Source organism: Centroberyx gerrardi, chromosome 22, assembly GCF_048128805.1.
Source record: "Centroberyx gerrardi isolate f3 chromosome 22, fCenGer3.hap1.cur.20231027, whole genome shotgun sequence".
NCBI classification, from domain to species: domain Eukaryota; kingdom Metazoa; phylum Chordata; class Actinopteri; order Beryciformes; family Berycidae; genus Centroberyx; species Centroberyx gerrardi.
The window spans coordinates 23,829,694-24,091,978 of NC_136018.1; the positions used below are offsets into that span (position 1 = coordinate 23,829,694).

The following is a 262,285-nucleotide window of genomic DNA, read 5'->3' on the forward strand; positions in this document are numbered from 1 at the left end:
CACTCAAAACTTTTCTTTTGGCATGGTCAATAGTTATTTTTTGATTCCAATTACTTTTGAGGTACTACTAGCACTGTTTTTGCCATCCAGCTGGTCCTATTGCAAGAGGATAGTGATGACCACAGCAGTGGTTTTTATACTTTTCCTCGTTAAATAAGATTTGGTTCAAGTGATCACCTAATCAGTACCTCATTAAGTAGAATGAGGTGTGCCTGTGTTGGAGTTCAACAGACACTGGAATGGAATGGCTGCCATACATGTAGAGATGCTGATTTAAGAAAAATTTGGAGTGGTCTCTTAATTTTTTCCAGAGCTGTATATTCCTTTAATTAAGGATTAAAGATAAGTTATTTTCACTAATTTGTGCTATGAGCTTTTATAGTGAAGAAGAGGGTTTATCCATAAAAGTAGTGACTTTGGCTTCCGGTAGAGGACAGCAGTAAGCCTGGGCTTTATTTTAACGTAAAGAAACAGACGAACAAGAGGCGGCTTTTCTTTTACTACATTTGGCCCTACCGAGATGCCCTAGCTGTCATTATGTCCCTCTTCGTAGGATTGTTGTTTGGTGTTTTTTGTACGGTGTTTTTATTTGTTATACGGTTATATGTTGTTGTGACGACCGGATCAAAATGTAAGCCAGGAGCCAAAGGTCCGGTCACTGTTCTTGTCGTTGCAGGTTCAGGTAATGACATCAAATACTTAGACGTGTGTGTTGTTACCAGCTAGCCCCGAGATGTGCTGTTCTCTCGTATACAGAAAACATCACGCCAAAATCTATGCAAAATCTAGCAGTTGTACATGTTAACAACATGACTTTTCCAACTCGTTAGGAAGTGTAGAGAAATTCGGCATACAAGTAATCCACCAAACAACACAGTTTAATATGAAATCTCGACCTTTAGGATTGGTTGCCCTGTTAATCTCCCTCAACCAAAATACATCGTGTTTGGCGTTAGCAAATGGTGTGAAACACTTCTAAAAGTGTAAATATTATGGAACTAGGAGCTGCTTGGTGGAACAGATGTATGCCGAAAGTACCAAAAGACCGTAACAATTCGTATAGGTCCTACGTCATTTGTGCGAGGTGTGTAACTTTGACGATAAGCAAGCACATTGAACTGCCAGATTTGTCTCCATACAAGAGACAACGGATCGTGGTGGAGCTGCCAGCTAGCTAACTTCCGTAGCCTCCACGTTAGCGTCACCACCACTACTACTACTACTGCTACTCCTAAATACTACTACTAACAATAATAAACAACTTTATCTATATAGCACATGGTATAACATGGTTTACAGAGTACTTTAACAGAGAAAACCAAAGTGAGGATACAATTAAACAATAATTGAGACTGTTATTTTTCCATGAATGCTACCTCCATACACAGATGTGTTCTGATTATGATAGTGATAATGAGAACAGATATCAATGCAAATATGCCTCTTCTGTATAAGGAGTTCCTGCCTCTGGAGTTTTGATGCAGTGAACAGCTAGTAATGCACATAAACAAATCTGCGCATTCGGTATACCTGCATTTGTAAATTAAATGGGTGTAACGTTATAGTTTTTAAAACATAATCCTACCTAGACCATTACCTTTTCGTATATCTAATCCGTGTACCTTTTCATACTTTCAGAGCCTGTAGTAGCCTATCTATATGCTCTGGTTCTGTGTTGGCCTAGTTTAACCATCCAAGTACTCTTATCCTCTCCTATTACATGTATGATGTCAGACATGTGGGTGTTTGGTTTATAGTTTTGCGAGAGAGTTATTCATTTTCTTAAACACTAATTGGACCGTTGAGGCCATAAGATATACCAACTCTTAAGTCTAGTGATATTTCACTTTAATTGAGCACCTCCAGAAGAGTACTCCTCCTGTTAATTGTGTTTACAACTATTCATTTAACAGTTCATGTTTGTTAATGAAATTGAAACTCACAACACAAAAGGTACTGCTCTTTGCATTCAGTAGTACTTCCTCGTGGTAACACCAAAGGAAAACAGCAGGAACTACAAATGAATAGTAAAAGTAAAATTCCTTTTTTTTTCTTTATAAACATGTCATTTTCTGTCCTTACAAGATGTGGGACTAAGATATCTAACAGCTGACAAATTAGCTTGCTAGCTAATTTTACAACTAGCTAGCTCGCCTGGATGCCAAGCTAATGGGCTTTTCTAAGTTCTTCTGAATTGTTGATTGTTAGAAATACTTTATTAATAAATATTGTGTCAGTCCACTAAAACTGAGGAAACTGTGGTTCTTCACACACCTATACAGAGAGAAAGGATTACTTACAAAAAAGTACAAGTAATGTATATATTACTTGTACTTTTTTTGTAAGTAATCCTGTATTCTTTGACTGAGTGCCACTCTGGTTAACCTGGCTGGGTACCTGTGGGCAGCCACTCCCTATATAAGATGGCCTCTCATTGTGGAAAAAATATTTGCCTGACGAAGGTCTAAGTACCGAAATGTTGCTAATAAAGGTTTTAATTGCAAGTACAGACAGTGTGCGGGAATCTTCTATAGTCCACTAAAACTGAAAGCATTTGTGTTTATCTAAAATTATTCTGTGTACATGCCATTAGTCACTATTTAGTTGGTCCGGAGTCACACTTCAATATGAATATAGCCTAATTCACATGAAACTGATCAATAATTGTGTCCTAATATTAATATCTTCACTTCTAGTCATCTGTTATTGATGAGGCACCTAAACAAGGAAATGTCATAGAAAACTGAGGCATACTGCAGTAACTACATTTTAAATGGTAGAATGCAAAGGCAGAAAGCAGTAACTATGCAGTCCCTGCAGTTTGCATTACTGCAATTTTTTACGCTCTAAATTCGGGTTTAAAGATTAGATATAGTCAAAATGTTCATACACATGATAGATGACATGCCATCGAGGCAATATCAAGAAAATATTCAATTTGACAGAATGTCAGTTAACTGTCGTCAACATTGCTATTTCTTTCATGATCCAGTAAAACTAAAAATTCCACATTGTAGAAGTACTGTAAAGCATTTGCATTGGAAATCCAATAATTTGTGATGGAAATTGGAATTTGAAAAGTTAATTTGAATGAAAGCTGCACCATGACATTGTTATTACAACAAAAAGTCATCCAAGACACCACGTCGTAGTGCAATTGTATTGGGGAAATCACCCATCCTTTGTTCACATTTGACTTCATCAGCGAACTGTGCCTTGGTTGGTCCACATGACGCTGAGGCTTGTGCTGTGTGTTCAACAGGCGGACACACTACAGAGATCCTCCGGCTGATGGAGAGCCTGTCTAGGTCCTACAGACCTCGCCACTATGTTATCGCTGACACCGACAAGATGAGCGAGGAGAAAATCTGCACCTTTGAAAGCTCAAAAGACCACACAGACTCTGAGTCACAGGTATGGACACAGCTGAGTCAACACAATGCCTTCGTTGACTGATTTAATCAAGGAGACACTGTAAACTGATGTCTGGGGTGCAATCCTAATATTCCTCAGCAGGTGGCATGGTTAGTCTTTTCATCTGTGCTTCTCTTGAGATGCTTTTGAAGTCATTTTAACCAGAGGTACAAACTTGAAAACAGTTTGAATATCATCATCACATATTTGTGTTTTATGTTGCTCATATTTGCATAGGAATTAGTAAATGTAAAAAAAGAAACAGGCTTTGCCAGTGTTACCCAAGTTATTGCCTTAGCTTTTGCAGGTTTCACCCTTGTGTTTAGACATGTGTGGTCTCCCTTCCCCCTAGTTTACCATCCACCGGATCCCGCGGAGCCGTGAGGTGCATCAGTCTTGGAGCTCGTCGGTGGTCAGCACTCTGAATGCTCTCCGATACTCCGTTCCCCTGGTCTTCAGACTCAAACCTGACATGGTAGGTTGCCCCGGAGGCCTGTCAGTAGCCATTTTCAGCCAACATAAGCCACCGTACTTTTTACTAGTATGGATTCACAGTAAAACTTGAACTGTGAGGGAAGGAAGGGGTAAGTTGAGCCACCGCTTGTATCTAGACAACCAAACACAAAATGAATCATGTGATCGCAGATTTAGGAAGAGTCATTAATTTCCCTGAATCTGTGATGGAGGAGAGACACGGAGAAAGTGGTAAGTGTGCCAGGTCAAAAGATGGGATTTTCACAATGTCACGTGATGTCATCATGGTAAAGATCTAAAAGGAAGGAGACATGATTGAGGCTTTTAGCATAACCGTGAGCCTAGTTGCTATGTGAAACAGTTTTGTCAAAATGGTGATTGTGGGGTAAAATGGCAGGTTGAGCAGGTTGAGCCCCAGTTTTTTTTAATGGGTTATAAGTCTAAAACTGTATTATCTACAGAAAATTAAAATTTCCATGGATGTCCAACAACCTTAAGTATGTACATAAGTTTCTTTTAATAAATACACATTTATTTTGCCATAGTAACACAAAATGTAAAAAGTGTCTCATCTTACCCCATTCTCCCCTATTACAAACCTTTTGAACTGGCTGATGAATCTTGCGCAGCAAACTGACGTGCAGTAATGGGAAAATATTGTTCTCCTAATTCTGTGCAATTGGTATATTCAATTGAAAACATGTTACAAATACTGCATACAGGGTTCAATATTTTAAATGGGCTTTAGCCCGGTGCTCCAATGTTTTGCTGTCATCCATGTTTAATATTTATTCATCCAGGCAAGGTTTGCTGGGCATGTATGCTTTTTTTTTTTCAGCTTCCCCCTACTTCACATTCATACACTTAAATGCATACACACCTGGGAGCTCCCCAGTACGACCACGGTCTTCTACGGTTAGCCACTGAGCAGCTACACTAGAGCAATTTCAGCGTTCAGTGCCTTGCTCAAGTGCACCTTGATTGTAGTTAGGGAAATCATAGTCTTACTCATTCACTTTCCCACTCAGATCTTCCCAGCCCATTCAGTAGTTTTGAACCATCGGTCTGCTTCTCTAACCTTTTAGCTGGTGCCATCCACCACTTCATATCAGTGAGGTGCTACCATATCGCTGTCAGTCAGTTGTGCTAACTGATTGTAGTTGGCATGTCTCTCATGAACTCTCCATAGTAGTCCGTTTTCTCACCTAGTGAAAAAAATCTTCTCCACCTGGCTTGTGAAATGCCTTGCAGAGCTGTTAGCCTCAGCCCTCCTCACTGTTCTCCTCCCTGGCCTTTAGCTGCTTTATAGCGTGACTGTGTCTGGAACAAAACCAGTCCATACAGGCTGTGTTCTGCTCCCAGTAGAAGGCAAGGAGTCAATACGCCAATGACGCGCACATACACAAACCTAAATGTCATTTCTCTTGAAATGTACAATGCTGACATTGAGCTCACGTGACACAACAAGATCACACTCATTAAATCACGTCGCTTTTAACTCGTTGCTAATAGATTGGCTTTGAAATCTATTACCACTTCAAACAAAATATTTAAAAATACCCCCTTTTGATGATGCCGTCACTGTCGCAGGAATTTTCGCGGACAACAACACTGTCAACTTAATCAATGCAACATGCCAGCTATTATCCCATGCAACAGGACAAGGAAGCAGACTGAATGTTCATGTGAATCCAATTGCGGACTGCCTTGTCAACCTCATCAAAGGCGTCATGAAGATTTCTAGAGCCCCCCCCCCCCCCCCCCCGGCCTACTAATTATCACATTGCTTTCTGCAGTTTGCAATTAGTGCGTGTGTGCGTATAACGTGTGTGTGTGCGTAGAAGATATCTTACTCTGTTTAATGGGCCTAGGACTGCTGGATAAGACTTATAGGCTTTCTTCACTTGGCTTACAGAAACAAAAGATGGAGACAAGTAACACTGTATTGTACATCTTGCCCAAATGGGAAGAGCAGGGTCACGGACGTTTTAAACACACCACCTAACCTCTGCCCTATGACGCCATTAACTGTGCCATGTGCAAGTCACAACTAACTCAACGATATTGCTGAAGATGAACTCCTCCATGACCGAAGACTAACTGTGTTACACTAACGCATTCAAAATCTTTTGAATTTGCTGTCAGGACACCGCGAGTAAAGTTTTCTCTAGACTCTTGTTGCTCCTGATCAGCTTTTTCCCACTTGCCACACATGCATTTACTGAGAAAATTCATGTTTCGCAGCAAACCGAACTGTGTCAACCACAAACCAAAAATCCATCAATTACTTATGTGATGGAAGTCCTTCATTTTGTTGGTTTTATTTTAAACCAATGTATCATTCCCTACGCTTCAGTACAGCTATTTCCTTGTTGGTGACATCAGAATTCAGGGAAGGTTAAGTCAGAGAAATCGGGTCCATCCCCAAACCCTGAGTTCCCAAGTAGTATTTACCATCTGAAAGCTGAGGTGAACAGTATTTTCTAGTAGTATTTACCATCTGAAAGCTGAGGTGAACAGTATTTTCTAGTAGTATTTACCATCTGGAAGCTGAGGTGAACAGTTTTTTCTAGTAGTATTTACCATCTGAAAGCTGAGGTGAACAGTATTTTCTAGTAGTATTTACCTTCTGAAAGCTGAGGTGAACAGTATTTTCTAGTAGTATTTACCATCTGGAAGCTGAGGTGAACAGTATTTTCTAGTAGTATTTACCATCTGAAAGCTGAGGTGAACAGTATTTTCTAGTAGTATTTACCATCTGAAAGCTGAGGTGAACAGTATTTTCTAGTAGTATTTACCATCTGGAAGCTGAGGTGAACAGTATTTTCTAGTAGTATTTAAAATCTGAAAGCTGAGGTGAACAGTATTTTCTAGTAGTATTTACCATCTGAAAGCTGAGGTGAACAGTATTTTCTAGTAGTATTTAAAATCTGAAAGCTGAGGTGAACAGTATTTTCTAGTAGTATTTACCATCTGGAAGCTGAGGTGAACAGTATTTTCTAGTATGGAGCTTTTGTGTACTGTCTTTCCCATATGACGTGAACGCAGTATTTTTTTTTCACAGAGAGACAGTGGGTTCAGTCTCCGAATAAATGAACAAAGTGGGGCCCCTTACCCTGTCTCCCCCCTCCCCCTGGCCTTTCCTCTCCACTCCCACTGGCTTCCCTTGGCCTGGGTTGAGCACTGTTGGGGGAAGGATCTAGTTCACACCATGTGGCAGGACCTGACTGGCTCCTCCGGCTGAGGGAGAGAGACATAGACAGAGAGATACTGAGAGAGAGAGAGAAAACATTTAGTATGTCTTTGTGAGCAGACACACACACAATGGTTACTACAATGTCTGATACGCCCTTACTGGGGTTTGAATGATTTGAACCAGCCGAGTATGGTTTGAATGTATACACTGTTTTACATTTTGTAAACTGCTTTGACAGTATTGTTTCTGATTAACAGTCATGACCATGAAGTTAGTGAAGTGAGAGAGACGGAGGAGATGCAGTATCAGGTTTCCCCCTGGTCTGTCTCACGGGTGGGAGAGGGACTGAACAGCGGGTTGTACTGGGGTGGAGCATCATGACTGAACGGGGCCCAGGACTGCCCCCTGGATCCAGAACCACCAGCTACGTTTACATGCAAAAACGTTTCTGTTCGTAACCCGGTAACTCAAGCAACCTGGTTTTGGGTTGACACATGTAAATACTCTGATAATGAGAAACCTGGTTAAGATTAAAATCAAAAGTTCATGGAAACAGATTAACCTGAATAAGACCTTAACCACTGTATGGACAACAGCCAGGTTACTCTGACATGGAAACAAAGCCAGTGATACCTCTGAAGAGTAATATTGGATAGTATTGAAGCAGTGTTGGATTGTAGCATCTCAGTCCCAAACACACACACACACACACACACACACACACACACACACACAAAAGACTGGTTGCTAACTTGCCAACAGTATAACCTCATGCCTGGAAACAAGTAGCTCATAGATTTCTCTCTCCATTACTACTGTCCTCTTTATCTCAGGAATGTCCGATGACGTTTGTGCAGGCAGCCATTGTGTAGTCTACCCCCCTCCCCCCACCCTCCCACTCCCCATGTTCTAAAAATAAGATTAGAAAATTCATGTCATTACTTGATAATGTGATTTAATGCTGCATTCATGTCATATGGGAACAAGCGTAAGAATGGGATGACATCTCATTGTTGCAACTTGGAAGCTTTCATGTGTTTAACTCGTTATAATGCCCACATTCAAAATAATTTTTATTTATGAATTTAGAATCAACCATAAACAAAGTGCAGCAGTCATCATTCACTTTTTGTAGTAGACTTGATTGTATTACTGTGAAAATAACAGATATTTTTGATTTGTATTGTCTTCAACTGCTGACACCTACTTGTAATTACCACTAGGAGGTTGACAGGAATGTTTTTTTCCCAGTCGACAAGTCGTATTTACGGTAAATCCAATGTCATGAAAATGTCCATCCCCTTTATTCAGAAACATTGCTACATTGATGTTTCTTTTGCTGCTAGTTATCCTAGTAGCTAGCAAGGCTAGCAAGGCTAGCAAACTAGCTGGACAACAACAAGGCTAACACAAACCAATAATACTGTAGCTGGATTGATGTTAACTAAGCTACTATCATGGATAAATTTGAGCATGTTACAGTTGGTTAATGCTTCCCCCACATGCTTGAACAGGTTTGATGTAGATGCAATTTATGAAATAATATGTCAAAACATACTTAAGTAAAATTGATGACTTCAGAAAATGCTCAACAAGTACACAAAAAAGCTACTTAAAGCTCCTACACATCAGATTGCTAACATGTTTAAGTCAGCCTTGTGTTAGCATTAGCTGGGCAGCATGAGTAAACATAGTGAGTCAGAACTTGTTTGTAATACGACTTGCATAAATGGGGCCTAAGTGTCTAGTAGAATATTGAGGTAGCCTTGTGCTAGAATTTGTTTGCAGATTAAGTTGGTAACAACCATACTTAAAGCGCACACAAATGGGGCATCAGATTAATTGTGTGACTTATATAAACATCGAGGGTGGCTGGACAACTGAGCGGGCCCTGGCATTCAATGAGAAGCTGCCAGACAAGCCAGCAGGGCCAGTCAGACTTAGCTTTGCCTAAGCAGATACAAAGTGGATATGCAGACTGCTGAGTTGGTCGGGTATCTGCTCTCTGCTTGGGCAAGTGTAAGATGTAAACATATTGTCATAGTATGTGTGACTTGGTAGGGTTCAGAACTTAATGTTCTGAATAGAAAGGGATATTGATGGTAGTGTGTGATGTAAACTAGTGTTGCTGATAACTAGGTGCAGGTGACAGCGACAGTAGTGTAGTAAACTTGGGTCTGCTGAGTCTGGGCAAAGAGGGGGGTGTTTCTGGGACGCTGGAATACACTGTTGAGCCTTCTTGAGGTGTCGTGGGCCTAATTCAACGAAACATCGGTGAAGGAGGGTGCCCACTTGATAACCCCAATGATTTGCCCACACTCTCATTCACCCTCTAACTAGAGTAGGTAGCTTGTGAATGTTGCTGCCTGTCTTATGGTGCTATAGAGTTATGACGGTGTAGCCTGATGTTTTCTATGGTACTCATTGGTATGGTAGCATATCATTCTGTTAAACTCTGAATTGGATCTATATGAATGCTCACCTTGGATTATGGCACAAGGGATATTAACATCATATCCTGTGTATTGATAAATGCTACGTGTAGAATATTTACCTCAATATATCATTCTCAAATTAATTTTGATAGCAGCTTTCTATGTTTATTCTGTGTACCAGGGTATGATTTGACGCAAAACGTGCAGGACTTATAGCACAAAGGAGGGGCCTCAACCAAAACAGGAAGAGGACAGCCTCACTATACTTGTTTGTAGCATGGAAGTATTAGATGGAGTATAATAATTATATTATAGGAAAGCAAATACACAGACAAATCCAGATGCTGTCCAGTCCCACATCACCTAGCTAAGTGTGCAGCATCAACTGTTGCTGTAGTTGACATCAAGAACATCAAGGAGCAACTATTTTGGCTGTCCATATATACCCTTAAACCTACAGTATACAGGCCTAACCATTGACCATTAAGAGATGCTTACATCTGTGTCAGCTGACCTTTGTAAGTGCAATGGGCCCCTAAATTGTGAGTCATAGAGTGAACATAGATAAGGACATACCAATACCGTCAGTCTTGGATATTCCTGTGTCAGTTTTAGCTTTCTCTGGGCTAAGTCTCTGTTTGTTCCCTCCTCCATAGGCTGTAGGAGTGGTTCACCATCTGGTTTACCTTAACCTTATTAAGCAGCCAGGCCGGCGCACAATGGAGAGGCCTGTTCGCTCACTGTGAACCACATTCTGATCAAGAATATGATCTCTTTTTCCTTCATCTCATGTCATGTTTAAAGTTACCTGAGAGCAACCATAATCATGCAATATGAAAACATGTTAAAACTGGCATAGAGGCAAATCAGACATTCCTAGTGTATATTTGCTTATGCATATCAAGACACTATGTCAAGAGATGAGACACCCCCGTGACTTGGTCCGTACGTTTGAGAATAGGTTTGAGTATTTTAAAGGTGCAATAAGTACATTTTTTACTGTCCCATAGCACAAAATGACAATATATCTGGTGGGGTTGATAGGGTTGTTGATCAATACCAATGACTCAACAATTACTTGGGCAGGCACTGAGATTTCTGGATTTCAAAACTCACATTCCGGCCTGTACTCTCTGTTGGTGTCAAGACTCCCAATTACTTAATGCCCCTTTTGTTATGTACAAGGAAATGGGACTAGATCATTGCCCGAGCTGAACCAATGTGTCCGTCACTTAGTCTACCTTCACATCTCACAGGTAGATAAATAAGGTTTAGGCTGTATCGCACCATCTGTTTCAACAGAGCTCCAGTGACAAAGTGAAGAGCCCTGTAACTGGAGCCCCGTGCCAGCCTCTAGCTGTCAAAGATAATAATGTCAGGAAACGTCACATTCGCAGACGTTTGTGTCAGGCAGCTGTGCAAACCGCCGCTCTATCAAGACAAACACCTAATGCATAGTCTGTCTGTCAGATGGGAGGTTAGATGAAATGGTGCCAACTCATAAAAAGCACTCTTGATAAATTGATGTTCCTCTGGCGCTGAATGAGATGCTGGACCAACTTTCCAAGAGCTTTCTCTGCCTTCTAGAGCCCCATCGCACAACTTTTGTGTTACTAAAGAGGCTGACTGTGCTGAAATGAAAAACTGCTGTAAACCAGACAAACAGACAAATAAGCTTACTCTGTTAAAGGGCTAAGTAATCTATGACCTTAATAGACCTCTATTGGCGACCCGTAGGAATTACAAACTCGCTATGGTGGCCTGTAATTGATACAAACAATAAAGTCACATTTTCCCAATCTAGAGGCATCAGCTAGCTAATTAAGAGCAGAGATCCAACAGAAATGTCTAGTGAAGAGGTAATATATCACCATGCTAAATACTGGAATAATAATACTGCTTTACCATTGTTTTTTTCGATTGAGAACAAGGCTTTTTAGCCTTTGTAGCTGAAATGTGTTGAAACGCCTGTCGCTCACTCGTAGCAACATCCACCATCGTTGAGCAGTTGAGAATTTGAAAACTCCAAAACAGAGTGAGGGCCGGAAAGTGAGTTCTGAAAGCCAGAAATCTCAGCAGCTGGCCAAGTATTTGTTGAGTCATTGGTACTGATCAACATCCCTATCAACCTCCCACAGATATATAATGGTCAGTTTGTGCTATGGGACTGTAAAAATCTTACCAACTTGTTCTCAAATTTATAGACCAAGTCAGAGGTGAATCACTGTTTATTGCACCTTTAAAGTCCAGAACAATTACCTGCAATGTAAGTCTCCCAAAGCTCTACATGATATTTATTTTCAAAATCTTAACACCTGATGTTTAGTCAGTTGTGTGATGATGACTCACCATGTCTGGCTTGGTGAGTCAGTGAGATACACTCAGTCACCCAGTCAGCTGGTCTTACTCAATATAACTCAATAGAGTTTACCTGCAGTGGATGGTGACAGTGGAAGTCATCATTATGTGTGGCCAACCCGTTTCTCTATTTTTATGTAAGCACGTATACCTTGTGATTCTCAAAACCTCAGGCTTGGCATAATGATTGTTCTTGTCGGCTAACCTGCTGTTTACACCGAATTCTAATTGATGCAGCCACAACCTACAAGCTAGCTGTCCACCTCAAAGCAACATCCCTGGTTTGTTAGTCTGTTGCAATAAAGAACAAGGTAACAGTAAACATGTTGTCCTCCACCAATGGTGCAGTCCACCTCTTGGCCAATCAGTAACAAATGCGGCACCTAGTTTTGACCTGTAATTGTAGCACCCCTTGGACCAATCAGTGTAATTTTGAAAAATGCTGGAACACAGTAGTGAGATGCATCATTCCTAAGTGTCGTCAAAATCGGATCAGCGGTGTTTGAGGTATTGCAGGTGATGGACGGACGGATGAACAAACAAATGAATGGAGACTGATCCATAGCCCCCTCCCCCCCACAACACGCAGAGATTAGAGCTTCGCAAAAAGGCTTTTTAGACCGCGCCCTCAACTGAGTGCTGCACTGTCACTGTGCCATGTGGGCAGTATCTGTCTGTCCACAAATTATAGTGTTCAAACAAAAAGGCAGGTTTCCCTAACATACCTGTTATCTGATGTTACACACTGCTCGCCATGCTGATCATGGGGTTTTCCAGCAGCTTAACATAGGTGATATGCCGTTGCAGAGAAGGAAAAGGCTAGTTATTTAGCCTAAATATGAAAAAAAAAAAAAAAAAACTCACTGAGACACAGTATTAAGAACACAGTTTTTCTCTGTACTTTGTAAGACTGAATGACTGGGAAAGGGGAGAAAATCACATACAACACTACGCAGAGAAAACAGTAGTTTGTGTACTGTGTGTTTAGCATATTCATTGATGATGACGGTTCTCAATGCAACCTCCAGGCCTCCAACCTCGCACATGTGTCACTCTGGATGGCAGCAGGGCCGTCCGGGCTGGATTACACAGCAGAAACCTCTGGGTTGCTGGTCACTGGTTGGAAATGAAGCCAGGGACTCGGTGCCAGAGCAGGCATGCCAGGAATGCTCCAGCCCGGCTTATGAATGCAGTGCTACTAAAGAAACGCTATAGACTACAAGCTGCTCTTAGAGGCATGGTAAAAATTCTGGCACAAGCAGCTTTTACACTTTTCCTGGAGAACATCATGCAAAAGTTAAATTGCAGACTAGTTTGTCAAGTGGTATGTTTTATAGAGAGGGCCCGATGATGAGGGAAAATGTGACAAATTTTGAACTATTTCTCATCACGAGGACCATTGCACAAAAGTTTCACATTGGCACTTCAGTGAACCAAGAAAGGATTTGTTAGCGTTGCTGGAAATTCTTATTGGAGACCACTGGGTAGCAGCTATCTGCAATGGGTTGCAGTCTTGTAGAAGTTTGTCATCTGTCCACAAACTTTTCGCACCCTACCAAGTGTAGGGTGTGTACACATAAATTAACTAGCCTGGCCCCAGCCCTCCGGAGTCTCTGCATTTGCATTCGCCATTTCTCAGTTTCGCTCGTTTGTTGTCGTTCGAATTAGAATTTTTCGGTTTAGGGTTAGATGAAATTGTCCATCTAGAATCTGCCACTTATCATTCAGCAGCCATGGTTCAGGGTTCCCAAACACGAGTGAACAATTTCCATTCAAAATATCGTCCCCTCGACTGCCCCCGAGCTGTAGTGCAATTATTCCAAGCTTGCTCGCTGCCTTTGCTTGGTCCTCCATAAGCGCTATGAGGAGCGAAGCTATTGTAACAATAGGCCTATTGCTACCCATCTCATGTACAAGTGAGGATAGTTGATAAATTAGAATTTAACTGAAGCTCGTTGGACACCAAATACATCTTGTCCCCGAACAAATGCTTTTAAAAGTGTATATTGCTCAGGTTTTAATACAGGTATAGCTGTATTCAGTTTATTGATAACAGCTTAAATCACAAGATCAATGTTTACATTTTCATCCATCATTCCTCTGTTTCCTGACTGATTACACCATCATCCAAGACCCTGCCCACAGTTGAATAATCCAATCAAAATGGTAGAACATCCCAGTGATCGGACTGCCCCCTCCGACAAGGAGGCAAAGCACCAAAAAATTAAAAGTAGCTAAGGTTAACATACGGAAACAAATGAAAGAGGAAAAACAAATGTAAACACATGTGATTCGGAAGGCTGGGGCCAGGTTATGGTTGAACCTCTTGTTTATCAAATCACCTTGGTAACAATAAGACCAAGGTCGGTTGACTGACCTCCCGTGATGCGGACTGATATGGCTTTTTTTAGGCCACAATGTGGACATAGCATTAGGTAGGCCCGTTGGGACTGGCACTACACTGCGTGGGTGCCAGTCCCGAATGGTTCCATTAAAAACTGTGTGTGGCTGGCTTGTCCTAGTTGTTTTTATATGGATGTCTTAAAAATGGCCACTCTTCTTCTTCGCCGCACAGGGAAGAGGCGTAGAAGAAGAGTGGCGGCCATTTTTAAGACATCCATATAAAAACAACTAGGACAAGCCACTCAAAGGTGAGACTTTATACTTTATTCAAAATTCTTTCAAACAATATGTGTTACTTGTGTAACAGAAAAGGGTTGAAGGACGTCAGAAAGCTTGTCAGATTGGCAAAATTTGGTCTGGAAACCTTGCCCACATGCAGTCAAAGTGCCACCAAGATTTTATACACACATGTTTTTTAATGGAACGACTTGGGACTGGCACCCACGCAGTGTAGTGCCAGTCCCAACGGGGCTAAGCATTAAGCTTATATCTAGTTAACAGCATTATCCAATAGTTTCTAAAGTCGCTATTGGTCTCAACAACAGTACTGAGTACTTTATTAATTGGCTGATACGAGGACAGTGATCAGTTTCACGCTTTTATTTTGAAGGCAGAATCTTAACACTGCCAGACACCTTAGCTTGGTACAGCTGGCACCTTGCTTCACTGAGATGAAAGTTTCGCCACACTGCAGATATTTTTCTTCCCGTCAGAAAAGGATTTTATTACGCCAAAGCGCTGCTCATTAAAGTATCAGTATCAGGACAACTTTGTTTGCCAAGGGAGCTAGATCGACTCTGATGGTACAGATACTATCGGTGAAACTAGCATTAAGTAGAGTACAGCTCCTACATACTGACAAATGATCTCTCTCCCAATTCGTGTGGAGCTCACTCTATAAACCAATAAGTCAATGCACCCATTTGGTGGGTGATTTATTCTGCTTTGAAGCCTCACATTGTGTGCATCAGATTGTTCACTTGCATGAGAACAGCTGCAGACTGTCTTTTCCAGTTAGGACAGAGCAATGAACAGCTTCCCATCCAGCCATCCAAGCTGCAACCGTATGGACTAGTCATTGTTTCTCTGGTGGTTGACAACTGGCTCATTGCCAGTAAGTGGACCAGCTATGATGTGTGAAATATCAACACTAGATATCATCTCATTCATTTTGGGTTTTAACTGTTATTCCCCAGCACAATGTTGAGGAAGCTTCTTCATCTTAAAGCTGCATTAGGCAAGATTTTTATGTAAAAATACAGCCATCTTATCAGCCTAAATCACCAAGTATGGCTGGAACAGAGAAGAGTGTCCCATCCCCACTCATTGAGATGCTGTAGATTCACCCTATTTCCCATTATTATTCTGGTGTCAGGTATAGTCAGTGGTGGGAAATCTTCACATACTAGTGATGGGGTCGATTTGCGCATCAATCAATCATTGAACAACACTTCATCTAAATCAGTATATGGTTGGACTACACTCTGTATACTTCTAAGCAATCTGACGCGCTTTGCGAACACTCGTTTGTTGGCTCTTGCTAAAGAAAAGAGCACAGAGGAGAACACTGAATCTGATGTTAGGACAAAGACAATTGTTATCTGCCTACCTTGGCAATGACTTCAATGCTGGCTGGCTACTCTCCAAAGCAAAATGGGCTTAATCAACCACAGTCGCTACAAACTCACAAATTCTCAAACTTCCCGTTCAAGCCCAAATAAGCCCCAAGTGCTATGAACCGGTTTTGAATCAGTTCACCACTTTCAGAAGGCCTGAAAGAGCTGTGCTTGTTAAAAGAATCGGTCTTCCCACCACTAGGAAGTGTTAAATCCAAATTTAAGAGTGAAATCCAAAAGTGTTTGTCATTGAGGTTACCAACACAGATATTTGGTTCGAATAGACTCATGACACCTCTCAACGGTAAAACCTCCCAGAACCAACCCCCCAACCCACAATGACACACAGCATTAGGCTTATATTCAGTTCGTAAAATCATTTCTAAACTGAAAAAAACCTTGTGCTTGCTCTTTGTATCAGTGTTTCACTTCGTAATCTAGTGGTTGTGACTGATTGTTGTATTTTTTTATTGTTGCGCTGTATGTATTTCCAGTCTGCAGGTAGCAGTTATATAAATGGTGTGACTTTTCCATACACAGCGCAGGGCAGAACACCATCATTTCCAGAGCAGTGTGGACAGGATATTACAATGCTAGCGTGTCTGTACAGCTTCATGATGAGTTCTCCAGACCCAGTGGCCTGCGACTCTGTCTGCTTTCCCGTAAATCCCCAACTCCCTAAACTCCCTCGCCCTCCTTTAGCTCTGAAGGCAGTTATTCACTAGAGGAACCCCTCACCCCCACCCCCGCCCCTCACCTCACCCTTTCTTTCTCTTAGTCTCGATGTCTTGCTTGCCCCCCAGTCTGAATCACCCATTTAGTCCTTTCTTACTGTCTCTCGTTGCCTTCCTATCGGCAGACTGTATATTCAGCACATTCCTTTACTCTGAGAGTTGAGTGGAGGCTCAACTCGGTGATCTTTCAGCCGGGCGCGTACTGCACAACTGCCGACGTAGTGGCACACTAAACAATGCGGCATACACGGGGGGTGGGGGTCACCCAAACACCAAATGTGACCAAATGTGTTTCACCTGGGTTGTCTGTTCTGCAGAGAGTTGGAGATAAATTATAAAGCCATGATGATGATGTGTTGCTTTGAAGTTTCCGCCTGGTGTCTTCATCCTCCTTCATACTCCTCTTCATCGGTTATTGCTGTTCACCGTTCTCAAATCTTGTCTTTATGCATAAACTACAAGAGTGTTGCAGATTTTATGCTGACGAATTCAAACTTATTTGAAAACCTCAGGATGTCTGAGACACTCAAAGCCTCTCTGACCCACTCAAACCTATTAAGCAACATGATGATTTTGTGTCCGATCTCATAAACAAGTCTGGGACAGTTAAATCAGGCCTAAAGTCGTGTAGTGTACGGCCACCTTTAGGGTTTGTGAAAAACGTGTTGTCTCTCACGTTCTGTGCATGTGCTCATCTCTCTTTGTGTGTGTGTGTGTGTGTGTTGTTTCAGGTGCTGTGCAACGGCCCAGGGACATGCGTTCCCCTGTGCGCGGCAGGCCTCCTGCTTGGAATTCTGGGAATGAAGAAAGTCCTGCTCGTTTACGTGGAAAGCATATGCCGAGTAGAGACGCTGTCGCTTTCCGGAAAGATCCTCTACTCCGTCTCAGACTACTTCTTTGTGCAGTGGTCGACTCTGAGGGACAAATACCCCAAATCCATTTTCCTCGGAAGAATAGTTTGACAAGATTTTTCATTGTGTTACAAATGGGCAAAAGTACATAGAAATAAGTGAACAAATGGGAACAAATATGTTTCAATGGTTGTTCTAATGGTTAATGTGAATGATTGCTCTATTTTTTTTATTGTTGAGCTATATCTGTCTATTTTCTGTCTACATTATAATTAAAGAATTATATAGATAGGGTGATTTTCCATACACAGTCTACATGGTGTTATATACACATGCAGGGTATCTGCAGATCCCCCCCCAAAATTTTGAACGAGTCTTAAAGTAAATTAGCTGAATTTGAGCCTTATTATCTGATGAAAATCCGGGAAAATATCAATTATTTAAATTATCTGAATTTAAGCCTTAAAAATGAAATCCAGTTAATAGAGGTCTTTGCGCTGCATGTCCACTCTTAGATTAAAGGAGTAGTGCACCCTAAAATGAAAGTTCAGTCATTATCTACTCACACAGCGAGTTAGCCCCCCATTTTCTCCCAGCCTAAGTAAGTAAGTAAACGGGGCCATCTGTTTACAGCTCCAAAAAATCATAAACTGTCCATCAAATTTCTCTGAACAGCTCATTCAGCATTATCCAAATGGTTTTGACAGCTTTGTTTCTTTGTTTTGGTTTTTACATTGGTCCTAAATTCAATTCCAGAGCATCAGCAGTGTATTAAGGTCTTAAATTTGGCTTTGTGAAACCTGCATACCCTGACATGTATCAGAAGACTTTGCTGCATCAGTTTAGTCCATTGTTTTAGGGTTAGTAGGGAAAGCAGTAAAAGTATTCAAAAATGGGACTACAAAACCGGGTGTGCTGAAAGGAACACATGGCATGAGTTTGTTTTATGAAACTCATCATTGAGTAAATGCTGCTAGTATTAGATCACAGTCCGGTTTTGAAGAGAAACTAAGAAAGAATCCTGTGTCAAGGAGGACAAAAATCAAGATGGCCGACTGACAGGATGATGAAAACAGCTCTTGTGCTCTGATGTGACAGTCGTCACTGCACAAGCAGAATGACAGTAATAACAGAGGCAAGACAGTACAAGATTGTCTGCAAACAGCAACTTCTCCAAAAACTTCCCTTCGACTCCTATCATTCAACAACTTTGGGTATTATGTGGGAAATCTGAGAGAGGTTTTATGCGCTTTTAATTATCACCCTTGCTTGAATGAAAAGGTGATGCACTCGAAAGCGTATGTTTCACTTCTGCTAACCTTTTTGACATGTTTTTCTTGCACAACAGCCCATAATAACCCCTCTGTGTCTCTGGAAGCAGCAAGTGCAAATTAAAAGCATATTTGTGTGCTTGCATCAAATGGGCCTGTAACAGTCTGGTAAAACCCTGGCACATCATAACCAACTTGGTTAAACCAACTGTTACTTATTTCCCCTCTGTGAACAATCTAGCTATTAAGTGTATTGCAGTGAGTTTATTGGTATCCGTTGTACGAGTCCCATTAGAGACTGCACACTTTGAAAACCGACCATTGTACTATCTTAGGGATTGTCACTCCTCTGTTTGTGTTTCTTTTGTGGTCCATTTCCTGTTCCTGGATGTAGCTCTGGCCAGGAAGAGCATGGACTAAATGGAGGCAATCTGTTGAACTGCACCGAGGAGAGGAGAGGAGAGGAGGGAGGGGGGAAGAAAGGGCAAAAGTCAGTGCTCCAGGCTGACATCTGGGGCTATTTATAGGATGTATCTCTTGAGCATCTGGAAGAAACACACGCAGGCTATATCTGCCTCGCCAGATATCAGAGGGGTGTTCAACTCCTTACTGCCTGTTCACTCTGTGAGCAACTTGGTCAGTGTTGCAAACCCCCAAAAAGTTGTAAGATGACATTGTACTCATATGCATAATATCAATATATTTGTATGGGAAGCACTGTGATCATCAGACCACTTTGGATTAGACAAGCAAGTAGTGCAAATGTACGTGCGTTGGCATCAGCTGTACTGGTTTATCACCAAATCCTTTAGGAGTAAACATATTAACATTTCCCATGGTCCAAAAGAAGTAGCTACATTTGTCGCTAGGTGATTTTGAGAAACAAAGTCGCCACGGGTCTGAAAAGTCAACAACAGTGAACTTGGTTGATGTGTCGCTGTATTCTGAGCGATTGTGGGCGGGGCCAAAGGCTCAGATTGTATCTATGCAGTTGTCTGCAGCTGCAAAGTTTTGAACAGGCAAAGCAGTATTTTCCACTGCTTTGGTATTGCCTTTCATAACACTAGGGCTGGGTATCGTACTGGGTTATTTCGGTCGATACCTTAAAGGTATCGAGTACCGATACCCAGCCCTACATAACACTACATCATTTTGATAAGTTAACATAGCTAGCTACCGTTCTCCAAGCATCGTTTTTGAGATGTTTATTCCTGCGGTCTTTCAAATAAAAGTTGTAGAGAACTGGGAAGCTTTCAACTTCTCCATATTGCACTTGCACTTGCCTGGTGGAACTGTTGTCCATGAAACAAAATCACATTGATAGAGAAACAAGGAAGCACAGAAATCTGATTGGCTGTTGATGGCTGACGACCGTGAAAACTTAAACTGTACCAACAAGCTTGTTGAGCGTCCACACATCGGCCGAGTTTCCCTGGTCAGGAAAGGAATAGACTTCTGGTGTTGATCATGTTGCTCACAGTGTGAACGCACAGTTAGCATGGGCTGTTACTGAACTAGTGTCATTTTTCAAACTTGGGTACACAAATTGCAGTACATTCAATGAGTAGGCCCAAACTGTGGTAATGATCGACCGAAGAACCTTTAGACAACTGGAATGGAATGTGAGTTCACTGGGAACGTTGGAAGCATGGCGAACATGGTCTGAGTCCATAGAAACCATAAATGATACCCTGCCCGGAGCAGGGCGGTATTTACCATTTAATAAATCGGTACCGCAGTGTAACCAGCAGAGACGTAGCATGCAGCGGTGGCTCCTCAACCCCTCATCTGCGGCCGCTGGCGAGGCCCCTAGTGTTGATATTGGCAATCTCTCTCGAGTTATTAAGTTGACGGGAAAGAGATGAGGAGTACCGGAGCTCCGCTGTGGCAGCTTTCCAACAGGGGAAGGTAAAGTGATCTGGCTCTGGGAGCTTTAATGCGTGAGGTCGGACACAATGCTGCAGGAAACCTAATTTCTGCGTCCCTACATGCAGCGATTTGATTGTCCGCATTATCAAAGCTATATCGGACAAGGTAGAGTCCTTCAAGGGGTCATAAATCATATTCTGCCTCTGCATCCAAGAAATTGTTCCTGACTTGCCAGGAAAAGGTAGCGAGTAGGTGTCTAGTCCGGTGGTTCTCAACGTGGGGTCCGGGGACCACCAGGGGTCCTTGAGGAGATTCCGTGGGGTCCCCAGCAAATTGATGAATTGTTAAACTTCACCATTATGTCATGTAAGATAACACAATTAGAAAATGTAGAAGAATTACTATTTTGATCATAGTTATCTCTCTACCTACAATACAGATAGTCATGGAATTCTGGGCAAAATTGTATCCAACAATAAAAATATTCTCAGATTTGGGTTGGAGAGACAAAATCTCATCAGATAGGGGACCGTGGCTCTAATGTGGACTAAATTAGGGGTCCTTGATATGAAAAAGGTTGAGAATCTCTGCTCTAGTCTCTCCTGCATAGTGAATGAATAGCTTGCATATCAACTTGTTCACTAACTCGAAAAGGCTGAACAAAGCAGGGCTATTGTCTGGGATTTGCGACTGCGTCACAGTAAATATACACCTTATCTTTTGTAATCGGAGCTCTTCTGAAGATGGCCTACATCCTAACGCTGTCCTACAAACTCTAGACTCAAAGATGTTTCATAACCAACGACATCAGGCTGTGTCAAGTGGAACTGCTCTCTGAGCTGTTCTGATGGAACTGCACTGACTATTTGAGGTGATAAGTTTGAATTATTATTTTGTGATACTCCTACTCCTCCTACTACTAAGGAGAGCTTTCATGTACAAGAAAGCTGACCTGTACTAGGGCTCACTTTTGGTTATGAAATTGTGTGTGCAAATGAAGTTTTATTCCAAAGACATTTTAACCAAGTGACATACTCAGAATGACAGAATGATTGCTGGCCTGAAAGTAAAATTCAATGGATTATTGTCGACATTATTAGTTGAAGACCTTTGTCATAATTCAATCAACATTTTACATTATGAACAGTTTTACATTTGAAATATTAACAATGAAGATCAGCTATTTTTTCCAAAATGGATATGTAATTTTTTTTTCCCATTAAACCATTTAAATAAACTGTAGTAAATAAAGCAATAAACGTAAGTTTAACCAATAAACCAGACTGTTTAACTGAGAAACTGCAAATTTTCCAAATCACTCTTTTCCTTTTCTTCACATCCCAGGTGTTGACAACCTCAATCTTAACATTTACTGGCGTTTGCATCCACTTGACCTTGAATGGGCCAGGGAGCCATGAAGGCATTCAGCAGACACAGCACTCTGCCATAGTATTATTCATGCCAGTGAAACTCCTGGTACACAGCCAACCTCAGCCTCAGTCAACCAGCCGACTTCATTTATGTGTGCCAGACGTCCAAACATTTATATTCAGACAGTGTAGGCCGTCAATGCTGTGATTTTTCAGGGTGATTGTTGACCTGAATGACAAGAAAAAAGCAGGCACTGGCAATCTTTTATTTCCTAAGTGGTTTGTAGTGTCATCGGACGGTTACCAGGCCACACCAGTTCCCATCCACTCATACTATTGTGCATTCAGATGAACAGTCAGCAGCACTGGATAGTAATGCTGTATTCTTCTATACGGGAAAGATGGTAAATACGACCATTCTACTAGAAAATACCGTTCACCTCAGCTTTTAGATGGTAAATAATACTAGATAACACTGTTCACCTCAGCTATTACATAGACTGTAAAGACTTTACCCATCGGCCGTTTAGACGCTTTTTCCTGTAGTACCTGAACGCACCACCAGGAGAGGGGTAACCCATAGCAAAGCGGCTGTTCTTATTGGTTCCTGTGGCTCCGTCAATCATTTTACGACATTTTTTGCAAACTGAGTTAGGTTTGGGGGGTCTGGCAGTTTGTGGAGTCTTGTTGCCTGTTCAGTGTTCAGTCTACTTTTACTGCAAAGCAGCGCGGATTAATTTCCTCCCTGGACTTTGTGTTAAAGGAGCCTGAAGCAGCCGCTGGTTGTTTGATACCGAGTTGTACACAGGAGTCTCTTTGCTACATCGTAGCTGAGGATATTAATTTGGGGTTACACGCAAAACAAAAATGACTCATTTCAATAAAGGACCAGCCTACGGATTATCAGCAGAAGTGAGAAGCAAAGTAAGTAACGTTAGCCAAGTCCTCTCCTTACTTTTGTGTTTTAGAGGAGGAAAAACAACTTGAAGTTTTTAGCCGTGTAAATTTTGGGAAATGTTTAGGTGTCGCGTTTAAACCTAAACCAATAATTCACAAACATGTAATTTAGCCCCAGTAGTCTCGTTCTTTCTGCTATGGGGAAAACTACACGCTGAAGTCCATTCAAAAATCTGGCAGTTTAATGTTAATGTTGCTTACCCCATAAAATGAATACCCCATAAAGTAGGATTTCAGACCCAGTTTCAGTTCGGCATAAAATAATCCTCGAAAAACACTTGTTTCAATGAAAACTCAACTTTTACAACTGATTCGCTTGCTATTCCTACAATTATCTTTCAGCAAAATAACGTAACGTTACATCACGGCGGTTGGTAGCACAGCAATATGAACCAATTGTAACGTTAAAAGTTGAGATTTTATCTGAATAAATGCTGCTTGGTGGATTGGATTTGTACCGAACTGAAGACTAGCTCCTAGCAACACGAGAAAAGTCTTGTGTCATGTAATACCAGGCATGTACGTTCGCCAATAAGCAAGTACGCAGTAAATTGACTGCTTTTTGAAGGGGGTTTGGCGTGATATCTTCTTACAAGAGAGAACGACACGTATCGGGGCTAATAAACGTGTATCCCAGGTTTTGTCATCGTCGTGCTGGTTATGTTAAGCTATATTGTTTATGTGAAAGCATTATACTCATTTTTCCCAAACTATTTTGATCAGAGATTCAGTGCATTCATTTCACCGTAGTCTTCCCTTGTTTTTCCTTTTAATGATGGGCAATGCAGCTTTCCTCAAGTCTCTTTTTGTTCGTGCATTTGACCATACGGGCCCATTTTTAAACGCAGATATAGGCCAAGAAGTTGCAGCTACAAAATGGGCTAATTTTGGGTTATATCCTCATTTTGTAATGTTGTTTGCATCGTAAAGAAACTGGAATATGATGAAAACCAAGTTCGTCTCATTGTTCCTGTAGGAAGGAGTTGGGCGCCAGCTGGGGGGCTGTATGGCTGGCTCTTCATTCAGATGGGATATGGATATTCACAGTACCCATAGATTCATTCAATCTGGTGTCTGTATTTGGCTATTGTGGAAAGTTGGTTTCGAGCACTGCTTTATAACCACACCGAAATGTTGCTTTTAATAGCGCTCCGTTTTCATTAGGAAAAAGTTCGTTGTGAATGTGCTACAGTACAAAAGAACAAGAGTACTGGAAAAATGCCCTAGTTCAATTTGTAGAAGAACTCAGAATGAGAACAGATGTTATAGACCGTCTTGCAGACTGTTGCAGTTGTCTCCATTCGTAGGAAATGTCTAAATCATGACATCATTGGAAACAGTGCGCAGGCCAGGAGCAGGGATTACCTCCAGCAAGTTCATCCTTCTTACTTTATGCTTCCGAATGCATCACTTTTGTTTTTAAAGGAGTGCATTTTCAGCCTACCATTACATGGCATTGACAAAAGTTCTGCCCAGAGAAGCCAGTGTGTTATTTTGCACAATAAGACTGTCAAAACATTTGAAGAGAACTTCAGACTGTTGCATTTGAGCCTGAAAACCAACATGTCTGCCTTTTAAACCTGTACAAGGCAAGATTTTGACGTAAAAATCCACACATTTCAGCCTAAATCACAAAGTGGGGCTGCAGCAGAGAAGAGCCTCCCTACCCCTCTAACTGGAATGCAGTAGATTTACCCTATCAGCCCAAATTAGATTCTAGTGTAGAAATCTTCTCAACACAGGAAATGACAAATCAAAACTTAAAGGACTACACCAACTTTTTGGGAGTTTTGCCCATCGTTCTGCTTACCCAATATGTGACGAGAGGATCTCTGTGTCTCTGGTAGATGGCTCTGTCCGGTGTGCCTGCTAACACTTTAGCATAAGGTATGTTCAGTAAACGTAGGCGACTAGCATTATTCATAGTATGAAGATACACCGTTTAGTATTCCAAAGTTGGCATTGTTTTTTGTTCTATGGCCTGTAGATTCATAACTTAAACAAACTAAAACAAAATCTCAATCTCCATCATTAGTGAAGTCCATTACAAATCAACAGCAAAAACCTCTAGCAAGCATGGCAGGTTTCGATGCATTTCATTAAAATTGACTAACTATCCAGCCTTAGAGCTGCTACAAGTTCTCATATTCTCACTATGCTAGTCGCCTACAATTACTTAACATACTGTATGCTAAAGCGTTAGCATGCGCACCAGACAGAACTATCTACCAGATTCGAAGAGTTGATTCTGGTGCCAATCTTCACATATTGGGTAAGTTGACCAATGGGCCAAACTCCTAAAAAGTTCCATCCAGAGGAAGGCAAAGAGAGGTCTTCATAACTTATGAAACCAAAATATCAATCTTCATTATTAGTGAAGTGAAAACTGTCTGGCTAACTCGCTCACTTCCTGTGTAAACAAAACAATTTGCGCTCAAAGTCTTGTGGGAAGAAAGATCTTAAGCCATTGAAAGTGCATTATTTTTGTCATATTTTGTCAAATTTTATGTCTATTTCACCGTCCCTTTGGTATCCTTTGGTTTAAAGCATCACAGACCGGCTGGGGCTGTGGCAGATCACTGACGTCACCTTACAGGATTTCTGGTTTTGAAGTTCAAATCTTTCAAATTGTTACCTCTTGCTGCTATTTGGAGCCACCAATATGCAAAGTTGCCTAGTGGCAGCTTTAAAAGTGAAATCTCTTTGTTCCTCCCCAACTCCTGTCATAGAGGCCCAGTTTATTAGAGGAAACCGCCACTGTCAGAGATCGCAGATGAACAAAAGAATGAGAGGCAGAGGCCCATCTGGGTTGCATTGCTGAAGGTGTGATCGCTCTTCTCCAAGCTGCATACATCACATGCCTGAAATTCCTCTGCAAAACCCCTTGATGAGGACCCCGTCCGCCATTCCTTTAGCACAGTGGTTCTCAACCTTTTTCATATCAAGGACCCCTAATTTAGTCCAAATTAGGGCCACGGTCCCCCATTTGATGAGATTTTGTCTCTCAGACCCAAATCTGAGAATATTTTTATTGTCAGATATGATTTTGTCCAGAATTTCATGACTATCTGTACTGTAGGTAGAGAGATAACAGTGAAACTATGATCAAAATAGTCATTCTAAAATGACAAAATAATGAAGTTTAACAATTCATCAATTTGCTGGGGACCCCCTGGAATGCCCTCAAGGACCCCTGGTGGTCCCCGGACCCCACGTTGAGAACCACTGCTTTAGCAGACTCCATTTCCCTTTTGACTGTGCGCTCTCAGTTCGAGTTACAAGTCAGTCATGGCTTTCTCTCTCTATAAAATGCTTTTTGAGTTTTTTGAGTTTTTTGAGTTTTGAGTGACTATAGACAAAAGGTAATCATCTCTGCAAGGAAATGTAGGGCCTCTGAAATCTGTTTCGTGTGAGCTGTCCCTCACATCATTTCATTGTTTCTGCTTGGTTTTTTTTTTTTGCTTGGCTATCTCTCGTCATTGGACTCTTGTCGTTGGCAATTGCCGGGGCTTCAGGTCTCAAATGCCTGATGTTTTTTCAGGCAAAGTCTTTAAGTGTGCTTCTGTTTACTCTACTCGCTTCTGCACTTTTTCCTCACATCAGGGTATGAAAAACGCCTAGGTGAGGTAATACACACTTCAACTAGGTCAGAAAGGCCTGCCGAAGCAGAGTCGAGAAGAATGAAAATTAAAATATTGGTTCTGCTCCTAACGCTTGTATCCTCTCAGATTTTTTTTTCCACTACGACTGCCAACACCAAGACTTTTATTGGACTGCCGGCTACACATATCCAAGAGTTTTTGACAGAGGAAATGGAAAGCAGCTTGATTTCCAATGTATCTTCTTGTTAACCTCAGAGGATAACCAGCAACTGTCAATCAGGAACATTTTTAAGGGACTACAGTGTTTTTTTTGGTCCAAGTCTAAATGTTTGTAGCTCTAACTCTGTTGCTCTGCCATTCATAGACTTAAATCTAGGGCTGCAACTAACGGTTCTTTTCATTATCGATTATTTTTTTGATTAATCATTTATAAAATGTAAAAAAATAATGAGAAATGCCCGTCACAAGTTACCAGAGGCCAAAAGTGATGTCTTAAAAATTCTTACTTGGTGTGACCAGCAGCCAAAAAAACCTTTTATAGTATTTTTATATTGTTATAATGATATGAAACAGAGAAAAGCAGCAAATCTTGGCATTTGTGAAGCTGTAACCAGCAAATGTTTGGTATTTTTACTTGATAAATGACTAAAACGTTTAATCGATTATCAAAATAATAAGAGAATCGACTAATCGTTTGAGCAATGCTTAAAACCTCCCCAAATTCATCTCCAGCTCCAGATCCTTGTGATGATCCCGAATGAACTCACATTTTTAACAAACCAGCTGGCCATTCTGTGTCCACAGGAAAAGTGAAACCTTAATCCTTGGCCGTTCCTGGTAATCAAGCACTTGAAGTCACCCCACCAGCCTTTTCAAGGGGTCACACTTGAGTTAGGTTTAAGTGTTTGCTAAATGTTTGACTGATTGGCAACGAGAGAGCTCCCTCCCTCCTGTGTTTCCGCATGTCTGCTAAGCCCACATGCTTTCATGGGAATACAGGGGTCATGAACTCTGGGATGACTTGTTCATCTAGTTCTGCCAGTTTGTCTCTTGTTGTTAAAAGCAGAAGCAAGCACTAAATATGGTGCTTTCTGTGTAAACAAATTGTTCAGCAAGGTTGATGGAACAAGATTACAAATTGGTGCGTAATGTTGCCATTTCAGCTTACTAATTTTTCTCTCGAGATTTCCTAGAAGTGAATCAAATAGGCTATATCTTTTCTTGCAGAGATGGTGAAAGAAGGGGAATTTGAGATCTCAACCTTCGGAGGCCAACCTTGCCAGAAGTCCACTACTTTTATAAACCGGTTACATATAGGGCGGCAACTAATGACTATTTTCATTATTGATTAATCTATCGATTATTTTTTTTTGATTAATCATTTAGTCTACAAAATGTCAAAAATACTGACAAGTGGCCATCACAAGTTACCAGAGCCCAAAGTGATATTTTGATGTAAGGAGTTTACCCCAAAGTATTCATTTTATAATGATACGAAACAGAGAAAAGTAAGCAAATGTTAGCATTTGTTAAGCTGTAACGAGAATGTTTGGTATTTTTACTTGATAAATGAGTAAAATGATTAATTGGTTATCAAAATTATACTGAATTAATTTTCAACACTAGTTGCATAACCTGGAGCCCTTTTCTTTAATTATATAGTTTATAGTTTTCTGTTCATAATGGAGGTTTATCACTAATTTGTAAATTTCAATGTTCACAATCGTTTTGTACTAACATAGTGATTCTCAGAGCTTCACCCCACACCAATATTCACCTGTTAATATTTGGAAAATGTAACAGGAACAAGATATGGAAATGTAATTGTGTGAAAATAGTCCATTTATTTTAAGCAGCATTATACCAATCACGGTACATAATACTGACTCAATGCATTAATCAGCTTCTTAAAGGGCGTCATCCTGAAGCGTCTTTGGTCTCGTTTGTTCTCGGCCCCTTTCAGGTTCAGTTTGCCTTTGGGTGGGCGTCTCACTGTTGTATCAAGCAAACAGAGACTGATTGTGTTTGTGTCTGCAGAGTGTTGAAGCCAAACATCTCCATCTCAACTGACTGAAGTACAACAAGAAGGCTGGAAAATAGAGGTCTGCTGTCTATCTTGACCCTATGTGCTTAATCCAGACTGGTCCCTTTGAAACTAACCGTACGTTCCCACTGCAAGCAACTTGGTTGATGGTCTTTTGGATGGATTTCTGGTGCCTTGTTGTTTTGCTTGCAGTGTGAACGCAGGGTTAGAGGTGTGGACATGGATTAAATTTAGCGAAGGGATAAAAAGGTATGAAAACACGGAGGCTATGAATGGAAGATATATAGAGGCTCCCCTGTCTAGTGGACACAAACCTCTGGTCCTCCAACCAGTTTTTTTATACAGGAAATGTTTTACACCTGAAATGCTACCACAGTGAAATGTACTCAGGGATCCCATCCTAAATCACAGCTGTTTTTACCAGCGGAGATTAGAGTTTCTCAAGCAATTTGTATCATTATAATTGACAATGATAGCATTAGCAGCCAGACAAAGGAGGGCATTCACATTTGTTTCTGCTAGCCAAGTGCCAATGACCCAGAGGAAGAGGTTTCAAACACTAGCTATCGCCTGGATTTGAAGAGGATGTCATTTTGGGTTTTGTGGTTTCTCCAGATAACACCAGTTATTACATAAACCACCATTTTAATTTGGCAGTTTCAGACAAAGTTGTGTATTTTCTAGTGCAATGTTTTCCATCTTTGGCTTATTTACAGCCTAGCCCGAAGGACAGTGTTCACCTTAGATTTCTGCTCTTGTTTTGTTCTTGTGAGGAACGATTTCAGCATTTGTTCCAACTGTGTAAATGAAGCAGGATTATGCACTGGTTTTGACTTGGCCAGTTTGTACCGGTTGCCATCTCCTCTAGGTTCAGAGTCATGGGGTTTTAGACCGGGGGGGTGGGGGGGGGGGGGGGGGGGGGGGGGGGGATTTGTCCTGGAGACGAGCCAGAGGCCTGCATGACTGAGGCTCTATTTGGGTTCCCAGGGAGTTTGAACTGGCAGACTGATGATTTTTTCTGTTGTTGCCACACTAGCTATTGGTATGTCCTACCCTCTGTATTTATAATCCCACTCCCACTGAAAGGGAGTGCATTCTGCATTGCGATGCATGGCATGTTCCCATGCAATGTGCTGACACTACAGAGTTCTGGTAAATTGGTATTGGTTTGAGTACTGCCCTGTGATTCCCGAGTCCTTCCTGTTGTTAAGTTAACCAGATGCTTCCAATTTTAGACGAACAGGAAAGATTCCCTTCCTGAAACTATTGTTCAGCTGTTCTTGTAGCCTCCAGCAAGATAACACGCATTTATCAGCCTTGACTTATTCTTCCACTGTGGCTCTTTTGACAAGGCCATTGCTGCCATCTTTTGTGCTTATATGTACGGAATAGCAGTCTGTTGGGCCAATATCCGTAATTAAACTGTTAAGTTTTAATGAATTCTAGGCTAAGCTTATATGCAATCATGCAATCTTTCAAAACAGACACTGTCACTGGGTTCATTTTCTCTTCATGTCTTCAATTAGACTTTGGCCTGGTTCTCCTGACGGTCGTGTTTGCTGCAGTTATTCTCCGTTTTGTTGAAACTCTCAATTGATGGCATGGCCACTCTCACCACATTATGTGGTCTGTTGAGCGTTTCCCAAGTGAAGAGATAGTTATATATTAATGAATACCAGCTGGCGTGTTTGTTCAGCCTTGGTTCAGTACCCGGTCATGTGTATGTTTCAGCAAATGGTTAATCAGCATGAAGGTGATTGGCAACGTGGTCCGATGTTTTTGTTATCACATTGAAGGTTTCAGCTAACTGGAGGTGATAATACTGAAGGGAAAAACCTAGGTTGGACAACTTGAAACTGACTGACTGGTTTAGCCAAGTTTTAGACCATATAACTACCATCAGAGGTGATTCTCCCATGTAGATTGTGCATTCTTTGTCTTAGTGCATTGGTTTTTAACAGGACAGCAGCACTGGCTTCATTGAACTGTTTTCCAAATGCTTGTCGTTTTGCACTGTCATCAGGAAATGCTTTTGGGTACAGAAATGAAATGGGGAGGGCGTTTGTCTGGGGTTCAGCTCCAGTGGGGTTTAATCGTAACCTTCCAGATTTTTCCCTCAGAAGCTCATTTTAATGACTCCATCAAGATGAGAACTGGATGCTTTTTTCCAATGCCTGTTTTTTTTTTTCTGACTGAGAGTTCTTGGCAGGCCTCCTAGAAAATAACTGCTGGGGGAAGTGAGGAGAGAAAAATCCCTTCTCTCTAATCATCCCAGCTCTCTGCCCTCTCTCTGTGGTTTCTCTGTGTTCTCGGCGAAGGCTTCAAACTTCAGTGACACAAAATGCCTCCGATTAATTCCTAAATGACACTGCTGGACAGAGAGATTCGGCTCTAACCTTTAACCCCAACGTCCCATTGAGTCATAGTTCGGAACACAACATCCTCTTTGCCTTTTATCAAGAAGGGGAGCGGGGGGGCATTTGAAGATTTCATCCTTTGTCTGTTCATAATGTGAGAACGGGTCTAGTTTTTGACCTTGAATTCCACTGAAGGAACTGTGTTTGACGTCACAGTACTGGACACACTGTTTGATTGCATGCATCCGTTCTTTATCACATGGCAAAGTAATATGATAAGCAACTAATATCTATGTTTAGCCTATAGGGTTTTGCATGGTGAGCCACACCACCAAAAATTACACTAATCAAGCGCTAACACGATCAACAGATTTTCAAGACTGAACAAGACTTGGATAAATAGTACATGGCATTTTCACTCTGAAAATTGTGTAGGAGAGTCATATTTGTAATAAATGGGATCAGATTCTCTCAGCGCAAGCCTGCCCCCAGGAAACCAGAGTGGACTGTGGTGAGATGAACGCCAGATGTTTTCTCTCTTGCGGTCATCCTCCTCTGACTGTAAACCATAGAGCTTGCTTTGTCTTGCCGTGGATGAGCAGAGTTGTCTGTGGGATAGCTTGTTAAAACACTGTGTTCATGTTGCCTCAGCCAACGCTAGAGTGCTGCTCACAATGGCCAATGATCTAATGGGAGTGGGGTGTACACTACAGTAAGATGAACTGGATTGTTTCAAATGCCAGAGAAGTGCTGAAGAAGCTCTGTGGCGTTGTGTGGTTGAGGTTTTCTTGATGAATTCATCTTACCTGCATTCCATCGTGTGATATCTCAGACACCGCAGAACAGACTTTGATGGTTCTTGAGGACTGATTACAAAATGACACTGATTGGCCCAAGGGGGGGGGGGGGGCGCTACCGTTACGGGTAAAAAAAAAAGGATGCACCGATCAGGTTTTTTGGGGTCAATTCTGATTACCAATTTTGCAACAATTTGATTGGCTGATCTCTGATTGAAATTATACATTAGGACTTTGTACTAACAACAGCATGACTTTGCTACCTAACCATGTGGAAATCATGTTTTTTTATTTTTTCTGTGATGCATTCAGTGGTTTGTGATCAGGCAGTTTAAACGGAGCTTGTCTGATCACAGATGACCTGTTTAGAACAGCTGTCAGCCAATAATGATTGATGGCGGATTGATCGGTACATCCCTAAAAACAAGGTGGCATATTCGTTACCGCTTGGCCCAGAGGGGTACTACATTATTTGTGGGGGTGGACAAGTTTACTGTTGCCTTGTTTTTCTCAGTGAAACAATAAAGGAAAAGACCCATAGGGCATGGGAAATGTTCCAGGGAACCAGCAGGTGAGGTTTTGAGTCCGTCTATAAATGTGAAGTCTTCAGTTGGAGTGTGTTCACGTGAACATACTTGAGAGAGAGTGCACGGAATAACAAGAGCCAGCCGTAAATCTGAACTCCAAATGTCTGTAGTGAAACTAAACGCTGTTGTACAGTTGAGGATAGTGTCGAGAGGGCAAACTATAGCATGGCTCCTAATGCCCCATTAAACAGCGATTGCATCTATGTAGCGGTCTGCAGCTACAAAGATTTGAACTAGCAAATCATGTTTTTCTCTGCTCTGGTATTGCATTTCATAATGTTGAATTGGTTTGACGAGTTAATATGGCTAGCTAGCAAGCGCTATTTAGGTAGCATTGATCGAAAATAAACAGAAAAAACTACTAGAGTTTCCCTGATCGCTCAGCTCTACAGGAAATGAATGGACTTCCAGTGACTTGCTGATAGTGTTGCTCACAGTGTGGAAGCACCTTTGAGAGTCTTTGCTGTCTACAGCAGTGGGAAATGGATGTGCAACATCCTGTATGTCCTACTGATCCTTGCAGTACATCTGGACTAATATGATCTATTTAGGGAAAAGGTGTTTGGGTCAAATAGGTTAAGGAAACCAATATTTGGGCCATCGCATCAAAGCTCAGAGTAGGGATGCAAATAATGACTAATTTACTAACCGTTTCTCTAACCTAAGGGTATTCGATTACTCTTTTTTTTCTGGTGTGTGTGTGGGTGTGTTTATATGCACTATTAATTTGCATAATCCATGTTTTAAAGTACCCGGATAATTGTTTACATCCCTAGCTCAGAGTATAGATTGGTGAGGTGACCAATTGTGGACATCCTGATATATTATTGTAGCTACAATCCACGCATAATTTCTTTTTATAACTTTATAGCTGTTTACATTCACTGCTTTTACCACGCTTGAATTGCATGATTCAACATCTCATTCGAGTGTATCGTTGAGAATAGCCAGAAACTCACTTATGCTGCCTTCAAGTACTAACAGTGGGAAAGTGGGAAGTTTCTATTATGCCTGACGTGCCAAGATGTTACATTTAGGTGGTGGGGTGCATGGAAGCTGTGTAAAAAAAACTGGCCATATAGGCTATTTTATTGTTATTGTTTGGCATTCTGTATGATTAGTAGGGTTGTGTATGTCTCCGGAGATGATTTGATATGCTTCTTGATCTGGAATCAACTGAATGCACCTGAGATGCATTTTAAGCAGAAAGAACAATTAAATTTGATTCAGCCCTGTCTCGATGCTATACTATGTGGTGTGACATGATGTAATTCAGTACAGTGCAAACAGTCCACACTTGTGATTAGGGCTGTACCGAATGTCATTTTTTTACATTCGAAGCTTCTATTGAGGTTTTCGAATGAAGCTTCGAATGTCTGCCGTCATATTTTATGACGTCATCATAAAAAAAAAAATAATAATAATCCTCGAACAAAATCCTCAATTTGAATAAAGTGATTCATAATGATGAAATAATAATCGCGCCCTTAGGCTTATAGCAACATTATGCTACAACAGAAATGGCAATAAACAATGAAAATGACTTTTGCAAGCTGACTTAAACCAAATATGTTAAAACAAAAGATATATTCACAATTTTTCAAGTCTGTCTTAATAGTCAGGTACCCATATGTAGATTTACGGCATACGCACCCAACAAAACAAAGAGAACATGTGGAAACATCAGGAAAAGTGGAATTTCAGCCAGAAGATATATAGGAATAGCCAAAGATCCTTGACTTTGACACAAAATCAGAACATTTCAAATTAAAGTCTGAACAGTCCGGTGACTAGAAGTTCGGTGTGACCGACACTCACTCATGGTGCACAGGACGGGGGCTGTAACCTAGGTAACAATAAACAATGTCACAAACAAAACTACTGTAGCCTAGCTTACCATAGCTTAGCTTACCAAAAGAGAGGCTACTGTTCCCAGTGGTCTAGGACTTGCTAACTCTTTTCAGGTTGTGGGCCAGGAATATCAGCTTGTTGAAATGGTCTGGTAGGAGCGCTGAGCGCCAAGCGAATGCAGATACATATGATCTTTTTTTTTTTTGTAACTACTTACTTAAGTAATTTACTATAATAGTATAATACTATAATATTAGTGTAGCCTAATCTTTATCTGGAACTGTGCAGAAATACGGTATACATCATTGGTTTAAACAGAATGAATAGACGTGCAAAAAAAAAGCTGCGCAGCATTCGAATGTTGATTTAAAATTCAAATGTCAACGTTATGAATGAAGCTTCGAAGCTTCGAACTATTCGGTACAGCCCTACTTGTGATTTATAGGTGATATATATATATATATATATATGTGTTATAGGTGCGTTATATATTTGCTCTCTGTTGGTCGCAATTCATTATTATACCCCTAATGATTAGTAATAGTAGTAGTTGTATGTTGCTGTTTTCACTCTTCGTTACACCTTGTACTTGTCACACAATTGTGTTTTATATGAATGAATTGAAACATCAATTACATGGTGCATATTTTCTCTTCATTCTGCTGCTGCAGCACAAAGTCGCTCTGTGCCACTTGATTACTAAAATAAAACTGCCACACAAAAAAGACCTTTGTTACAGGGTTCTCTTTGCTATTATTTCTGACCAAAAGCACTTGAATGTGCAACAAGTTATATTTACGATTTCAACTCAGATGTAGGAGCTCATGAGGAGCACTTGAAGGTGCCATCGGACACTGCCAGCCAGATCATTTGAGAGAAGCAGTTCATATGAAAAGTTAATACTGGCAAGAGGTAAATGTTGGTAGGTAGTGTTACCTAACAAAGGATGGTTCCCGTCAAAACAGATGAAAATTAAGGTTTCAGTGGTTTTGTCAAAGTGGTTGAACCTTGTTATGAAATGCCCTGCCGTAAATATTTTTTTGACATTAATATTCCACAACTGTACTCGGAATACTACAAGATTTCTGGGAGGCTTTGCAGTGTTGCCAGAACTGCCCAACAGAGTATGTTCTGCTCCACGATCTCGCAGACAAAACAAAACTAATTTCCAGACTAAACAAGTGGAATTAAAGCGTAGGACAAAATATAACATTTTTAAGTTTGCTTTTCTAAGACTCTGTGGCAAGTTATTGAAAAGTACAACCCAATTTATAACAGTAAAGTACTCCATTTGCAGCCTTTGAAGAATATGCCAACAAGAGCAAAGACTAAACACTAAACAAAGAAGATTAGGATTGGCCGAAGTAGGTTTTCAGACATATTTTAATAAATTCTAGTTTTCCGTCTTCCAGTCACCAATGAAAGAAATGGTAAGATTCAAACAGGGCTCAGAAGTACGACTAGACCATGAATCGTTGGCTATATTGATATGCCCATATGGCCACCTTTGATTGAAAGCAACAAGATCACACCTCTTCTCTGGGGGTTGTCAAAGGGCATTCTGGGAAATGTAGGAAATCACTAACTGAGGTAGAAGTAGACGAGGCAGGTTGAGGGAAAGTGGGTACTCCAAAAAAGTAAATTAGAACACTTCATCACTAAATAACTCCTGGAACGCATTGAACATCACAGATTGATGATAACAGAGGGGATATTTAATTTTGTTGTTTAATTTTGTTATTGTTAATGAAGTTGACTTAACTTAATATCCAGCAGTCCAAATTGGAGTGAAATAGTGGCCTGCCATTCAGTTATTTGATTTTAACAGTAATTTCCTGGCAGCTTTTTTTGTGTTTTGTATTTTTTTTATTGCAATAGGCTAAATTATTGTAAGCATCTGAAATACATAATCTTGTTGGCAATGGACTACTAAAAGGTGACTTTGCTTAAAACATGGCCTTTGTGGTGTGAAGATGTGAGATATATCCTCAGAAAGAATTTTGTTGAACTCTTTTTCTCACGCTGCGGCCATGTCTTCTGCTATCATGACTCACCAAAGGCCTGACCTTTTTCAGTTGTTTGTTGTTTTTTTTTGGAGCATTTGGCCAATCCGTATCACATGAACCCAGAGCTAAACGTCTAGTGCAACAGCCTTCAAAGCCCTAAAGTCTCAGACACATTTTTTGGCAGCAGTTTTTCTTTTGTGAGAGGAACTAGTCTGAATTGCATTGTTTCACATGTTTTGACAGAGAATAAAGTGAAAGTTGTTAGATGTTAAACTGTGAAAATGAGCAGCCGCCCACTGAGCAATTTCACATCGATTAGCCATTTAAAAGACACCTAAATGGTTATGGACTTCAAGGCTAAATTCAGGCTACATGGGGTGTAAAGGTGAAACATTAGTAAGATGTCTATGTGTTCTGGGGTATATGACAAAAAGCATTGTCTTGTAGATATGGACTTCTCTGGTGCATATTTATAGCTGTTTATGCATTGTAAATATGTAATAATGTATTTACTGCTTGGTCTAAAACTGTGCTATACCTAGCCAAAAAGATCCTGGGTTATATGAGAGCTAAAGCAGAGATGTGACGTCGTGGGTAGGCAGTGCGTTATAGGCAAAATTTGTGAACAGACCAACTTAAAGCTGCACTAGGCAAAATTTTTATGTAAAAATCCAGCCATCTTACCAGCATAAATCACAAAGTGAGGCTGTAGCAGAGAAGAGTGTCCCATCCTCACAAACTGAGACACTGTAGATTCACCCCGTTTGCCCAAATTAAATTCTGGTTTTGATATGGTCACTGGTGGGAAATCGTCTCCACACAGGAAGTGACGAATCCAAACTTCAAGGATAATGTTGGTTTCTATGTGTTTATTCTGTCCGTCCCTGGGTATGATTTCCCGCAAATTGTGCAGGATTGACTTATGGCACAGAGGAGGGGCCTCAACCAAAACAGAGGACTGCCTCACATCTTCGTAGGCGAAAAAATACACAGACAAGTCCAGATGCTGTCCAGTCCCACGGCGCCTAGCTTGGTGTGCAGCATGGTGCTGTAGTTGAAGTTACTACAGTCCTGGAATAATCAGGACAACCACATCATTCACTAATGTATTGTCAAGAATAAAAGATCCACTCTACTATATTGCTACACTCTGGCAGGTTAGCTGTCAGTATCATAGTAGCCTGTTGGCCAAAATGTTTCATTAGCATTGACCAAACTTAATAAATGACACACCCATTTTGCAATTTTTCTTTAGTCACTGCAGTTGCAAAGCATAGAGAGACAGTAACACTGGGTGAATGAGCATCACTCATACGAGGTGAGAGTGACTAACTGATCAACTGGCTGACCTGAATTTGGCTCCTGATGAACACATCTTGTGCAAGCTATCTTTCCCACTGCACAAGTTTATTCCAGTTCCATTATTCAGTTTGCATTATTTGTCGTTGTGACAGTGATGCAAAACACTACCACTAAGACACTCAGGGGTTGATGCAAAAGTCATCAAGTTTCAATTTTCTTTTACATTTCTAGACTTTGTTCAAAATAGAATGAAAACTTAATGTGGTGCTTTGTTTTTTAGATCGCTCAGAAATATGACCAGCAAAAGGAAGAAGAGCTCCGCTACTGGATTGAGGAGGTGACAGGAATGTCTATTGGGGAGAACTTCCAGAAAGGCTTAAAAGATGGAGTCATCCTGTGCGAGTAAGTGTGTGTGTTTGTGTGTGTGTCTCAGGAGACTGCGTATGCTGACCGTGGTAGGAGTTGACATTGCAGAGGTGTGTGAGCTCTGCAGTTAATCCTACAGGGAATGCTGACAGAGGAGAAATCAATAACAGTCCTAGTCTCTGTGATGGCAAGAATTTGTACTGGGTTGCTATTATTTAGATATATCTATTACAGTGTAAAATCCACCATATCCTCAAATGATTACATTGTTTCTAATTGTGTGATTTTCCTCTTTCTATCCCTCAGACTGATAAACAAACTGCAGCCTGGTTCAGTAAAGAAAATCAACCTTTCACAGCTGAACTGGCACAAGGTAGGACTTGTTCTTAAAGTGAAACAGTCTAGAAAGCGTTCACACCCTTTGCTGATAATACAAACTCCTTTTTAAAGAAAGCAGCAAAGAAGTGAACATCATAAAGGGGGTATTCAACTCATTTAAGACCTGTCGCAGCAAGTCGAGCTCTGAGAAGAAGTGGACTCATTCATGAAGCTTTCACTGCTCTCAGTAACAGCCTTTCTTGGGCTGTTATTGCTTCCTCATGGTGTTGTTGGAAGCCCCACCCCAACCCCCCCCTCACTCCTCTTTTTTTTGTTGCTCTCTGCAGCTGGAAAACCTTGGGAATTTCATCAAAGCTATCTTGGCCTATGGCCTAAAGCCCAATGACATCTTTGAGGCCAATGACCTGTTTGAAAATGGGAACATGACTCAAGTCCAGACCACACTGCTAGCACTGGCCAGCATGGTAAGTGAACAGAAAGTACAGAAAGTCGCTAGCTCTGTTCGAAACGGTTCCCTATTACAGAAATGGTGAACTATATAGTGTGTCCGTCATCTTGTACTAGTGTCTGAATTCTCAAATTTGACTTACTATATAGTTAACTATAAAATACCCACAATGCACTGCAAACTGTAATGAACGACGATGTACCCTACAATTTCTCCTGTATACCACAATGCAATTCATGTCTTACCGAAGAAGAAGAGTTAAGACAGCAAATAGAAAGCTAATAGGGTTTACCTTTAAGCTAGCTAACATGTTAGTTAATAAAAGCTGGTCTATTTACCGGTTGACAGCATTGGCGAATCAACAAAAGACGTCTTAGATCCCTCATTCAAATTTAGGTTCGCCTCCATTGTCTGATAAGCATAACTTGAGCCAAGAGCAGCACAACAGCTAAAGGAATCATCGTTGCAGGTCAGCTAGCTAACTACTTTAGCTATCAATACAGGAGGTAATATGAAAGCTTGTGCTATTCGCTAGCTTATGAGCTAGCTAACGTTAGCTCACGAGCGTATTGTTTGCCAAACCAAAACAGCTTGCTGCCATTGGGAGACAGCACCGTAGTTGACAAAACCACACTTGCACATGATTAAAATTTCAACGATTTATTTGTAATTTAATGTTCAATACTACGTGAGTACATTTCAACCCACTGTCATGAGTGCTGTTTGTTTATGAGATGCTGGGTGCATCCGGGTGTCACACGAATATCCAGAATTTTTTTTTGAAGCAATTCTGTTTAATGTAGTGTCCGAAACTTTGTTCAGTCGTTGCCCATATAGATCACTATATGACAAACACTTCATAGGAACTAGTGAGTGAGTGAACAAGTGAACCCTTCCGAACATAGCTACTCAGGAGCACTTTTTTTTTTTTTTTTTTGTCAATTCAACACTGTGACCAACCTTCCTCTGATTTCTTAGGCAAAGACCAAAGGTATGGACACAAAGATTGATATTGGTGTGAAATACGCAGACAAACAAGCACGACATTTTGACGACGAGAAGATCAAGGCCGGTCAGTGTGTCATTGGACTACAGGTAACCACACTATTGAGCATCACTAGGGTTTGACAGATATGGGCTTTTGAAGGCCGACACAGATACCAATATTTTTACACTGAAGGGACTGATAGCCGATATTTGGTGCTGATGTCCAAAAGCTTTAAATTTGATGGTTTTCATGCCAAAAAATCCAAATATGCTGTGTTTCCTCCAGAATTGTATTCTTGTCAGAGTATAAAAGCTTCTGAACAGCATTTAGACCATCATGGGAAACTAAAAAACTAAACTAAACTAATATTCTCCATTGGAACCCAGATTAATTAAATTCTTTTAGGGTAGAGGTAACTTGAACAGCACTGGGCTGGGTTCTCTAGAGCCAGGCTATTGTCATAGAATGAATGACCTTGCATAATAATAGGCTGGTGTCCTACTGTAATGCACAAACTGCCTAGGCTCACTCACTGACACTGTGGTTTCCATTTTCAGTAACAGTAGCTACGCAAGGATATTTAACTATTCCAGCAAGAAACACCAAAACTACACTTGTCTTTTTGGGGCTTATTATTTGATCAAGCAATCAGTGTCACCAAATATTCTCTGTCTGTGACTTTCATGGCACTCGACCCAGTGTTATGCCAGTGATTCTGAAGTATATTCCACTGTCTACATTTGCCAGGACTTCAAACCCGAATTGGAAAATTTATGTTTTTGCTTGCGAGTTTTTTTAATTACATTTCAGCCTTGATTTTAAATGTTTTCTAGTCATTTAAATAGTTCAAACAACTTTGATTCAAATATGTTTGGAAAAGGTAAGATTCTACTGTCGCTCTGTTTTCTTCAGATGGGAACAAACAAGTGTGCGAGTCAGGCTGGAATGACTGCTTATGGAACCAGAAGACATCTTTATGACCCAAAGACACAGACAGACAAACCTTATGACCAGACCACCATCAGCCTTCAGATGGGAACCAACAAAGGAGCCAGCCAGGTTAAAGCCAGCTCGCCTTTTAAAGGGCTCCTCTTCTCATTGTGAACCTGAACAGTATCAGAGTACTGAGACAGTCATGACGTGCTACTCAAAGGCAAAATGGCAGAATTCTGACTTTAATCTCAGAATTACGACTTTAAACTCAGAATTCTGACTTTATTCTCAGAATTCTACTTTAATCTCAGAATTCTGACTTTAAACTCAGAACTCAAATACATTTTTCATGTGGCATTAATATTCTTCCGTACTTTTCAGTGTGGGTGTGACATTGTTTTAAAAGTATTTATGTCTACAACAAGGATTTGTCCAATTTTAACAGAATACAAGGGGAGTACGTGAATATTACTTTTGATTTTCTGTGAAATATTTCTAAAGGTGCTCTTGCGTTTCCCCTCAGGCGGGCATGTCAGCCCCAGGTACCCGCAGAGATATCTTTGACCAGAAGGTGGCGGTGCAGCCGCTGGACAACTCCACCATCTCCCTCCAGATGGGCACCAACAAGGTAGCGTCCCAGAGGGGCATGAGCGTGTACGGGCTGGGCCGGCAGGTCTACGACCCCAAGTACTGCGCCCCCCCGACGGAGCCGGTCATCCACGCCAACGGTAGCCAGGGCACCGGCACCAACGGCTCGGAGATCAGCGACAGTGACTATCAGGCCGAGTTCCAGGAAGACGAGTACCAAGGAAGTTACCACGACGACTACAGCGCCCATTACAACGACCAAGGCATTGACTATTAGTGGCCTCTCCTTCCACCTCCTACACAACCGCTAGTCGGAGCAGTATTAACAAGTGTATTTTATCGACAACAAAACAGAGCAAGTCTTTTGCTATCCTCACTAGTCTTCTTATTGTCCCCGACTCTTTCATTTGAGCAGCAATGGTTGTAGTCATAAGCATAGAATTATGAGATACAGTGTTGAAGATCTGCTTTTTTTTAAGCTTAAGAACATTCCTTTTTAAACCTACTGTTTTTGTTTGTGTTTTTTTTTTTTTTTATGTCTTATTAATTATGGGACACTGAAGTAGCAATAACTTTGTTGACCAGCGTTGTAGCAACAGCTAAGTTACAATCCAACTTTTCTACTCCTGGACTGAAATGTATCCATATAAAACGAATTCCCCTGTGCCAGTCCTCACCATTTGTGGACTGCTTTAATGTGCTTATTCCCCCCTTCTGTTCTTACATTCATAAGACCAATCATAGTTTTTGATATGTGTATCGCTAGAATCAAATAGGGTGAAAAGTTTGGATGACCCAGTGACTGTCGCATCTGTTTTTCATTACATTTAATCACTGGAACAGTTAGCTTTTTCCTTGGAATGAAGAGTGTGTACTTTGTGATGGCAGTTCCAATAGAGCACATGACCAAACCGGAGTTTACTCTATTTTGCTTTCATCACATTGGGCTAGTCTTATTTGTGCCATCACATGTTATATTTTCATATTGTTCCCCTTGTATTCCCAAACTGTATTTATTGCCATGCCTCTCATTGTAAACCAGTCCACAGTCACATGGTTCTTTCTAAGAAAATATGTATGTTATGAATAAAGCCTTAAATTTCCTTGGTTCTCAAAACATCTCCATACAGTATTGTTAAAAATCAGTTCACAGTAATGCTGCGTTCACGTCATATCGGGGGAAACGGAAGAACAGGATGACATCTCATTGCTACAACTAGGAAGCGTTCACGTGTTAAACTTGTTGGAACGCCCACGTCCAAAATCGGTTTTATTTATGAACGTAAAATCAACTAACTGCTCGCTTTTAGTAAGCAAAATTGATTGCATTAGGGTGAATATAACTCATTTTGATTTTTATTACTTTGGATTTCCGACCGGTGGATTCCCTGCTATGTTGACTGCTTGTGTTGACAATTGACAATTTATGATAAGTGGGAGATATTAGAGCCCGCAAAAAATCCCACGTCCTACTTGTGATTACCGTTAGGAGGCTGATATGAATGGCTTGTCCTAGTCAGAAGTTTGTGTTCATGGTAAATCCGATATGACGTGAAGTCAGCACAGTGTTTTATCTTTCATGTCTTATATAGTTCCTACAAACTTTAAGTTAAACTTCTGTAAACATAAGAACTTTGTATGGATAATGTTAAATTCGTACACAATTTAAACGTATTACATTCAAACGGTCCAAACTGGCATGAAGTCCAAAGTGAACATTTTACAACATGCCGCAGCTGTTTTCTGTGATTCAGTGAGTGTTCTTTGCTGTTATTTTGCCAATATAACTCAGTCAAACCCAGAAAAGGAAAAGCTTTTTCACTGAACTGAGAAGAGGACATTAGGAAACAATACTAAATCAGGTTCAGTACTCTGAAAAAGCCTCAACAGCATGTCACTAGGCTTTTGACAGAGCAGCAAGTTGATCAGAATGAAAAGATCCTACCAGCAAGTGTTTTTAATCCATTATTTGGCATGCAAATGTTTTCATGATGAGAAACTGCAATGTCATGAAGATCTGACTTTGTATTAAATTGTTCATACAGTGCCTGTAAATCTTGTGTTTTGAAGTCCAGTCTCAAAATTACTTTTTTTAAGGGAGACTTAACTGATGTCCTACAATTTTCTGGGAATGTACACAAGCTCACAGAGTGCAAAACCAGGCTTGAAAGTAGAAACACTTGGCAAAACGAACATTACAGCAGAAAAAAAAATGCTTCAAGTTTCTCTATATACATCATTTGTCATCTACGGAGCCCCTCTGGGGTCACATGGTAGAAAAAAAAAACTTGATGTGTAAATCTGTGCTCTCGGATTCACAATCCGTGCGAACGGATTTGTAAACTGTGCAAACGGATTTCCATTCGCAGTTTACAAATCCGTTCACACGGATTGTGAATCCAAGGGCACGGTTTTGAAATCCGTTCGCACAGTTTACAAATCCGTTCGCACGGATTTACACATCGAGTTTTTTTTCTACCATGTGACCCCAGAGGGGCTCCGTAGCCAGCTGTTCATGCGGCTTAGAAATGATAACGTAATGTAAAGTGTAAAATGCTTGGGAAAATGAAATGGAACGGCCCTTTAATCCAGAATTCCAAGTAGGAAACTCAGACAAGATTTCTCAACCCCGAGGTTTCTGTGATGCAGCTATCTGATGTCACATCAACATGGCGGCATACACTGTAAACACTACACAGCATTACTTTTAACATGCTTACAATCCTCAAAATATACTTTTTTTTTCAGCATCACTTGACCTTATATCCATCAAAATACCTGTGGTGAATGGTTAAACACAAATTTGAAATGTAGTTGTACATACAGTTGCTAACATTGGATGCTAACATTGCCAAATACTGGCATAGCATTAGTTGTTGGTTGGGGAACAGTATTTTACATTGGGCGAAGAAAATCTTGCAGGGTTTTTCCAAGCTGGGCCACTCAGACTTTGATTTTAAAAGGAACACAGCATTAGAAAAGTCTAATTCCATAATTTCATTAGATTTGAGCACAGGCGATTTAAAAGAAAAAAACTAGCTGATATCTACGGTTTGGATTAAAAAGTGAAGTGATGTATCCATGGTACACAATGTTCCTACTGTAACAGTAATCCCACCCCTGCCTTGTCTAAGCAGGGGACATCAACCTTTTGTCCTCTCCTTTTGTCTGTCCCCTCTTTAAATCTCTCATCTTTCTACAAACAGTGAATGGCGCTTAAAATATGGCCACTCAAGCTGGACTGTTGAACACCATTGTACCAAACACACTGAGCCACACAAGTTAATCTCTCTTCTGTCCCTTTCCCAAATGGTCAGTGAGAGGAGGGGGAGTTGTGTAGATAAAAGTAGCACTTGGTTTACTGAGATGGATGACTGAACCAGTTCTGAGGAGCCCATTTGTGTCGGACATGGGCTACGGAGCAACGCTAATTCGTTCAAGGTCTCAATCAGGAAGGAATGTTAAAAGCTGCAAAATGGTTTACTGACTTTATGTAGCCTTGCATCTTGTATTTCTCACCACATTAGCACGATGGTAAACTAAACCTGGAGGAGACTGAACAAACTTTCTCTCTTGAGATCTTCATGTATCAGTGTTTTGTGTGGTGCTGTGCTTTAGTGCTTTAACTGCTTTGTATATTTCATGTTGTTAAGCTTTTTGGCTGTCTACTGGAATTGTAACCATTTAAATTCCCATTAAGAGGTTTTTACTGATGGTATCGTGAGTGCGCCACCGTGGGCGCCGGTGGTTGAGCTTAGTCATCTCTCATTGTGAGCGCAGTGTGATGAGTTGATCAAACAAGCTTGTGTCTGTACTGTGGGTTCAGTTCAGCACCAGGGGATTTCATAATGTTGAGGACAGAGAATGAGCAGCCAATAGGATTCATGAGAATGCAATGGCATTCATTCAAGAGCCCTGTACCCCCCCAGTCCACTGCTCAGGAATAATCACCGCTTTGTGCAGGCTCGTGGAATCCGGGGTGAAAACGCAAGACTCAATTATAGAGAGGGAGTCCAAAAAAGCACGGTAACCGCAGCAACCCGCGGAGGGCCCATGAAGGGAGGGCAAAACCCAAGCAGTCCTGCAGTGCTGGCGTGTTGCAAACAGAAACCAACTCAATGGTACCCACCACTCTGCACATGCTGCTCAGGGCCAAAAACATGTCAGGCAGCTTTTGTGCCAAATGCTTGTTATAAATGATGCAAAGTATAACTTCTATTTGCCTAATGGACAGCTATAATACTGCATCTGTGGTGTCAGGTTGCTGTAAACAGTTAATAGCATAGGCTTACGAATGAAATTGATGAGGTGAAAGTTTGAGATTTGAAGGTTTATGCTGACATTGTTCAAACACTGCACAACGAAACATAACTCACCATTTCCCTTCTTCAAGAGAGACCCTCCAACCAGTGTCCACCTTTAACTCTCATATTATATAGGCCATGTTTGAAAGGGAAGTACTGGTAATGGGTAAAATCAATTCTGAGTATGGACAGATTTCATGTTTGAGGACCGTGGCCTGGTTTTGGATCAGAACCTGATCATTCCAGGATCCAGGGACACATGACGAATCCTGTCCTTCCTCCAAAGACAATAGGAGCGTAGTCAGTGTCTGTGGAAACACTCTTAGCTCTGGAAGGCCTGGACTTTATTAGCTGTGAGTTCCAAGTCTCTCCTCCTCAGGCTGTAACTCAATGCACCTCTGCATGGGGAACAAGGAGGAGGGGGAAGGAGGTATATTTTGGCTTCTGGCAAGCACATGGAGGAGTGGGACGGTGGGAGGGTGGGGGTGGGGGGGTTTGATTTCCTGCAGCTGACAGGCCGCTGATCATCGTGAGCTACAGCCCCCGCTGGGTTGAGATGGAGGCCAGGGGCCAGGAGCTGTGGGAGGGCTTGGAGAGCATCAAGGCGTCAGCACAGATTTCGTGTCAAACTGATTGGAGGTAAGTGCTCCGACACAAAATGGCCACCCAGGTTCACCGCGGGGTGTTAATGATGATGCTGTATGAAGTTATTAACTTGACCTCCGTGTGGAAGGATAATAGTTTCTGATAGGGAAAAATGTGGTGAACAGCAGAGAGCAGCGCTTCGTCCAGAGAGAGCTGGACTCACCAACATTAGATCTTTTGCCTCTCTCGTCCCTTTGGTATCCTTTGGTATAAAGCATCACAGACTGCCCAGGTTGGTAAATGTGAGCGTGCTGTGTACAGTTTACTGCTGTTACCTTACAGGATTTCTGGATATTGAAGTCCTCAGTGGTGTAGTGGTGCCTGGAGAAGTGGGTATACTCTTAATTTATGCCCCAAATTTTTTTTTTAAAGCGGCCCATCCAGCAAAGGATAAACGCCCTGTGTTACAAACAGTGACATGTAAGACTACTCTTGCATATTTAGTTCACCCAAAAATGGGCCAGTAGTATTTGTACATTGTCACTTAACTTCTGCTGCTTGACTTCAGGGAGTAAGGATCATTATGAAATGAACATTAGCCACAGAAGAGGTGCAGATTTTGCAATCAATACTGGCCCACAGACTATAGGGTGAGACAACTACATAATTATGCATTTTGAGTGAACTATTCCTTATTCCTTAGTCCATCCACACATGAAAATTGGACAACTATTCTCTCACCTTGCAAGTAGTCTATGGGCCAATAGTTTCTTTTGTAAACTGTCTCTTGCAACAGCTGATTTGCAACAGATAGTGTAGGCCAGAGTGTGCCACCATTATAAAATTAACATTATTTGTCAAGGGGCAGTTTGCAAATATTACTGGTCCTACACAGGCCTAATGCATGAATATAAGATATATTCAAGATGAGGCAAACATGGTGTTTCAGTCAGAGATTAGTTTATTTTTAACAAACATTCAGAATGACACAGCCGATTTTCAAAATAAAATATTTCAAAACTGAATTTGACAATTCTCAATACATGTAACAGCACCGATGTAGCATCACAAGGTCGTTTGTAATTCTGAAAGCAAATTTTTGTTTGAGTAGTTCGCTTCATCTTTCCTATTTATTTCATTACCAAAGACCATATTTTGTTGCGTTATTATTTGAGGTAAACCAACACCCTAAACCTAACCAACCCAACCAACGAAGGCAACGAGTACTAGCCAATCAGAGGCAGAGTAGGGCGGGTCATGCCTTCGGCATCGTAGGAAAAAAATTTTGCAGCACACTACTGAATGATGCGCATCAGAGGGGATTTAGAAGTGGGTATACGCAATGCCGACTGAAAAATAAGTAGGTATACGCCGTATACCTGCGTATACCCTGCACTACACCACTGGAAGTCCTTAAATTTCAAACAATCACCTCTTGCTGCCATTGGGGCTGCTAGAGTGCGAAATTGCTTAGTGCAGCTTGCGGTTTGCGTTTTTGCTAATCCTGATTTTATCATACAAATAAGACTTTATCCTCAAGATCAAGTGTGATACTGGACTCTGTGCACATGACAAGTACAGTTAACAAAATTCCCAAGGGAAGCCAACAGTGGATAAGTCTTGATGGAGAGCAATCAAGGCCCGGTCCTACCTCTCCAATAAGTCAATAAGTGCTAGCAGGGGCCAACATTCCTGAGCCACGGAGACTGGACACCAGTGTGAGGGGATTTTTTTCTTGCCCTTCACCTTTCAAAATAGCCTTAGGGTAACTCTGGGATTTATTTTCATAGACCAAAGATATGCTTACAGAGAAAGGTAAAGTGATATATCTGTCACCAAAACATTAAAGGACTACACCAACTTTTGGGGACTTGGTCAAATTTTGGGGACTTGGTCCATTGGTTCAAACACCAAAATCATCTCTGTGTCTCATTTTGGTGCCAAAACACTTGTCACATATTGGATAAGGTGACCAATGGGCCAAACTCCCAAAAAGTCACTGGAGTCCTCTATCTTAACATGATATGTCTCCAATTAGGCCTAATTTCCTTGCACATTGACACTGGATAAGAGAAGACATATTTTCCATAGAGTGGGCAAGTGAGAGAGGAATATCTGGTTTCTGCATTGTCCCAAGCACCAGGTTACGAATACGTGACATTGGCAGTGGCCACACAATGGAGTCACTGTGCCTCCATTGCGACGTTAAATACCTCAGATTCAATCTGAGGCAATAAATGGAGAAGCAAGACTTCCTCTGTTTAACTGCCAATTAGCGAGCACTGGATCTGGCATGTAAAACTCCACAGCAAGTCTAATGAAAAGTCAAATGTAAAGCATGTAGAGAGCTCTTATCTAAACACACAGGCTGTTGGAGAGCTGATCTTTGTCTAAATTATATTAGATCTAATGTACTGTTGCCCTGTGATGGACTGGCAACCTGTCCAGGGTGTCTCCAATGTATGTTGTGATAGACACCAGCACTCTGATTAAGTGGGTAGAGAAAATGAATGAATGAATGATAAAGTCAAGAACAGCTCAAGCAAATATGCAGAAGAGTTGTCTGAAACAATGAAACAGTCAGCACCTTAAGGACTGTCCACAATGCTTCATTGGGAGTCATTTGGATCCTTACTGTGCGTTCACAGTCCATTCCTTTCCTATAGAGCTGAGCGACCAGGGAAACCTGTCCGATGTACAGTATGGACAGCTGAATCATCGACCATCAACAGCCAATCAGATTTCTGCGCTTCCTTGTTGCCCTAATAATGTGATTTCGTTTGAGGAACTGAAAGGTCTCTACGACTTTTTTACTCAAAACTCTTAGACTACAGGAATAAACGTCTCAAAAACGATGGTTGGAGAACAGTTGGAGAAAGTGTTTCTTATTTAACCATGACCAAAACCTTAGCTTAACTTTAACCAAATTGTTTTAGTTGCCTAAATCTCACCCTGGGTGAGATTTGGGCAATTTACGGAGGAACGTAATCTTCACATAACTCATGTCCACAACTCGTAATCTGGCTTTCATGCTCATTTCACGAAATGTTATGAGACTGTGTTCCGCCGCCCACAATCGGCCACGTTGCCAAACCCATCAGCCAAGTTGCCAAAAACCTTCAGTGTCTCTCTCTTGCTCAAGCATCAGTTTGGACAGAGACATGTGGCCAGGTAGAAAGCCAGAAGAATCCAACACAAACAGAAGCTATAGCAACAGGTTTCCGTCCTTCCCCTCCCCTCTGTTCTTTCCAGGCCTTTCCACAGCGCTCTGTCCCCTCCAGCTCTGCTCAGTGGCTTTTGTTAGGAGATGAATCCGTCTCAGTGCTTCAGCTCCACTAGCTGATCAGTCTGATGAAGCTTCTAGTCAGTGGTGTAATTCCACGGCTCAGAGGAACGCCAGAACACACACACACACACACACACACACACACACACACACACACACACACACACACACACACACACACACACACACACACACACACACACACACAAATTCACCTACCTGCTTCTTCAGGTTTCATGAATCCCTCTCAATGTACGTATTCTGCATATACGAATGATATTTTCATACTGGTTTCACCTTTTCATATATGTAGCACATATTTCAACCTATATTCAAGAAAGCAGTCATGAATGCTGGTGACATCTGGAAGTAACTTAGTTTTAGTAACTGTAAATTAATCCATACATGTTAGTAATCTGTACTCTTTCCCATATTTACCACCCATACACCCATACTTAACATGTTGAAATTGTCAGCAGCATATGTTTACAGAACCCCACAACTGTTTATATTCTTTTGCTTTACTGTTTTGATTATTTCTACTGTACTGTTCTATTTTTGTGTTCATATTCTACTTTACTGTTTGCCTGCTGAATCCTTACTATTTGCCATGGCAATGACCAAATTTCCCCATAGGGAGCAATAAACTTTGATCTAATCTTATCTCAAATACACACACACACACACACACACACACTTTACAGTTCAGTTCCAGAGTTTCCTATGGGGTCAGTGGTCTGCTGAAACTGGTGAACCATTGTTGTTCTCAGGCAGATCTAAAACAATTTGAATGCCTATTTTGATATCAACAGGATGTCAGCTGACAAATGAATTCAATATTCTTGTCAATAATCACCTGACACGGCATAGTCAACCAAATTATGATGATCATAAAAGCCCTCACCCCTGACCCATAATAGAATTAACTGTGGATGCATTGGTCGGCATTTTTATGTCTGTTTCCTTTGAACGCTGAAATTACTACACTGAATCCTTCACTACAGGAGAATATGATGTATGCTTTATGCAATAAAGCATAACACTAAACCTGGATGAATGCACATAGGTGAATAAATGAAAACGTAATAAAATTGTAATTTTTGGCAGAATAGAGTTTACCAATTTATTAGACTGGCATAAATCATAATGACATAAATTCATAATATATATAACAGTATGTAGTATCAGTGTAACTCAGTAGTATCTGATGTAATTAATGTGAAGAAAGGGTCTTTTGTGACCAAAACATATATTAATGTGTTTATTAAAATTGATTTTTGTTTCTATCGGTGGTTGTTTTCTTATGATGATCACTGACTGGAAGTCATAGTTTACCCAACCTTTGTGGATAACACATACCAAAACCATTACAATACCCATACAACCCATTACCTACAGCAGAGACCTAGAGACACTATTATAAATGTTACATTTCTGTCTTCAAGGTATCACCATCCAGCAACTGTCAGATTTCAACATTCCTTTCTCATGAATTTTCCATAGTTCACAGAGATCCACTGACATTAATATAATTTGCTTCAGTAAATTCCCATGATTTTATTGCGCTGGTCCTTTGAAAGCTCTTTGACCATAGCACTATGACTTGTGACCCTTCTGATGTCACAAGTATGTGCTTGTGATATAGTCAAGTTCATTTATTTCTATAGCCCTTCATCACAAGCACGTCTCAAAACACTTTACAGAGAAAGAGCCTACCTAGATCTAACTGATCAACAATCACAAAACAAAATGATGTAATACAGTATGCACCAAGGAAGCAACACAAGGAAGCAAAACAAAGCACAAGACACAAAATAACATGTTGGAAAGACAGAACAGCCTATCTATCCTACATAGCCTAGCCTAGCGTGCGATAGGTGTCGGGACAAACAGTGGAATGGAGAGTAACATGTGGAATGACAATGAGATAAGACAGCAGATGAGACAGAGAGAAGCCATGATATGATAAAATAATCGGTTACACATAGATTATCTTTCCAAAGTCAATAAAATCATTGTTCAGGAAAGAATAGGTTGGATTTTGACTCTCATTTGATCGGGGCAAAAGTACAGCAAAGACTGACAACATTAGATTCCACTTAACTTAAATTTGAGCGAAACCCACCACAAAACCACAAATCCAAAAGCTGTACACGTTTGAGGCAGAAATAATAAGGGGGCCATGTGCTCCTGTCTCCCTCCAAATCTACACCTGTGACTCCACAGAAACAACAGAGGGCTTCAGGTGACGTAACACCCCCTGGCAGCCATATTGGACATCCTCAGCTCTGTGAACAGCTGATTGTGTCTCTAAACGTCACAACAGAATTGAACAGACGGTTAATTTCAGTGCTGTTTTTGACTGGGAACTGATCATTTCATCACTGATCCATTTGATTGATTTAGTGTTTAGATAATGTCAGCTTGTTAGCTAGCTGATATCTGGTCAGCTAACCATCACTGTATTGTTGTAAACATATTTGCATACTAGCTAGTGTTTGGTTAATAGTAGTGGCCAGTAGCTGCATATTAACATTTAGTTGCTTAAGTTAGCTTACTGGCTAGTTAGCTATTGCTGACCAAGCCAATTTTCTTTTGTTTATGTTAACTAAGCTGTTTTGGAGTAGAGCCTAAGAGTAAAGACAAGACAGCTTTAAAATTTGGAAACAAATCTACCGTACCGGACCTTCACATTTAGCTTTAGCATTACTGATTTTATCTACACATCACAACATTCTTTTTCAGGTATCTTTTCTTCTTTCCTGGTTATTGTATATAACCATTATTTGTGCACAGCCAGTTTTACAATGGACCTCGGTGATGGTGCCAGCCATTTAATTTGTGACGCGATGCAGCTGCAGCATCAGCATCTATGGAATCCACCTAAAATAATGCCACAACTGCAGCGATATCACCTCTCTTCTATCTGGTTACAACCTCATCTGTTAACTGTCTGACTGACAGTGATGCAGGGTGAGATGGAGGAAAAAGCCACTTGACATTTTCATATGCATAGATCTCTCTAAGAGTACAGCGAACAGCACCTTGCAGTAACATGAATGCCTACAATTTTTAGCATGTGTGGCCCTGTGCTGATTTGAACCCCTAACCCTGACAGTGTTAACGCCTTCTTCATTGAGCTGCTTTGAACCACGTTTTAAAATCTCCAAATTGTATGATTCCATATCATTTTAAATGAAGATATTTTCTTTTCCTGAGTGAAGAGAAGTGACCTGAGTGTGAGGCTGAGTCAATGAACAGAGTGGCACCAAGGAGCTGTTGTGTTTTTTTTATGGCTTTTCAACTTTATTGGATATTCTACAGTGGAGAGAGACAGGGGAATGACCTGTAACAAGGGTCCCACACTGGATTCAAACCCGGGACATCATGACTTAACCAAGCGCGGCACAATGATGCTCCAGAGGCCACAGTGTTTTTAAACTGATCTGGTGACAGCCTTCCTGAGCCTAATCTAATAGGGTATCACGACAAGGACAACTAGCTGACTAATCAGGACCAGGCTCAGAGCAAACATTAGACAATGGAAAATTGTTAGGCCCCTCTCTTTAAATAAGCAGACTGTTGGCTAGTCACAGACAGCAGACTGCTAGTCAATTTGCATAAATGTGAGGATGAGCCTCTCCTCTCTGCAGTAAAGTGACCAGCTTCATCTGCATCTGCTAATTTATCTCCATATCTGTGTATCACGTGTCTGCTTGGCTGGCAGCCACTAATGGATTGCAGTGACTGTTGTAAAAACATCCAGGCAGGGATGTAGTGGAGGGTAAACACAGACAGTCTCAGTTTACCCACCTTTTTATTTGTTAGTTTACCACCTTTTTAGACTGACACTAATCTATATGAATTCATTCATAAATTCGTAGTTTACATTATAGTTAAACTCATATATTATATGAACATAAGGTCTTTTAATGACCCCCCCCCCCCCCCCCCCCCATAAATTAATGCTTTTCTGAAAATGTAATATACAGTATTTTTGTTTATTTTGGTGATTGTTTGCCTTATGATGATCCTTTGTACTTACCACTACATCACTGTATACAGCAGTGTCTATTCCAAATATGTATGTCCAAACATAAAGTTATGTTGGTGAATGTGAATGTGTATTCTGTGTCCTGTAGACAGTGAAGTTAACATCATTTAGTCAGTGTTCAGGAGGGATACAGCTAGTACATTGAGAAATGAAGTGAGGCCACCTAGTGGACAGAAAGGAAAAGGCTTTGAGGCTTGAGCATGAATTTAGTGCTGGTGTGAGCCTGCAGCTAAAATATGATGATACTGCCCCCTTGTGGCTTTCCTACAACATTACTATCTGTCTTTAACATGACAACATAGAAAATGTCTCTTCCACGGGGGAAAATGAAAGCCTGTGCTGAAGCAGACATATTCCCAGACGTAAAGTCCAAGGAAGACCTGCTGTACTAGTGTGAACAAGTGATGAAGGAATATCTCACAGTCACAATGTGAAGAAAAACGTTGTGTTCTTGTTGCAAAGCAGTGAATTAACAACCACTTCAATGTGATTTCATGTAGTTCAACTTTCTGAACAAAAAACACCATATGTCTCCAAGAAGGTCCTTTTTTAGCATCAACAATACATTTATAAGATGCCGGATAAACATTAGCCTTCAGTAAGTAAGTAAACAAATGCGCGAGGACAGAACACAGGCAGCGTAGTTTCTTAAAGAGACAGTAACGATTACTGCAATACCTAGCCTATATGAACTTTGAACTTTGAACTTATGAACATTGTGTTTCAAAGATTAAATTATTACTCCATCTTAACGTTTCAGGGAATGCCAGTTTCAGGGGTCTTCAACAGATGTGACTCAAAATAAGAGGCGTTCATTACCTGTTCATTTCATGTGTTGGCATGACTGAAAACATGCTGCAACTACATGGAGTATTGTTGGAGTATGTTGTTCTCAGTGTGTTCCCCATTGAAGTATATGTTATGTAGCCTCTCTCTCACAGACACACACAGCATTTGTACTATACATACAAGATAAATACATAAAACTTATTTACTTCCAATAACAAGTGCCATTCTTCCTTTGTGTGCTGTGCTGTGTGTTTTATTTGCCCATACTTTGTTTTTATCTCCAAACAAAAAAGCAAAACAACCAATTTTGGTTCAGTTTATTGCACTTGCCTTAATCTTTGAGTAAAACAACCCAAGAACAGGGTAAAAATGACCTACACATTATACACATGCAAGTGCTAAGTTTAAGAATTCCATTTTTATTTTCATAATCTTAACTTCATATTTTAAACAAGGGCTAAACACACACTGCCTCAGGGTGCTTATAGAAACTGTGAGAATCTGTGAGAAACCACCAGTGAAAACACACAGAAAGCCAAACCTTTAAGTAAAAACACACAACCAACCTCTGACACACTCTCCACACACTCAGCAAACGCCCATGTATTTGCACATGAGACAGAGAGAGAGAGAGAGAGAGAGAAAGGTGTCTGTTTTTTTTATATCCCATTGAGATCACTGACCCCAAGTTTAACTATTCCATTTTTATTTGTCATAATCTTCACTTCATATTGTAAACGAGGGCTAAACACACACTGCCTCTTCAAAACCGCTCCTCTTCCTGGAATGAAGCAAAACCTGATAACCCCTCCCTCTTCTTCCTGGACTCAAATACAGCCAGTTCCATTCTGTCCACATATTTCCTTGTTCCCTCCCCTTTCACAGATCTGCCACTTTAAAGATGGGTGTAAAGAGCATGTTGTGAAGTGCAAGAGCTGACAAGGCCATTCACTGCAGATCAGCAAATGAACATGAAGAAAAGGAACAGAGGTTTGGTTTGGATCAGAACCCAACTTCTTTCTGTTGAGAGAAAGTGAAACTATCTGACATTCACTGTCACTGGGAAGTGAAATGGCACAGCGAGGAATCCAGCTGGGATTCCGGGACAAAATTCTGCTGTTCCATCTGTCTGGATCTACTGAAGGATCCGGTGGCTATTCCCTGTGGGCACAGCTACTGCATGAGCTGTATTAAAAGCTGCTGGGATGAAGAGGATCAGAAGAAAATCCACAGCTGCCCCCAGTGCAGACAGACCTTCACACCAAGGCCTGTCCTGGTGAAAAACACCATGTTAGCAGAGTTGGTGGAGGAACTGAGGAAGACAGGACTTCAAGCTGCTCCTCCTGATCGCTGCTATGCCGGACCTGGAGATGTGGCCTGTGATGTCTGCACTGGGAGAAAGCTGAAAGCCCTCAAGTCCTGTCTGGTGTGTCTGGCCTCTTACTGTGAGCAGCACCTCCAGCCTCACTATGAATCCTCTACCTTTGAAAAACACAAGCTGGTCGACCCCTCCAAGAAGCTTCAGGAGAACATCTGCTCTCGTCATGACGAGGTGATGAAGGTTTTCTGCCGTACTGATCAGCAGTGCATCTGTTATCTCTGCTCCATGGATGAACATGAAGGCCACAAAAAAGTCTCAGCTGCAGCAGAAAGGACCGAGAGGCAGAAAGAGCTCGGGGTGAGTCGGCAACAAATCCAGCAGAGAATCCAGGACAGAGAGAAAGACGTGAAGGTGCTTCAACAGCAGGCGGAGGCTATCAATCGCTCTGCTGATAAAGCAGTGGAGGACAGTGAGAAGATCTTCACTGAGCTGGTCCGGTTCATTGAGAAGAGAAGCTCTGATGTGAAGGAGCGGATCAGATCCCGGCAGAAAGAGGAAGCGAGTCGGGCCGAAGAACTTCAGGAGAAGCTGAAGCAGGAGATCGCTGAGCTGAGGAGGAAAGACTCTGAGCTGGAGCAGCTCTCACACACAGAGGATCACATCCATTTTCTACACAGTTACCCCTCACTGTCACGTCTCAGTGAATCTACAGACTCACCCAGCACCAATATCCGTCCTCTGCGCTACTTTGAGGATGTGACTGCAGCTGTGTCAGAGGCCAGAGATAAACTACAGGGCATTCTTACAGAGGAATGGCCTAAGATCTCATTGACAGTGACTGAAGTGGATGTTTTACTGCCACAACCAGAGCCCAAGACCAGAGCTGAATTCTTACAATATTCACATCAAATCACACTGGATCCAAACACAGCAAACACATGGCTGTCATTATCTGATGGGAACAGAAAAGCAACATGTATGAGAGAAGAACCGTTATATTCTAGTCACCCAGACAGATTCATTTACTGTCAGGTCCTGAGTAGAGAGGGTCTGACTGGACGTTGTTACTGGGAGGTGGAGTGGAGTGGGAAGAGAGTTTCAATAGCAGTCGCATATAAAGATATTAGCAGAACAGGGAATGAAAGTCGATTTGGATACAATGACAAGTCTTGGGCATTAGATTATTACAACAATAGTTATCAATTCATACATAACAAAATCACAACTTCCATCCCAGGCCCTCGGTCCTCCAGAGTAGGATTGTACCTGGATCACAGAGCAGGTATTCTGTCCTTCTACAGCGTCTCTGAAACCATGACTCTCCTCCACAGAGTCCAGACCACATTCACTCAGCCTCTCCATCCTGGACTGCAGTTTCATTATTGTGGAGACACTGCTGAGTTGTGTAAGCTCATGTAGACAGGAGGGATTGAAGCAGCAATGTGTGAGATTCTGTTTATGTTTTTTTTTACTTTTTATTTTGTCTCCATCTTTGGTGCTCAGCGCTCATTGCTGTGGTGTTTCTGCACTGCACTTCCCAGAGATCACCTCGACGAATTTGAAAACGTTCCTCCGCCACAAATTGAATTACGTCCCAAAGGTTGGTTATTGGTTAAATTTAGGCAATTAAAACCACTTTGGTTAAATGTAGGCAAGTAAAACAAGTTTGGTTAAGGTTAGGGTTAAGGTTATGGTAAAGTGTAGGCAAATAAAACAACTTGGGTTATGGTTATGGTTAGGCAACTAAAACAACTTGGTTACGGTTAGGAAAATGGTTTGGTCATGGTTAAATAAATTTTTTTTTAAAATGTGACGGGATGGGAAACGGACCCCGGTCTCCGACATTGAAGGCAAACGTATACGCCCATCCGCCATCCTTGACCACAACACCGTTATTTTCCACCATGCTATTTCACTGTTGAGAGAGAAACTTGACAGTCACGTGACGTGGACGCAGACCATCGTAGCACATTGTCGTTATTTACACGACCGCTAGAGGTCGCTTAACTTTAAAACGTAACTATAGGTCGTAATAAGCTGCTTGTACAAACGACCTACGGGGTCGTTTGAGCCTGTCCTCCTTTGAGAGCCCCCTCCTAGGGGGCTCTCAAAAATGGTTTCCACCTCTTATAGAATGAGTCTGTTGACCCTCTAAGGGTGAACTTGATTTTCTCCAACTGGAGGAAAAACATACTGTCACTGAGCCACGTAGAGTGTAGGGGCAGAGTGGGAGATTTCCAGGATAAGAGTATCCTTCTTCGGGCCAGGAGCATTAGGAAAGCGATCATGTCAGACATAGCAGCGCTGCAGGGGAGTGGGACTCTGGGCACGCTGAAAATGGCTAGCAGAGGGCAACCTTCAATTCGAACATTTAACCCCTCTGAGGTAGTTCTGAAAATAGCTGACCAAAACCTTCCAAGCTTTGAGCAAGACCAGAGAACATAGAACATATGTAAAAGGGTTGCAGGGCCAGTGAAGCAGCGAGGACACGTTGGGCTAACGTTATGGTAGAATTCTGCCAAACGAGCATTACACAGATAGGCTCTATGTGTCAGTTTGAGCTGGATCAGACTCAGGTGTGCGCAGGAGAAGGAGTGGTTGATCCTATGTAAGGCATCGGACCACCATCATGAATGATCTTATAGATTATTGAGAAATTAATTTAAGAGGTGGTGGAGCTGGCTTTGGGGATGTTTCCAACTGTTATGTTAATATTAGTATCATTTGTGAGAGGGAAGAAAGACTGGTTGCCTAAATGACTGACATCACTGTATTGATGAAAATTTCAATCCACTCAACTTAAAACATATGTAAATACAGCCCTACAATGTCAAATGGCATCAACTGCTTTTTGTAGGTCATGACTAGGGTTTAGATTTCATGAACTAATCCACTTCTGGACCAGCAATGCTGTTGTGTGGACAGGAGCTAAACTCTGAAGTTAGTTTTTCAGTTGTACTACACACACAGTCACTGCTCCTTGGCTTTGTAGGGGAACCTGTTCAGAGATGTGTGGAACATCTTTTATTTCTGAATTTAATGAACCAAGGACATTTAATAACAGGAAGTGAACTCTCAACAGGGAGGGAGGTTATAAAATTCATGTCTTGTTTGTTTCCACTCCACTTGACCTGTCTGGTCTCCAGAATGTCCCTGGGAAAAGCATTACAAACACACACTTCCCATCACCCTACTGCACACACGTTTATTCCTTGCCTTTCCCTTGGTAAAAACAAAACAGAAATAGAAACATAGGCACTGCCTGTTCTGTATGACAAAGTCAACGAAATATGCGCCTTAGGGACTTTGACATTTTCCCATTTTTAACCAAAACAAATGATTTCTTTTAGCATTCCATTAGTTGGAGATAGGGGTGTAGTGAAGTGCTTATTGTCTCTATTGTCCTTGGCCAGATACATGTTGTAATGAGGAACAGTTTAAACAAAATCTTTTTTTTTTTTTAAATTGCGGTACCACTCAAGGATGTAGTTCACAACCTTTTATATTCTGCAGAATAGAGTTTATCACCTTTTTAGCCTGACTTAAATTCATGACATAAATTCATATTGTACATCATAGTAAGTAGTGTCGGCCTGATATCACTCCAGCTCCAACACAGTCTCATAAAATTTTGTGAAATTTTAGATTACATGGTATGGACAGGAATAATGTGAAGATTATGTTCTTTCACCATGAAAGCATTATGTGACAATAGCATGAATTAGACATGACATTTTCTCACATGAAAAGGTTAGCTAACAGTTAAATTTAGGCCAGTAGTACAACTTTTGTTATGGTTTATGTTAAGGTTAGGCAACAAAAACTTGGATTTATGATTAGGGGTTAGGGTTAGGATTTAGGGTTAGGGTTAGGTTTGGAAAGGGAAACCCGAGACTCTCTGCCCAGTCCATCGAGTGGATAGTTGGAATGAGAGTCTTCGTCTTCTTCAAGAGTCTGCACCCTGAAGGCATCAAGAAGAGTTTGGAGTTGAGTGAGCAATTTCTTTAGTGTTTATTCCCTGTAGGGACCTCCAACAGAACAGTAGATCTGAAGCTGAAGCCTAAGGCTCAATCTTCTTCTTAATGAATGCTCATGTAGTCTCAGTTCACATCTGCAGTCTTACATTTGTGTCGATTTTCAGGCGTCCTCCTCTGTAGCAGCTGATCTTGATCTTTGGCCATCCTCCAGGAGTCCAGTATTAGGGCCTCCTCCCTCTTCAGTGCCACCTGTACGAATGCAAAACTTTGCTGGAGATGGTTAGGATTAGGGTTTGGCTTTGGGTCCCTTTACCATTCAAAGAATATCACTTGTTGTGTGTGTTCTTATAAAACAAAAAAAAAACATCATCGGAGGACTGAAGAGTTCTCTTAGTAAGCCTTTATTTGACATTGGCAAGGAGGTTGGCAAAGTTGACTACATTCTGCCATGGACGTCTCTGGTACCAAGTAGCGCTGCCAAATCTTTTGTCCATTATGTGTCCAATCTGGAAAAAAATCACAAGTCCATCATTGAATAATCAAAGATGTGAGGATGTGAAAGTGTTTCCCACTATACTCTAAAAAGTACCACAACAATTTGTTTTAATTTTGTGCTACATGATTATCAGAGTGACTTACTTTTTTTTTGTCAAAAGTGCACCAGAGTCCACAATTCAACATAGAAGTGATTGCAGCTTCCTATCTGATTTCCTTGTTTTTAATTTGTAATATCAGTAATTTTGTCAGCATCACTGTTTTTCATATTATTTTAGAAGGAAACCCATTGTAATGTGACCTGAATGATTTTATTGCTCATACCATTTCCCTGCGACTGCACTGATTTGAATCTCAGCTCTTTGTACTCCGATGCCTGGAGGAGGGAGGACATATCCTTCCTTTCTATGGAAACAAAAAAGTACACTTCTCCTCATGTATTTGATAGAATGGGAGACAGGTATGGAAATCAGTTTCAAAAGGAGGCAAAAACAAATCTCATCAGTGATTTGTATCTGTAACTAGCCATTTGAAAAATGTAAACTGACTTGTAAATATGAAAAACATTTGTGAATAAATGCTCAATTGTCATTAATATGTTATTGTATAAATGCTAACATTTTAATATTTTCACACAAACATGTCCATTTACATTATTTACAGTCCTTACACTTATTTACTTATTTACTTATATATTTGTGAATTTGGATGGGAATATATTTGTCAGCCTCCATCTATTTGTATGGATACTTTTGAGACTGTTCTTGCTGCCACACTGGCCAAAATAACCAAGAATAAGACAGGTACAGGTATTTTTTCTTTTTTATTATTATCATTATTTTTAAATACATATTTATTATCTTAGCCAGTTTTGTCCAGGAATCAGGAGCTATGTTGAATAGTTTTTGGACAGACTCTAGGCATTACATAATCTTAGAATTTGTGGTGATATTATATTATATTGAGTGATATTCTTGGCTTAGATGTTTTTGAAGGTTGGTAGGTTCAAGTAAGCAGGTGTAGTTCACAAAACAACCACCAGGCTGCAGCCTTTAAAGGACAGAATGACGGAGCAAAGAGACCCAACTCTGAATGCTCTTGGTTGCCTTTGATATGTTTTAGTTTACCAAAGTCAAGCTTATTTTACATCTTGCTTCTCATGCTTTAAGGAAATTTCTCACAGCCATTGTAAAACTGAAATTCTCAGTGTTATGAGGTGAGGAAATGGCTGTTTTAAGACATTATTTATTTTGTTTACAAGATTACAAGATTTACAGTATGACAGTTTGTACAAGCCGCTAAAAGACTGAGAAATATGCTAAATTTAGATGTTAGATTTCACTTTGAATTCTCTGAACTACACTGATTTGCCCAAAAGTTTTATTTGTGTTTCATCAGCCTGATGCCTTATGAACCACATCTTGTCTGCAAAAGTGGCTGTAAAACATCCTAAGTGGCCTCTCAGGACACTTTCCCAACTGTCAGTATGTTGGTAACATGACGGCGACTCATCCACATCCTCCGCTCAACATAAACCAATTCCTGACTTGGCGTAACACTGGAATAAATTGCATTTACAAACACATAAACAAGTCATACATAGTAATAAAGGAAGTAAGAGAAATGGAAATGTACAGAAGAGGAAAAATCAGTGAGGGCTTATAGGACTGTGAACAAGAACTATCCAAACAAAACCATAATTACCCATCACTTACTTCAGAGTGATCATTTCACAGTGTTGCATTGTTGAACTGTCATATTGTTTATGTAGCATGAGAGTACATACATGAAGTAGAACTAATTACCTTTTTGCCACGAGGCTTACTTGTGTTATGGCATAATCACCTCCTTATGATAAAACTCTTCTAGTTGTGCAGACTTGCCATGGCTAATGCAATTACATTTTAATCACTGAGCTAAATTTGTCCAGAGCAATTTACAATGAATGCATGAATGAATGCAATAAATCTATTGCCAACATTACAAGCAATAAATCATAAGGACTATAGGTAAGGATAGGAACCAATAGATGGAATAAATATTCCTGTGTGACATCATGGGATACAGCGTGATCTAGCCCATGGGTGATTAGTACAATATTGCGATTATTATTATCATAATAGTTATTATTATTATAAAGAAAATACCTAAAACAGCTCACATAAAAGCAGAGGAAATAGCACAACATATGAAATTAAATAAAACAAGGGACCAAAAGAAATAAAAAAGATAAATACAAATAAAAAGAATCCATGCCAAATTAACTATTACATAAAAGAAAAAAAAGAGTCTTAAACAGATTTAATATATAGTAAATATATTATAACAATAACAATAATGATAATCATCATCAATGTCAATCATAATCACAACAACAGTGATAATAATAATAGTAATAATAACAATAATAATAATAGTAGGTCAAGGTTCAACTGTATTTGTCCCAAAAAAGTGGTCAATTGTTTTTTAAGCAAGGTACACAAAAACATAAAAACATGAAAAAAAAAAAAAAAACTGCCTCGCACAGCAAATGCAGCACTTCATGCATTAGTAAAAGCAATTGAAAGACAATTACAATTATGCCAGGTTCCACCAAATTTTCCTTACATTAATATAAAAAGAAATACTGTGCTGACAGTATCCACGCAAAAAGATGATGAAGGGGGCAGGTGTGTCATTGGTGTTATCAAGTGGGCAGTTGTCTTATCAAATTAGGCCCATGAAACCTCCAGATGGTTCAATGGTGAATTCTGGTATCTGTTGCTACATGCACTATAGGAATAACCGTCAGAACAATTAGACAAGTAAAAGCAATGGCTTGGAAATGTTCACAAATTTGGACTCGTTTGAGTCAAGATGTCATGATTGAAGTTTTCTGTAGACTAGGTTGTTCTTGATCGGCTTTTTCACACTTAACACACATGAACTTATGTGATGATACATCTGAGTTCATGTTTTCCAGCAAACCAAACATTGTAATGTCAACCATAAACCATTAATCCAGCTAGTATTTGTGTCCAACCATGGCATTTTAAGAGTTGTGATCACTAAATGAATTATGTGGTGAAAATCATTCATTTTGTTGGTTTAATGTGAAATGAATATATCATCCCCTACACTTGACTACAACGAAGTTCATCACCAAACACCAAGTTCCCAAGTAGAATTTACCTTCTGGAAGCTGAGGTGAACAGCATTTTCTAGTAGTATTTACCATCTGGAAGCTGAGGTGAACAGTATTTTCAAGTAGTATTTACCATCTGGAAGCTGAGGTGAACAGTATTTTCAAGTAGTATTTACCATCTGGAAACTGAGGTAAACAGTATTTTCAAGTAGTATTTACCATCTGGAAGCTGAGGTGAACAGTATTTTCTAGTAGAATTGACCATCTGAAAGCTAAGGTGAATGGTATTTTCATCTTTCCCATAGCATGCGACTGCAGCATGAGAGGCCCCAGTTATGTCCCAGAGGAGGAGCCATCCCTTCTGGATGTGTCACAGTATCGAATGGGCGCCCTTCCCCCCAAAATTCACATTACCATGAAAGGCGGTTGCACCGGAGTGATGGAGGGAGGAGGAGCCTTCCCACACAGTGTATCGCCGTCCGAAACTTGGATAAGAGGTGTGAAAAACTTCAGCCGATGTCACGCTGTTGAGTCACAGCAGAGCAAAGTCCCACAGAGTCCACAAACCCCATGACATGTTAAAGAGACCTTTACTGCTGGATGCACCCAGAGAATTTATGAGAGGCATGAAGTGGGTCAAGGCCATTGTCAAAGCCATGATAATACAATAACAATGAAAAAAGCTGCATATCACCAGGGTAAGAAGATCGCACAGCATTGTCTTGAGTTATGTGAAGATTTGTACCCATCCTTTTCTACGTCAGTATCTCATATTACCCAAAGCCATTGCCTAGTGGGCTTTTGTACACTAACACAACAGGGTGTAAGCGTAGCCTCTGCATGGCATTCTCTCTATTAAGCCAATTAAAGCAGCTTTGCCAGTTCCCGGCACTGTCAGCTGTGTGATCCAGGTCTTTTACTGGGGCTGGCTGCTCTGTTGCCTGCTGCCAGTCTCTCAGTCTCTCCAAGTAGCTGAGGAATGCAGCAATCCTAGTAACAGGCCTGGCCGGCTACAGTAGATCTGGATCTGCTCCATGTTCCCCCTCCACCTGATGAAAACTATCTGGTCTGCAACTGCAGTCGCTGAAAGAAAAGAAACATTGGTATGAGTCTGGAATGAGCATGAGAAACAAGGTGAATCATACAATCATACAAATGCAAGATATACCATGTCAAAGTAAATATTTAAAACAATATTCCACTTAGTTTTAACATGGGGGTTATTCAGTACTTGACCACCATGAAAACCAGAATATAAACTAATCAGCAAGATCAGATGCAGCTGGACGAGGTTGTAGCATTCAGATTTTTACTTCCCATTCATTTGAATGAGGCCATGAAACACATTTAACACATTTGAACAGATTCAACAACAGATCCTGCTTTTAAGACAATAAAGCAATCTTGGTCATGTTGCATTTCTATTCTTGCTTTACACTAAAATTAGTATTTAAAATTAGTATTTAAAAATAAAAGTAGATCCGGTGTCCCAAACAGGAACTCTCTCTCCTAAATGGTATCCCTCCGCTATGTTGTCTTCGATCAGTAAAAATGCTATTTGGCGAAATTATTTTCTAAAACGTTGGACCCACACTCAATTGAAAATCACAATAGCAGGATCTGTTGTTGAACGTGTTAAATGTCAGTTTTCAGGCTATTTCCGTGGCCTCACTCAAATGAATGGGAAGTAAAAATCCTAATGCTACAAACTGGTCCAGCTGCATCTGATCTTGGTGATTTGTTTATATTCTGGTTTTCATGGGTCAAGTGCCGAATAACCCCCATGTTAAAACTAAGTGGAATATTGCATTACGGTTCCATTATGTTATTTATGTATACATATTTTAGAGGCAGTAATATCCTAGGGATTGGAGCTCGTATAATGATTTTCAAATTCACTTGGCAAATTTGCAATACCAAATCACTCAAATTCACACCAGCAGAACACAAGGAGATTTTTTTTAACAAATCCATGAATTTGCGTGTTCAGGGAGCTGCTTTGACTGGCTTTGCAGTTAACCACTCATAGATTAGATTAGATTAGCCTTTATTGTCTCCCTTAGGAGAAATGTGTCTTGGGCATTCGAGAGAACACAGGTGACGTAGCAGCACACAGCCTCTCCATATACAAACAATATATCTATATACATGTACAATCAAACTACAGTTAACATTCAGTAACACACACAGATCCATATACACCAGAACATACACACCAAGAATATTGCCTGATGCCCTACACCAAAATATTGCACAGATGCCCTACATCAAGATACTGCATGTTCCCCCCAATAAAAAGCCATAACATTAAATATTGCACAGATGCCCTAGACCAAGATATTGCACATTCCCCCCACAAAAGGCCATAACATTAGATAGATGCGATGTAAGATAAAAGCATGAGAAAGGCCACGATCTAAACGTCTGGACCACTTCTTTGTCTGCTTCCCATCCGCACAGTGAAAGAACTATTCAAATGAACTGTGTCCGACCCAGATGGATGATTTAGCCTGCTCTGGTCGGCGGCACGGCATCTCTCGACTTCACTTCCATGCGAATTCCATTGTCTCGCAGCTCATTTAGTAATCAAACATCTGTAACAACAGGCCCTGCTATGAGAACTATGCAAGATTACAGGAAACACTAAGTGGAGCTTTCTCAGGGACGGGGGGGGGGCATGTCGGAGGGTAATAGTATCCAGTCGGCCTGTTGTTCAGTCTGTTTGTAATTATTATAAAGCTTTAAAAATAGTTAAGTGACCCTAGCCAGTGGCAACCTGTGGATAAGAGGTGGTGGATGGTAATAAACAGCACCGGCAAAGGAGTTCACTTGTTTTCTCTAAGACAACAGTGTTGCAGCCTCATGCTGTGTTTTCAAGTCACTGCACTCTCACTACAGTTTGTGTGAAAATCGACACTTGTGTTTGGATGATTGGATAAAAATGTCCCACAAGCAGGTGCGGAAAGTTTACCAAAATATCCTCTTCAACCAGAAGTGAAGTGCTGTTAAATTTTACTTGAAATAACATTGCAGATGTAAAAAAGTAGCTCTTTTAAAATGTAATCAGAGTAAACATTGGACAGTGTTACATATGATCTTTTGTATGTAATGCAAAAAGGATGAGAGTTCAAACTAGGTTCTATAGGCTAATATTAAAAAAATGACAAAATAAAGCTCATAGACCAAGTGAAACCAGATTTTTCTTCTGTTTTCTGCTGACCATTTGCAACATGATTGGTGCAAATGGTTTCTGATGCCATGCTTATGGAGAACCTACAGAATTTCTGCTCTGTAATGGATGTGCTTTAAAATATAGTGAAATATAATACTTCAGTCCAAACATGCTCAAATTAAAGCTGAAATTACTGACTTCAAAAAATACCCCGAAAAGCTACTCAATAACGGTAATGAGAGTGAATGTAATGCGTTACTTCCACCATTGCCCAAGAGAGGTCAGTGGCAAAGACATGAATAATTCATGTTCACGACTCTCAACAACTCACTGTTTGCTTTATATCTGGAGGCAGCTATTTATAGAGTATTCAATATCAGTTAGTATTCAGGAGGCATTCAGAGCCCTCAAAGCAAGCTAAGTGAATTACTGTACCTCACAGCTGGACTGAGACCTCTGGAGTGCTCTGCTGTCCTGAGAGCTATAGATAACAAACACAGGGCTTTATTTAAACTCCGGCAGCATTTTTGTCGTCCCAGAAGAGTAGGCTGATGCGTTGGCCCGTTAGTGGGAGTTCTCAGTTTGGAAGCTGAATGATTCGTTTCCATTTCCAGCATACACAATGATTCGGGAGACATACAATATATCTTCTCTGATTGGAACATTTGAGCTATCTTTCACTCCTTTCATTGCTAGTTGTTCTTTTATCTGCAGAAGACAGGTTTGTTTTCAATGAGGGAACAATTAGGGCAGGGAGGTAGGCTTCTGGGGAATATAGGCTACCAAGTTTCTGGCAGATGATCATTGGTCATCATGATCACGATAGAGGCTGTGCAGTTGCATCACAAATCTCCATTTAACCACAGCTGGCTGAATCAGTGATTTCAAGTGAACCAGTGCTTTTATTCCAGTATTCACTTTGTAAGTCATGTTTTTTTCTGTTGACATTACAGTATGCCTCGTTGCCAGGAACATACATGTAGTACTGTAGAGTGATTACAATTAGGCCTACAATTACCCCAAGTTCTGCAGCTCAATATGAGACAAATGCGCTTATGACTCATGCTGACAAGTGTTTCAGTAGTATTTGTTATGACATTTAAGTGTAACCCGGGTTCTCCACAGGATGTAAGCAATCAAATATCAGAACATCCACCTTTCAATATAGTGTAGGCTATGTAGGCCTATTCAATATAATGTGTTAGCATGAAGCATCAGAGCCAATGATCTAACAGGGACACATGGACCCGGCATACAGTCTCGGGTCCCGGGTCGGGTTCGGGTCGGGTTGCAGACCTCTGCTAGCGAGACAAAAGCCTGGTGTGGCAGCTGGATTTCTTTCAAACCTCCGCAACCTATACATCAAAATGAAGCTTAGAACCTATAGTTTTTAGCTGTATGTGTTAATTTCCTCCATTTAAAAAACCCAGTCGAAATATTTAAAAAAACGACGTTTTACCTTGTATTTCAGTCAATATTCATCCGTTTAAGATGTAACATGCTGTATGTATCAGCCATAGGTTTCATGGAATTTAGTTAAAAATAAAAAGAGAGAGATGAAAAGTACAGTATGAGGATGTGGAAATATATTTCATAATTATATGCCAATATTAAATCAATTTGATGCTTTGAAGGCACAAAAATTGCATTGCCAATGAATATTAGGTTAGAAAATACAACATTTACCCGATTTAATGTGACTTCCGGTATAAACCATGCCCACTTCTATCGGAATACAGATACAGAGACAGATAATTTTGTTGGTTGAACAGATACAGATACAGATACAGATAATGACGTCTCTGTACACCTCTAGCCTCTATCATGGTCATGATGACCAGTGATCATCTGCCAACAACGTGGTATATTCCCTGGAAGCCTACCTCCCTGCCTGAATTGCTCCCTCAGTGAAAACAACTTGTGCAAATGAAACAACTACAGATTAAAGCAGTCACTGATTCTGCCAGCTGTGGTTAAATGGAGATTTGTGATGCAACACTGCAAAGCCCCTAGAACATTCATCTTTCAAGTGATACCATAGTTTCAGCTTTCATAATTTCAACATTTATCTGGCCAAGGACAATAGAGAAGGGGAGAGGAATCATAAAAAAAAAAATGCAGGTTGATAATTGATAACCTGCAGTCATCCTCACCATCATCATCACCATCTCAAAGTGAAAATAAGGATTTCAGTGAGCATGCTATTCCTTCACGTCTCAGTGCTTTATGGGGAACTTAACAGGAAACCATAGAGCAACTGTATGTCACTGTCTGGGCATGTAAAGGAACCACAAGATCACCAAAACAGAGAGTTCAGCCCATTGCGTATTGCTCTCAGGTTGAATTACATGGAACATTGCGCATCTGGAGTTCCAGTAAATTCACTGTGTCCCAGATATTTAGGAATTAAAGAGTCTTACAGCAACAATACTTAGAAGTGGTGAATAAACTGGCACTTGCTGTAAATATAAGGAATTTAACTCAAAATGAGATGAAAAATCTAACACCTGGTCTGACAAAATAATTGCTGGCATTGAAATAAAACTAATTTCCAAAGACCCTTGCGTAAAAATAGTAACAATTCTGAGGAATGAACTATTTATATGGTTGAACTATTGACTCTTCATATGCAAAAGGACAATACGAGACCGCTTACCGTTTACTCAGTGTGCTTTATCCATGAATCAAGCTGGGTGTATTAGTAACCAATGACAAGTTATCTTTGGAGGTTTTCCTCCTATGCCTTACCGCTACCATGATCAATCTGTTACGTGTCAGTTTCCAAACACCGACCATTTTCTGAGTCACGTCTGTTGCATTGTGACTATTTGAGTGTGCAAGAAGAAGCAATTTCACAGAAACTCACAATGGCAGCATGTGGAATGGTCAATAAAGATAACAGGTTTAAAGAGAGGTTAAAGCAAATATTACCCAGACATTCTGGATAGTTTTATAGGTGCAATCTTAGCAGAGCAAGTGCCCTGCTCTGTCTCTCTGCCTTTAAAAGCATTTGGCCCGCCATCCACATGGTAGATGTGGTTTATCTGTCTGGCAGTAACTTGCAGTCCTCCACTTCCACTGTGATATGACCTCATATGGTATTAGACAAACTTAAATCCCAGAGTCTGGAAAATGATTTTTCAGTCCCTTTAAACAAGAAGGGAGTAAGGCTTCAGTTTAGATACATGTCACCCATGACCTACGCAACTTTCTTCCTCCGAGGAAGGCATGAGTCATTCAGCAAGATCAAAGTTCAAACAGCCCATCCTTTCTTTCAATAAGAATGCATCCACGCTTGATTGCTTGAATGCAGGAATTGAATCATACAGTATATAATCTCTAAGAGAGATTTATAGGGCTGCGCAGTGATGTTGTTGATCGTTAGGAATTCATTTTTTACAGGTTTGCAGCCAATTCCCATCAGCGCGTCCCCCTGAGGACAAGTTAGGGATATTACTGTTGTGATAGCACTCTTCTCAGATGACTGCACTGGCGTGAAATGAGGAGGCAAATAGGTTTTGAACACAAAAAACTTGAGAAAATACATGTACAATGATGAAACACAAATGCTGAACTTTCCAAAAGAACTTTGGATGAACCCATTTTTTCATCAACTGCTGTGACTGAGATGATTTTCCTTCCGTACACCACTCCTTTACTGAAACCGTAGTTGTCTTCACTTTAAGTTGGTGCCATGTCCTACTCATTGTTATATGCTGCATATACTGTACAGTATATTGACATTTTTTAATGTTCCCACCTATTTTATAGCACATACATTTCACATTTGTATATTTTCATATCGTAAATATTCTGCATTCATTGTTTTCTTTGTCTCAGGAAGTCACACTACTGTTATTTTGCATACCCTGAAAATGCTGTAATCCATACTTTTTCTCATACTTTTCATTCATGCATTTCTACTTAACATGTTCTAGTGTTGCAGTTGCCAGTTGAGTATGTTTATATAACCCCAATTTGCCATTATTTATATTCTGTATTTCTATTTTCTATTGTAGTTTTCTTTGCTGTATCCTATTACTATTTGCTGCCCAATTTCCCTACAGAGATCATTACAGTTTCATCTTATCTTGCTAGATTTTTATAGTTTTTAGATTTTATATTCTCTTTAATATGCTATTTTTTTCTCTGCTGTATACTATTACTATTTACTGCGGAAACAACCCGTCTTATCTCTTGTGACAGTTAATCACAGCATGACTTAGTTTAGTTCAGACTGACATGGCCTTTTGCTACTGTACAGTGTGTCATCACCTCCCTTGGAAAGTCATTGCTGATTATAGCCATCCTGAAACCCTGTTCATGTCCCACCGCCCACCACCCACCACCATCCCAGTCAGTCATCAGGACTGTATGGGTGTTACTGCACCGTTACGCTGACAGTCAAAACCATCTTTATCTGATTCCATGCCTGGGTTTCATCCGTTGTTTTGGAGGTGAGATGCAGACAGTCGTGTCAAAACAGGCTGTTACAGGTGAGTATCCCACCTATGGCCTTTCAGTAATCTTCATACCAACTAACAAAACAAGCAGCTCTTGACATTCCTGGGCAAGCCGAGGCGTCGCACTCTGCGCTAGTGGAAATTCACTGTTCACACACTTAAGTCTGGCACTACACTTTTTTACCTTTTTATGGGATGCCAGTGTGCCAGGATTTCAACAGAACTATATGTACTCTAATATGCAAAACTGCTTCAAACCAACAAGGTGTGGTACTTTTGAGTGATAAAAAAAAAGAAATATCAACACTGACCTGGAATGACTGGGGTATGAACATTGCTGGCTAGTGAAAGGCCATTGGTTGCTTGATTACTGTGTCACAGCAAGTTTAGGCATTTCATCTTCCTAAGGCATTGTTTTCCCAAGTATATTCCCAGCACTCAAGTGGTATTGGCTAAAAAAAAACAAAAGCTATGCCAGCATTTGAACTGAGCACAGAACATACTGTTAATGTAGTCACCCTGTAGCAGTGATTCTTCCCGTAGATAGATAGATAGATTCTTTATTGTTCTCTTAGAGGAAATTTGTTTCCACAGCCTGTACACATACAAAATTTGAAAACAACATCCAACAAATACAAAGATATGGAGGGGCACAGTCACAAAAACAGAACAAAGCCCTAAAAAAAGGGGGGGACACAGGAGAAAAAAAGTGTGTATAGCACTTACAGTTAATTTAAATAGCTGTTGCCTTTTGTTTTTTGCCTGGTAGAACAGGACATGCCGTACAGGATAGTGTCTCAGTTTGTGTTTTAGTGCAGACTTTTGGCACTGAGTCAGATGTGTTATTGCAGGAAGGGCTGTCTGTGCAAAGCCACACTAAGGTGGTGAATTACAGATACAGATAAGGCGTTCCTGGCATAGACGTGTAGTAGTAGTAGTAGTAGCAGTAGTAGTAGTAGCAGTAGTAGTAGTAGCAGTAGTAGTAGTAGTAGTAGCAGTTTATTCATTCTTCCCTGTTACTGTAACTGGGTGTGTGTGGGGGGGAAAGCAGATCTTTGTAAATACAGTGTAGATAGTGGAAGTGGTGCAAACACCAGACAGGAAAAGGAAGTTTGACAGATACATCAGTGCAACAACATCCTCAACATGACTTCTTCTTCTGACATTTTGGTGATTGCTGTTATTAACCTTTAATGCAATTGGTGTGGTTGGAAAAATGAACTTTCCCATTTTTCATTTGGGCCTACTGAATTAACACAGGATTTGTATATCTATTCATATTTTTTTATTTTTGGGTTTAGAGTGACTTTTAGGAATGTCAGCTGTGGAATTCATCTTGGACCCGGAAGCTTAAAATCAGGCAACAGAAGTACAGTCTATGCTATCTTTATTTTACCATTTATCATAAAGAAACCGTCACAAATCACCAGCAGATCTGTTTAACATAACTCAAGGTCTCTTGGTAAACTCCAGGTTCATTTGAAGAACCTTATTGCACTTAGCTGGTTTGATTCTGAATTTAATCAGTGAGAATGAGTGATGAAACCAAAGTTGTTGAATGTGTGGCCACAGGCCCCGGTCCCGGAGGAAGGACTGTGTTCTTCCTGAAGAAATAAAGCATTTGGGTGGAGGCTGAAATCATGAGAGAGAGAGAGAGAGAGAGAGAGAGAGAGAGAGAGAGAGAGGTGGAAGAGGAGCAGTATTTGCTCCTACATTGTAGAAACTCAATTCCAAATAATGATTGATATGATATTATTGGACCATTTGTTGTTGTTGTTAATATCACACTATCATGGTTGCTAACTGAATCTGGTTAGAATCTGCTGTTTATGATTTGGCAAGAACTAATTTTAAATAAAGTACTTAATTTGAAAAATAGAAAATAGATCGATAGAAAGCATGCATTTCTTTTTGTATTAAAATTGAAGTGGTGTGACTTCTGATAAACCACTGCATCGATCTGCTGAGCAAGAAAATGTCCAAGCAAAACATGCATGGCCATGTCACAAGAACACAGTGTGTGTTGTCTTTAATCCTGAGAGAGGGGCTGAACTGGCCAACGAGGGGAATTCCTGCTTCAAAATTGGGCAAATTCATCTCATCGTGGGAAAATGTCTGACTGTACATGTGGCCTCCCGCACAATTCACCTCTTTGGTGAACTCTTCGCTGCTAAACTACTGCCAGTGGCTGCTCTTCATTCAGCTATTATCTCTCCATAGGGCTGGTACAGAGAATCTAATACCTCAGCAATTCTGGCTTCACTGGAACAAGGCTGGACTTTGTTTGCCATGGCTGTTGGTGGCCAATCCCTGTGGTTTTTAAGCCCTAGTGTCCCACTCACCGCCGCACCATCAGGCCTCCCCTTCCTCTGTGGAAATGGACTAAGCATGCAATCACACCTACAGTTGGTTTTCTTTGGTCCAAAGCATAGTTGAAAGGTTGGCTTTGTTGCATTTTTTGTATTTGGTTTGTTAAGGTTCATTGCCCAATCACAAGCCAACCAGGGCTTGTAAGCAAAAGTCACATGGACTCACAGGTAGCTTGTTTATTGGAGTTTTTCTAACCTGTCAAAACAATTGAATTCCAGTCCCTGTAACTTCAGCTATGCATGATGGACTTGTCTGTGCTCTTTGCTGTAATTTGCCTTCTCTGGTGTTCATACCAGTTAAGAACACAGAAGAAGCAGCTGAATATAAGCATCAGTCCAGACTGTGGTTTGCCCTCGCTTCATTTTGTGATGGTAGGCTTTCCAAGAATGAGGAACGGCTCGCTATCAGATGTCAACATCCGTCTCTTTATACCCATAAACCCTTGTGTTTTGGGGTCATTTCCTGTTGGTTTTGATTACATTCTCACTCCTAACAAACCGCACTGCAGTTTGCTTGGCAGACTGAGACTTGCATGTTCAGGCATCATGGAAGGTGCAGGTATTGGGTGCCACCAAGTTCAATGGCATTGTCCTCAACTGGACAAATGGACCAAACTAAAGGAATAAACACATCAGAGTTCAAATAAACTGCTCAGAACATGCTTGATGATAAAGTGCCCTATGACTATGACTTGTGATCAAATGGAAACTTAATTTGACTACTCACTGACTTGGAAGTCATATGCATAGAATTACAGTGAGCATCCAACCAAACCTGAAACCAACTATGCACCCTCTTCCCCATGTATGAACTTAGTGTCCATATGTGAAATCAGCTATTGAAGTGCTCTCTCCTCCACAATTCAATAAAAAAATCCAAGCACTTATTAAACATAGAGTGGATTTCTTTCCATCCAAATGAATCAAGGTGACAGAATGGTTCAAACTTGATACTGTTGCTTTAACTCAAGAACACAATGTTAACTCTGCAACATTCATGATAATGGGACCTCTACAACAATCAAAAGTGGTGTTTCTCAAAGGAATTATGAATAATTGAACAATACTCCACATTGACACTAGTTCATTTTAATGACACACATCTAAACCTTCAAGGCTTGTTTAGGGTATTGGTGAAATGGGCATAAAATTCGACAAAAAAAATAGATCTTCAATGGCAGAAGATAGACAGCTAAAGTTTTTGCGCTGTTGATTCGTAATGGACACTAATGCTGAAGACTGATATTTTGTTTTCATAAGTTTTGAATCTACACACCATAGAATAAAAACCAATACCAATTTTGGATTATTAAAAGTTATCTTCATACTTTGGATAATCTCCAATGCTAAGCTTCCAGGGAGTTGTGGTCAGGGTGCTGAGTGCTTCATATCAGCAAAACATGAAATCATGACACATAGCCCATATACCAAAAAAAAAAAAAAAAAAACCCCCCACATTTCCCAAGTGCACTCTTAAACCCAAAGATATGTTAAGCTATGACTACTAGAGGTGACTCTGGCAGGTTTGCCTGTGCTGTACGTGTGACTGCTCTATCATGTAATCGACATCTCCCTTCATAGGAATGTAAACCCAGTGTTCGGCCCTTATCAGTTATCTGAGCTTTGTGATAAGCGGGCTTGCTGTAGAAATCCTTTGTGGCCACTGGTTAACTCCCTGCAGGGCCTCAGACTAAGACCGACTGGTTGTAGCTCTGCCAAACTCTGTCTGCCTTCATTTCAGAGTAAAAACAAACTGATCACAGCGCCAATTCTGATAATGAGGAACTGGAATGTATGCTGGCGTGTGTGCGTGTGTGTATGCTGTAATCATGAAAGTTCTCAATGCGACTTCCACGTTTTTGATAAGATATTTGCCAAGAGAAAAGAGATTTACCTTGTGGTCCGACAAAAGCTATGAACAAAATTCTAAAAGATCCACCATATTAAAGTTGCAAGTTGGAGAAGGGTTGAGCTCACTAGAAATTCCCCAGAAACTACAACTCAGCATCACACTTCGCCTTGTTTTAGGTTTCCTGTTCTACATTGTATAACTAGTGAGGTTGATGTGTCTACCTTTAACTTATTCCATGCAATTTCCCACCTCCTATATGTGATATTCATAGTATATGGATCAGGCACTTCCGGGTTCTTTTTGACCGCTAACTTGAAACTGACATAAGTCTACTCTGGAACCTCATAAGATTGTTTTAAGGGCTGATTCACGTTGGAATTGTGAAAGACTGGCCATCATCATTGTGTCTGTGAAAGTCACAAGAGTAGATACCATATGTTTCTCACAGGTTGTAGCTACACTGCGCTATATCCGCTTTAACCTAAACTCGAACAGTTGGTCAGAAAAAGGTGAAGAGGTGGGCTGTCATCATGCTTCAAACCAATAAAGTTGCAATAGGGCGGAGCATGGCGCTGGTGCTCACCTGGGTATTGCTAGAGTAATGGTATCCGACTAGCAACGACAACAGAACATTCCGCACTGTTATTTTTGCGTTCTCCTCTGAACTTCGACTAGCATATGCAGCATCAATTCCTTTGGCCTTTAGAATGGCTACCTGTTCCACTATTATTGACATGAGAGGACAGACTACTAAAACTATAGATTTCTCTCTCCCATGTAATGCATTCTGTCTACCAGGTTTGATAAATCCAACTTTTACCGTAGCCTGTTGGTAAACACACCATTATATCTTGGAGCAGAGTCTTCAAGCTAAGAAGCCATAAAGGCTGCATCGACTCAATTTGATGACAAGAGCATACTCCTGACAAAACAGAAGCAAGTCTTAAGTCGAAGTTTTCATCCATTTTTAAACTAGTGAAGTATTACGCAATTTAAATCAGGAAGACTACCCAAATCATTCATTCATTCATGCTTTCTCTTTACCCAATCAGAGTTGGCAAACACTCTCCCCCTTTTTTCCAGAGAACCAATCAGAGTTAGAGAGAGCCGATCGTCTAAGTGACGGGAGTATAAACACGTCACCTTCAACGCCTTTGTGCTACTCACAGAACTATGCTGTATGCTGCTGTCATTCCAGTCGCTGTGCTTACCTTTGCCCCTTCTCCACCCCACCACCACCAATGTCCAGGCTCCAGAGGAACTCCCCAGGGGGACATCCTAATTCCTACGTCTATCTTCCTATGTACTCCTAACTTCACGAATGGGAGGAGTTCCTCCATGGAGCTTACGCCAAAGTTTCCATCATGTTTCATGTCATAAATAAAGTTATTCATTTGAGCATTCATCCTAGTCTCTCCTGATTGAAATAAAGGAAACTAGAGGGGCTGTTTCTGGGGTGTGTGTTTTCAACCTCAGAGCCAATCGAATGGCTGCCTCCGGTTCCCCAACAACACATTTTTACTGTCTTGTGTCCCTTTCAAGAGTCAAACCGCTGCAGCAAAAGCCGTACTCCAATACGATGTCAGAGGCTCTGATGGAACTGTCGGAGCAACAATGTCAGAGGAAGCACGGATTGGTGGATTGCTATCATTATTACAATCATTATTTCACAGCAGCACTTTATTGTTTATTCTTTATTGTTTTCACCCAGTCCTCAGTCCGCAGTTTTTGTTTTTTTCCTGATGGAAACCAAAAGAATCCCAATCCATTTCCCCTCAAAAACCTCTATTTGCATCCCCAAACACAGCATTTTAGTCGTCTTGCTCCCGAAAAGACTTATGTGTGTTTCAAGTTAGTGGTCAAAAAGAACCTGGAAGTGCCTAACGAAGAGAATCACATTACAAAGTAGCTTTGATGTCGCATTGATAACGCTGGGTCTCTGATTTTACTCTTACAGGTTTGTACTTGCTCGCCTCGCTGCCTGGCCTCTGTAGCTGTGTATCCAACTCAATCAACTTGTTGCATAACTCCGAAACGGGATATCACTGACCTGATAAAAAGATTCAGCTGCAAAATCATCACAGTACTCTCGGTAAACATGCCATAGCCAGCATGCTTGCGAAACAGGATGTGTCTGTTCACACCCTATCTCAGCGAGTCCTTTGTCTTAGAGACATTCTCCTCCAAGAAAAAAGGAGGATATTTATAGGATTTCCTTGGACCTCTACAGAAACATGAAAAGTGAGGGTGAGGATTCATGTCCAAACAAAGCCCAAAGGTTATTTCTGGAGTGTTACATTGTCAATGAAATGGACAGAGAAATTAGTGACTCCACCTTGCAGCATTTCCTGCTGGGGCATGAAATTCTGCCTTGATCTCATTTATGGTGCACAGATGGTGAACAGTAACATGGTAGCAGAGAACACAACCTAGCTAGTCAAATCATATCAAGTTTATTTATAAATCCTTTTATCACAAGCATGTGAGATAGTCTGCTACGGACTTTCCCAGATAGACAATGAGCCAGAATGTTGCTCAACAATTAGCAAATGAGAATGGAGAATCTCCCCTCTTTAGTACAAGAACCTGGTAATCCTCACGTTCATCATTTCTTTGATTTAGTGTCGATCTTTGGTGCTAAGCGTTCATTGCTGTGGTGTTTTTACCTCCACCAATAGAGTTGGACAAGGGTTATATTTTTGCCCCATTCCGTCTGTTTGTCTGTTTGATTGTTTGTTAGCAGGATATCTCAAAAAGTTATGAAGGATTTGCACAAAACGTACAAACGGATTCACATAACACCATCAAACTTTGTGGTCTATCAGCAGACATAAGAAGAGGCAAACCCTCCATTATTGACTCAATCAAACACCATGGGTGCACTGGAGAGCTCATTTACGGTTTAGACATAATCAACCTGCCAATTTTTCCAAATCTTGGTCCACTGAACAGATATAGTGCTGAGTGGCTAGGTGGTGTTGTGGTAATCAGCTAAAATGCTGGATAGAATTTTAACAGGCAGATTTCATGTCCCATTTCAGGTCCAGTCATGAAAATGCGTGCATCTCCTGATGTGAAACAAGTTGGTAATGGAAGAAATTATTAACTTTTGGTGAAAATCCGACATGTGGAACTGGCATATATTGACACAGTGTTCTACTGAGTGCCATCTAGTTGATCTATGTGACATTAAAGAATGCAAAACAAGCGGAGCATCCTTGTGACTCAGTGGTTCAAGGCGTGTACCATGTAAACATGACATCCTGGGTTTGAATCCCGCCCCTTCTCTCTCCCAATCATTTCTGTCTTTTTCTACTTCAAACTGTAGAATAAACGCAAAAAAGCCGCACAAAAATAGACAAAACAAGTTTGCTTGCTTTTAAATCCTTTTCCAATTCAGTATAAAGAAATATATTATGTCATATGTCAAAGCCAGAAGAGTACATTGCATATTTTGCTTATATCTTGAAATACTGTACTGTGCTTATATACAACATGATTTTGATTTCCTTCGTGATATGCTGGTGACTAGAAATGTCTGATCTAAAGTGACTCCAGGTTCCATTATTCTACCTTAGTTCCCCACTATAAAAGCAGAAGATACATAAACGGTAGCTGATGGAGAACACCCACAAAGACCCCACAACTAAACGATTCCATATCCCATCTGCAGACATAGCCCTACTCCCACAAGATCCAATAAACCCTTGCTGGAATGATTGGCATTTGTTAAATGTTGCCAGAAACCTAACTTTTATATCCCTTGGCGATTATCAGTGTGCACTAAATATTGTTTTTGACAATATGATTCAGGGAAATTCACTGGAAGTACTAACCTTGACTAAGAGTTACCATGGGTCAAAGTACTGTAGGAAGAATGAACATGTCCGGAAAAGTCTGGGACCTCCGCTTTCCTTACACTGAAAAATACAACATTCCTTTTGATATTTTTAAATTTATCACCACTTCTTATCACTTTCTATTCTTTGAGCTAGATTGCTGCTGAATGGAACCCCTGCCACCATGTCTTCCTTTCAAGTGGTTTGTCAAATGTCAAATTGCCATGTTCCACTACTCTTAATGACAAAAAAAACTCCCATGGGCAGCTTTCATAACCCCTAAAGAGTGATGTAGTGATAAATCAAAAGGAGGGTAAACTATGAAGTCCAGTTGGTGATCACCATAAAGCAAACATCCACCAATATAAGCAGAAATCAATTATATTATCAGAAAGGTTTTTTTATTTATGCCTTTCCCCTCTTAAAAGACCCTATCCTCGTGTAACTTGAATCAGTTTGATACTACATACAATAGATTTCACTTCATAAATATTACAAAAAAGTGTGAAATGTGAAATTTCCTGTTTCACATGTGAAAACCAGCATGTGTCCAAAAAGCATGTGCCCTAAATTCACGTGTATTTCACATGTGGGTTTTTTGCATCTGATGTCATATGCCAAAGCTTCCACATAACCACCACATAACCACCGTGACGACATAATGTGGGGAATTATGTCGTCATGGTGGTGTCTATCTGCCTACGGAAGACGATTAAGGCCACATGTGAAAAATGTATTTGAATTCTGAAGAATAAAGTCAGAATTTTGAGAATATCTCAAGCTCAAAATAAATCAAATACATTTTTCACGTGGCGCTAATCCCCTTCCGTAGTCTGTGTGTAGACACATTCTTGTGAATACAGTAACTCAAGAACACTCAAGATGACACATGATAGAAACTACATACTTACGCCACAGGCTCTCCCTTTAGAGTTGATGATCTTATTACATTTTGAAGCACCATGCTGCAGAAATTAGTATATTGAGGAAAAACATATATTTTTTTAATTACAATAAGTGTATGTTGACATAGAAATGTTTGCTAATTAATGCATTCATTATCTTAATTAATGACATCATTAGCATAACAATTATGTTTAAAATACCTTAGGAAAAATCCCATGTGAAAATATGCATGTGAATTCAAGGCACATGTGCATGTGCTAGGGAAATGGGAATTTCACTAGTGGGGTCAGACTAATAATCTATTCAGCAAATCATTACGAAACCAAACCCCTTAAAGGGTAACTTCGGTATTTTTCAACCTGGACCCTATTTTCCCAACTTTTTGTGTCTAAGTAACTAATGGGGACAACAATTTTTGAAATTGGTCCAGTATTGAGCGAGATCGCGTCAGCTGGCAGCCGCGAAACAGGCTGCAATGTAATCCTATGGGGCAAATGTGAACCGTCAATGTACGTCCACTAAAAGTGCTTCTTTTTGCCACTGATAGGCTCAGATTGTTATTATAAGTGTCTGACAACATTATGGAAAGGACCCTACAGAGAAATGAAACGTTTCTCTTTACCTTTCGCTTGATCCGGTCTGTTTGTTATTGTGTGTAACCAAGTCAATCTCCTATTATAATCTATATATAATGATATATTTATTTAGCCTATTATACTTATTTATTTAGACAATCTGTATGACTTCCACCTATTCGGCCCATTACTGTCCTCTCCGGTGCTGCTGGATAAAGCCGTGTCCTCCTCATCCTCTTTCCCCGCCTTGAGAGGCTCTGACCCCGGCCTCTGTTCGCTCCTCTCCCCGCTGTGACAGTCTCTCCACCAGGACCGGTTCGCCTCGTGTGCCCAGCGGCTCCCCGGTGTGCTCTCCATTTCAGGACCCCCTCCCTCAGTCGCCTCGAAGAACGGGTCGAAACCCGGTGGTAAGATCCCGTTCCGCCCCACCGGGGAGAGGAGTGGGGAGGGCAGCTTGGGCGCGGAGGGGCTGCCGTGGAAAGTCCAAAGGGCTCCGGCAAACGCTTGGGTGTGATAACGCGGACCGGGAGCGCCATAAACCGCGCCGCCGTACAGAAAGCAATCGTTATTGGGGTTGAAGATCCACTCCGATGAGGGTGGGAGCAGTGGTGTAGTCTAGTTTATTGTAGTGGGTATACTGTGATGATTCCCTCCCAGCCTCGTACACACATCCCGGAGCGACACCCCATAAGCACCACCACACTCACTAACGCATATCTCCTTTAGTATGCTACAATAGAATAGAATAGTGATTCTCAGGGGCGTTGTTAGGATTTCAGAACATCCGGGGCTCAACCCAGAGGAAGTCACAGAACCATAGTAGGGGGGTCCGGGGGCATCCCCCCCGGAGAAATTTCCTGTCTCCCTGAATTTTACATTAAAGTAGAAAGTAAGCAGTCAAACATTAAGGGGATGTTTACGGTGGTTTTGATTGGGTCTCCTCTATTAATAACTGATTTTAAATGGATTTTGCATGAATTAAGGGGTGAATTAATGTGAATGTAAGGGTATTTTAAGGGATTACTGGAGTTTACTACATCCCTGCCCATGTGGTCAACCACAGTTTGTGACTCGTTTCCATTCTTTCATAGGGTTTCCTCTAACTTGGGAAGAAATAAGGAGGAGAAATAAAGTAAAGTTGAATGAATTTGGGATCTAAGCACGCCTAATGTCATTGTCCAGTGGTACCTTGAGTAATATGATGTACACTACAGTGTTTGGACCCCAGCTCTCAGACTTTCAGTTGTGTTTCTCCTCTCCTTCCTGTTGGGAATGGGCCTGGGAAAGTGATTAAGGCTGAAATCCAGCAGGCAGAGTCTAATCAGCATGACTGTATTCTGTTGTTAGACAATAGAGAGAGAGACCCCAGTGATCTCATGCTATTCCGTATTTCTACAAAAGGCCATGGACCACTAAGCCTGGAGAATGCAACATATGTTGGCTGTAGCGCCTGAAGTGTGTGAAGAGTTGTGCAGTACTGTTGTCATAAAGCTCTACGAACCAGTAATCCCTTAAAATAACCTGACATTTACATTAATTCACCCATTAATTCATGCAAAATCCCCTTAAAATTAATTAAGGGAGTTATTAATGGAGGAGGCCCAATCAAAACCTCCTTAAACACCCCTTTAATTTTTGACTCCTTACTTTCTAATTTAATGTAAAATTCAGGGAGACGGGAACTTTCCATTAATAACTCATTAATAACCTGTAAACCTGCACAAAAGGCATGAAAAATCCCTTAATTTCTAGTGTCTCCACGAATCAACCTATGAGTAAATCCCTTATAAACCCATGATACTAACCTTACTTTTTTAAAGCTATGTTACTTTTAATGGATAATTAATGTTTATGTAATGGAGAAATTAAGGACATTTCAGGGATAAAATGAAGGGGTTTGGTTTGGTAGTGCAGTGAATGTTAGTAGTGGAGTCAGTTGGAACATTTGGAATTATTAGTGCCTTTCATTCCCAGGAATCTGCAGGGCTTACTCTAGATATAAAGTGTTTAGGAATGTTTTTTCAAAAGATAAATAAAACCCCCGCCGAGTCACCAGAGCCCTGAGAACATGGGGCTTGTTTTTTCCAGCAGTGTGGTTTAATGCCATCATCCATCAACAGATATCATAAAGAGACCACTGCGCTCAGACTGGTGGCTGTGTTATCCTGTCAATAGAATTTAGTAGGGGGAAAATGGGGTTGCGCTCTCTAAAAATAGCCTACAATAAAGGATTGCTTTATTCCCATTGCTTTCATCCATCAAAACACCATAATGAATGAGTAAGTAGATTTATATGAGATTTCTGCATATAAAAATTCATATGTTCCCCAAGATTTTTGTTAGTGTCAGTATTTACAGTATTTCCTATCTAAATTCTGAACTGTCCTCTATTGAGCTGTGTATGTCTGGCTGTAGTGGGGCTCTTGCTGTGGCTTTACTTCAGTGGAAAGTATTGCTGTGCTTCTGCACTTGCATTCAGTCCTTCCCGTCAGTGGGTTCCTTGGTATTCAAAGCCACAGTGGAGTGCGCTACTGTCTGGCTCCCTCATTACCATATGTTTTAGGGGAGGATAGGGGAGGATAGGAGAGGGGGGGGGCTCTTTGGAACAAGGTCTGGGTGGCTTGCCAGCCGGCCGAGACACATTCATAATCCCTGACAGCTCAATACCAGGAAAAAGAAAAGTCCTGTTAAAACAGAGCAAAATAAAAGTCTGCAGTACAGGTGTCGACATCCATACAAACACATCAGCGCTTCATATGAACTCCGAACCCATAATGCATGTCATATGCTTGTTGTTAATACACTTATAAAAACACTTCATTTCTGTGGGTGTTGGTATTCAGCATGCCTCGAAAGAGCTGAACCTATAAATAGAGCTCTATAGTTAACCCATTCAAGATGCACGGTGAGTCTGAGCGTCCTGACTCATGCCCAGAGCATCAGTGTCTCTCCGTTTCCTAATGAAGTTAGCAGAGTATTAGTCAGGCCCTACCAGGCTTCGGAAGCAGAAATTATTTCGATCCAGTATTACATCATGCAGTTGTAAATGCGGTTCTGTGGTCAGCATGCCACTCGAAACCAGTCATCCATTCTTTCTGCTATGACTGTACTGACTGCTGTATTTATGACTGAAATAATTCTGTGGAGAATGAGAAAATGTATCAAAAGACCGGCAGCACTTTACATTACGGTACACAAATTATAGGGTAACAACTGTGTAATTACATAGAAATGATCAGAAAGTAATAACAATACTATATTAATGTAGTAATTTGTGGAATCATTACTGAATACTGAACAAATGGAACTTCCATATTCTAGTTCAAACGACGGATGACGTTGCTACAGTCTTGTTACCCAATACCTATTATGAAAGTAACACCATGGGTTACTTCCAAGTAAAGTCAGGCTTGATACCTCAATATTACATTGATGTTACTCTGTCTCTGCTAATATTGTAGGGTAATATTGCTAATCATACAGAGCCGGTGTACTTAGTGGAATTTAACTGTGAAATTACACATTATAATTACAAATAATTACTCGTTTTTAGCAGAAATTAGCAGCATTTAACTGTAAAATGACACATTATAATTACAAATAGTTACTCGTTATTACCAGAAATTACTAATTACTTTCTGATAAGTTCTATGTAATTACATAGTTATTACCATGTAATTTGTGTACTGTAATGTAAAGTGTTACCAAAAGAATTATGTGCAGTCTTATTTTTCCTTTTAGTTTCTAATGAATGTGTTACACTTGGTACTGTCAGAAGTTTTCTTTATGTGCAAACTTTTCATTCTCCTCTCTAATTTTTCTTTTGTAGGGTTCATAAAGTCGAAAATTCATAATTTCTATGCTTTCATATGTTATTTATCTTAATAAATCTTTGAGGCTTCCTAATGAACCTAAAGAACTCCTTAAATCTTTAGTGTAACATCGTGTAATTATACTCATTTACTGGATAAACACAATTGCCCACCTATTACACTCTGTGCATGGGAGTCAATTTCTCAGTAAGTGGGGCAGGTCTTGCATGCAGAGCCATGTGTTCATATAAACTTAAATAGGCCTACAGAGAGAAAACAAACGGGCCAAGGGTTTGAACATCTAGTCAGGCAATATTGGGTGAACCACTCAAGCTGAATTGAGCTGTTGTTACACTGGCTCACAAAACTGTCTCACTTTCCACCTGTTTCACCTTGACAGCACCAGGAAGCCCTTCTCACATTTGTGTGGGGGAAAAAGACTTTTCTTTGTAGTGTGCATTGTAATATGAGTAATGAACTCAGTGTTGCAAAAAAAGTCTTCAGATATGGGCGTCAGCTGGGTAGGGCAAGGTGTGTCTTACGAACTCAAGTCAAGTCAAGTCCATCTTTATTATCCCCAGGAGTGAAAGCAGTTATAAAAAACAAAAAATTAGGCTACACAAAGATAGAAAAACAAAATAAAACACCAAAAATCCTAAAGATAATGAACTAAAGGTGCCCCTCATACTCAATTTACAGTTAAAGTCCTATAGGGGGCTTTAAGGTGATGTAACACCCCCTCTGGCAGCCATAGTGGAGGTCCACAGCTCTTGGCAACAGTGTCTGAGAACAGTGACTGTGCTTCTAAACGTGCGACAGAATTGAACAAACAGTTAATTTCTGTTCTGTTTTTGAGTGGGAAATGATAATTTCATCATCTGATTGATTTTGTGTTTAGATAATGCCAGGTTGTTAGCTAATGGTCAGCTAACCATCACTGTCTTGTTGTAAACACGCAATTTGCACATTAGCTAACATATCTAGAAGCTAATATTAATCAGCAATCAGTTTGCTTGCTTTGCTAAATGACCCTGCTGGCTAGTTAGCTAGCTAGCTAACAGTTTGTTCAGGTTAACTGAGCTGACTCCTCTCAAACTACAAGTGTTTTGGAGTAGAGACTAGGGCTAAAGACAAGACAGTTTACTGTGTCACAGTACATGCTGGAATGAACATGACTCATTGGAAACAAGTCTACCTTATCAGACTATTCACTTTTACATAGAACGTTGCTGAATGTATCTACAGCCTCACCACAACAAGCTTTTCAGCTAGCTCTCTGTTTCTAGCCTGGTTGTTATAGACTTCGACAGTATTTGCACACAGTCACTTGTCCAGTGGACCTGGAGCCACACCTGGTTGATAGCAGATTTGTATTGTATACAGGCTTGCAACTGATTTTCGATTAACACCAGGTATCTTGCTAGCATATATAACTTGCCCTTTTTAATTTGTGTTGTCTGAATGCACAGATCTAAAAATATAAAATAGACCTAGATAGGCCTACAAGGCAGAAGGTGAGAACACTTTGTCAACAGTCTGGTAGGACAATGACAGTATAAAGTGTGAAACATAAAGACATTATCAAATTAAATCAAATGATGGTTGATTGATGACCAAAAATTGCCAGAAATGTATTTGGAAGCAATAAAACAAAACAAAATCACGTCACATCACATGGGGCCATTGTTCCCTCTATATGTCTAATAATTTATTACATTATAATAATATCAATCATTCATACGTCTAATAATTTATTACATTGACCAATAGGCTATCTTGTATGCCTAATAATTAATCACACTGACCAAACAATAATATCTTGTCAGTCATCTCTACCAGTAATCCCTTAAAATAACCTTACATTTACATTAATTCACCCCTTAATTCATGCAAAATCCCCTTAAAATGAGTTAAGGGAGTTATTAATGGAGGAGACCCCATCAAAACCACCTTAAACACCCCTTAATGTTTGACTCCTTACTTTCTAATTTAATGTAAAATTCAGGGAGACAGGAACTTTCCATTAATACCTCATTAATAACCTGTAAACCATGCACAAAAGGCATGAAAAATCCCTTAATTTCTAGTGTCTCCATGAACCAACCCATGAATAAATCCCTTAAAAACCCCATGATATTAACCTTACTTTTTTAAACCTATGTTATTTTTAATGGATAATTAATGTTAATGTAATGAGAAATTAAGGACATTTCAGGGATAAAATGAAGGGGTTTGGTTTATAGACTTAGTGGATATCAGCAGGTTTGGTAGTTTTGGTGGTAAATCATACTTTTTTTTTTTTTTTTACTGTCTATGAGGTGCAAAATTGAATAAGAATGGGAAAATGGGAAAAAGCCCACTGTTGTCTACTGCATGACCTCAGCAGGACGAACACGTACTATAGAGTTGCATGTATGCTGCCCCATCCCACTCTGATGACGCACGAGCCGGACGCTCCTTACTTGGTCAACCCTCGCGCCGTTAAATCGCTTTCCGACGGTTTGAGGCACAGACATCAGGCTAAACCCAGACCGAGAAAGGTTCAGTCAGAAGAACTGCTAGCATTTCTTCTAGCTAGGACTCAGTGGAGAATACACACTCAACAGCGCTATTTGGACTTTATTATTTGACAGGAATTGGAATACAACATGCCGAAAAGTGGAGTACCAGCAGCCATTCTGGCTCTTAGTATCAATATCTGTTTCTTTACAATCTCAGCCTCAGGTGAGTTCCATCAGCTCGGTTTAACGGCCCAATGAATACAAGTTAATTATTATTTTTTCGGAATGTCATGTGCAATGCATAAAGTTGTATTGGTCTACACGAGGCTACCTGGGAGTGTAAAATCATTTTGAAGATTTTTTTGTATTGATTTTTATGGCGTAGACTAAATTATTTTCAGCATTTGACCTCCAACGGCTGATATTCGAGTTTAAATAGAGTAAAATAAGATGAAAGTTTATCGAATTGTGGCCGCAGCAAATTAAATAGACACAGCAAAGAAAAATAAAATGGAATGTCAAGAATATAAGAAATGGGGATTATATAAACATATGCAGCAGACAATTTCAACAGTTGAACTTGTCAAGTAGAATGTATTAATAAGGTATGGAGGTGGGGTTACAGCGTTAGTATGGTAGATAACAGTAACAATATAGGACAACGAAAGAATGAATGCATGTAAAGTATCAAAATAAACCAAAAACATGAAATACATGTAGTATGAAATAAGTGGGAACATTATAAAAATAGCAATATGCAGTAGGCTATATAACAATGAGAATGTTAAGAAAATAGAGATGAATTTACAGCAGTAAATTACAGTGTGTAAAATGTGCCTCATATTCACATTCACGTCATAGCCCTATAGGCACTACTTGGTAATGTCAACTGCTTTTGATGCATTTTGTTCTGCCGCTCTTACTGCCACATTTTCAAGAGCTGACGTCAGAGTTTGCAGGCATTTTACATAGTTTCATTTTGCAGGTTCGTTTCCCAAAGCGCAAAACGTCACTTGGAAATCCACCAATTTTAAAACGCTGCTGACCTGGGAACCCAAACCATCCGCTGACTACTCCTACACGGTCGAGTTCTCTGTGTAAGTACCTGGATCCTAGATTGAATCACGTTCCCTTATAGGCTTAGGCGGCCAGTGATCTTGGGAGAAAGGTTACTGGCAGCAGCGGTGTGATAAGACTCCATTATTGATCCACTAACAGCTTTTACTGAATGCATAGATCTTCAAACACTAAGAGCTGTCACTGTCCTCTTCATTGACCTGCCCGGCTAAATAAAATAAAATGTCTATAGATAAATGCATTGTGAAGCATTGCCGGCAGTTTGTAACCCCATTAGAAGCATACATACGGTAAACGTTTCTTACAATTTCTGAGCAAATGTATTATGTCATTAACTATACAGTTGATTCATAAAGTAGTCAACCCCCTAAACGTTTTCCACATTGTGTTCATGCTTTGATTGTAATAATTCTCATGCACTCACAATGTGCTTATAATGTCTTATAATAACTTATCATGCTCTTATGATGCCTTATTATGCATTTTGATTCCTTATAATGTTCTTATAATACATTATAATGCCTTATGATGCACTTATAATGCTCTTCTAATTCCTTATGATTCACTTGTAATGCTTTTATGATGCCTTATAATGCACTTCTTATTCCTTATAATGTACTTATAATGCTCTTATGATGCCTTATGATGCCTTAGAACGCACTTCTAATTCCTTATGTTGCTCTTGTAATGCCATATGATGCTCTTATAATGCTCTTATGATGACTTATAATGCCTTATGAGCACCACTTCAAGTGAAGTGTTCCACATTTTATTATTTTTTTATTTTTTCATTTTCATAAACCGATCGGGATTCTATGTAAATATGTGTAAGGAGTAAGTGTTTCTAATGAAACTCTTGACCTGCCTGTTGTTGCAGAGTTGGTAAGAACCGAGAGAGGAACCCTCACTGCATCCGGACCGCAGAGACGCTGTGTGATTTGTCCAGCTCTCTGACCGACCTCAAGGCCACCTACTCGGCGGACGTCGTGTCTGAACCCCCCCGCGGGGCGACCTCCGACCTCAACGAGTTCCCCCACACCAGCGCAGCGCGATTCTGCCCTTACAAAGACAGTAGGTCCCCCCCCTCTACTACACACATGCAGGGACAAAATGCGAATACACAACAGCTATCAAACACGTGGATGAGGGCGCACATGCTGGCACACATAAAAATAGATTAATAAACACGGACATCCTGGTGGTTCTGTTGGCTAAGGTGAACACCATGTAACCACATCATCCTGAGTTTGAATTTGGCCTCGGACCTTTGCTGCATGTCATCCCCTTTTTTTCAGTCTCTCTAAAGCAAAAACACCATAAAATAACCTTAAAAATATGCCACACATGCATATTCACTGATAACAAGAGCGCAGAAAAACACATTCAGACAAAGAGGCAAAAGTAGGGATGGGATGATATATCGAAATTCAATATATCGCGATACAAAAATGTGACAATATGTATCGTGGGGCAGAAAAATGAATGGTGATATCAGCTCCATGTTATTCTGCTGTAATAATCACAAATGAGACGCTTGACCATCACAGTTTCACAAGCTCTCCATCCAAATTATATTATTGTCAGTTTATAATGACATTTTTAAATTGTTCCATACATTCTAGCAAGCCAATGGCATCGCTAGAAAGATTTGTGTCTCAGAAATAAACATAATTCTGCACAGTCATACTTTGTTGTCACTGAACTTTTATTTATTAGATCGTATAGTGGTTGTATCGAATCATTAACCCCATATCGCATATCATCCCATCCCTAATCATAAGACTTGTCTTTTCCAAAGTGCTCTGTACCATACATTACTTTCAGAGATATATGCACAAACAAACCAGTGAGCTCTCTGCCTGCCAGCGCAACAGATCTGACCTCCCTCCCTCCCTCCCTCCCTCCCAGCTGACATAGGCAGACCTGACTTCAAGATGGAGGTGAGCAAAGACAAAAGGATGATCACCCTATACGTGGCCGACCCGCTCACTGCCGTGTTTGAAGGAAGCCGCCAGCTGAGCATCCGGGACATTTTCGCTGATGAACTGCAGTATAAGGTCTTCTACAGGAGAGCCAAGAGCAGCGGCAAGGTGAGCGACACAAACACCAGCCTCAACCAGTCATGTAGCGGGTTAATAAGAAGGACAATAAACTACAGGGTCGACCGATATGGGTTTTTGAAGGCAGATGCTATCATTTGTAGACTGTAGCTGATATTTTGTGCCGATATTCAACATATATATATATATATATATATGTATATTGAAAATACTACAATATTTAGTCTACTGCCTATAGTAAATCCTGTCTCTTTGCCTGTATGTGAGGTTCTGTTGTTCTCTGTACCATGAGTGTTAGACCAATATATCGGTTTGCTGATATTTTACTGTAAATAATATATAATACAGTAGATGTATATACTGTATATAATATATATATAATATAGTGACTACAGTGACTGTTGTTCATTATATATATATATACTAATAAATTATTATCATTATTAGTAGTAGTAGTAGTAGAAGTAGTAGCAGCAGCATCAGTAGTAGTAGCAGCATCAGTAGTAGTAGAAGTAGTAGTAGCAGTGGTAGTATTATCCTGGGTTTTAGTGGAGAGTTTCAGTGTTACATGATGGTCTAAATGTTGTTTTTAGAGACTTTTCCACTCTGACATGAATAAAATGTAACACTGAATACTTAGAATTATTTGGCATGAAAACAGTCAAATTTAAAGTTATTCAATATTGGCACAATATTGGTATCGGCCTACACAAACCCATATCAGTCGAGGGCATGCACTATGAAACTGTAGAAGTTGTCAGTACATCTCTGCACCAGTGTCACCAAAAGTCCTATGTATTATTACTATATTCTGATACACTGACCTGTTGCTGACTTATAGACAGATAATGAAACAAGAAATAGGACATGAAATGAATGTTTTCCCACTGTGTTGTCCTTAGAAAGTGTACGACTCTAAGAGCAGTGAGATAGAGCTGGGAGGTCTGGACCGAGGGGAGAGTTACTGCGTCAGCCTCCAGGCCTACATCCCCAGCCGCATCAACAAGCAACTGGGAGAGATCAGTCACACCCAGTGCACCCATGATGACGACCAGTCCATCTTTCAAAGTAAGGAGGACATTACGTATCACACCATCAAGTCAAATCAAGCCACATTTTATTTCTGTAGCACATTTCATACAACAGTGTAACCCAAAGTGCTTTTACAAACATTAAAATTGCATTGCATCGTATCGTATCTATAATAGTTAACATAGATAACATAGTATTCTTACTTTTACAACACTGAATTTTCAGTGACGTTTCAAAAGTGAAGCTGCTGCAGTGGCTGTTGAAAGTCAGGCAAACAGCAAGTGTTGATGTCGTGTTTTCAAAGAGGGGAAGTAGACCTTCCACAGAAACATCCACCAGCTGCTTACGTACGGGAAAGCTGGCGGAGGAGGAAGGAAGGCAGGAGGGGAGGCAAGAGGGATTCCCCGTTTGTTAGACGTCTCTGTCCGGATCTGATCTGAGGCATCTGATTTTATTTTACTGTGCACAGATCAACTTTGCTCAAGTTCCAAGTCAGTCTCAAGTCTTGAGGCACAAGTCTCAAGTCAAGTTTCAAGTCTAAATGTAGAACACCAAGTCAAGTCCATGTCATTAATGTCAAGTCTCAAGTCTAAATGTAGAACACGTCAGAACAAATCAAGAGTCCAGTATCAATTTAATATCTTAAAGAAAATGAATTATCTAGGACTTTTCAATGCAATAATGTTTTAATATTAGAAACACTTGGTAAGAGCATCATGAGTTCTATAATCAGTTTCAACTTAAATAAATTCTATCATTCCATACAAATTCAGAAAACAGAATGTAAATTCAGTCATCTGCTGGAATAAATCTAAGTCATTTACAGAGACACAAAATCTTTTGTCAAGACTTTAGAAACCTTTTCAAGTCATCAAAGTACAAGTCAAAGTCAAGTCCAAAGTCACCAGAAAGTCAAGTCAAGTCTCAAGTCTTCTCTTCATGCATCAAGTCAAGTCTCAAGCAATTCAAATTGTGACTCGAGTCTGACTCAAGTCCAAGTCATGTGACTCGAGTCCACACCTGAAGCCTAGGATTGAGTTGATGTGTTATAATGTGACGTCCCCTTGGTATCACAAAGGTACCTAACCCTTCCAGGTTTGATCCAGACAGAGATGTCTAATGAGTAATCCCTCCTTCCTCTCCTCCAAAGCTAGCTTTCCGATACAGGTAGATCTGTATCTGTAGCACTGTATGTTCTTTAGCACTAAATGTTCCGGATTCATAAATCACCCAGACTCTTTTCAGATGGTTTACATGTGCGGTGAGGCAAAGTTGGAGCTGTGTGGATACACAGTGTATGGGGGATAATCACAGTGCGGTAGTGAGCAAAGGGAAGTTACCAATGATTGTGTTGATCAGAAGAGGAACGCTGCATGGGCGTCAAACGTGTTCACTGGAGCTGCTCATTGGATATGTGGGGAGTCCATATGTAAAGGAAAAAAAGAGAAGGAAAAATCCAAGGCACTCTCCTCTGTATGAAGTTAAATAGCCTTTATTAACCTTTATTAACCTTGGCAATTTAATGTTAAAATATAAGAAAATGCACTTTTTTTGTGCGTTTTCTATATTTTAACATGAAATAGCCTAGGTTAATAAAGACTTTTCAACTTCATACGGAGGAGTGCCTTGGATGTTTTCTTGTCTTTTTTCCTTTACCAATGATTGTGTTGAACGGAAGAGAGGATAGGGTGGCACTTTCACGGATACATGCCGGATGCACACACATTATGTGAGCCAAAATCAAACACACAATTACCTCAACCTCTCCAAAACACACACACACACACACACACACACACACACACCCACACATGCACAAACAGGGATTAGGTTTAGGTCAACACATGGCTGATGGAAGTTGAGAGGGTGAGGAGGCGCTGATGAATGACTCATGTCTCTTTGTTTGGACTAAATGAGAAATGCAACTCAGCAACACTCCCTCTGATGGGGATGACTGGACATTTGTGTTTACATGTGACAAAAACACTCTTAAATGCATTGAAGTGCTTATAGAAGCAGCCTCTCCATGTTATATATGTTTATATATCTATATTTTATGTACATATTTCAAATTTAGAAATCCCTATTAAAGTAAGCAATCATGACTGTTAGTGACATCTGTAACTTAATCCATACGTTTAATCCATACACTTTCCCCATATTTCCCCACCCATGCAGTCTACTTAATATGTGTTTAAATTGTCACCAGCATGTATAAATGTTTTGTTTATTTTCTATTTTATTTGTGTGCTTATTTTCTATTTCCATGATGAATCCTATTACTTTAGCTGACCCAATTTCCCTACAAGGATCAATACATTTTTAACTAACCCAATCTAATCTAATCTAATTTAATCTTGTCTTCCACAGTGTATTCGGTCGGTGTGATCGCCGGCGCCATCTTCCTCATCCTGCTGATCGTCGCCGTCATCATCGCTGTGACAGTAGTCTGCTGCAAGCGCAGGAGGAAAGCTCAAAAAAGTGAAAAAGAGGGAGTGCCACTACGAGATGTGTGAAGATTGTGTGTTCAGCAACACACACACACACACACACGCACACACACGCTCGCTCGTGGGAAAACAAGGTACAGCTGGACTGGACTGAAGCCTATAAGGGGGGATAGGAGGGCAGACCCAGTTCAACAGTCAAACACTGGAATTGAATTCTCCCTTTAGTTTCTGTGAAACTACCAATATGTTGGACATATTTCTATCTGACCCGTTTAATGCTGCAGATAAAGAGAGCTGAGGAAGATACTGTTTGAACAGGATGGAAATCAAACACTCCAAGTATTCGTCAGAGGTATTTTAAATGCTACTACTTTTCAAGCCTGGAAATACTGTATTCTTTATTATTTTTTCTTTTTGGTGAATGGTACTTCTGCTGATTTTGACTTTTGATAAACACTACCAACTGCTTTTATTTATTTTATTTTATGTTATACTTTCTAACTTGAAATGATTGTTGGGAAAATAGGATATGATTTTGGGAGACTGGTAAATACTACTACACTATATGGGAAATCAAGACTAGTATATTTTATTTTTGTATTCAGATGGCTAATTTATTGTGTTTAACTGCAATTAATGTGTTATTTGTATATGATGCAATTTTTAGATGTTTTATGCTTCAGAGTTTTGTTTTATGGTGAAATGTTGAAAAGTATATACTGTACATATTTTATAAAACAAACCCAATTTGTACATTTCCACAGATTTGAACAAAAAAAAATCTGTTGCATTTCTCTATGTGAATACTGTCAAACAATCATGTGATTGTTTAATAGTTGTCAGATTGGATGTTAACAAATCATACTAATGCAATAACAAATGTCACCCTTACATTGAAAAAGCTGGCATTTGTCATTTCGTTGGTCATTAAGAAATACAACATGTAGATGGACCAGTTGTTTTTATTCATTTGTGGCAACATGTTCGACTTGGAAGAGACGTTACTGAAGACTAGAAAGGTTTCTTTCCTTCCTCCAAATCAAATGACATCAGCAGAAAGGCCAGTGGTTTTGCGGGGTCAAGAGAAGGCCAACAAGCTGTCAGCTGAATGGGGTAAATATCATTATAACCACTATTTAGAAAATCTAACAACACTGGTTTGTACAGAAAGCTGGTGTAGTTAAAGTCATGGAGGGACATTTTGAAAGTGGAGGTTCTAAAATTCAAAAAGCCAAGTCATCAACTGACTGTGGCTTGGTCTTTCTACTGTTTCTACTGTTAACATACTTAACCTATAACCAGAATATATAAACCGTTTTCCCATCTTAAGCCTCAGAAACCAAAGCACTGATTTTATTGATGAAGAAAAGTTTTTCTTCCTTTCAAATGAATTTGCATTTTTTTAGTTTTTGGGAGGATTTTATGAAAACATTGCAAAAGTGCAACAGGTCTTCATGGTTACAGTTTTACCACTGTGACTGTTACAAAGCTCACAGATCATTACACATTAACAATTCAATAACATAGAAATATATTTCAAAAAATGATTTATTTTATATTGACATGAAATTGCCTCGTTGATACAGCACAATAAAAACATAATAAACATATTTGACTAGTTAAATTGGTAATTGTTGCCCTCTGTAGGTCATAAGCAGACTCCAAATGGGTGCAACTGTCTAGCCAAACAATGTAGACTCTTCACCTTTACTTATGTTTTTTGATCATATTTACCCTTTAACATTGATTTACAAAAGTGGCTGGTAAAAGTGCATGTGGCTGGTAGAATTTAAGAACACCAGTGAATCAAAAATGAAATTTCCCACCTTGCCGCTGACCCCAAAAGAATTTCCTTATCTTGGGTTGCAGTGGAGAGATTTAGTGTGCCATGACTGGCACAATATATTGTTTATCAGTGACAACATATTGGTCTTCAAAAACTTGTCAAACTTATTATTACAAGTGAAAGTATGAAAAAGTAGGATAACAACATTAAGAGAATGTGCAGAATAGCAGCAGTAGAAGTTACTGAGACAAAAAAGCAAAAACAATTATAAAATATCAATATGTAGATACAAATGATAGGAATACATATGTGTATATATATATAAAAAACATGTTAAAAGTACAGTCTACAGAAGGCCACACACTGGATGGATATGTGCATTATGAGCTGTTCACATTATCAAAACCCAGATTGAGGAACCACATGTACAGTACAGAAATGTGCATTGATGCCTGTTCGTATCACTATAATAGCAGAACATGTTCGCAGATAGAAGAAATGCCTCAGACTTTGCATTTTGGCAGTTCTGCTCGGTAAACACACTTCCCGTCTGTCTGCATGAAGTTGACGGTCATCTGACGCTCGGTGATCTGGAAGTAAGCCACGCCTCCAGATGTATGATTGATGGGGCTGGAGTAGAGTTGCCAGGACGACGGAACGCTTTGCCTGTGTGTGGTGGAGGGGTCGCTGACAACCCCACTCCCGCTGACCACAAAGGAGCTCCCATCATCCTCTCTGATAAACTGTTGGCGTTGTAGAGATGGACAGACAGGATCAAAGCATTTGTCAGGATATGAATAGCCGACTTAAAGGAATTTAAATGTAGTTTTTGATCTCTCAATTCTCCAGTGGATTCTAATTCTGCAAATCCTTTATAGGCCCTCTTGTGCCCTCAATGACATATTTGACGTAATATCAAACAGCTGAAGAAGCCTACAATTACAAATCAAAAGAACACAGAGAACAGATAAAGACCCTGGAAGTTTACTTGCCAACCGAGGACACATCGGATGGTGACTTGGCCAGCAGGAATTAATGGAAAGCCCTAATAGTGTTTATCAAATCCAAGAATTCCCAGTGGATACTTGTGTACCTTGTGGAGAATGTTCTTCCCAAGTTGTCTCAGAGAGAACGAAATTCTCAAGAATCTGAGAACAGAGAACATCTTTACGGTTTGAGATGGACTGAAGAACTGAGAACATCTTTACAGTTTGAGATGAAGAGCAGAGAACATCTGTTCTCACAACTTTGAGAAGCTTGTTCTTTCCAAAAAAAAAAACAACTTAGGAAGAACGCTCTCCACAAGAACACAAGTATCCACTTGGCATTCTTGGATTTGATACTCACCTCTGGATTGAAGAACATGAGAAGAGAAACTATGGATCAGTCTCCAACACATGTAATATCTCAGACACCACAGATCCGATTGGGGGAATGATACATCTCACCACTGTGGTCCAGCATTTTCAAAATTTCATTGATTGGCCCAAGAGGGGGCGCTACAATTACAGGTCAGAACAAGGTGACATACTTGTGACTGATTGACTCAGAAGGGGACTGCATCATTGGTGGAGGACATGTTTACTGTTGCCACATATCTTCATCAGGGAATTTGTTTAAATGTTAAATAGAACACCAGATTAAAGTATTTTTATGTAAACATGAAGAGAGCCTTGGTCCTCTTGTTCTTTTCATGTACAGGTTGTGCAAGAACTCTTTTTTCGAGCTTTTTTACTTGTGTTTTAGAGCAGAATAGGGTAAAATTATAATGCTTTTGTAATATCACATTTTCAGTGGTGGTTACAACCTATTCTTCCCAAAGTGGCCCACCCCTGGTAAATAATTAACATTATATGGGAAATATTGAGAAATTAAGGCTTTGAATTAACAACATAATACACGATACAATACACACCTACTGTAAACAACATTTTACACATACACAAAACACTTGACAATGTTGAAGAAATGTTACATCTGTGTGTGTCATTCCTGATGCATATTAAGATGCATATATTTAATGTCTTTTCATTATTTAATCACATTTCATTATTTCATCACAGATTAAAGTAAACTAAATGAAAGCACTACTACACACGGTATCCTTTAAATGACTAAGCATACATACCTGTAGATCATGATCATGGCCGCACAGGTACGCAGTGACCCTGTATTTCTTCAGCAGTGGCCTCAGTTTGTTCACCAGACATGATGTCGGCCCATGATTGCCGATCGACCAGACAGGATAGTGACCAGCCACCATAACATAGTCTGACCTGGGACAATTTACATGACATTTCACATTTAAGGCATTTAGAAGACCAGAGTGACTTATGCAATATGTGCAAAAGTAGAACAAGTATAAAGTGGTAATCCGCAAGTTGCTGTTTGTTTTATTTAGTCTCCATCTTTGTTGCTCAGCGCTCATTGCTGTGGCGTTTCTGCACTGCACTTCCCAGAGATCACCTGTCAATCAAACAGTGTGTCCAGTACTGTGTCCACTCATTTTGGTGCAAAATTCTTTTATTATTACACAAATACTCACTTCTGATTGGCCAATGAAGGCGTTTGAGGTCTGTTATTTCTGAATATTTAAACTGTTGTTTCACATCTCATCATATCAATCCACAGTCCAAGAAATCCATTCCATTTTGTTGATTTCTAATCAAATTGACTGGCGACACCTTGTGGCAAAAAGACGTTACTGCAGACAATCCTGCTGGAAGCTGCTACATTACCTTAGCTTGTAAAGAAATCATTTAAAATTATGTTGGGCTTATTTTGTGATTCCTTACATATGATGCCCTGAATTTCTAGGCGTTGCCGTAATTTGCACCTGCACGTACATATTTGTAAATGATATTCATGCACCATGGGACAAACACTTTCTAGTACTTTTAAATACTTGACTGTGAGGCAGGAGCCAATCCAAACTGATGGCGTGAGTTGAGGAATGTGCCAGTGTTTGTACAGCAGCATGGAGGCTGTTTCATTAAGACGGAGTGTAAGCAGTGTGTGGCTAGTTGGTTACTGAATAACCTCTGGAGTCATCACATTCTTATCCACAGACATTAACAACAACCTATCACAATCCTCGACTTCTCTTTTCCATTTAAGCATGAAGGAATTTATCTTGTAGTCAGGATTTATTTACTCAACAATAATCCTTTGTTTGTGGTTTCATCACACTATGCTTGCACAAAAACGCAGTGTACTGGTCACACTGTGCTCTGCTGCTGTGTGAAAAAGGCACAGACCGAAACTAAATTGTGGATGTGAAGATGAAAGCCAGTAACAATACAATCTATAAAGGAGATGACGTTCTATGAAGTTCTCAGACCAAAAAAGCAAATGACAAAGCAGTATCATTATTCTAGTGTTTAGCATGGTGATGTATTACCTCTTCACTACATGTTTCTGTTGGATCTCTGCTCTAATTAGCTAGCTTACTCCTCTTTACTGTGAAAATGTGACTTTATTATTTGTGTCAATTACAGGCCACCGTAACCTGTGCCAGAGACCTGTCAATGCTGCAATTCTTCCTGCCAATAGAGGTCGATAAGTCATAGATTACTTAATGCTTCTTTTTCAGTGAAATCAGCTGCTGTAGAGTTTGGTTGGAATGAAAACCTGAAACTCTTGGGTCAGGATGGCACATGATTGAAGGCCACTGAGCTAGGGACCGCTATCTAAAGGACATTTTTACACCCACTAAGATGCCATGGCAGCCTAGTGGTAAGAGCTGATATTGAAAATCTTGTGATCAGTTCTTTAATGGTTCAAATTCCTGGACCTGCTGAGAAAATCTGGTTAGGGGAAGTGAACGAGGCACTTAAAAAGACAGCAGTAACTTGTAAAAGAGCTCCACCTAGTGGAGGCATGACTGACAACTTCATTCAGTTGCAAGTAGCCTCCTAGTTTTCCACTGTTTTGGTCCTTGCTGCAAAACTTCTCACCTCAGCGACTTGCCGAAAATCTGTTTATACAGAAGCTAGTCTAAATCCTAGTTAGTTAGCTAGTTCACATAAAAATGGCCTCCGCTCCGCCCATCCAGGAACGTTGATTTGAATGGGAATGACTGTTCTATCCATTCAAGTTCTAGGCTTTCTAATATCAGCTACCTCCTCTCTTACCTCTTGCCTTTTTTACTGGACATAGCCAGAAAAACTGTGGTTCTTTGGCTCTGCCCACTGAGGTTTAACTCAACCAATGAAATTATTTCTGTCACCAGAGCAGCTCTGCCTCCAAGAAATGTTTGTCTAAAACTATAATCTGCCATAAATCTATTCACGTATATATAAAACAGTTTTGGACAGCTAAGTGAAATAAGATCACAGGCTCACCTGCTGCTTGCCAGTGTGGAACTGATCCATCTCCACTGTTGGTCTGCTGCTCTGGGATCCTCAGGTCCTTTAGGCTGGATTTGGTCGTAGGTGTTTCCACACAATACCACTGTGTCAATCATTAGGATGGTCACTGACACGTTTGTGTGTGGAACAGTGAATGAGAGGTTGTAGTAGAGATCTGGATAATTCCTAGAAAGACAAAACAGAAACAGGAGAGATGAAAGGAGAATACTAGTGAACTTCAGTTTTCAGATGTTTTTGCCATTACCAAGGACTTTGTAGTTTGCCTCACTGATCATTTAGTTCTGCCCAGAGAGGAGAGTGTAACATGATAAGATAAGATGCTTTTTCTGGAGGTATGAGGATACAGAACTTTTAACACTAGTGTCTAACTTGGATGTAAAACTTCAAACAAACATTCTGTGAATCCACAAGTGAAGTTCCAAGCTGTACATCTTTAGTTTCTGGTTTTGACAGAGAGTTGCCAATGTCCACATGAATAATATATGTGAAATCTTAAATATATGAATATAGTGGTATTGCCCCGTCTTCTACTGAGTTCAGCAGAGGTTCATTCACAAAGAGGTTCAGAGACATTACATTCAGTCAAATTTCTATATAATAAGAAAATAGTCATTCAGAGAAGAAACAAACATTCACCATGTCCTATAATATAATTATCCTATAAGGGGAAATATTGATGAGGTGGTAGCATGGAATTAGTGATGTAGTGGTAAATCAAAAGGAGGGTAAACTATGACCTCCAGTCATCATAGTGCCAAAAGTCAGTCATATTTTGATAAAAGCTTACTATGATGTATACTATGAATTTATGCCATCAAGATGTATGTCCTCCACTACTGGATTCTACTGAAAACAGGTCTATCTTGTTTGATATTTACCATCGGTGGGATCTGTTAGAGTAAGCGATCTGAGCAGAGATGTTCCTCCTGTGGTCGTGGTTTCCACCAACCAGGTACCATGGGATGTCCAGCAGCGAGGGTTGGGAGAAGACATTCTCAAATGTATGCTGTTGACAGGAACCCCTTTTTATTAGTCATTATGGCTAGTAATGAAAAGATGCAAGAAACATATTCTATTGATTTTGCTCGCCTTTTTTTATAGATGCAGTGTATGAAAACCATGTTACTGATTTGACTGCTGAGGCCTAATCAAGAATGTAAGAATTATGCTGCATTCTTGTCCCATGGGAACAACTGCTGGATTGATATGACGGTTAAAAGCAATAACTTGGAAGTGTTCAAATTGGTTTGAAGCCTCAAGCCTCAAGCCAGGACTGAAGATTTCTGATCAGACTTTTCACTCTTAACACACATGAACGTAGTGATGATACATCTGAGTTCATGTTTATGTTTTACAGCAAACCAAACATCGCAATGGCAACCACAAGCCAAAACGCCAGCCAGTAGTTTTGTCCTGCCATGGTATGTCAAGAGTTGGTTGTGGTCCCAAAGTGACTTATGTGATGAAAATCATTCATTTGTTTGGTTTTATTTTAAATTAATGTATCATTTCCTACACTTGACTACAGCTATTTCCTCGCTAGTGATGTCAGAATTCATGAAGTTGGAGAAATTACAGTTCATCACCAAACCCCAAGTTCCCAAGTAGTATTTACCATCTGAAAGCTGAGGTGAACAGTATTTTCTAGTAGTATTTACCATCTGAAAGCTGAGGTGAACAGTATTTTCTAGTAGTATTTACCATCTGAAAGCTGAGGTGAACAGTATTTTCTAGTAGTATTTACCATCTGAAAGCTGAGTGAACAGTATTTTCTAGTAGTATTTACCATCTGAAAGCTGAGTGAACAGTATTTTCTAGTAGTATTTACCATCTGAAAGCTGAGTGAACAGTATTTTCTAGTAGTATTTACCATCTGGAAGCTGAGGTGAACAGTATTTTCTAGTAGTATTTACCATCTGAAAGCTGAGGTGAACAGTATTTTCTTGTAGGAAGCTGGTATTTCCCATCTTTCTCATGGGATGTAAATGCAGCATTGGGGCTCACTGACAGCTTTCTAACACAAGGGGGCATATGCTGCACTGCTGGTGAGCACAGAGAAATGGCCCATGGGGTTATAATGGTTTGTTGTTCGACTGTACCCTCCCTCCTATCCCAGCCTGTCTGACTGACTGACAGCATTACATGGCTGCTACTGATCAGACCACATTTTCTGATCCACGTTACCTCTGCTTCTCCCTTGCACTGACAGCATTGCAAGCACACAAGGAAATGACACTTTGTTGCAAAGTCTGCAAAGACAACTCCTATTGCCCAACAGTTGGCAACATTAGTAGTCACACCACACATGATGTGAGTACTACAAGTGTGACTGACCCTCCCACAGCCCCAGATGTAATCTGATAAGAACTTCATAAATCAAAGATATGTCCTAACTTTGCGGTGTGTTTGCGGTGTGAACTAACCTTGAAGCGGGGGTCGTCTACGTCCTTGACACCGCTGAAATAGAAGTGGTCCCCCAGGCTGAGGACAAAGTCTAATCCCACAGTCTGGGCCAGCCTGTCAGTCTCTGCGGCGACGGCCTGCTCATGGGAAGTGTAATAGGGAGGTAGAGGAACGCCGCCCCAGTCAGCCAGAACGGCAAAACGCAGCGCTGCTGTAGAGATCCAAAAACACAACAACGCTCCCCTTTCAGTTCCCCTCTCTCTCATACTTTTTATTTTTCTATTACTGACTTCAGTGCAATCAGTCAGGTTCCAGCAGAGAAACATGTACACGCTGTACACAAAAGATACCTATACTTTACATTTTTTTACTACTTTTCATAATTTTTGTAGGTTGATTGTAGGACAAATTGAAAATCGGCTCCAAATCAACAGCTTGAAGGTGCATGAGAGTAACCCTGCCTATTATAAACAACAATAATACAGTGGTTTTCAACCATGTGCCATCATGACCGAAGAGTCTGCAGGTCTTCATTCCACCCATTCCTTTTGGCCTTTTTACCCCACAACTACCATTTGGACAAAACTGACTCACACAGCAACTCAGGCTCACAGTTGTGCTAAGACATGCTCAAACATGCCTCCTTTATTTTAGATACTTTACCATGATGAAATCACAACATTGCGAAAATCCCGTCTTTTGACCGGGCACATTTACTTTCTGTGATCACATGATTCATTTTGTGTTTGGTTGTTTAGATACAAGGGGTGGCTCATCTCACCCAGAGGCTCAACTTATCCCTTCCTCCCCTATCATGTGCAGACTGCTGTACAGTACCTTGTTCCAGTGGTCGACAGAGATGCCATGAGGTCTGGAGGCAGCACACCAACAACACCAAATTTAACCTGCCCATGACTCTTCAACCTGCTAAAACACCAGGCTGGGTGCCAAAGACAGCGAGCTGCAGTCTTACTTTCTTTTTGCTATTCTTCAAAAAGAAGGAAGCTGCCGTGTGGTTGTGCTACAACTTCCGGTAAAAGGCCACGCAAGACAAACAGCTCATCAGCTGATCGGCAGGCCAAGGTGCATTACTTGTTATTGAACAGAGCTCGTCTCTACCAGTTAGACATGTCTGGTCTGACAAGTCGCCACAATGGCAGCTTGGAAGCTGTAAAGGCCTTGGTCTGTTCAGTAAAAAAGTGCCTTATTGACTACATACTGTAGGTCTTCATACACAAAGATATTTTCTATCTTGGTCCAATTTGTACTTTTAGTACTGCAAGAGTTTTTTTTTAAACAGTCTGTTGTGTTTCCATATGCACTCATTTACATTGTATTCATATTATTTTCATAAAATAGTGATATTTGCATTGCATTGACATTTATTCAGTCTGATATATTGGTTCGTTTAGGTATGACATGAGAATCAACATTCACACCCTCAAAGTATTTCTAAATCTCAAAGGTCAGATGTGGTATCGCCCTTGTTAGGAGGTAAAAGGTTAACAAGTGGGAGATTATTTAAGAAAGCTGAAAATACATACAAATACATATATACAGTATGCGCGCTTACACACAAAATATACACAAATATATATATTTCAGCAAAGGTTTCTTGTCCAATTTTATTATAGAAGTCAGTGGGTGAAATGGCCAGGACAAAGTCCACTGAAAGTGCCTTGTATGTATTTTCACATACTGTACAATAATAGGAGGGCGATACTTGATTTTTTCTATTGATTGTAATGCCGTCCCTTAGTGAACCACACATTCCACAGTATTTTTAGAGTCCATCTTTGACACTGGGACCTAATATCAGCTTTACTGGCAATAACTAAAATCCAAAAGTGTAAGTACCGTATGATGCAAAATATTATTTACCAGTGAAATCAACTAGCCTAAAATTAACAAAGGGTGTATCTTGTTTTGCCCATTCCATTTTTCTTCTAGCTTTGAAAGAACAGAGCACCATCCACATGAAAATAATTATTTTTGCATTACAACAAAATGTGCAAGATCTCAAGGGGTTCTTGATTGTACTTAAGTTACGAGCAACAAAGTCAAAAATAAAATCACGTTAGAGTACAAGGTCTTATCAATTTGTAAATGATTAATGCAACATGTAGGTCAATTTAGCCTCAATTTATAATACTTCTGTAAAGTGTGTTTCAGGGGATTCACTGGTATTAAAGCTCTAAATGTTTATAAAGGTCCAGTGCCATGAGAATTATAGCTATCAGTCAAATAATGTCACCTACACTCAGGTTTTACTGAATACTCTGATTGGTTGACAGTATGCATAGTTAATGAGGTGCCCCATAGTCTGTCAGACAATAGCCAGCCAGCTTCTTGCCAAAATCTCCGTGCCTCCATTGTTGCAGGGTGCTGAAGTTCCAACACTCCATATTGTTTCCCAAAGATAGAAATATTGGCCTGCAGTGGAAGGTTCGGCTCTCACTCAGTCCTACAAGCTTTGTACCATCTAACCATAAGAAACTGGAAAAAAAAAAAGATTAACACATAATTATTTACACTATAAACTATAAAACAAGGCAAAAACTATGGAAGCCCATTCCCGCCACTCAATAAAATAAAAAACGACTCAATTCTGATTTTTTTTCTCAGAATTCTGACTTTATATCTCATAATTCTGACTTTTATACTCACAATTCTGACTTTATATCTTGGAATTCTGACTTTTTTTTGGGCATGAGAAAAAACAAATGTCAGAATTCCGAGACATAAACTCATCAGAATCATGAAAAAAATAGTCAGAATTCTGATATATAAAGTCAGAATTCTGAGAAATAAAGTCAGAATTGAGTCATTTTTTTTATTTTATTGAGTGGCGGGAATGGGCTTCCATAAAAAACCAAATCAAGATGATGAAAGCAACTGTATTGGGGAACAGAAACTTGACTCAGCTCAGCTGCTAATACTCAAAATACCTACTAAACAGTGGACATCTACCCACTGTAGCTGTGAGTTGTATCTGGAGGGACAAAGTTCAAAGGTCTCTGTTCATCTGATTAGAAGGCTTTCAAGGTATGATGAAGAGGCTGTGCACTCAAAGTGTTCACAAATTCACCATGGGAGAATTCACCATGGGAGAATTCACCATGGGAGAATTCCACAGCGTGCAGACTTTGTTTGCTTTGATGTACTTTTTGTCCAGTACCTGTGACTGAGGATCGGGATGTGCAGGTTTCCTGTGTTTGTCCCACAGAACTTGAATGGACAGAACGGTCATTCCACTGTTCGCCATGGTAATTTGGCTAGTACAGCATAAAAGGGCAATTATGGAATTTTAAGGGTTAATTACCCAACGGTAAACATAAAAATGGCTGCCGTTCTGACCATCCTGGAACGTTGATTTGAATGGGAATGACCGTTCTATCCATTCAAGTTCTGTGGTATGTCCTCATGGCCTGTTTGTGGTCAATAAAATGCAGCATGTTAGAATGGACAACCCAATTATCATCATCACTTATATGTTGGGAAGCAGGGTTTTAAGTAAACTTCCATAAATTTCAATAAATAAGTTCTTCCATAACCAGATGTTCCCTGACTTAATAATTGATCAAATTCCCTGGCTTTCCCTGTCTGGAATACACCTCTCTAAATTTCATGATATTCCAGGAATTTCAGGAGCAAGTGTGAGAAACATATTCTGACTTTATGAGCCGTCATCACAGCATCATGTCTTGTACTGTCAGATGAGAGTAACCCTTAACCCCGATTCCCAAGTGAAACCTCATCTAGATTAGTTTACAGCATTTGAGTTGATCATTTACTCACTCACTCACATCATTAACACATTAGAGAAAGAAAAATGTTCTATTTTTAATGAAAATGCATTATTCTTACAGTTTATTGCAGGTCCATGCGCTTTTTGACTTCAGAGCCACATCATAATACCATTATCATCCATATAAAACCATAAGTTCTATAGAGGCTGATTCTTTACATTTCCAAAAAGGACTTAGAATAGTGTTATATTACAGTGACAAAGACAGAGCAAGAGGCAACTGTTGAGTAATGGCAGAGGGGCAGAGGAAAGGCTTTTGCCACTGTCCGCATATTCATGTGCCAGTGTGATCAAACGGAGAACAGCCCTCATTGCACTTTTCAGCAAGTGCCCAGTTTCATATAGCTCTCCTAAACCCTAGTCAAATCTTTTTCAGCTTATTTATCCCAAATTCAGGAGGAACCCCCTTATTTCGTCACTCATGAAACATATTAGAATTTTCACATCATTAGACAACAGAATTTAATAAAAGACTATAGTTAATGCTCCACCTTGCTGTTTGATGAGCATGGATCCTTCCCATGCGTTCACACTGCGAACAATAAGATTTCCCATAGAGCCGAGCGACCGGGGGAAACTTGGCCAATGTGTGGACTGTCATCAAGGTTGTCGTCGTGGCTGAACTTTTCATGGTCATCGGCCGTCAACAGCCAGATTTCCGTGCTTCAATGTGTTTTAATTTCATGAATAGTTCCACCAGGCAAGTGTAAAATGGCGAAGTTGATTACAGCTATTCAAAACTTCTCAGTTCTCTACAACTTATATTTAAAAGACAACAGAAAGAAATGCTTGGAGAACCGTTGCATTCATTGTTGGGATTGATGGTAAGCTCTGAAGTCATTTTACTGAGGTTTTTGTTTATGCTACCTAATTAACTAGCTAGCTATATTATCGTTAAAAATGGTGTAGCGTTATGAAAGGCAATACATGATTTGCCTGTAGCTGCAGACCGCTACATGGATGTAACCAGAGCCTCTGGCCCCGCCCACAATCGGTCAGAAAAGACCGACCCATCAACCAAGTTGTTCACAGTGTGAACACACGGTTACCGACCATGTTATTCTTCAAAACCTTCATATCAAACAGCTTAATCTTGGGGTTGGCTCTGACCAAGGCCATTCAACTCCAGTGAGTACTGTTGTCCTGTGGCTCACTAGTATTATTTCTTCTCGTGCTCTTGCTTGGAAAGTTTTACTTCTACAATATCCTACAGGGCTTACACTTCAGTATTTAACCCCCATAGAGACAGCCAGCAGCATCACTTGTGCAAGTGCGCATATATAGCTATATATATATATATATATATATATATATCTATATACTGTATATATATGCTTGCATATACCTCAGTATTGTTCTCTGAAGGAAACAAACCTTACTATGGGACCTGCTGTGTTGAAGACCACTAGGGCTTTTAGCTTGGCAAGAGTTCACTCAAAATATCTCTACAAGCTAATCTGTCTTTTACCATTACAAGATATGATTTAGTTTTCAGGCATCATGATGCAAACATTATACTAGATTTGCCCCTTCTCTCCAATCTCTAAAAGTTTGGCCCAGTGCAATGCAACCCAGAAGTGGGCAACATAAATTACAAGTTATTTACAATCACCTTTAACAAATAAATCATTAATCAGGACTAAATTGATGTTTTTAAATAATAGGCTGGAAAACAAAGAGTTACAATTGATTAAAAACAGCATTGTCTAGGTTTCAGTTACAACTTCTGTTTTGAGTGCAGAGAATTAGTGGGCTGGTTTTCTCAGAGCCGGCGTGAATGTGGCTACCGGTCGATTAGGAGCCAAACTCCACCGTTTCCTCTGTGATGGGCTTGAACTCGTAGTTCCCTCTTCCATCCATGTGGAGGTAGTACTTAATGACAGACAGAGAAAAAATGACAGTCAGTAACTGTGGAAAACCACTTCTTTAACTGTCAACTGAAAAGTCTAAAGGCAGTGGTATACTAATAAGAAAGTAGAATTTGCCCAAAACAGAAACGCAGTCAAATGTTGTTGCTACAGACAAATTTGTGTATACTTGCTGCGTGTATACTTGTATTGTTCATTCATTTACACGCATGTATCTACATTTACTTCACGTCAGTGGGGGCGCTTGAAGGTTAAAGAGGTAACTGTTATGTCGGGAAAGAGGAAAAAGCGGTGACAAAAACTCCTACAACAACAACCGTGGTGAAAGAGCGACAAAGGCCTCTGAGGGAATCAGAGGCCTTTGTCTTCTGTATCAGCCATACAGAAGAGGTTAGCCGCGTTGTAGAGAAGGGGAGACGAAGAGGGGGAGAGATGAGTCGCGCCCAAAAGTAGGAGGTATGCGGCTTTGGTTGCTGGGCGACTAAAATAAACAACCACTCCCCCTTCCTCCTTCTTTGTCATTCATTGGTCGCCTGTTGTGGTTTGGCAGGTCATCCACACTGTGGTGCCTCAAAAATTTGAGCTTTTCTTTTTCCACCCCAGAAAAACGTTCAAAGCGTTTCTCCCTAGTGGCTTCTCTGTGTGAACGGCCCCATTTGATCGGACATAAAGGTGCAGATATCCTCTAACGAGCTCGGCAAGCTGAGCCTCCGAACAATTCATTCTGAAGAGCTGACCACCAGACGTTAGCACAAAAAGCAAATAGAGACACTTTTCCACAAGGTAATACAACCAATCGTACTATTTTAGACCAATGGCAGCCACTCACACAGTTCGGGCTGGTCCGTGAAGAATACAACTATTTCAGCCAGTAAGTCTGCTCAAATGCTATGGAGACTGAAGCCAATGTGGGGCTTTATTTTGTCTGAACGAATCTGCTGAAATTTGTTACCGCAGGAAGTGTATGGTGGCCTTGAGTGATATGCAGATTTGCTGTGGCAAACTCATGTGAAAACTGAACACTGTGGTCAGGGGAAATGTTCTATCAACCACACAAAAACTGGGCAAAAACTCAAAGCCCAGTTCCGGCTCAGCTAGTAAATACAGCATCATGGAACATGGACGGCATTTTGACCTTACCTCGTGGTGTTTCCACAGCGACTTTCTGTGGGACACCGTGAACAAGCTGATGCCAACCTGTGAACCAAAGAATATACATATTAACTTTAGATTTTTTTCCAATTAAATAAGGTGGATACTCCATAAATCAGTAACATTAATTTTGAGACATGAGTATAATTACCGTCAACAAATCAGACTATCTCTAAGTAGAATGGCAGCTTCTACACTGCATTTTACATTGTGTACATCCAAGTTGGATTGGGCGCTAAATCTGCTGGATTGCTTAATGGCACAGAACAGATAGCGTGCACTGTTCTTCCAGCGCAAACAGAGCTAAAGCTTTCAGAGTTTCTGCCAATGACAGGTGGTGGAAGGGGTGAAAGACTGATGGAAAAATCACTTCTAACATATTGATCCTCTTCAGTAAAAAGACATCAGGGAGGTGGAGGGGGGACAGGAAGAAACAGGGTTTATGGGAAATGTGGTCTTAATTTGGAGAAACATTAGCGAGAGATAGAGATGAGATAGAGGCTACAGCTACAAATTGTCTCCAGCATGGTCTCATTTGTTTACAGTAATTATACCAGGGTATCACAGTTAATTTGACAATGATAATATTGATGGCTAAAAATGATACACATAGCACCTTCAACCAAACAGGCAACATGAACATCATATGCGGCAAATCCAAAAATATATACACATTACTGTTTTATTTCTGTTGTAGACACATGATTTTTACCACCAATTAGACTAATGAACATACTAATATATGCTCACATATACATTTGAAATGTTTGGGACTGGTAATCCGATGCATTTCAAAAATGCTTACATTTTGATTAGAAAAGCGTTTACTGTTCAGCTCAAGGCTTATTGCTCACTGACTAAGATGGTGTGTTTGATGAACTAAGGTTCTGAGTGAAATTCAGACCTCGCAAGGGTGTTTTCCATCTGGGACTAGATTAAGCCGTGTTTATAAATGATGTCATTTTATGTGTCATGTGGGGTTTGGTCCTACCGTCCGGCAGTGGCTGTAGATGTAGTCCTCCACATCCACACTCACTGCACTAGTGCACTCATCCAGAATGGCAAACTGGGGCTTGTGGTAGAACAGCCTGGCCATCTAAACAAACACACACACACACACACACACACACACACACCTTCATCAGATCAAATACTGTGACCAGAACCATTACCAAATAGAAAATGGGAAAATGCTAGAAGGTACAGTATCTCCATGTGCTGCTGCATCGAAGAGCATGTAGTATTTTTATTAGGTCCTTGTTGTAGTATTTTCATTAGGTCCTTGTTGTAGTATTTTCATTAGGTCCTTGTTGTAGTATTTTCATTAGGTCCTTGTTGTAGTATTTTCATTAGGTCCTTGTTGTAGTATTTTCATTAGGTCCTTGCTGAACTGCCATGTCTGAAATGCCTGTGGTACTAACCTTTATAGGCCAGTTGTTAGCCCTTAAGTTACTGTTTCCACTGATGCTAGTTTACATTGCTGTTGCATTGGACTGATTTTTCCATTCCACATTTCTCTACAATTCAAATTGCTTGTGTTTGGCTAGCAAGTAGAAGATTCATTTATAATTCCCTGGTTTTATGATAAGGTAAGTTGTGTCATTTTACAACATTAGATTGTTTGATTTAGGATTTGTATGATGATTATTGGACTTCTTCATTGTAAGTGACCCTAATCCTTTACTGAGGATGTAATGTTAGCATATAGTAGGCCTTACTAAGTGTATGTTAGCAGTAATGTTAGTTTTTAAGTTGTAGCAGGGAGCTATAGAACATTTGCAGTTGTGTCACAAATCTTCTAGTAATGGTAACTCCTTTGAAAAAGATTGAACATTGCTGAATCTACAGCCACACCAAAGTAAAAGTGAATAGCCTGATAAGGTGGATTTGTTTCCAAATGTAGGTTACAGTGACACAGTAAACCGTCTTGTCTTATCTCTAGTCTCTGAGCTGAAGCTTGACTAGAGTCCACTCAATTAACCTGAACAAACTGTTGGCTTTTGATTTTGTTAGCTAGCTAACTAGCTAGTGGGCTAATTTAGCAAAGCAACATATGTTAATGTTAAAGGACAAATCCAGCATGATTGGAGTTTTTTGCCCATTTTTTACCAAGCTGCGTGAAAGGCTTCATATAAAGTTTATTGACCAAGAGTGAGCTCCAAAAATAAGACAAGGTAAAAACTAAGAAGAGGGATGCTGAGTCCTTACAGCCATCCTCTGCTTCTCCCCTCCACTGAGGACATCCATCCAGTCCTGGATGGAGTCCCAGCTGCCCTCCCTGTCCAGGATATGACCCAGCTGGACGTTGTCCAGGTACTCCTTCAACACCTGGACACACACAGACACCCCACAAACCAACCACACAAGATTACATTAGACACTTAAGCAGAAACACCAAGTGAAAGGGTAATTTCTGTGTGTGTGTGTGTGTGTGTGTGTGTGTGTGTGTGTGTGTGTGTGCGTGTGCGTGTGTTGTGTCCCACCTGATCAGAAATGCCCTTCCTCCTCTGTTCTTCGAAGGTGTCAGGGTAGATGACCTGGTCCCTCAGAGAACCCAGGGTCATGTAGGGTCTCTGGACAAACACAATACAAGTCAAATCTCAAGACGAACTCCCATAATATGCATTCTTGCAGTGATTCCTAGAGTTTTCAGTAGAAACATGGGAGATGGGAGATTAGTCTCATATTTGGACATGGACAATGCTAACATAGCAATTCTATAAAGTTGTTTGATATGGCCAAACAAAAGTACAAATGATACATTTTCACTGTCATTTTTATGCTTGGCAAAATTGCTAGCGATGTCAGGTACGTGGTTGTAGGATTAGGATTTAAGTAATTGTTGAACTGCGCATGAAAGACAGGGACATTGATCCACACAGGATTGAAATCACTGATTCTGTCCAGTAAAAACTGCATTACCAGACCTCCTCTAGTAATATTAATTGTCAGTTATTTTCTCTGGCTACTCAGTAAAAAGTCTGTCTTAAATGACCTACCTACTGTATTATATGAGTGAACTCTGACGTCCTGGGGTCATTTTATCCTGTCTGGATTTGGATCTGGATCCCCCAAAAATGGGAACAGTGCTCCAAAAAAATCTGGTCACCTCATGCTGTATGCATTTATTTGCATGATTTCATGATGAAAATAAATTGGAGGTATCTTGATAGAATCATGGGTGCCAAGGAATCAAGGATAGAATATGTAAAGAAACTCCTTGGGATTGGCTACTTGTGTTCCCCTTCCCAGCAGTAGTATTTGATAGTTTGAATGAGGATTTTGTTTATTTTGTGGATTGCAAGCACATTAGCACTATATGATAAGCTAAAGATTTGAATATGGTAGCCATGTTGTCTTTGTTTTCTCTTTCTTCAATAGATACGTATAGTCACTGGTCAAAAATAGCTTTGTCTGGTTATATTAGCTATAGCATGCCATTAGTTTACAGTCTTGCAAACAGGTTATAGGTGTTGTCTGTATCCATCAAAATCATAGAAACACATTTTATTATTTGCCAAGATGCTAAACTGGAACGCAGCTGGCATTAAGCTAGTTTTCACTTGTTGCATTAGGTGGGGTAGAAAACACTGAGTCATGATTTACTAAAGGACACAGAAGAAGACAAAGAGAGAACGTCTTTTACCTGTGGAACATAGAAGAGCTTCCCTCTCTCAGGTTTGGTCAGCTGCCCTCCGAACAAAGGCCAAAGCTTTAAAAAAAAAAAAAAAAACCCACCATGTACATTACTTTATATACCTAACGCTACAATTGTGCTTTTCTCCAATTCAGTATCAGTGATGAGAAGGTGTCAATGGCTGAAAAGTTCCTCACCTCTCCAAGGACTCTGAAGAGAGAGCTCTTTCCACAGCCATTTGGTCCACACACTAAAACGTTTGTGCCAGACTTCACCTTCACATTAAGAGGAAGAACTAAAAAATTAGGGAGTTGGAACAAGCACTACCACTCAAAGGAATACAGTGAGTTTTTTAAGAGATGATCCCATTGTTCAACTTAGCCGTTACCCGAAGAGAAAATCATCCATGTGTCCACAGAATAAAAACCACTAGCAACTTTTTATTACTAAAAGTCTTATAAAAGTTTTCTTACTTTGGATAATGCTATTGACCAACTATCACTCAACGTAGTGTATGCTAAAGTGTTAGCATGGAGCCTAGTATCACTCAACATAGTGTATGCTAGAGTGTTAGCATGGAACACCGATTGCATTACTGGAGACACATGGATGATTTTGGTGTCTACAGAAACACGCCACCGTTTCAGAACTCATGACCCTGTTTTTTTGGTATGAACACAAAACAAAAAAGATGAAGGCTTTACCTCAAATGTTAGGTCTCGGATTAAGACATCTCCGTTGGGTGTTGCTAGCGGCGTGTGGTCAAACCTGCAAAATGGATATGTCGCTTTTAAGAGAGTTCATTAAAAGAAGAGGAAAAACATTGTGTTGATGTACATACGAGTGGAGAACATGATACATACTTGATGATGTTGTCTGTGTTGACAATCTGGCCACTTCCAGGTACCAGAATGAGTTTCTCTGCAGCGTCTGATTCTAAAGAAAACCGAATCAACAAAAATCCGATCAACTGCTGCACCACTCTAGTTAACAGAGATAAAAACGTTATCTATTTAACACATTTCCATGTATTTAGGAGTCATCCTTACCTCTCTCTTGCTGGGAGACCATGGTGCGTTCATATTTACCAGCGTTGAGCTCCTTTAGGACTTTCATCAGTTCAGTGATACGAGCCGTGAATCTGGAGGCAGAGACATATAAATGGATTCACTGAGCTGAGCTCATATTGTATAATTCAGAAGCATATTATAATTCATTATGATAGATATTGTCTTCAAATTCTTTTTCTTTTAAGTTTTAGTGGAAAAGATCTTTATTCACAATACTTCGCATTCATATGAAGCCAAGTGCTAAAACTAGGAGGAAACAAAATTCAAAAACTTAAAATAACACTAAAGGAATAAAAGATGTGAAGCTGATATAGGCAGCTGGAAGCTGTAAAGACAACAGTTTTTTTTTTACAATTGGTTACAAGCATTTCTCAGTACTGAGTTCACTTCTTCAAAACTCTTCAACTCTCTGCACCAACAAGCAGCTTGGCACAACAGTTATTTTCATGCCCAAAACTACCAAAACACTGCATGCATGTCTCACAGTCAATGTCTCAAATCATTAGATTAGATTAGATTAGATTAAACTTTATTGTCATTGCACAGAGTACAAGTACTAATACAACGAAATGCAGTTTCTGTCTCAAAACACGTGCCAAAAATCATGTCTCAAAAACACCAGCAATAGTTCTCTCCCAACAAGAACACTTTGTCAGTCATAACCCAATGACCTAAACAACACTAACAGCAGGTAACATGATATGCACCATGTCATTAAGATAAGATTAAGATTGCACTTTATTGATATATGCTACAGGAAAGAGTCACAGAAATGCTGCAGTAAAGGCTTTACTCTTGTCAGGGTTTTTTGGCATACAGTAACTACAAAATACACAAAATATAAAGTAATAGAAACAAAGATTCCATTACTGTAATACAGTAAAATTGGTGTAGTTTACAGTTGGATAGGTCTGGGTAGGTCTCCAACTGAGATGGGAATCAGCTGTCATTTACATAACTTCAATCAACAGTTGTTGTTTGTCTCTATAATCATTATATATACTTTTTAGGATTTTGAATATATTTTAGATTTTTCAATATAGTGTTTGTGATTTAGCAAATTGCTGTCCACTTGAATGTTGTATGTTTGGTTTTGAACTTGAATTGAACAGTTTTTAAAAGAGTATGTAAACATGTGCAAAATGGCCTGTAAATACATAGAGTTTTGCTGGTGGTTGAGTTTGAGTGAGAAATGAAAAACTGTGGTCATTGAATGCATTTTGTGTCAAAGCAATCATTTACAGTTTGGTTGACAGAGTACTGTTGTGCTAACTGTGTGAAGAGTTTTGAAAAAGTGAACTCAGTATTGAGAAACACTTGGAACCAATTGTAAAAAAAACTGTAATCGAAGCAGATTCCATTAATCAATGAAATCAAACCAGTGATCCATTTTAGCAATGGCAGAGGTGAAAATTCAAGATGAAGCCTTGGCGCTCAACTCGCAAAACAGGGGTGAACAGCAAACAGCGAGAAAACTTGCAAAGACTAAGATGATGCTTATCTTAAAGCTGGTGAGTTTGACTTGCTTTATATTTCTTTTTTACTCTTTTGTAAAACATTCTGTAACTGTATTTTCAAAAGTGCTATGGAAATAAAGATTATTATTATTATAATAATGCTCACCCTGAGAGGCGGGTCATCTCTCGGCCAGCCAGTACGATTCTGCCCAGGGCCTGGGACATCCTCAGCAGCATCCTTCCACTCTGGTAGTAGTCCTACAGGCCAAACAGATCACACCAATGAATCCTAACAGCCTGTAGAACATCACATCTACACCACAGGGTCGGCCACATTCTCTCTATGACACACCACTTTGGCATACTGCCTTGTTCCAGTATATTCCTGCTATATATGCTGTAATTCACACATTTGTTTTTCTTCATATGCTCATTTTTACCTGCTTATTATATTAAGAGGGAGTTACTGTTTTGTAAGAATGCACGGTAACGCTTTATTTTCTGGGTCCACAATTTCCTAATAATTTCCTAGAAAGGAACTGTTTCCTGGAAAGAACCATGAAATTATGTAGTAGTTATATAGAAATCGTAAGCAGTCTGGTGGAGTCGATAAGATACTGTACATTTCTAAAAGAGTTTCTTGGAAAGAACTGTAAAACTATAAACTATTTATTCAAAAAATAATAGGCAGAGGTCAATTTGGTAACCCAAGACATTATCCATATAATTATATAATATAGTTATTTGTTGAATTCCTTCCTCTAGAAGAAGAAGAAGAAATGACCAGGCACTGCAGAAGAAATGACCAGGCACTTACCAACCACCATTGAACTCTTTCTCTATTTTCCCTATAATTAGTACATAATTTCAGGGTCCTTTCCAGGAAACCTCCTAAGAAATTAACAGTTCTTTCTCTGAAATTATTAGGAAATTGCGGACCCGGAAAATAAAGCATTACCGAATACAAGAATGAAATGTCACCGTGTCATGCATGTGTGTGTGTTTGCTCTGACCTCTAGCAGCTCAGAGTGTGTGCTGTGTAGATGTCGGGGGTGGGACAGGGTTAGGAAGGGCCGGCTGACAACCATGTAGCCCACCACCGTGGCCAGGTCTGGAGGAGGAGGACGGCATGTCGATGAAGAGAGAATGAACACACATAACAACAGCTAAACATGCTTGGTATGGCAAGCCAAAGCAAACAAACACGTGTGACAAATATTGTCACTCAGAGGGAGAAGTACATCCACTTACACTTGGCAATTATGCTGTCCACAAAGCCCATGGAGAAGCGGAAGTAGATGAAATTATGCAAGTGGTCGACCTGTGAAGATAAAATGAAAATGTTCACATTTTGAAGTTGATAAAACACATGATAATTAGTTATTTAGGACTTCCACCAAAGTGTCACCAACCAGTTTCTTGAATGTGCTATGAATGGTCTGCTTTTCCCTCATGTTCCCATTGTAGAAGGCAATCTCCTCACTAAAGACACAAAGATAAAATATCCACACAATGGAAGAAACGTATGAAAATGATGGAAACAATTCTAAAAGTATGTCAGGAGAGGTTGGCAGGGACGCTGACCTGTTGGTGATGAGGCGGGAGTTGACGTAGCGGTACTCTCCCTCATAGCGTTGCTCAGCGACCGTCATCTTCCCTATGGGCCTCCTCAGTCTGGTCAGGAACAGACCTGAGATCAGCAGGTAGGTCATCATACTGGCTGGGCCCTGGGGGGTGGACACAGTAATGTCACTTCATGTTTATCACTGGGAATGTAAAATGTGTCTGGTTTAGGCTGCATTCATGTCCCATGGGAAAAACAATCGCTTGAAAGCAACAACTTGGAAGTGTTCACCTGTTCAACCTCACTGGAAGCTGTCAGTTGTCTGTAGGCTTTGGCTGTTCCTGATCAGCTTTTTCAATCTTAACACACATAAACTTATGTGATGATACATCTGAGTTCATGTTTTACAGCAAACCAAACAGTGCAATGTCAACTACAAACCAAAAATGCAGCCAGTAGTTTCATCCTGACATGGCACTTTAAGAGTTGAAGATCAAAATCATTCATTTTGTTGGTTTAATGTGAAATAAATACAAAGCTGAGGTGAACAGAGTTTTCTAGTAGAATTTACCATCTGAAAGCTGAGGTGAACGGTATTTTCTAGTAGAAAGGTTGTACAGTATCTACAATCTTTCCCATAGGTCATGAATGAAATGACGCGCAGAACATAAGCTGCTCACCTGGGCACCGATGGCACTTGTCAGCTTGAAGATGTACAGGCCGATGTCCAAGAGAGGCTGAAGAACAGAGAATACAGACAAATTTAGAAGTGTTCGAACAATATTCTTTTAAATTAGATTGTCGGAGGAATTAATAGGGGTGAAACAGTTCATCAGTAATTATTGCTTGTATTGGCAAGGGGAAAAATGCCATTACAAATCTAAATTCACTGTGTTGTCTGTTTGAAAAGAAGTTAATGGTCTCATTTTTGCAGTTTCACTTTTTAAAAGCAATTATAACATAACAATATAACACTTCAAATTTTGGAGGTGAGACATCAAGCTCAGTTTGAAAATACCATTTTGAAGATGTTACATTTGATTAAACTACTCTGATAGCAAGTCTATGCCAGGACTTACACAGAGTTACAGTTTCGTTTTAAAATGATGTTACAGAATTCAGGAATAAACTTATCCCATTATATACATACAAAGAATACATCTTTTGACACAAGTAGCCATTAGCTTAAGTACTGAATTCATATGTATTGACAAGTATGACAGTATACTGAAATGGTCAATGCCGACTGCGCAACAATTTAGCTATAAAAAAATTAATGGCACACAGCCAGCGAGTTTAGCTTTTTGTGTGTAACTTTTCAAATAACAACAATTAAACTGAATATCATTTAGTCACTAGTGTATCCTGAACCAAGGGTGTCATACCAAATGGGTGAGTTTTTGACATATACGCAGGGTCCAAGTTTAACAACAGCAAAAGCCAAACTCCGGTAAAAGTTGAATTTGGTGGATAAATAGGGGTCACCGTCACACTGGCTGCCAACTTTCTGACATTTTGAACATTTGAATGACTTGGTTAGATACAGTCTTTTGTCTTGGACTTTTCTTAAACTTTGTCTCTGGTGACCACCGTACCCTGTCGCTGAACGTCAGCCAATCACATCAAAGCTTCCCGTTACCCTGCTCTACATAAGCATCTAAACTTCCTGGATGTTAACTAACCTACTGGTAGACGAACAAACTTAACGTTATTCCCATGTGGTGACACACAGCAGGTGTAGTCAAACGCATAAAAAGATCCATTGTATTGAGTGAGGAAGTTTTAAATGAAAACTCTCAACTCTGCTTGTCTCTTTAATGTTTCACACAATACCTGATTGTATACTAAAAATAGCATTGGAAACTTGCAGGGTGACAAATTTCTATGAAAATGTCTATTTTTTCAGCCAGTACAATTTTTTCTTGGCTAGTACATTTTTTGGTTCACCAGCCCTAGGTGAGCCAAACGTTAATTTTAGATACTGCATATAGCATTCATTGCCTAGGTATTAATAGATAAAATGTTATTTCTTTTGTTGTGAATTGTTGAAAACAATTAGGGTTTGTCCATTTTTACATAACACCAAAAAAATAATAATAATCTGACCTCCAGGTCTCTTTTGACCATTTTGGGGTACACCTTGCATTGCACTCCAATCCATTAATTCTAAATTGTGTGGGCTAGAAAGTAAAAGCATTACTCAGATGAGAGGCAACAGTGTGTGGTACCTTGCTGAGGTTGGAGTAGAGGTCCACCACGCTGTTGCAGAACCTCTCCACATCCTGGGTCAGCAGCTGGTCTGCATTGGCTATCCGGTTGTCCAGATTACCCATCTTGTAGTAGGTGTAACCTCTGAGGAATCACAGAATGACAGAAAGGAAATTAATCAAAACAGACTGACCACCCTTTTCTACTTGTAATTTGACAGAAAACAAAAAAGAAGGGACTGAGTATGGGGGTACAACTCAGGTGAAGTTGTACACAAGAAGATGATAGTCCTGCCTGCTCTTGCCCCGTTCATCCAATGAGGGCTTTCTCAGCGTGCACGGTGATTTGAAAAAGCAAAACTTCTCATCAGCCAGGAACTACTTTTCATTCACAAATAAAATGTATAAATAAGTTTGGATTTGATAGTGGAAATGACAAGCAATATCATGAATCGGATTGAATGGCATCTACAAGGTAGTCTAATTTTAGCTAATGTGTGTGATAATGGTGTGTAAACATCCAGAACAATTTCGTAATGGAGAGGCCAATCTGGAAAATGAAGCTAACTTTCACCAACACTGGAGGAATCCTTTAAAAATGTCATGGTAGGACACAACTGCTTGCTGGATGTTTGGTTTGTGGTTGACATTACAATGTTTGCTGTAAAACATAATAATAATAATGATAATAATAATAATAATAATAATAATAATAATAATAATAATAATACATTTAATTTGTAATGCACTTTTCATTAGAAGTAAATCTCAAAGTGCTACATAGTAAAAATGAAGTCAAATGTATAATCTCTAAATTCATGTGAATTAAGAGGTAAAACACGGATTAGGTGCAACCAAAGCATAACGGATGGGACGATATATCGAAACTCAATAGATCGCGATACAAAAATGTGACGATACGTATCGTGGGGCAGGAAAATGAATCGCAATATTAGCTATATTTTATTCTGCTGTAGTAATCACAAATGAGACTGCTTGACCATCACAATTTCACAAGCTCTCCATCCAAATTATATTATTTACACTTTGTACATGAGTTTGAACATGTTAACACTCCCAAGTTATTGCTTTTAACTGCCGAGTTGCTCAGATGGTTATTTCCATGATGTGAGTGCAGCCGGTTCAGTGTTTTGGGAGGTCGGGTCATGGTGCTAGTACTTACTGGAGATACTGGTCATAGAGGCTCTTGGTGAGCCTCTCGCGGAACCTCAGCTTCAGCTCATTCAGGCCCAACTTCAAAAAGTTGTTCACCAAGGCTATCTGGAATGGGCCAGTCATACACATACACATAACATGTACATATCTCACCAATAGCTCTGCTTCAGCATGGCTATACCACTGTATATGTACTAAAGGGGAGTATTCATGCCAATTGGTTAATGATTTTTTTCTAATTCTAAGAACAGGGATATGAAATGTCCAGCATTTTACAGAACCATGTAAAGCAGGATATTAAGATGATTTTAATACTACAATGCATATTCACCAATTAACAGAGGCACACAACAGTAAATTTGCTTGATACTGACAGGCTGATCATGTTAGCATAGAATTATCATGCAAAAAGTAAGTTTTCTACTGAAAGCATGAAACTATTCAATGAAATTAATCCAAGATCACCAAGAAATTAGGAATTATATTGCGTAAAACAGAAATGTTAATGTTAATAAATATCCTATTAAGGTTAGATTAATATCAGGTCTCCTCTGTAGACGTTCATAAAATGAAATTGAGGCTCTATCAACATTGGAGTACAGAACTCTTACAGAAATATCACTACAACATTAAGTTCACACACTTGACTACAGAGTGTGACATCAATAAGAGTCAACAAAAAAAACAAACTTACAAGTGGCATGAATTTGATAAAGCTGAACAAGCAGATCTTGAAATCTTTAGTTGAGCGACCGATAATTGCACTGCAAACCACAACATGCACAAGGATGAGCACACATTGTCAGAATGGGAAGTGGGACAAAATACTGTTGCAAGAGAAACTTGATCCACTTTTCCTGCAGAGCCAATACAGCATGGGTAAACAGCTATAAAACAATAAAACCTATCCTAGACATGGAAGTATGCATCCTCTTGGTAACATAAAAGTAATGGGACCAGTGGAGTCCTGACATGGCTGAATGTGGGAATGCCACTCAATTTATGCATTTATATGTTATTCTCAATTCTCAGAAATCTCAGAAATCTGTCAAAACTGTCTTCAACTATGATGAATCTGAGGTTGTTATACCCCCGCCCACCAAATGCAAGTTTTAAAATTATTGAAAATTTAAGTTGCCAGAAATTTCGAGTCATTTTCAATTATGGCCTGAATTATGGGAATCATGTCTGAAGAGTTGCTCAGTCTGGTTTCTACTATTTGAGGAATTGCTCTAAAGTAAAGTCATTTCTGTGCCGTTCTGTCTTGAAGAAAGTTATTCCAGATGATTTCATCCTGTATCAATTAAACCATGAAGCTCTTTCTCATCTGCAACTTTTTCAGAATGCACCAGCTGTGCTTTTTACTGGAACTAAGAGAATAGATGAAAAAAAAAACAGTTTTAGTAGCCGTACATTGGCTTCCAATGGATTTGAAAATCATGTTTATTCATTACTTTTTACCAAGCCTATATTACAGAACTTTTAACTATTTATGAACAGTAGATCATACATAAAGTTCTTTTGACTGCTTCAAAAAACCAAGAGGACTGAGCATTTTCTGATCAGCATGTCTAATCTTTGGAACAACCTGCCTCAGGAGTGCCTGTGTCTTTTTAAGACACAATTGACTCATTTCTACTTGCATTTAACTCATAACTTGCTATTGCTGCCATTACGCTATAGCAGTACTTTTAATTTGTTTGTTTGGAGCCCAATATGGTTTCTCTTTTTATTGAGTGGACGAATAGGATTAGTCAAAGTTTTTGGCATCAATTTGATGGTGTACTTAGCAGACTGGACTGTTGTTGGACACAAGAATAACATATCAAAGGATAAATTCAGTGGAATTCTCTGTTAAAATGTTTGCCCATCATTGCGTGCCATTATTATTTAATCTGCCACTTTATGAGGCTTTATATGGGTCAGTGTTATGGCTTGGACATTTTTTTAGACCTAAGACAATGTTAAGGGTTGAGCAACACACCAAAACATTATTAAAAAGTAAGATGTTAAAAACCACAATGTTAATGGTTTAACGGGTTGGTTTTCCACTTCTATGTTAACCATGTGAAGGCCAGTTACCCCGGGTATGACAGCAATGTAGGAATAAAAGTGCGTCTTGAATAGACTGATATCTCTGCTTATAATACCGCTGTGGAGAATCAAAACAAAGTCATCAGTATCTGCAAAGGCAATGACAGCAGGATGTGTGACCACCCCACTCACGTTCAATAATACTTTACATCAAATAAAGGATCAAAAAATACAGAACGTGGCTTTATAGGCCTAAACTTTTGAAAAGTCTTGATGCTGTAACCCAGCTGACTCAGGGTATCTTCAGGTTTCAGAAATGTAAGACTTTTTAAAGCTACCTGGAATTGAATTGAAGAAACAAAATAAAGAAACAAAGCTGCTAAAACCAGCCTATTTCTGACTGAACACAGTTAATTAAAGTTGTGAAACTATGAATGGGCAGAAAAAGAAAAAAGACAACAGGAAATTGTTAAAGGAATAGTTCACCCAAAAATTAAAGTTCAGTCATTATCTACTCAACAGCTAAATCAACAGCTAGAGTGGCAATTTCAGCTAAATAATGGTGTAAATGTCTTTTCAAGTCACTTTGGGATCTGTTGGCTTCAAGAGACTTGGATTATCCTGTAAGAGCTGCATGGAGCCATTTTATGGTTATTTTCCGTTATTTTTGTAAGTCTGAAGACAGGTCTCCAGCAACTTCAGTTGTTTTGGAGAAAGCTGCATTGTACTTCTTCTGGGGATCTCCGGGACTGTTTTATGGACAACAAACTTTACCCCGATTTTCTACTGACATGGGGTGAGTAGATAATGACTGAAGTTTCATTTTTGGGTGAACTATTCTTTAAGGGACATGAAGTTCAACTGTGTTTAGTAAAACAGATACAGTAGGATGCATATTGTACTACTAACCCTGTTCTGTATTAATCTAAGAGTGGATATGCAGCGCAAAAGAAACTTGTCATTGCATTATTAAAAATATATATATATAATCTCCAATAACTGATTTAAGACATTCTAATGCTTTTTCAGGCCTTAAATTTAGGTTATTTACTTTAAGACTTTTTAAGGACTCGCAGATACACTATGACTGGATGTGGCTTCGACATTAGAAGTGTGTGTGAAGTCAAGAGTCTGACCTTTCAATCATGGTGCCGTTCTGGATCATCCATACGTCACAGTAGGTCCTGGCCACCAGCATGGCGGCAATGAGCAAAAGGTAGCCTGTCTGTGGTGACGACAGCAACCAGAGAGAACAGTTAATACAACCTGCAGAAGACACTGGAGATCATAAACCCCCTTGACTAAGCTGACATTAATCCCAAAAAGATCCAAGAAGTCATGTGGCTTTGACCTTGGCTTATGAAACAAACATATCTGGGTGAAAGGGCTCTTCTTTCTGTACAGCTAGATATTCAAGCTAATCATGATTACAAAAATGACACATAAGAATGGTTAAATGTACTTAATATGTAATAGAGTAGGAGAAAACGGCTGGGATTGTTATTTTCTTCTCTGTGGCCACAGCCTGAGAATAGTAGACATATTCAATGAGGCAATCAAACAATATTTAAAACAAAACATTGCTCATATTGGACATAATTTATGTTTTGAGCCATACAAGCTAAGACTTCCTTATGGACGGTCTGGTTCTTGACCAGAAAGCTGAACAGTTGAACCAGTTCGTTTGGCTCTGCCGACAGGGAGGCTATCTGGATGGAATGAGTTACTAAGTGGAGGTGTGTAAAAATGATGCAACGACACACATGCACACACGCAGCCACACTCGCACACAGAACCTTGAGATCCAACTACCCTTGAGATCTCTCCAGTCTGTCTGAATCACCTGCACTGTAGGGTTCAACAAGGGAGTTTTCACATTATATGAACTTCTATGGTGAAAAACCATATCATGGACTGCGCCATCGATCTTTGACCAAACCAAATTGGATCAGTTTTGAATTGTTTTCAAACCATAAATTATCCGCACCACGGCCCGAATGGAAGAGGACTGAGACTGCTGATTTTTGGAAAAAAGTTTGCAATTTTTGGTCCACACCCGCATCCACATGGCGTGTTCACACCTGTCAAAATGATCCGAACGTAGCAAAAAGTTTGTAAAGTCTGCACCAAACAATGTAGGTGTGAAAGCCACCTAAGATGTTGATTTGGACCAGCTGAAAAATTGTCATGGTTGAAGCCTGAATGGTAGCAATTACTTCAAAGTTAACCTTGGCAAGGAGTGCCTATCTCTAGAATATTTCAAGGTTACACTGCTTATCTAGTGGTGACCTCCTGTCTAGTTGCTGGCAAAATCTCCACATGTATGCATGATGTGATGTAACAGCAGCAGCGCTACACATTTTCAGTGAAAATGTGGACAGTGCAGTTATATGGCTCACCTCCATGCAGAAAAATCGAGGCACCATGATCCGCAGAATGCGGCAGATTCGGAGGAAGAAGACCTTGTCCACGGCTGCCCGGTCTTTTTTGCCATCCTTCTATATTAAAAGAGTGAACAAAGGCAGGCTAATGTTAAGGCCAGCCAAAACTAATAACTGGTCACAGTCAGTTGGCAAGTTCTGTGGAAACTTCATAAGCTTCCTTAATACTTTTTTAGCGTGACGGTTAGCTTAAAACAAAACATCAACTTACATCACTGTTCAGCACTAGCTCTGAGCCTCCTTTTTTACTGGAACAAAAAAGAAACAGTTCATTCAGACTGTAGAAATGATGGACTTTATATATATGTTGGTTAAAAGGTTTTAGGTAAGACGATTTGGAAATGCATAGTCCCAGTATCTTCTGTTCGCTCCTGTGTGAGTGAAAATTAACGTTACGCCAAACTGCATTAAATATTCTGGTATTTTAATGTTGCCTTCATTATTGGCAAAAGTACATAACGTTACATTGTAAAACATGACTGAAGACCTTTTCTGGTTCATTAGTAGTCACACTTCCATTAGGCGTGCATATAATCCACCAAGAAGCACATATTTCAATAAAATATCAACTTTTATCATTGATTCACACTGCTCGTTACCGCCATTCACGGTGTATTTTTAATGCATGAAAATAGGGTAAATTCTCAATAACGTTATGCTGAATTTAAACCTGGCTCCTGACAATTCAGAGATGCTATTTGTGAGTGATATTTTATGAAGCATGTACTTTTGCCGATAACCAAGATTACATTAAGCTGCCAGTTTTTTAATGGAGTTTGGCGTTACGCTCTCGCCATACAAGAGAATGGCACGTATCGATAGGCTGGAGAAATTCAGTGACCTTTAAAGCCACAGAGAGCTCTACACTTGACTATTGTATGAACATTTTTTACTACATAAATCGATAACGCATTGCAACAAGTGCAACTGGGCAGCTTGCAGTTAGCCCCTCCTGCTATTCTCCGGACCACAAAGACTTCCATTGTCTGTCTGTGTGAGGAGATGTGAGCTGGTTAGTGAGCAATATCGGCATAACGCGTGTGATATCCCGCCGCTTCTTCACAGAAACTGGCATCGCTCTGACTGGCTCTCTTTGCCAGGAGTGTTCCAGGTCGCTGTCACCTGTCAGAGCGGAGGGCTAGCAGCGGATAGTTAGCATCCTGAAATGCGTCAGACACCTGCCTGAAACCCGCAACTTCTGCGTCTCGAACCACAGTTCCAGACTTCACACTGCTCCGCCACTTACCTGTTAAGCTTGGCCGTCCGTCTTCTTTGTTTCAGCAGGTATAAAACCAGCAGAACACCGCCGGCTATGGAGGAGTTTTTCGCTGTCAGGTATTTACTGACGGCCGCCATGTTTCCGACACAACGACCCCGGTTACTGTTCAACCAAGTGCATTCTGGGAATGTTGCTGCCTTCAAGTGTGCCTCGTAAGATCCAACTTCCCGTATAGAAATGGAGTGGCCTAATGTCTTTTGCTTCCCCGTAACTTTAGTTGTAGTAAGCTCCCCCTAGAGTTAGCAAATATCCAGTTTCTTGATGTCTGGAAATTAGCATTTAGGCATTTTATCCCCATACAAGTAGCCTCTCAAAACGAATAGCCAGAATGTGTTGTTCAGAAACAAAACCATATGAAAGAACGTATGATAAGGCAATGTTTCCTCTGTAATTTTATGCAGCTGTGGTGAATTGGGGGATAATTGGGGGTATCGACGTTACATTACATTACATTAGAACAGAATCACCATTTTTACTAGACATAATTTAATTGTAGCTGTTATTATTAGAATTTTGACTAGTCAAAATTACATAATGGATATGTTGATTGGACTATGACTTTGCCGTACTAGATTTTACATTTTGACTAGTCATAAGTGGATATTTAGATATCTATTAGTCATTCCTCCAGATTGGTGAATTTTAAGTCACTCTAAAATATTTCAATGTGATTTCTGTAAACCAACTCTAGATTCAAAATGCTTGTTCTAAATTATTACATTTAATAAAGAACAATTTGTTACCTGAGAGTATATTTTGTTTATCAGACCTTTTTTTTGTATGTTCATTCAACCTCTAATAGAGATAAAACTAATAAAATCTACATGTAATATAACACTTGAATAAATATTGTATTACCTTAGTTGTCTTCTTTCTGTCAAATTATTTATCATATGCATTTTTGATTTTGATGAAGATAAAATACATTTGTGTCTCTAAATCTAGTGAAGTGACAATAGTGAAAACAATAGTCTATTTTGTCTGTTTTTGAATCTTTTAAAATGTTTAATTGATGTAATGACCATAACATGTCAACCCTGTTACCCTGTATTTCAAAGGATATACAATACATTTTATAGGAACATGGTTGCCAAGTACAATGACAGGGTTGACATTTTGTTAGAAAACAGTCTGTAAAGCTATTTACTGAGTAAAATGTGTGAATGAATATTGTAGATATAAGTCATATTTTTCTGATTTACCTGGTGGCCATATTTTTTAAATATTCTTTAATATTAATGTGATCTGTTTCTGACTCTGTTTCTATCTCTGTTTTTATTGTTTTATTGTACTATTATTCTTCTTATTATTATTTTATATATTATTATTATTATATTATTATAATATATATATATTGTTTATTGCATTATTGTAGGTCTCAACTTTTTTTCTCATTTAAAAAAAAGAATACTAATTCCATCAAATGCAAAAAGCAAATGTTGTTTTACTGTGGCAGAACATTATTTTAAAATAAGTTATCTCAACACAAAGACTTTGTTATTTATCATAATACTGCCCCCTGCCCACTCCAAAACACACACAAGCCATTTCCCTACATGAAATGCAGTCATATACATTTACACATATACATGATATACATGGACCAATCTAAGTCATCATACTTGAAAACGATCTCTAAACTCTGGATGCTGCCATTCAGTAAGTTTCTCTCTCTAAAAAAAGGTGTCCATCGATACAGAAGTGGAACAACCTGAAACTCAAACAGGAGAACTGCATCATAACATCAATTCATCATTTTCATACATCTCCTTTTTCATGCATTTATGTTTGTTTTGGGGAAGAACGGGTTAATTGTGCAAGTCAGGCAGCTAATTGACACGTAACCTTTTGTGTAGCCTAGTGTGTGGGTTTAATAATTCAATGCCCAAACATCCATATACTTTTAGCCACACTCAGCGTATTTATTGTACACATATAACCAGGTCCATCCAAATGATAGATGGCGATCCACACGCATGTCTATTAACATCCATCAATAATTCGACTGCAAACGACAAACAGTTTGGCTCTGCATGGTACGCTACTCAAAAAACTGTGCCTCTACCGGCAAGCAACACACCTGCCCTGTGATTACCTTCTCACCTGTGTACTTTCCCACACTCCACATACCACTGTGCAACATGGGAATTACCACAGGTGAGCATGACATGACATGACAAATATAGTAGCATATAATAATAATAACACAACAAATAATAACACAATACAAAAATGGCTCCAATACTCAGGATTCTAACAGTAACTGACTTTAAACCCAGAATTCTGATTTTAAACTCAGAATTCTGTGGCAAAAATTGTATGAGTTCTGAGATTAATCTCAGAATTCTGACTTTATTCTCAGAATTCTGAGATTAATCTCAGAACTCAAACAATTTTTTCCACAGAATTCTGAATTTAAAGTCAGAATTCTGAGATTAATCTCAGAACTCAAACAATTTTTTCCACAGAATTCTGAATTTAAAGTCAGAATTCTGAGTTCTGACTTTCTTCTCAGAATTCTGACTTTAATCTCAGAATTCTGATTTTAAATCTCAGAATTCTGACTTTATTCTCAGAATTCTGATTTTAAATCTCAGAATTCTGAGAATAAAGTCAGAATTCTGCGATTAATCTCAGAACTCAAATAAATTTTTCACATGTGACCCTTATCCTCTTCCACAATTGGACAGCACAGGTGAGAGAGAGACAAAAAAGGGGGAAGACATGCGACAAAGGTCCCAGGCTGAATTTGAAACCAGGACATTGCTTGTACTGTTTTATTTTGAAGGTTGTGCCTGGAAGTCCTCGCTTGCTATTTCGTCTGCATTGACACTGGTGTTGGATCCCAGAGAGAGTGCTGTTTGCAGCCAGACCCGTCTCATATTACCTGGGTATGTCACTCCTGTGTCTCATCCATGTAAAGGGCAGCCTAAATACAGCAGGCCAAAATGTTGGAGGCCAGCAGACAGAGCAGAGTCCTGCTGCTAAACAACATGGAGAGACTGGAGAGGACTCTTTTCCGCCTGGAGCAAGGTAGGACCGCACATTGTTTAATTACAGCATAATAATACTGCTGCACAGTCACCTACAGCACAATAACACTAATACATACACTAATATAGTATGTTACAACAGAATACTCCAAATACACAGTCAACTACAGCAGAATAATACTACACATACTAATATAGTCTGTTACATATTTCACTTTTAGAACTGTTCTTGTATACACAGTTCTACACAGTCAAGATACAAAGAATCCATGCAAACATGGCATGAAGTAGTATACAATGAAGTACACAAAAAATAATTGAGAAGAACAAAATACACCAGTAAGCGTTACAAAAATTAAATTACCTTATACAGAATTGTAATTGAGATAGACTTTATTGCCTCATCATTGGCAGAAAATTCAATGGATTTAAAATACGGCTCGGTTTTCCATTTGTGATCTTACTCTTGGGAATATGAAATTTAGCTAGGATGATAAGGTTAATTATAGAAAATATTGTAGTGAAGGAAGCCGGACGAAGCATTATTAAACAAAAGAGAGAAATTGGATTTGGTCTCTTCGTCATTCATGCACATCTGGTCTTTATTAACACAGATAATGTGGTGTTTTCTTGTATGGAGAAAATCTTACACCAAACTCCATTTATAAATCTGCTGTTTTAGTTATCGGCAAACATACACACGGTACAACATGACTTAAAACCTTTTACATGTAGTTTGGGTGTACTCTTCAATTCGGCATACATCCAATACACCAATCAGCACTTATTTCAATAAAAATTGTTCTATAACTGGTATAACTTTTTAACCAATTCTAACCAATTCTAAACATTGAGATTGTGTTTGCTATATTCCAAGATATGCACCTTTGCAGATAACAAAGGCAACAATTAAATGCCAGATTTGTGAATGGAATTTTTTGTTTTATTATTGTTTTACTTTATTAGCAGGCTCAACAAGAGATTTGATCAGGCAATCGTTTTACCTACCAGCAGTAAGGACAGTGCGTCTTCATGATTTGGCTTGCATACACTCATACATGAAGTCCAATTTTAGTTTATGCACATACTGTACCGTACATGCAATACATGTGTAAAGATTATGTAGTGGAATAATCTGGTGAATGGCTTCCTGCTATTATTAGATGCCCATAAATCCTGTGTCCATGCTGTTGGCTCAAGTTCATTCCCTCAAGCTGAAGCAAATTTTAAGAGATTAGATGAAACTTTACTATAATAACTTAAACATTTGGCTGGGATAATAGGATACATAAAGGAAAATGGGAACATAGCCAAATGAGAGGTAGGTCTATATAAACATAAACATAACCGAGTGACAATTTCAGCACTAGATCATGTCAAGTAGAAATTTATGAATGAAAGTGAAGACCAATGAATGTTAAATCCTCTTTAGCACTGGTTTACAGTAACCTACATTGATATAGGGATAGTAGAGGATAGTCAGTACACTGACACTGTACACTAAACAGTCAATACTTTCAATATTTTAGAGCTAGATTGGCTCTAGTGTTCTTGCTGTACTGATGCTGTTCTTATTGATTTGATACTTTATTATGATAAAAGCACTAATTCTGAACACAGGACTCACTGATTTTATGTTTTAGGCAGTGATTGACCTAAATTATTGGATGTTTATTTATTTTAATGATATAATGGGTATCATTCCCAAAAAACAAAAACTGTTATACGATGTTCATTGATCAATATTTTCTTTAAAACAAAATATGACATCTAATGTTACCATATTTAAAGTACCAGCAAGAGTGGTACATGGCGGACATCTCATTTAGGAAAGAAACTCTTCATTGAAAATATAAAGGATTTGTATATTAAAAAAAAAACATAAATATGTAAATAAACTTTACAAATAAATAAACACAATAAATATAAATATAAATAATATCAATACATTTAATCAATATTTATCTGTAAATAATATAAATAAACATGTAGCTGTATATGTGATTGCAAAGAAATTCTGTTTATCATGGATTGTAGTGATGATAAATCCCACTGACTATAACCACAGATGTATGTATATGGTAATGACAGAAAAATGACTCACAGTGTACCCACTCTCCTCCAGTAGTCATCATTACTCCTACTCTCCCCTCCCAACCCCTCACCCCCAAGGCTTTGAGCTGCAGTTCCGTCTCGGCCCCACCCTGCAGGGTAAGCCGGTCAGGGTCTACACCAACTACCCCGCCGAGGGCCACAGGTTTGATCGGCTCAAGTTCCGCCCTCTGGACTGGGTCAACCTGACTGGCCGGGAGGATGACTGCGATAAGTACTGCAGACTGGACCTACTGGTGGCCGGGGCCTACCAGTACTATTTCAGCTGTGGGTAGGTAGCTTCAGAGGGTATCTCACCACTACTGTGTGTTCGTGTAACAACAAAGATTCAACAAGGTACTAGGGAATGTTCCATGGTGATCTTGATCCATGGTGACTCGACAGCGTCACAGTTTTTGCACATTTTCATGCTGTGAACATCCTGTTCAAGAGTCAACAAGTGATTGCAATTTGACTGTGTTTACCTCAAAACCTGTATGGGTTACTTTCCAATTTAATAATGAGCTGTTGTGTTAAGCACTGAGCATTGGTAACTAAGTATTAGGCAAGTCTTTGCATTGCACTCATGTTTACCTGAGGCTTGGTGTTTGGGACAGGAAGTAATTAGTAGATCAGTCAGACGATGCAGGTAATGTCATTCGCCTGTACTGTATATTTTTGACCCTCTCAAACACACATGCATTGTCACTATAGGGACAAAAAGCCTTAATTCCTGTGTAGGCTAATTTACCTCAGGTAAACAACAAAGGACGCAAAACTATGTGTTGTTCTTCTTTCACTCTGTGTCCATTTAGTTACACAGCAGGAAAGAGGGGGAATGGCTATGGCTGATGGTCTACTGGTCTGTGCATAATGAAATTACAGTTTCTATGATGTGATGTCAATTTGAAAAACATTTTAAAAAATCTTCCTGGGTGGGCCGCCCAGGTAAAGCCTATGTATGGGAAACACTGGTATGCTGTGGCGCTCAAATGATGCTCCATTGGTACTAAGGGGTCTAATGTGAGCCAAGAAAACATTCCGTTACACCACCACCAGCCTTTACTGTTGACAACAGGCTGGATGGATCCATGGATTCATGTTGTTAACCTGCCACCCAGTATGTCACAACAGAAACCATGATTTGTTGGACCAGACAATGTTTTTTTCACTCTTCCATCATCCAGTTTTGGTGATCATGTGATCACTACAGCTTCATCTTCTTGTTGTTAGCTGACAGGAGCGGAAGCCGGCATGGTCTTCTTCTGCAGTAGACCATCCACGTCAAGGTTGGACCAGCTGTAGTTCTGAGATGCCATTGAGCACACCATGGGTGTACTGAGATGTTATTGAATATTGCCATTCTCCTCTGACCTCTAACCTCTTTCATCAATGATGCATTTTGGCTGAATCGATGTTCATTCTCAGTAAACTCATTGTAGTGACATTGTAGTGACAAAATCCCAGGAGGCACCAACCATCAAAACATGTTCAAAGTGGCTTAAACCAATGTTTTGCCCTTTCTAACATTTGGTCCTGTAGTAATTGAAACTCTCCACCTGAGCTAAAACGGCCCTGCTGCTTCATCGGTTAAATCAGATCTTCAAGAGGCAGGTCAGATAAAATAGTGCATATTCAACTTTCATGGTTACATGATGCTGATGAGTGGAGGCTTCATGGTTCAAGCCAGGCTGATGGACTAGGAAGTTGGATTTCCACCATAATTCTAGAGAGCCAGAATCTGCACTTGTCAAATATTCATGCATTTGCATGTTAGAGGATATCACCATTTTGATAGTGGCAGTATTCAGTAACACGTAAAGACATGAACATGTACATACTAAATGTTGTTGCATACTGTAGGTGTAGCGCAGGCATCATTTAGGCTTGTTCCATGGTCTACGCAAGCAATGCATCCAACAATGCAAAGGGCCAATGCAAGGTATTTCTCACATTCTTGCATAGCAAAATGTGCAGTCCAGATTTTATAGCACAAGGCTACTGCATATTGCAATGTCATGTACTGAGGTGCTGAATTCAGATACTGCTAAATGAACAATTACAAATGAAGAAGTAGTTGTTTCCAGTGTAAGTCTATGTAACTTCTTGGCGTAATCTTAGAGGTTTGGTGAGATCTTATGGTCTAATGCTAGCTAGGTGATGAATGCATTGCTTCTCTAGGATATTGTCAATCATGCAATCAATGCTGATTGCAAAGTGTCTGCTAGTGACTATCAGTTACAGATACATGCATGCATGTGTATCCATGCGGACATGTGTACCCATATTGGTATGTATCCATTGTTAGCATTGTCTTTTGTTTGTGACAGGGATGAGGAGAAGGTAGGCAGCGGTTACATCGTGGTGGATCCGGTGCTGAGGGTGGGAGTCGACAACCATGTTCTCCCACTGGACTGCATCACCATCCAGACCTACCTGGCCAAGTGCCTTGGCCCCCTGGACGAATGGCCCGACAGGCTCAGGGTCGCCAAGGAGACCGGTGAGTGGGGCAGCATGGGAAGTAGATGAGTGAATGAATCGAAGGTTTGAGGTTGACATCACGTATCCGCTCTTCATAGGAACAGTTTATTTTGAAATGGATTATCCTTTAACTTTCTCAGATGGAATGTGGTCACAGCATTTCCACATCTCAGATAATTTTGCTCCCGAAGCTTACAGAATATTGGTCACGTTTTTTCCCTGTTGACCTGTTGAATGAATGCTCCATGATCCATCAACAGAGGATGTATATCTATGCCTCTCAAGATCACCATGTTTCAAACCAATCCTGATTAGTTACAACGGTGGTCACAGAACCATTTGGGGTCTTAAAAAAACATTTCTAATGCACTACATTTCTTTCCAAGTTCGGTTTGTATAAATATTGGTCCTAAATTGTGTTTGAATTAGCCATAAAAATGTCTTAAACTTTACTTGCAAAAACCTGCAGACATCATGGTAAGCCTCTCTTGTCTTTCTAGGCTACAACATGATCCACTTCACCCCGCTGCAGAAGCTTGGCTCGTCTGGCTCCTGCTACTCCCTGACCGACCAGCTGGAGCTGAACCCTGATTTCTCCCCCAAGGGGAAGCACTGTACCTGGATGGACATTGGTAATCTGGTGGAGAAGATGAGGAAAGACTGGAACATGGTCTGCATCACTGATGTGGTCTACAACCACACAGGTAGCTACAGAGATTGTGGTGTTTCCCATTTACCAAGACTTTATTGTAGCAGGCCACTTCCAAATCAGACAGGCTCACTATGAGTAGATAAACTAAACTGCTACAGATTAAAAAGTGTTGATTGCATTGCATGAGCATTCTGACCTGCTGTGCTACCTATAGACCTCTAGGAAATACTGGATTGGTTTGACCAGGCTAGTGTTAAACCTGTAATAAGCGATATCAGATCTTATAACCAATCCTGAAACTAATGTGTGCTATGCAGAGATTTCATTGAGACATAATGATATAAACCAATATCCACACAGCAGCCAGCTGTGTTGCTGTTTTCACCTCTTTTCTAAAGCTTGTTGTCAAATTCTGCGCCAGAACAAAGCTCCTCCTGGTCCATTCAGTAGCTTTTAATTTTTTTTTAAACTAGCTTGGCACCTCCCTCGCTTTAAAAGCGGCCCTCACCCCCTCCCATTCCTGAAAAAAATTCTCATAATGCCAGAAGTGAGCGAGTAAACTTGTTAACTTAGTAAACTCGCTACCTACCTCTTCACTTGTCATTGTGGGACATGTAACCTTTAGCGGGAGAAAGTTCTGTCAAAGTGAGACTGGTAACCAACGAGACTTCTCTGCAGGTACGTTTAGCTTAGCTATTAGCATTTATCCTTCCATTTGTCCTTCTAGGCCTCCTTAGTGCAGTGGCTTTGCTGTGTGTTATTTACAAATGTGTTGCGGTTTCTGTCACCCTCTAATGGTCTGAATCGTAGCGGTAAATCGCTTACTGCAGCTTTAAAGTCGTAATCAGTGAGATCTTTGTTTTTTTTTAATTTTGTCTCCATCTTTGGTGCTAAGCCGTCATTGCTGTGGTGGGTTTTTAGTTTGTCTCCATGTTTGGTGCCAAGCACCCATTGCTGTGGTTTTGTTGCACTGTACTTCCTAGAGATCACTTGTCAATCAAACAGTGTGTCCAGTACTGTGACATCTTTTTCTTTGGATTTTCTGTTGATGAAGTTTGAGTTTCTGTAGGTGGCGCTCCTTTCTTTGTCTGTTCATCCATGGTGGCTATTGCTTCTCCTGCTAACTACCCAGTCATTGTTCTATTTATTCCAAACAAACTGGAAACATAAAGTGCATCACCTACCAGACACCGGGTGTTTAGATCAAGCAAAGCTTTCCTGAACTGGCTATAAGCTGAATCACTAGTGTTATATAAAACAGCAATACAGCGTAACAAAACAGACATTGTATTGAAATAACAGACATTTTTATATGAAAATATTGAGTATTACATCAACATTAAGATGAGATGAAACTTTATTGATCCCCAAGGGGTGAAATTGGGTCATTGCAGTAGGAAACAGTAATAGGATACAGCAAAGTGAAACAGAATATAAATAACAATACAGTAAAGAGGGTTATATAGACATTTCAACACTAGAACATTAAAAAGAATTGTATGGATTAAAGTATGAAAAAAGTATGGATTACAGCATTATGAGGGTGTGCAAATTAACAGAAGTAGTAGCAGCAGATCTTACTAGGATACAAAGAATGTGAAACATGCACATTCTTATCTGATTTCTTCATTGTCATATCCTCACTTGCCAAAATTTGAATGAGGTCTAATGGAGAAGCACATCAGGGTTAATCCCTGAAATCCTTTAATTTGCATTCCTGTTAAACTATATTTGTATGAAATGCCAACCCAACCTCATTTGTTGATTTGGATAAGAAATACATAACCTGCATTCATTCTTTTCTTTGTCTCAGAAAGTTCTTCTGGTGTTATTTTCGCTCATACATTCTAATGTTCTAGTGTTGTAATTGTCGGTTGCGTATGTTTATATAATCCCCATTTGCTCTATTACTATATCTATTCTATTTTACTTTGCTGTAGTCTAGTTCTATCTGCTGCTGCAATGCCCCAATTTCCCCACAGGGATCAATGCAGTTTCATCTTGTCTTATTTTAAACAAGGATAGAGGAATTGGCGTTGGCAGTGCTGTGGTGTTGTGGTGGAAATAAACCACCACTGCTGGCCTTTCCGGCAGGCAGCTGTGGCTGTTGCATCACCGTCTCAGTTTCCCCTTGTAGCCTCTATTCATGTTGAAGGTCGCATAGAAAGACAGCTAATGGTAACAGGGAGTACTTTGTCATGTCATCACATCCACACCATCGGCAGAAAAGCCTTCCCTCTCAGATCTCCACCTTCACTCCGCTACAAGCAGCTAAAGGCCATCCAAAGTCTGCAACTAAATTTGGCCGGTGGACTCACAGTTTCACAAGCCAATTTCATGATCTCAGCAGCTAAAGTAGGTTTTTACGATAGAACAGACTGGTTGAATACAGGTTGCTTGTCTGTCAAAGTGGCTCATAGAATTGACCCTATCCACATATCCTGATACAAGATTACAGCTAAATGTTTTTAATAGGTTTGGTTTCATTTGCAGATGAATCAGGGATTAAAAGTTGGGCATGAATTCTCTAGAACATTTGATGAACATTTGATGCCAAATGTTATGCTTAGCCAATCCCCTGTGGGGAGAGGACAGAGGCGATAGTCTTTAAAATCACAATGAAACCGCATTTTGAGAGCATCTTGCTTCCTTAATGTGATGTTTCCTGGTGAAACAGGATGTTGGGGCGGGACATAATGTGGGGAGGGATCATTCAAATTTTAAACCAATGGGATATCAGAGACAGTTTTATTTGATTGTTCAAAAATCTGTGATGGTTCTATTTGTTGGAATTTTTCATGTACGCCTCCTGGTACACGATTAGGTCACCACTGCCACTACAACAATTTTCTGTTTTCAGGAAGTTAAAATAATGAGATTTTGATATAAAAATACAATAAAATAATTTTTGTCATTTTTTTGGGCAGAAATTGTTAAATAGGTGTATGTTATGATACAATGAGCTATCATTTCAGTGTGAGGGGACCACCAGGGGTCCTTTAGGGGGTTCCACGGTGTCCCGAGCAAATTGATGTATTGTTAAACTTCACCATTATTTAATTTACAAGAAATTAATACAATTAGAGAATGTAGAAGAATGACTGTTTTGATCATAGTTTGACTGTTATCTCTCTACCTACAATACAGATAGTCATGGCATTTTGGACAAAATCATATCTAACAATACAAATATTCTCAGATTTGGGTCCAAGAGACAAAATCTCATCAAATAGGGGTCCGTGGCCCTAATGTGAGCTAAATTAGGGTCCTTCATATGAAAAAGGTTGAGAATCACTGAGGTAGATCAATCTTCTTCTTAGTGTCTGGTGCTCTCGATAGCTACAGAGTGACGTGCAGCTGCTGTTTCAGCACTAGGTGCACGCTAACCTGCTAATTTAACTTGTTATTTCTGGCCTACTCAGTGTATGAATTTGTCATTTACCTTTGAAAGCATCTTCACTTGCACTTCACTCTTGAGTTGCATCAATCCTGGAAGTGGTTTTCCTTCAAAATTCAAATATTGTAACAGTTTTGGCAAGAATTAATGGACAATGAATGATCGTTGATTAGCAAATTGATTTTATAGTTTCTATTTCCATATTAATTAATTGAATTGGAAATAAATTGAGCAAGACTATGCTATCCATCATCATATTGTTGTTCCATTTTGGCTGCTGCTTATCATGTATGAGCTGGACTCTGTTTGTCCCATTGAGACGGAGGTGGAAGGTACTGGGACGCCTCCTGCCACTGGTTACCAGAAGGTCACACTGTCACACATTCCCCATGTGAAACCCTATCTCCGCACTGGAGATTAGAGGAGATCCCTCTTCTGATCTATAAATGGATGGTGTGTGTGTGTGTGTGTGTGTGTGTGTGTGTGTGTGTGTCAGTGTACCATTCACAAATTACTTCAGTCTTTCACAGATTTTCCAGCCACAGACAGGAAGCTGGAAATGCATACAAAAACTTTTAAAACACCAAAACCAGCATATTGTATTCCTTTATTCCACTTTGTTCTTACCAAAGACTAGAAGAAACACTTTGTCAATTCCAATGATTTAGATTAGAGTAGAGTAGGTTAGATTTGAGTAGATTAGAGTAGATTAGATTAGATGAAATGGGGGTTATATGAACATAAAGCAACCAACAATTACAACAAAATGTATATTAAAAAATGCATCAAAAATGTCTCTATTCAAGCATTAACAGGATGTAAAATAGCAGCTGTAGTATCAGTAGAATTTACTGAGACAGAAAGACAATGTAAAATATGTGCAATTTGAAAAAGCCGAAGAGTTATAAAAAAGATGAAGTATCAATATACATGCAAAAGATAACAGTACATAGCCCACCCATCAATCTCTTCTCTTCTCTTCTCTTCTCTTCTCTTCTCTTCTCTTCTCTTCTCTTCTCTTCTCTTCTCTTCTCTTCTCTTCTCTTCTCTTCTCTTCTCTCTACATCATCTCTAGCGGTCAACAGTAAGTGGATTCGCCTCCATCCTGAGTGCGGTTACAATCTCGTCAACTCTCCTCATCTGAAACCTGCCTGGGTCCTGGACAGAGCCTTGTGGCACCTCAGCTGTGAGGTGGCTGATGGGAAATATCTTGAGCAAGGCGTACCAGCGCTCATCCAAAATGAGCAGCACATCCATGTGAGTGTGGTTTGCCATCTTAATGCTTTGACAGTACATTGTGGTCTACTTTCATTTGCAGACAAGACTTGCATACAATCAAATCAGTGTGACTTTGAATGAGCCTTCAATCTAAAAAACTTACATTTTATGTGGAATACCGTAAATCCTCTAATATTGGCCCGGGCCTTTATTTACTTCAACTGCAGAGGGTACCAGGCCTTTATTGGAAGCAGACTTATATTAGAGACAGGCCTTTATTTCTAATTCCCTCTGTTTGATAAGTATATTTGCTCATATTTTATTACGAAGCCTCCTTGTTTTCTGATCTGCTTCGACTTCCGCTGGCCGAGCCATCTTGTGGCACTTGTACGTTACTACAAACTACAGTTACAAACAGGCACCAGGAGTTTACCGGTATCCACCGTTGTTTACATGTAAGCTGAAACTAACTGAAGCTAAGAATAGAATCTATACAGCTATATCATATCGCCGTTGGAGGTTTCGGCGCGCCAAGGGCTAGTCTTGTTTCCTTTGTTTTTTTCCCCGGCCTGTATTTGAGGCCGGCCTTTATTTGTTCATGTCAACCACGCCCCCGGCCATTATCGGAGACCCGGCTTTTAATTGACTACAGGCCACTATTAGAGGATTTACGGTAATCAAAATGACGGATACAAACAGAAAGCAAAAAAGTGCAAAATTACTGATAGACAATTTCTCCCCATGTGAACAATTCTTTCAATGAATGAAAACATGAAATCTGCATAATTTGTTCAATTTAGCAGTTTATGCAGTTCAGTGCACCCAGAAAAAGAAGGGTTCTTCAAGGGTTAGAGGTTCTGTATGGAACCATAATGGTGGTTCTTAAAAGTTTTTTAATACTGCTAATTTGGAGTATATCATACATTCTTAAACCATAAAGGTCCTATGTAGACCCATTTGAGCATGGTACTATAGAGAACCTTTCTCAAAGGGTTCTTTGCAGCACTTAAGGGGTTTTGCTATGCTAAAACAGAACCATTTTCTGTTTTTTTGGTAAGATTGTATACAACCAGAAAAGGGAGGGTTCTTCATTTGTTCTGGTTCTTATGGTTCTATGTAGAACCATAATGGCTCAAATAACCCTCTGATTTGTTAAAATAAAAAAAACTGCTGCTTTAATACTGCTGGTTTGGATTAATGTATTAATGTATAGGGTTTTTTACAGCACCAAATTAATAAACCATTTTCTGGTACTCAGAGGTGGGGACTTGAGTCACATGACTTGGACTCGAGTCACAATTTGAATTGTCTCAATTTGAATCTAGCCTTTGCCTCCAGTGCAGATGATTTTGAAAATGCCATACATTCTTAAATGGTTCTTTATCCACCATAAAGTTTCTATGTAGAACCATTTGTGCATGGTGCCATAGAAAACCTTTGAAAAATGGTTCTTTACAGCACCATAAAGGTTCTATGTAGAAGCATTTTGTGGATAGCGCTGTAGGGAACCTTTCTAAAAAGGGCTCTGCTATGGTACAAGCCTGAAGAACCATTTGCTGCTACTATATAGAACCCTCTTTCTTAAGAGTGTGATGTGACCTTTGTGTGTGTGTGTGTGTGTGTATGTGTGTGTGTGTCAGGCCCTGCGGGGTGTCCTGTGGCAGCAGGTCTTCTCCAGGCTCAGGTTATGGGAATTCCTGCAGGTCAACGTGGACAAAGCTGTGGAGCAGTTCAGCAAGCTGCTGCAGGCTGGTGAGAGACTAACCAACACACTGATGAAGGCACACAATGGCCCTCATTCATAAACATTTCTTAAATTAGTCTTACTTTTTTTTTTTCTTGAGAAAAGTGTTGCGTCTAACAATGAATGCCTATCCTAACCTGGTATGTGCTCTATCCATTTCCATTTAATCCAATAGCAGCAAACAGGCCATTCTCTACATGTTACAGTTGTCTCATTGCTGGGTCTTTATATAAAATCAATCAACACATGTTCACAATTAACATATTGGTCTGCATTCCATTAGTTATTGTGTTCAGATAGCCTATATATGCACTCTATACATTCATGATAACGTATTTGATATACATAATACATAATACTTTGATAGAAATCAATAGGATTGCTAATTGTAGGCCTTTAACCATATACATTTTTTTCTTATTTACTGCTATGCAAACAAAAATCATGCCACAATAACATAACATGTAAATGGGAAAATTAAATTATAAATAGAAAAAATTCAACCGGAAGAGAAATACAAAATTTGAAATTTGAGCGATTTGAAATAGAAAAGTTAAATCTGACACTTAAAATGAAAAGCAAAATGGAAAATTGAAACCATAAAGATAAAAAATAAGGGGTTAAATAGAAAAATCTAAACAAAACGATAAAACTTTTTTGGGAAACTTTTGACTGTTCACTTCTTATTATTACATTTTCAAAAGTCAGTAATATTTCATTCATCAGGAGCCCAGTCAGACAAACCATAATAACAAACCATTTCCTTGAAGATTTCCCAATGTCCATTTGCTGGATTTCATGTTTTTTGCAGACGACCAATGTAGCTCAACTAATCTGAACAGACAAAATGAAACAAATTAAAAGCTAATAAGATAAAAAATAAAATGTCATCAATCCAAAACATCTTCACAGAATAAAATGGTCAAATACGCTAATAAAATTGGTGAAAGTAAATAGTTTTTCTTAGTAACTAAATCCCAAACCCAAATCTGTGTAAAGCCTGACATCTAGTGGTAACAAGCATGCTACTGGAATTGTCATCTGCTATTGGCTGATCTTTGGTGCCAGGTGATGTCACCATCTATAGAGTACAACAGGTGGTGACATCACCTGGCACCAAAGATCAGCCAATGGTAAATTTCAGTAGCATGCTTCTTACTATTAGATTTCAGTCTTTACTCAGATTTGGGTTTGGGGTTTAGTGACTCTTTAAGTCATGTATCACAATTTCTAACAACTATCATAAAGAGTTAAATGATTAATAGTGATAATGAGCAGTGTGTGTGGGTCTGTGCCCATCCAGGCAGTAATGCTGTCAGGTCCAGTCCTGAGGGGAACAGGCAGCTGAAGATGGTGCAGGACCCTCAGTACCGACGCTTTGGAAACACTGTGGACATGAACTCTGCCCTAGACACCTTCAGACCTCACAGGTGACTCCTCTCTGTTGACTAAATAGACTTGCCTTTATTCCCAACTAAGGATGGGTCATAAATAGGAATATTCAAACATTTGTTCATGGGGATCAATTTGGCTGTTATTATTTTTTTAAATACAGAGATACCTGGAGATTTCATTGAGACATAATGATATAAACTAATATGCCTTCATGCACGGTGCTTTTCTAGGTTTGTCCTTAGGGGCCTCTGTTGTGCAGTAGCTTTGCTGTGCTTTATTTACAAATGTTTTGCGGTTTCTGTCACCCTCTAGTGGTCGGAAAACCGCTTATTGCAGCTTTAACAGAGCGAACACGCTATGTAGAGCTCGTCTGAGTAAGCACTATGACATAGACCAGCCACTAGAGGGCTTCTAGTGTCATATTCTCTCTGCTGTTGTTTGCGGTCTCTAGCAGAAACTGTATGTCTTTAGCAAAGGCACACAAAGTAAAGGTAAAGGCCAGTCTGGTTCAGTGGGAGGTAGCGTGGCTCCAGCCAGCTATTTCAATCAGGAGAGACTAATGTGAAGATCAGGAGAGACTAATGTGAAGGATCTCTCTCTCTCTCTCTCTCTCTCTCTCTCTGTTAACAGCAAGAGCCCATCAGACATCCAGGAGTGTTGCAAGTTGTTCAAGAGGAGACTGGAGGAGTTGAACTTGGAACAGTACAAGGCGATGAACTACCATGCAGAGCAGGTGTGTGTGATTTCACCAGGATAATGGATTTACCCCTGTCCTCACTCAAAGCTTACCGTTCAACTTTCTCTTTCTGTGGAAACTTCACTGCTGTTTCCCCGACTCAGGCGACGAATTGCATTGTGGGAACTGTAGTTTACGAGCGCCTCGCAGACCAGGGGCCGAAGCTGGGCCCAGTCACCAGGAAAGACCCTTTTGTTACCAGGTAGCCCCTCCAACTCTCTGACCTGTTAATGTGGAGGACACACAACACACTCTGTACACTTCTGTAAAATGCATTATACACTGTTTTTGTAATTTTATCTTAGGTAGGCATTGGTCCTATGTAGCTGAATGAGCATTGCAGAATTGCATATGTACTGCAGGTCATATTAGCTGTCTGTAGTGTTAATACTGATTATTATAAGGTAAATATATATTTATCGGAACCTCAAACATCCAAACCATCCTGTTTTACTGAAGAGAACGGAAAAAATAGGCAATAATGGAAAAATATTTTGCAGTGGGTTTTTTTATTATATTATTATACACCAAGGATTTACTGCATATTAGACTAGAAAGGATGTTATGGGAAATGGATGTAAGGGTGTTTTATATTTTGCTGTGCATGCACACCATGTTAATAATAGTAGTTATAACGTGCTTTACAAAAAAATGAATCAGCAAATAAAAGCCAAAAAGTTGAGATTAGATTCATGATCCGTGTGGGGAAATTGGGTTGTTGCAGCAGCAAATAGCAGTAGGATACAGCAAAGAGGAATAAAATATGAATAACAGTAGAGCAAATGGGGGTTACTTAACACTAAACACTAAAACATATTAAGTAGAATTTATCGAACACACGTTTTAAGATGTGAAGAATAGAATATTACCAAATTCAACTATATGTAAGCTGAGAAGAGACATAATTAAATTGAAATCATGAAATAGAATTGCAATTATAATTCCCATATATGAGAGCATAATGTATGACAAAATGAAAATTAAACAATCCAATTTTCATTTTCATTTACATGTTAGAAAATGCTTTATTACTGCCAAAATGAAAATGAAAATGGAAGCTCCATTGACAATTATTTTTCCATGCACTCCAACAGCATAATTGTGCCATCATGTTCACATTTGCAATTTAATTCCATCATTGTGGTCGCATTATTTAGGACAAAAATAAATGTATTTATTTATTTATGTATTTAATCATTTATTTATTTAATCGTTTATCTATTTATTTATTTAATCATTTATTTATTTATTTCAGGCTTAGTTAAAATATAGTTAAAAACAAATTATACAAAACTCTGCCTGTAAAATGTTTTTTTTTTATTTTTTTAAAGTGATTTAAAAGACTTGTGAAGTTTGACTGTATATAATGTTTTGACCCGCATATTACTATCTCAGAGTCAGCATGGATGTGAGAATGGATGTGATCTGTCCTCTGCCTCCTCCAGCTATTTCACCTTCCCATTCGATGAGATGACCTTTGACCAGGAAATGCAGCTGATGAACCAGGCGGACAAGGCGTGCCACTTCCTGGCCCACAATGGCTGGGTGGCGGGAGACGACCCGCTCAGGAACTTTGCCGAACCAGGTTAGCAGATTAGCAGTTTGTTAGGAGCAGTGGCTTTAATGACGATGGGGGACTATGAATTTGTCACTAATTTTGATTAAACTTGGGGGAATAAAGCATCGCACCACTGTTTTCCAACATTTTCAAAATTACACAGATTCACCAAAGGGGGGCGCTGCAACAGGTCAAAGCAAGGTGACAAATTTGTTAGTGATTGGCTGCATCACTGATGGGGGTGCCTTGTTTCAATATGTGATCCATTCATTATTCTTAGCCTTTTTTCATTCGTCCATCACATGTTGTATCTGTCAGTGATGTTTTGATGAAACCTGGGAATGATGCATCTCACCGCAGTTCAGCCATTTTGAAAATTACATAAAGTTTCTTGAAAAATGCTTTTGTGTAAGTCACTCTGTCAGCTGGTTGGTCAGTTGGTCTGTCTGTTGGTCTGTTGGTTAGTGGGCACATTACTGCGCATGTGCCCACTAAGATGCATCACTCTATGACCTGCATCACTTCAACTATGAATGTGACTACGCATAGGTAGTCGTTGCATACAAGCCATTGCATGAGCTAACCCAGAAATTATTCAATGACAATTAACAATTGACAATTAATTTTAGCAGTGTAGCTCAGTTGGTAAAGCTAAGGGTTGTGATGCTAGAGACCTGCGTTCGAATCTTAAGTCAAACAATCTAGTTTTGCTAATTGCATTGCCCACTTTTCCCTTTTCTTCCTTACTGCACAGCCAAACATCCTCTAAATTAGTACATTCTATACAAAGTTATGAATGGCAAATCAAGACACATATTCAAATTACGATGACAAGCAAGTAACAACTTTACCGCTGTCCAAACTTCCATCACTAACTTATTAGGCAGATTTGGCAATTTAGCAAGCGCCAAACTGGTCGCAGTTTATCACAGATTACGTGCTTGTTCATTTATTTACTGAGTGGCCCAAGGGGTGACTGCATCATTTGTACATTCAACCAATAGGGTACTAACCCTAACCCTAAAAAGAAAAGACTAGCAGACTGGTCCTAAAAGATGTATTTGCATTGTCACATAATAGACTGAAAATTTGATCATTTTCACATTTGAAGAATTTGCGAATGATTAGCCCAGAGGGGGGCTGTATCATTGGTAGGGGACGATATGTTTATGGTTGCCTTGTTTTGAATATGCGATCAATTCATTATTCTTTGCCTTTTTTGTACTTTATGATCATTGATTGATTGTACACAGAAGATGGTGGGAGAGACCTAGGCCCAGTCTCAATGTCCACCCTCACAGACTCTCAGACTTGTAGCATCCCTGTAATCTAGCAATGTGACTCGTACTTGATGATGTCAGCAGTGCTGTCCCATTTGCCCCTATTATGGCGAACTCTCCTCTCTGCTCCCTAGGTTCAGAGGTTTATCTGCGGAGGGAGTTGCTGTGCTGGAACGACAGCATCAAGCTTCGTTACGGAGAGAAACCAGAAGACTGTCCGTACCTGTGGGCTCACATGAAGAAATACACAGAGATCACAGCCAAGCACTTCGCTGGCCTCCGCCTGGACAACTGCCACTCCACCCCTCTGCACGTGGCTGAGGTACTCTGTTACTACATCCAATACAACCACAACTAACTTACACGAGCCTATATGTTCAATGCACAGTATATGTTATGGTTAATGCAGAAAAAGGAAATTTAACATACGCACTCTTAAAGGTGCTACATGTAGCATTTTGTGTTTCTCAAAATTAAAGCTACAATATGCGTCTTTTCTCCTTGAGACAGGAAGTATTGTTAGTCCCGCCCTCCTTCCCCTCATTTGGTCAAGTTCCTGCTCCAACACTTGTCACTCAAGTTGCATAATGCAGCTTTAAGGCCACATTTCCCATAAACCTGGTTGCTTCTTATTGCGACTTAAAATCCCCCTATCAGCACTATCACAAGAACCTTACTGGGTTCTGTATTCTGAATTAACATTTTTTTTTAATTTTAGGAAGTCAGAGTTCTTTGAGTTATTATGGTTCCATATAGAACCACTACTCTAACCAAGGAACCCTTGAAGAACCTTCCTTTTACTGGGTGCATACATTCTTACCAAAAAGGCCCACAAAATGGTTCTTTAGGCTTTTACTATAGCTAAAACCTTCCAGAAAGCTTTTCCATAGCACCATGCTCAAATGGTTCTACATAGAACCTTTATGGTGCAGTAAAGAACCATTTTAGAAAGGAATTCATGCTCAAATGGCTCTACATAGGACCTTTATGGTGCTGTAAAATACCCTTTAAGAATGTATGAAATGCAGAAGAATCCAGAAGAACTCCCTTTTTCATTCAAAAATGAGATACCAACCAGGTTCAAAATGTAGCATTGACTCTGACAAAATAGTTAGAATTAGTCAAAATAGACAAAAAAGTTAAGCTCATTATTGAATACTGTTATTAGCTAAGTTGCTGCTATTTTAGCTAATAGCTATTTTGGCTATTTTAAACCCATTACTTAAAAAACAGAAATATTTCAGGAGATGTCATTATCTGTTTTTATTTAATGTTGAGCAAAGAACATCAGGTAGCATTTTTTTTTTCTCCAAACTGATATTATCTTGGATACATAGCGGATATATAGTACAGTAGAGTGACTTCTATAAGGACATTCTTTGAGAGCCTTAGACCAAACTGACCAGTTAACCAAATGTCAGCCAAAAAATGTAATTTTTGGAAAGGTAACACACAATTTGAAAGCATTTCCAATGAGAATTTGACTGTATAAGGCAACTAGGAATGTGTGTCATGTTAGAAAACACTTGTAATAGTTTGAATTATCAAGGTTCTACTATAACGCCTTCTAAAGTATTCAACCTCCTTGAATTTTTCTGCATTTTGTGGTGTTACAGACCCAATTCAACATGGATTGGGATTTTTGTTAAATGCCTACACAAATTACTGCATCATGAAGAAAAGGAAACATTTTTTCAATGTTTTTTTTCAGAAACGTATGTATTGAAAATGAAATGTAGAAATGTCTCAGTATTTAACCCCCTCAGTCGCCCCTCTGTATTTTGCTCTGTGTGGTCACACATTCAACTCCCAGGTGTCAATAGAACCATTCTTCAGATATTATAACTTTTATAAAGTAATAATAATATAATAATAATTGTATTTATATAGCACTTTTCAAAACAAGGTTACAAAGTGCTAAAAAGATAAAAACACCAACAGAGTTCAAAAATTGTCATAACACTACGAAACCAAACCCCTTAATTTTATCCCTGAGATGTCCTTAATTTCTCACTACATAAACATGAATTATCCATAAAAAATAACATAGTTTTAAAAAAGTAAGGTTAGTATCATGGGTTTTTAAGGGATTTATTCATGGGTTTATTCGTGGAGACACGAGTAATTAAGGGATTTTTCATGCCTTTTGTACATGGTTTATTGGGTTATTAATGAGTTATTAATGGAAAGTTCCTGTCTCCCTGAATTTTACATTAAATTAGAAAGTAAGCATTCAAACATTAAGGGGTATTTAAGGGGGTTTTGATGGGGTCTCCTCCATTAATGACTCCCTTAACTCATTTTAAGGGGATTTTGCGTGAATTAAGGGGTGAATTCATGTAAATGTATGGGCATTTTAAGGGATTACTGGTTTGTAGAGACATAAGAATAAAAGTCGGAGTAAAAAAAATATTAAAATAAGAGAATAAGACAGGGATAAAAGGGAAAATAAAATAATAAGAAGAAGATATAAAACAGTATCCACCTTGTGATGCGAAACAGAGGGAATCCAGGGTAACTGTTGTGCATACTGTATGTGTTGGTCTCTGCAGGCGATGCTTGCAGCAGCCAGAGCCATCAGGCCTAACCTCTATGTGATAGCAGAGCTCTTTACCGGCAGCGAGCTCATTGACAATGTCTTTGTAAACCGCCTTGGAATCACCAGTCTGGTGCGAGGTACTGACCCCGACACCGGCCCGCTCCACCCGGCCCCGTGCTTTGGTGAAAAATGCACAAGATAGACGAAGCAGCTAGAAGTCTTATGGCTTGCATTGATCTTTTGGTAACGCTTTATTTTCCGGTTCCGCACTTTCCTAACAATTTCCTAGAAAGGAACTGTTAATTTCTTGGGAAGTTTCCTGGAAAGACCCATGAAATGATGTGGTATTCCTGGAAAGAACTGCAAAACTATAAAAAAAAAAATGATTGGAAAAATAATAGGCAACTCATTATTCATATAATTGTGTAATACAGTTATTTGTTGAATTTCTTCCTCTAATTTCAAATTTTCTATATAACTACTACATAATTTCATGGTTCTGTCTTGGAAACAACAGAAGAAATTGGAGGAATTTACCAACTACCATTTAACTCTTTCTCTATTTTCACTATAATTAGTACATCATTTCATGGTTGAGAAATGAACAGTTACTTTCTAGGAAATTATTAGCAAAGTGCGGAACCAGAAAATAAAGTGTTACTGATCTTTTTTGGACTGAGTATGACACTAAATCTATCTCTTCTGTTTTCTTTTTCTTCTCCTTTCTTCTTGTCTCCTTTATCTTTTTAACACACTCATTTGCCTTTGGATCTGGCAAATTATGATGCACATCCCATAATTGTCACTCCTCTCTTCTGACAAACTGTCCTTCTTCATTACAAATACTCTTTTGCTTTCAATACTAATTTGTTCAACCATGCTGTATGTCCATGATTATTCTACCGTGTTCACCTGCAAATATTTCCCCAATCTCTCACCGATGTGTTAACACCTTGTTGGATGTATTATCGCCTTTCTCTTTCTGTCTGTCTATTCTTCTGTGCTGCTTGTCTACATTCTCTCTCTGCCCATATCTATATCTATATATATATATCTATACTCTCTATATCTCCCTCCCATTCCCTCCCCTGTTGCTTCCTGCATCTCTCTGTTTTGTTCCCCTCTTTCTGATTTTAACCCTATGTCCACCTTTACCGCCTGCCTGCTGGTCTCCCTGGTTTGGTTGTGTTTGCTTTTGGCCTGGCCTGGCCTGGCCTGGCCTGGCTCTGCAGTACATGCTGGATCAGGCTCGTGCGCTGAGGCCAGAGCTGTATGTGGTGGCTGAGCTGTTCACCAGCAGCGAGGAGCTGGATAAGGTCTTTGTGACTAGGCTGGGTATTACCTCGCTCGTCAGAGGTAAGCAGTGACAGCAGCCTCGTGTGTGTGTGGATTTGAACTTAACATCCATGCATGATATATACAACCTCTGGCTCAAGGCTGGTATCACTGAGATTTTGTGTTGTGGACAGATTAGGGCTGCACAATTAAAATAAAAAAATCGAAATGAGAAAAAAATCACTACTGCAATTTCCAAATTGCGAGAGGCTGCAATTTTTTTTATCAGAGGGGAAGTTGTTGCCGACAGCTTCCTAAACAAACTTTGTATGTCATTGGTTTAAAGTTGCTATGTGTTTAATTTTTAAACATCAATATATGATTGTCAAGTTAATTGTGATACCTTGGTATAATGACAGTAAACAAATGAGACTATGGTTGAGATGACTATGTCAGACCAGTGGTATTGCTATTGCTAGTGTTTCTCAAACTTAAAGGGAAACTTATGGGTAGTATATGCAAATTAACAATGTTTAACTTCCCTCCATGTTGCCTGCACCCAGAGCTCCCCGCTCATTTGCCGGCAAAAGTCCACCAGGTGATGCAAAACGTGTCATCCGGCGGACTTTGGAGATCGGCCTGAGACTACAAACTACGTTTCCGCATTTTCTGTAGTGGTGCCTTCAAGGATGGTAAAATGTGGGTCTCCCAAAACACTCCCGTCCCATGCTACGCTAGCGATAGGGAAAGCAGACACTAAAATATCATACTACTAAATACTTTAAAATATCAGTATATTTGGAAGAAAAGGAGTTTCATGATACAAGGCCGAATATTGTGCTGTTGAATCAGACACAACAGAGTCTGGAAGAGGAAGCGACCACCGGACCGGAGCGACGTTTCAGCCGCAGCTAAGCTAAGCTGCTAAGTTTCTCTGTGATTCATCCAGAAGAGCTGAATCTAACACAAAAAAACAACTAGCTTTACAATATAATGTCGGAGCAGAGATGTGGCGCCACTATTACAACTTATGAGGCCGAATACAGTGCTGTGGAATCAGACAAAACAGAGCGTGGAGGAGAGGGCGACCACGGGAGCTGTAACAGTGTCAGCCGAGAGAGACGCGCCTGTGAACGCCCGGTGAAGATCGTCAGGGGGACAGACAGAAAACTCCGCGCTGCAACAAACTTCACGGTGCTTTGGTGAACCTGACTTTGTTTTCTGACAGAATATTATATCGGACTTTGCCAACTCTGAATACAGAACAACAGCGAACAGCGACTGTGTTAACTTTACCTGTAACTTGCGGCTACATCCAGCGGCACCGTTCAGCACTCAGTAAGTTGAGCCACATAACGTAACTGACTCCAGTGCGCTGGTTTGTTTTATGATCCTTTGAAAACGGGTGCGATTTATCCAGACTTGATGAGGAAAAACGTTTTGTAAATGAAAATAAGCCTCAGTAAAGAGATATAATGCTGCTTTGTCTCTGCTAACTTTATCTTTGGTGCTACACTGTCCGTGAACACACCGTCAGAATCAGTGATGCACGCAATGCATTCTGGTTGTTGTAGGATTCCTCTTAAGAGCGATATGGGGAATCTACAGCCGTTTTCTCAGTTTTCTCTGGTCATAGGGCTCCAATTTCAAAAATAAATGCACATTTCTACTACATGGGTGACCTAGTTTTAATAAATCATCATATTCACAGCAGTGAAATAGGCCTTTAAGACATTTTCCATAAACCCCTTTCTGTTTGTTGAAGATATAGGATGTTGCTAACAAAAAACATTGGCATATACTGCATTCCATTGTACTTGGAACTCAGAGAAAAACGACTTCCGACACAGTCGTTCAAATCGGAATCTATTCCAGCCGAGTTCTCTGACATAAACACAGCTGACATCACAGCAGTACGGCGGCGCACACGGTGAAAAGTAAACTGAATTCCCTTTGCATCAATTTGTACTTAATAAAACTTGATTTTCTTTGATATGTAGTTTTTGTGTTATGAAAACTTGTTGTAACGACTTTGTACTTTTCATTTCAAACCTAATTCAGTTGACTTGTGCTTCGTTACTAGATAGACGTTTTTGCTAGTATGAACTAGCCTGTTACCGTTACTACAGCATTGTCAGGTAGCTAACGCTAACGTGGGCAAAGCATGTTGTGTCCATGTTTTCTCCAGCAGACGCACTGGAACACATTTAGATCGGAAGTCGGTAATACCAACTCGGAAGTATCGACTTCCGACTTCCAATGGAATGCAGCATCAGTTTGTGGTGGAAGAACAGCGCCCTCTTCCTGTTTTGTGCCGTAAAGCAATCCAGCAGATTTCCCTCCAAATCTGACCCGTTGTCACACAATGTTAAATACAGTGTAGAGGCCGGTAGAGGCTGCCAATCTTCTCAGCAATGGTCTTGTTTGTTCACAGTAATTGTACTAATGCCTCAAAACTAATGTGGTAATTATTGATGTTAAAATGATAATGTAGCACCTTCAAAGAAAATAATATACAGAATGCTTCTGTTTGATTTTGTTGAGTGGAGGCATTTTTTGAAGGTGCTCTTTGGTTTGAGGATGTTTCTTGAATGGAAATTCAGGAGTTCCAAGACACTCTTCCAAGCAAAAAAGTAAAAAGTTTTTATTTAATGGTGTAGCGTGTAGAGTCGAAATTATCAAATCTAGAATTTAGTAAAGGTATGAAAATATGAAACTTTGATCAAGATATCAATTTACACTCGTAAGGGGCACCATCCTTCATAGATGAAGGAAAACAGACCTTTACTATACTAATCAGTCATCAATCTAAAGATCATGAGATCTTTTCAGTTCAGGGATTGCTTTTCTCTGCAGACAAGGAAACACAGAACAACGACTTTATAATGAATGAATATATTTATTTATTAACTAACTACTAGACAAACAACAAACAAACACAAACAAACATGTAGCCATGAAACGGGAAAATGTATGGTAACTGGACAGATGATAAACCAGAATAAAACACTAAACTATAGGTTGACTCATGAAATGAGAATGAAATAAAATAAAAGGAGAATGAAATGAAAACAAAATGAGAAGGATAGAAACATTGGAATGAAAATTATTGGCAACAGTAAATAGTGTTATGTCAATTTAGATCTATAAACCGGAGGCACGAGGCGGGTCGCTCTAAGAGATAACTCAGACTATACTAACTTTCCTGACTGGGTGAAGTGATAATTTTAGTAAAGCTTTTGCATCAACTCTCAGCAGAAAGACATGGAAGTGTTTCAGCCTTACTTGCCGGGGGTCCATCGTGAGGTTTCGACCGTGTGGAAGCAGGTTTTCCGAAGATCAGCGAGTCTGGTAAGCTCGGCAATAGTCGGGTCGCCTGGCAACGGCAAACGATGGAGTTGGAGCGGGTCTTGAAAAAGACGCTCTTTCAGGTGGATGTCCTGGACTGGCTTTCCGCTGTCGACTGGACTCTGGGCGGATGAACCAGGAGGCGATCGGCAGGCTGGTCATTGGTCAGCTGAGAGAGTTGACTGTAGCTTCTGACTTCTCTAACTTTTACTAATTAACGGATTATTAACTCGTTCTTAAAATAACTTTGTAACAGTCTTCGCGGTTCAGCGAGGCTCAACTTCGTAGTATGAACGGCTTGAAAAACAGGGTCACATTAGTGACAAAGAGTAGTTACAGGCAGCAAGATCTGAATCTACGCTCGCGCTAAGACTTGGCTTGTCGGTCTTTGAGTTGGTGACGGCATCATGGCCTCCGGCATGAAGCTCGGGGCATGAAGCGTGCAAGGTGACAAAGAACTCAGAGTTTTATAGTTTTTCCGAATTCCAAGGCGGGGTTTGCAGTGTAAAAAGATACTTTGCGCGGTTTTGGAGATTCTGCCTACATTTCTTTGTTCTGGAGACAGGCCCATGATAAGACAGAGAGACACATGAGGATACCTCTCTCAACTACTTTAGTAAAACCAGCCTATGTAATGATAAAGTTTTAGAATAACGCGTTTGGATTTTACATACACAACCAATTACTGTTGTCAATCGGTGAACATAATGAACCATGTAAACAAACACTTAGCCTATGGATTGCATAAAACCATTACATGAAACATGATTAGACAATAAAACTTTCACTGTTCAAACTTTGCTGTGAACTGAGTTGTTTTAGCAGAATAACCTAGATACATACTTTATAATCTTAATATTTAAATCACACATACATAGTAACTTTGGTGGTTGATATAGGGAAACAATGAACTAGAACATAATTATCGATGTGGCCAAGAATGGATAAATATAACCAGCCCTTAACGATTGTGATGATAATTAAAACACTTAAGCATATATGATTAACCAATTTAGTATATACTTCACATTATTCTAAAACTCACTGGAGACATTAGGAAATACAAAGTAGGCCTAGAGCAAGGGAAGAGAACTAAACCAAGAATGGATTATGGATTTACGACTTTTATGGCTCTCTCCAGAAAGGTGGGTGGTTTCCTACAGAACTAAGGATAGAAGGGGAAAGCAATTTATACAGAATTACTTTACAGTCACATTATTGAACTCAGCACAAATTCCTGAACACTTTAATATCAAACATGACTATCTAAACCCATGTAAAGATGAAGAAATTGAATAATGCAAATAACTCTTATATAAATCATGGCAGTTAGACATAAAATTAGACATATACATTAGGATCCATCGCAATGTACTAACCAAAGTTTCATGAGTCTATTAAGGATTTCTCCTGATTTTGGCAACATTCCAATGAATGTTCCTCCAACTCTCTCTGGCCCAGAGCTTTATCAGAGGCAGGCTGTGTGTGTGTGTGTGTGTGTGTGTGTGTGTGTGTGTGTGTGTGTGTGTGTGTGTGTGAATCCGGGCCTGCAGTCCGATGTGGCTTGTCGATAAGGCCTGTAAATGGGAGAAGAGTTGTCTGATTGGTGGAGGGGATTCCCCCCTTAGTCTTGTTCAGTGTCAAGATGACACTTTTGTAGCTTTAAAGGTGAAGGGTCATTTTTGTTCCTGGGAAAGAAAGTTACTCAAAGATCCATTTGGGCTGTGGAGACCTGGTTCTGCTACAATGGATAGTTCAAAAGAACATGTGAGGTTGTTGGTTGTTGTGGAGTTGGTTTTAATATGTTCTTTTGAACTAGCCATGAAATAAAAGATCTTTAATTTGTGCTTGAAAAGTGCCTTGGAGCTCTTTATGTACATCAGTGTTTTTTCAGATCCCTGGCCTACACTATATGTCGGAGAAAATGTTTCATTAAACTATTTTCCGACCAAGCAACTTGCACACAGCGCTGAAAAAGAACTAGTGGAGAAAAAGTTGTGTCCTCACACTTCATATCATGATCACAGTATTCAGAAACAATTGCAATATGAAGTTTTACATTGTGCAGCCTGAGTATGTTTGGATTTAACATTGCGGAACTTGTGGTGATGTTTGAAGCACGACATGGCGTGTCAGATTTGTTCTATTCTATATTTCCCTGTAATAATTCTGTTCTTGGACCAATGCTTTGACATAATCCAAACCATGTCAGTGTTAAAGCTGCACTGGGCAATTTTGCACATTGGCAGCCCCAAATGGCAGTGAGAGGTAACTGTTTCAATTTGAGAACTTCATTACCTAGAAATCCTGTGCAGTGATGTCAGTAAACTAACTTCTTCTTAGTGTCTGGTGGGGTGGAGGTAGTGAAGTGCTCTTCTCTGTTGCAGCCCCACTGTGTGATTTAGGCCAGTGGTTCTCAATGTGGGGTCCGAGGACCACCAGGGGTCCTTGAGGGGGTTCCAGGGGGTCTCCAGCAAACTGATTAATTGTTAAACTTCAGCATTATTTCATTTACAAGAAGTTAACACAATTAGAGAATGTAGAAGAATTACTATTTTGATAATAGTTTCACTGTTATCTTTCTACCTACAATACAGATAGTCATGGAATTCTGGACAAAATCATATCTAACAATAAAAATATTCTCAGACATACAAAATCTCATCTAATGGGGGTCCATGGCCCTATTGTGTACTAAATTAGGGGTCCTTGATATGAATAAGTTTGAGAATTACTGATTTAGGCTATCATTTTACATAAAAATCTTGCCTAGTGCAGCTTTAAGTACGTCACTGACATGGGCTATTTTATCTGGAGAAAAAGAGCTGCAATGACTTCTCTTCCCTCTGTCTGTCTGTCTGTCTGTCTATCTGTCAGAGGCTATGAGTGCTGGCGACAGTCATGAGGAGGGTCGGTTGGTGTACCGGTTTGGTGGGGAGCCGGTGGGCTCCTTCGTCCAGCCCAGCCTCCGACCTCTGGTCCCGACTGTTGCCCACGCCATGTTCCTGGACGTCACCCACGACAACCAGAGTCCCATCCAGGTAGGCTCTCCCTCACCTGGACAGATAATATGAATCCTACTACTGCTGCTGCTATTACTACTACTTCTACTACTACTATTACTACTACTACTACTACTACTACATCATTTCATACAGTGATTCAATTCAAAGTGCTTTACAAACATGATTAAAAGCGTCAAAGATACAAAAGCACAATAAGCAGGCCTATAAAAAGTGTATGTATATAATCAAGCATACCAGATAAATACTTTAAAAGATTTAAAAACCAATAAAAGAATTACAATATTTATTCTGAAACTGATTGGAATCCAGTGTACTGATTAAAAATGTAAATAAAAAAAAAATCAAAGACATACAGTAGTTCCCTGATGTGTTGTATAACCAGTTGACTGTTTTGATATTTCAGATGCGTTCAGTGTATGACTGCCTCCCCAGCTCTGCTATCGTCTCTATGGCCTGCTGCGCTACAGGCAGCACCAGAGGATACGATGAGCTGGTACCTCATCAGGTAGGATGACACGCAAATACCACATGACAGCATCTCTCTCTCTCTCTCTCAGCACAAAATATAAGCTATTGGCCGCTTCAACACAAAAATCGGCCTTCAAAAACCCATATCAGAAAGTATACAGTACCTAGTATCCAATATCTAAAAACAGAGTAGCCTATAGTACAAACGATACATACAACAAAATAGTCTAGATTGCATATACATTATTATTCATACTTGAGCCCACATAGTGTGGTTTACTGGTCTCTAATAGAGATTTTAATGTACAATTGTCTGAAACACATTTTATACTTTGATTGAATAAAATACTTAAATGAAGTAACATCCTGGTGAGTAGGATCAGGTAGGTTGTGTTCATTTAGATGTTAAAGTAGGTCAATAAACACAAACTGTTGCACAACACATACAACTGCTAAGATAAGCTGAAACTTTAATTATCTCTGTGGGGAAATTGGATTGTTAAAGCAGCATATAGTAATAGAGTATAGCAACGATAAATAGAATATAAATAAGAATATACAGTAGCAACTTTAAATATGTGCAACCAACAATTTCATCACGACAACATACAAAATTGAAATGTATCAATGAGAAATGTTAAAAAATTTATGGATTACAGCATTATAAAGCTGTGCAAAATAGCAGCAGTAGTAGCACTTAGACAAAGAAAGAATGAATGCAGAATATGTACCATTTGAAAATACTACAAATATGAAATATGTGCAATATGCAGCATATAACAATGAGAAAGATATGGGTAGCCTATTTGAAGAAAACAAATATGTGAATTTTTAGTCATTTCTAGACTAGTAATTTACAGACGGTATCCACGTGTGTAGATGTGTGTTGTAACAAGACTATACTTACCACTGATCTGTTCACATCTGTGTGTTGTCCAGATCTCGGTGGTGAAGGAGGGCCGCCTGTACGCCCGCTGGAGCCCCGAGGCCGAGACATCTGATCCAGCCAAGGTGGACCTGCAGACGGGCATCCTGGCTGGCAAGCTGGCCCTCAACAAGCTGCACCAGGAGCTGGCTGCTAAGGGCTTTACTCAGGTGAGCTGGGTCAAGAATATATGAGGGGCTCCAATCAGAACTGCAAATTGGCCCCTGACATTCATTACTATTCCTTGATATTCTTTATTTACATTGCATTATAATATTACCGAATGAGTTTTACTTTTTGCAATCATTTTGTCAGAGGAAGTGTCACTTTTTTCAAATTGTGGTTAGCTAATTTGGGAACAGAACTCTTATCAATATATATATATATATATATATATATATATATATATATATATAGCATATATGCATAAATAAATAGTGTACTGTTAAGTGCATGCAGAGGTTTCACAATATCAGTTAACCACCTGTCCTTGTTGGGTTTTGAGCTCTGCCCTAGTCATAATTTTAAACCTTGTATCTCTGTAGTTCGATTTCCTACATGGGAGATGTATGTTTGAATCTGTTACCTGACCATCACCAAAGATGTCATCTGTAAACTAAATCTGTTACCTAACACATACGTAGTTTAACAGTCAGTGGGTGTTAAAGAGGTTGAGCCAGGGGAAGGCAGGCGAAGCCCTCAGCAAAGTACTTCTCTAAACAAGACAAAAACACTTGATCCCTTAAGAGAAAATGGTGAAATCACTTGACCATGATGAAGAGCATTACGTGCCATCAGAATGGATTCCGACCCCTTTGACTTTTTCTGCATTTTGTGGTGAGGCTTGAAGTACGGAAGAGGATTAGGGCCGCATGTGACATTTTTTTTTGAGTTCTGAGTTTAAAGTCAGAATTCTGAGAATAAAGTCAGACTTCTGAGATTACAGTAAGACTTCTGAGAAAAAAGTCAGAATTCTGAGTTTAAAGCCGGAATTCTGATCCTCCCTTGTCCCTTAGTCAATATGAATAAACCATATAATTAGTGTGGTGCATGTTCACACAGCCTGAAGAAGACATACTGAAATTCAAACTCCTTGCCTTGTTTTGTCCTCTCTGAGTTTCTGAGATCCTTGGAAGATGTCCTACTCTTTAAAACCTGTATTGTGATCATGCGTACCAATGGTAAAATATCCTGTTGAATGTGTGGTTGTCAGGTGTATGTGGACCAGGTGGATGAGGACGTGGTGGCGGTGACCAGACACTGTCCCAGCAGCCACCAGTCCGTGGTGGCCGTGTCGCGAACCGCCTTCAAAAACCCCAAGACACACCACTACAGAGATGACGTTCCACCAATGTTCATACCAGGTATTAACCCTAAACCCAAGTCCTACACTAGCCCTTTGAAGAAGTGAGGACGGGCCAACAGGACCTCACTTTCTGAGGACAGAAGTACAAGAACACACACACACACACAAAACTCAAGGACGGGCATTTGAAAACCACAGGGAGGCAGCATTGATATGTGGACTACAAGAATTTTTGGCCCCCTACCTATCCTAACATTTGCCAGTAGATGAAGAAATGAAACACAACACACACTAACAAAGCCAGATAACCAAAATGTAACGTAAAAGAGTCACTGTAAATAAGAATTTTCACTGCCTGGCTCTTCCCTCCATAGGTAAAATTGAGGAGGTGGTGTTGGAGGCTCGGACCGTTGAGAGGAGCGCCAGCTCCTACAGGAAGGATGAAAACAGCATTAACGGCCTGCCAGACTACACTCTAGAGATCAGGGAACACATCCAGGTAAGGATAGCAGTCATCTGCAGTGGTTTGGGATACACTGCAATATTTGTTCCATATATTGTCAGGGTGCTGTGACCTCTGACCCTTAACCTCCTTACTATTGGTTTCTTGTAATGTGGGAGTCTAGACACTGTAAGTCGCTCTGGATAAGAGTGTCAACCTAAACAACCTATGGTGGATTTATTGCAGGTTGTTATGTCCAGACTATTAGCTAGTGAGTGACCGGCAGGACACCTGCTTGCTTATTCAGCCATCTTTAACCTACCCCTCACCCCGTACGGTGGCCCAACTGGCCCAACAATATCATTACATCTCCCCTCTATAAAAGAAATTACACAAGTGACACATATTTGCATCTAGATAAACATCAGTGGGGAGCAAGAAGTAACATAACCAAAAAGAATTAACACAATCGTCATAATAAACAGTCAACTTCCCATAACAATTTCTCTTTCTGTCCTTGTATCTCATTTTTTTCTTTTTTTGTCCTCAAAGAAAGAAAGGTATCTTCCTTGGGGCATGTATGACGGGGGTAGTCTCTGGTTTGATTTGTATTTGGTATGGTTCTTTCAGACATCCTAGGCCATTGAACACATCCTCATACTCCTCCAGATAGGCATGGCTGCTGTCCATCATCCCCACACTCTTTATCAGTTTCACTAGATTCAGTTTTACACAGTCCTTAAGGCCTAGTATAGGTTCGGCGGCTGGCAGGTCCACAATTGAGAATTCACACATGTGCATCTTTCCTCTCAGCGTGCACGGTAGACTGCATTTGCCTGCTACGGGTAGCTTGTTTCCTCCATAACCAGAGAGACATCTCTTTGAGTTTCTAATGTGGAATGAGTAGGACTTATTTATTTTCCTGGCCAGTCTTTTGGGAATTACATTTGCTTGTGCTGCTGTGTCTATTTTGAATCTTACAGGATTTCCTTTTATGTCCAGTTCCACATGCCATGCATTTTCCTCTGTTTTGCTTGTGACTGCATTTATGTTTAAGCTTATGCTGTCATCTGAATCACTGTCTTCCTGTAGTTCGTTTATTTTTTTGCTTTTGCATACCTTTGCGAAGTGATTTGTTTTCTTGCAGTTTGTGCATGTTTTTCCATATGCAGGGCATCTTCTTCTTGCATGTGTTTGACAACAGTACAAACAGTCTATCATGTTTTCCCGTTCATATGTGCTGTCATTACATCGTCGCATTTGTCCACCTTTCCTTGCCGTAGCACCCCTCTCCCTGCCTCTCTGCACGGGCACGGGCGCAGCTTGCGCGTTCTGGGTAACCGCGTGTACCGTAGTTGCGCCGCTCTCCTCCATGCCTGTAAAGCTGAGCATCTGTTGCTGTGTGCATTCTGCGGCACAACACACGCCGATACATTTCTCCAGCGTTAGCTTGTCTTCTCTTAACAGTCTCCTGCGAGTGTCATTGTCCCTAATGCCTTCAATTATGCGGTCTCTTATTATGCCATCCAGTAAATGTTCATACTCACAGTTCTTGGACAGAATCCTGAGATCTGTTAAAAATTGGTCAAACGTCTCATCCGGCCTTTGTGCTCTGTTGTTGAAAACATGTCTTTCATACGTAGTTTTTTTTCTCGGGGTGCAGTAGTCCTCAAATTTGCTAATAAGTGGTTTGATCTTGTCCACTGCATCGGCCGCAAAAGTGAACGTGTTATACAGCTCCTGTGCCTGTTCACCGGCGCAGTGTAGTAATAGCGAGCACTGTAACTTTTCCGGTTTCTTGTCTTTCTCGCTCGCACACATGTACAGCCTGAATTGCTGAATCCATCATCTCCAGTTTTCCGATATGTTCCCATCAAGGCTCAAAGTTGGCAGAGATCTCAGCCAATCCATTTTTCTTGCTGGAGGCCAAAGTTTCACTCTGACACCATGTTATGTCCAGACTATTAACTAGTGAGTGACCGGCAGGACACCTGCTTGCTTATTCAGCCATCTTTAATCTGCCCCTCACCCCGTACGGTGGCCCAACTGGCCCAACAATATCAATACACAGGTCTCTAGTACTCTAGCACTTTCATGTACCTTTGTAATAAACACACCATCAGAAAGAGATGAACGTAAGGATTGGAGGATTCAAAAACAGGCCAGCGGGGCAGGGATTTCACTCTTCCAATCTATGTTAGTTCACTCTTTCATTCTACATTAGTTCTCTCTTCCATTCTAATTTAGTTCACTCTTCCATTCTACGTTACTTCACTCTTCTATTCTACATTAGTTCACTCTTCCATTCTACATTAATTCTCTCTCCTATCCTTCTTTAGTTCTCTCTTCCCTTCTACGTTAGTTCACTCTTCCATTCTACTTTTTGTGTATAAAACTACATCACTCCTCTATAGCTGTACACTAGCAAACTACATCACTCCTCTATAGCTGAACACTATGAAACTACATCACTCCTCTATAGCTGTATGCTAGGAAACTACATCACTCCTCTACATGTACGCTAGCAAATTACATCACAGTTTGGTTAAAAGATTCCCTAAAAGTGGGGGGCGGCTGTGGCTCAAGAGGTAGAGCGGGTCGTCCACTAATCGGAAGGTCGGTGGTTTGATCCTGGCTCCTCCAGTCCGCATGTCGAAGTGTCCTTGGGCAAGATACTGAACCCCAAATTGCTCCCGATGGTTGCGCCAGCACCCTGCGTGGTAGCTTGCCGCTATCGGTGTATGAATGTGTGTGTGAATGGGTGAATGTAGGCATATTGTAAAGCGCTTTGGATAAAAGCGCTATATAAATGCAGTCCATTTACCAAAAGTCATTTCTGTTATATAGGGATGTAGTGGAGGGTAAATCCACTCAACTGACTTTACCCACCTTATTATTTGCAGAATTGAGTTTACCACCTTTTTAGATTGACATAAATCCATATGATACAAATTCATAATGTAGTAAGTAGTGCAAGTTATATGAGGATATGGTCTTTTAAAGAAAAAAACATTCATAAATTAAGTTTTTTCTGAAGGTGTATTTTATTTTAATTCATATTGGTAGTGGTGTGTTATGATCAGAACTGGATGATATGATAATAACCAAATTAATTTTTATTTACCACTACATCACTGGTTATAAGCTAAATTTGCTAATGTTACTGTATTCCATAGATGAGATGAAGGCAATTGATTGACTAGGGAGCCATAGAGCTAAGATCAAATTCAAATAAATTCATCACTCATTAGACCAGTATGTCGTTGCCATGAATGCACTGTGGGACTGGACAGAATGTGTATTTGTTTTTTTCTTGTTGTTAATCCCTCTGAGTGTTTTCCCTCCCCTCATTCTGTTGCTCTCTGTTTGAAGCAGCAGGTTGATGGTTTCTAAAGTTACAGGAGGAATTTCCCTTTTGTTTGCTCACCCATTGTTGAGAGTGGAGTTGCTATGTTTTGCTGATGGAGTATGTGTACCCTGCATACTACTACTACATACTATGTCCTATACCTTGGCCTAGAGAAGGGATTGGTTTTCCACAGTCCTTCAATGAATTAAAAAAAAAAAAAGTTTTAGTACTTTGGACTGCTGATTAGAGGTGTCAGGTACAACTTGCATTATACCAAACTGGGCTCAGAAGGTTCCGATGATGGCAGGATGACATGGATTAAAATCATCTTCAATGGAAGGAAAATAGGACTACATATTTTGAATAGTGACTATAGTGTTATTTTTCGTCTATCTTGTCTTTATGGTCTTTGTAGTCCATGCTGTGTTTTTTGTATAGATATGTATGTGCATGTGATACATATATTTGTCAACTTGTTTTGGAGCTGAGATATAACTGTCCTCTTTTTTTGTTGATGTTGTCATTTGCCGCCCCTCAGTAATTGTAAAAAATTAATAAAAGAATTGATCACAAAACTAATAATTACTGTAAGCAAATGAGGCCATGATGGAGACGATTGGTAGCCTCTATGTCACTCTATGCGAGTGTTTCTCAAAATTAAGACATTTCCTATAAACCCCATTACTTAACACACAATGTAAATTGCAATGCAGAGGCCTCATTTGTTTACAGTAATTATACTTATGTCTCAAAATGAATGTAGTAATGATTTATTGATCTTAAAATGCTATGTAGCACCTTTAAGTGACTCAGAAATAAAAGTTGATAAATAAAAGGTTGATGTCATGACTTTTAAAGCATTTTGAATGTGTCTTCCAGCTGAAGGACAGCATGGTGGTGAAACAGGCCGACATCACGTCAAAAGGCAGCAGTGAGTTTGTCCAGGAGATTGTGTTTGAGAAGCTCAGCCCAGGCAGCGTCATCGTCTTCAGGTCGGTCAACCTGGGCTTGACATATTCCATCAATCACAAAAACCACCTCCCACAAGCCTGCATCTCTAACCTCTAGGCTAGGCTACAAGGTGCAGGCTGTATGTCGGGCCCAGTTCTGCTTGCAATACAAATTAAAGGTCAAGGTCCGTCCTTTGCAGGGTGAGTCTGGACCCACGGTCCCAGGAGCTGCTGGGGGCTCTGAGGCGCCACCTGATCCAGTTCAGCCCCCAGTACCAGACTGGCAGCCTGGCTGACAACAACACCCCGGCCATCCTCACCATGCCGCTAGAGACGTACGTATGCCTTGATATTACTACTACCAATAATAATAATAAGAAGAAGCAGAAGAAGAAGAACTATGTCTACATATCCCCCCCCCCCCAGTTCATTAGTTGGTTCTAGATCAGAAACTAGATCCTCATTCTATTTGAATCCATGTAGAGAATGTCCAGAAATGACTGTAGCCATTGAGCACGACTGAGAATATGAGGCAGGTTCCATCTTTTTGGCTGCAGTTATGCCAGAAAAGAGAGTGTCCTTCTGGGAGGATGATAGGTCCAATGATGAGGTATTGTTTAATAGTAACAGTCTGGGACAATGTATGTTTGTTCCCAGTATATCAGATAGAGTGTGACATACCAAACTCCTTATAACTTCTTAATTTATTTGAGAAAGAACCTACTTTGCCTCAAAAAAAGGGTGTATATCTTAGAAACTAGACTTCTAGATGGACCCCTTACATCCAAAAGTATGGTTTAAAATTGGGAACAGCTAGTTAACATGGTTAACATGGTGGGGATACAGTTGATGACTAGAAAATCCCCCCAAAATCCCCCAAAAGACAACTAATAATGACATCTACTGTCCTTATTTCATGACCCTATATCAGACAGTGGCTTCTATTTTATGCACCTGTTTTCCCTGCCTATCTCTCTACATACCTCTTCCTCATTCTACCTCTTGATGTCTTACTCCATCCCTCTCTCCTCTTCAGGATCATGTCCAAGCTGACCCTGGCTGACATGAACATGTTGCTGTACCGCTGTGATGCTGAGGAGAAGGAGGACGGGGGAGGATGCTACGACATCCCTTCCTGGTTACCCCTCAAGTACGGTGGCTTGCAAGGTACAATAGCACACACTATAAATCCTATAAGGCCATGGAACATTACAGGAAAGGTAATAAAAAAATAGGCAATAAAATAAAAATAAAGGTAATGTACATAATATAAAACTACAGAGACAGTGCAAATAAATGCAAATAATAAATGCATATTCGGATAAGGATAAGGAAGGGAATTTAATTGAAAGAGGCAATAAGTTAATAAATTAATAGTAATAATAATTAATGTACAACTACTTACTACTACTAATCTTGAACATACTCAAGATCAGTGTGTTAATGCATATCCGCGTATGTGGCTGTGTGTGTGTGTGTGTGTGTGTGTGTGTGTGTGTGCATGAGGCCTTAATTCAACGGCAAATTGAGGTGGTTGAAGTAGATTCTACTGAAGCTATGCATTTGTTTTTTTTAGAGAGGGTTTTTTATTCCAGACTTTATGAATTTATGCTAACATTCACGAACAGCTTGCGGTGTAACGTCTCCTCAGGGCTGATGTCGGTGATGGCAGAGATTCGTCCTAAGAATGACCTTGGCCACCCGTTCTGTGACAACCTGAGGGAGGGAGACTGGATGATCGACTACGTCTCCAACAGACTGCTGGCTACGGGCGGGGCTCTGGGAGAGGTGAGCTACAATACAGCTAGCTATCAGGGCTAAGTTTAGTCTTACACCTAGTCATGATGGCAGTCAAGATTCTGGCACTTCTCATGACGACCGCGGCATAAAATCTCCAGTACTTTAGTGGTGCTGTAGGAAAATTCAGCTCTCCACATCCCCCAACAAGAAACCCCCCACCAGAATCGGCCAGCAGTTCCAGGTCGAGGTTATTTCATTTTGACCGTGCACACTTTGTCACGTTTGTGACAATCATTGCTGTTACAATGTTGCATTTTTCTTGTGGCCATGGAGAGCGTAATGTGGCGATTACTTTCATCTCTGCTAAGAAGGCATTAGTTCTTTCCATGGATAGAGAGATAGCGTCACGCACAAGGTCCATTACACCCTGAGATATGAGCACTTTTATGTCATAGAAATGTCATAGGAATGTTAATAACATTACGTTACTCCTATGCGTAAAAATAGGACCAAATTTGCATCAATTGTGTCAATTTGCGGGCAGTTGGGACCAATTTCCTACTCTGAGACGCTTGATAACTACAGACCCAGATCAAACTATTCCATTAGAATGAATTCAGGTTAATGGCTGCCCACAGACAACCAGTGTACTATTAATTATACAGTAAATATTTCGTCAATCAAACTGCATCTTATCCATTATATCAGAGGTGGACTGGCTGATATCCTATTTTTAATAAAAGGACAATATCAGCAAACAGATATATCACTCTAAGTTTCATTTAGTTAATCATGCCAACAACCAACTGACTCATGACAGAGAAACTCGCAGAGCAAACATCCATGCAATGCTCTGACTGATGCTCTTGACTTGCAGGTGGGTCAGTGGTTCCAGGCCATGTTCAGCTACCTGAAGCACATCCCTCGCTACCTGGTGCCCTGCTACTTTGACGCCATCATCCTGGGAGCCTACACTACCGCTCTGGAGGCTGTCTTCAAGCTGATGTCAAGGTTTTTTTCCTCTCTTTATTTCACCTTTCTGATCTTTTCTGGAGAATTACATTTTAGATTTACTTTAAATGCCAAAGATTTAGCAGATGTCAAAGTTATTATTATATTTCTAATATTTTCTGATTAAATGATTACCAATGTAGGTTCTCCAGACTAATACTGTATGTACATTACTTTTTTACTGTATTTGACTTGTAGCACATGTCAAGGTTATGCAGTCTCTATTTGGCTTGTCAAATGGTTTCTAATGGATTTATTATTATCAGCATATGAGTCATCTAGACCTACTTTACTTCAGTTTACTTTACTTTTCCTTACTTGACTTGACTTTAGCAGATGCAAATTCTTTCATGCTTTATTTGGCTAGTCTTATTTGTTGTAATGGATTTATTATCAACGTGGGTTCTCCACACTTACTTAACTTAATTTTCCTTTACTTTTAATTAAACTTTATTTAACTCAACTTGACCTGAATTGACTTTACTTGGCTTTACTTTTCATTGTCTGTTTTCTAATTTATTTATTTCTGATTTATTATCAATGTGGGTTCCCCAGACTTATTTTCACTTCACTTTATATCTTAATGGTTACTTTATAGATTATTGATTTTATTGGTTTCTGCTTTTTTACTTTAAAGGAATTTAAGTATCTGTTCATGTGTCATTGTTCACCTAGTGATAGCTGTGTGTCGCTGTGTATTGTGTCCCCCTGGCTGCCTCAGCTTTGTGCAGAATGGTTCCAGCCTGGTTAAACAGTTGGTGCTAGGTTCGGTGCAGATGTGTGGAGTGGGTCGCTGCCTGGCGCTCCCCCCCCTCTCCCCTTGCCTTAAAGACGTCCCATACCGCTTCAACGACATCACCAACCAGAAAGAGCAGTGCTGTGTCTCGTTGGCAGCAGGTCTGCAAGTTTGACTCTTCTCTCTCTCTCACTGTCTATGTCTCTCTTTCTCTTAAGCTGCATTCATGTCATATAGGAATAACCATCAGAACATCTTAATGTTTAATAGCAATGGCTAGGAGCATCCTGCCTGGCTCAGTTGTCTAACCGGCCTAACCTGACTCCGGCCCAGGACCTTTGTCACATGTCATCCCCCTCTCTCTACCCCAATCTTTCCCCTCTCTCTCTCCACTTTCAACTGTGTAATAAAGGCCATAAAAAAGCAACAACTTGGAAGTGTTCACAAATTTGGACTTGCTTGAAGCTCTCAAGATGCCATGACTTAAGTTTTCTGTAGACTTGAGTTGCTCCTGATGAGCTTTTTCACACTCAACACACATGAACTTATGTGATGAAAATCCTGGTTTTATTTGAAATTAATATATTATTCCCTAAACTTGACTACAGCAATTTCCTTGTTGGTGATGTCAGAATTCAGGAAACTGGGTCCATCATCAAAGCCTGAGTTCACAAGTAGAATTTACCTGGAAGCTGCGGTGAACGGTATTTTCTAGTGGGGAGATTTTATCTACCGTCTTTCCCTTAGGGCATGAATGCAGCTTTAGCCTGATGTGCACTAAAAACCACACCTGTTCAACGGCCGACTGAGTTGATGTTTGTCACGCTCCGTTTCAGGTCTTCCACACTTCTCCTCTGGGATTTTCCGCTGTTGGGGTCGCGACACCTTCATTGCTCTGAGAGGCCTGATGCTGCTGACTGGGAGACACCTAGAGGCTCGGTCAGTCCAGAGCAGCAGAACGCAGTAGAATATAGGGTTCCACTGATATCAGGTTTTGAAGGACAATAGCAATATTTTCGGATTGAAGCTGTTGATCATTTCCATGCCAAAAAATTCAAATAAATCAAAATGTCAGATCGCATTTTATTTGGATAGTCCAATGTTGAAACTCAACTTGCTGTCAAATGAGTTTCAGGTAATACAATGTGTGAAAAGTATTCACTGTGACTTCCGGTTTGACAGATGACGGAGTAGGTCGCATACCGGGAGAGCTCTGTTGAAATCCTGTTTAGATTCGACTCATACGTGCTTTATTACCACAGTTAACCTGTGTAAACCTGTGCGAAAGGCTAATAAATATGGAAAAGCCTACTAAAAAGCAGAACCAACCTACAGACGAGCAATCTTCTGAAAATAGTCAAGATGACGGTACGCAAGCTAGCCAAAACGAACAACGTGCTACTAGCAACGTGCTACTAGCAACGCGCCGCTAACCCTGGCGGACATGGAGAAACTTCTCAATTCAATGGAGGACCGCATTATAGCCAAAGTATCTGTCCAACTCTCTGCTGACTGAGCAACTGTCGACCGGCACGACCAGACAATTCAACACTTGGAAACGTCACTCAACGACACGGAGACCAGACTGGCAACCCTCGAATCCACCTGCATAGCCCTGTCCAAAGAAAACGATAACCTCAAACTTAAGACGGACGATCTTGAAAATAGATCGAGGCGCAACAACATCCGCATAACTGGCTTACCTGAAAGAGTTGAGGGCTCGCAACGAACCGCTTTCATGGAGGTGTTCCTGAAAGAAACTTTTGGTACAGAGGCTTTTCCTACCCCTCCAGCTGTCGACAGGGCCCATAGAGTTGCCACCCTCCGTAAGAAACAGGATCTACTATAGACATGTAGACACACATACGTGCACACACGGGCATGCCCAAGCTCACACACATACGGACACACTGACACAAGCACAGGCACAGAACACACTGATAAACGGAAATAAGTAAATGTTTGCTGTTCTCTATGCATACATAACACTTCTCTTCTTTTGCTGCCTATGTATACACACATATATACATCTGTTAGTGGCAATACCCTACAATTGTTCCAGTTGCAGCCCCACAGTGTCCTTGCACAGAGTTTCATGCTAAAATCTGTAACTCCTTTTTTTTTTCTTGTTGTGAAAACAGAGTTCAAGTGCAGGTTAGGTGTTCTCTAAGCTGGTAGTTAAGAGCACTGATCAAGTCCCCCGTCCCCTCCCAGATGCCTTTCTTCACCTTATTATTAGAAGTTTCTATTTCACCTCTTTAATTTTATTCAATTTTTTTTTTTTTCCTCTACTCCCCTCTCTGCCTTTACCTCCGCTGCCCACATCAGTCACCCCCATAACCTTTTAAGATATGACAACTACATCTAACTGCAATCAAAACCGGCCCATCCATTTTGTTTCTTTAAACGCTAAAGGTATGAATAACTGGGTGAAAAGACAGAAAATAGGGTCCTATCTACAACAATTAAATTCAGACATAGCCTTTCTACAGGAAACCCACCTTAAGAATGACCATGTCAACTATCTTAAAAAAAGCTGGGTTGGTCAGGTATACCACTCACGGTTCAGTGCTAAAGCCAGAGGGACAGCAATCCTCATACATAAGGACATTCCGTTTCAAGCTAAGGAGGTGATTGCTGACACAAATGGGAGATTTGTCATTGTTTCGGTCTTGTCATTTTGCTCAATGTCTACGCCCCAAACTATGATGATTGTAATTTCTTTAACAAGCTATTCTCTACCATACCCATTGATAACAATTACAGTTTGATAATAGGGGGCGACTTTAACTGTGTACTCAACACCGTATTAGACAGATCATCAAACAGGGTCCAATCTCTCACCAAATCTGCCAAAGTTGTCAATAATTTCATCACTCAGAATGGTGTTTCGGATATTTGGAGATTTAAATTTAATAACAAAAAAGTATTCTCCTTCTTCTCCAATGTTCATCATACATATACTCGCATTGATTATTTTCTTTTGGATAATAGATTACTGGGAAATGTTAGCTCTTGCTCATATCACAGTATTACAATATCACATCATGGTGCTGTTTCATTTCATGTTGCGTTACCCAACTGCCTCAGGCCCTCTCGCAATTGGAGACTTAACCCCCTTCTCCTAGCTGACGAACAATTTGTAAACCACGTTTCCTCTCAAATTCATTTCTTTAGAGAAACCAATGCCTCCCCAGAAGTCTCCCACTCAACCTTATGGGAGACCCTTAAGGCCTATCTTCGTGGGCAAATAATTGAATACTCCTCTAGGGCAAAAAAAGCAAGAGACCCCAAACTTAATGACATCTCACAATCTATTGCAGAGATTGATAGCCGCTACTCAACCTCCCCATTCCCAACACTTTTTAAAGAAAGACTGCGGCTACAGACAGAATACAACTTACTTTCCACAGACAATGCCACATACTTACTCACAAAAGCTCGATTCAATGTTTACGATTCAGGTGATAAGGCCAGCAAGCTACTAGCCCAGCAAGCTCGTCAAGCCCAATCCTCTCACCTTATTCCTAAGATTTATAGTAAAACAGGTGAAATAATTACAGACCACTTGGAAATTAACAACACTTTCAAACAGTATTACAGTAGCCTATACAGCACTGAATGTGACGATAACTTTTCACAGCTCAACCACTTCTTTGATAACCTTACTTTCCCTTCTATTCCAGCCGAACAAAACTCTTTATTGGGAGGTGAGATCTCCAATGCAGAGATTCTAGAAGCCATCAAATCCTTAAACTGCAACAAAACACCTGGACTGGATGGTTACACCTGCGAATTTTATAAAAAAATTGCACTCGAACTATGCCCTCTGCTCCAAGCCATGTTTAATGAGTCTCTGTCATCTGGTCATCTTCCACCAACCTTACGACAAGCTGCAATAACACTCTTACCAAAAGGGGGTAAGGACCCACTCCAGTGCGCCTCCTATCGTCCAATTTCCCTGCTGAATGTAGATTACAAAATTTTATCCAAGGTTCTAGCAGCGAGACTGGAGAAGATTATCCCACAAATAATCTCGCCAGACCAAACAGGCTTCATCTTAAATAGGCACTCGAGCTCAAATCTTAGACGGCTTTTCAATATTGTTTATTCCCCTCCGTCCCGTTCCCCCGAAACGCTTGACGCTGAAAAAGCGTTCGACCGAGTTGAGTGGCAATATTTGTTTTTAGCCCTTAAAAAATTCGGGTTCGAGGATTCTTTCATCTCTTAGATGCAACTCCTCTATTCTCACCCTCTAGCCACAGTAATTACTAATGGACAGCAATCTGAATATTTCTCTCTTGGCAGAGCTCAACACGCCAGGGCTGCACTCTATCTCCCCTACTCTTCGCTATCGCCATTGAACCTCTAGCCATTGCTCTTAGACAATCCGAGGACTTCCTGGGTATAGAACGAGGGGGCCTTACGCACAAACTATCCTTATACGCAGACAACATTCTTTTATATGTTACAGACCCATTAAAATCCCTTCCCCCCCATTCTCAATATCCTAGCTCAATTCGGGAAACTCTCAGGCTATAAAATCAATTTTGAAAAAAGTGAAATGTTTCCTCTTAATCAGACAGCCACTCTAATCCCTGCATCACATTTTCCATTTAGAATTGTCAGCAAGGGCTTTAAATATCTTGGGGTCGAAATCACACCTGCTTTCTCATCCCTCTTCAAGAATTTTGGCATTTTATTTGAAAAATGTAAAAAAGACATGGATAGATGGAGGAACCTCCCACTGTCCTTAGCCAGGGGGTTCCCCAAATTTTTGAGTAGCCAGCCAGATGGGAAAAGTAACCGGCTAAGGGATGTTTGTGGCGGCAAGATACATTTTTCCGGTGATGCCACTTTTTACCAAACCTTAAATATGTTTATGAAAGCATGACAATTAAAATAACATGAATAAACATTTTTATTAAAGGCTCAATGCTCAATTTAAAAATAAATGGATAATCTTTATTAATTGTGACTGTTTAATGTACTTTCTTGAGTCAGTGCAGAAATGTAATTTTTGATTGTAGGAAATAAGTAGGCTAAAACAAAAATATTATAACAAATAGTAATAAATATAAGAACAAAGTTAATATTTTAGTCTTCTCAGAGCAATACTGGATCTCTCTCCTGAGTACTACTGCACTCACAGAACTGAGATCCAATAATTATGGAAACATAAATCAGTTTAAATAAGGAGGAAATGCCCCAATTTTACATGGTCATAACACCTGCATACTGGGGCTTTAACAAACCCTCCTAAAACAGAAGCCCAATGATCTTTCCCTGTTCCTCCGTTTACTTCTCCCATTTATATTTTGAACATTGGCAAAAATGGAGTCAGTGTGCAAGTGGGACTTGTCAGGATTGGTTAAACTTGGGTGGCAACATCAAAATCAAGGACCAGAATGGCTCGCGCAGATTAATCTCATAAAAATGATTGTGTTACCAAAATGTCTTTACCTTTTTCAAAACATCCCCATCCTGATTAAAAAAACATTCTTTAACTCATTGGAGAGGAGCATATCATCGTTTATATGGAACGGTAGACCACATAGAATTAAAAGAAGTGCCCTCCACAGACCTAAAAAGCTTGCTGGCCCGGCCCTACCCAATTTTATTTATTATTACTGGGCATGTAATATAAAGGCAATGTTACACTGGATTGAGAGAGACCTGCCTGATAAATGTGAGGCCTGGGTGCCAATGGAGTATGCCTGTAGCCCACTTAATCCCCCCCCCCCCCCCCAAAGCCAATTTTGCTCTAACCCAGTGGTCTATCATTCAATCAGAATCTGGTCGCAATTTAGAAGGCATTTCAAGTTGCAGACAACATCGATACACTCTCCCATCAAGAATAATCATAACTTCCCACCCTCTCTCTCTGATTCTACCTTTGGAGCTTGGTCCTCAAAGGGTATTAAATCTATTTCTAATTTATATGTGGTTGGCAAGTTTGGATCGTTTGCACAACTCTCTCAATTGTTCGATTTACCAAAATCTCACTTTTTTAGATATCTCCAAATTAGACATTTTGTCCAGAAAAGTGTTACTTCCTTTCCAGACTTTCCGACGAACAACACGGTTGATTATGTTCTTTCATTACCCCCATATCGCAAAGGTCTAATTTCTATTCTCTATAACAATATATGCGATATCATCCCTCATTCACTGCAAGATGTTAGGATACTTTGGGAGAACGACCTTGGAGAGGAAATGACAGACGATCAATGGGAGGCAGTGCTTGACTTAATACATACCTCTTCCTCTTGTGCTAGGCACAGCTTGATACAACTCAAAATTGTTTTGAGAGCACATTTGACAAGGCTGGCAAGACTGGTGAAAATTTTCCCCAATGTAGACCCTTTATGCCCTCGCTGTAAAGGCCAACCAGCAGATTATATACACATGTTCTGGTCCTGCCCCAAACTTAGCACATTTTGGGCCACATTTGGCCCCCCTCCTTTTTTTTAAATTTTTTATTTTTTATTTTTATTTTTTTTTATCTTCCTTGTACTGATACTCCTTCACTTATCCTTGAATAATGCGCTATATTGTATGTACTCCTGCAATCCTTGGTTGGACAAACACCTCAATGGACAATCATTCTTGTGAAGATCTGGACTTAAGGGGACAGTGGGGTTGGTTGGGGTGGGGATGGTTGGGGTGGGCCGGGGGGGGGGGGGGGGGGGGGGGGGGGATGGGGTTGGATGGGGTACATTTCATAATTGTAATCATTTGAATAATGCAGCTGTCCCATGCTTGTATACACTTTTATTTCCAATTTATGCTGCAAACACTGTACGATGGGTTTAATGGAAAATCAATAAAAATTGCTAAACAAAAAAAAGTATTCACTGTCCAGGGTTAATCTTAGGGTTAGGCTAAGGCAAGTGACATCTAGTTTTTGTCACCTGAGTATCAACATTGGACTATCCAAATAAAGTGTTACCAAAAATGTAAGGGGACGACACCAACTGGACCAGACCCCATTGTTGATAAAAGGACCATATCTGCCCCCAGATATCAGCAAACCAATATAAAAAGGACAATATCTGATGATGAAACTGGGGGATTGATGCATCTCACCACTGTGTTCCAGTATTTTCAAAATTACACGGATTGGCCAAAGGAAGTGCTACAATTACTGGTCAAAACAAGGTGACATATTTGTTAATGATTGACCCTCTTTCTTACCAGGCTAATTAGCAGTTACTAGGGGTGGGTCTACTGATAGGGCAGAACAAGCATCCAGTACGTGTTTTCCGAGTACGATTGTCATCCGATCATTTTGGGCTTACATGTGTGATCGGAGATATCACATTTGTTTTCATTTGATCTCATTGGGTACATCTGCTGTTTAACACTTTGTCACTTTGTATGATCTGCAATATGTGGTATCAGGCCTTATAATTAATCCTGAAACGAACGTGTGCTATGTCTAGTGTGACCAGATGTTGTCACTCTTCTCCGTGAAATGCAAAAGTATCCAGATGAAATGGTCTATACTAAATTAGTCAATGCAACATACAATTATTTACTATAATTTAAAGCAATTGCCTCCATACTAAAATAATTTTTAGGCCTATGTGCAGCTGACAATAGACAGGTAGCCTCAGTCGGCAGCAATACTTCCAATTTAGGCAACTTCCAGGTTTTCTGAATCCAATCATACAATCACGAGTATTGGGGCTTATTTTACGGATACGGATCTGATTCTGACTATTCTGACCAGTTTCGCACGTCAACATTAGTAAAGTAAGAAGTAAGTAAAGTAATTCTATTCCAATTACCACTAAGCATTATGTATATGTTTTATCCTAGGAACCTCATCCTGGCGTTTGCGGGCACGCTGCGCTACGGTCTGATCCCCAACCTGCTGGGCCAGGGCAGCGGTGCCCGCTACAACTGCCGCGATGCTGTGTGGTGGTGGCTGCAGTGTATCCAGGACTACTGCACCCTGGTACCCAACGGCACCCACATCCTCAAGTGCCCCGTCTCCAGGATGTACCCCACCAACGTCTCGGAGCCCCAGCCCGCCGGAGCATGGGTAGGACTCAGGAACCCAACAGTCACAAACAGTAGCTATACTAAACCCACCTCACCTAAAAAGTGAGGACTTGCAATACAGAAACAAGTGTACACATACCCGGTGTAACCCTGTACTGATTAGTTTGTCTGCTCAAGTAATCTTCATGCTAAAACTTTGCTCCACTCTAAGGCAGTAAGGCAAAGATTAAGATGTGGCCCAAGACATCCAACACCAAATGAGGAAATTGCAGTTGGTTAACTGGTGACATGTTGATTTCGTATTCGTTATATGAAAAGTTTTGTTCCAAAATGAGATATCTGCCATTTGAAAAAAATTGACATTAACTCCAACAAAATGATTTACAGCACAAAACTAAAACAAATCATGGTACTTTTTGAAGGGTGGTAACAACACTTATGGAATGGATCTTCTATATTTTAGGGGTATTGAATGATGAACTTGAGGTAATGATTTAAAAAAAAAAATGAATATACAGTTTTGTATTTGAACTCTTCATCTGTGGCTTGCCTCCAGGATCAGCCCCTGTACGATGTGATCCAGGAAGCCATGCAGCGGCACATGCAGGGCATCGAGTTCAGAGAGAGGAACGCTGGACCGCAGATAGACCGCAACATGACCGATGAAGGTATGTACATGCACACATAAACATACACACACACACACTCACACACACACACACACTGGTGACACCTCCCACCCACCCTGCCCTTAGGATGGAAGAGATCTACATCTTTCACTAAATTGGAGAGGTAATGGAGAATAACTAATCTCAGAATCTCCAGACTTGAAGAATTCCTAACACACAAATTGCAGAAGACTCTACAAACATGTAGAGTCTTCACACTGGAGATGCTGTTGACTGTAGGGTGTTGTGGACAGCAGTGTATCTCTCTCCCTCCAGGATTCAATGTGGAGGCCAAAGTCGACCAGGACACCGGCTTTGTCTACGGAGGAAACCGCTTCAACTGTGGAACCTGGATGGACAAGATGGGCGAGAGTGAAAAGGCTCACAACAAGGGAGTCCCTGCCACGCCCAGGTACAGCATCTTCAGTCTCATCCATCCATCATCATTTGGTCATACAACTGTGACACCCATCTGATTACTAGCTACATAAAAATAGATATAAATACCATCTGATTACAGTGATTGTCACATTTTCGTTGGCAAAAATCTCAAATGTTAGAAATGTTACAAATGTAAAAGTTATTTTGGTCATTGTTATTTGAAGTTTTGGTATCTAGCATTCATCAGATGTTCATCACGTGAACTATTGAAGAATGTTGAAGAATGTTTTCCATTATTATTTTCGTCAACAAAATGAACATTGAACAGATCTCATCTGGGAAGGTGATATTTTTAGGATTAGGGTTTGTCAAGTTTGTCAGGGAATATATTGTATGTGTGTGCTTGTGTGTGTCTTTGCACGTGAACTCAATGTTGTTTTGTCTGTTTCTCTGTGTGTGTGTGCGTGTGTGTGTGTGTGTGTGTGCGTGTGATCCAGGGATGGCTCTGCAGTGGAGATAGTGGGCCTGTGTAAGTCTACTGTTCGCTGGCTGGTGAACCTCCATAAGAAGGGCCAGTTTCCCTATGCTACAGTCACCATACGTAGAGAAGGTACAGTCAACCATATACATAATCACTGTAGCAGTTTCTCTTACAGTATGGAGAAAGAAATACAGGAGAAAAAAATAGAGATAGACAATTTGTGCAAACAAATTAACACGTGCCCATAATTTAATAACATGTTTGTAAAAATTTGTGGCCAGTTTTGCTAATTCAGCAAGTTTCAAACTGATTTCACACACTTGCCATAATCAGATGAATTTACTTAATTGCAGTGGTTTATTTAGTGATTTATTGAATGTAAAAATCCAGCTATGTTATCAGCCTAAATCACAAAGTGGGGCTGCAACAGAGACTAATTGAGATGGTGATTACTGGTGGGAAATCTTCTCCACACAGGAAGTGACGAATTGAAATTTAAAGGACAATTCCATTATTATTATTATTATTATTATTATTCTGTCTTCAGTCCAATTACTCAAGCATACATTGGTAACTTGGTTGGTTATAGTCATTTTTTTCCATATCATCTTGGATGTTCTTATTCATCCTAAATGTTTGACCTCAGGCCGAAATCTCGCTGTGCCATATGCCGAGTGGGACAGAAAGATCCAGGAGAGCTTTGAGAAGAAGTTCTACGTTTCCCATGATCCCGCGGACCCAGAGGAGAAACACCCAGACTTGATCCACAAGAGAGGCATCTACAAGGACAGCTATGGGGCCTCCAGTCCCTGGTGTGACTACCAGCTCCGGCCTAACTTCACTATCGCCATGGTGGTGGTAGGTAGCTACACCTGCTGTGCCTGTGTGTGTGTGTGTGTGTGTGTGTGTGTGTGTGTGTTAGTTTTTGTTAAAAGCATACTGAGCAGGATTTCCCCCCTTGAAATAACATAAACTCATCCAAAAGTGATCCTATTCAGTCATTGCATATAGCTCATTGGTAGTGTGTGACAGTGTGTGTGTCTGCAGAGAGCCTGCTGCCTTCTGCCTGGATTTTCTTATTTCTGAATGTTCAGGATGTTTCTGGGCGTCGACCTTTTGGCAGCAGGTGTGTCCGCTTGCAACCAATAGGACTGCTGAATCGTTTTATGTCACGCTGGCTATGGTAGCAGTCCTGAACTCACAGAGTAACTGGAGTTCTGGGCAGAGCTAGTGTTTGTCTGAGCTGGCTGCTAGTTGTTAGCGTAGCTTCGCTGTAATAGAAAAGCTGATATCTAGCTAGCTAGCTAAGCTAACCAACACTTACCTGTCCAACAGAAAACAGGCCAACTCGGCGTCGCTTTTCATCCTCTCCTTCAATACTCTCCAACGGGTGAAAGCCAACAGATTCACTCTCGTTTTGCAACAAGCCTTGTCTGCCTAGTGCGTTTAGCCTCGCTCTACTTGTGTTATGTTCTGTTCTGGTGACTGCGTTCAGGAGCTAGGAAGGAGGGGTCCATTTTGAAAGTTGTGTTTACAAGCCACAACCGGCAAAATCCTACTCAGTATGCCTTTAAGGTTCAGTCAACAAAACTTTGGCAAATTTTACTGTTACATTTCTGTCTTGATACATCCAGATTAGCTGCAGATGGCCCACTAAAAGTTTCCAAACAGTTTTCAGAAAGTTTTTGTGTACAAAGAAAACATACTGTGTGATATCTCTCTATGGCAAAAGCACAATAAAATACAGCTGATGTGAAAGAACTGCTTTATCAAATTTAATGTCCATTAGTAATACATTTTAGTCATTTTAATCTGAAAATGACTTTGTATTTTTGCCAACCAAAATGACTCAAATTGTCATTGTTATTTGAAGTTCATAGTGCCTACTTTTCATCAACTGTTAGTCAAGTGAAATATGTCTGTTCAAGAAGAATTATAAGTCAATAAGAAAATTATCCAGACCTCATCAGGGAAGGTGATATTTTAGGGCTAAGTTAATTTGTGATCATCATGTTTCCATCATGAACAGTACATAACCATATCCAGTGTGTGTGTGTGTGTGTGTGTGTGTCATGCAGGCTCCTGAGCTGTTTACTGTAGAGAAAGCCTGGGAGGCTCTAGATGTGGCTGAGAAGAAACTGCTGGGGCCCCTGGGAATGAAGACCCTCGACCCTGAGTTAGTAACCTGCTTTAGTGTAGAAGGTTTTCAGGTGACATAACACACCCTCTGGCAGCCATGTTGGAGGGCCACAGCTGTTGGGAACAGTGGCTGAGAACAGCTGGTTGTGTTTCTCAACTTATATCAACATATTTCTGTGCTGTTTTTGACTGGAAACTGATAATTTCATCACTGATACATCTGATTGATTTTGTATTTAGATATCATCTGGTTATCTAACTAACCATCACTGTTCTGTTTCTGATTTGCACAATAGCTAACATTACATAGCTAGGCTAGTAATTGTATTCAAGTCACACTGTAATGAAAAATGACTTTTTTACCATTTTAGCTCATTCTATCATACAATATACTATTTGACAATTTATGCCCAAAAAAATGTTTTTTTTTTTCATTTTCTTGAATTTTTATATCAAAATCTCATTACTTTTACTTCCTGGAAAACAGAAAATGATTAGTAGTGACTAGGAGGCGTACATAAAAATTCCATTCAATAAAACCATCACAGCATCCTGTGTCAACAGGAAATACGTCACATTAAGGAAGCAAGAATCTCTCAAAATGCGGTTTCATTGTGACTGTAAACAACCTTATCAGACTAATTATTTTTACTTAAAATACTACTGAATGGATCCACACTTGCATCCTTTTTCTAGCCTGGTTGGTATACACTCACCGGCCACTTTATTAATCATGTGGCAGCAACTCGATATATAAAGCATGCACACATGGTGAAGTGGTTTAGTTTTTTGTTCAATCAAACATTAGAATGGGTGAGATAAGTGACTTTGACTGTGGTATGATTGTTGGTGCCAGACGTTCCAGCATCTCAGAAACAGCTGCCCTCCAGAGATTTTCATGCACTACAGTCTCTAGAGTTTACAGAGAATGGTGCGATAAACAAAAAACATCCAGTGAGCGAAAGCAGCTTGTTAATGAGAGTGGTGAGGGGAGAATGGGCAGACTTGTTCTAAAGCTAACAGAAAGACCACAAATGCTCAAATAACAGCTCTTTACAACAGTGGTGAGCAGAAGTACATCTCTAACACACAAGTTGTTGACCCTTATGATAAATGGGCTATAGCAACAGATAGTTGTACCTAATAAAGTGGCCGGCAAGTGTATATTTAGACATTATTTTTGCACATTAATGTTAAGGTATTCTTCAAAGGACCTCCAAGATGGCATTAGCCATAGTTGCTAGATCCCTGACATAACTGAAAAGTCTCTATTCAAAGTTGACCTCTTCTGTTAGAACACAACAGTTCTGTTCTGTATGTTTTATCCCACCAAAATCACTTTTTAAGAACACAAACATTGCAAGGACCTTGCTGTTTGATGTTGCACTTGACAATATGAGTTGAGAAGTGTGGTGATTGTTGGCCATTGTTGTCGGACAGGTGATATTCTCCTTCTACCTTGTTCTTCTCCAGCGACAGTGTGTACTGTGGAGTCTACACCAATAATCTGGATAATGAGAACTTCAACTTGGCTAAGGGCTTCAACTATCATCAAGGCCCAGTAAGTCATTTTTGCCCCTTTCAGACTTCTTCTGTTTCCACTGAACTTCTTAATAGGTATCAGTAGTAGTTCTGCCAGCCATTTAAAATGTTCTCTCTATATTCCTCTTTGCAGGAATGGCTGTGGCCTGTAGGCTACTTCCTGCGTGCCAAACTCTACTTTGCCAAGAAAATGGGTAAGGAGACATACGACAAGACGGTTTACCTGGTGAAAAACATCCTGTCTCGCCACTACATCCACTTGGAGAGGTAAGCAGCCCCGCTGACAGTTTTACGATGCTGTTAATGCAGTTGTGTTCGTAAAAAGTCATGATTCCGATCTGCTAACCTGTGTGCACAAGCATTTGGGGTCACCTGGCAGGACACTTTCAGCACGTTTGACCCAATTAATATGTATTTTGAGGAGTGGCAATTCAGAAAATTATTAAAAAGGATCACTCCCATCGATTCGCTAAACCAAAACGTGCAGAATTGCACATAGTTGGGCAGGGAAAGCACATTCTAACTTCTCAGCCTGAGAAAGCCATGGCTGCTGGGTCATTTGTTCAAAGGCACAACAGGCAGACAGGATGACAAACAAGAGAGAGGCTGTTCCATTTGAGTCTTGAAACTATGGAAGTCAGAATTCTGACTTTTTTTTTTCTTCACGATTCTGAGTTGATATCTCAGAATTCTGAAAAAAAAATTCTCTCGCAAAAAAAAAGTTGGAATTCTAAAATATAAAGTCAAAATTCTGAGAAAAAAACTCACAATTGAGTTGTTTTTTATTTTATTGAGTGGCGGGAATGGGCTTCCATATGAAACTCTTTCAAATGTCAGAGGATGAGATTTAAAGATAGTCTGCTAAATCAAATTATATTAGTACTGCTTGAACAGTAAAGCACCTCAGCCTTGGGTTGGCATCATGAAGATGAAACTTTAATGATCCCTGTGGGGAAATTGGGTCGTTGCATGTTTGTGTTCCATGTTTTTATCCATTGTCCAATGTCTCCCTGTAGGTCGTCTTGGAAGGGTCTACCTGAGTTGACCAATGAGAACGGTCAGTACTGCCCCTTCAGCTGTGAGAGCCAAGCCTGGTCCATCGCTACCATCCTGGAGGTCCTGTACGACCTCTGACCCCAACACCCCCACCCCCACCACCACCACCACCAACTACCCCGTACACACACACATACACTAGATCTTCCGTCCACAAGCAATGAAAAGCACACCATAGGACAGAGTGGTCAGCCAGTGTGTGTTCAGCCATGGCAGTCCCAGCAAACATTTTGACGTTAAATAGATGTTGATAGGACGGCCTTCAAAACAGTTTCTAAATCTGTTTGAATATGAATTTTTAGTATGCCGTATTATCAATTTGGGAAAATATTGGACTCGTTTGGGTTTACATTGAACCTGCACACCATGTAGACCTAATGGGTTGGACTTGGCCCCGTCCTGCATGTTGCTGTCCCTCAAATGCTTGCTGGGATGTGTCCTGTCAAAGTGTCCTCCAGCAAGACACCGAACCTCTACATGATCAAAGTCTGGATTAGAGCACCAGATTAATGCCTGAAATATAAATGTTAAAAGAACATTGTGCCAAGCTCGTCTAGACATTTGTCCAGAGCGTTGTATATCTGCGAGTCTGTTGGTTCTCAACCATGTGTCATCAAGACCCTATGGTATGTACCACCAAACACTACAGCAGCTGAGTTCAGTGATTGACACACTTTCAACCAGAGAGGAGGAATTAATCAGTGAAATCAGCTGCTGTAGTGTTTGGTTGGAATGAAAACCTGCAGACTTCTGGACCTCCATGGCACATGGCTGAGAACCGCTGCCCTAGGCCACTACAATGCCCCATTGATGGATCTTTGAGGATGATCGCATAAATATAAGGCAAACAAGGAAAGGCAGTTTCCTTGAAGCAGGGCGTTCCTGAAAAAGAGCAGGCATCCTTAGCTAACCTTTGCTGGATAAAACCACCCTCCGCAGATCAGTCATTCAGGTGGGAACAGCTGTCTTAACTCATTGCTGGAGCAGTGTAAGGGAACTTCACGTCAACATTTTCATGTTTATTTCACTTAATAAATCTAAAATGTATGTAACAAAACATCAGAAATGCCAGACCTGAAGACTGCTTGTTTGATTACCTTGCACAGCAAACAAATGACACAAGCAACAAACTATGGTGTCATTTTTTCTTGGACTCCCTGCCATGCACACTCATTCACACTCACACTGGAAGTTTGTCATTTGTTAACATAAAACGTCTATAAGCTATGTTGGTTGTGAATTTTTGTTCCATTGTGACATACACCTATTTGAATTTTTGAAAGTTTGAAGGACTTCATTACCTGCAAATTCTGTCAGTAAACATTACATTTACATCACCAGCTATTTCCAGCACAGCCAAGAGAATTTGATGGCATAATGTTTATTCAGCTATCTAAAACATCAATGGTAAAGGTTTTGGTGTCAGTCCCTCAGAATCAAAGTGCGAGGGCTTCTTTCTAGAGCTGCCATTTTGCACCAAGAGACGTTCAACAATCATACAGGGAGAAATCCATCATACAAGAGGAGAGAGACCAATTTCTCCACCCACAGTAGCCTCAATAGACCAGAATGCAATGCAGCCACAAGACATGTTGTTTGAGTAAGGGCCGAAAGTCACTCCGAGAAACATAGGAAATAGACTTGTCTACTTCTACTTCAGGCAGGTTTAGGGAAAGTGAGTACACCAAAAAAGTAACTTGACCAAACATAACATGTCATCACTCTTCATGAGTTGCTCAAACAGAGGGAGCACACTGGAAGCAAGGTGACATTTTTGGGTGTGTCCCATGTTAGGAGGTTGTTAGGATGAAGAAGCACCGCTCTGGTTACGCAACATCTGTTTTTGTACCGTCAGTATCTTCCATCATGGATCGCACAGACAAAACTCTGATTGTTCCAGTCCAGGCATGAATATCAGAGAAATCAGTACTGCTGGAATGAGGATTTATTTCAAAGCTCTTGGAAATTCTGCCATGTCATGGTGTATTCATCATTTCTGGTACCCCCCTCCCCACACACACACACACACATACGTACACCAGCTCTTCCTGGAAACACTGTGTTTTGTTGTGTCGGATGTGATTCAGCTTGGTTTGTGTCATGGTTTGTGCAGACAAAGGGGGCTCTGTCACGCTTGGCTCAACTTTATCCTAATGCTTGGAAATGTCTTGTGCGTGTGTGTGTGAGAGAGAGAGAGAGAGAGGAGAGAGAAAGAGAGACTCACTTGCCTTCTTCCATACTGCTTTATTCAGTCATATTCTTATTAGTGATGATAATAAAAATGAACTTTATTTGTATTGCAGCTTTCCAAAAATAGAGTTTACAAAGCGCTTTACACAGCATGAAAAGACATTATCCTAATGCTTGGAAATGGCTTAGCTTGAGTGTGTGTATGTGTGTGTGTGTGTGTGTGTGTGTGAGAGAGAGAGAGAGAGAGAGAGAGAGAGAGAGAGAGAGAGAGAGAGAGAGAGAATAAAGGGTAGGCTACTTGTTCATATTCTTATTAAAGCTGGTAATATAATAAACTTTATTTGTAACCTTGGATGATAGACGAGGTAAGATTATGATTATTATACAGTGAAATAGTTGTAAGCCAGATGAAAAGAACAGGTGCGTTGTACCTGTAGTCCCTCCCACATCACATGTATCCCCACACCGTCTCCACCCGAGCTCCGCTCAACTGAATGGGAATATTCTCTGGTTTCTCTCTTTTTCCCCCCCCACCACTTTCATTTCTTGAATAGGAGGGGTAAAATAAACTAAATCATTTCATTGCAATGGACCGTGTTGTGTTGCTGTTGGCGTGCGTCGCTCCCGCGGTTCGGTGCTACAGTTCGGGTCAGGTTACGGGAAGCTGCGACGACATGCTACCCCGCCACTCCGGGAACAGCCCGCAGACGAACCCAGCGCCCTTCACCGTCACCGCCGACCGGAGCAGCTACAGAGACGGAGAGGAGATCACAGGTAAGAGACAGATTTATCATCCAGCTAGCAGTTATGATGGATGTGGTAGTTATCATACAGGTGATAGTTATTATAGAGGTGATAGTTATGCATTATGGAGGTGATGGTTATTATACCGCTGATATTCATTATGGAGCTGACGGTTATCATACAGCTGATAGTTATTATAGAGCTGACATTCATTTTGGAGATGACAGTTATTACACAGCTGTTTTAATTATACAGCTGATAGGCCTACTATTTGCCCCTAAACCCAACAGCGCGGTGCTAAATAGTGAGCAGGGTCAACTATCCTTTACAAAAACGTTCTATGTGATTTCCTATTTCACATTTTCACCTGTTGTGACACATGTTTTTCCACATGTGAAACAAATATTGTCACATGTAATGGAAGGTGACAACATGTGAAAACAATACAATTTTAAAAACAGTCATATGTGATGTTGGAATGGCCTACACCATGAAAAAAGTGTTCACATGTTAAAACCAGCATGTGCCCAAAAAAGCACGTGTGAATTGTATTTTCATGTGGGTTTTTGTAAGGGCATGACCTCCAGCCATGACCATCATAAGGCAAACAACGACCAATAGAAATAAAAATCAATTATTTTTTCTTTTTAATTCACAAGTTTTCACCCCTTAAAGACCCTATTGCCATATAAATTACATCAGTTTGATACTTACTGTGAAAAGTGGATCTACAACAAAGCTACCTTCAAGACAGTTTAGTTCCCAAGTAACACAATCACATGACTGCAAAAAGACCACTGATGAGGATGTTATTAGAAATAAAGTGAATGAATGAATGAAAACTAGAGTCCAACCAAACCAAATAAACCAAATAAATCTGGCTTCATCACAATGTTAACTTTCTGTTGGATGTAATGTCCATTAACGCCTACATAATTACACTCAGTCTGGACCTAAACTCAAACCAAGCTAAACTATGGCTACTTCACAGAAAAAAACGTTCTATTGGATGGAAACCTAAAATAAAGAAATAAAAGGGACATCTTGTAACATCTGACTGGTACTACAATTAAAAGAGTATATAGAGCTATAAATTCTTTTATAGCCAAAAATAGTTGGTAGTTGCAGTAAACTATGCCTCAAAATGACAAAAAATAAATAAATAAATAAATTTGCCAAATGTAGTTAACTGCTAGTTTAATTACATGTGATGAAACTCCTCCCCAATACCGTGTATGCTATGAGTGTATCTCATTAATACTTATGTGAGATGCTCTTTATGTGATTTATGTGAACATCATAATTTTCAGTAGGGCTTTCCCGGCTGTGAGTAGCCTACTGAGCTGAATTGTTTTTCCAGTTCTGCTCCAGGCTCCAAGCTCGACCCCATTCACTGGTTTCCTGTTACAGGCCAGAGAGGTGGGGGGGTCTCCTCTGGGCTCCTTCAGCCTGACCGGAGGGGCCGCGCAGTTACTCACCTGCAACCAAAAACCTGTAAGTTAACTCCCCTACACCGTGCTTTGGTCTGGACAACATGCAGGCCTAAAGCAAACACAGCATGCAGCCCTAAAACAAACATAGATACATTATGTACTGACAGATTTTTGTAAAGTTAAAGGCAATGGGTTAACAGTTGCACAGTTGCAACAGTGCTAAGACATAGTCAGTTGTGTTTTGAAATTTAGAATTGAGATATTGCAATATTTCAGTTTTCTAAATGTTCCTCCATGACTTTTCCTAGCATAACAATGAGGAGAATATTAGAGTATGAGAAAAGACAATATGTATTACAGCATATGATGATGATGACGTGCAAAAATGCGCTTCTGTAGATATAGATAGATACTTAATTTTACCCCAGAGGAAAAATCGCAATATATAAGAAATGTTTTGACAAGGTTTGACACTGTCATCTCACCACCTGTAATTATGTAATTCCATCATTTCACAGCTAAATTATGTCTAACAATGAAAGTCTTGCCAGATCAGGGTCAAATGGGAGTGAGTGGTCTGATGGCAGCCTGCTGACATAGTAAGACTTAGGAGCCCTTCAATACTGTGTGTGTGTGTGTGTGTGTGTGTCCCCAGAACTCAGTGGTATCCCACACATCAGAATCTGCCAAGACCTCCATCCAGGTGACATGGAGAGCAGCAGCATCAGAAGATGCAAAACCCATCCAATTCCAGTAATGTTAAATTTAATTAATCTCTAATCTATTCTATTCTATTCTATTCTATTCTATTCAATAGAACAGGGCTTTCAGGTGGCATAACGCACACTCTGGCGGCCATATTGGAGGTCTTCAGCTCTGTGAACAGCTGATTGTGTTTCTAAACGCACGTTAGCCATCTCAACAGTGCTGTTTTTGACTGGGAACTGTTACATCTGATTGATTTTGTGTTTAATGTCAGCTTGTTAGTTATCTGGTCAGCTAACCATCACTGTGTTGTGATTAGCACACTACCTAATGTATCTAGTAGAAGCCCCCCAGCCCCCCTCCACACACGTCTCCAGCCACTATGATAACATAATTTTCACTAACAAAGACCACGCCACTATGAGATGATTTATTGAGGAAAAGAGGGGTCGAGAATGGAGGGATGAAAGAAGGGTCGAGGGTGGTGGGATGAATCGGGGGTCGAGATGAAGGGGTCGAGATGAAGGGATGAAGGGATGAATCGAGGGGGTCGAATGAGTTGGGGTCGATGGTTAGCTCGAGGAACCAGGGAATTGAGACTCAGGGTGGGGGTACTGTCTCGCTGATGGGGAGTCGTTTTGGCTCCATCATATCCCCCTGTGGTTCCTGTACTGAGAGAGAGAAGAGCAAGGGGTTGGGGGGAAGGGATGAGAACTGAGACATGCGAGAGAGAGAAAAGGTCATGGTTAGGCGCGTTTAAATAGGGTGGAGCAGGAAATTGAATGTGTGCTTGAGGCGTGGTCTTGTTCCCGAACTTTAGTTATAATAATAATAACTTCATTTCACTAACAAAGACCACGCCACTATGAGATGATTTATTGAGGAAAAGAGGGGTCGAGAATGGAGGGATGAAAGAAGGGTCGAGGGTGGTGGGATGAATCGGGGGTCGAGATGAAGGGGTCGAGATGAAGGGATGAAGGGATGAATCGAGGGGGTCGAATGAGTTGGGGTCGATGGTTAGCTCGAGGAACCAGGGAATTGAGACTCAGGGTGGGGGTACTGTCTCGCTGATGGGGAGTCGTTTTGGCTCCATCATATCCCCCAAAGAGAGCTTCATACGCAGAGATGAGCATGAGCTTTTCGAACGTCACTGAGATTGCTGCGAATGTAGCTGTGGTAGGCTTGGGATGACCAACGGCCGAGAATTTTGATAGTATGGTCAGGAATTCCTTGCCTAGAAGCAGTGGAAGCAGCTCCGATACGAAATGAGTGGCCGGAGTATAGTTCGGGGGATATTCCTGATTTTGACAGTACTCGGCGGAGATGTTGGTGGAACCAGAAGCGTGTTGCGATCCCTCCGGACTCTGTGATGAAAAGAGGGTCTCGGGGTGAAGCGTAGCGAGCTAGTCTGGAATTTATGTAGTTGTATAAAGGTTCGAATGGGCTTAAGTATGAATCTAGGCGAAACAGGATGATGGGATGTGACACGCCAAGTTGGTCGGTCTTGCTAAATTTGAGGTTGAAGACGAGGGAGTCGGGAGTGTGGACAGAGAGGTCAGAAAGACTCGCATGGCGAGACGGATCGTAGATGGAGGTGGTGGAGGTGAATTCTGAACATCGCAGAAATCCGAAGAAGGCCAGGAGGAACATGGATTCGAGGGTGGCGTCGATAAAGGGGGATAAGTATCCTGTGCGAAGGGTTTGGATGCAACGTGTGAGGAGGTCTGAAGTGAGGGGTAACCGTTTCGATGGGAGTTGTGGCTCGGCCTTTCGAAGACCTTTAATTAGCATGCTGATGTGGGAATGAGAGACGGAAGGGCATGGGGCACCAGTGAGTAATTTCACGAAGAAGTTGATGCTACTGATGTAGACATGGATGGTTGAAGTTCTGACATGGAGGGTTGAATGGGCGTAGGTGATGAAATTGGTTAAGGTTAAAACATCTAAGGAAGGAAACGGCAGATTGTGGCATGTGTGAAAGGCTTTGAAGCAGTTCCATCCTGTAAGATATGATGACAGTGTTCGGGGAGCAAGGCTATTGAGGATGGCTTCTTGGGATGCTGAGGCCAGGTGTTGGAGCTGCGGGGTTAGTTGAAGATGGTGGCTGAAAACGGTGGAACTGGAGTGGGATGGGAGTCGGAGTCTGGCGCCAAGAGTTTGAATTTCTGGAATGAGAAGCGAGACAGGGAGTCAGCAATGGTGTTCTTGTAAGCGGGAATGTGATTGGCGCGGATGATGAATTGGTGTTGAGCTGAGACCAGAGTAAGCTTGCGCATGAACTGCATGATGTCCAGTGAGTGAGACCGCCCTTTATTAATTATGTCAACGACTGCGGTGTTGTCCGTATGCATCAGAATGGCCTTCTTGGACCACTCGTGCCCCCAAAGGAGTGCTGCTATCATGATGGGGTACAGCTCGTAAAGAGCGGAGGAAGGAGAGAGGGAAGAAAATTCAGGCGGCCATTCGGATGAGAACCACCTCCCTCCGTAATAGCCGCCGAATCCAATAGAGGGAGCTGCATCGGTGTACAGCTGGATGTCCTCGGGCTGGGTAATGTGGTCTTCGTAAAAGAAGGTTATGCCATTCCAGGAGGAGAGGAAGTGTTGCCAAAGCCTTAGTTCCATCTTGCATGCGTTGTCTAGGACGATGTGGGCATGCAGAGAAGGTACGGCAGCGGCTATGGACAGGAGATGAGAGAGGAAAGATCGACCTTGAGGGATTATGCGTATGGCATAATTGAGATGGCCGAGCAGAGCGAGTAGCTGGCGTTTGGTGCATGTGTGAGCGAGGAGGTAGTTTGAAAGAAATAGGGAGATGCGGTGTATTTTCTCGACGGGCAGTGAGGCTTGGAAAGAGACGGAGTCCAGTGTGATGCCGAGGAATTCAAGTGAAGTGCTGGGTCCTTCTGTTTTCTCTGAGGAGAGAGGGACGCCGAGTTTGGAGAAAGCAGATGTCAGAGTCGTGAGACCATATGATGGGGGTGAGGATGGTGGTGTAACGATGAGGAAGTCGTCTAGCAGGTGGACGACATATGGGAGTTTATGGTTGTTGGTGAGGATCCAGCAGAGTGCTTCGGAGAGGGAGTCAAATATTTTGGGGCTGCTTTTGCACCCGAAGGTAAGACGGACGGAGAAATAATAAGCGCCCTTCCAGAGGACGCCGAAAAAACGCCAGTAGTCTGGGTGTATAGGGAGGACTTTGAAGGCACTGGTGATGTCTGCTTTGGCCAACCAAGCGCCTTGGCCTGCAAGACGGATGAGTGAAATGGCGTGATTAACGGTTGCGTACTGCATGGAAAAATCTGGACTGGGGATGAGACTGTTGATGCTGGGAATGGAGGAACCATGGGGGGATGAAAGATCGATGATGAGCCTCTTCTTGCCAGAGTATTTCCTGGTGGCAATGCCGATTGGACTGATTCTGTGTAGTGGAAAAGGAGGGCTGTTAAATGGGCCAATCATAAAACCCTCCTTTACCTCTTTGGCTAGGAGTTTATCGACGGTGTCAGGCTCCACGAGGGCTGACTGAAGATTGTGACATGTATATGAGGAATCTGGGATGACCTGGATACCTGGGTGGAAGCCATGTGTGAAGCCGTGGATGAGGAAGTTGACGAACTCGGGATCTGGGTGACTTTTTAAGGCGGTGGCTAGGGCGTCGATTTTAATTGGTGTGTTGAGGTGCTTAGAAAGTCATGAACTGTGTTTGGTGGGGTTGTGAGGACAGGTGGGCCTGGAGTGGGCGCCTCCACAGAAGGAACAGGTGTGAAGGAAACGGCAGCTGGACACGTTGCAGCCTAAATCATTGAAATTATTGCACACCATCCTGCCGCCCTGGTACAGGATGGGTCTTCCCCTTTTGTCGAAGCCCTGAGGTGTGGAGCTGTGGGGAAGTGGCTGAGTATCAACCGGTTTGGGAGTGATGGGTGGAGGAGGGGCTGCGGGGGAGAGGCGAGAAAAAACTGGAGGGTTAGTAGCAGGAGCAAAGAAGCGTGCAGCAGGAGCAGGGTGGCGTGTAGCAGGAGCGAAGGAGCGTGGAAGAGGAGCAGCGATGGTGCATGCTGTAGCAGGATGGGATGGTGCGCCACAAAGCTCGCACGCTAGGGCGGAACGGGCTGTGAAAACGCGACAGTAGAGCTCTGAGTCCAGGGAGCCCCAGTATGTGCCCTGGTTGAATTGGTTGATGCGTCCTGCTGCTTGGGAGGCAAAGAGAATGTGGTAAGTGTAAAATCCGGTGCCACCAAACCGCAGGGCCATGTCCAGGATAATGGACATGTAGTCGTCAAGCTCTGCCCTGCGGTCGGGGAAAACTGAACAGATGGTGTCACGGTAGAGAGAGAAGGCATATGCAAATTCTGTGGCTGTGAGTTCTCTGGAACGGTTTGGCAGAGGATGTCTCAGCAGGACTGGTCCTTGGGTGCTTTGCAGCTCCCTGGGATAATGGTGATTGGACATGGAAGGCTGAAGGAGCTGAGCGAGATCGACGTAGTTACCCGAAATGATGTGTTGCCTGAGGGTGGATGAGACCGGGGATGGTCGCGACGCTGAAGCAGGGTGAACTGGAGGCTGCGCGGAGGCTAATGTGAAAGGGCTGGCTGTGGGAAGCGCTGTAGGTAGAGAAGGATTATCGGATGGGTAAAAAACATTTGGGTGATGGGGAAGGGGGGGGTAGGGGTTGGGGAGGGAGGGGAAAAAGGATAGGTTAGTAGGAAGTAGGGGTGTTGGGTTGGTGGGACCGCTATGGCTTGCCGCTGTCGGGGCGCTCTGGTTAGTAGAGCATACTGGGATGGAGGAGGAAGAGGGGGCCAAAGGAGCCAAGGAAGCTGTACTGGCACTGGCTGAAGGAAGGGAAGATGAAGGGATGCTGGGTTGAAGGGATGTATGTGCAAGGGTGTTTTGTGCAGCCTGCGGACACAGGGATGACAGAAAAGAAGAAAAGAGACGAGACAGATCGGAAACAAAGGGAGCAGGCACAGGGGGAGATACGACCTGGCCCTCACGACTGAGGGCTGGAGTGGCTGGATGCGGCGTGATGACGTCATCGGGGTTAGTCCCGACGGCGGCGACGTTGGTTTGAGTACCCGGAAGCACGGGAGTGTTTGCTGATGTTGTCGCGGGAGGATTAGTGCGGAGAGAATTCGTGTAAAGCTGAAAAAGTTTTGCTTTGTTGTCGTTGCGGTGGAAGAAGATTTTCTTTTCCTTGAGGACACGCTGCAAGCGGGCGACTGTCCAGTCGGATATGTCGGTGGCGCGACGACACACATTGTGTGTTTGGGGTGAATCCGGAGTTGTTTGTTGGCGTTGCCTGGGAATAGATCGCCTTGATCTTGAACGGTTGGAGAGATGATGAGTGGAAGAGGGGATGTCTCCCCTCGAACGACGACGGCGACTTCTACCTCTGTCGGAACGCGGAGGTGAGGGGGGAATCTCGTTGGAACTGCTGGATGGAGAGTAATGGACGATTGGCTGTTGAGGAACCTGGATCACCGAGCGTAACCGGGATGGCTGAAAAGTTTGAACCGGCGCTTGGGGCTCATCGACGGACGGGGGAGACTCCGAGACCGCGGATCTTGGTGGATCTTGGTCGAACAGGTCGTTGTCCGAGATGAAAAGCTGGAGCTCGTGATCCATGGCGAGATCAGGTAAGGGATCGATTACGTATAAGTTTATCAAAGCTCGGTCTGTCTGAGAACGTACGCAAAACGTGAGAACTGAGACATGCGAGAGAGAGAAAAGGTCATGGTTAGGCGCGTTTAAATAGGGTGGAGCAGGAAATTGAATGTGTGCTTGAGGCGTGGTCTTGTTCCCGAACTTTAGTTATAATAATAATAACTTCATTTTTTTAAGTGTCTGTCTGATAGAACCAATCATTTAAGTGCATTGTTCAAATTATTTTTCCACTAATATCTAATTGGCTCAAGGCTGGTTGGGCAGCACAAAACCCAGAAACAGAAGTTTGCTTCTCACTCATCACTTGGTTTAGACTGTGGTCGCGAAGTTTCATCATCCACTGTACTAGTTTGCAGCAGAGTTAGGCTAGGAAAGGAGTGTAGGCTAATCTGGTTTAGTCTGATTAGTTGGCTGATTTTTATGGTTATTAAGCTACCTAACTTTTGGTTCCTTGGTATGATTTTCTAATTTTTTCAGTTTTGATTGCTTATATTACTGTGAGGCACAATAGGCTAGCTTTTGAGTCTGTTTGCTGGCTCATGCTTAGGCTACATGAGTGCATTTCTGGCCCAGAGGAGGCTTCTCTAAGACAACAGGTGAAGCAGAGCTTCACTGAAGAAAAAATAAATAAATAAATAAATAAATAAAAATAAAGAAATATAATAAAAAACTGAACCTACATGTCGCATTATAACGTAACATTTTCATTGTCAAAGGATCATCACACAGTATGAACCTCTGTGAAGCCCCAAATGGTCCTGGACCTGCGGTTCAAAATAGGGATGTCCAACATAAATTGATGATCGATTTATTGTTTGTTATGTATCACGTCGATTAACCTTAACGGTTAACAACTGTTTGAATTGCGTCATTGCAGCCGGTTAGTCCAACTGCGCAATGACCATTAAACCAAAGTGGAGAGCTACTTAGAAGAAATGCCTCTGCCACTTGATATGAATCCACTGGACTGGGAAGCCCACCAGGTAGGATTCCCAGGCTGACAGCACCAACACAGCGGTGCCTCTGCACCCCGGGACCTCTGTCCCGTCAGAGCGCGTCTTCTCTGCCGCTGGGCTGACGGTGAACAGACGGTGCGTATGTGATGCGTTACTCTGGAGCGTTTGGACATGCTGATCTGTATAAGCCATTGATTGGATAGTTATGAAGTATGACGTGTTTTTAAGACCACCCATGAAGTAGTGCCTCACCAGTCTGCTGATGATTGATATGTGTCTAACCGAATCAGAACATGAGTTCAGCCGTCCTAGGACCACCAATTTCTCTTTGTTGGGTCTTAGAGGCGTTATGCAGCGTGTCGTTTTCGGTGGCATGTAGTGTATATATTGTAAATAGTTTAATTCAGTTAAGTAATTTCAATTTGTTCAGATTTTTATTGTTGATATTTCATTTTTTTGCGTAACATACAAGCTAATCGCTGGTGATTTAGCTAGCTTAGCAAGAAGACAATGGACAACATTGTGGATCGGATTCTACGGGATTCTTTCCAGTCTTTCAGTTATGAGGAAAAACTGAGAGTGAAGACAGAGGGGAGACCAAAGCCTCTTACTACTTGACTCAGAGAGTGGGATCCGTACGTAGGAGTTTTAAAAGTGCTTGGTATGACAAAGTGGAGTGGCTAACAGGGAGCTTGCTAACAAAACACATGTATTGCTGGCCATGTGTGTTGTTTAAGTGCGCTGCAGCAGGTGATGGATGCTCCAAGTTTGCCAGAAACGGATTTGAGGATTTGTGCAATTTCAACAGGTCTGTTAAGATTCATGGAAATTGAAAGAGCATGTCAGTGCAGCCGTGCAATTGAGTCTGTTGGGAAATTGAGGATTGACCATTTGATTGATGAAGGTGCTCACATCCAATTGACAAAGCATAACGAAACCGTGATATTCTCAAACGGTTGATTGATGCTATTTCATTCTTGGGTCATCAGGAGCTGGCATTTAGGGGGCACAACAAGAGTGAAAATTCAGATAACAAAGGAAACTACCGGGAGTTGACAGAAGTGCTTTCCCGCTATGATGATGTTCTGGCTGAGCATTTGAATTCGTCCACTTTGTTCTCCGATCTGATCGAGGCTGTTGCAGCCACAGTGCAGGAGGAGATAAAGAGCGAAGTAGCGGCTGCTCCATTTTTGGCATGGCAAATTGACGAGACGACCGACATTTCTTGCAAAGCTCAGTTGTCATTATTTTGCGTTATGTCGACGCTATGGGGATAATACAAGAGCGCTTCATCGGGTTCTTTGACGTTTCCGGAGGCAGGGATGCAGAGTCGGTGTTTAATTTTGTAGAGGCAGAGATGGCTTGTTTTGATTACAAGCAGAAACTTGTGGGGCAAAGGTATGATGGCGCAGCTGTCATGGCTTCCTCACTTAACGGGCTTCAGGCAAAAGTGAAAGCAGTCGCACCTCATGCTGAGTTTGTTCATTGCTACGCTCATCGCCTCAATTTAGTGCTCAGTCAAGGAGCAAAATGCACACCGGAGGCAAAGATTTTCTTTGCAATTTTGGCGGGGTTTTCCACGTTTTTCAACAAAGAGGATGCGTTTTCTGGACGACAGTGGTTGCTCTCGGTTGCCCAAAAATGCTCAAACTCGCTGGAACTTCTCATCAAGGATTGTCAGCACAGTAGCAAATAGCCATGACAGGCTGCTTAGGATCTTTGAGAGCATGCTTGAATCTGAGAGTGTGACAGAGGAGGACACAATCAGTGCTGCAAATGGGTTCATCAGAACCCTGGAAGATTTTGATTTTGTGTTCATGTTGCTGACATACAAAGTTCCAAGCTCTAAATGAGTTGCTCCTCCGTGGAACCTTTGAGAGCCGTCAATCCAGAAATGATGATGTCTCTGCGGGGCTTGTCTATTTGAAACTATTTGAATACACACTAGCAAAGTGTGTTTGAAAAATAGCAAATGGCATACCCCAGAATGCAAAATATACCTCCCATAACCTGCAAAATGAGATCACTGAAACTTGTTTTGTATAAAGAGTGATGGGACCCAGGACAGATGCAATATCTGAATCTGTCAATAATGATTCAGTTTGTCTGTAATTCTGTTCCTGAGGAACACCTGATTGGTTTGCTGGACCTGAGTCAGTTGGATGCTGAGTACATCACAACACAGATGCTGAGACATCTCTCTGATGGTGGTTACAGCACTGACAACATAATTAGTCAATGCTATGATGGTGCTTCTGTGATGAGTGGGATAAGAGGCGGAGTGCAGCTAGATATATACATCGCAACAACCATCAGCTGCACCTAGCAGTGGTGCATGCAATGCAAGCAGAGCCATGTGCCAAAGCTAGTGGCTAGAGTTATCAGGATCGCTTCATTCTTTCTTTCATTGCCACTACATTACACAGCAATACAATGCACCCTCTCTGAAGGGACTACTGGAAATACGATGGACCAGTCACTATGATGTGACCAGGTGTGTGGTGGAGAATCAGCAATCTAATCTTGAATCTATCTTGAATCTTCTCTCAGAGGTTTCAGATGACACTGCAGCAGGAATGGATATTTGCACAGGCATCAGGACTGTTAGTGCAGCTGAGGAAACTCTTGGTGCCTTGAAGCCTACTAATTCTATTCTGCAGGCTCAGTCAGTAGACCTCTGGTGTGCTGAGGAGGTCATCAGTGCCTCTTTGTAGGCATTGAAAGATATCTGTGGAGACAATTCATGGGATCAATCTGGCAAAACAGATACCAGTCCTGTAACAAAGAGACAGAGAACAATGAGCAAGCATCTCACAAAGTGTTGTTCTCTCTACTGTTGGTCACACTGGGAATGATTCCTCCAAAATACCCACACAGTGCATTCAGAAGTGCACAGAGCACTTCTGAACATTCTGGACACAGCCATTGCTGAAATTGAAAACATGTTTTCAAAGAGAAATCTTGAACTGATGAAGGCAATAAATTGCCTTCTCCCTCAATCTAGTTCTTTTTTTAGATTTGGCACTTCTGCCACCCCTGCAGCTGCTTGCAGGCACAACATCTAGTGATAGCCTGAGAAATTAAATTCTTGTAACAAAACCCATGTTGCTCAAGAAATTCACCACAGAGGTAGACCTCTCTACAGACCTTTCTTTAACAGACAAGTTAAAGAATACAAGGAAGCATTCCATGAGCTGCATGCACAATTAACAATAAAATGATGAAAAAACAAATGATGCAAGCATGATGACTGTAAAAAGATCCCCCCCAGTAATTTTGACTGCACCCCCAGTCAAAGCAGGCTAAATCTGGCCCTGGTTGATATAAGATTTGTGATGCAACTGCAAAGCTCTATTCTATTCTATTCTATTCTATTCTATTCTATTCTTAACTAAGAGAAAATGGCATTTTGATCTTATATTAATATTGTTGTTGTTCACTTAACACCTCTGTCTCTGCAGTGCGTCCTTTGTGCAAGATTTCAGGACGTTCTGGGTTGAGGTTAAAAGTCCTTCACTGATGTTCAGTAATGAAAGTGGATCCATCAGCTCCCCCACCACACCAACAGTGACAGCAATGGCAACGCCTCCGTCTCCACCTGCTGTAAGTAATGATGATGATCAGGACTGGGCCATGGAACTAGCTGGCTATCTGCCAAACTGGCTGGTAGATGGAGAGAATTACCAGCCAAAGTGAAAATGTTCCAGATTTGGCTGGAGGCTGGTGTTAGTTTTAAGTCCTGATCAGAACCTGCATTGTCTCTTGCAGGGATGCAAACAACTCGCTTTTCGGCGAATGTTGCTTTTTTCACGTCAATTTGGGTGACTTGTGTGAATCGTCCAGATCCGAAGTTTTTTTTTGGGGGGGGGGTGTATGGGTGACGGACGAATCTCCTTAACGATTCCTACAGTGTATTTCTGTCACGCTTATATGAGTGAAATGCATTGAGCAAAAAATTCTACTCAACTGTCAGGACCTGTTGTGAGGACCTCACATTATGTCACTGGTTACGTGGTTGTTGCTGGACCGTGGCTGACACAGCAGCAAACGCTCTCTCTCTACACTGCCAGCCGCCCCTCTCTCGACAGCCCCCCTCTCCCCCCCTCCAGCTCCAGTCTAACCCCCTGCCTGGCAGTACCCCCAAGAAGAGGGCCCAAGTTGTTCATTGTGAACCATTTTGTTGTAACATTGGTCCAATTTAACTTTATGCAAATAAATACGAAATTCCATCTTACTGACTTAGCTCCTATCGGTACTGTAGTCACGCCAACATCTTTGGACGAGCTATGCTAGCTCTCGTGATCTAACGTTAGCAATAGTCTGAAGGCACGGTCGGCAAAACAATGCTCGTCGAACAAGTGTCGCACATTTTACAAGACAAGAAGTGGACATGTAGCGTTACAACGAAATCTTATAAAGTTAGATAAGTCATCATGCCGTTTTGCTAACAGCATTCAACTCTGCATTCATTTTCAGAATGAGAGAGTTTGAGGAAAGTGATGCACTTCTTGTGCAAAAGTTGGATGCAGGTTGCAAGTGCAGTTGGAAGTGTTCATGGCTAAAGCTAGATGCCACAGTTGAGGTGAAATCAGTCAAGCACACATTCCCACTGTCTGACTTTTTCAAAAAAGTTGAAAAAAAAAGGATGCGCTAGATGCACTCTGTGCACAAAAGAAATCCAACCATTTTGAAAATAAAAAACTTAATTTACTACTTAACATTTGTCTGTCTCTTATTGAGTATATTAAATAGAATTTCCTCTTTATTTAAGCATATAGCACAGGCCTTCATCACATGGTTATATACGTATATTATGCTGTCACATTTTTTTTTTCCGACTTCGGTTAGCTCTCTCTTTTTTCACCATACATGTGTTTGCATCCCTGCTCTTGGAATAGTTGACCTAGGATCAGTGGAGATTTCTGTGATATTAAAAAGAAAATAATTGGTTCTGTACATTTGGTACCTCAATCTGGAGTTTTGATAAAGTGGAGCCCCCCACCACCATATAGGTGGAGAGAGAAATAACAATAGGGATAGCGAAAGTAATGGCAAGAGAGTGAGAGATTCCAGTCGAGAAAATCGACTCGCACCCCTTACTCAAAACGCAACATGTCTGGTGCTGCATTGCATTCTGGTCTATTGAGGCTACTGTCAGTCCAGAAATTGGTCTCTCTCTTCTTCTACGATGGATTGACAGCAGAAGAATGGTTAGATTGCTTTATGTACTTTGAGGAGTGAATAGGGTTTTTGAGGAGTGAATAGGGTTTTATAGGAATTCACACACATTTGCAGCCCCAAATGGCAGTGAGAGGTAATGGTTTGAATTTTGATGATTTCATTACCCAGAAATCCTGTGCAGTAACGTCAGTAAACTAAAAGTCTTCTTCTGAGAGTCTGGTGGGGGTTGAGGTGGTGAGGAGGTTCAACCGTTGTTGAATTGCTGGTGAATCCAGTGTACATACTCACTGTCATGTCAGTTGAAACCGATGAAGTTTGTATGTTTGTATATAACATACAGCGAGTTTGCTAGCACAGCTCTGTGGCAGCCTCCTTCAAAACAACAGAAGTTGCTGGAGAGTTCCAAACACTAAAAGATACTAAAATAAAATTACTCCTAACAGCTTGTGCAGCATAATCCAAGCCAAATGATTGCACTGTGGGTCCAAAAGTCCAATATTTACCTTATTATCTCCTAGATTTTTTCTGCTCCGTGCCAACAGTCACAACAGTAGGTGATGCTGCCTTCAAATGCAGTTGGGAATATTGTAATATTGTAATTACAGGTAAAGCACACTTGAACAAACCAATAAAGTGGTAATTACAAATGGGAATTCAATTACTTTAAATTTTTCCAATTACTACCAAAGTAGAAATTTCAGATAATGAAGGAAAGTGGTTGATGAGATTGGTTTTATCAAGTGTTTGAATTACACCATTGACACCTCTAGAACAGTGGTCTTTTATCCTGGTCCTCGGGGCACACAGCCCTACTGGTTTTCATTCTAGCCATCTAATAAGGACTGATTTATACCTGGGATGCAAGGTGAAAGCCATTAACTACTTGGTAGGATAGAAAACCAGTAGAGCTCAAAGTTCTGAGGACCAGGGTTGAAGACCACTGCTCTAGAAGTATCTTTGTAATTATACAAGATTGGTGTTTTCTCTCCAGCAGACCATCTCCAGTGCCGGCTGTGGCATCACTAAGGTTTGTTTCAGCCGACCTTTGAACTGTGACCCTGCAGTCAACGCCGACTGTCATTTCATGTCGGCTTGGATGTCCTCTCTCAGCAATGCAGCCGTTCAGTTTGAGATGACTGGTCCCTCCCGGGGATATATCTCCTTTGGATTCTCCGATGATCAGATGATGGTAATGGGATGACAAAATACATGATGATATGAATGCTTGACTGAGGGTTCTGGGTTACTGCTGTATGTGGTCAATTTCAATTTGGATATTCCCTTACAAAATGAATCCCTGAGACTTTGATTCTGGCTTGAGCTGTGGTTTTCAATCATGTCCCATGGAGGGCCAAGAGTGCAGGTTTTCATTCCAACCATTGGTCTTCTTCTCCAAGCATTTCTTTACTGATTTTTTTTCTTCCCTCCGTTTTCCTTAGGGAAATGATGACATTTATATTTGTGGCCTGGACAGTAACGGCTTGGTTCAGTTGCAGCGTGCCTTTTCAACAGGAAGATGGGCACCACAAACCCTTCCTCTGGTACAGCAATTCCTCTCATAGTACTGATTAATATCATCTAGATGGAATCTGGAGGTCCTGGCCAATGGTTTGCTAATCCAGCATTTTGCTTGTCTGACCATGAAATATTTAATACTTTGCAGTGTCACTGCTCTCACAGTAAGTAAACTGCACATGTAACTGAAGGGTTTCATTCCAAAATGCCACAAATCAAATTTATAACAAATTTGCTCCCAGACATTCCTTAATTACAGTAATATATATAAAGTACAGATTGTTATATAATATTTTAGAGTTATTCAGATGACTCATAACGGTACATAACATAATGGTAGCCCATAATGTGGTCTACTTTCATGCCAGCTATCGTTTTGCAAGAGAATTTTCTTTCAAAGGGTGGATATCTCATTTTAGAATGAAATGCTTCACATGGATAAAGGGATAAAGAGGACCTGTGGTGAGGAAAACCACAAGTCCCCGACTTGACGTTGAAGTGTTCTGTAACTCTCCAGGGGAATGTTTCCGACGTGACAGCCTCAGTACAGGACGGGATGATCAGCTGTTCCTTCACCTCCATGAACCCAATCTCTACTCAGAGGACCACTGGCTTCAGCAAACCCTACCACCTCATGTTTGCCTATGGACCCACCAACAACGGTAATAAATAAGTAGTGTCATGGAAGAGGAGGAATATACTGTTTCCTTCAATTTTTACCTGTGATCAGGGATGGAAATGTTACTAGCTCACTAGAATTTAGCCAGTATTTTTCACTGTATTTCATTCTGTTTTAAATTGTCCATATTAACCAAAAGTTGGATGGGGGCTAAATGATGATTGCTGCAATAAGTGAAATTTTCTGACCACTAGAGGGTGACAGAAACTGCTAAATATTTGTAAATAAAACACAGCAAAGCCTCTGCATTACAGAGGCCTACCAAGAACAAACTTTACAAAGCACTGTGCATACAGCTAAGCTAAACTTGCCCACTGAGAAGTCTGTCTCACTTTGCCAGTACTTTCTCCTGCTGAAGGTTACATGTCCCACGATGACAAGTGAAGAGGTAGGTAGCAAGTTTACTAGTTTATAAGTTAACAGCGAGGGAGGAGACAAGCTAGTTTAAAAAAAATGAAAAGCTACTGAATGGCCCGGGAGGAGCTTCGTTCCAGACCATAATTTGACAACAAGCTTTAGAAAAGAGGTGAAAACAGCAACACAGCTGGCCCATGTGTGTGGATATTGGTTTATATCATTATGTCTCAATTGCACACATTAGTTTCAGGATTGGTTATAAGATCTGATATCGCTTATTGCAGGTTTAAGCTCTTTCCCTGACTATGATTGATTGAATGGGCCTAACACCATGAAGCCAACTGAATGTATCAATACACAAAATCATGGCCATTGAGTATGGTAAGGTGTGGTACTCTCCATACCTTAGCCTGAGTCCAAATTTGATCTTGTAGGTTTTATTATTACAATTAAGAGCAAAGCTCAAACAAAAATCACTTATTTGGAAGCCAAATCTTAATGACCAAATAATTATCTTATATCTAATAATAATTTGCTCAATTGAGTGCTACACTACTAACATTCTATCATTTCAAAGTGATCTACTGTAAATACATGAATTGGAGCATTTAGTTCTGTCTCTCTTTTATTTGTCTCTCCTACAGGACAAATCAGCCTCCATACGGGGACCTTCATCAGCGATGACAAGGTGGACATTTCCAGGCCTCAGCTTGTTGGTAAAGCTAGCCGGCCTCATATCATCAAAGCACATGGTGAGTGAGTGATATGTGCAGTAATGCTGTTGTAGCACTAATTGGATCCATACACTTGTTTTTTACTATGTGTATCTGTTAGAGCCGAAATAGATTTTTTGTTATTGTGACATTTGTGTTATTGCTCAATGTGAAGGATTATATGGACATTGATTTCTTCGGTTGGAAGGGATTGATCTGTACTTCTAAAAAGTTTGTGCCGATGGATGAAGCGCCGCTGATGGAGGAAAAAGTAAGCGGCACATCATGAATTAAATCAAAGTGGATACTGTGCGTTAACGGATGCAAATGAAAAGTGGAAATGCAAAAGTGATCTTTGGATTGTGCCGTTAATTTAGAACAGTATAAAGCCTTGAACTTTTGAAAATGGAGGAAGAAACACCTCCTGCGTAGATTGCTGCAGACGCTGCTGCAGAGGCACATTTAAATGCGCTCCTTGGAACACGCAGAGGTAAATTGGGAGTGTGCACACGCAAAAAGAATGAAATAAAATCATTGATGGATGACAAAGACATTGGGAATGTGATGAACCGAGTTGAATCATTCAAATGTGCTCTAAGTGATTTTAAGGATACACATGATTCAGTCCATATGTTACTATCCTCTGAGGAGAGAGAAGATGATCGTGTGACATGGTATGAGCCGAAGATAATGCATTTTACAGAGTTTTTAAATGACGTGGAAACATGGATAAATGCACATCAAGCGGACACACAATCACTTATTAGACCAGAGGATAGTGTTTCTGCGACATCTAAAGGGTCGAACAAATCCAAAGGTTCTCAAAGGACAACGTCATCATCGTCATCATCTGCTTCCTCTGCACGTATGAGGGTGGAAACAGAACGAGCAGCTCTACTAGCTCGAGCAGCAGCATTAAATGAGAAACACCAATTGGAAATGGAAGAAGCTCAACTAAAAGCACAACTGAAAGCAAAACAGGAAAAATTTGAACTGGAAACAGATATTGCAGTTTCAAATGCTAAATTAAAAGTCATGGAGAGTTTCGAAATGTCCTCTCAGGTTGGACAAACAACACAGCCAGTAAAGCGAGAAGATGGCATGGACTCCTATTTAGAAAATTACAGAAGACGTACAGAGATGGAATCACCTGTGGAGTATGCAAAGATTGACACTGTGCCCAAGACACCATTGCAGAAAAGTATACTGCAACAACACTTAAAGCTGCAGCCTCCCCAAGCCCCAGTGGTAAACCAACCACACCAGCACGCATCTCTAAGGTCTCCTCAACAATATGCAGATGATAATGGGGATGCCAAATCAGATCCTACTGTCACTCAAATACAAAGTGGCATTGCAGACCTCATTATTATGCAGCAAAGGTTAGCTTTACTGCCTACAAGGGAGATACCTGTGTTTGATGGGGACCCACTAAATTTTAGAATATTCATGCAAGCTTTTGAATATGGTATTGAGGACAAGACAAGCAAAAGTCAAGACAGACTTTATTTCCTGGAACAATACACAACTGGTCAAGCAAGGGAGTTGGTTCGCAGTTGTATGCACATGGACCCACACCAAGGTTATTATGAAGCTAAAAGGCTACTTAAAGCACACTTTGGTGATGAAATTAAAGTCTCCCAGGCATACATGCAAAAGGCCTTGAATTGGGCAAACATCAGATCAGATGATGGAAAAGCACTGCACGCCTATGCATTATACCTCAGAGGCTGTTGTAATACCATGCAAGATTTGTTATACATGGCAGAGCTTGATAGTCCATCAAACCTGAAAATGATCATGTTAAAGCTTCCCTACAAGCTTTGTGAAAGATTCAGAACAAAGGCCTGTGACATCTTGGAGAGAACGGGACAAAGGGCTGGATTCCAGGACCTAGTGGAGTTCCTGGAGAGGCAGGCTAAAATACTTTTAGATCCGCTTTTTGGTGACATCCAAGATCCCATGTCTGGAAAAGGGATTTTGAAACCTAAGTTCACAGACTTCAAACAGCAATCAAAGAGCAGTAGAAGCAGCTTTGTCACTGCAGTGGCTGTAGTATCTGATACTGACAAAGGCTTCACAAAAGACAATAGTTCTGTAATAAAAAAACAAAACAAGGATCCTGGTTCCTTATGCATATTTTGCACAGGAAAACATAATCTTATGGAGTGCCACAACATTGGAGCACAGCCACACAGCAGCAAAGTTGAGTTCATAAAAAGACAAGGACTTTTGCTTAAAGAAAGGATGCTTAAAGAAAGGTCACTTAAGCAAGGACTGTAAGCGACGCATAACCTGTCAAACCTGCCAAGGGAGACATCCTACCCTGCTGCATATCACAGGAGGAAAGGGCTCAACAGAAGGGGAGCAAGGCAACCAGCAACCAGTCACCAGCGCACCGGTAACGATGAATAATGCAATCGATGTGCAGAATGGGCCCGGTGAGACAGACTGCATTCTTCCTATTGTACCTGTTCTGGTCAAATTAAGGAAAGGTAGTAAAATAATTGCAACATACGCCTTCCTTGACCAAGGTAGTAGTGCAACGTTTTGCACGGAGACCCTGATGAGAGAGCTAAAGGTGTCTGGAAGGAGAACTGGCATTCTGCTGCGAACGATGGGACAACTAAGATATGTTGGTTCCAATAGCATCTCTGGTTTAGAGATCAGCGGCCTGAATGAGAACGTGTTTATAGACCTTCCTCATATCTTCAGCCAAAAGGAAATCCCAGTCAGTACTGAAAACATTCCACTGCAAGGTGATGTGGACAAATGGCCGTATTTAAAAGATGTCCACATCCCTCATATCGAAGCAGGAGTCGGTTTACTGATTGGAACCAATGTCCCCAAAGCTATGGAGCCTTTGAGGGTCATCAACAGTCAGGGAGAAGGGCCATATGCAGTTAAAACCATTTTAGGCTGGACTATTAATGGCCCCCTGAGGGGAGGAGGTACCAACAAACAAAATGGAACACCTCATGTCATGACCAACAGGATTGCTGTGGTACCGCTGGATGTAATCCTACAACAGCAACTTAAGTATGACTTTCCTGAAAAACAGCACGATGAACAAAAGGAAATGTCCATTGAGGATCAACAGTTTATGGACCATGTCAAGGAGTCAGCAAAACTGATTGATGGACATTATTGCATTGGACTCCCTTTAAAAAACAAAGAGTGCTCATTTCCGAACAACCGGTGTGTAGCACAACGAGCTCTCGGCATCAAAAGGAAATTGATGAGGAACAGACAATTCTGTGATGACTATAACAACTTCATGCAAGAACTGATTGACAAAGGCTTTGCAGTGAAGCTGATCAACTCTACACAGGCACCAGACAAACGGGTTTGGTACATCCCACATCATGGCGTGTACCATCCACAGAAAAACAAAATCCGTGTGGTGTTTGACTGCGGTGCTACTTATCAGGGCACATCACTGAATGACCAGCTGTTGCAGGGTCCCAACTTAACCAACAGTCTCATTGGAACCCTGACCAGATTCAGACAGGAGCCAGTCGCCCTGATGGCAGATATAGAGGCCATGTTTCATCAGGTAAGAGTTCCTGACAAAGACTCTGACCTGTTAAGATTTCTGTGGTGGCCTAATGGCGACACTCAACAACAGCTAGAAGAGTACAAGATGGTAGTCCATCTCTTTGGCGCTACCTCTTCACCCAGCTGTGCAAATTTCGCACTAAGAAAATGTGCAGAAGACAATAAAGACCATTTCTCGAAAGAAGTCATCAGCACTGTTCAGAGGAATTTTTACGTGGATGACTGCCTCAAATCAGTCCCCACAGAAAAACAAGCTATCACACTCATCCAGGACCTCAGCATGCTCTGTAAGAAAGGGGGCTTCAGACTGACCAAATGGACATGCAATAGGCGGGCGGTACTTTCTTCTATCCCAAAAGAAGAACGTGCCAAAGAGGTCAAAGATTTGGACCTAGATCAGGACAAACTTCCAGTGGAAAGAGCACTTGGAGTCCACTGGTGTATTGAGTCAGATGCCCTGAAGTTCAGAATGGTCATCAAAGACAAACCTCTCACGAGACGGGGCATCCTCTCGATGGTCAGCTCAATTTATGATCCCCTCGGAATCCTCGCTCCATTAATTCTGCCAGCTAAGCAGATCTTACAGGAGTTGAGCAGGATGAAGTGTGGCTGGGACGAAGCAATACCAGATGCCTATGCTCACCAGTGGACCAAATGGCTGACTGAATTGCATCTACTATCTGAATTCAAGGTGAGCAGATGTTTTAAAGAGCAAGCCTTTGGAGAACCAGTTTCATTCATCATTTTTCTGATGCAAGTGAGACTGGATATGGCACAGTTTCATATCTATTGTTGAAGAACAGTGCCAATTCTATCCACAGTGCTTTTGTCTTGGGGAAAGCTAGAGTGGCTCCGATTAAACCAGTAACAATCCCAAGAATGGAGCTTACTGCCGCTCTGGTTGCTGTCCGCATTAACAAGATGCTTAGAGCTGAAATTGAGTTTCCACTTGAAGACTCCATTTTCTGGACCGACAGCACAACAGTGTTGAAATACATCCATAACAGAACTGCACGTTTTCGAACCTTTGTAGCCAATAGGGTCACTGCCATTAGAGAGGGTTCTGACGTCTCGCAATGGAGATATGTAAGCTCAACACTAAATCCGGCAGACCAGGCATCAAGAGGCGTTTCAGTAAGTGACTTCTTGGAAGAGCACCAACTGGATTTCTGGGCCGGCTTTTCTTAAGCAGCCAAAAACAGAATGGCCTAAAATGCCAGATGACATCAGTCAAGTGGATGCTGGAGACCCTGCGATAAAAACAAGTGCATTAGTTGCAGTTGTGACAGGTACAGAAGACCCAATTGACCAGCTATTGACTCATTACTCCACCTGGCATAAGCTCAAGAGAGCAGTAGCTTGGATTCTCAAGGTGAAAGAACTACTCAAACAGCTAGTCCACAAACGTAAGGAGCCTGGATGTGGTCTAGACTCTGTGCCTGTTCATAAGCAGGCACATCACCTGAAGAAGGCAAAAATAAAACTGACTTCCTCTTCACTAACTACAGATGATCTTGAGCAAGCAGAGGAAGAGATTGTCCGTCTATGCCAAAGGAAAAGTTTTCTGGAGGATATAGTAATACTTCAGAGATATGGATCAGTAAAAAGAAAGAGCCACCTATACAAACTGTCTCCAGTGCTTCAGCATGGTGTATTAAGAGTCGGTGGGAGACTGAGTAAATCAGCTATGCCAGCAGCAGCGAAACATCCAGTTATTCTGCCTAAAAGTCATCATGTGACACAACTTATCCTCAGGCACATACACGAGGAGGTCGGCCACAGTGGCAGAAACTACACCTTGTCACGGCTGCGGCAAACATATTGGATACTGGGTGCAAATGCTGCTGTTAGGAGGATCATCACCAAATGCATTGTGTGTAAAAAACAAAGTGCCGTTCGAGGTTGCCAAAAGATGGCAGACCTACCCCAAGACCGGTTGCTTCCGGATGAGCCACCATTTACCTATGTAGGAGTGGACTACTTTGGCCCATTTGAGGTGAAACGGGGCAGAGGAACAGCTAAGAGATATGGTGTCATATTTAAATGTTTAACTGTACGAGCTGTTCACATTGAGGTGGCACATTCCTTGGATACTGATTCATGCCTAAATGCAATTCGCAGATTCATCGCCAGAAGGGGTCAAGTCAAACAGTTAAGATCTGATAACGGTACCAACTTTGTTGGAGCAAACAGAGAACTGCAGAAAGCCATTGAAGAATTAAATGGTGCCCAGATACAGAACGCTTTGCTTAAAAAGGGAATCTCCTGGAAGTTCAATCCTCCCTCAGCTTCACATCATGGTGGCATCTGGGAAAGACAGATCAGGTCCATCAGGAGAATTTTGAATGCACTGCTTCAACAGCAGACCCTCGATGACGAGGGATTACAAACTGTACTATGTGAAGTAGAGGCCATCATTAACGATCGACCTATTACAAGGGTATCAAATGACCCCAATGACCTGGAGGCCTTGACGCCAAATCACCTCCTTCAGTTAAAAACTCAGCCATCTCTGCCCCCTACTCATTCTAAAAAGGAAGACTGCTACGCTCGCAGAAGGTGGCGTCAGGTGCAATATATTGCAGATTTGTTTTGGAAGCGGTGGACGAAAGAATATCTTCCAGACCTCCAAGAAAGACAGAAATGGGCCCTTGCACAAAGAAATTTCCAGCCAGGGGACATTGTCCTGGTCATAGATGACTCAGCACCAAGAAACTCATGGATTATGGGTCGTGTCCTGAGTACAACTCCAGACTCCCAAGGTCTAGTACGACAGGTGAAAATCAAAACAAGCACCAGCATATTGGACAGGCCAATAACTAAGTTATGCCTGCTCTTAGAGGCTGACTAATTGAAATGGACATTCAGTACTTTTTTCAGTTCCTGTTTGCAACCAAGAAGAAGGAAAGACTTTTGGACTCTTAAATACTCTAAGTGTTCCATAATCTGTGTATTACATAGAGTAATTCTATTTAGCGGCTCTATTTTGAATTTATGTGGTAATTGTAAAATAGTCCATGCATTTGACAATTAGGGACCGGGGTGTTAGAGCCGAAATAGATTTTTTGTTATTGTGAGTATGTAAATATGTAAATGTATTTAATCTAGTTATATTGTTTGCATGCAGACATTATATGGGTCAAATTATTTAAGTATCGTTTATTTTGTTACACTTTTTATTGTATGACATAGCACTGTGGATAGGTAGAGCCATAGCTGCTGTTTGATGGCCCCTTTAAGACAGGTGCGGTCCTCCCTTTGTGTGTGGCAAGCGGGAGAGCAAACAGTTTTTTGACCGCAGTGAAATGTTTTGAATGTTTTGTTTTGAAAGGCTAAACGGCAACAAATATAATTGAAGAAGAATATTTCGTTAGTTAAAAACATGTTGTGAATTTCGGAAGAGATTACATCTATCTTTTTTCAATACATTTTGACTTTGGACTTTACAACGCTTTGGAGTTATTGGAAATGTATGGATCACGCGAGTCGGAAACAATCCTACGCCGCCACCACTGGAATCTAATTCTACAGTATCATTTCACCATCAATAAATCATTACATTAATTTTGAGACAGTATAGGCTAGTTACTGTAAACAAACAAGACATTGCCAAAAACATTGGCAGCCTCTACTGGCTTCTAAATTGCATTTTACATCATGTTGGATTTGGTAGGAAATCTGCTGGATTCCTTTATGACACCAAACAAGAAGGTGCTACTCTTCTAATATAAACATAGTTAAAACTTTCAGTTTCTGGCAATGGCAGATGGTGGAAGGAGTGAAAGATCAATGGAAAATATAGCCGCAAGCGGCAATAATCGGGGTCCAAGCAGATTGCGAAAAATCGCAAAATTTGACATTTTTAGAGCAGAAGACCAGATGCAGATGACTTGAGAGATTAAAATGATGAAAGAATTTTGACTCTAGGCCATGCCGTTTTCGAGATAATTGCGAAAACGTAAACTTGATTATTACAGTGTCACCTTGAGGTCAATGAGTTCTCACAAGTTGAAGCAACGACATCACATGTGCCAAAATGGGGTACCATATTTTTTATTTTTATATTTTTTACCATATTTAAACTTAAAACCCTTACAACAGTCAAAATGTTAGTGATAAAATTCTGAAAAAAATCACACATCATTCTGCTGGTTTCAGCTGTATTGTCAAATATTTTGGTGAAGTTTGATCAAACATTTGGCGAAATAGAAAATTATGTGCATACAGTACACACCTTGGTGCCAGGCTGGATTTGAACAGATGACCTTACAGTTACGCATCTGTTTAGACCACTACACCATCAGGACAACACAGCTGTCACAACACAGCTGTCACTGACAGCAGTTGACACTAAACATTAACTTAGTTCTGCATACAATTAGTAAATTACTGCATTGAAGTCAATGAGAGTGAATAACTTAATGATCTATAACACTTAACCATGATGAAATATTTTGCTGGTGATCAGTACGTCATAGTGATCTTGTAAAATGGTGAGTTATTATAGCAACCTCTTATGCCTTTAACTCCCAGTGTACAGCAGAGGGTCCCCCCCGGTATTGAACCCCGGACCATGTGGTTCATAGTCAGCACCTTAACCCCTGGACTATCAGCTTTGCTGGTGAATACAGTAGATATAGATATAGAGATATAGATGTTAATTGATTTTGCATATTTTGAAAAATATAGAGTGACGGACTTCTGAATTGACCATAGGTTGCAGTGAGGCAAACTTTTGTCACAATTCAGTGAATGTGCTGAAAAAATTTCAGCTCTGTAGGACGTACAGGTGATTTATTTAGATTTTTTTGAATTTTGGAATGTGAAATATCTAGAAATTTAGATTTGTTGTAATAAGCCACGCCCACTTTAATCAATCATTACCTAATTTTATGCTTCGACTGAGTCATGACCCTAGATCGTGCGAACCGAATTTCGTACGAATCCATGTAGCCGATTACGAGATATAAACTTTTCACATTTGTGGCACTCCCTAGTGGCAGAATATCCCAAGACTGCGTAGTGAAGCTTGGACCTAGCACCCGAATACGTGCACCAAGTTTGGTTAAAATCGCTTAAGCCAATTTTAATTTATGAGCGTTTATGTAAAATTGAACTTAAAGACACAGGTCTAAAAATGTATAATTTCAAAACGGATTGATGTATCGAAATTTCCTTGATAACTTTAGATCAGCGAAGTCCGTAGATGATCCTGACAAGTTTTGGGACAATTGGCCCAACGGTTTCTGACGAGTTGTCGAAAATAGGATTTTGAGAACATTGAGAAAAAGTTGCAAAATCTGACATTTTTAGAGCAGAAGACCATTGGAGCAAAGATGCAGATGAATTGAGAGATTAAAATGATGAAAGAATTTTGACTCTAAGCCAAGCCGTTTTCGAGATAATTGCAAAAACGTAAACTTGATTGTTACAGCGCCACCTTGAAGTCAATGAGTGTCATTTTATGTGCCTGAGTAGTGGGTGGAATTTGCAACCCACCTGCCAATTTTGGTGACTTTTGGTCTTACGGTTTTTGCTGCACGAACACTTTTAGCGGAGAAAAATAATAATAAGAAGAAGAAAGAAGAATAATAATAATGAGAACAAAAACAATAGGGCTCCAGCAGCGAGCTTCGCTGCTTGGACCCCTAAAAATCACTTCCAACATGTGTATCCTCTTCAGTAAAGACAAAGATGCTGGGAAGGGGGAGGGGGGACAGGTAGCCATGGGGTTTATGGGAAACATGGTCTTATTTTGGAGAAACACTAGCACAAACAATGCCACTGGCATGAGATAGAGGCTACCATTCATCTCAACCATGGTCTCAGATGTTTACAGGAATTATACCTGGGTATCACAATAATATATTGGTGGTTAAAAAATAATACACATAGCACCTTTAAATTCTTTGATTGCCAACATTACAAGCAGCTAACAGTAAGGAGGTCATGGGTCGAAGACACAACACCCACACAATAGATGGAACAAATATTTCTGTTTCCCTAGAGGGATCATGTTTCAACAAGAAGTGCTAGGGAGACAAACAAGATCTTATCTTGTTATTCTCAACTCCCTCCAGCCCCATATAATTTTACCAAGGCTGGATGGCCATGCTGTATAATGCTGTACTCTGCATCTTATACATGTGAACACAATGAGCTACCAGCTTTTAAAAGTTTGGTCTGTAATGCAGCCTAAAGTAAAGGGTATTCTTGCCATAAAACATTGAAACATATTGTTTTATTGACATTTTGCAAGAACTGGCAGGACAATTTTGATGATTTTGGACCTATATATAATTGGTTTCTTACATACCTGTAGTCAGTCAGCCGTCAGTAGAAACGGCAAGCTCCCGTTGCTAGGCCTCTTGCTGCTAACAATGAGTCCAATGTGAATACAACCCACATTTATGATGACTCATAAAACAAGTCAATCTGGGTTGTGAAATGGGCAGTAATCCAAGATGCAATTATGTTTCAGGAGCACTGATGCTGATAGCCTGGATGACCACAGCAACAGTCGGCATGATGGTAGCCAGATTTCTGAAAAGTGTGGCCAAGGGACAGAGCTACCTGGGCAAAGATGTCTGGTTTCTGGTGAGACTTCACAGATGCAACAGTGTTTGGCAAAATCATGTTTTAAAAAAAAAAAAATGTATCCTTTATTTATCGGGTAGTCTTATTGAAATTGAGATTTCTGTTTCAAGACTGAACTGAGAACAAAAAATATATAACCATTTAGTCAGCAACATACAGGAGATACATTATAAACTTCAATTATAAACATCATAGAAAATGCAAGATATCATTGCTTTAAATTAACTGGTGGAGAAGGCTAATGTTAACTAATAACTGATGGAGAATAAGCCCAATGGTCTAGTAAACCACAATGAATTGAGGAATAAATTCACCACACTGAAAGTTTTGGTCATTAATTTAGGGAGGTAATGTAGCACGTAGTTAGCATTAGCCACAGTGCCAGCACGCTTGTATAGCTAAGCTAAAGTTAACCACACACCCAAGGAAAACATAGGACAAACGGTGAGCAACATTCCAATTGTCTGCTAATGCAAATCCCTGAATTTTAAAAAGTCGAAAATGCCGTGAATAAACATTAAAGTTATCGTTTGAAGATATCTAGATCTTTGTCACTTACGGGAGAAGTTGTGTTGAGGCTAAGTTGTAGTAACTTATAGCTAACTAGTCCCTCCTGCCAGGCTAAAATTATGAATTGATGGTACAGTACATGTCCATATTAGCACAAAATATCGGCTATCAGCAGCTTCAGACTAAAAATGCTGGTATCGGCCTTCAAAAACCCATATCGGTCCAATCCTAGTTCTATCAGGTGTATTTGATACTGCACATCTCTCCTGAGCTTTGTATGTGTTTTGCATGTACAGTAACATTGTTCTACTGTTTGTGCTCCTCAAGGTCCATGTTGTAGTGATGAGTGTGACAGTAGCAGCCACCATCATCGCCTTCATCCTCTCCTTCTCATATGTGAAGGCCTGGTCTGGGGTCAGTATTCTGCCGCTGCTCTGTGTCTTACACTGTAATAGTGTCTGTTCATTTGGAAAAAAGAGGACAATTTACTGTTTACAAGTCACCGACCTTCTTGTGTTGATGTTTCCTAAAAAATAGATAATGGCCAGTCTATACACAGGGGTGTAAATCTGGTATTACTGGAAATGATATTAAAATTTGCCAGTAAATTGAGATTCAGCCTTGAATTTGACAGAAAGCTGAGATTCAAACAGAACATGCTATTTTGTACTAGGTTTCTATATACTTCATGGGGCAACTGTCTGCAGATTGGCGATTTAGTTACGCAATAATTTCTTGGACCAGAGCCTTCTCCGGAGGCAGAAATAATCTCATTGGTTGAGTTAAACCTCAGTGGGTGAAGCCAAAGAATCATGATTTTCCTGGCTAATTGTGCATTCACCAATGAAATTATTTCTGCCTCCAGAGCAGCTCTTCCTCCAAGAAATATTTGGATAACCAAAACGACAACCTGCATTTTGTTTGTCAGTCATGTTTGTCAGATGATGCACTTGAAGTAAAGTGTTACCCCTATTTTCCTTAAATAGGCTACTCTTAGTTTTCCTAAATAGCATTTGTCAGCTATTTTAGGGGAACTGAAAGACAAAAGTGAATGCTTTCCCCACAGTGTGATGAGTGCCTGGTGAAGTAAAATTTTCTAAATATAAAACGCCAAAATGTCAGCATTGCTTCATGCTGTTTGCAGGGAGCTCATCCTGTGTTAGGCTGCCTGGTGATGATCCTCTCATTCCTCCAGCCCATTGTGGCTCTGCTGCGCTGTGGACCACACCATGCACTGTAAGTCTACTGGTGTGTGTGTGTGTGTGTGTGTGTGTGTGTGTGTGTGTGTGTGTGATTATTTCATATTTGCCTTGCTTTCTTTGACAGGAGGTTTTTGTTCAACTGGTCACATGCTTTGAATGCAGTGGCAGTAAAAGCTCTAGCTGGTAAGTTGTCTGACTTGACACTGATGAAAGCCTTGGGTCCAAACCTCAGATATTAGAAGTAGTTTAGTCTACGGACTTTGTTTTTGACTGCAAACCACTGCTACAAGTCTCGAAAAAGCTGCTACATTTCATCACACAGTGGCGGCCATATTCACGGGACTGAAGTTGATTGACAGCACTGAGGACCAATGGCTGATGAAGGTGATGGGTGGTTTCGTTGCCTGGGAAGCTTTATTCTACATCCTGTTGGAGGTCCACTTCAGATGGAAGCACAAAGGTAAAATCACTTTATTTTCACTGCAAAACTATGCCTGTTTGCATCCTACATGAATGTAAAATAATGTGAGACCTAAAATTTGTCTTTTCTATAGTTTCTATAGTACCTTAAGCACATTGAATGAATGATTCTATTGTAGCATGCCATCACAGCATGATATAATAACCTTATGCAAAAAATGTAGGGGGTTGAATACTTTGACTCAACTGTATAATTAATTACTGAATGTGATTTTCTGATTCTTGTCTGATGATTATATTGTAACAAAAGTTAATCTATGTTTCTAATGGGATTATAATCTGCTGGTAATGCATCATAATGCACTTCAAGTAAAGTGTTACCTTTAATATTAAAGTCAAAGACCTGCTGGGAAAACAGATTTTTGTATAAAAGCCCCTAACTGGTTTTTTCACATTTCATCTCTTATCATCAAACCCTCGTCCGTATGTAAACTGCTCTACTTTGATTTGCGATGTGTGATGATGGGCCTTGCAGCTCCTCCAAGGTACAGGAACCAAAAATAACCAAAGGAACACAGAGAATTAAACTGCAAGCATTAATATTAAAAACCAACATGTTTCAACTGCAATAACCTTCGTCATGGTTTTAATATTACAGTTAAGCTTTGTCAAATTGGTCCCCGAAAGTAGCTGAATTCTTTTTATTCATGCCATTCAAAACACAACCGCAATATTCAGGGGAAAAAAACATTCAGTGGGATTTTTGTCATTTATTTATTTTTTATTAACATTTATTTATCCAAGGAAAGTCACACTCTTTACATTGGTACAGTTCCACACATTCACAGTGGGAGCTGCTCAGTACAAACACAGTCTTCTACTGGTGGCCACTGAACAGCACCACTAGAGAAAAAAACTAAAACCTTTTTGTTTATTATGGAAGTGTCCCTCAGCACCTTTAATCCCTCTGTTTTCTTTTTCGATACAGATAATTCTGAATCTAAAACGGTAAGACAAATTTACTGTTACCAAAATAACACAACTGGCTGATTCCTCATGTATTCCGTTAACTTCTTTCTCCTCTCTCTGTAGGAAAAAATTGATTTGATGCTGCTGGCACTGTTTATCCTGGGAAATTTGATGTTTTTGGCGGCGCTGCTGGTTGGAATTGGGATGTCATAAGAAGAGTCCATGATGAAAAAATAACATCGACTACTGAGGCCTTTACATTATCATATGCCAGAAAGTTTTGTAATTAGTGGATTAGTTGTATGTGAAATTGATAGGGGTTTGTTTTTTTTAAATACTTGAACTTTTTTTTTCACGTCTAATTTCTAGGCTCTACCTCAACTCTCTAGGCCACATGAAATATATATGATCTTATTTAGATTTATTTTTTAACAAAATTGTTGAATTTTTTTTTTTTATTTCTGTAGTATCAAAAAGCACATTTCAGAATGTCTAGATATAAATAGCTAACCTTGCAAACACAATCACTCACAAATTATGTCTAGAACTATGAATGGATATTAATTATGTATGTAAGATTTAATTACATACATAATAAATAAATAATATTTAAGAAATGTTTAGCTGTTTTTTTACTCACAATTTCTCTCTCATTAACAGTTTATAGTCTGTGCTGTTATAAATGCTGACATGTTTTACATAAAAAGCTTACTATGAACTAATGAGAAAGCGTTGACATTTCTACATTACAAAGCTCTAATGCAAAATGGCTGCCACTCTTCTTCTACTCCTCTTCCGTGTGAGCTGTAAAAACGTTGCCCCGTTGGGGGCTCACCACGCAGGGAAGAGGCGTAGAAGAAGAGTGGCAGCCATTTTCATCACCATATGAATATGAAAACAACTAGGACAAGCCACACAATGGTGAGATTTTATACTTTATTGCGACTGCTCAGCAATCAGTGGATGTCGGCGTACTTTTAAAAGGGGCTCCGGCCTTGGAAGAAGGTGAAAGCTGTTCCAGAGTGAGCGAGGCTTGGCTACTCCATGTGGTATTGTATGCTATAGGGAAGTCGAATTTGGGGCATTGGTCTAGTAAGTTTGTGGGTATTATAGACCTATTGTTCCCCTGGGTGCTAACTGAAACTAAATTGTGGTTCTTCCTTGCATGAAGCCTCACGGCTCGCTCTGTGACAGTCATCTTTTGCGTGCACGCAATATTCATTTGTGGTCTCTGGTTTTATTGTGCTTGTATATTTTAGCGAAGATTTTGTGTATGGGGTATATGTATTTTTGTTTTGTTCATTTGGGGAAAACCTAGCGTTGAGTCATTGTTATTCTCACTTATTGTATCCTAGTGCTATTACTCTGCTGGGACCGTCGGGTGTGTGGTTTGCTGTGCAATTGTAGTAGAGTGGTTACTTAATCCTGCATGGCCTTAACACGTTAGACAATTTACAATTTCCCATTTGGCTTTCATTTCGCTTTTATCCAAAGCGATGTACACATGAGATTTTAATACAACACAAGCAAGGATCTAGTCAGGAGAGAACAATCGATCTGGCTGGCTGGGGTGTGACTTTGTTTTTTTTTTTTTTATCTTGACCCTCCCCGGAGCTACAAATATTTTTCCTTGAGCCTTTTGATATGTCAAATAAATCAAATCAAATCAAAACTATGACCCATTAAGATAAAGAGTCTGTGCCTACCTTTAACTTCTTCACGTGCTCCAGGGACTCCATGAGAAAGTTTTTCTTATTTTCTAAATCCCCAACTCGTTCTGGGGGCCATTTTCCAGCAACGCGAATGAGTTGTTCTGTTGCTTCAGCAATCCGGGTCTCCAAACTTTCATGGCGCTCTGTTAGCCGCTGGTTCACTAGGTCTTTGGCTGCATTTTTAGTATTCTCCCATGCCAGTAGCCTCTCTTCCAAGCAGGTCAGCAGCTTTTTAGTTCCATCAGGGGCCACACCAAGCTGGTATTGTTCTGAACGTGAGCAAAGCAGCATCGTTGCTACCGATCTATCATACTCATTCACCATAGAATCGAGGGCGCGATGAACAAGGTCTATGTTGATGTTTTGCTCCTCTGTTTGGTCATGGGTCTCGTCGTCCCGTTGGACTACATAGAGCAGGACACTTTGCATGGAAGCTGTGCCACCATTCAGCACTAGAAGTTGCTCACCTGTATGCCGCTTGAACAGCACCACGGGTATGCCGTATTCTTTGTCCAACAAAACATCCTGGAACCATATTCTTGGTGGAAGCACGATGAAAAAGGACGAGAATAGTTCAAAGGCATATTCATAGTCCAGCCATCCACTCCAATCCCTTAAATTCTGGTGAAGCACGCTCTCTATCCTAGTTTTAGATCGTCTCTCAGAAACCGCCATGATCCTTCAAAATAGACGGAGTTCAGGGGTCACCGTACGGGACTCACTATTGTCATGCAAAGCATCCTAAGAGCTGGTATCAAGGAACAGACCTGGTAAATAACCATAAAACTTCAACACTCAGCCCTGTCTTTGTTAATCCCCAAAGAGCCAGAAAGTCTGAGATGAGACACATTGGAATGTGTCCAAAATCAGGAGAAATCTTTGATACAAACTCATGAAACCTTGGGTATCACATTGTGGTGGACTCTAATGCATGTCTAATTTTATGTGTAACTGTAATGTTTTATGTAATAGTTATTTGCATTTTTTAAATGTATTTTTCTTTACATGGGGCTTAGATAGCCATGTTTGATATTAAAGTGTTCAGGAATTTGTTCTGAGTTTAATAATGTCAATGTTACGACGGTCAATCATATTGGATAGATCTGGGAGCCAAAATCAATGTTTTATGCCTATGTAATGAGCTCTGTCCCGCTGTAACACTAGACATGCCAGCCCACACACACACCCCTCACCCGATAACAACAAAACCACATGCAACACTTTCCAATGTGGATTTCATGCACTATACGTGGTCACGACATGTGTGCTAAGGAGTCTGACAACAACTTTGCTCCAAAGTTTGTGTCCGAAGACAGACTCAACTGCATCATCATCACTACAAGCCAAGTAGAAAGCCTGTTTCATCCGAAACAGTGAAGAGAGCCTTGCTGCCTTGCCTATTCACCTCATGTTCCATGGCAACCCGGGGATCAGCGGAGCACTTCCGATTGTGTTTACACTTCCGGTGGTCGCGGTGTGAATCAGCGTAAGTTGTTTAGTAGTAGCGGAGTAGCGTAAGTTTGATGAGAGTCTCAACTATTGTTAGCTAGCTATTCATATACCGATCAAAAAATGACAAGTATAATATGTTCAGTAAGAGGGTGCCATAATAATTGGAAGAAACGAAGGGAGTTTTTACAGCAGGAATGTTTTGAACATCGACCTCAACTTTGGTCTCAGTGCACCTGTGGAGCCACATAAGACCTGCATCCACCTCCGAAGGAGGACGAAGCTCTACGGCTCTGGTTGAAGGCTTTGAACCTGAAAAACTCACCCAAACGTCCTTTTGTGTGTTCCTTCCACTTTGTGGATAAAAAGCCAACGACAGAGCACCCCTACCCGGAAAAGTGGCTTGGCTATGAAGCTTCGGTGAAGAAACCACATCGGGTGCTAGTCAGGCAGTCAGGTATGTCAAATTATCAAGCTCCTGTTTGCACTGGTTGTTTGTTCAAAAGTAGGTGTACAATTTGTAATGATAACAACAATAATAATGGTGAAAAGCAAAGCTGTATCATTTTGTTACCAAATTAATTCAACATCCAATTTAAGCATTCAGTAATGCTACAAATTATACTTATAAAACGTTAACACCAGGGAATAACACATTAGTAGACGTCCTTACTGTATAAGTGTTCAAATTGTTTACCAACATTGACTCATTCTTGCATTCCCTCAGCCATGTCACACACAGTGCACAGTCCTTTGCATTGATTTTATATAAAATGTATTCACCTTATTCCGCCCCGCCCACTTTTAATAGTTCGCCTCTTCCGCATTTTGTCATCCCACTTCTGCTAAACTGTCACTGTCAACATCCGGTCAACTTTCAGTAGCTAGCTAGTCATAAGATTTATATATCGTTAGGTAGCTAGAATCTAAAATGACAAACACATCAAATGTTTCAAAATGGGAGCACACAGAAAACAACATAAGAAGGTCAGATGGTCTTATATTGTCCCATCTGTCGTCAGTCATAACGTGGGTAGACGATATGAAGAAGTGGCCAGAGGTAACTTACGGCGACATATTCAGTTATTTCGTCCTGTCTCAAGGAGTTGATGGCGCGGCTATGAAAAATTATAAAAGTACCGAAGCCTACCAATATTTACACAGTGGGAAAGTGGGTCGTGTACTGTTACACACAGAGGGCGATTTCATCTTTTTGAAGGCAGATGTGAGCCCCAGCCAGTCGAGCTGCCCGAACCACTCGGCGTGGGTGCTAGTTACCAACCTGGGATCTGTGGAGACTACTGGATGTTCGTGCATCGCTGGCTTGGGAAGGTCATGCAGTCACGCAGCCTCAATATTATGGAAGGTAAGACTCATACCTATCACGCACATTATTATTATTATCATTATTATTATTATTATGTATATTGTACTTAACGTTTCATTAATATCTTGCAAAGTTCGTTTGTGTTGTTAACATAAGTATATAAACATAAGTATATTAACATGTGTTTGTTGACATATACACAGCTGCTGAACTGATGACCATCTGTAGGCTAAGTATCTTGTCAAATCTCTTAATGGTACAGTGGAGTAAGGTCAGTGAATGGAGTCCAGGTAAGTATATGCAAAAGGTAAGGTAAAGGTAAGGTATGGTAGGTAAACATTAAGTGTAATATTAAGTTGAATCACTCTTTATCACCTGATATGAGGAATATGCAAAAGGTAGGTAAACATCAAGTGTAATATTAATGGTTATATGATTTTGGATAAAGACAACTGGGAAAGTTTTGAATTTATCTTTTGAGTATATAAACTCATCCACTATATGTCATACACTTACCTGCACTATTTATGCTCTCACATACAATACATATTTATACTACTGTCCATACTGTATATATCTGACCTATAGTGTATTCATATCTATACTACTGTCTATACTGTACATATCTTGTCCATAGTGTATACATCGTATTCATATCATACCTCCAGCTGTTTATTCTGTATATAATGTCTACTAGTAGCATTACTTGTACTTACACCTGCACTATATATTTTATACTTATGCTTATACCTGCAGTGCCTACTGTAACTGCTGCACATGCTCATACTGTATATATCTCATATACAGTCTCTATATCTCTCAGCTCATACTGTTTCTAAATACGTTTGGTCTCAGGTCGAAAATGCAGTGTCCAGTGGGCTTACTTGCATTGCCTGCACCTATGAGCAGCGGCTCTGGAATGTGGGGACCCAGAGGAACCTTGCCCCGAAGCAGTTGATGAACATCACCTTTTCCCACCACCGAGCCACTGATGTGCTGCTGACGCCCGAGATAAGGCCTATCCATGTACCTCTGCCTCCCACTCCTACATTTTACACCCAGGATGAGCTGAGAGAGGGTCTCAAGAGGGTGTCAAGCCTTCTGCACAAATGTCTGAATGCAGCACAGGGACAGGAGCCAGAACAGCCTGCATCCTCACCACATACCGACCATGATGGTACCAACATCTGCCAGAGGTGTATGTTGTTTTACGACACTTTTGTGGCCATTGCTCCCAACAAATGTATAGCGTAACCCTCGAGCAAAGTGCCTCTCACTTGTGGCATGACTCTCGTAAGGTAAGAATCACTGCAAGCACGGCAAAGAAGGTCCCCATCAGAGGCAACCCTCAAAACTACATCAGAGAGCACCTCTACCCCAGGTTCCATGGGAATGCGGCAACTCACCATGGTACAGAAAGCGAGGCATCGGCCTCCCAGTGGCTAGAGGGTTGCGGGTATGCAGTCAGCCGCAGAGGCACAGTCGTGTGTGCAAGTGAGCCCTGGCTGTCAGCAAGCCCTGATGGAGTTTTGAACTCGGAGGAACTGCTGGAGATCAAATGTCCTCTGCTTAAGGGTAATGAGTCTCTGGAGGACCTGATCAGAAGCCAGAGGTACGACGTGAAGATGGTGGAGGGGACGCCTCAGCTGCAGCCAAATGGTCCACGGGGCTTCTACATGCAAGTGCAGCTTGGCATGTTCTGCACAGGGCTGAGGGCCTGTAAGCTGCTCATCTGGGCTCCATCACAGCAAAACTTGCTGTGATGGACAGATCATATTTCACTATTGAATTCTTATTATATGTAATAAACCAAGATGGAATTAATTTGCAAACTTGTTGACATGACTTATTTCTTCAAATCACAAGAGTTTATTCCTCTAAAACACAAGGTTAATCTACAGCTCACATTGTATAGGTTTGTAAAAAAAAAAAAACTATTTCCAAACAGGTAATATCTTGTCACATTGTACAGGTTTGAAAAAAATAACTATTACACTATTTAGCAAAAACACACCAAAGTGTACGGACAGAAGTGGAGCTCAGTCTGTCCCCACAAGTGGAGCGCGCCTTAACGGCAAATTTACACTCTTATTAATCTTCTACATCAGAAATGATATCACCACGAAGGTTACACAGGGCTGCACAAATTCTCAAAATGTTGTCAATTTTAGGGGCAAGGTTAATTGGAACTGTTTGAGAAATTATTTTGAAGTTTTTCAGCCGGCATATGACCCGCTCAACATGGACCCGTACATTGGCGATGCGCCTAGTGTTGGTGGTGTCTTCTTCAGAGAGCTGCATGCCTCTCTTGGTGAACGCTGGAATGACACGTTTCACCTTCCTTTCATAAAGGAGATCTTTGATGGTGAAGCCTCTGTCGGCCATGACTTCATCACCTGGACGGAGGTATTCCAGGAACCCTGAATTTGCAGTTATGAATTTATCACTACACCTTCCTCCATATGCTGGTGAGATGAACATGATCAGTCCACATGGTGCAATTGAGACAAGGTATTTAATGGTATTCTGGCCGTAGTAATGGCTGTAGGACTCACCTCTCGAGTCAAGGTGACGTGGCTTTTGAAGGGGTGTCTCTGAACAGTCGATCACACACGTGTTTGGGTAATGTTCTCTGAAACACTGAGGCATTGTTGCCTGGATTGTCTCTCTGGGAAGTCATGGTAGGTAACACCTCATTTTCTCCTCCATGAGGTCAAGCCAGCATGAAATCACCTTACTTACAACAGATTGAGAGATGCCAAACCTTTCAGCAAGGTCCCCCTGCATTAAATTCAGACGCAGCTTCATCAGGATCATCAGGAGCTGATCCCAGGGGTGTAGCTGGAAGCTGTTGTTGTACCCTTTGGTAAGGTCCTCGGCCACGAAATGGAATGCGTCCAATGACAACCCTGTGTAGAGCTGACAAAGGTGGTTGTTCCTCAGCAGAGTTATGTACAACGCAGCCGGCACAACGCACTGTGTTCCCATATCAGATGTAGGGGGCCTCAGGTGGAGTGGTGTTTTTGAAGTGTAGTTGTGGTCAGAGACAGATGGAACCTCCCATTGTGTTTCTGCATCACAGTGTGTAGGCATGTCGACGTGGTCATCCTCACATTTCTCCACTGCATCGCTGACGGCCATTGATGTATCTGTGGAAATAATATAAACCATAAATATATTTTCACATTAGGACTTCAACCAAGTGGTCCTGCTAGTCAAGTGAGTGTTTTTTTAAGGTCCATCATCATAAGAATTAATATATTATAGGATGGCAACCACAATTATGCAAAACAGTGTGAGAGAGAGATGAACGAAAAAACGAGACAATATACACACACAATCTTGTAATCACCAAGACGAAGGTCAATATCAATATCAATATCTGAGTGAGAGACACTCACTGATCGTTAAATGTATTCAGAGCACGGATTTCACTAGCGTTAGCTAACAAGCAATTGAACACATAGCTAACGTTAGCTAGCTTACCTGTATCTGACAACCTCCTCATCACCCGACGTGACTTCTTTAATGGAGCATCGTAGCCGAGCCATTTCTCGGGGTAATCTGTCGGCTTCCCGTCCACGAAATAATAAGAACACACATATGGGCGCTTCGGTGGGTACTTCAAGTTTAGCGCCTTCAGCCATAGTCTCAAGTGCTCCTCACCTTTAGGGGGTGGGTGCAGGTTGTAAAACGCCCCACAACACTCCGACCTCCTCACTTTATGGTCGTAACATTGTTGTTGTAATTGCTCTGTCCTCTTTATCCATTTATTATTGCACCCCCTAACTGAACATATTATATTTGACATCGTTTTCGTTTGTCGTCTATGGCTAGCTAGCTTAGGTCCCTCTCAGCTGGAAGTGGGATGACAAAAACGAACGCGATGACGTCACCCTTGTTGTCGTGGAAAATAAGGTGAATACCTACTTCTGAAACACCTTGCCTATCTATGGCAGATGCCCACATGCCCATATATGGCTCACGGCTCCATAGCCATTTTGTGGTTATTTTCTGTTATTTTTTGAAGTCTGAAGCATGGTCTGAAGACAGGTCTCCGGCAACTGCAGTTGTTTTGGAGAAAGCTGTATTGTACTTCTTCCAGGCATCTCCAAGACTGTTTTATGGACTAAGAAACTTTACCCGATTTTCTACTGGCATGGGGGTGAGTAGATAATGACTTAATTTTCATTTTTGGGTGAACTATTCCTTTAAGGCCCTGTCCACACTTATACGGATATTTTTGAAAACGTATTTTCTCTGCGTTTTGGCCTCCTGTCCACACGAAAACGTCACTGAAAACGGAGCTTTTGGAAAATGCCTTCCAGGATGGAGATTTTTCAAAACTCCGTTTTCATGCATTTGTGTGGACTACTGAAACTGAGCTTTTGGAAAACGCTGACGTCATGACCTCAACTTGTGCATGGCAATTGTTGTTTTATTTGTATTGAGTATGAGTCAGGAGCGTACGAGTGATGGCGGACCACAAGTTTGTTTATGTGTAAGCAGTACTGTTAGATTTGATTATGTGTTTACAAGTCAACCTTGCTGTACTTTTCTTACTTTCTCTTCTGCTTGAAATCCGTGATCCGCCTCCCTTTAGCAGCCTGCGTGCTTCAGCCTGTTGGGCCTGCTGAGACCAACTGAACAGACGTCGGATCTTCAACTTCCAGCACCTCTCTGAGCAAGCGTGCTTCATCTCCCTCTAGACCTCCGCTTGTGTCGTATGTATGGTCATTGTCCGCTGGGCATCATATCATACATCACACAGTTATTCTACTTACATTCACACTTCACATACATATCACACACTTTACGGCTCCCTGTAGTTATATAGCCTAGTAACTATTCCGTTATTCAAAGATTCATCTGAGTCAGTTTTCCAGATAGTTATACTGTCGCCCTTTTATTGCTATCGTTGCTGATTCATGTCTTCCATTGCTGATTTTCCATGATTGTGTCTGCTGAAATATTGGTTTAGTTATCAGTATTGTATATTCACATGATCACCTATTCCTCTTGCCATTGATTCATCACAATTTATAGGTATACCTCTTGTATATACTGTACCATATTCACTTCTATTTACCTGATTATTGAGTGTGCTTTAGTTTAGTAATAAATATATTATTTTACATAAAGTCACCTCCTGTGCTCATTGTGTGGGTTTAAATTAAAACATGCCGAGAACTCGCTCCTTCAGATGAGACCTGTTGATGCTGTCTGTTGTCTGGTGCCCCGTTCTTAATTCTCATTGAAGCTAACTCTAAATTATATTGATATCAGACACCATCAATACCTATCACCAGAGGGGGGAAGTAACGAAGTAAAAATACTTCGTTACTAGGGGTGTCACGATCTCGATTCTAAATCGAAAATCGATCGAAATGAGCATTCGATTTCGACCCTTGAAATCACAAGCAGGTTCGCGATTCTCCAGTATTTTTTTTTCTCTCCACACCTGCCTACTTGCACGTGTCCGAAGAAAAGAAAAAAAAAAAAATTCAATGACGACACAGCGTAGCTGCTAGTTAACGAGCTCACCAGTAGCCTGCAGCTGCATTACTTTTTGAGACACCATGGCCACTGCCGGAGTTGGAGATGATGAAACAACAGAACTGGAAAATCCTCCTGCTTCCATGAAGTCGCTGGTGTGGCAACATTTTGCCTTCCCTGTGAGTTATGTAAACAACCAACGCGTCGTTGATAAAAAACTACAGTTTGTAGGTTATGCAACACGCGAATACCATACGCCACCTCAGGCAACACGACAAATATGGCAGGACATATTTGCAGGCATCATCAAGAAATAGATTTGACTGGGAAAAAAACATTGACAAAGGCAACTCTTCCATCCTCATTTAGAGCCAAACTTCCACAAAATTCAACTCGCACTAAAGAAATAGCTAGCGCAATAGGGGTGTTTGTAGCATCAGACATGCAACCCTATTCAGTGGTGGAAAACGCTGGATTTAAGCATTTAATCAGCGTTTTAGAACCACGCTACGAAGTACCAAGCAGGTCGCATTTGACCACACACGTGTTGCCCCCGATGTATGAGAATGTGAAGGCAAACGTTATTGAAGGCCTGAGCAATGCAGAATTAATTGCCTTGATGACAGATAGCTGGACCTCCAGAGCAACACAGAGCTACATGACCATCACAGCACACTACATTAATGATGATTGGGAAATTGAAAATCGAGTCCTTCAAACTTGCCCCATCTATGATGCTCACACAAGTGAAACTTTGGCAGAGGTGCTGAGGGAAGCAGTAGTGGAATGGAAACTGGACAGACCCAATGTCACCATCCCTGCGACAACAGATAATGCAAAGAACATTGTCAATGCCACAAAGGAGGCTGGCTTGTCACCACATATAGGGTGTTTTGCGCACACAGTGAACCTGGCATCCCAGAAGGGGTTGGGAGTGAACCAGATGTCCCGTCTTTTGGGCAAAGTCAGGAAGGTGGTCACTTTTTTCCACAGGAGTACGACTGCAGCAGCTGTCTTAAAGGCCAAACAAGACATGCTTCAGCTTCCCCCTCACAAGCTGGTTCAAGATGTCATCACAAGGTGGAACTCCAGCTATGACATGCTTATACGCTATTTAGAGCAACAAACTGCTGTTTATTCTGCGCTCACAGAAAAAAACATAAAAAAGTGTACCAAGGACCTCAACACCCTCTCCGATCAAGATGTGGCTGTTCTTGAAGAGGTGGTTCAGGTACTGAAGCCCCTGAAAACAGTCACAACTTTGCTGAGTTCTGAACAGCAACCGACTGTGTCTATGGTCCTTCCCCTCAAACACACGATCCTGACATCTATGAGGCACAGTGACACAGATTAACGGATTGTTAAGGATGTTAAATCTGCTATAGCAGATAACTTTGAGGAGAGGTATTCTGACCCAAGACTTCAACAGTTCCTGAATGAGAGCACTGCACTAGATCCCAGGTTCAAGTCTCTACCCCACCTGGATGACTTCTCTCGGAGTGAGATCCTTAAAACTCTGGCTGAGAAAATCTTGCAAGAGCATCCCACACAGGTATGTGGTCAATTAATGTAATCAAATTTCAGAAGTAATAATAATGTGAATTATTGTAAAATCTCATAATTAAAAAAGTAATGTTAATTATTAAAAGTAGTTATTAATTTTAATTTAAGAACATTTTAATATTTCATGAATAATGATATAGCACACCATCACAATAACTTTTCTGTTTGTTGATTCACCTAAATGTCACATGTGCACTTCCATTACATTAAAACAGCTGTTTTGTGTGACCTTGTCTTTTTTAGACCCAGGCCTCTGGAGAAGGGACCAGCCAGAGCCCTGCAGAAGATTTAGAGACTGCAGCAACCAGTGGAGCCCCCCCCCCCCCCCCCCCATAAACAATGTTTAGTACTGGTACAAACATGTTCAACTGTTTATTATTCAGATATTAGTTTGTTATAGCTAAACTGTTCAAAGAATGTGAAAAATATGGCGGTTCTTAAATCACATCATTCTATCAAAGTCAATTTGGATATTACAATCAGGCTGTTTGATCATTATGCTTTTGTTAACTATGCCAGTATCCTCTACATAATTATTTGCTGTCAAGAGCTTGAATGGCACCTGCTGTTGTTTGATGTGAAGAGTGCACACTGCAGTTAAAAGAAGAGCCACTATGGCAGAAGGGTACTTTACAACAACAGCTTGAGTTTCCTCACCTGCAAAAAGCCACCAGGATTAGAATTGTCTTCTTTTTTTTGGCAGTGTGAGACTGTGAGTTATTGTTATTACTGCATAAGTTATTATTACATTTTAAATAAATTATTTAAATTTGACCATATGACCTTAATGCAGATGGGTCAAGACATTCCCTATCCATGGCCTTACTTAAAAGGAACTGTTTGAAATAGTCGGTTGTTCCAAAAACAACTCTTGGCGAATGTGGTGCCTCTTGTGCCAACCGAAAAAACACGAGCTTTTGGCATTCAAGAATTCTCCCTTGAATCTAAAGAAACACATAGCGGTAAGTGACCTAATATTATTTATAGATTGCTACATTGTTATTTACCTTGCCAATTTGTATCGTGACAGCTAGCTATTGGCATGCTAGCTAGCACGCTAATGAAATTAACTGTGGATTTTCTGACATTGTTGGTCAAGGAGTGTAGCCTGCTTTAGCTAATGTTACGTTAGCCCACGTGCCTTGGTTGTGTCAGGCGAAACTAAAGTCGCATTGATTCATTGGAGGAACATGATTTATTTAGCCTAATCCATTGTCATTGATTGTATTGTTTTTTTTAATTCAAGTATTGGGTGTTATAGGAGGTAATATCTCTAGAAAAAATCTTTATAGAAATTCTTCTGTCTTGCATTACACAGGCCTTGACTACATCAAAAGCCATTTGAAGGAGCAGCCGTTATTGCAGGTGACAACAACAGGAAGACTTCTTCTCCACCATGAAGCAGGCCAAAGTTCAAGAGAGCACCAGGCAGCTAGAGTCATATTTGGCCTGGCCCAGGTGACACTGTGGATGTCCTGAAATCTTTCCTAGCTGTGTGCAAGTTGTCTGTGAAGCTTAACACACCGCTGCCTGCCTCAGCAGCATGTGAGAGACTTTTTAGCACTGCAGGAGAGATTTTTAGACCCAAAGAGCACGCCTTGATTCAAAGAACTTTGAGAACCAGCTTCTGCTGAAACTAAATAAAAGGATTCTGTGGGTCACGTTAGAAAGGGGAGTTTGGAGTGGAGTTAAAATATTTTTTAAAGGTCCCATAACATACACTTTCCAGTGTTATTTTTCATGTCTTGGACTCTAATAAACAACGTTTGTGTGGTTTAATGTACCAAAAACACTCTCAATCCGTTTTTTACACATTCATGCCCCAGCATCTTTCAGAGCCTTGCCAAGAACAGGCTGTTTTGGCTGCTTTGTCTTTAAGGCTCGTTAATATTAACGACCCTCTGCTCTGATTGGCTAACCATTTCTTGATTCCAGCATGGAAATCCATGCCCTCACCAGCTACAGGCGATTAGCTATAGGCTAGCGAAAACTCTAATCTAATCTACTAATCTGGTCCAACTTTACATGTTTGAGCCAGAGTCTGATCCTGAAGACAGCGAGAGAAAAGACAACGAACAACCGCAAAAAGCAAGACGATTACATCAGAACGTTTCTGAATGGTAAATACATTTAAAAAATATTTTTTATCCTTTGTTGGTGTATTATTTCTTACAAAAGAAGAGTGCACTAGCGTTGCTTGCAAGTACAATAACTTATGCTACACATTCTGAAAGTGTGTTTTTCGTAGGTGTTCCGTGTAGTTTCGGTTATTTCTATGTTATTGTCAGAAACAGATTCCTGTATAGAAAAACATAAAGACAAGGAATTTCTTGTTTTCCTGGTCAGAAATGGCAAATAGAAATTTTATAAAGGACTTGATTTTCCTTTTCTCCTCTGTAAACAGAAAATAAAATAAACAGGTTTCTTGACACCCGGTTATGACCAAGAAATACACCGGCCTTCTTTAGCGTAGGCTACACTTCGACTGCTGGAACGAGTACATTTGTTTTATAATAGAGAAAAACCCTGAAAGAGATGTCAATACTGCCTGTCAGGGGAACGTAGAACTGATATGTTGCTACCTGGGAATTCTCCATAACCTTGTAGCTACAATGTGATAGATTGGTATTGTAACTTACCAATAAAGATGACCTTTTCAGACTATACTACATCTTTCCAAAAGTGCACCTGTGGGAATTGTGCCAGGATGCCCATTGAACAAGAAAACGTATGCTGCAAGGAGACACCCAAGGTGCCTACACTACATACTTGCAAATAACTATGTGTTGCTTACATAAATCTTTACATTCCTTCAACAAATGAGCATAATCAGATTACTGTTACATCATATTTCCCTAATCAATAGGTTATAAGACGAATGAACCAGGTACCAGGCCCTCCCACATGTATGATCCTTCACCCTGGCCTAGAGCCTGTTTGTTTGAATGTGTATTCCCTGCAAAATGCACTCAACATTTACAGAGCTGACTATGGGCCTCTAAGGCTTAGAGGGATAGAAGAGTTAAGTCTTGCCATTACCTTGCACATACATCAATATCTAGTTGTGGATATGTATAAGTCAAGTAAAATTAAATCATTACACAGCACAATACATACCTATAGGGGTTAGTAATACTGAATTTATCAGCAAATGAAATTTGAAGATCAAGAAAAATGTAATGTGACAACAAGTACTTGCAATAGTAAAGCATTTTATTATGATACATTTACAAAGAATGAAAAACAAATGTTATGTCAATGGTATAACACAATGTGTTGACACAACTGCTCTATAACCACACTGTATGCTCTGCCCTTCCGTCAGGTGTTACAGGCATCTGGCATACAGGAGTTTTGTCAGCTGGTGCTGGGGCTATCTGGGCCGGAGGGTCAGGGTCGTCATTCCATCGTGTGTGGTCTTACGTATTCGACGTGAATTCCCTGATGCAGCTGGCCAGTATGTTGGATTTAGACCTGCCCTCGACTGAAGCGAGACACGTAGCCAGCAATGACTTCATCCTTTGGCGGTCTATCGTACTGGGAAGAAAGAGGCTCTGGGATGTGAATCTTCTCTACCTCCTGCATGTAGGGTGTGGGGTCATGGAACACCTTTTCGAAAAGGAGTTCCATCAGTTCGTTGATGTAACCTGAAAAACATTATTTCACCAGCATTACTAAACTGTAAATATGTAATTTTTATATTGAGAAATAAATACAACTTTTAATAACTCACAGTATGTTGGCTCCGTTTTCACTGGTTTTGCAGTGCATTCACCCTTTTTTGCCTTGGGAAATTTCACCTTGTAGACAGGCTTTCCAGCAGATGTTGACGCTTGTGGGCGGTGAGCATTTTCATTGAAATGCATAGCTGCCAGGTACAACCTAAAAACATAAATATGTTCATTATACTTGAATCCAATTTTATACAAGGATCTGCCTCATTGTTATTTAGGTAGGCTAAACCATAGGTTCCCAAACTTTTCAGCCCCCGGCCCCCAAAATAACGGTGCCAGAGACTCGCGACCCCCACTATCCCCAGAGGTGGTTGAAGCATACAAACGTTCGCGCACACACGCACTAATAGGCCTAGGCTATTCAAACACGGGCATAACGACAACACAAAAGAACACAATAGCCTAACAACCATAATATTAATTTATATAGTAATTTAATTTAGTAACGTTAAACTTACCTAATGAGATGGGTGGGCACTATGCTTGGAGCACAACAAGTCCAGTCTGGGTTTAATTTTGGAGACGGCCACTCGGAGATCATCCTCCACGTTCAGTCGCGATCTGTACTTATTTTTAATGTACGTCAGTGCCGAGAAAGTCTTTTCGCATAAGTAGGTAGATCCAAACGGCATCAGTACATCCATTGCGGCCTTGCATAGCTGTGGGTATTCCCTCTCGACTGAAATCCAGAACTCAGCCAGCGTCTTGGAATGAAACGCTGTTTTTAAGGTTCGATCGCTTGACAGTTCAACCAGTGCGTCCTCCAGGTCGGATGACAGGTGTTATACGGTCGTTACAGTGAATGGTGATCTTATCCAGTCATATTGTTCCGGAGCTCTTTCCTCTGGGAAATACTTGTTAAAGCATGCCAGGAGGGCTTGAAGGTGGGTAGTGATAGACTTCTTCACTGTGTTAACACTCAGTTCATTTTCCTCCATGAATTCATCCAGCTCAGGAAACATCTCAATCCTACCCATTTCAACTCGCGCAGTCCAACTTTCCTCATGAATGCGTGGATTTTATCATTCATCGACAGGATGCTTGTGTTTTCACCTTGCAATGACATATTAAGTCCATTCAGTTTATCAAATATGCAAGATAAATACGCTAGCCTTGTTAACCAGTCAGGGTCAGTCAGGTGGTCAGCGAGCTGGGACCCATTCTCCATCAGAAATAAGCGCACCTCATCCCACAGCTCATACAGGCGGGTGAGAACATTTCCTCGCGAAAGCCACCTCACCTCAGTATGGAACAGCAGGCCCTCATGCTCCGAGCCCAGTTCGTTGCAGAGAGTGGCAAACAGCCTGGTGTTGAGTGGACGCGTTTTTATGTAGTTGACCATTTTTATCGCAGTGTCAAGAACACTTTTAAGCTCTGGGTCGAGTGTTTTGCTTGCAAGAGCTTCTCTGTGTATAATACAGTGGGTGAAATTTACGTGAGGCGCCACTTGTAAGACTCTTGCTTTCAGTCCTTTCTTTTTCCCCAGCATCGCCCCAGCACCGTCTGTACAAACACCGATGCACTCGTCCCAAGACAGTCCCTCTTCTTTTAGTTTGTTGTCAAGTTTTGTGAAAATGTCCTCGCCTGTGCACTTTCCATCCAGCGCTGTGCAAATAAGCATGTCCTCCTCAAGTTTTCCGTCAAAACTGTATCTGACGAATACAAGCAGCTGGGCATAGTTTGATATATCTGTGGATTCATCTAACTGTAAAGCATATTTCCCTTTTTTCACTCTGTCAATCAGCTGACACTTTATGTCCTGGGCTAAGTCGGTGATGCGCCGGGCAATGGTGCCGTTAGACAGCGGCACTGATTCTAGCTCACGGGCCAGTTTATCCCCATGCATAGCCCGACTTATAGCTATAGCAGCGGGTTTGATTAGGGTTTCCCCGATTGTGTGTGGCTTTTTTGCCTGTGCAATTAAGTATGCCACCTCATATGATGCCTTTTGAGCTTTGGCAGGGATTGTTGTTTGTTTTGTTAGGACTTTCTTTTGGCCTAGCAACTCTCGCTCCTTTCGGCGGAAGGGAGGAGTGCTCGGTTTTCAAGTGTCGTAGCATTTTTACGGGCTTTAGGCTTTCATGTGCAAGCACCTCGGTGCACACGACACATTGGGGATGTTGTACATTGTTGACAACGACGCATGTGAATCCATACTGGATATATTCCTCTTGATACTTTCGACACTTGGAGGAAGGCTGGTCCGACTGCTGATGGATGTCCTTACCCACACAGCGGTCTCCTCCCGTACCAGAGGTCGATGGCCTTTCTGACGGTGGAACTGCTTCTCCGCTCTCCTCTGCTGGCCTCTCTGCTTTGTCTTTGATTGGTATTAACCAACGTTTCATTTTGACGAAAATAATATGCTAGGCTTAAGCCTTTTGATTTGAGCTAGTTAGCTACGTTCGCAATGTTTCCTTTGGTGCCGCAAATGACCTCAACGATGCTGTCGCTAATCTGTCATAATCACCTCAAGGGTCGCGTGGGGACAAAGAAAATCGGTAGGCTGATGACATATTTTTTTATCTGCATTGTATTATTTTAAATTTAAATACTATTTTTACCTTTCGTAACAATTATGGTTAAAATAGGCTATTGTTAATCGTTTTTAAATTGTATTTCACACATTCTGGAACTCATCTCGCGACCCCCCATTGGTGTCTCGTGACCCCCGGGGGTTCGCGACCCCCACTTTGGGAACCACTGGGCTGAACTATGGAAAGATATGAAAAATTACACCAGTTAGCATTTAGAACAGGGATAGATGTCAGCGTCATAAATTCATTTTTAAAAACCTTATAAAATCCTTCCTATTTGGCCAGGTGGCTTTCACAGTTTGAATGCAGTGGGCTGTCAGGACATACCTGCACAGCATTCCAAGAAAAGGAAACACCACATTCTTGGGTGCGAAGCGTAGTATCACACTGTGAAAAGCCTCTAGAGAAGAAGTCTGGTAGTGTGGGCTCAGCTTCTCCACATCTTTGAGGACTCTCTTGCTGGTCAGGACCTTCTCAACTTTGAAGAGTGCCTTTGAACCTGGAATAACCAAAACATGATGATGAAATGGATATAAAAGTTAGGAGGCAGGAGAATGCATGTACCTTCGTATCAATCGTTTTACTCATTTAAATGCAATAAATTAAAATGTGACTAATTTTGGTTAGTCTGTGATGCAAACTATAACCTGAGCAGAAAATATAACAACATACAAATGATTGCATTTGGAATACACACCTGGTTGGAACCACTTGCTCCGGTCTGTAGACATTCGGTCTGGATGTTCACACTTTTGGAAGATGGGGTCATCGTGCGTGTGGACGTCTTGAATGTGGTTGATGAGTGACTTCCACATTGTCACTTTCTCTGGTCCTGATGTAGAGGTGGTCGCACTCCAGTAGACGTGGTTCTTGATGCTATGCTGCCACTTTTTCACTTTTTCATTTTTTTGACAATCCTTCTCTCTGCCGATCTTGTCCAACTTCTTAGACAACCCTGATAAAGTACAGTTTGATGAAGTGCAAATTAAAACTATTTTTTTACATGACCACATGTAAAAGTGGACACAATGTACAATTAAATCTCTGTGAACCATCACATCACGCTCCTTCAGAAATTTCTAGATCTGCGGGTGACGGTCAGTGACAATGTAGTCCAAGGTCAGACCACTTGCCTCCAGAAGTTCCAGGCTTCTTTTCAGACCCGACAGCTCCATGTGGTAACTACCTCCCACCTCATTGCTCTTATGGTGGAGAAAAAAAAATACAAAGTATTTATTGATGTGTTCAAGTAAGATAATGCAGTTATTATATTACTATAGCTATTGAAGTTTGAGGACAAGTTGGTATGGTCTCTCCACATGGAATACCTTGTCTAAATAACTATATAATGCAAAATAATAATTGTGTGTAAGAGTAGCTGCCAAACTTGGCAGAGTGGCCTGAGGACATTAATAAGCAGCAATCATTAACCATTTAAAATTACTTCCCTCAGATTAAATATAGATCAAATGATTACTAGGGGTAAAGGATAATGTGTGCACCTTCAAACATCGTTGCGCATTACACCTGATTATAAAACAGTAGTATACCTTAAACAACATTAAAAAATGGTTGTGGCAATAACAGTTTTTACCTGGTGAGTCTGCCCTCATATCACCGCCAACTACGACCTTGTCTTCCTGGCTTAGCTGGTGCAAGAGATTCTCCTGTCCGTTCTTCCATTTATGGATGATGGTCGGCTCCAGGTACATCCGGGCGTGCCTTCTAAAGGTGTTGTAGTGGAAAATCTTGACATGCATTGCCTTGCATACCTAATATCAAAGAAAAATGACAGTTACTTTTGAGATACAGCATGTCTCACTCAATTTTTTAATCAAACGAATTGCAATACCAATATGAATACCACTCCAATACCTTTTCCCACTGGAAGAAGGATGCACCGCTGAAGTAAATGGCTGCTGACATCTGAAGGTTCCCAACAGGGGTGCTTCCAACAATGGGCTGGCTCTTCCATTGTCTAAAGTACTGACAATGTGGACAGGCCTGATCTACTGCCAAGAAAGTCCCACGGCCTCGTGGACGGACATCACAGACTCGTTGGCACACAGGGCAGGTCTGAAATAGCTCGAGGAGGCAGTTTTCATAAACAATATATTTTGCTTCATCACAGGTGGACGTTGATGTGGGCCTGCTTTCAGAAAACCTTAAAATGAAAAGGAAAGTAAAGTCAAATTGTATCAGGAACACTTGTTCATGAAAAAAGCAATTTGCATCAACAGTAGTGACAGACAAATATAAATACAAAATGTACAGAGATAATGAACTACACTTACGACAGAAGTGATGACTCCGTCACAGTAGTAACAGTGTCTTCAGGGTTATAAGTGGAGTCATGAGGTTGAGGAATCTCCATGGAAAAACTGTCCTCATCTTCATCCTCCTCTTCCTCCTCGTCAAAGTCAAGACGAGGTCGCTTTGCTGGTCTCAAAGCCTTCATAGGTGTTGATGTCATAGGTGGTTCTGCAGTCACCTGAGGGACGGTGGTGGAGCCAACCCCTACACTTTGACAAGACACTGTTGCCTGTGTGCCTTGCAAGAACAATGGATACAGTTATTAGTGGTTCATCTTGATTACAGATGATTTGACTAAAAAATAACACTAAGTGCCATGCTATGTGACTAAGATGCAAGCATATACAAACAAAATTGAATCTCAAATTTATTCCTTTCATTGTGTACAATGTCTACAATGGGTTTATGTAGCCTATTTGTGTGTCAACACACACATACATACATACATACATACATACATACATACATACAGGCTACATTACACACCTGTGCTTCTCACGTGCTGCCTCAGGGTCCCAACTGAAAGCTGCGTGCCGACAGATGCCAGAGTTGGGGGGTCAGTTTGGGTGCCAATCTCTTTTGTAGAGGTCTGCTGTGATGTACTCTAAGGCAAAGCAAAAAAGTAGCGTGGACCGAATAAACATATGAATCACTGGTGTGGTGGATATTGATCCAGAAGACACAGCAACATGACGATATAACACAGATTAATCACTGGTGTGGTGAATAGTAATCCGTAAAATACAGCAACATGACGATATAACATAGATTAATCACTGGTGTGGTGAATAGTAATCCATAAAATACAGCAACATGACGATATAACATAGATTAATCACTGGTGTGGTGAATAGTAATCCATAAAATACAGCAACATGACGATATAACATAGATTAATCACTGGTGTGGTGAATAGTAATCCATAAAATACAGCAACATGACGATATAACATAGATTAATCACTGGTGTGGTGAATAGTAATCCATAAAATACAGCAACATGACAATATAACATAGATTAATCACTGGTGTGGTGAATAATAATCCACAATACAGCAACATGACCATATAAAACGTACACTTATCACTGGTGTGGTGAATATTTATCTAGACGAAACGGCAACATGACGATAACATGTAAATGAATCACTGGCGTGGTGGATAGTAATCCACAAGACAACGCAACAGGTACGTTGCCTATATCGTACATAAAACACTGTTGTTGTGGATAGTAATCCATACAGCAACATGACGATAACACGCAAATGAATCACTGGCGTGGCGGATATTAATCCTCAAGACAACGCAACGATAGTCTATATCGTACATAAAACACCGCTGTTGTGGATAGTAACGCAGTCCATCCAGCAACATGATGGTAACACGTAAATATTGTATTGTCAGAGCCATTGTGACACTATTTGTCTTTTTGTTGGTCAACAGGTTTATCACCAGTGTACAGTATACTCTGCCTCCTCAATAAAACATAAAATATGTTGCCGAAATACTTACGGGTTGCGGGGTTTGACTTGGACCGGGTTGCGGGTTTGGTGTAGGGCCCAACAAAGTTGGAATGGCCGTACCTTCTTGGCAAATCCCGCATTGTATTGCGCCTGGTTGAGGAAGCAGTCGGTGCTAAAATGAGCTGAACAAACACTCAAATTCTGATTAACACTCGGTGGAACTGGGGAAAAAAGAAACTTTAGCCACTCGTTTTTAGTGTTTACATCAGGGGTCTCAAACTCAATTTACCTGGGGGCCGCTGGAGGCAGAGTCTGGGTGAGGCTGGGCCGCATCAGGTATTCCACAAGAAAAGCTTTGTTAAAAAAATTCCAATCTTCTCAAATGTCTTTATTTTTATTTTTTAACACAAAATAAGATTTAAACGTCTTTATTAACAGTTCTTTAACCTCAATGGGTTCTTCTGAATATGAATTGTCCTGAACATGAATGGAACATTGAAGAACATGAACTGTTCTTCTGAACATGGCTTCTCTTGCCTACCCCTTGCTGCTAGAGACCTGGCAGTAGTCATAGAAACAAAAAAAACAAATGACATCATATAGAATATATGTAGTGTTCATCGTGTGAGGCAATGCAAATAGCGCGATGCAAATAAAAAATAATGACCCACAAATAACGGTGCGACCCTATAATTGGTCCGGGTTACCGGGGACTGTTATCGCCGACGGACAGGTGTCGCTATGTGACTGCAGACTACATTAGGCTACATTGAGTTCCTTACTTTTCTTTTATCCCGCCGCGTACGCATCACTTTGATTTATTTTGTCAGAGAGAGACATATATACGTATAATGTCCCGCTGGGCAGCAACTTTAAAAACTTTTTTTTGGAAGTGTTGTGAACGCAGCGCGCTGGGACGAATGTCCGCGTGTGCCCAATAGAAACGAGGCAGCCAGCCAGGCACGGAAGAAAACTCTCCATGGCAACGCTGCTGTAACTTTCACTCATTGAGAAATGTTTCTCTGCTTGCATCAAGCCCGGTCGATGTCCCACCCCCGAGAGCCATATACCCCACCGTGATTGGTAGGTTCGTTCAGCTCCGCACACAATACTGTAAAGTGCCATCCATATAAAACTCGCGGGCCGCACTAACATTAAACTTTCATATTAAGGTGGGGGCCACAAAATATCGTCTCACGGGCCGCGAGCTTGAGACCCATGGTTTAGATCCTTTGGAAGGTTGTGAAGGGAAACGCTTGTTTCCCGACAACAGCACAATGCTTTCTGGACATCTTTCTGCTGTTTCTGCTATGCTATCTACGTGCTATGCTACGCTAAAGACAACAGGGTTTGGTCTTCCTCATTCATTTGCCAGGTGGGCGATGAGGGACGGTGCTGTAGGCGGGCATATGAAATGAGCGTACCTTTGTGACGTCACAAATTTACAGAAGTCAAAACGGCTCGTTTGGAGGCATATTTTCTTTACATGGCTGGTGTGGATTTAGCTGGGGACCATGTGTTTTGATACTTCCATGATGTTTAGATAGCACATCCAACTCCTTTATAATCAAAGAGACAAGGGAAATCCGGTTTTGCACGTTATGGGACCTTTAAGTTTATCTCTCTTTTATAGTTTAGAGCTCAAGTCTTTGAATACTGTTCCCGTATTAGATAATAGTTACACCTATCATTATCAAGGGTTCTGTAGAAGCTACATTTCCAAGTCTTAAAGTGTGTGAATTGTAAAAAAGTATGGAACTTAACAGTCATATTGCCCTGCAATTATTAGATACTTAATGTTGAACATCAGTCCATCTTCAAGTCCCAGTCAAGACATGGTTCCAAGGTCTGGAAAATGTCTGGAATTTTGAAATGGAAAAAGCGCAAGAAGCTCTGAAGCTGGCTTGAGCAATGTTGTGTGCAGACACACTGATATGACAAATAACTATTTGTTGCGCTCAGTCATGTAAAATTTTATTTTGTTATTTGATCAACAGTACATAGAATTGTCAAAATGTAAAGTGTAATAGTGCAGACTATTTCTCATCTGTGATGTTGAGTAACACTCAACTCAAGAACCCCCATTTAGTACATTATGAATGCCTTTTTTACAGGACTACTTTTACTTTTATACCTTAAGTAAATTTAACACCATGTACTTTTATACTCTGACTTGAGTAAAGGATTTGAAATGGTATATTTTTAGATGAGTATTTGCACTTTTACTTGAGTAAGGAATTTGTGTACTTCTACCGCCTATCACCCCTACAAGTGTTAAACTGTACCACTACAGCAGTGTGGGTATCAAGAGAAAGAAACTGTTACGGCTAGGCAAGTGAACCCAAGTGCAAGACACAGAGACAGGAGGCAGAGAGTAAAGTTCAAAGATAGTTTATTTACTGAGCTGGTAGCTGGAAACCTGGAGCTGAGGTGAGGCGCGAAGCTGGGCCAAGGCAGGACAGGGAAAGTGCTGAGGAGAGCCGCAGGCAGAGCGGATTCCAAAGAGCTTTCCTAAAGCTTGTTGTCAAAGTCAGCCCGAGTAATGGCAAATCGATGAAGCGAGCAAGTAAACGTTTTCAAGCTGTAAACTTGCTACCTGCCTCTTCACTTGTCATTGTGGGACATGTGGCCTTCAGTGGGAGAAAAATCTGGCAAAGCGAGACTGGTAACCGGTAGTGATGCACAGGTCAGGTTTTTTTCAACCCGCGACCGCCCGATCCGAACACACCTGACCCATTTTTAATACACATAAAACAACGACCCGAAACTGAAAAAAAAAGATTCAGGAGGCCAGGTAATTTTCCAAAGACTCGTGTAACTAAGGTAGCTTAATACTTAATGCTGCACTGTGCACAGAATGGATGGCGGGATAAACCAGCTGGAGATGGTTTATTCCGTTAATTAAATTTAAAACTTATTGAAATTCAGTCTAGAATTCACGCTGCCAGAATTCGGTAGTGACAACCGAATTTATGAATGAGAGTGAATTCGCACTCTTGAATTATGTCTGGTACACACTGGAGCAGAGTAAAATTAGAGGACTGTATGTATGGGTAACAGGAGTCACTCCACTCCGATCTTCCGATGGTTGTAAAGAATGTCTGTAACCACAGTAACGTTTACTTAAAAGAATAGTTCACCCAAAAATGAAAATTCAGTCATTATCTACTCACCCCTATGCCCCAAGACCGAACATGTAATGTTAGATCCAACAGAGGCACTTGTTGCAGCAACTTTAGCAGAGCTCTCTGTTGTGTGTGATGCTAGCTTCTGGGTAGCAGTGTAACATGGAGGTATGGAGAGATCGCAAGTTCTCGTTGATCTCGTCTAGCGGCGCATGTACGCGCCTTTGAGCTCGTGCACCCACTTCAGAGGAGGTGCGCGCTAACGTGAATGCGGCTTTGAGCTCAGCGGCTACAGTGAAGATTTCGGCTAAAAAAAGGGTGTAAATGACGTATTTTCAAGTCAACTTGGGATCTCGGGGCTTCCGGAGACTTGGATTACACCAGACGAGCTGTATGGAGCCATTTTATGGGTTTTTTTCGGTTGTTTTTTTACGTTTTAAGACAAGTCCCCAGCAACTTCGGTTGTTTAGGAGAATGCTGCAACACTGTTTTGCTGTGAAGCTCCAGGACTGTTTTGTGGACTAAGAAACTTCACCCGACTTTCCATCGGAATGGGGGTGAGTAGATAATGACTGAATTTTCATTTTTGGGTGAACTATTCCTTTAAGACCAATATGGCGGCATTGCCTGTATTTTCAGTTTACTTGACACCAGTAACAGCAACAACCAGAGGCGTCAATTTATCCATAAGATCTTAATAAACCACCACTGACAGCGGCGTCATATTCTCTTTTTCCACCGCATGGACTTGATACTTTTAACAGTGATATCTGGGCCGGGCCGAGACCGCAGACCAGGTAGGAGCAACCACAATGTTAAGGAAACAGACTGGATAGAAAATTTGAGAATGTCTCACAACACAAACCTCCGCCTCTTTCACAAGTGTCGCACCTTACGTCACATAATAACCAGTTGTCCAGTCCGGTTCTTGTACACACTACTCGGACTCAAATTCGGTTGTCAATTTTCAGGGAGTGAATTCGTTTTTTTGTGTGTTTTTTTTCACCTTTATTTATTCAGGGGGAGTTTCACTGAGAGCAATGCTCTCTTTTTCAGGAACGCCCTGATCACATTCACACACATTTACACCTGGAAGCTGACCAGTACAACCACAGTCTGATCTGCTGGCCACTGAGCAGCTCCACTGGAGCGGTTGGGGTTAAGGGCCTTGCTCAAGAGCACCTCAGTGGTGGTAATGAGGGAGGGGCAAGCGCTGCTTTTCACTTTCCCCACCCAGATTTATCCTGCCGGTCCGGGGGATTGAACCGATGACCTTCCGGTCACAAGCTCGCTTCTCTAACCTTTAGGCCACCACTGCCCACATGTACATTTAAAGTGAGCCAGCACTCGCGGTTGACGTAGTAGGAAGTGAGTGTGTTTTTAGCCGCAGCCAGAGTGAGTTGCAGGATGCTAAGTGAGTAAAGTTACCATAGTTAGCAGAAAAGAGCTTAGAATGTCACGAGAGGCCGTGCATTATGTTCGCTGCTGTACCGAAATAAAGTGGCAGTTCTCCACTGCAGAGTTGGGCCGGATTCTTAGTAAAAAGCTTGTTACCAGCTACGAGCCAGGCTAAGCTAAAATAGGCTAGCACAACACCAGAGGCTTCCCAACTACGGTTCGGAGCCGCAAAAGCTGGAAAGGTAACATACGCTACTCTTATAACAAACCCTTAAATCGGAGTAAATTATGTTATATCAGACAGACTTCTCTTATAGATTAGTCATGGAAAATGAGAACCGTGCGAGTTTTCCTTTTGTATCAAGCAGCAAAAAAGTTGTAGCATGACGTGTTTGAGTTAATTTGCCTTACTTGACATCGCACGTCCTGCGATGTGACTATTGCGCATGCGCACATCGCGATGACGATGCTGAAACGATATATCGTGCAGCCCTACTTCCACCCCTCATACCCCAGTTGTGCACTCCTGACCAATAGTTGCAGCCAGGTACAAAACACTGGACCATGTTCTTCTTGTCTTAACATTGTAACCCTTTACAGTCCATGGTTGTAGCGTTAGGTCTATCTTGTATGACTAGCTCTAGATATAGTTTGTCTCTCCCACATGACAAGACGACGGAGCGAGCTCTGTGATTGGGGGACTTCGATGGCGCAATTATCTCTAGGATGAGTAGTTTCTTTACCCTCCAACACCCAGATGTACACAGTCTTGTACCTTAGCCTTTTTTTCCAACTATGCTAGTTTTCCCGACGCAGCTGCTACTCGTTTGAGCTAATGGCTCACTCCGTCGCAGTTCAGGTCATTCAACTGTTGCAACTCTCTGAATGGCGAGTCACGTGACCATGTGCATGCGAAAAATGAATGGGTTTTTTGCTTCCGGAACTGAGAAATGGCCACACCCATGTCTTCACGTCTCAACTCTATTCTGTGTGTTGGGTAACTGAACAGGGTTTTAACAACACACACATAGAAAAACATGGACATTTTATTGTGAAAATGAATGAGTGAAATTAATGAGAAATTAAACCAGACAGAAGTTATGGCTGTTCATCTTAGAGTCTGTTGTTGATGATTGACGGGTTAAAATATCTTTCTTTTGAAACTTTGTTTTATTTACTCTCATCTTATCATTCCAAGCTAAACATCTATCTAGTTTTCTGTAATCGTTTCTCAGAATTGAAGTTTAGCCTAAATGAACATTGTTTGGTCTTCTTCTTTTTCAACAAACATCGTTTCAAACATGATTTGTTTTATTAATTTGATTATAATTGCCCTAAAATGAACCAATATCTTGTTCTGTTGTTTTATAAGTTGTGGGTCAGTATCTCAAAATCAAGGAAAATGTATGACATCATTGATTTACATTGTCAAATTGTCTCTCAAGTTTGACGTCGGCCCCACCCCTGGCTCCACCCCCTTTCAGTCTAAGGTGAAAATGAATAGAGGAGTAAAATTATGTTAAAGTCGAGATGAAATGAAAAATGCATTTGTAACCCTTTTAGATCACATCCCCGGTCATATTGTGCACCTATTTAACAATATATTCCAAAAAAAAAAAAAAAAATCAATTTCTTTGTATTCTTATATCAAAATCCCATCATGTTTTCTTCCTGTAAAACAAAATATGTCGTGTGCTTATGTAAGCATGAACCAACCAATTTCAACCAGTAATATCATGACATCCACCCATCAATCATTCTTCAACCTCTAGCTAGCCACACCGGTCATATAAAACCGCACTTCACCGTTTCTGGGTCGTAGTAGCTGACAGAGCAATATGGAGAGAGATAGGAAGAGATGTGTGTTTGGATATCAGTGGGCAAAACTTTGTTTTCATTTCCAAAACAATGTCGCTGAGGCATTGGCGATTTTAGACCCTTTTTAGGGGTGCTCAAGCACACCTAAATTTAATCTCAGCACCCCTAAAAAATAATAATAATTAAACCCGACGGACCCGCCGGTACCGGGTCCACGGTGCAGTCCGTGTTTGACGAGCTCTCGCGTGCTCAGTTTTTAAGCTAGAGCGGAGCTTCCGGTATTAGCGGAAACTAGACATCCAGACGAATACGTAGGTACCAGCCATGTTATGCTAGGGGTCCCTTGACCTCTCACATCAAGATATCTGAATGAAATTGGGCTCATTAGAACGGCAAGAGTCTTAGCTTTACAGCCATGTATGACATATGTCAGCTACATAGGGTATATGAGCTCCTAAAGACACAGTGTTCTGCATGCAGTGAAAAGATGTTATTCTCACCTTTTTTTCTTTCCCTATTTCTGCACACTGTGGTACCTAAACAGTCATTGAATTGTAAAATGTATGGCTACAAAGCTGAGACTCTTGTGAATCCAAAGAGCCCAATTGCATTCATGTGTGATGAAATATGGCCTCATAGTAACCATTTCAATGTGATGACAGCATTTTTTAAAACTTGACCTTACTGTATAAAATGACCTATTGTGAGCTCTAGGATAATCACAGCCTCATGAAACTCTAGACACAGAATCTAGACACCTAGACCATTCAGAAAATGTATGGGATGTCCAGGTACATTGAAGATAAGTGGGTTTTTCTGAGCCATTTCCAGAAAATAGTGCTTGTCATCCAATCTTCAAAATTGTCAAAATCGCACAAATCTCCAATTTTCAAAAGTTATTGATACTGCATCACAGCATTAAGTTTTCTAAAGTGTTTTTCAAGGTCATGAGGTCTTCAGGTGGTCTTTTAGGGAGATTTTAACTGATGCACTTTATTATTTTAGTTAAAGTAGTCACAATGTTTCTTATTCTGATAGAATTAGGCTTTATGGTATATTTACAGTACATTTATGGACAGTGAATTGAAGCATTGGAACAAACCCTCACTCATTGTAAATGTCTGTTTTTCCATAGATGGATATCCGATTTATTTTTTTCAAGAAAACAGCCAGGTTCAGGTGAGAGAGTAAGGTCAAAATGATGTTACCTGACTGCATTGCCCACAGCAACCCAATATTCAATTAGAATAATGTTATAAATTGATATGGATCAATTTATACCTCTTATTAGATTATAAATACGCTGTTTGGTTGTTATATTTGCCTTTTGGTTGACAGCACAAAGAGGGAGAGAGGAGGATAGAGAGGGAGAGATGGAGAGAGAGCAGGATGGAGTCGGCACAGAGAGAGAGAGAGAGAGAGAGAGAGCAAGAACCAGGTGAGAAAGTGGACAGGTAGTCAAGACCACATAGTTATAATGCCAAGGCAGCTTCTGTTTTGCCCACATTCATTCATTGCTTGATGATATGGTGGACTGTCCCCATGTGGTTAAGAGACTGAAACAATGTTTTGTACATTTCTCCTCTTATCTGTTTTGCTATAACTTGATCTTTTACTTACTTTGGAAAGTTCTGGTCATTATGATTGAGTCTTTGCCTCAGGTTTTATTAACTAACTGAGGGTCCTCTCTAAAACAGGTGTATTATATTGAAATCTGTGATTGTTCATTCTGAACCATTATTATTATACACTACAATAGACCACCCAACTAATTACCGTAGGTTGCTTCTAAAGGTAACATTGTGTACCTAATTGAATTGAGGTTTGCCAAAGTGAAAGGGGTTGAATACTTTTGCAAACAGCATATTCAATTTTTCATTTTCTTAAAAAATATTTTGTGGTGTAAAACTCATGTTACTTACTAGTAATTAATTAAAAGTATTATGGTTGTAAATTAAAATATCATATATAGAAAAATATTAATGTATTAATTGTTATCCAGTGAAATGAGTGATTTGGCAGGGGGGTTGAACACTTTTGCAAGGCACTGTATCACATTCTCATTAGGGGCTGAGCCCCCCTAAAGGTCTAATCCTAGAATCGCCCCTGCGCTGAGGTCTAATTCATTCATCTCTACCTTGTCCTCCTCCTGATCTAACAACAGGTGAGTGAGGTGTATGTGGAGCCAACAGTCCTCTGTAGCTCTGTATCGCGCTAAACTCTAAGCCCCGCCCACTGTTTAGCGGTCCAATCAAATGCGAAGGATTTGATTTAAATCCCTCTTGTAACTGTGCACCGCTCAAATATTTTGTTTCACTGGGAAATACGTCACAGTACAGAAGCTAAAGACGCTCTAACTTCAAGCTTCAACAGTGGGCGGGGCTTAGAGTTTAGCGCGATACGGAGCTACAGAGAGAAACGGAGCTACAGAGGACTGTTGGCTCCACACACACCTCCCTCACCGTTGTTAGATCAGGAGGAGGACAAGGTAGAGATGAATGAATTAGACCTCAGCGACATTGTTTTGGAAATGAAAACAAAGTTTTTGCCCACTGATATCCAAACACACATCTCTTCCTATCTCTCTCCATATTGCTCTGTCAGCTACTACGACCCAGAAACGGTGAAGTGCGGTTTTATATGACTGGTGTGGCTAGCTAGAGGTTGAAGAATGATTGATGGGTGGATGTCATGATAATATTGGTTGAAATTGGTTGGTTCATGCTTACGTAAGCACACGGCATATTTTGTTTTACAGGAAGAAAACATGATTGGATTTTGATAAGAAGACAAAGAAATTGATTTTTTGAATTTTTTTTGGCATATATTGTTAAATAGGTGCACAATATGACCGGGGATGTGATCTAAAAGGGTTACAAATGCATTTTTCATTTCATCTCGACTTTAAAGCCTTTAGCTGCGTCCATCTCTAATATTGACTATTTCTGCTTTCAGGTTCCTCTGTTCTGCATTTCTTTATTAGCTGAGCTGATTCTGATGAAAACAATCAAAAATCTCTACCAGACTGAGCTTAGCATTCAGCATTTCATGAGAACACAACATCCACATCATGGCTGGTAGAAAATTTGTTTTTAAACAATTAATAACACATTAACATATGTAACAACTTCATCATATGTTACTGACATTATTTCACCCTTTTTAAAGGAATAGTTCAGTCATTCAGTCATTATCTACTCACCCCGATGCCAGCTGAAACTCAGGTGAAGTTTGTTAGCCCATACAGCACCCTGAGCTCCACAGCGGAACGGCGTAGAAGCCGACATTTACACCATTAGCTGAAATCGCCACTCTAGCTGTTATTTCAAAAAACGTGTCTGCCACGTGTGGAGGGTGTCCTGGCATCAGAGCTGTTTCTTGCTATACGCAGACTACGCAGCTGCGTAGGGCCCCGCTAGGGGGCCCTGTTGCGCCACTGTATTTTTGTCCTCCTCGAATATAAATGGCCACTTTTGGTAACTAAGCGTCCTCATGTGTTGCTCAAAAACACATACATTATAAGCACATAATGGCAAAAATAAAATGCATATGTATGCTAGATAGATCAAAAAGCAGCTATTCTTTCGAGAGCTCTTTGCCTTACAAGCAAACCAATTTCAAAGTCAGCATCAGATTCTCACATATTGACGTACTACGTTGTTGATGGCCTTTGGACAGATTACTATTCCACAGTATCTCATCGATACTATGGCGTCCAAAAGGACGTATCCTTCGGGAAATGAAAAAAGAAAACAGAAGAAAGCAGAGAAAAACAACGCCTGCAGAGCAGAGGTAAGACATATTAATTAAACTTATAACCTGTTTTTATGGAGAATGTATTTCTACCAGTCAGCAATTGGTGTAAAGTTACCTGAACCACTGGATAGCTAACGTTAGCTATGTAGGTTTACTACCTATAATATGGGCCAGCTATCTAGTTAGCTTGCTAGCCCTAACACGCATTGTTTTTTCAGAGCTGGCTAGGCTAGCTAACGTGATCTATGGTATCATGGTATTATTGAACCGCATCTGACCACATGTGCATACTTGCTTTATGGTCAGAATTATCGGCACGGCTACCGCCTCTGTGCACTGTGAGGGGAGAACGGTAGGCGAAGGTCCGTTCAAACATCTGGCAATTTGTTTCCGCATTACTTATCGGCAAAAAACGCATATGAAAATATGACGTGAGACTTTGTTATTAACTGATAGGGTGTTCTGGTAAATTCGGCATGTATATAATCATCCAAACAGCTCGCATTTAATAAGTGTTTCCCACAGGTTGACAATTAAATTGGTTGTTAACGGGAGGGGGGATTAAGGACCCTCATGCGGGATTATCATTACAAACACACGTTTCACAGCCTTCTCAAGATCCCAAGGTTTCCAAATATACCAAATATGTCATGCTGAATTACAGGGAAATATGTATAAAATGATGCACAAGACATCTGGATCTTTCCATTTGATGTAATGCAGCCATAAAAAAATGGCGTTTTGGGTTTGAATATTTCACTCACTTCAATGATGCGTTAGAACGAGCAGATACAGAATATGTAGGCCCAGCGGCGTCGTTAGTCCTGGGCGTCCGAGGCTACAGCCCTGAATGTTTTATGAATAGCCCCGGATCAAAACATTTTCTTTTTTTTTTTATACATTTTTTTTATTTTTTATTTTTATATTAAGAATAATAAAAAAATAGCCCCAGATCTATTCATCTGTCATTCCAATCATGCATTAAAGCCCTCGAAAATAATATGATATAGTTGATCAAAAACGCAAGTACGTTTTGGGTCCTCTGTGTGTCATTCAAGCAGCAGATCTACTTCACAGTTCACACTACTTGAGCGCGAGAAAGAGAGAGAGAGAGAGAGAGCGCGCACCGGTTACAGGGCTTGTCATTGTTGCCATCTGGTGGTAGCTAGCTAGCTAATTCACTAAGGCAAGATTTGAAGGCTATGGATATAAGAAGCTTTTTCAAAAAGAAAAAGGATGAAGGCAACAAGGCGCAGGCGAGGCTAGAGGAGGTGGAGGAAGAGTTATCTCCTGTTGCTGTAGCAGCAGATGAGTCAGGACGTGAGAGTGCCACTGCCTCATCTACAAGCTCAGGTTGGTGAAGAAGAGTACGGAAGCGTAATGCATTCACTTGAAAAAAAAAAAATTTGCCCTGTTTTTCTGAATTAACAAGATAATTATCTCAGAATTCTGAGAAAAGTTTTCATGGAAAAAAAAATTCTGCTCTGTTTTTCTGAATTAACAAGATAATTATCTCAGAATTCTGAGAAAAGTTTTCATGAAAAAAAAAAAATATGCTCTGTTTTTCTGAATTAACGAGATAATTATCTCAGAATTCTGAGAAAAGTTTTCATGGAAAAAAAAAATTCTGCTCTGTTTTCCTGAATTAACGAGATACCTCAAAATCCTGCGAGAAGCTCTCACCTGCATGGAGTAGCCTACGGTTGTTGCTGCTAATCAGCCTGACCCTCCAACGGTGCTATATGATTTCAAGTACGGGGTCAATACAGGTAAGGTATCTAAAGGTATTAGTTACATGTTACATGCCAAATTATGTCAGCTAACTGTTCGCTTGACCACATGTAACAGAAGAGAGCAACCGAAATGAGCATTGGCAGTGACAGCAAGCTGTCTCACTCGCTAGGCACGATAATCTAGCTAGCCTTTGTGGGATTTTTAGCAGGAATCTTAACCACCTTCCTTTCAATTTGTTGGCTTGGCACAAGTAAACCAAGCTATTTGCTGTATGCTGTCAGACTACCCGAAATGCATATGTTAACTTCTTGTAAATGAAATAATGGAAGTTGAACAATTTCACCACTCTTTCCTTTCTTTCTTTTCTCTTCGGATGCCAGATTATGAACTTTTTAAGTATTTCTGCTGTAAGATTTTTGACAGAGTTGCTGCTCCCACCGGAAAGACACTGCCGTCGACCTAAAAAAAATAACACTGCTGACACCGCGGGTTGGCTTTATATAACTGGGTGGCGAGGTTAGAAGCCATGGATATTTTGGGCATGATTAACATATGTTATGTTACATAGGCGGCATTTTAGCCGTTTGAGACAGAGCCATATATGATCATTTCACAGCAATTCAAATTGTGCATCTTTTGAATCTTTGGAATCTTCCCAACTTTCATCAACCAACTGGCTTGCACTGACATCACACTGCCTTTATGACACAATTGGAACTCAATCATAAAACAGCTTGCATCAGTGGGAGAGGCTTATTTCGTGCAAAGACGGCAAGCAATCACCTGGAGAGCAGAGAGCAGTAGCGGCAGAGAGCAGAAACAGGATAATTTTAGAGACAGATTATTGCTAGAGGCCTCCTCAAAGAGGAGGTTCTTCTCTAGACATGGAGCAGAAACAACAACTCCACGATGAGGACACCATGGATCCCATCGAGCTAGCCAGGAAGCTGAAGGTGTGTGAGGCAGAGAAGGCGGGCCTTCGGCGGAACTATAAGGAGCTGGCCTCCGAACACGAGGACCAAATCCACGCAAATATGGGTCTGCAGCATCAACTGAAGGCACTCAAGAAAGAGATGGCCAAAAGCAGACGCGGGGAGCCAAAGGCAGACAAGGACTACGAGTTCCTCTGCCAAGAGAACGAAGACCTCCGCAGGAACCTGAAGGAGCAGGCCATGAAGCTCTGGGCCTGCGAGAGGGAGAATATGGCCCTCCAGAAGGAACGTGAGCAGGCCACTAACCCTCAGAGAGAGAAGGAGGAGTTCCTCTGCAGAGAAAACAACGACCTCCGCAAAGAAATAGAGGAACTCACAGAAAGGCTCCATAACACCGACGAGCTGGCAGGGAAACTTGAGACATTTCAGTTGAAGACGATTGAACAACACCAGGTGATACTGGACAACAGAGGTCTCCTGAGAAAGATGGGCCGCTGCAGAAAGCAGCTTTCCACCAAGCTGATGGCAGAGAAGGAGGAGAAGCAGTTCCTGAGCCAACAGAACGAGGACCTCCGCAAAGAACTGAAATGCCAAGAAAATCTCCAGAGTGGGTATGAGCGGGCCATGAAAAACAGGATCTGTGAGATGAAGCACGCACACTGGCAAGAAGTCGAAAATCTCGAGAATGAGATTGCCACGCAGAAGGAGGAGAAGGATGCCATCCACCTGGAGAAGGAAGCCCTCAAACGAAAAATGGAGGAAATGGTCAAGAAAGACCATGAGCAGACCATGAGGCTCAAGGCGGTGGAGGAGCTGGTGATCAGGCTGAAGCAACAGAATGAGGAGAAGGAGAAGGCAGAGGAGGCCTTGACCAGCAAGAATCTTGCTGGAGAGAAAGATGGAAAAGAGGTGGGAGAAGAACTCCACAAAAAGTCCAGGAAGCCTTCCATGAGGAGATTTATCAAACTCTTCACCCCAAAGAGGAAGGAGAAGAAAAAGAACAAAAAGGACAAGATGGAGTCCGCTTGAGTTGCTTCAAGCCAAGAACCTTAGCACACTGACACCTGTGCTCACTCCCTCTCCTCACCCCATCACCCATTTGCAACCCACCACCTGACACCCCCTCCCCCCTTTACCTTGTATTTCCCCTTAATATACGATATCACCAATGATATCTTTAAAATAATGCACCGCCTGTATCGTTTTAATTCTGTAAGTGGCTCTACAGCCAACATTGCATTTAAGACAGCTGGACATACAATGTTGTAGAGAAAATATCAAAGCTGTGTTGGATCTATAGTTGTTTTTATGTTTTTATCGTATCAATTGTTTGTGTGGTTTTGCAATTTAAATGCTGTTGTCATACTCAGAAATGAAAGTGGAACTGCTGTGGCACATTTACCTCATCCTGATGTCACATCATGACCTTGGAATAATAAGGTCCCATCTGACATTTTAGTCAAAAATAAGTTATTTATATAATGCAGCTCTAAAACATGTCTTAACATATTGCTGAATATAGATAGGATAAGTATGTGATTGAGACAGATTGAGACTTGATTTATACAGAGGATGGTATCGTTCCTACACTGCTGTTACTCTTGCTACCCAGGTAAATACAGTGAAATGAGCAGTTTATTTCACATCAGCTAAATACTTGGGTAGCGGTATTACTGGGTGTTGTTACAGTCCACGGCCACTAGATGGCAGCCCTGTTCCAGAGATGGCAGGACCAGCTGAAAGAAATGCAGCACTTCCCCACCATGACAAAAAAACACAGTACAGGACTACCCAGGAAGACAAAACCCAATCATTTCCAGACACAAAATATTTTATTTGAAGCACTTAGTTTTGACCGATATACATTATCCAACAAGTTAGTTTGTTAGCCCACTTAAATGCCTTGAACAGGAAACCTTGCATTATTGTACTGTCCATGACAACAGCAGATCCAAAACTACCAGTTCCATATAAAAGTTCACAAAAATATTGATGCCAGCCAGCGAAATACCAACGAGTCAAACCACATCCATGTTGTCTTAGTCACAGTGACTGCTCTGACACACTTCTATAAACATTACCAAAAGCCATTTGTTTTAAGAATAAATCGGAATCAGCTTCCACACTACAGCTCAACAAAACTCCCATTAATGTGTTATTGCAGCAGCCGATAAATAGTGTGACATATCTAAAAGAACCGAATTGGTAGCGTTATTGGTCTTAATGTCCACTAATGCAATAAGAGCATGGCTCTATTAGGGTTTGGCATAAATAGAAGACCAGGAGTTCTCGTTTGTGGATGCAGCAAGTGCCATGTAGGGACGATGCTGAAGCAATATAGTATCTGATTTGACCTTTGACCTTTGTATTCCTTCCAGTCAGATTCCCCTTATTGTAACGTTGTAGTGGCACAGCGTTACAGCACACTCACCTGTTTGCTTGTTTCATTTGCATAGACCCTATGTGAAGCATCCTTCTCTGGGTGTACTATAACTGTTTCCATCCTTTTTGTATACAATCATTTTCAACAATTTTCTTATCAAAGCCACCAGCCAACTAGTTAATATGTTCTATAGCACAGAACATATTAACTAGTTGGCTGGTTTCTCATCAAAGCCACCAGCCAACTAGTTAATATGTTCTACACAATATCTATTCTAACTAACCACAATTACAAAAGCGCACCAAACGAAACTGAAAAAGGTTTTCCTTGTAAGGCTTGGCCTGTAGATGCAATAACTTGCCATGCAAATACACACATTCCATTTCAAGCAGGTAAACTGGACACAATGAGATATAAAGCTGACATTGAAATGTGTATATAAGGTCTTCTGCCTATTCCAGGTTTGCTATGAGACACTGTGTTATTCTGGAGCACACCACTATGCAACTTTTTCAGGCTTTTCAGGCAAAGTGAGAACAAAAGGAGACAGAAGGCCTTTGGCCTCCAGGGGCGCCCTCAGCGCACATTCAGGACCAATCCCTCTATAGCTGATAGTTTGGTAACCGGTTGGTGTAATAATTCATCACACCGGCTAAATAATATCTTGTCAGTCACCAGCTGTTGCTCCACTTTGTCCACTCAGTTTTTTCCAGTCAATCAACCGAGGTGTAAATCATGAGTGCTTTTGTTAAAATGTTCAATCTTTCTTCTCTCAATGGAAACTGACTTGTTGCAATATGTTAAGTTACAAAGACATATTGAAACCAGGGGTCCCCAAACTTTTTCAAGGATACCTAGATAGATAATGTTACGTTTTAGAGCACAGACCCCCATTTGATAAAGGGTTTGTTCCATTTGAGAAGTTGTCTGTCTCTACTTACGTGTTACGACATTTAAATCAACTACTACTTATCATTCACTGGTCTGATTTATTACTAAATTAATTATAGACTTCACATATTTACACTCCTTTTGACGAAGCAACCTAACCCTTAGTCCAGTGATTCTCAATCTTTTTCATATCAAAGACACCTAATTTAGTCCACATTAGGACCACCGACCCCCATTTGATGAGATTTTGTCTCGGACCCAATCTGAGATGATTTTTTTTTTTATATGATTTTGTCTAGAATTCCATGACTATCTGTATTGTAGTTCGAGTCAAAATAGTCATTCTTCTACATTCTCTATAGGTAGCACTGTAGAGAAGTAGCCTACAGTAGGCTACTCATTTAACATGGAGCACGTAAACAAATATTCAGAACTTTGCCAGTATCAGTGGCTATGTTGCAAAGCCTACACACCATGACTAGTATTTTGATTAAGTTACATTTTGCACGGACGTTTCGCGTAGAGCCCTTGTTCAGCGTGCTGCACGTAATAATAATGTTGAATATAAGTTACGTTGCTGTGGTTTCCTTATGGGTGCCCTCTCCTTTGGTTTGTCATTATACAAGTGTATATAAGTATGTCTTATTCTTGTATTTGTTGATATTTTTTCTTCACTGTGTATTGCTATCAGGATACCGTATTCATTACCAGCTCCAGCATGGATTTACAGTACAGTATACCTGCGTGGGGTTCTATATGTGATTTTTTTGACCTGAAACACACTGAAGCAAGACTCTGCCTGAAACGTCCGTGCACATGTAAATGTCATATAAATACTGTATAAGTCATGGTGTGCAGTATTCATAACTTAAAATGTTTAACGTTTCTTTTGCAAAGCCCAATGTGCTAATTGCATCCTATGTTGCAAAGCCCCAATCCGGATTTTACTGACTATTTAAATAGGGGTAAATTTTTATATTCACGTAGCCAGTGTACTTAAATTACTCTAATAATTTGGAAACAAAGTTAGCTTTTTGAAGCTTTCTAAAGCAAGTAATATTTTTCAGAAACTAGCTTTCTGTTGTGCTGTGAATCATAGGTAAATGAGTAGACCTATGTCTCAACACTACTGACCTCATTATGTTTTTAGCCTGTACTGTCCGATGTCATCCTGAGGTAGTCTTATTGCATTGTTGAGTCTAGTCTTCTCTACTATTTGAGTAACGTTATTGTTACAGGTGATTTAAATGAGCACATTCAAATGCTTAAGACAGTTTGACTTCCAAATGACTATAGATACAGTACGTATACAGTCAATACATGAAACATCCATTTTTAAACATAATTATATATTTTATGCTTTCATATCAATTGGTAATGTCATCACACTCTTGGCCTTTATCGTTGTTTACATTAAAAAAAAATGTCTGAATACAGTTTTGAGATATTTAAAGCAATTGCACTTTATATTTGAAGGTACAGGTGTCCATATTAAATTTGTTTATATTTGTTGGTGCAACAAAGATTTAGATTCTGCCTTTTTCCTACATTCATACAGGGCCAGCTATGGCTACATCCTCAAATCCCCCCCTCCCACAAGATGATGGTCTGTGGACATTTCTTCAGAACCGAAGTATACCTGAGGAGAATATTCAGAAAATGCAGCAGGATCACGTAAGTCACAGCACATTCATTCCTGCGCTATATTAACATTTTTTTTAAATTCTTTTCAAAGCCTCAACTACATTGTTTTACATTTCACTGAATCTCAGTAGATTTTACAAGTATCTTTACATTTTAGCTCTATCGCATCTAGTGTTAGTGGTTCCAATTTTCTTTTTATGTCAAGCACCCCTCCCCCTCCCAACAATGCATCCTAGACGTCCACCCTCCCATTTGACAAGATAATGTTGATAGGTATGACTGATTGTAAATTCACTCTATATTATGGTCTCTACCATAGATAGACAAGTAACAGTGGTTAGAGTGGAACCTGCAGTGACATCACCTTTATACATCCAGTCATAGTGCTGACTTGTTATGATTGAAATAATTAATAAATACAAAAAATAAAATATTGCTCCCTCACATTCACTGCTTTATATTTTGTTGTGATATGATATTGTTTTGAAATTCTATTATTTGAGATTCACAGTGTCATATCTACATGCAGTACTCTATACCATCAAAGTAAGACTTCATTCTACAAATTAGTATGAGAATAAACTTTTTTGCCAATACAATAAATGTAGCCTACAACAAATGTACAAATTTATCAAAGTTTATTTATCAAAAAAGGTTTGGTTTTATTGAAGCAGTAACTTAGCTCACAATACATTACATGCTCACACAGATGATGTACATGGTATAAGAACAGGTAGAACAAGACATACAGTATATACCATGCTAAACTAACAACAATACAATGTAACATTTATACATTCAAAATCAATTTGTGTCAGAGTCGCAGAATTTTATTTACATGGGGTTACAGTCTATACCGCAAACATCCAGTGTACCAGTGTTACAGAGAGTTGTAGCAAGTACAGGTTCTGACATAAATGAGGAAGGATGGAGAGGCCAGCACAGGCCTTGGTTGGGGGCTGAAGTAAGGAATCAATAAGGAATAGCAATATTAAGGACTACATAATAGCAATAATATATGGGAGAAGTGCTTTTCTTGGAATTGATGTAAATGGTTATATAATTAAAGAGGACTATACAAAGGTATTCAGCCCCCTGCCTTACTTTGATGTGAACTACATTATTTAACTGTTAAATATACTGTATTTTCAGCATCACTATATGCCACTCAGACTTCATTGTTATGGTTATAAAGAGATTTTTGGACAGTATTTTTAAATTACTTTTAAATTGTTTTAGCTCCTTTTCATTCCCATGGGAGAAATGAGACAAAGCAAGTGAAGAAAACTAGAACAGTTTGGGCATGATGTAAAATGAAAAGACTATCCAGAAGGTTTAATTAATTACAACCTGTTGATTAAGTGTAAGTGAAGCATTAATGATGAAGCAACATGTTCCAGTGAGCCAATATACCCCATATGAAACTGGGGGGTGAATATTATAGTATTGCAAACATTTCTTTCATTGAAATTCTTAACCCACATGTCTAGTTTACACTTTGATGATATGGAGTACTTGGGGTTGAAATGACAATGAAAACAATTGCAAGACAGTAAAATAAAAAATGAAGTGAACAGGATTAAGTACTTTCAAGGTACTGTTGTTGTATTATAAGCTTAGCAGAAGAAATAATTTGCTGATGTTTATATCATAGCCATGCATTGCCTGCTACAAATGCTCTTTTCACTCATATAGTCCATTCTTTTATCATCTGGATTGGGCATTTATAATTGGTTGTCCTGGATTTTAGCACAATTTCAGCACAGAAATAAGTAGTTTTTGATATAATATAGGTACAGTATATTTTAAGCCGAGCCCTCTCTTAGACTTAAGATAACCAATATTATGTCTTAATGTATTGTTCTGTTTTCATTACAGATTGACAGCTCAGTAGTTGGAGAAATAGATGATGCCACTATGGCTGCTTACATTCCAGCGTATGGTGATAGGATTGCTACAAGGCGTTTCTGTATGGAAAAACAGAGAAGAGGCGGAGATGATTCTAAAAGACTGTCCTTATTTGAAAAACTTAGAAGATGGGCACAACAAGCAACAAAGACAAAGATCAAGATTTTGAGGAGGAGCATTCTATGCAGCCAACAAAGATGCATCAAAGAAATAATAAAAGGGCCTTGAAGATGACAAGAAAAATAGAATTAGGGTGGATACATGACAAGAGACAAGTGAGAAAACGCAGTGGTAGAGGAACCAGAGTTCTTGATATTTCCAAGAATGCCACAAAAACAGAGATTCTGTCACATGCTAAAAAGCTATTTTTCCCCAATGAGAAATTGAGAAAGGGAAAGTGGGAAGAGTTCAGTCACAACATTGTTGACTTTCTGGAAGCATACCTTGATGAGGGTGTTAGTGTGGGAGAGCTCTATGAGACACATAAATTGGGGGTATTAAGATTTTACTTGTTCGCAGAGAGTCTGACCAATGGAGATGAAGTGTTCACAGAAATGGCGGAAGGAGCTGATAAACAGACAGACGCAGCAAGGTCAGATGAGCAACAGAAAAACACAACAGACCATAGACAACAGAAACACACAACAGAAGATGATGAGCAGCTGACAGAAAACACAAGACAGTGAACAGCAGACACACACCGTGGAAGATGATGAGCAAAGTACTACCCAGATGTCAGCTTTTGTCTCTACTGCTGTTGAGTTTATTGATCATTGATCATCTCTGTGTAATACATCAGAGGTCATTTTTGGTCCTTTGCCAGGTGGACCATTTTTAGGTGATCTTGATGATACAATCTTACACGAGCCTATCCTCCCAATAGAAGGGGCAGAAGTAAACACTAACGCTTACACCTCAACTCCTATTCATTCTGAGATAGTGCCTGCTGCTGGCCCACCAAGTCCTACCTATGAACTTTTGCATGTAACAGTGACACTTCACAGAGTGAATCTCTTAGATGAACTGATTACCCAATTCAAGGATGAAGCAATGATGAGCTACTCTGTGAAATACAGCTTCATTGATGAAAGGGGGGCAGATGCTGATGGTGTGTCCAGGGATGTATATGCTGCCTTCTGGACAGAATTTTTAGACTGTGCAGCAGAGGGTGCAGATGTGAGGGTGCCATCACTATCCACAAAATGGCAAGAGAAAGAATGGAAATCTGTTGGTAGGATATTGGTCAAGGGATTGAAGGACCATGGATATTTTCCTTTTCGGCTAGCTCAAGCCTTTACAGCAGCAATCACATTTGGTGAACATTCTGTCTCACCTGATTTACTGTTTGACTCCCTGATGTTGTATCTTAGTCAGTCTGAGCGTGATCTCTTGTCCACTGCTTTGCAAGAGGCTCTTGTCGGTGATGATGAAGATGAGCTTCTTGATCTTATGGATCGCATAGGAGTAAGAACAGCACCAACACAAGAGAACTTGAAAGCTGTGCTTCTCCAAGTGGCCCACAAGCAAATAATCCAGCAACCAAAATATGCACTGGATAACATTGCAGCAGTCACAGGACCAACTCTCAGGAAGTTCTTCCCCAGTGTGCTGGATATGCAGAAGATGTATGATGATCTTAAACCAACAACACGAAAGGTGTTAAAGTTGATCACGGCCTCTCCAGCTACTCCAGCAGAGAACCAAAGTTTGCGATTTTTACATCAGTACATAAGGGGATTGGATGAAATAGGCCTCCGGAAGATGTTGAGATTTGTGACAGGGTCTGATGTCATCTGTGTTAAAGACATTGGGGTCATATTCACCCTCTTGGAAGGGCTAGCACGGTGGCCAATTGCACATACTTGTGGCCCAACTTTGGAGCTGCCGTCAACTTACAACAGCTATCCTGAGCTCCGAGCTGAAATGGAGACTATACTGTCCAGCAACTCCTATGCAATGGACATTGCATAGGAGTGCCTCACTCACTCACATGTACACACTTTTCCCTTCCTTGTTTACTTTTTGCCCGGCTGTAGCCTTATCAGTGCCGGCTGTCTAGCTTTAGACAGTGTGTGAATGTGAGACAGAGCACATAAGGGGAATATGTAGTAGTAATTAGCTCAGGAGGTGTATTATGAGCTCAGGATAATTTTTTTATTTTCATGATTTTCATTTTCTGTTTTATCAAGAAAGTCATCACCAGACTTAAACTGTCTGTGATAACATGTTCACTGTTAATGGACTTGAAGGACCACTTAACCAAAAAACAAATATGCAAATGTGCAAAATTGTTTACTGCTTTGGAGTATGTTTTGGACCTAAATATACCAGCTTAGTGCAGTTTTGTAGACAATGTCAAAGTCATTCTTTAACTCATACAAAAAGGCATTGTTATCCTCTAAACATGTTTTTATAATGTTGATGGCAGGAAGTCTTTTGTGTACTTTGTTGTGTTAAGGTCGCCAAGATTTTACATTGAAGTTGAGTGAAGTTGTTTTTGAAGTGTTAATGCAAATGTTACTGTTTGAAATGTCTGAAAAGCCTGGGCTTTTTCCATTCTACTACTTTCAAATTTCTTGCATTAATGTTAAAAAGCTTTTTATGAATTTTACAGTGGTATTGCTCACACTTTAGAGAGTATCTGTTGAACACTGTGATTCTATAAAGAAAACGGAACATAACAAATTAAGCCTTTTACAAAATTTATGTTGTACATACATGTGCATACATTTTCCTTTGTAAATGATTAAGAAACATCTATTTCAAATTTACTTTTATGTAAGCCAACATTTCTGTTATCAGTTTAGGAGTAGAATTTTTTGGACATTAAAAGAAATGTTCTCACAAAGTTGCATTTTCACTGAGAAATTATAATTAAATTGGACCCTGTTGCTCATGTCTGCTGTTAATACTGGCAGTGTTTGTGAATCTGTTCTAACATACATTAGAAGGTACTTCAAAGGTGTCCTGCTTTTTACAAATTAAAGCACAGGTTGCTCTCTTGTTTTGTATAGCTGTGTTCAAACAAATCGTGTCTTTACTGCAGATAACTATAACTACCCACTGCCACAAATGGTAGTTGACTCTTTACTGTAATAATTGATATTTTCTAACAGTGGTGAGTGAAAAACATGGATCCTGTCTCACAGAGCAGAATTACTGAGTTTGGATTACTGCACTGGCTAAAACCTTGAAAAACCTTTATTATCCGTCTAACTCAGGACTCCTGCTTTGTGAGACAGGTTGTGCTTCCAACCAGAATCCTTTAAATAGATATTTCCCTGTTAGTTATGAGGTGCTTGTATTGTGAAAAGTTGAAGTGATCAAACGTGGGTAAATTCAAAAAGAAAAAAGTGTAGGCATGCTTTAATTAGAGCGAAAATTAGGCTGTATTTGTTGATGGTGTAATGGCAACCACACTTCAACATAAATGAATATTTAGGATGACAGACCTCAGTTCATCAGGCTACATAAGCAAGGTTGGCCTGATTTTATTTAAATTTATTTATTTTGTTTTTTAACTCTCCTAGAGAATTGATTTATCACCAACAAATTTTGGACAACATATTTCAACACCCTACATCTCTTCATCACCAAATTTTGAGACATGTAATTGTTTGGCTGCAATTGAAATAACTTGATGGGAAAGATACAAAAAGGAAGGAAGGCATATTTCCTAAATGCTTAAATAGTTAATAAACACTAAATCACACAGGAGAGAAAAAAATTGTTGCACTGTTCTGTATTAGCTGGTATTTTGCCTGATGCCAAATATCTGTGTAAACATCACTGGACTGTGGCCAGAAGTGCTCTATGTTTGAAAGTTTCAGCCCATAGACAGCCATGATAACAAGATACTATAACCTGTTTGATTTATTGATGATTATGCAAGACCATCCATTTTTGGATGCTGTTACAAATTGTTGCGTCAAAGTAAATTTGTTCACCTTTTGCCTCACATTTGTCAATTGTGTGGTTATTTTATGGGGGTTGACTTGCCTCTCTTTCATTTTTTATTGGTGGCATTTATGTGAGGGTTTGCTGCATTTTGACATACTGTATTGTACAACAACAATGTTAATTTCAAACTATAACATTAATATTCAGGCCCTTGTTTCCAAAGACAACAGACTCTAGTTCTGGTACATGAAAGTGTCTTTTGGAAGTTGACTTTCCTGTAGTCAGATGAGTTTCCCCAAATAATTTACTTGTTCATTATTGGGCAAATGATTAGATTAAGATGTGAGATTACTGAGCATAAGTGCTATAGCTGGTTCTCTGAGCTTTTGGACTATACACTCAATAGACAGGAATAAATGACTCCAATGAATGTCCAATAGGTAGATAAAACTTACAAAAAAGTAAGTTTAAATCAACCTTATTATAAATTTAGAAATAGATTGTTGAAGAAATGCATATTAGGATGAGATATTACTGTTGTTGCAGGTCATTGATACTACATCTGAACCTATCTTTATGCTTACACTCATTTAAGACACTGAATCCTTTATCAGCAATGTGTTTTCAATAATATAAAGCTACAAAAATAACTTATTGCACAATTATGTGAGATAGGAAGTCTGTCAGATAGGAAACTGAGTTTGCACAACCTAATTTGTGAGAGGAAAAGAGGGGCATCCTGTTCTGTGTCTGCCCATCCCTTACCAAACATGTAGGCTGTCCTGTTTGCAATGGGCCCAAAGTGTGTCAGACCACATTTGGTCATGCTAAATAGTTCCACCATGAGGACAAATTTGCCATTTTTCACAATGGCAACATGCAACATTTCATATGCAGTTGCAGGACTGCCCCCAGTTCTCTGGTTGAGATGTATAATTTTTCCATAATGATGAATGAAAAGAGATGATATGAAGCTCAGAGGGGAGACGTCAATTATTAAAGAGTTCACTGTTATTCATTGCTTAAACACAATACTCTGTCAACCACTTACAGTGAAATTCACGGCCCATAACATTTTCCACCCTTAGAAAATTGCAATTATATTGTTATTTTGGCTGTGGGTGGGTGCTCACATTCAGTCTTGTGAATTCAACTTGTGATTATTAAATTTGGGCACGTATGTAAGCACGTAAGAACATGTAAAGCTCAATGGCTTCCTCTGGAGAGGTGGGTCGATGAAGACTGTTTTCTGCCATGGCAAAGCAACATATGTCAAACACGGTATTATCACAGGGCTACGGTCCTCTCTGAAGGCATTCCTCCCTGCAAGCCTGTATCTTTTGTTGGGATACCTTTTTAAGGTACTCCCTAGCACCAAAGAGTTGGGGTAGGGTGTACATCATCATTGGACGTCCACCTGGAGACACAGCATTTCTGCATGGGCGAATTCTGTGAGTGTTCCAGAGGTGAACAACGTCCTGCAGTTCTCTCTAAATATAAAGAAAAAGAGTGGGAAAGTGAGAAAATGAGTTCACACGGTTGCAATACCAACTGCAGGCAAAATAAATGCTTATGGTCCTTGTATGGTCGTATGATACTATAGAGAAGGGGTTCTCAAACATTTTCATTGCACATACCCTCAAAAGGATGCATGTTAAATCCTATTTGAAAAGAATAAAAGAATAAGTCCCAGGCTCTCCATATGTGAAGATTTTTGTTATATGATCACAGGCCCAACCACACCTGTCCCTGATGGAAAAACCGTCAGAGAAGACACCACTCTCTCACCCACTGTGTGCCCCAGATGTCCCACTAAGCAGAGAAACAACAGCGGCACCCAAGGGAACTGTCCTATAGACTACAGCTATTCCACAATAGAAGCGAGCGAGCCATTACCCGAGAACATCAGCTTGGGAAGTGTCATGATAGGATCTGACAGGGTGCAATTTGTGAAAAAATCAGAGAGGGGTGTTTTTGAAACGTTTTTATTCATGAAAATAAATCAGAACCACAGTGGGCCTATACAGACTATGGAGCCCATTAGGCTATTTCTTGCAGCTGTTACAGTAACATTTATAAAATAATTATGAACTTTAATATAACAGTTGCGAAATTTGAACTTGACCACTGCATTTGCAGGAATATTTTAATCCATTTTTAAAAAATGTAATTCATCAAGTAGCGCGATATTGGGATGTGATGTCAAGTTCATGCCTTGTCCTTTCCTCATCCGGACACATAGGAGATGTGATCATATACAACAAAACAAAAGGTTAAATGCTAATTTAACATGCCAGAATTAAATCCCCCAATGCTCCTTTCAGTACTGCGGATAGCGCCACTCGGTCAGACGTGCCAATACACTTAGTGTCATTCTTGCAAGTCACTATTAAATTCAGCTCTATGCGCAGCGCGCAGCAAACTTCAATATTGAATAGAAAATAATCACAACATGCAATAGCACAACGTGCTGTCATCATAAAAATAAATAGGCTACAGTATATGCCTACCTGTCAGACTAAGAAAACAGTCTGCTTTGATGATGGACTTCTGTCTTATTTTTATGCTTTCCTGTGGAGGGGTCATCCGCAGCGTGTCGCCCCTCTTTTACCCACATCTCTGCAAATCTCCGAGCAGGGAAGGAGGCAACCCCTGGTCAATTTACTGCGTCATCACGTAGCCTAGACGTGGTGTCATCTCTATTGTCACACGAGCGCTGACAGAAGAGTCCATTTCTGATTTTATTGTTGTTTGCACTATAGACTGTTCTTATGGAGGACCGTGACTGCCAAAATCAAAAATAAAATATAGCCGCAAGCGGCAATGACGGGGTCCTAGCAGCTGGTGACCTCTGGCTTAAATGTGAGATATAGACACCAAATATTGCACATTTCCTCAGAGTAGATATGTGCACAAGTGTACCAGATTCAGTGAAGATAGCACAAAGCCATCACGGGTTATGGCTCATTTTGTCAAATATGTGCCACGGCATGAAATTGATTGGCATATTGCGGCCAAACGATATGGAGTACCAAATATCTTTTAATGTTTTTTAATCATGGGAGTCCAGAGATGATGCATAGCAAATTTGGAGTAGATAGGTTCAACGGTGTAGGAGGAGTTCGCAGAAATAGGTTTTTGAGAAAATCCAAAATGGCGGAAAGTCTAATATGGCGGCAATGGGCGGGGCCTATGAATATGATGTGGCTTCACCTAAGGAATACAGGAAAAAAAGAATTGTGTTTCTATGACTTATAGTGACTGAATTATGGGCATTTAAAATGTAAAATGTTGCTGTAGCGCCCCCTATGGGCAAAATGACAGGAAATTCTGGTTTATACCTCAGAGTAGACATCTGCACAAGTATACAAAATTTGGTGAAGGTAGCACAATGCACTCATGAGTTATGGCAATTTG

The 262,285-nt window shown here is 40.5% G+C and overlaps 7 protein-coding genes and 2 pseudogenes across 12 annotated transcripts; 6 read left to right on the forward strand and 3 right to left on the reverse strand.

Annotated features, from left to right (window-relative positions):
- The first annotated feature begins 537 nt into the window (after window positions 1–537).
- Window positions 538–17,766, forward strand: alg14 (ALG14 UDP-N-acetylglucosaminyltransferase subunit). Its single transcript, XM_071900177.2, has 4 exons — window positions 538–682; window positions 3,263–3,414; window positions 3,767–3,889; window positions 17,362–17,766. Exons 1-4 carry the CDS (start codon window positions 538–540, stop codon window positions 17,590–17,592), a joined length of 651 nt encoding a protein of 216 aa, XP_071756278.1. The 3' UTR covers window positions 17,593–17,766.
- Window positions 17,767–22,682: 4,916 nt separating this feature from the next.
- cnn3a (calponin 3, acidic a) lies at window positions 22,683–43,203 on the forward strand. The gene is made up of 7 exons (XM_071900171.2): window positions 22,683–22,915; window positions 37,775–37,896; window positions 38,167–38,233; window positions 38,526–38,663; window positions 39,626–39,742; window positions 40,548–40,694; window positions 41,092–43,203. The coding sequence occupies exons 1-7, from the start codon at window positions 22,859–22,861 to the stop codon at window positions 41,431–41,433; spliced, it is 990 nt and encodes a 329-aa protein (XP_071756272.1). The 5' UTR covers window positions 22,683–22,858; the 3' UTR covers window positions 41,434–43,203.
- Window positions 43,204–55,245: 12,042 nt separating this feature from the next.
- Window positions 55,246–57,040, forward strand: LOC139912392 (E3 ubiquitin/ISG15 ligase TRIM25-like; annotated as a pseudogene).
- Window positions 57,041–86,591: 29,551 nt separating this feature from the next.
- f3a (coagulation factor III, tissue factor a) lies at window positions 86,592–94,809 on the forward strand. The gene is made up of 6 exons (XM_071900175.2): window positions 86,592–86,803; window positions 87,566–87,677; window positions 88,535–88,728; window positions 89,566–89,747; window positions 90,620–90,785; window positions 93,120–94,809. Exons 1-6 carry the CDS (start codon window positions 86,728–86,730, stop codon window positions 93,263–93,265), a joined length of 876 nt encoding a protein of 291 aa, XP_071756276.1. The 5' UTR covers window positions 86,592–86,727; the 3' UTR covers window positions 93,266–94,809.
- On the reverse strand, window positions 94,730–102,993 carry LOC139912395 (tartrate-resistant acid phosphatase type 5). The gene is made up of 6 exons (XM_071900176.2): window positions 102,596–102,993; window positions 101,779–101,969; window positions 100,234–100,361; window positions 99,329–99,520; window positions 97,114–97,261; window positions 94,730–95,728 (listed from the first exon to the last, which is right to left on the reverse strand). Exons 1-6 carry the CDS (start codon window positions 102,669–102,671, stop codon window positions 95,489–95,491), a joined length of 975 nt encoding a protein of 324 aa, XP_071756277.1. The 5' UTR covers window positions 102,672–102,993; the 3' UTR covers window positions 94,730–95,488.
- A 4,212-nt stretch (window positions 102,994–107,205) lies between these two features.
- Window positions 107,206–125,540, reverse strand: abcd3a (ATP-binding cassette, sub-family D (ALD), member 3a). 3 transcript variants are annotated; one of them, XM_071900167.2, is made up of 23 exons: window positions 125,419–125,540; window positions 124,384–124,420; window positions 124,131–124,226; window positions 122,868–122,956; window positions 120,392–120,461; window positions 119,705–119,802; window positions 118,543–118,666; window positions 116,995–117,051; window positions 116,335–116,477; window positions 116,163–116,232; window positions 116,002–116,071; window positions 115,764–115,861; window positions 114,917–115,008; window positions 113,273–113,364; window positions 113,087–113,159; window positions 112,928–112,991; window positions 112,421–112,498; window positions 112,233–112,298; window positions 111,070–111,159; window positions 110,795–110,914; window positions 109,578–109,682; window positions 108,575–108,631; window positions 107,206–107,438 (listed from the first exon to the last, which is right to left on the reverse strand). In XM_071900167.2, exons 1-23 carry the CDS (start codon window positions 125,526–125,528, stop codon window positions 107,361–107,363), a joined length of 1,977 nt encoding a protein of 658 aa, XP_071756268.1. In that variant the 5' UTR covers window positions 125,529–125,540; the 3' UTR covers window positions 107,206–107,360. The 3 variants fall into 3 exon arrangements, with proteins under 3 accessions (XP_071756268.1, XP_071756267.1, XP_071756270.1); XM_071900166.2 differs by having other exon boundaries at window positions 124,131–124,229; XM_071900169.2 differs by having other exon boundaries at window positions 124,380–124,420; window positions 125,419–125,454.
- A 2,859-nt stretch (window positions 125,541–128,399) lies between these two features.
- On the forward strand, window positions 128,400–180,466 carry LOC139912391 (glycogen debranching enzyme-like). The gene is made up of 33 exons (XM_071900174.1): window positions 128,400–128,484; window positions 130,617–130,827; window positions 132,866–133,035; window positions 133,517–133,720; window positions 138,141–138,322; window positions 139,924–140,035; window positions 141,331–141,457; window positions 142,053–142,155; window positions 142,263–142,360; window positions 143,604–143,743; window positions 145,131–145,318; window positions 147,549–147,672; window positions 155,036–155,199; window positions 155,588–155,689; window positions 156,592–156,747; window positions 157,791–157,941; window positions 158,258–158,382; window positions 162,554–162,666; window positions 162,825–162,959; window positions 163,661–163,791; window positions 164,276–164,412; window positions 165,242–165,375; window positions 166,097–166,272; window positions 166,948–167,050; window positions 173,936–174,161; window positions 174,678–174,789; window positions 175,066–175,201; window positions 175,668–175,780; window positions 176,298–176,509; window positions 177,730–177,827; window positions 179,264–179,351; window positions 179,466–179,599; window positions 180,349–180,466. Exons 1-33 carry the CDS (start codon window positions 128,400–128,402, stop codon window positions 180,464–180,466), a joined length of 4,608 nt encoding a protein of 1,535 aa, XP_071756275.1.
- Window positions 180,467–183,159: 2,693 nt separating this feature from the next.
- LOC139912397 (putative ferric-chelate reductase 1) lies at window positions 183,160–214,336 on the forward strand. 4 transcript variants are annotated; one of them, XM_071900178.2, is made up of 15 exons: window positions 183,160–183,352; window positions 184,683–184,816; window positions 185,411–185,508; window positions 195,547–195,688; window positions 198,258–198,455; window positions 198,706–198,807; window positions 199,299–199,443; window positions 200,462–200,569; window positions 210,570–210,685; window positions 211,523–211,609; window positions 212,340–212,431; window positions 212,522–212,580; window positions 212,720–212,857; window positions 213,806–213,825; window positions 213,910–214,336. In XM_071900178.2, the coding sequence occupies exons 1-15, from the start codon at window positions 183,166–183,168 to the stop codon at window positions 213,997–213,999; spliced, it is 1,716 nt and encodes a 571-aa protein (XP_071756279.2). In that variant the 5' UTR covers window positions 183,160–183,165; the 3' UTR covers window positions 214,000–214,336. The 4 variants fall into 4 exon arrangements, 3 of the variants coding, with proteins under 3 accessions (XP_071756279.2, XP_078147572.1, XP_078147573.1); XM_078291446.1 differs by having other exon boundaries at window positions 183,166–183,352; window positions 198,261–198,455; XM_078291447.1 differs by lacking the exon at window positions 198,706–198,807 and having other exon boundaries at window positions 183,166–183,352.
- A 6,029-nt stretch (window positions 214,337–220,365) lies between these two features.
- Window positions 220,366–222,085, reverse strand: LOC139912388 (uncharacterized; annotated as a pseudogene).
- Window positions 222,086–262,285: the final 40,200 nt, after the last annotated feature.

Excerpts from the sequence above, each read along its gene's own strand:
- alg14 (XM_071900177.2), top strand. The coding sequence starts at position 538 with ATGTCCCTCTTCGTAGGATTGTTGTTTGGTGTTTTTTGTACGGTGTTT. Across the intron at positions 683-3,262 it reads TCTTGTCGTTGCAGGTTCAG|GCGGACACACTACAGAGATC; the intron begins GTAATGACATCA and ends TGTGTTCAACAG. Across the intron at positions 3,890-17,361 it reads TCAGACTCAAACCTGACATG|GTGCTGTGCAACGGCCCAGG; the intron begins GTAGGTTGCCCC and ends GTGTTGTTTCAG.
- cnn3a (XM_071900171.2), top strand. The coding sequence starts at position 22,859 with ATGACTCATTTCAATAAAGGACCAGCCTACGGATTATCAGCAGAAGTG. Across the intron at positions 37,897-38,166 it reads GATGGAGTCATCCTGTGCGA|ACTGATAAACAAACTGCAGC; the intron begins GTAAGTGTGTGT and ends TCTATCCCTCAG. Across the intron at positions 40,695-41,091 it reads CCAACAAAGGAGCCAGCCAG|GCGGGCATGTCAGCCCCAGG; the intron begins GTTAAAGCCAGC and ends GTTTCCCCTCAG.
- f3a (XM_071900175.2), top strand. The coding sequence starts at position 86,728 with ATGCCGAAAAGTGGAGTACCAGCAGCCATTCTGGCTCTTAGTATCAAT. Across the intron at positions 88,729-89,565 it reads ATTCTGCCCTTACAAAGACA|CTGACATAGGCAGACCTGAC; the intron begins GTAGGTCCCCCC and ends CCTCCCTCCCAG. Across the intron at positions 90,786-93,119 it reads CGACCAGTCCATCTTTCAAA|TGTATTCGGTCGGTGTGATC; the intron begins GTAAGGAGGACA and ends TGTCTTCCACAG.
- LOC139912395 (XM_071900176.2), bottom strand. The coding sequence starts at position 102,671 with ATGGGCAGGTTAAATTTGGTGTTGTTGGTGTGCTGCCTCCAGACCTCA. Across the intron at positions 97,262-99,328 it reads TCCACACTGGCAAGCAGCAG|GTCAGACTATGTTATGGTGG; the intron begins GTGAGCCTGTGA and ends AAATTGTCCCAG. Across the intron at positions 95,729-97,113 it reads GCCATGATCATGATCTACAG|TTTATCAGAGAGGATGATGG; the intron begins GTATGTATGCTT and ends CAACGCCAACAG.
- abcd3a (XM_071900166.2), bottom strand. The coding sequence starts at position 125,528 with ATGGCGGCCGTCAGTAAATACCTGACAGCGAAAAACTCCTCCATAGCC. Across the intron at positions 115,862-116,001 it reads GGACAGCATAATTGCCAAGT|ACCTGGCCACGGTGGTGGGC; the intron begins GTAAGTGGATGT and ends CTCCTCCTCCAG. Across the intron at positions 112,499-112,927 it reads TCCGAGACCTAACATTTGAG|GTGAAGTCTGGCACAAACGT; the intron begins GTAAAGCCTTCA and ends CTTAATGTGAAG.
- LOC139912391 (XM_071900174.1), top strand. The coding sequence starts at position 128,400 with ATGTTGGAGGCCAGCAGACAGAGCAGAGTCCTGCTGCTAAACAACATG. Across the intron at positions 155,690-156,591 it reads ATGAGCTGGTACCTCATCAG|ATCTCGGTGGTGAAGGAGGG; the intron begins GTAGGATGACAC and ends TGTGTTGTCCAG. Across the intron at positions 175,781-176,297 it reads AGTCACCATACGTAGAGAAG|GCCGAAATCTCGCTGTGCCA; the intron begins GTACAGTCAACC and ends GTTTGACCTCAG.
- LOC139912397 (XM_071900178.2), top strand. The coding sequence starts at position 183,166 with ATGGACCGTGTTGTGTTGCTGTTGGCGTGCGTCGCTCCCGCGGTTCGG. Across the intron at positions 195,689-198,257 it reads CGCCTCCGTCTCCACCTGCT|CAGACCATCTCCAGTGCCGG; the intron begins GTAAGTAATGAT and ends TTTTCTCTCCAG. Across the intron at positions 213,826-213,909 it reads ATAATTCTGAATCTAAAACG|GAAAAAATTGATTTGATGCT; the intron begins GTAAGACAAATT and ends CTCTCTCTGTAG.